The 288,358-nt window shown below is 43.1% G+C and overlaps 1 protein-coding gene across 12 annotated transcripts; it reads left to right on the top strand.

Moving 5' to 3' along the window:
• The first annotated feature begins 67,147 nt into the window (after window positions 1-67,147).
• On the top strand, window positions 67,148-205,171 carry ZNF462 (zinc finger protein 462). Of its 12 annotated transcripts, none has more exons than XR_006820765.1 (14): window positions 69,136-70,300; window positions 122,778-123,027; window positions 123,568-129,185; window positions 129,988-130,152; window positions 131,794-132,080; window positions 135,286-135,404; window positions 137,974-138,165; window positions 170,061-170,328; window positions 172,248-172,384; window positions 181,443-181,666; window positions 196,857-196,989; window positions 201,022-201,145; window positions 201,541-201,686; window positions 202,360-202,484. XR_006820765.1 is itself a non-coding variant. In XM_046022558.1 (14 exons), exons 3-14 carry the CDS (start codon window positions 122,808-122,810, stop codon window positions 202,565-202,567), a joined length of 7,695 nt encoding a protein of 2,564 aa, XP_045878514.1. In that variant the 5' UTR covers window positions 69,137-70,300; window positions 70,963-71,006; window positions 122,778-122,807; the 3' UTR covers window positions 202,568-205,171. The 12 variants fall into 12 exon arrangements, 8 of the variants coding, with proteins under 8 accessions (XP_045878513.1, XP_045878515.1, XP_045878519.1 ...); XR_006820764.1 differs by lacking the exon at window positions 201,541-201,686 and adding an exon at window positions 204,440-205,171 and having other exon boundaries at window positions 69,137-70,300; window positions 202,360-203,382; XM_046022558.1 differs by lacking the exon at window positions 201,541-201,686 and adding an exon at window positions 70,963-71,006 and having other exon boundaries at window positions 69,137-70,300; window positions 202,360-205,171.
• Window positions 205,172-288,358: the final 83,187 nt, after the last annotated feature.

Genomic DNA, 288,358 nt, shown 5'->3' with positions numbered 1-288,358 from the left:
CTCCATACTCTTTGAGACCCTGATCCACCCCCCTCCCCCGTTCTGTTTCCCATGCCCCCTGTTGAGAATGACCATGAACTCGACTGGCTGGCCCACCGGGGACACTCTCGTTCGCATCTGCTCTGTTTGATCCTTACACACGGAACACTTTGCAAATGTGTATTAAATAAAAAAGCATGAATAACTGCCTAAAACTCTGAGCCTCATCTTTTTTAGTGCACCCCTGCATTCTGTTTACAACAGAGAGTACCAAGTCACCTGGCAATTCACTGGGTTGTAAAGCCAACTCCTGATAAGAACTAGTGAAAGGGAGGCTGTGGAGAAATAGGACCAGGTCATGGTCTTCGGAGGGTCAGTGTTGGTTGGGTAAACAAGGGAAGACCAAGTCTGGGGTGAACTTGAAAGAGGTAGAGATGATCCAGTCTCCCCAGAAAACATTTTCATTATCATAATGTTAATGATGCTAATAACAATGACAAGAATGTTCTCTTACCTTCTTAATACTTATGTCTTAGGTTCTTCCAGTGTTCCAGACCCTGTTCTGAGTGTTAGACACATAGTGAAAAAGTGGGAGTCCCTGCCGTCATGGGTACAAGGTGACAATGTGAGGAAGGAAGGAAGTGTCTGATGTAGCACACGAGAAAGTGGTGTCAGGGGAGCAGCCGTTGCAGCCTTATAGGAGGTGACCGAAGGGCGGGAGCTGTGGAAGGCCCTAGTCATCGGAGCCATGTCAGAGAGTGCCTCATGGAGCTTTTCCATGGCAAGGAAGGCCAGTCCATTGTGTCCCACCTGGAAATGGATCATACGGGTCTTGTGGTTGTGTTCTAACATTGAAAAAACAGCACCAACAACAAAAACAAAACTTCTCACCAAAACCAAGGCCTTTAGATGTCTCCCCTAGCAAGTGCTAGACGAGGGGACAAGCGACCATCTCTGTACAGCTCATCTTTGACTCCTAGTAATGAATGAACTACTGCTTTCAATGGCTTTCTTAAATACAAGTAAACACTTGGTGCTGTGCATTCCACGTAAAACCGAGCGCAACTTTACAAGGGGCCCGGTATTGCTGGACCGTGCCAGACTGTGTTGGGCTTTCAACTCTGTTTTCGGGAAATTAAGCCTCATTAGGACCATATCAGGTAGATGTTATCACTCCCACCATGTCAGCAATAAAACAAACCTCCGAAAGATGATATTTTTCCCCAAATCACCCAGCTTACAAGTAGCACCATCATAATTTCCACACAAATGTTCCTGCCCACTCAATACCATTAGTCCTTGGTGCCATTTTGCCCATCTCCCTGCAAAGAGAAGAAGGAGAATGGCAGCAAGTCCCCTGCATGAGGGCTGGGAGAGCTGGGAGTAGGACCAGCCTTGACCCAGAGATCCAAAAGACCTCCAGGATGCAGGTCGTCCCTACGAGGGCAAACAGCAGGGGAATAGGACTACTTACTCCCTTGGGTGGCCAAAAGCACTGATTGGGGGATAAAGGAACCTTGACAAATGTCTTTGAAAATTAGAATGAAATCTAATCTTCCATGATAACTAGGTATCAAAGAGCCAAACTAGAATCTTACTGGACTAAGAATTTAGCTTTACAGGGATTTTTCATTCATTCATTCATTTACTCATTTAACATGTATTGGCTGCTAATATGCTGTGTATTCACTTGCTACAGTACTAATCTCCTATTTGTAGCATGGTCCTGGTAAACTCTCACTTTTCTAGAAAAGAGAAGATCACATGGAACCTGCCATAGTCAGAAGGTTTAGCTCTGACCCAGAATGTTGTTACCTGGTCAGTGTATGAATGACCTAATCTCTCTATGGCCTCAGTTCTTAAAACAATATGAAGTAATATTAGTCCTACCGCATGGGTTTGTTGTAAAGATTTTCTAAGAAAAGTTATGTGAGAGCACCTGGCACACAGAAGCCAGGAAATGTTAGCTGAATCTGAATTTGTGGGTTATTTTCCTGGGGTTAAGTCTATTGCTGGTTTTCAGAACAAAATTTAGCATGTGAGATAAAGGGAAGCTGCAGAACCTCAGGGAGCCTCCTTGTGCACCTGGTGTGGGCAGTGTCGTCTTGCCCATGCACCATCCTCCATCCGCCAGGATGAGGGGCAGTACCGGGAACCTTGAATGTGGTCCCAGCTGAGGCCAGGCACTAAGACTGTGAAGCCTTGGCGAGAATGGTCCGTGTTGGAAGAACCAGCCATGTCAGCTTGTTGAGCCGTGGCCTGTCTTGTGAGAGGTGAATGCTTGAATACGCCTTCAGTATTTTCCCTTTCTTCTAGAAGAGCAGCCCGTAAAACTGATTTGGTTATGCAAATGTAAATGCACGTACTTGGGCACTGTTCTTGGAAACCCGCTTTGGAATAGTGGTTTTCATTAGCCAGCATCTAAAATGGAGATGCTTCGAAGTTACTTGTTTAAGAAGCAAAACTGTTTCGTGTGACCTAAAAAATATTCTATCCTGTTTTGTGCAGTAATGTAAATTTGGGGTATCTTTAGGCTGCGCTGTGTTTCTGCTTCTGCTAGTTCTTTACAAGTGTTTCTTCTCTGGAACTGGTTACTAAAACGAGAGCTGGGATGGTCCCAGACGCAAACACAAGGAGGGCCTATTAAGCCCTTCCTTCAGGGCTGAAGACAGAGGATTCGTCACACAGAAGAATTCACAGAAAGAACCGAGACCAGCTAGCTTTCTCAGGGAATCCTGAATCTCTGACTGCGTGTACCATGATAAGTAAGGAAGGGGAGAGCCTGATGCCTCTGAATAAAGTCTTTTACTTTGCTTGAGCAGCATTTAACCAACAGTTATTTGTCCTCATGGCGATGTGTTTGTTCTTGTGGGAGCTCACAGCCAGGACCAGAGAAATATAAGAGCAGCCACCATGAAGTCTCCCCCTTTGACTGGACAAAGAACTATCCAGATGCACTTGCCTCAGGTTGGTGAAATTCCCCAGACTGGTGTATTGATGTCCTACGCATCACGCTGTGTGAGAACAGAGAACCCAAACTCTGATTTAAAAAAAAAAAAAAAAAAAAATTAAAAATGCAAGAGCTTGGTGATGGCTGCACATATCTGTGAACAGACTAAAAACCATTGAATGGTGCCCTTTGGATAGGTGAATTGTACAGTATATTGATTACATCTCAATAAAGCTGTTTTTAAAAAAATGGAAGAGGTGTCTTTTCTTTGTGTAGCCTAAAAAGGAAGAAAGGAAGGAGGTAAAAAGACATCCCTGCCCCACGTGCCATATATGCATATATATCCATATATATAGATATATATAGAAAGAGATTCCTTCTATGACTCTTGGGCTTATTTTAATATCTTTGTCTGGTAAGAGCCATAGGATAAGGTCTTAAAATGGCTGGAAAAAGCTGCCATTCAGCAGGTGAGACCCCGCCCCCACATCACACCAGTCCGTCATCCCTGGAAAAAGCAAACAGAAACAGAAAAATGGACTCTATGAAGCAGACACTTTATAAGACACAGGAGAAGAGGACAAATCTCTCACTTCTGGATACCATGGAGTTGAGACCTGCTTATAGGCATACCTGAATGGTGGGGATAACAGGACTTCAGCTCATGGAAGAATCAGAAGAAGCCCCAAGCTAGAGATGAGCAAACAATGTCCTGTCGATGAGGTACCTATTTGTACTTGTCTAGTACCTTTGGTTATCCCCAAATCTCCAGTCAAGTCGTATCTGGGAACCATCATCTTCTCAGCTGGTTGCCACCAGCACAGCAAATACAAGTTACATGCCTTGAGTCCTCACCTCCTCCCTGCAAAAGCTATTAGACACTATCAGTATTAGTCTCCTCCAGCTGCCATAACAAAACACTGCAGATTGGGTGGATTAAATAACAGACATTTATTTTCTCATCATTCTGGAGGCTAAAAGTCCATGGTCAAGGTGCAGGCAAATTTGGTTTGGTGAAGGTTGTCCTTCCTGGCTTGTAGATGGCTCCCTTCCCATTTTACCTCATGACTATGGCCTTTCCCCTGTGCTTCTGTGGAGAAAGAGACATTCTGGTGTGTCTTCCTCTTTTTTATTGTTTTTCCTCAAAGGTAGTATGTATTTATGTATTTTTTAACTTGAGTACAGTTCACATGCAATCACACTAGTTTCAGGTACAACATAGTGATCTGACATCTCTCTATATTATGATATGCTCACCACAAAGGTAGCCACCATCTGTCACCATACTGTGCTATAATAATACCATTGACTATATTCCTTATGCTGTACCTTTTACTCACATTTCATTTCATGAAATTCATTTCATTCATTTCATAACTGGAAGCCTGTATCTCCCACACCTCTTCACCTATTTTTCCCATCCCCCCATCTTCTCTCCTCTTTGGCAACCATCAATTTGTTCTTAGTATTTATAGATCTGATTTTGCTTCTTGTGTGTTTATTCATTTGTCTTGTTTATTAGATTCCACATATGAGTAAAATCATACAGTATTTGTCTTTCTCTGTCTGGATTATTTCATTTAATATAATACCCTCTAGCTCCATATTGTCACAAATAGCAAGATCTCATTCTTTTGTACAGCTGAGTAATATTCCACTGTGTGTGTGTGTGTGTGTGTGTGTGTGTGTGTGTGTGTGTATCACATCTTCCTTATCCATTCATCTATCAATGGGCATTTGGTTTGCTTCCATATCTTGTCTATTACAAATAGTGTTGTAATAAACAGAGGTGCACATATCCTTTCAAATTTATGTTTTTACTTCTTTGGATAAATAGTAATAGAAATAGAAATAATAGAAATAGAAATAGAATTATTGAATCATATGGTATTTCTATTTTTAAGTTTTTGAGAAACCTCCATACTATTTTCCATCGTGGCTGCACCAGTTTACATTCCCACCAACAGCACATGAGGGTTCCTTTTTCTCCACATCCTCACCAACTCTTGTTACTCTTTTCAATTCTAGCCACTCTGACAGATGTAAAGTGATATCTCATTGTGGTGTTGATTTGCAGTTCTCAGATGATTAGTGATGGCGAGCATCTTTTCATGTACCTGTTGGCCATCTATATGTGTTCTTTAGAAAAATATCTCTTCAGGTCCCCCGCCCATGTTTAAAATGGTATTATTATTTTCTTTTGATGTCAAGTTGTATGAATTCTTTATATATTTTGGGTATTAACCCTTTATTGAATATATCATTTGCAAATATGTTCTCCCATTCAGTAGGTTGCCTTTCTATTTTGTTGATAGTTTCCTTTGCTGTGCAAAAGCTTTTTGTTTTGGTGTTATACCAATAGTTTATTTTTGCTTTTGTTTCCCTTGCCTTAGGAGATGTATCTAGAAAAATATTTCTAAGGCTGATGTTAAAGAAATTACTGCTTATGTTCTCTTCTAGGAGTTCTATGGTTTCAAGTCTCTTCCTCTCTTTATAAGGGCACCAATCCTATCAGTTCAAGACCTCATACTTGTAACCTCATTTAACCTTAATTTCATCCCTAAATGCCCTGTCTCCAAGTATAATCAGAATTAAGTCTTCAACATATTAATTTTGGTGGGACACGATTTAGTCCGGAACACTATTATTTTCCCCATTTTACATCTGAAAAAACTGAGGCTTAGAGAAGAAATTTGGCATAGTCAAAAAGCCAAGACATGAGCCCAAAATGTCCAAAGGAAGAAAAATATTTTTATCTACTTCATTTATACCACTGTAGTGAATTAATGTGTATATGTACACTCTGGCCAATATATCCTTAAGGAAACAGGTTGGGTCATGGTAGCAGAGAAATCTACAGGGAAATGGAAATCCTAGGAAGGCTAGAATTACGGCAGCTCCATTCTGCCAGTTGTCCCCATCCTGGGCTTCACCCTGTGTTGCCAAATTTGGAGCTTCTGATCTGTGTTTATTAAGGGAGATGACAGTATCATTTACATGATTCTGATAAAGAAAAACATGATAATTCAGACACTGGAATCCCCAAGAGTTTGAATGATAGCCACATGTATTGTGACAAAGCAAGTAGCCTATGATTCAAAGTCACATTGTTCTTTTTGACACTAAGTATCAGTTAAGTCATGATGATCATAGAGCTCCTCATTTTTGCCACAAACAGACCTGCCCATCATGGATGACCACATGCTCCAAACCTTTCCTCTTTTCCCCTAACATTTCATTGTATTTGCCCAGTGTCCTATTCCCTCTGCCTGGCATGATGGGGAAAAATAATAATTTTTAAAATGCCCGTCCGTTGATAATAATGGCTAAAATGGCTTCAAACGGTATTTTACTTATTTCTTCAATAAAGGTTTGTTTTTGGTTTCTTTGTTGTTGTTCCTTCCCTATTACAAATCAGATACTATTCTAGGCATCAGCAATAGAGTAGTAAGTCAGTCAGAGAAGATCCTTGTCCTCAGAACACACATGCCCTAGTAAGGAACTTATACTACTATGAGAATCTTAATCTTTATCTTAAGCAGGACATCTCTGCTGCTTAACCAGTCATAAGCAGTGTGAAAAATGGAGCATGATCTGCAGTCATGGTTAGAAGATCCAGTTTTGAGCCCTGGCTTCATGTCTTTCATTTATTCCTGTAACATCCACTATGCACCAGGAATTACACTTGGTGCTAGTGATATAGTAATGAGTAGGGGAAAGAGACAGACGATTACAATGCAATGTGCTAAGTGCTATAAAAGAATCATCGTCAAAGTGCTTTAGAATTACTGAGGGAGCAGTTTGGTCTCTTTGAGAAAATATAGGCAGCTTCACAGAAGACATGAAATTTGAGCTAAGTAATTAAGGAGCAAATATCTTCTAGGTAGAGAAAATGAGGTTGGTCTGTGCCTCTATATGCATAGAGGTTTATAGTGTTTGGGGAAAAAGGGGAAAAATCAGCATGGCTAATGAGAATTTCAGGCAGGTGGGGAAAAGTGTGAAGAATACAGATTGGCCAGAGATCTGTCTCAGTATTTCTATGACCATTTCACAAATCCAGCTCTGTGAGTTGCCATATACCGAATTTCAGTGGCACAATTGGAGAACCATAAATAAAATTTACCTCTGTAAGTGCTTCTCTTCTCAGGGTGTACAGACATATGCAGATATATATTTTATCCTGTAAAAGTATCATAAAGAAATATAAAAGGACTGAGATACTTTATATTCAACATTTTGATGGTTTGATTTTACAATAGTTATTCAAATTTGACTTGAAATGTAAAGTATCTTTACCTCCTATGAAGACAGAAAAATTAACTTCAAATGCCATTAAATTGAACACATCATAGCTTGCATCAGGAAATCCCCAGACTTACACTTTCAAAATGTTTGACTCAAATAATGTTGAAAAATCTATTGCTTCATAATCATTATGGTAGATTGAAAGCAATCTTCTGCCTTGAACCAGAGGGCCATTGATCATGAGAGGGCATAGCACTCTAAAGAAACTTGCTAGCCCCCATTCTGCCCAGCAGTCCCATGCACCAGCCTTCATGAAGAGACTGGAGAAACAGTAAAGAAAAATGTCCTGTTAGCCTTGGTGCTATTTGTCACATAATTCCTGCTCTCTGCTTTCCAAGCATAGGGGAATATTACATTTCTTTGAAGCATTCATTCTAGACTTTCTCTCATGATAACCAATGATAATAGCTGTTTCATCAGCCTGATTCCAGAATGGAGACAAGACAAAGTGGATATCCAGCTATTTTGTGATGTACCTACCAAGGAAGAAATAAACCCTGTTGTGATAAACCACTAAACATTAGGGATTGTTTGTTACTAGGCATAATCTACCCTTGTTGACTGATAACTTTACCAGATTCAAAAGTTGAATCAACTCTATTTTAAAGTATGACCAACTATTCATGTATCAAGTATGTACCATATGCTAGTTTACACTATGTATTTTATCCTCATTTTTAAATCACTAGGTAGGTAGGTATATTTTATAAATGATGAAACTGAATCTCCAAACATTAAGTTGCAGAGTCAAAAGACAAACCAAATCCTCTTTCTTTTTCCAAGTCTGGCCTTCCTCTCGCTGTACCTCATCACCGCTTCCACTATTTCTATGGCAAGTAACCCGTATATACCTGAGGCTTAACCCTCAAGATCTAGACACTTCACTTGAATCCCATTTCAGTGCTTTGTGAAAATCAAGTCATCCTCCAAGAGTTTTGCAAATTTTAAGAGGACTTTTGAGCCCAAGACTTGGTCTAATTTCTGGAATCCTGATTCCTTATTCCACATTTACAAAATGGGATACTAGAGGTGAAACTGAGCCTTTGTGCCAATTTCTAAAAAAAGCCAAACCAAACCAAATGAAAATTCATTACACACACACACACACACACACACACACACACACAGAGCACTGGGTAAAGGGGGTTTGACAGCATATCTTAGATCAAACAACTAAAAGTCTCATATTAGACATTTCTAGTCTTTGAAAGGCCTTTCAAGCCACCGCATCTCTAAGAGAGAGTTCCTTTTGTGATCTATGCTCCCCGTGATACATAAATTCCCACAACTCCTGGCTCTGTTTTTTTCCTCTAGCTCCTCCTCCCCTCCTCCTGGATTTCCCCTGAAACTCCAAACTCCACTCTCTCTACTATTCAGAACAAGTCCATTCTCCAAACTTCTTACTTCCCAATTTGCATAGTCCTCAGCAAGACTCTCTGCGTTCCCTTTAACAAAAGTATCCTCTTTAACAGTTGATTGTGGTTATTTTTAAAAGGACTTTTTCTGTTATGCAAACTTTTTAAAAAATGTTTCTTTTTTATCTTCTTGATGTTTTGTATAGTCCTTTCAGATACAAATGTAGAATCTGGTTTAAGGAAATGCCTATTCAGTTCTCTAGGTTAGTTCTATCCACCTCTATCTGACAAGTCTTGAGACCTGTGTCATGCAAAGTAAGAGATAAAAAAGAATCCAGCCCCTGACTTCAAGATGTTTACCTTGAAGTTGTAGATCCATGATAATTATACTGGAAACCTCTTGAAAACCTAGGAAGTTGTTTTCGTATAGTACCTTTGGGAAGGTACCAGGAATTCAGTGAGAAGCTGAAGGAGTCTGACGGGAGGAAATGGGGACAGGACGGGGCTAAGGAAATGTGCCGATGTGCAAGATGGAAAAGTTTGATCCAGGCAGGGACTAGAGTGTAAGTCAAAACAAGACAGCAGGAGACATCTTGGTATGTGCTAGTGACATTTCATCCCATTCTCAACCTCTTTCTGGACCCCTATACCTAAAGTCATATAGCGATTAAAAAGTAAAAGATGTATCAACCCAAGTGTTTTTGCCTCAAATCCAAGACTCTTTATAATTATACCCCAGTAGTTCAAATCATGATCCCACAAAACAGTAATTTATCTTGAGTTGTACTGATAGGTTCTGCATCTAAAATCTGGCCTTTTTTTTCAAATTGTTGAGGAAAAATGTTAATGCATAATGCTTTGTTCAGTATTGAGTTTTTACTCAAATCTCTACTCACTGGCAACAAAACGATAAGCTGTAAATAAATATTAACGGGGAAAGTGAGAGACAGTCTGCCCTCTTAGTTTTTCTTTGTTTGTTTGTTCTTTCATGAACAAGTACTCATAAAGACAGGAACTCAGGCTTTGGAGCCATTCCACCTGAGTCCACATTTCTGCCTTGCTACCTGTGAGCTGTGTGTTCTTCCTTGGGCAAGTTATTTAACCTTTTCGTACCTCAGTTTCCTCGCCTGTAAAATTGGGGTATTTATAACACCCTTTCACAGGAATAAGTCTACAGCAGGAACATTGGTGACAATATAATAATAGTAACTATAACAATAATGGGTAACATTTATTGAGAACTTAGTATATGTCAGGCACTATTGGCACTAATTAATTTTTCCAATAAATGTTTGTTGTTGTTATAATTGTGTCATCAGTGTTCCTGATTGTAGAGTTGTTCCTAATGTGCATAATGGAAAGAAGGGAAACTTTGTTTCATAGTGTTCAGAAGCGAGCTCAACAGCTGTTGTGGTCTCTGCCACCTGAAAAACATGGGACGAGCATCACATTACTCATCGAGGAGGTTGATGTCATTCTTCCTTCACATACACTTTCATCCAATAACTTTCCATCCAAATTTCAAAATAGAACATTTGCTTCTAGTTGGACAAAAATCCCTGTTCTGAAGCCAACATAGCCTGCAGAATTCGTGGACTGTTCTGGTATATGCTAGATAGGAGGGAAACGCCCTACAGGAAATGCCTATGATTTTCCACTTTTGTTGCTGTTTAGGGGTCCTGTCTGCATATGTCATAGAGAGGGGTGCAATTATGCAGTCTATAGTTTTCAAATTTAATGGATTTGCATGTTGGAATTACAGTCAGAGCTTCTTTCTATGGCTTCGATCCCACCACTTCGAATAACAAGATGTGTTCTTATGACAATGGAGAAAATGGAATAAGATGCACTGCAAATCCACTTTAAGATTGTCCCAGCAAACAAACGTATCCTGGCACCACCCTGAAACGTAGTACATTCTGTGATTGAATGATTACTCTGGACTACACTGAGGAGTCCTTGTCAATCATCTTTCTTCACAGGACGTATATGTGAGGATGTTTTCATTCAATCCTCAACCAACCAGATAGAGAACTTCCAGATGGTAAGAATTCTCATAGCTTCTGCTTTTTACCTAAGGCAAGGATATGAAATCAAATGACCAAATTATTAAAGCAGCACTTTTCTTCTAACCATTAGTCATTGTTTAGAGACTGACATTTTACGAATAAAATGAACATCCTGCTGAGGACATAGCTGTTGGCATCCCAGAGGTAACCCTTCTGCCTTGAGACTGCGGATTTTGGAATTCATTAATGTACGTATTTCAAGATCATCCTGTTTGAAAAGATCACAATGAACCAACTTCTGTAAGGTCTCATTGAATTGAAATAGTATGGTCATTTCTATGACCCCGGGGGGGGGGGGATCTCTACATTTTCAAGGCTGCATGATTAAGTATCTCAGAAATCAAGGACATAGCTTCCGCAAGAAGTGCTTTCCAAAATGCACAGACAAAAATCTTTAAATAGCTAACTTACCTGATCACAAAAACTACCTGTACCAGAATCTCTATAGTTAATTTCAGATATGGCAAATCCAACGAAGCTTCAGAGACTCCCATTAAATCTCTACTCCCAAGTTTAGCAATATGAAGTGCAAGTTCTCCAAAAGGAAGTATAATATTAGCCAAGCATGCTCTTCAGAATCCATTAGACTGGAATCCAGGAACATAGTTAGCAGTGCCCATAACCTGTCATCAAGAGTTCTTGATTATTCAAATACAGTGAATGCCAATGGTTGGAGCATATTCAGGGAATATATAGGTCAAGTTGCTTTTGATAAATACTTAAAAATAGTGGTTATTGATTCTAAAAGCTTCCTACCAGGCATTTCTTAACAAACATTATTTCCAACCCTCATAATAACTTTGCAAGGTGAGTGCCATTGTCCCCATTTTACAAATTAAACAAGTTAGGATCAAGACTGCTGAGTCATCTTCTGAAGGCTTAGGACACAGTAACTGGCTAAGCCAGGAAAAATCAGGTTTGCTCAACACCAAGCCACATGCATTTCCCTACATACTGAACTATTTCCTCAATGTTTGCATGGTGCTTTTCTGCATATTAATTGCCTCATTGGCTCTAGTCATCATCTCTCTGATGTAGGCTTTACTTTCCTTGTTTTAAAAAGAGGGAAACTGAGGTTCAAGGAAATAAGTGACCACGAGAGGCCATATAGAGAATAAGTAGCAATTCTCTTGCTATTGTGCCCAGTGCACCTGCCTTAGAATTAGCAGCAGAGCTCCATCGTCAACTAGGAGAGTAAGATTGAAATTGAACGGAGTTGTGGTAGATCCTTAATCAGACACATTCCATTTAACTTTTTTCAAAGTCTGTTGCCATGGTTGTTAAGACCAGCATGCATTCCTTGAGATTACAACAATCTCACAGCTGACGATGCTGGAAATTGCGTTGCGAGGTGTCATTACAAGGGGAGTGAAACCAAAAAAACAAAAAAGAAGAAAATTTGGTTTATAGCAATAGGCTTCAGTGTCCAAGGTCACCATTCCATCTGGAATTGTTTCTAAATATTTTACCAACTTTTATTATTATTTTTTTTAAGAAATGCATGATCTCTAAAGAAAAGATATTAAATATTCAAAAGTAGAAAGAGGATGGGGGAAAATCCATAGTTCCAGCATCCCAAGCTAACTACAACCAAGAGTTTGTTTTATTTCTTGCTCATATATATATATATATATACTCATATATATATAGTTTTATATATCTTCATATGTCTTCTACAAAGTTGTTATCATACTGAATATATAACTTTTGTTTGTTTTTTACTGAGGTATAATTGACATACAACATTATATTAGTTTCAGGCATACAACATAATGATTTGATATTTGTATATATTACAAAAGGATATATAACTTTAGATCTTACTTTTCAACTTTCATCTTATATTAAATGTTATAACTCAGGCATAACCAGTAGCAGGTTAATGGCTACTTAATTATCTACTGAGCATGGTTATCATGATTTATATAGTATTTTTCTCAACAGGATAGTTCTTTCAGCTTTTACCAATTGATCTTTATTATGAAAAACTTTGTAATCAGTATCTTTATGCATAAAGTTTTTTTAATATTAGCCTTATTTCATTGGACAAACACTCAGAAATAGAATTACTGACCATTTTAAGATTCTTAGTAGATATTTGTATTCAAATAACTTGTAGTCAAATTATTTTTCTATGTATTTCCCACTCATACCATCATTAGTTTCCTTTGAATATTCCAATTTCAACAAATTGATAAAAGTCGTCTCTGAAAAACTGTTTGAGTTTGTGTCATCCATTCTGCATTTAGCTGTAGCACCGATTCATTCTCATGCTAGAAATCATCTTGGGCTCCAAAGAAAACAATTGAAGACTTTTCAACAGATAATCAGTGTCCTCAAGCCAGCACTGCCATTAAGACATGCCCTTCACTTCACAATTGCCTAATAATTGGGGACTGTTGAGAATGCCTCTGTAACCAAAACTTTTTGAGCAGCACCCATATGTAGTATCTTTGGACAGTCTGGTTCTGGATGTTCTTGCTGGTGTGGGAACATTGCAAAGCCTAGCTTTGTCCAAGTTGGTCAACAGCTGATCTTTGATGATGCAACTATTACTTGTGAAGGGCCATTTCAGGTTACATGCCATCCCTTTGGAAAGTCTTTTCCCCATAAAATGTTCCAGTATTGGGATAGCTTTGGAGAAATATTCCTTAGAAGAGATGAAGTTAGGGCTTCAGTGAGGCTTCAGTGAGTCTTCAGTGAGTCCTTCAAGAAGGAAAGCTGATGCAGATATCTGCAGGGAGATGGAGGACTTTATTCACTAGAATCCTTCTGTGGGCCATGGAATAAAAGGAATATTCCTAGAAAAGGAAAAGAGGAGCATTGTCTTGACTGAAAGAGGAAGAAGGAGGGGCAACAGACATAAAGGGTCAGAGATTGAGAGAGAATCAGGTGATCTTTTTGTTTCCATAAATAGGAAAGAAAAGGAGGGGATTTTTTTCATGTCTTTGAATAGATGTATGAGTAAAGAAAAATAGTAGTATTTAATATATATTTTGCTGAATGATATAGTATGTAAACTCCTAGAGTAGACCTTCAAGAAAAAATAGTAAAGGCTCCCATTATTTTCCAGTCTTCTAGAGTTAAATTTATAGTGTTTTGGGATGGGGGTGGTGGCAGTGAGTTGTTCTTATCAGGCTGTTTTATGTGTCACCTGCCAGGTCTCAATGTGACTCTATTGAAGTTACATAACTGTGTTCTGAGGAAACTACTCTGAACCAATGGGGACTTCCGCAAAGCTCATATATTTTATATGCTGATATGTTCCTATCAACTTCCACCTCTCTCATCCTATCACTAACACTCAGACTGTGACTTTAACAATAGGCTTAAATCCTGGCCCCTGCTCCCACCTATCATTCCCATTTTTGCTCTTCCTCCTAGTATGGGCTTTGCTATCCTGTCTACACTACCCACACTTCCTTGGCCCTGCCAGCCCTGCCTGGTTACTAGTATTTGGCTCAGTAGTTTTATATTAGCCAGGCAGCTAACATCAGTCTATACAACAGAGATAGCACACCAAACACACAGGCAAGGGAAGATGAACTCATGAAACAACTTTTGGTTGCCATGTATCATTTTGACAAATTATAAATCAGAAAGGAGAATGCCTGGGTGGCTCATTTGGTTAAGTCTCTGCCTTCAACTTAGGTAATGATCCCAGGGTCCTGGATGGAGTCCCACATTGGGCTCCTTGCTCCTTGGGGACCCTGCTTCTCCCTTTCCTTCTGCCCCTCACCCTTGCTCATGTATGCGCTCTCTCTCTCTCTCTCAAATAAGTAAATAAGATCTTTAAAAATCAACAAATCAATCAGAAGGGAAAATCTAGAAGTAAAGTTGGAACTTCAATGTCATCTTCTGATGCTCTTACATAAATACTCTACCCACCACTCAACAGGAGTAGAGTCACATCTTGTTTGAAGATTAGTTTCTAGTGTTAGTTTAAGGTGAAAATTCAATATAGTAAGAAAAAAAAATGCTCTCAAAATCCCTTAAATCATTCACAAAGTTGTATATAATATAATCCTCAACAATTCTAGAACCAAAACAAACAAACACATACTTCTTCCTCTAGGATTAGAATGGATTGCTAATGCTTTAGTTGAGCACCAGAGAAAATCATTAGCATGTGTTGAGAGGCCATATTGGTGTGTTTTGTTTTTTTTTTTAAATTTAAACTTTATTTTATTTTTTCAGTGTTCCAAGATTCATTGTTTATGCATCACACCCAGTGCTCCATGCAATACGTGCTCTCCTTAATACCCACCACTGGGCTCACCCAACTCCCCCACCCAAAACCCTCAGTTTTTTTCTCAGAGTCCACAGTCTCTCATGGTTCATCTCCCCCTCCGATTTCCCCAGTTCACTTTTTCTTTCCTTCTCCCAATGTCCTCTGTGTTATTCCTTATGCTCCACAAGTAAGTGAGACCGTATGATAATTGACTCTCTCTGCTTGACTTATTTCACTCAGCATAATCTCCTCCAGTCCCATCCATGTTGATACAAACTTTGGGTATTCATCCTTTCTGATGGAGGCATAATACTCCATTGTATATGTGGACCATATCTTCTTTACCCATTCGTCCATTGAAGGGCATCTTGGTTCTTTCCACAGTTTGGCGACCGTGGCCATTGCTGCTATGATCATTGGAATACAGATGGCCCTTCTTTTCACTACATCTGTATTTTAGGGGTAAATACCCAGTAGTGCAATTGCAGGGTCATAGGGAAGCTCTATTTTTAATTTCTCAAGGAATCTCCACACTGTTTTCCCAAGTGGCTGCACCAACTTGCATTCCCACCAACAGTGTGAGAGGGTTCCCCTTTCTCCACATCCTCTCTCCAACACTTGTTGTTTACTGTCTTGTTGATTTTGGCTGTTCTAACTGGTATAAGTTCGTATCTCAATGTGGTTTTGATTTGAATCTGCCTGATAGCTAACAATGAGGAACATTTTTTCATGTGTCTATTAGCCATTTGCATGTCTTCTTTGGAGAAGTATCTGTTCATGTCTCCTGCCCATTTTTTGACGTGATAATCTGTTTTTTGAGTGTTGAGTTTGAGGAGTTCTTTATAGATCTTGGATATCAGCCCTTTGTCTGTACTGTCATTTGCAAATATCTTCTCCCATTCCGTGGGTTGGAGAGGCCATATTGTGTAAAAAACAAAACAAAACAAACAAAAAAAAACCACAAACTATGTTTTAAACTTTTGACATAGAGCACCTGGGTGGCTCAGTGGGTTAAAGCCTCTGCCTTTGGCTCTGGTCGTGATCCCAGGGTCCTGCTCAGCAGGGAGCTGCTTCCCCCTCTTCTCTGCCTACTTGTGATCTCTGTCAAATAAATAAATAAAATCTTAAAAAAAAAAAAAAAACTCTTAAAAAAAAAGAAACTCTTGACACAGAATCAGCATAGGAAGATGCTCCCACTAGAAGAGGCACAAGACAACTTGGAGAGACACAGGAACTCCAGAATCATGGCTTCCAATTCACATTCACTCACTGAGTGGAAATATGAGCAAAAATATCTATCCATCATAGTAGTTATGACATATCTACTGTTGGACTAAAGTAAGGATGCCAAGCCTTTTTGGAGTATTGATACATTCATTCATTTATTCCAGAAACACATACCATATGCCTACTCTGTACCAAATATCATGTTGGGTACTACAGCAGCTGATAGTGGAGCAAGACATATTCTTGATTCTCTAGGAGCTCATTGTCCCATGAGAGAGAGACAGGCACTTGAGCCAGTACTGATAGTTGAATGCAGCAACAGAATTGCAAGCATGAATTTATGGGAAAACAGTGAAAGTTCTTAATAACTTGCCTGGGATGGGTCATGGTGGTAATCACAGAAGCTTCAGACAAGAACCTCAATGATAATGAATTTACAATTCTCAGTGAAAAAAAAAGAAAAGAAAAAGCTGGTAGCTACTCCTCTCACGGTAAAGAATATATCATTCATGCCAGAGTTTCTCCAAAAGAAAACTCACAGTCTTCATAGTACTATTAGTTCATTCTTTCATATACTCATTCACTTAATTTTCTAAGCACTATGCTGTAGAGATTTCAGTAGGAACTCTGGAGTCCCTCATGCTGGATATCATATGTAAATTTGACAATTACCCAAGCTCTCTACATCTAAATTTCTTCCTCTTTAACGTGTGAATAGTAAATGGGATTTTTTTAACTCACTGAGATGATACATGAAAAGTACTTAGCATAGTGCCTGAAACAGACTAAATGATCAATAAATTTGCCTGCTATCAGTCACTGTGCTCTTTTTAAAGAAGACTGGGAGCTCTCTGGGAAAAACTAGAGGCAGGTTTCTAAGCCAAGGGAAAAGCTTATGCAAACAAACCGGACGAAGAAAACATACCCTATGTTAAGGGAACAAGACAGTTCAGTTTGGTGATTGTGTAGAGTGTGTGGTTGAGGGGAGTGGCAAATGATGAGATTGGAAAGATAAGCTGGGTCCATATTGTGAAAGACTTTATAAACTGTAGGAACGAGTCTGAACTTTATCCTGCTGGCCAGGAGGAGACAATGGACATCTTTAAGCAGGGAAAAAACATTCTGGTTTTTTTTTGTTTGTTTGTTTTTTGTTTTTTTTAGGAAAAAAGTTCTGGCAGCAAAATATGTCAGGAGCATAGGAGGCAGGGATAGTAGTGGGAAATGTTTGCAATAATCCTGGCAAGAAAAATCCAGGGAGGTGGTAATGAGTGGGAAAGGAAGTAGAAGAATTGGATTTGAGGGATATTTCTAAGGTAGGATTAGCATAACACAATGATTGATCAAATGTAAGGAACAAGAGAGAAGGAAGTCTAGAATGACTCTAGCTAGAATTAAGAAAGACAAGAAAACAGAGGCACAGTCGATTTTGTTGGTCAGATAAGTAGTATGTTTATGCCAGACATGTTAGTGGAACTGTTGAACAGGCAGTTGAAAATTGGGTCTGGAGTTCATTGCAAAGCTCTGAGCAGAAATAAATTTGGGAGTCATCAGAGAATAGCGAGCAGTGAAAGCTCTGGGAATGATTCCAGGAAGAGGAGTTCAACATGCTATCTTCTTAGTCTATTGCGTTACTTTCCCGGGTATTCACTCTTCTGAGATGAAGTGAAGCATAATCCATGTCACATGGTCTCCAAAAATAAGATCTTTCAGTCATCCTAGAGCTATTCAACTTTCACCACATTTTATTTCACAAATTGCAACCATAGTTAAGTCACCTCACTTTCTAATACAGAGGAAGTGTCCTATGGCATTGAACTAATAAAAAGATACATGCTTCTTGGACTTTGTCACTTCATGATGGTGGACAGAAACCATGGCCTCTCACTATGAATAATAATTTGCCTCAACTTGGCTCAGCCACAAAATGTTGGAGAACTAAATTGCTCATTTTTTACAAGGTAAGGATTAGCTCATCCTCAGAAAGCAACTACAAACACATTGACCAAGAAGCCCATCTTTTTAAGACAGAAATCAAGGTTCAAAGGCCCTCTACCCCTTTTTACCATTTGCCTTCCTTGCAAATCTTTGTGGGTCATTCTTCTCTATAGATATGTCTAAACTCTTAATTGTGTCTCAGATCTATAATGACCTTGTATGACTCTTCTAGGACAAGAAATTTTGATTGTAGTTATTTCTAAAGGGCTTTTGATGAGCCTGGTTCCACCTTAAACATCAGCCCTAGGCCAGTTATTTGAAAAAATGAATGCCTAAAACACTACCATTTTTTTTTTAAAGATTTTATTTATTTGACAGAGAGAAATCACAAGAGAGGCAGGCAGAGAGAGAGGAAGGGAAGGCTCTCCGCTGAGCAGAGAGCCCGATGTGGGACTCGATCCCAGGACCCTGAGATCATGACCTGAGCCGAAGGCAGCGGCTTAACCCACTGAGCCACCCAGGTGCCCCCAACACTACCATTTTTTAAAATAGTTCACCATTTACCTTGGTTGAGTGTGGAGAATTTATGGGCAGGAGCTTTATTAGGAACCATCATGCTTCATCACCCTAAAGCTAAATGTTGGGCAAAGAAGAAGTTAGAGACTACAAAGGATGCCCACAAGCTGACTGATGGACAAGATTAAACAGAATGGCTTAGCTGTTTCCTCATTGCTCAGTATAACATGTCTCGTCAACAGCAATAGCCAGTTATACAAAATCACCAATGAAAGAATGTAGATTAGAAATTTAGAATCCCTGGGTTCACATCCTGGCTCCCATCTCAAGCAAATCAACTAAATTTCCTAGGGGGTTAGCATCTCTATTTGTCAGTGTCTCTCTTTGTAGAAAACTCTTGCCTTTTTTTTTTTTTTTAAAGCATGAACAGGATAATATGAGTGAAAACACTCAACATGGTGCCAAGTAAATAAACATCCAATACTGGATTTAAGTAAGAGTTTGAGATCTAAATGAGATCATGGTCTGCTTATGCCAGGTGTTGAGTCTTTGCTGAAATGAGTTAGTGAGATAGAACTATTGAGGCCACAGATCTTGGGTCACATTCATTAGTTGGAGAGTATAGATGACCCATCTTCATATTAATTGTCAACAGATACATTCCTATTTGGAGGACTAAAAAATTCAAGACTTTTAGGAAGTAGTTGCCTTTCTGATTGTGATTTTTTTTAGATACTCTGCTATTGAACATACATTTACTACAGCATAAAAAAGCTGTAATCAGCTTCACTGTTGAAGTAAAAAAAAAAAAGTTGGCTTTTCTATACTTATAGAACTTGAAACAGAAAAGGTAGAACATACCCAATTTAGTAAAGATTAGTGTAGAGAGCTAGCTGCCTCTGAGACCCTAGAGTTTCCTTAATATTGTAACATGTATGCATGACCAATATCATGCATAATTCAAACCTATTTCTATTCCCTAGGGAATTTGACAATGTATATTTCCTGCCCCAGTATAAAACTGGGGGGAGAGGGGATTCCAGAGGAGTTAAACGGAATACAAAGAACTCAGCAAACTTAGCAAATAAACCAGTTTTTAAAATGTCAAAGGATATTTAAAGGAACTTGCCAAGATAAATACCATAGGTTCAAAGGAAAAAAAAAAAACACTTATAATGAATTAATATTTTAGAGCTCACTCTCATGGCCCAGTATATGGCATTCTTCTTGTATATAATAATGAAATAAGCTCATATTTAGCAGACACTCACCAAAGGGAAATGGATTTCTGGAGCCCACCTGACATTCAACCCACAGCTTGCTACTGATACGAAGAAAGATTAATGTACCTGCTTGTAGTTAGTGGAGGAGGTTTGAGGTTGCATCTTATTCATGACCAAATCCTCTCCAGCCAACCATGCGACTTCCTGGAACCATCTGTGAGAAGCTGTGGACTTTGTCATCCTGGGCCATTTATCCAGGCATGATGTTTAATTAGTGCACACAAAGTTGATGTGAAAGGCTTGGCAGCTCATCCCCTCACCCCTGTTGGGTTCATTGCCTCATTAGAAAAGCCCTGGATGGCTGACCAGCCAGACAAAATTAACAAGCACATTTTTCTAACCATCCACAATAGCAGTAACTAACATTTTCATAAAGATTTCAGGTTTACAAAATGCTGTTATGTATGTAATGCACTTTGTTGCAATGTCATAGACAGAGCACCAGACCTTGGATTTGGAAACCCCAAGTCTAAATCCCCATTCTGCTATGATGTGGCATTGGAAAAAGTAGTCTGTCCTCTTTATGTCTCAGTTTTCTGCTCTGTGAAATGCTCGTTTGGATTAACTAAGGTGGTACATGTGGGAATAACTGCACCTTTGCTGGTGTTCAGTGATTACTGCCGTGACCCTATCGACTACCTTCTGTCTTCTCCACCCAGCTAGTTGTTTTTTTTTTAAGATTTTATTTATTTATTTGACAGATAGAGATCACAAGTAGGCAGAGAGGCAGGCAGAGAGAGAGGAGGAAGCAGGTTCCCCGCGGAGCAGAGAGCCCGATGTGGGGCTCCATCCCAGGACCCTGGGATCATGACCTGAGCTGAAAGCAGAGGCTTTAAACCACTGAGCCACCCAGGTGCCCCCATCCAGCTAGTTTAAAGAGCAAAATGCTCTGCCATACATCTGAGGAGATGGTGGCCCCAGACAGACCCTCTGAATATGCTGAATAGATTGAACCACTACTGAGTACAGAGGTTAACTGAGAAGACTATCACAGGAGACTCAGGCAGAGAGAGTGGAGCGGAAGAGAGTGTCAAATAGGTTTACACATCTTCAGATAAGATCTTATTGGCAATCCAGACTTCCTAGAAATTATCCTCTAGCTAAAGCATGATTCTTGTTGGTTGCTGACCCAACCGTGTGACCGAAGGGAGAATTTTGGACAGAACACAGAAGACTGTTAAAGTTTGACTCCAGAATAGACATCTAGCCTCTTGCATCTCCACCCCCCCCACCCCACCCCACACATGTTCTGTTTTGAAATTCCACAACTGAGTCCTGAGCTGCCTCAAGAGAAGGGGGCTGGAGCTCATACAGGAACTGTATTTGAAGGAAAGCAGTGATTACCTCTCCTATCTTTCACAGTCAAATAAATATTTACTAAGTAAGGACACACAGCATACATTAAAATTAATGCTTCGCACAGCTTTGGAAATGTCTGTCATTTCTGTCAATGTTTCAATAGCTCCATGACTGTGAATGGCTCTGCTGTCTCTCAGTGAGAGCTGCCATTTTCCTGACGGTGCTCAGCAGGAGATCGGGGCTGATTATATACTCAGAGCCAAAGGACGAGCAGCTAAACAGAGGAAAGCTCAAGGGAGATAGGACAGCTTACGTTCAGCGAGGTCTGCAGCCGTTCTACGTATTTTGGGGAGAGTAATTTAATGGTGATTTCAAATAAAGAAAAGGAGCAGCACCTAATAGGGACATCCGTGTTTATAGACTATTAGCAGAAGAACACTGGAGGAAACTGACAATCATCTTTCCTTGGTTAAATAGCCTATGCAGAACTATGTCTTCCGCATGTCAAGTTGTCACCAGCCCAAGAGTTTAAGAAGGGACAGTTGGCACTTAAAAGATATTGATGCACGTGTTTACCCAAATGTCATTCATCCAACACCCGTGCAGTGTGCAGTGGGGATATTTGGACCCGAGTGATTTTATTTTAGTGCTTTCCCCTCCTCTAGGAATAGTGTCAACTCCTGACACCAATCTGCAGGCTAAAGTGATGGCTCACAGTTTCATTAATGGTATATTTATGATCTCTTCAAAAGGCCAGTGATCTACTCCTCTTGGAAAATACACATAACCATTAAGGAAGCCACTTTTTTTGTAGCCATTGGCACCTTGGGTCCATCTGCAGCTGTAGTCCCCAGAAAATGGAGGAAAACGTGACCAGCTCTTTTTGGGATAGTGAGAGAAACAGATCTGGAGAGCTGTAGAAAAGGGGAAAATAAGAGGTGAGATGGGAAATAGCAAACAGAGAGGTATGTGTTACACAGTCGACTACATTTTCCAAGTATTCAGAAATGAATTAGTGACATTCCTGAATGCGCTGGAATGTCTTGCTTCATTCCAGCTGTGTTTTCTCTGTGACTCATACGTCAGGGTCCCATCTTCTCAGTTCTGATACATGAGTGGTCCTCTTTAACATCAGCGCCGCCCCCCTGTACTTCTGTTAGGAAGAAAGCCAGTCCTCTCTACCGATATATTTATCAATGAAAATTTTTCCCTGTAAGAAGGATTTTACATCATAAAAACGGATTGGGGGGGGCGCCTGGGTGGCTCAGTGGGTTAAGCCTCTGCTTTCCGCTCAGGTCATGATCTCAGGGTCTGGGCTCGAGCCCCACATCGGGCTCTCTGCTTAGCAGGGAGCCTGCTTCCCCCCTCTCTCTGCCTACTTGTGATCTCTGTCTGTCAAATAAATAAATAAAATTTAAAAAAAAAATGAAAATGGATTGGAAACTCATTAAAGAAGCTCCATCTCGAAAGCTTCTTGAAGTTAGCTGGGTGTTAGAAACATTCTTTATTATTTCAGCATAAATTGCAAAGAAACTTGAAGGTTCATCCTTCAACATCCAGAATCAACATAGGTTTTAGTTTGGGTTTCATAAAAGCAAACCTGAGATAAGGGTTCTGGCACAGTGATTTATTGAAGAAGCGTTCTCAGTGGGTTTTTGTTGTTGTTGTTGTTGTTGTTGTTTTTTAAAGATTTTATTTATTTATTTGACAGACAAAGATCACAAGTAGGCAGAGAGGCAGGCAGAGAGAGAGGAGGAAGCAGGCTCCCTGCTGAGCAGAGAGCCCGATGCAGGGTTTGATCCCAGGAACCTGGGATCATGACCTGAGCCGAAGGCAGAGGCTTTAACCCACTGAGCCACCCAGGTGCCCCAGGTTCTCAATGTTCTAAGGGTGGGGAAATTGGGAGGGCAAAGGGAAAGAAGCCAAGCACAGTCAAGTTCAGGTGAAGTCCAGACTCTGTCTGAACCTCTGGGGAGCTCTGGAGGATAAATAATGCCACAGAGTTTTTTCCACTTTGAGGCAAGGGAGCTAGAATTTCATACTTCAGAACCAGTAAACCACTAGCTCCAGGATACCCCAGAGGAATGTAAACTCCCAAGCACTTTTGGCTCTTTGAAGATCTAGACAAAGAATGTCCAGTGGCCTAAGGGAAGTCCTCTCGAGAAGGTATGAGCTGTTAGGAGCAAAACATACAGGAGCTAGGGGATGGTATGTGAGGGCATCTGTGTGGCGCTCCAACAGCCTATATTTTGACATACGATCATATGGTCATTTATTCACTACGTGATCATTTAGTGCCTACTATGTGTCAGGTCCTGGGCCAAGTGCTGGACATATAAAAATGAACAGGAAACGATTTCCTGAAATACTTCAACAGCTCGAGGAAAGGCCAGACATATGAATGAGATCACAAAATATAATACGGTTGGTATTTTCAAAAATAAAAGCGCTAAGAAATCCCAATGAGTAAGTACCTAACAGCAGGGATGGGTGTCACACAAAACTTCAGAGAGAACATAATCCTAAGTATCTGACACTTCTAAATAAGTAGAACTTGAAATCTTTGTGAAAGGATAAAGTTCTGCACGCTCAGCTCAGCTAGCTCTGCTCACTCGCTGCATTATTGTTGTTGTTTTTCTGAGACATCCATTAAATATTCACCCAGAAAACATTTAGTGAGAACCTGATACGTTCCAGGAACAACAATGGGCACTGGGGAGACAAAGAAAAAGAACAGTTCCAACCCCTAGAGGAGCTTACATCCTGAGCTCATCATTTCCCGTGTGGAAATTCAGATTTTTTTCATCTGAAAAATAGGGTTTATAAACTCTTGATACCTAGCTATACCCAAGGATAGTTCGTGAAATGTATGAGCTCAATGGAACTGTTTCCAATAATTAAGATCTCAAAGCCCCTGGGGGTTGGGAGAGGGAAGCAATTTTTCTTTTTTTCATCATTGTGAAAGATGTGGATAAAGTTAGCCACAAACTTAAATTCAGCTCTTAGAATAACTGACTGTTATCCCCAGTGAAATACCTAAAATGTCTTAATATATGGTCAAAAAATAAAAGTAAAAAGTAAATGAATCCTAAGCTCCCTGTGATCGTTACGACCATAGGCAGCCAAGCAAAACCACATATGAAAAAGCATCACAATGAAGAATGGTGACACCCAGGGCCCAAATCTGGACATGACTGTCAATAGAAAAATGAAGAAGGAAAATAAATAATGTGGAGGAAAAGCAAGTCCTAAGTGATTCTTGCCCCCACATCATCTGCCGCAGCCCACCAGCTGTGATGCCCTTCTCTGGCTTGTCCAAATCTTGCCCAAACTTTCCCAGTCAGCCAGGTTCTACCTCTTTAATGAAATAATCCAAACCTTTCTCTTAATTCTAACAGTTCTTGTGTCTATACCACTTACTGAGCTCTTTACATATCATCTGGTCCTCTTCTTTTTTTTTTTTTTTTTAAGATTTTCTTTATTTGTTTGAGAGAGAGCACAGGAAGGGGATCAGCAGAGGGATCGGGAAAAGCAGGCACCCTGCAAAGCAGAGAGCCGGATGGGACACGAGGCTTGATCTCAGGACCCTGGGATCATGACCTGAGCCAAGGGCTGATGCTTTAACAGACTGAGCCACCCAGACGCCCCATCTGGTCGTATTTCTTAATTGTCTCTTATATCCCCAACAAGTTTGTAAACTCCTGGAAGGTAAAAAATTCTTATTCTTTTTCATATCTCTAAGCTGAGTTCAAGGCAAATGGAAGAAGGGAAAACTCACGCTTGCTAATGGAGGAAGAGACAGTGTCCCCAAACTCCAAGTGTGCCCTCAGATTCTGATGGACAAAGTACAATATGGGTGCAGGAAGAGATTGTATATTGGCAACAATGCAAATGAGTCATCAAGCTTAGCAAGATTAGCCTGGAAACAAAACAGAGAACCGGGGGAGATCAGGATCTGCATCTAGTGAAAAACATGACAACCCTAATCAAACGGTTGACAAAAAGCAAAGGGCAAGAATCAATTTAAGGAATAAGTCAGGATCAGAGCCGGCAGGGGCTGAAAATCAAAAAGTTAGAGAAATAAAATTTGAATGTTAGGTCTGGGCCATACTGTATAGATAACTCTGCTAGAGATCAACCTCTTTTTTTATTTTTAATTTTTTTACAGACGAAAAGTTGTGCATAATTAATGTATATAAATTGATAAGTTTGGACATAAGTATACACCCATAAATCCAGGACCAAAATCTATGCCATAAACCGCCCCATCATCTCTATGCTTCCTCTTGCCCTCTTCTTCTCTTGTCCTCCCCCTCCCCCTCTCCTCCTCCTCCTCCTCCCTCTCCTCCTCTTTCTCCTCCTTATTATTATGACTTTGTGAAAAGAACACTTAACATAAGATCTACTCTTCTAGAAAAATTTTAGTATACAATACAGAATTGTTAATGCTACTGTGTACAGTAGATCTTTAGCACTTACAGATGTTATATAACCCAAACTTTATTCCTTCATATTGACTCATAACTCCTCATTCCCCACTAGCCCTTGACAACCATATTTCACTCTCTGCTTCTATGATTTGATGATTTTTTTATTATCATGTATTGGTATCATGTAGTATTTGTTCTCCTGTGTCTGGCTTGTTTCACTTAGCATAATAACCCATAGGTTCATCCATGTAATTGAAAATGACAGGGGTTCCTCCTTCTTTAAGGCTGAAAATATTCCATTGTGGATAGATAGATAGATAGATAGTCATAACATTTTTAAAATTCATTCATCCATCGTTGGCCTTTAGGTTGCTCCCATATCTTATCTATTGTGAATAGTGCTGCACATGGAAGTGAACGTGGAAGTGCAGATGTGTCTTTGAGATCCTGATTTCGATTCCTTTGATATATATTCAGACAGGGGATTGCTGGAGCATATGATTGTTCTATTTTCAGTTTTTTGAGGAACCCCTCATACTGTTTTCTATAGTGACTGCACCAGTTTACTTTCTCACGAACTGTGTTGTACAAGGGTTCCCTTTTCTCCACAGTCTCACCAATATTTCTTACATTTTGGTTTTTTGATAAAAGTCATCCTAACAGGTATGGAGTAAGTGACTGTCTTCTTTTGATGACTGAGTCTCCACTTAGTGATTACTGTTGAACTGTGTTGATGGCCGCCTCAGATGATAAGAAGATACAGGTCTTCACAGCTTATATGAAATTCCATCTTTGAGACTAAATTTGTAAAGACTACCATGATTCTCTGTTCCTCAATTTATTATCTGCTGAAAAGATTACAGAAGTTGTGAAATGGCCATGCCCAAAGGAAAGAACATGTGCTCCAGGTAACAATTTATCAAGACACTTCTGTTGTTTCAAACAAGTATCTTTGACTTTTTATAGGAATAAGGATAAAAATAGGTAGAAGTCAGCTGACAGTCATGGGGGAAACCTGCAAGGAAGCAGCAAAACTGAATGCCTAGATCAGCACGGTCTGCAGAACTTCCAGTGATAATGGAAACCTTCTGTTTCTGCATTGTCCAATCAATATGGTGGCCACTAGGTATTAAGCAGTTGAAATATGGCTAGTGCAACTGAAGAGAGGTGATTTTTTTTCATGAATTCTAGTTAATGTAAATCAAGCTAAGCACACGTGCCTAATGGCTCCTAACTGCAGTGCTAACCTAGATCTTCATCTTAGACTGATGAAGTGAAAACAATAAAATAAGGTGATTAAAGGAAGAGAATAAAAGAGATAATGACTAAAATTGAGAAAGTGATGAGAATGGGTAACAACATTGGTCAATAGAAGGAAAGAGAGAATAAGACCATCTGGGAAATCTGTTTTTATTTAGGAGATGTGTTGCTAGGAGATATATCAGCCTAAGACCAGAGTTAAAATAGCTTAGCTAGGAGAGGTTAGACTGGCAAGAGGCCTTGTCAGGAAATATCAACCAGTTTCTACAATCTGGATGAATGTTGAACTAAGAACTCCTTCCATGTTCAACTTCCAGGATCCTAAATAAAGCCATGTGCAGTATCTGTTTCAGTTTTAGATTAGGCCAAGGAATATCCCTAAAAGCCACTTTGTGTGATGCTACTTTTCAAGGAATGATAGCTCTCGTTATTTGAAAGATAGCTCTGACTGGTTCAGTCTTGAACCCCAGAAAAGACCACTGTAGAAAATGACACTCATCCTTAAGTGTGTTTCATCGATTTACCAAATGGGTAGATGTTTGTAGCACTTTATCCATCAATCCATAGAAAAGTAGATGAGTTTCCTTCTCATTGGTGAGATGGAGAACTTTCTCCATAGACCATATGACCAAACATAGACCCAACAAATCAATCCACCTTGTTCATGTTCTATCAGAGATATTTTCTGAACACTGGGACAATCTACTGAGGTCATTAAAAATGTTGAGGGTGGGGAAGTTCCTGCAGAAAGAGAACAAAAAGAAACATGCTTTCTTTTTTCTTTGAACTAGGAAGCTGCTCTCAAATCAAGTTATTTGCATCGCTTGTTTTGCACCTTCCCCTTGAGTAGGCTATGCCCATCTGACCATCATGTTTATATGTTACACTAAAAAGCTAGCCAGTGGAGGGAAAATAACTAGTATTTTCAGAAAACCAAACTGTTTAGGAATCCTTTCTAAACAATTATCTCCTTGATCATCAGATCATCTTCATTTTGCAAAAGAGACAACAGACTCACGAGAGAGGGTAGTCTGCACAAGGTGACCAAGCTGGTGAGTGGGAGCGATGGAGTAGCCCAGGTTTCCTTCAACCAAATCTTAAGTGAAAGCACCTACCTCAGGGAGCGCCTGGGTAGTATGGTTGGTTAAGTGTCTGACTCTTGGTTTCAGCTCGGAAGGTGATCTCAGGAGGTCGTGATCTCGGGACCAAGGGACCAAGACTGGGATCAAGCGTAGTGTCACATTCCACGGTCAGTACAGAGTCTGCTCGAGGTTACCTTTTTTGTGATAACATTTTTTAAAAAGATTATATTTATTTGAGAGAGAGAGAGTATGAACAGGATTAGGGGCACAGGGGGAGGAAGAGGAAAAAGTAGACACTGTGCTGATCAGGGAGCCTGACATAGGACTCAATCCCAGGACCCTGAGATCATGATCTGAGCTGAAGGTAGGTGCCAAACTAATGGAGCCACCCAGGTGCCCCAACACCCTACACTTTAAAAGAAATTTGGATATATTATCTAGGTTTGTATTTATAATGACTCTTTATTATTTGCACTATATTGATGAGGAAACCAAATTTCAGAAAGGATGGATGTCTTGTTGATAATCACATAACAAATACTTACCTTAAGTAAAATGTTCTTTCTATCAGAATGACAGCATCCCCCCTTGAGCATTTCATAAACAAAAGGTTATAGGAAACTGATGTGCATATTTACATTGAGGCCAAGGAACATAGGACAATTACTCAGTAAATCAAGGAATTTGGAAAGATAGTACATTTTTTAATTCTTTCTGGTCTATATTCTCCATAATTGTACTTTCTAGTCTCAAAGCAAAAATTAGGAACATTGTGAGTGCATTTAAGATATAAACAGTGGTGTTCTTCTAAGCTTCAGAATTGGTCCTTATTTTAATATATGAGTATCAATTCCTTGATTTTAAAATAACATTTTATAAAATTTGAGAGTGACAAACTCAGCTTAATTCAATCACCTTTTAATATTTTGATTCATTTTTTGTTTCTACCTTTGTATGCATGTATATATCTTGTGGGCCACCAGTTTTTTTCTTAGATTGCTCATTCACAAAGATGGAAGAGAAGACAAGCACAATGTGAATCATGTAAAACTATTCATGCTGCACAAACCACAAAATGGGATTTCTAGGATTTCTCTAAGCCTCACTATTGGAGCAAATAGAGTATAGCAAGGAGGTCTTGACCCAGTTCACCTGAAGATATTTGAACATTGAGAGCATATTTAAGTTGTTGGTCTCTCTCAAACCCAGAAATCCCAATTGGATATACCAAAGTGAAAGGATATCACATCGAGACATGACCCAGTAAGATGTCATAGTTTTATGGTCCTAGTAAGGATGGACTCATTTCATGAGTCTAAGACCCAAAAGGCATAACTACTACCCCATGATGCAATCTGAATGTTATGTCCCTTTTGCCAAAAAATATATGGTCAGAATGTGTTAAGATACAACGGTGAACAATGAAATGTAGGAACATGAAATTGTTTTTCAGCACTAAGAAAGCAGTTAGTAGGGAAGTCAGAAACCAGGAGGACATTCTTGGGATCTGAAGAGAGAGAAGGCTAACTGGTCTTCTCATTCATGTTTCCTATGAAATATAAAATCTTAGAAGGAGACCATCCAAGATGATGATCTGGAAAGTACATGAAAAAACAAGTTAATTCATAAATCATCTCATCTGTCCCATCTGGTAATACCATACCTCCAGTCAAACTTGAATGGAAATGACTGCTATCAAAACTCATCCTTGTGTCACCACTAAGCATCACCTAACTGCAGTTAATGAAGCATCTAGCCTCAGGATCTGGCTCCCATTCATAAGCAGTAAAGGGTCAAATCTCCACACTTCACAGCGAAAACTCCCTCTCATCAGTAGGTTATAAAATCAAACTATTTCCATGGAATTTGTCTGTTTGGGGAATGTTCATCTTTTGTAGATGTCAGCTTTGAAAACCTCTGATGTTCTTCATCCCTACATGATATGTTCAATCATTTAAGCAATATGCAGAAATGTATTGATCGCTTATATGTCAAGCTTTGTGATACATGCTAGGAGGAACTACAAATTAAAAGGAGGTTTACTCTTTCTGCTTTCCACAGGCTTGCAGCTTGTTAAGATAAACAAGAATATAGCACAGGAGCCAAGTATATAAGACAAGGGAATGTGTAATAAAATACTACATGGTGAAGAGGCCACTCTGATATACAAGAAGAAGATAGGACCTTGTGGGCTATAGGCAGAGTTGTCTAGTGGAAAACACACTGAAGTCAGAACCTAAGTTCAAGTCCTGGCAGCACTATTTTCCAGTTGACTGATCTTGGGCAACCTCTTTGAGCCTTTGAACTAGATGGCTTTGTCCTCTTCCTGCCATAAAACGCTTTAACTTTCCATGACTCATCTTGCGTTACAATGAAGGTGGAATAAACTTTGTATAAGTAGAGGGGAACAAAAGGGCATTTAAGATAGGAACAATGTAAACCAGTATAGCAATGGATTGTGTCTGGAAGGGAAGACCCTAAGGCGATGACAGTAATGCTTTCTGGATTGAGAGTTAATAAAAATAGACTCAGTGTCAACACCAGGGCTGCCGTTTGCTCTCCTCTCCCAACCCAGGGCCCTCCCTGTAGATGACCAGATCCAGAGATCGGAAACCTTACCCAGCCATACCTTGAAGGCCATCCAGATGGGCAAAAGATGAATTCAGAAGGGCTCTGAAATAGAAATTTAGCTTTGTCAGGAATCATTTTGTTGTTTATAACAGAAACCCATTCAAACTTGTTTAAGTAGAGAAGGGTTTGTTGAAATAATACAGGAGGATCCTATGAGATCCAACTGTAGAATATAACAATGAGGCCTCACATGATCTAGAAAGTCATCACGCACCTATTCGGTCCATCTGACTCTCTGAGCCACATGGTTTCTTTCTCTGCTGGGCGTCAACTTCATTCTCCTCTTGCTTTATACCTGTATTCTTAACCCAAACAAAACATGGCCATAGCTTAACTCCGTGACTGTAGTCTCTCAGGTTGCAACACAGTTAGGCTGCAGCTTTTGTGACTCATTTCAAATTCTAAGCAGAGCATTGAATTGACCAATGGCCAGCTCATGGGTATGTCATTTCTCTAAAATTTCTCCACTAGCCACTGGATAGATTTATAAGTTCTCTAAAATTTCCCTAATTATGAGAGGCCAGTAGAACTTGTAGTACCCAATTCTGGCTCTTTCAGGGCTGTGAGCAGAATAGGGTAAGCTAGAAGGAGAATTTAGGTATGATGAGCAAATCAACTACTGTTTTTGCTACCAGCAGCTATTATGGCTTAGACATCTTACAGGTTAAAAAAGATTGTATGAACAAACCTAATGGCCTAACCATCATTTATAACATATAACACGATTTTTATGAGAAAACTTGCCTCCAGTTCCAAATTTCAACAAACGATCTATTTTTAAGTTGGAGGCTATCTCCATACAATGGTCTACCAACTAAACATGACATAAAATGAAGGCATTGGTTAGACTTTGTGTCAGTCATCTTACTGCACAAGAACATTCCTTCATACCACAAAATCTCTAACCCTCATGAATACAGATTTATGCCTTCATGTAGAGAACAAAGTCCAATCGCTTAGAAAAGAATTTATTTTTAGAATGGTAGACGAATGACTGAGAAGAAGGTAAGACGGCCAGCCTTCCTCCATGGCATTAGGGAGATCTTCAAATGAAGGAAACAAACCTTTGTTTCATGGCAGTCATCTGCCAGAAACTGTACCAAGGGCTGGACATGCCTTTTCTTATTTAATCCTCATAAGATTTTAAAAGAAGGCTATTGTTAACCCCGGTCTCCAGATAAAGGAACTAAGACAATGAGGACAACTCACTTGTACAAAGTCATAAAAGTTGTGATAGAGTCAATACTTAATACAGAGTGCGTCTGGCTCCAAAGGACATGATCACTCACTGTCTTCACACTCTCATCAGCATGGCAGTAGTGGGCGTGAGCTCTGAAACCAGATGGCTAGAGTCCTATCTCCCTCCACGCCCGACCAGTCCTATGAAAGAGACCAAGTGAACCTGCCTCTCAATTTCCTCAGTAAAATTAGTTATTTAGAACCCATTGCAAAAGCTGTGAGAAGGATCGGGTGAGTTTAAAACAGTGAAGTGTTTAGAAAAATTCCCGATCCATCTTGAGCTCCTCCCCATTCCCTCTGGTGCATCCAATTGGGATTCCTGGGCTCAACGAGGACCAGCAACTTAGATATGCTCTCAAGGTCCAGTATCTTCAGCAGAACTGAATCAAGGTCCCCTTGCATACCCTATTTGTTCCAATAATCAAATCTGGAGCAATCCTGTTTTGTGGCTCATTCAGCATGCAGAGTTTTACATAACTCAGATGACCCGCTTGTCTTTTCTTCAGCCTTGGTCGATGAGCGATCTGAGAAAGAAATTGGTGGCCAGTGAGGTACTGCATGCATACATACATACATATATGCATAGAAGCAGAAAAAGCATCGAAGCTGTTGTTGTTATTGCCCCCACATTGCTTTGAAGGCTATAATCCATGAGCAGATGATTAATACCATGCAAATCATTTGCCTAGATCTGATGACCAGCACACAACATATTTGCAAACTAGAAAAATGTATCTAAATGTTGAAGAAATGTGAGGAAATCCGGGAGAATATATTTACCCAAGGAAACAAGGTGAAAAGCCTGTCAGCACAGACATTTTGGAATGAAGGTGGACCGAATACGGAAGAAGTAGAAGAAGGAATAAAATATGCTATCAGAGTAATCTTCCATGCCGGCCCTAGGGGGATAAACTAAGTAACCTAATAGGTGTTTTCCATCTTTGAATTCTCTGACTAGAATAGCAATGAAGGTTTTAGCTCAGAATTGGGATGCTACAGCCAACTTAGGAGGTTTGCAGAAAGAGGCTTTTATATTGCCTACCCACACCATGTCTGGCTTAAACTAGTGCTGACTGATTTCTGTTTTCTTAAGTGCTCACCCACCATAACAACATTTTCTACACACTATGTGCAATCATCGTGCACACATGCATACAATTATGGCGCAAGATACACGAGCATTTGTGTATAGATAGATTTTGAAAGGTAATGTTCATCCCTGATGCATTGGTTCTCTGATTTACATTCAATACATAGAGAATGAAAGCATATTTCTTTTAGAAAGGAAAGTGGGGGGGGGAACAGTAGCTGATGTAGTTTGGAATTTATGGGTCAAATATTAATTCCCTGAATATTTCAGTAAATGAGTATTATACTTGTAAGTTGCAATGTTTATCAAAAATGATAGTGTGTGTTGGGGGAAAGAGGCTGGCGGGAAGAGAAAGCTATAACTTCCTTCAGACTTCATTATCTACATTACTTGGCTTACCTATTAAAATTATTATGATTATGTCTTTAAAGGTAAAAATATGCTCATACTGATCACATTAATTTCCTTATGGTGGTAATGAGTTTGAATTACAATGTAAAAATATCAAAACCAAATAACTACCAGTGCTCTTGCAAAGGTTATTAAGAACAGAAGATTTCTCCAGATGGTCTAGAAATTATGCCAGTTAAATCATAGTTAAATAATGTATGGGTCAAATTCCATGATCTCGAATTCAATAAAAGTATTTTTTGTTATACTACTTTTTATGATATTATATGAGGTAGATAAATATAATATTAAATGAACATAGTTTATGATGTCAAATGAGCAGGTTATTACCTGGGGCTTTTTTTTTTTTTTTTTTCTAATCTTTTGCACACAGGTATTTGTTGAAATGGAATCTGACCCGCATAAACAAATTTATCTTTATGGATGTGAATCTGATAGGGCAGAAACCCTTTCAAAGTTCTATGCCACATGTTCTTTCCATTACTAAACACTTGAAACTATATGTTCTAAGTGCATGTAAAAGTTATTTCCATTGAATAAGGCATTAAATTCTAGATGAATCTCAAAAGGTAGTAAATTATCATAAAATACTAACTCGAACTGTTACAGGTAAAGACACTCATTGTGAAATAAATGTGCATGGAAAAATGCCTGAATAACTATTTCAGCATTTAATTGCCTCAGATTAGAATCCTTAATTTGCAGGAGATGATTATTGCATACTCGGACTTTTTTCCCTTTCTCTTCTTCCAAGGTAGTCTAGTGACATTAAAAATAACTTTCTTGCTTAGAGTCTCCCATCTTGAATTTTCCCCCAAGGTGCTTGAGTTTACAAAAAAAAGTCTTGGGGTATTTTTTTACCAGGGGACTATCATTGTACAGTTTATAACCAGCCAGCCTCCTCTTCTGTAGGCAGCAGCCAGATGCTGTGTTTAGAGTTTGTGCAACCCTCATTCATTCGTACATTCTTCTTTCGACGAATAGTTATTCATTGCGCCAGACACTGTTCTGAGTGTTTCATGTGGCTAGAGACAGAAACACAGTCAAGTAAGGAGCAGGGAAGAAATCCTACATTCTTGAAGCAGGGCTCTGATTATACAGTACTTCCTTTGTTAACAATAATTGCTTGTTACCTTACGACACTATCCTTTAATTAGAAATGCCAATACAGGAAAACGTTAACTAGCTCTCGCACCTATTATCAAATGTAAGATACGTCAAAATTACAAGAAGTTGTAGAAATGCACGCTCGTAATAATAATGATAATAATAATATTATTATAATAGTAACATCTACCACTTATTAGTGCTGAGCGTGTACTTGACACCATGACAAACACTTTACATTTAACCACCAGACTGTCAAAGCTCTTAGGGCAGGAACCTTGTATGTGTCTTGTTCGTGACTTCATCTCCACTGTCATGCAAATTGTAAATATTCAAAAACTACTTTTGTCAAAGGAATGAATAGATGAAGGAATGAATCTAGTATCTCATTAAGTGCCTAAGAGATAGGTATTATTACCTATCTTTACAGATGAGTAAACTTAGGGACTCGCGAGAGAGGTGAAGTGTCTGGCAAAACTAGAATTTCAATCCAGTTCTGATTCCCTCCAGGGTCTGTGGTTACAACTGCTCCGCAGAGCACCTCCTTGTGTTGTGGGTCCTGCGTCTCAATCCCTCATTAAATTAAACATATTCTTGATTAGAATAAGCTTATAATTCTCTTTCATTTGATAAATCGTTTGGATCACCTACTATTTTTTAAGTTTTTTTGTACCACCCCTCTATAAACACTTACTCAGATGTCATGCACAATACCTACAATTAAGTTTTGAAATAAATGTATCTGAAAACAAATCTTCTCCCTGCCACCCCCAAAATTTAATGTTTGCATTATGAAAAGCAAGAGAGCCTCTCAGAGATGCACATATGGTTTCAGTAATCCAAATCGTTCTTTGAATTGAAACCTGGTGTAGTGAAAGTAACATGAGTCTGGTGAGGCAAACATGGGCTCAAGGGCTCACTCTACTGACTTCACCCACGACCCTACCTTACTACTTTAACTACCCGTGGGCCTCAATTCCTCCAGTGTAAAATGGGAACAATTGGAAGAAATAAGGGTACAGTGTCTGCAAAGCTCTGAGTAAGGGTGGCATTTAAGAGGCAAATTAAAGGGGCACCTGGGTGGCTCAGTGGGTTAAAGCCTCTGCCTTCAGCTCAGGTCATGATCTCAGGGTCCTGGGATCGAGCCCCGCATCGGGCTCTCTGCTTGTCAGGGAGCCTGCTTCCTCCTCCTCTCTCTCTGCCTGTCTCTCTGCCTGTCTCTCTGCCTACTTGTGATCTTTGTCTGTCAAATGAATAAATAAAATCTTTAAAAAAAAAAAAAAATTAAAAAAAAAAAAAAAAAAAAAAAAGAGGCAAATTAAAAATCAGAGTCCTTCAGAGAACATGTTCAAAGGAAGCCACTGCAAGAGCCAGAAGCAGACAGAAGACACAGTTGTGTGTCTCCCAAAGAACACCACCAACCAGGCAGGCAGGGGAGCTAAGCTGGGGAACTCTCTCGAGGGGCGCCTTCTACTGGCCTTGGCCAAATGATGGGTCAAATGGATGCTCCTCTCCAGGAAAGGTGCCGAGAGGGCAGTCCTTCAAGACGCAGTGTGCAAAGAGAGAATTGTCCCCTGATGCTGGGACTGAGTTTTACTCTTTTTTGAGAGGTCAGTGCCATGTCAAGTAGGGGAGATCTCTGGAGGAGAAGCTGGCAGAGGGTCTAAGAGGTGAGACTGGATGATCTCTGAGGTTCAATCCAGCAACTACGTATTATGATTCAAACTTCTTTTTTTTTTTTTTTTTTTGAAGATTTTATTTATTTATTTATTTGACAGACAGAGATCATAAGTAGGCAGAGAGACAGGCAGAGAGAGGAGGAGTCAGGCTCCCTGCTGAACAGAGACACCACCACCACCCCACCACCACCACCCCACCCCACCCCCGCTCCCCATGTGATGCGGGCTCGATCCCAGGACCCTGAGGCTTTAACCCACTGAGCCACCCAGGTGCCCCTTATGATTCAAACTTCTGATCAATTTGCAAAAGTCATGTAAATGATCTCAAGTGGCCTGTAAGTGCAACAAGGCAGAACGCCACAGTGTTGAGGAAAAGAAAGGGAAAAAAGAAGCTTCGCATGACCCAGAGTGCAAAACCTTTCATGCTGGTGGAATTATCTTAAATGGAACTAGGAAGAGGAGCCAAACAGACTTCAGAAAGGGCAGTGCTCTCTCCCTCTTCTCAGCATCCCAAGAAAAATGCATTCTGTGCTTATCGAATCTTCCTAAATATATGTGAGCGCAGCCTCAGATAGAATGTTCTAAAAGCATACAGGAAGAATAACCTATCAAATTTCAGATTGAGGAAGGAAGGCTCTGCTCTCTAGCTTGGCAAAGAATGCCAACAATATACTGAATATGTGGGGCGCCTGGGTGGCTCAGTGGGTTAAAGCCTCCGCCTTTGGCTCAGGTCATGATCTCAGGGTCCTGGGATCGAGCCCTGCATCAGGCTCTCTGCTTGGCAGGGAGCCTGCTTCCTTCTCTATCTCTGCCTGTCTCTCTGCCTACTTGTGATCTCTGTCAAATAAATAAATAATAAAATTTTTAAAAAAAGTACTGAATATGTGACCTGGACCTTTTACTGGAGAGAGATTTTTTAAAAATTAGAAGAAGTTTTTTATCCCCAGAATCTCGTCATTAAGTGGGAGAAGAGAGCAACCAACATGGCAGAGTAAACTGATCGCTAAGAGGAGGTACAAATAAGTCACTAACAAAACAAAGATTCAGACTAAGAAACTAGAAGGAAGTTTCATGGAAAAATTGTGTCTTAAATTGAACTTTGAAGAATAAGCAGGACTTACAATAATTTTTTAAAAAACACAGAAAAGCAACCTAATTAAAAACTGGATGATGGCCATTGGCAAGCAATTTCCTCTAAAATGTAATATAAATGACCAATAAACATGAAAAAAAGAGATTAATCTTAATACCCAAAAATGCACATGAAAATAATTCAAAACTATTTTTCATCTATCAGACTGGCAAACATTTTGTAAATGATAATATCCGTATTGGCACGTTTTTACATGATAATATCCGTATTGGCACGTTTTTATGAGGAATGAAGCAAAGTTTATCAAGGCCCTTTAAATGTTAATATAATTTCACCCAGTAAATCCAAATCTAATATTCTGTTCAAAGAGAGACACATAAAAACATACATCGAGGCAAATAAAATATTTGAAACTTTTAAATGTTCGAGAATATCTACAGAGTGAAATGTAATGATCCATTACCTATATTTTAGAAGAATGTTTAACGACATTGGAAACTTTTCCTGTACATTAAGTGACAAAGAAGTGTTCTAAATACAGATGTTTCTATACTTAAGATATGTGCGTGTGCTTTGACATAAACAGTAGAAGATACAGATAAAGATATGATACTATTTTTGAATTATGGGATTATGTGAGTTTATTTTATACTTAGTAACCTCTCTCATATTCTGAAGTTTTAATCAGATAAGTATTATTTTAAAACAATTTTTTAATGAGTTGAATAGGCAAGAAGGTAGTGAAATGACATTCTAGGCCAAAGAACAATACAAGTAAAGACCAAAAAATATGAGAGACACTTTTGGAAAAGATAGCGTAGACCAATAAGGAGGAATGTAGCAGTAAATAAGACTGGAAAAGTGGTTGGAAGCAGGTACTGATGACCTTGACCATCATACTAATGAATTGGTCCTATGAGTAGTAGAGATCCCTAAAAAGGGTGATTGTGTGATCACACTGGTTTGTAGGAAGACTATTTAAATAGCACTTTGGGGGATGGAGGATGGATCAAAGAGGGAAAATCAGGAGCAGAGACAGACTGTTGTCTATATGGTCTAACCCAATAGTAGCTTCCAAACTTTTTTAGACTATGATCCACACAGTAAGAAATATGTTTTATACTATGACCCCACACAGTTGTATGCACACACAATTATCCTACCTATGACCGAAACAAAGGTTACATGAAAAAAATGATACCCTTACCTTATGAAGTCTATTATAATACTTTTTGTTCCATTGTGTTCTATTCCTTTAAACTCTATAACACTACATTTTTTTTAAATGCTGGTCACAACCCACAAAAATAATTTCAAGATTTATATGTGACAGCACGACTCTGGGATGAATCCAAGTCTCCCTCTCCTCTCCCCAGCTGCATTCCGGAGGAGTGGACCAAGCTTCAATAATGGGTCAAGACCAAGAACCCAGAGCTGGGCCATTATACTGGGAGCTGAAGATTTTGGGGGGAAGAGCAAGGGGGAAATAGCTTTCGATCTTGTGATGAGAATTATTTTGGGATAGCTTGCTCCCTTGGCCTTCCTTTCTTCCTGGAAGTGCTTCTCCTTCCTGTAAATCACTTCCTATACAGCCAGTTAGATAAGAAGTCTAAGACTTCTTGTCATCACTTCTGCCAACCTACTCCACCCACAGAAAGCCAACAGAAAACAAAGGCTAGCCCAGAAAAAAAAGCAACCTGAAGCAGATGAGCAGCTAGCCCAGATATAAGCAATCCTGTCAGCTGGCGTGTCATCCAACCTAATTCCTAATATAGGAATTTGGAACAGAAGCCCAAGCCAACAGGAAAATATGGTAAATTGGTGGGCCGCTCTTGGTACAACTTTCCTTTGGACACAAGTTCATAGTGAATGTAGATGGAAGATGTGTTTCCACCTATCCTGATAGAAGAGAATTCCCTAGTCCTAGTAAGAAATGATCCAGGTCTTACCCAGGACAGCGGTTATAGGATGCAAGTGGTGGATACATCCAGTAAACATATCTGTTAGAATCTACTGGATTTGAAGGCAAGTTGGATTGGGGAAGGGAAGAATGACAAAGAGAGCAAGAGAGAGGTTGGGGTGGGGGGTGTTGGCAGGGAACAGCTCCTGGATTTCCAATTTGAGAGACTGAGATGGAAGCTGAGTGTATTCTGACATCATTAACAAGGAGAGAAATGTGGGAAGAGGGATAGGTTTTATGAAGAAAATAATGAGTTGTAATTTGGTGAGGTCTGTATCAGAGAAAATTCAAAGCAAAGGGACAGAGGTACTGTATTCTTCTCCACTGAAGTGTTCCTGTTTCCTATGGAAGAAGGCAGAATATGAAGGGCAGGCAGTCAAACCAAATAATAAGTCCAATTATTATTCAAACATCTGGATTTGGAGTGAGCTCAGGTGTATCCCACTTCACATGTCAAATCTCAACAGCAGCACATACGTTGAACCAGGTTCTCTTGTTTACCTCTTCGCCTATCTTCTCACAACAAACCTCACAACTGGGAGACACAGGGGTCATTACTTCCAGTTTGTAGATGAAAAGCTTAGACACAACGAGTTTAAGAGGCTTGCCTGAAATCACATTAAGTTCTGGCACTTATTTTTTTTAACCACTGCATGTTTCCCCCTGAAGCCCCCTCTTATTAAACAGTGAGCCTGTAAATTTGATCATGAGAAGAGAGGGGGAAATGCCAGCTACAGAGGCCCAAGTGGAAGAGTCATCTTTAAAAGGACTTTGGAATATTCCAGAAGCCAGGAGGAAAAGACATGCCTGACTCAGGTTGTAAAATAGAATAAAATTGTTGAACATAAAATCCAGGCCATTAGAAAACATTTCCATAATTTGATGCTAGTTATGTTATGAAATACAGCCCCAATGAAATCAATCTTAGGGCTTTACAATCACTCAGGAAAATCATTTCAGATAGAGAAGGATAGTAAGGGAATTTCAATGTTTCCTGCTTCCAACACTCTGTTGTATTTTCTTAGGCAGAAAAGGGTTTTCAACCATTTTTGAAGTATGTTGACATAAATCATACATGTTTCAGCAATTTCGTCGTTCGTATATATGAATTATATTTTTATTAACAATTAGTTTAATCCTTTTGATCTAAAATGACTGAGTCATATTTTCCTGGGTAGATCAGTGCAGTGGAAAAAGAACTTCAACATTCAGAGAGGCCAGTGTTTTAATTCTGTTTCTCCCACCTCCTGGATTGGTGACTGTAACTAGACAAGTCGTAGCAGAATTTATCTAAGCCTCAGTCCCATCACCTAGTAAATTAAAGCCACAGTACTCATCTTACATAATGGGTGTAAGGATGAAAAGAGAAAAATGTATATAACCAAGTCCAATGCCTGAGGTAGCAGAAGCTCAATGAATAGTAGTTATGATGATAAAAAACAATGAAGGAAAAAAAAACACTATACATCCACTTTGGAAAGATGTCATTTTTTTTTTTTTTTTTGTAACAAGGGTAAAATTCTTTCTGCAGGTTGCAAACTTTTAATAAAATACAATATACCCCTGCAAAATACATGTTTAGTTCGAACACTCATATTCTGGGTGACCCTGGAAAAGACACCTTCTCTTCTTCGGCTCAGATTTTGCAAAACACCAGGAAAAGAACACTTAACTCTGACCTTTCCAGAAATATGGTGAATATTTGCTTTTCAAAGATCAGTCATGGTTAGAGGTTTCCTATATCAGAAGTTAGTCCAGCTCTTTTCCTCCAGTAAACACATACCGACTCATAATCACACATGCAAAACCGTATCATTTCAGGCAGATAGGAGGTAAGCCTTTTTGGTCTAGGTTTTTAGAAAGGAAATATGGCTATCTTTCCAGAAAGACCCTTCTATGTCTTTAGAACTATACACTCTTGAGAATTTCTCCCTTAAAAATAAACAAATCGCCCACGTTTTGAATGTATTTCCTCATGTTCTAGCCTTAACGGAGTTGAAGTACAATTGGTTGCCACTCTCTGGAATAACGCTTCTTTAAATACTGGAGGATTTATAACAGCTTCTTCTCACTCTGCTCTTCTCCAGGACAAATCATCCTAGTGCCTTTAACCTCTGCAGAACATGCTAGAATGCCCTGACTCTATTAAAGTGCCTGGCACCCCATAGACCTTAATAAAATACTCTGGACAAACTGGCTAACAGATTGACTCTTGCCATAGATCTTATTTCCCCAAGTTCTAAACGTGCTTGTAGCTTTCCTGTCCAAGTTCAAATATAGTATAACACATCACAAGTGCCGAGAAGCAGGAAGTCCATCGCTGAATCTGGCACTAGAGTCCTGGGTGGAAAATACCATTTGTTTCCTTGACAGTCTCTCCCTGGTAACTGGACAATGCGGGGAGCAGAGGGTTAATAATGCTAGTATGGGAGAGCCTCTACACCCTGCCAGTTCTCAGAGGACAGGGAAGGGTGATGGTGCTGGAAACGGGTGGAATTCCTGGTGCTGTTCAACAGGAAGTTGGGGGAAAGGTCTAAAGGTCTAATGGCCTCATAATTAAGGGCTTCTTCTCCACGACAAGTTTATAATCAGGAGTTGTCCTGCAGGAAGAAAAGGAAAGGACAACAAGTGGGAAAGTCACTTTTGCGTTGAGAATTGGCTAGCACAGAGGATGGAAGGCAGAAGACCTTTCCAACATGTTAAGAGCCAAAAGAGTACCTTTTAGTGTTTGTTTGGATTATATTTGCCTGTAACCCAGCAACTGGGCCCAGATGCCAGGAGCCCAAAGAGAACACTGCTGATGACTGGTGTACAGAAAGAAAAAGAATTCCTTTTGTTTTCTTACTTTTATGGTTCTTCTCAAGGTGAGTGAAAAGGGCTAGTCAGGACCTTTTGAAACTGTTTAGAACCCTTACTCATTTTTCTAACAACGGTCAGGATGATTTATAGCACCACATGTTCTCATTGGTGGTTTCCTCTTTTTTATTTTTGAAGACAAGACACAAGTGGGAAATGTGAATCTTGAGCCAGAGTTAAGCTGATCTTTTAAGCAACCAAATGAATTTTCCAGTCACTATCCCCCCATCTTGAGGCTTTCCTCCCTGAATCACTGAGCTCTCCCCTTTACAAGGGCGGTCATTCCTATGCTCACTGTCACTCTCAACTTTTGGATATCAAGAACTCCATGTTGCTCAATATTCTAAATTGGTTTTTCTTAATACATTCTCCTTCTGTGTACTGAAAAGAAAAAGTAGTGTATTCCATGCCTGAAATTTATTAGATCTCTTATAAAATCACAACAAAATGATCTCAAACTGAATTATATTATTTCAACAGATATATAGAAAAAGGACAACACAAAACTAAGTCATTCTTGATAATCTTTGCAACCAGGTGAGTCTTCTTACTTCAAGCTAAATCCCTCCTCTGTTACTATTTTCCTTTGTTCCTAACTTTATAGAAATAGGGAAGAGTGTGTGTGTATGTGTGTGTGTGTGTGTGTGTGTGTGTGTGTGTAGTGGGGTGGTGGTGGTGGTGGTAATGGTGGTTTTATTCTCATGTAATTGTCATCACTCAGCCATTTGAAGATGATTATTAATACAGTCCTTGACCTCTTCTTTTCTAGATGAATCAATATAAGTTTTGATCCTGATGGGTCTTATTTATATGTTAGAAAATAACTTGGGATTAAAATACTTCTTTATTTCCTAGTTAATTTAAAGATCCTAGAATTTCCCATAATGTGTTCATTTAAATGGAAAAATTACAAGTAAATTTCATCTGACTGACATATTTGGAGAATGTGGTTTTCTGATTAATCAAATATTCTCTATTTATTAATGTTCAAAAATTTGGGAATATATCTAACAATGAAACTATGTGCTACAGCATTTAACCACTAATGATCCAGATGGCACTTTAGAATCCTGTACTGCTTTCATACCAGTTTTTAAGACTCTGTCATGCAACTTGGTATCCTGAATCAGCCATGATAGGAGTATTTATAATACAGAAAGCAGTCAATTCTACAAGAAGACTCAGTTGTTAAACAGTCACTAGCACACCACTGGCTTCTGGTCATTATTATGAATATAATAATTATTACTTATAAAATACTACTTGTAAAATCTATGCCCTCAAATATACCACAGCATAGTAGAATAAACAGAGAAAATGTGAATACCCAAAGTCTATTATTTTCACTCATGCTTAAACTTTCAAAAGTGCAACCTGATTTTATTTATCTTTACTAATCATTTTCTAAGATTTTATAACAAAATTTCCTCATGAACATAAAAGTGAGCAAAACAGTAATACATGCTGAAATGATAGAATGGTTTAACCTATATTAAAATCATATTCCTTATACAGCAATATGTAAAGAATCCTTGCAAATAAATAAGTAAAAGATATGACACAATAAAAATTTTGCCAAGAAATACAAATGGCTACTAATTTCGAAAAAAAAAACACCCTATGTATTGTAATAGACAAAATCAAAATAATAATAAGATCCTGTTTTATCTACAAGATCGGCAAAGCTTTATTTCTTAATAAAACACCTAATGTTGGTACAAGTATGGAGAAACCAGCATTTCTGTACTGCTAATGAGAATGTAAAATACCAACACTTAATAGATAATTTAGCATTGTGTGTCAAAAGCCTTGGAAATATATATATATATGTATATACATATATATATATATTCTATAACCTAGAAATTATCTCTCTAGGAATTTATCCCAAGAAACTAACAAAGTTTGAAAACAATTAAATATTCAATGATATTAGATTGCTAAAGTAAATTAGATTATTAATATCCCATTGAAACAGCTATATTGCATCGAGGAGCTCATACAGAATTTCACACATATGCAAAGAAGGGAAAGGATGGGGGTAAGTCCGATGTCGACAATTTTAAGGAACCAAGTTCAGGGCACATTTGAGACTAGCATAGAACCAATTTATAATTCCAGATGCTTTACATAAAAATTAATATAATTCATTTTAATGAAGAGCCTTCATTATTAAAAACAAAACAACTAAAATGTGTTGCTCTGTTTCCCAAGGCAGGAAATCATGCCTTGGGTCTTAAAGGTTCTAAATTCCATGCTTCACACTATATACCTTCTTTCCTTCTACAACATTTCCAATACAGTATGTTTGTCACTCTTCTAACATGCTTTTATGAAACATTTTATAGATCTCACCATGACCCAGGCTCTGCTGTCATCATCTCTTGCTCCTCATGGCAATAGCCTCCTTAATTTTTCTGTACTGCCCTGCCCCCCCTCCCCAACAAGTGCGCAGACACTTGCCACTTTTAAATACTCAATCCTTAACACAACCCCACGGGATCAAGTTGACCTGTTTAGCCCATAAATACCGCTCTGACCTTTTCCATCTTTCTCGGTCCAGTCCAGCATCCTTGCATCAGCTTCTCTGAGACACGATGCACATTCTCTTTCCCTGAGCAGCGAAGGGCTTCTCACTGCCCTCCCACCCCATGGTCACCCCAGCCCTCTTGATTCTTTTTTTGAATCTTTTCTTCAGATCTCACTTCACTGGTTACTTTTCCCTCAACGAAACCTCCCTTGACCTCTCCCAATGACTATAAACTCTCCTGGACCCTTTCTTCAGGGCCCCTGTTAGCCCACCTTTGTGAAAAATGACAAAAATTCGTCACTCTTCCTGATGCCTGCAGGAAACTCAGCAGCCAGAGCTCTGGCTGGTGTTCAGGCACCCCTTGGCCTGGTGATTTTGGGTGAGGCCCAGCCTGAGCAACTGTCCTCCTTAACATGTCTCATGGCTGCAATTTAACACTTCTCATGTGGAGCCATATTTCTTCTGACTCCTGCCTCTCCTGCTTTGCCCTCCTAGAATGTAACCTTCCAGAAGGTCGGTGATACTGTCTGGATTTGCTTACGGTTGTATTCCCCCCGTCTAACACATTGCCGGGCACAGAACAAGCACTTAATAGGTATTTACATATCAGTGATTGAATCTAATTTTCCTTCCCTTCACTGTCACTGTCACTATTCTCTCCTCCACTTACCTTGGCTACTTCTACTCTGTTGAAAATCCACAAACAAAGATCTTCAAAACCTTCCCAGAAGTCTCCACATGTGACTATTTACACCAAAATCACCCCAGGAATGAAGAGACATTGAGGTCCTCAAAAAAACAGGGAACCATAACTTTCACAAAAGATCCAACACATGCATTATCATTATTCAGAGTTCTTTGTTTCTAACGTGTTTTTAGTTTTTGTCATTGTCTGCATTTTAAGTATGAAATGAATCATGGTATGTTTAGAAAATAAGGATCAATAAGATCTCAGTTCAGCTTGGCAAATAATCATAAAACACTTCTGAACTACAGAAAAAAAGGGCAAGAATTTACAAAAGAAACGACTAGGTCAAAATCATACTAAGAAAAGGAAGGTCCTAAAAAATGAAGTTGTATAGTCAATCACCAGTTGCACTTAGGATTGAAAGGGGATTTATGAAAGAATAAAATCCAGTCTTCATCCTGGCGGATTTCCTGGCAGGTTTTCACGTTTTGATAAATTTGAAAAAACCTGGATTTCAGCTTAAAGCAAAGAATGAAAAGAACAACGACAGGTCTCTAAGCTTTAGGTAGATATGTTACAGTTTTGTAAATAATTTCTCCGATTAGAAATGAAACAGTAATTAATTAAGATAGATGGAGAAAATATAAGACAACGAGTACATATCAGCTTCTGCACTCTAATAGATATTCCCCATTGAATGGAGAAATGTGAGAAAGGCATTTTTTGGACATTAATAAAGATAGTGAAAAGCTGTCCTCTGATGAACAAGTTATAGCGTGTCTTTTATACTTTCATAGTCAACAAAGGTCATGTGATATTTGAGTGAAAGGGAGATGAGCGATCTTGTAGGCCAGCCTCTCCTGATTTACAGCTGGGTTCTTTCCCCGTTCACTGCATGTGTGTTGGGTTTAGACAGCCAAAGGAAGGAGTGTGGGAACTGAGCTTAGATCCCTCTAAGAGACTGTGATGGGAAGATGATGAGTGCCCAGCAAAGAAGACAGTGTGTGGCTTGTGAGACTGGAGGAGAATCAAGAGAATCAGAGGTCAACCAAACAGTACATTCAAAGACAAAACAGAACATCGAGTTTGATGGGGACTGAGATTTGATTAGAGGTCGTAGGCTAGATGTTCTGGTTCCCACTTCCATGTTTTTTCCATAACGCCATCTTCCTTCCACTCCATTGTTACCTCACCTGAGCTACAGATAGGACTCCCCCTCTCACTCTAGGGAGCTGCTTACTTGTAATCAAGTCCACTGAAATTTCAATAGAGGTGGTGAAAGAGGATATCTTACTCTGTGTTTTTTTTGAGACAAGGATTTGAGGGAGACAGAAAGAGGGTCTATTAATAAGCATATTATTGCTACGGGCAACTGGCTCAGTTTCACAGCGACCCTCTGAGGAAGCATGAAGAATATGCTTTAGCATTGTTGGGAGGCTCCTGCTGGAGTAGATATTCACAGACTGATTGGTTGAGAGTTTCCCACCCAGGGAAGTAAATATTTAGCATGTCCCAGGTTACCTTGGGCATGTTCTTCAGTGCTAGCAAAAGTCTCTAGGCAGAGAAACAGAGAAGCATGGGTACTTGAGGTGGGAAGCAGTCTGCAAGCCAAGGAATCTTCACCACTGCTACAAGTGAACCCAGAGGTAGGCTGCATAAATATGGGCATCTGCTATGGAGAACAGTGCACAACCGATCGTGGTAGCGCTGTTCACACACTTGGTAGATTGGCTGGACTCTGTTTCTTGTTCAACTATAAGCTATTTGGGCAGATGACCAAGTGGTATTCTTCTTGCTTTTTAAATTTCTGTTTTTTAAAATTTTATTTATTTATTTATTTTAGAGGGATGGAGGGGAAGGAAGGGTGGAGTGAGAATCTTAAGCAGGATCCATGCTCAGCACGGATCCCTAGGCAAGACTTGATCTCACAACCCTGAGACCAAGATCTGAGCTGAAATCAAGAGTCAGATGCCCAACAGACTGAGCCACCTGGGTGCCCCAAGTGGTACTATTCTTAAGCACTTGCTAAAGTGGGAGAAAATATACACTAGGTGAGAGATTATTTTTTTTTTAAGATTTTATTTATTTATTTGACAGACAGAGATCACAAGTAGGCAGAGAGGCAGGCAGAGAGAGTGAGGAGGAAGCAGGCTCCCTGCCAAGCAGAGAGCCCGATGCGGGGCTCGATCCCAAGACCCTGGGATCATGACCTGAGCCAAAGGCAGAGGCTTTAACCCACTGAGCCACCCAGGTGCCCTGAGAGATTATTTTAACAATATTTAACATGTCTTGAGAATAATAAAATATGGCTCGATAAATATTAGAAAGGATAACACTCTGGCCCCTTGTTTGTATCCAGAAATTTCTGGAAAATCAGTTTCTGCTGAAACGGAGAACAGAACAAACAAAAAGAAAATTATTGAAATAGAAATAGAAATATTATAAATAGCAAATTCTTTTTATTTTAAAATTTATTATTTAAATCCACCTAGTACCAAAAGGATTTCATCTGGCTGAAATAAATATTAATATTTTTATGTTTTAATAATATGCAAGTCTATGTAAATATTAAAATGAAATTATTCCTAAGTTCATCAGTGAACTACTGTCATTATCTCAAGAAGCTATATACTTCTAGCTTTGACAACCAATGAGTCTTAATTAAATAGATGATAAACCACTTCTTAGTATAGTTTCTTAACTTTCTATAGAGAACTTATTCACATAGATATGCCTTTAACTGGCGACACAGATGATCTGAACGAAGTTCTCACTAGAGAGCCCAGCTATTCCAAACAAATAAAAACATGGTTGCAAGCAATGCCATTAATAGAGGATTGCCTGAAGCAATATATCCTATCCTCTGGTTCTCTGGGTTGTCCTGGAGGAGGCCAGACCATGGAAAACACGCCCACACAGATAGCATTGCTTTGGCCCTTCTAGAACTGCTCTTATCCAATCAGGATTTGATATTATCCCGCTGGCCTGTTGAATGGCTACAGATAAATCCACAAATGTAATGGTTCTCTTAAATGTTTAAAACCAAACATAAACAGACAACACCTTGCAGTTGTCTTCTGAGTGCCTCATCACTAGTACTGTGTCTCACCTGTTCTGGCCTACCCCAAACACACGTGTAGGGAGGAGTCTGTGCCATGCATTACTGTTAATTTACCCCTGCTGCAATCCCTTTCTACTCATTTTTACCCTTGCTCCCATTTCTTTAACTATTTTCCCCTTTTTATTGAATTTTTAAAAATAAGTTGATCTGAATCCTTTGTATAACTTGAAGAGAAATAAAAAAGAAAGAGGTAGTAGTAGGTGGTTGAGATAAATGATTTGTGAGCATTTAGGAAAGAATACAGTGATTATTGGATCCAGTATGGGTTCAATAAGAATGAATCAGGCCAAATTAACAAGTACAGGAAATACCTGTACTTTTTACCATTTAAATTTACAATTTAAATACCATGCATGTAACATATCCTAATTTCAAGAACATGTTTTCTGTTTCTCATAATATAATACAACAGATGCTAACTTAGCTAAGTGAATTCATCTCTGCTTGAACAATGATAACAAAGGAAGATTGATTGAACAATGATAACAAAGAAGGATTGATTAATGAATCTATTCCAACTTGGAAGAGGTCATTAGTAACACAATTCAAAACTCCCTCCTTTGCCTTGAATCTTTAAAGAGATCACAAAAACATTGGGCTTTGAGGATTGGGGATTCCATAAAGCTGGGTGAAATATCTAATAAAATGGGAAACGATATCAAGATTGAAAAACAGTTTGGCAGTCTGAAACAGTAGACTAGTTATTGCTTGAAAGATTGTATTTAACAAAAATAATAAATAAAATCTTGATGTAAGAATTAAATGTAAAAGATAAAAATTCTATTTCACAAGTTCAAAGTGAAGGAAAAAAACCAAGACCTGGATGGGTGGGTGAATATTTGTTAAAATAAAAATGTGAGGGAACTGAGTGGTATTAGGTTGACTTAATATAACTACATAACATGATTGCTATCAAACGGTAGAACCATTGTTGCAAATATTAATTGAAGTCAATATTCAAATGAAAGTCCGTTAAACTCCCTCTGTACTACCATTAGCAGCATACTGTTTGTGTTCAATACCCCATCTTTCAAGGACAGGATCAAATACACACTTGGAGAGAGAAAATTCAGATGGAGAGCCCCTGGAAATCCAGCAACAGGTGAAGGAACCAAGGTTATTTAATGCGGGATAACAACAAATTCAGTCAGAAGTTGAGTAGTATTTACTTAAATGGGTTGGGGATGGATTTGTTTTCCAGCTTTTGGAAGGTGCTCTTGTAAAAGAGGACAGGCATGTCATGCTTTTCCAAACAGAAAAAGCAAGATTATAAGCTGTTCGAGGATAGAAACCATGTCCGAAGGATTTTAATATTCTTGGCAAGTCCAATTACACTGCAAGTGTTGTCTGATACTCACTGAAATAAGGAACTGATGTTATTAGAAGACAGATTCCACGGGGCACCCGGGTGGCTCAGTCTGTTGAATGGCTGCCTTTGGCTCAGGTCATGAGCCCCGGGTCCTGGGATCGAGCCTCACATAGGGCTGCCTGTTCTGCGAGGGGTCTGTTTTTCCCTCTCTTTCTGCCACTCCTGCCACCTACTTGTTAACTCTCTCACTCTCTCTCTCTCAAATAAATAATATCTTGAAAAAAAAAAAAAAAGAAAAGAAAAAGACCAATTCGAGCACTGTATAGAGAAGAACTGTATAAGACGTAGAACAACAGATTTTCAATATATTGATTTTCGTATCACTGGAAATATCCAGCTGTAAAAACAATAGGGTGTAGTGGCTCAGATTAAGAACACAGTTTCTGGGATAAGGCTGACTTGGGTTCAAATTTCAACCCTGTGAATTAGCTGTGTGACCTCAGCCAAATTACTTAACCTCTCTGGGTCTCAGTTTCTGTCTGTAAATTACATATGGTGTTAACTAGCTTTCAGTTTTGTTTTGATGTTTAAATCAAGGCAATGTTTATGAAGAGTTAGGATGGTATCTGGGACAGTAGTAAACATCCAATAAATCATTATCACTCTGGCAGAAACTATCTTACAGTCTTCCAAGAATCTTATGAAAGGAATTCTTGCATTGGATGGGAAGTTGAATAAATGATCTCTTGGTCTTGTCTCTGATTCTGCGATTTCTCAGCATTATTCTTTTCTATATCCTTAGCATTTATAAATGTCTCTAGAATTGGATTTATCTCACTAAACTGGAAGCATTAAATTAACACTAACTTCAAGCTCCTCAATAGGAAGGACTGTTTTTTCTTTATCTTTATACCTCCAAGTGCACAGCACACTGACATATAGTAAATAGTACCATACTCACTTTATAAATAAATGAATGATAAACAGTTGAATATTTAATTCATCTCAAAATGTAGATTTGCCATCTTTCCATGAAAATTTCAAGTTCAAATGCTTGAAAATATCCACTTGATCCAACATGCTTCCTTCAAGTCTAAATAAGAAAAGCAAATGATAAAGACTGCAATTTATTTATCTCTAACGTTAGCCATTTAAGAAATGAACATTCTGAACACCTTCTATGGGCCAGGTGTTTTCCTACATAATCTCATGTGATTTGTTAACCCATCTATGAAGTAAGTATTATTTTACCTAATTTGTAGATAAGGAAATTGAGTCTCTGAGAACTTAAAAGTCATTCAAGTCATACAATGATTAGGAGATATATACGTAGAGAGATTTAGTCTGTTTCATTCAAATACTAAGCTGTCCCTTTTAAAACATTTTTAATTGCAAAAGCACATGCTACAAGCTTTTTTTGAAAATTTTAAATTTAGCAATACACAGACTGAAGTATTAAAGCTCTTTTATAGCTTTTCGCCCAACCCTGCCAATCCCTGCATTAATATGCTCTGATCCATAAGAAATCATGTGTAATAGCACCCTTTTAAGTATTGTTTTATGCATTTACATGCATATATGATATATAAACATAACATTAATATTATAATATTTAATATTAAAAAGGTAGCATTTAAAAAATAAATAAAACAGTTTTTAATGTAATGATGTAAATAGGTCTATCTCAATTGTAATGAAAACATAAAAATTTGTAATAGTGTAAATTTATATGCTATAATTTATAAAATAATTCCACTATTGTTGGGTATTTAAGTAGCTTCAGATTTTCTTTGATTAAAAACAATACGACACAAGCTATATGAGACTTTTGACTCCAGGAAACAAACTTAGGGTTGTGGAAAGGGAGGTGACTGGGGGACTGGGTAACTGGGTGACAGGAATTAAAGAGGACATGTGATATGAGGAGCACTGGGAACTAAGGAATCATTGAACATTATATCAGAAATTGATGATGTGCTATACCTTGGCTAATTGAATTTAAATTTAAAAAATGGAATATTTTTTAATTTTAAAAAGGAAACAAAACTACAGTAAGCAACTTAGTTCACATATGCAAATATTCCTATAGGATAAATTCTTAGAAATAGAGATTTTGTGTCAGAAAGCTATGAATATTTTAAATTCTTTTAGTTATCACTCCATTGTTTACCAACCCACTGTACAGATTTGCATTTCCACAAACTCAGTACGTGTATGTCCCTGTCAACACTGGATAACACAAGTTGAAAAGATATTTGACAACCTGATGAATGAAATTATGATCATTATAAGTTTCATTTCCATGATTATTAGAGATGTAATACCTTTTTCATGTGCATTTTGCCTATTTTGTATGCCTTCTGTGGATTGTTTGATGATACTCTATGTCCATTTTTAAAACATGGATTATCTTTTTTTTTTAAGGATTTTATATTTCTTTATTTGAGAGAGAAAACATGAATGAGAGAGGGCATAAGCAGGGGGAAGGGGCAGAAGGAGAAACAGACTCTCCACTGAGCAGGATGCTTCACTGACTGAGCCACCCAGGTGCCCCTAGATTGTCTTTTCCTTATTGAATCATTGGAACTCTTTGCAGATAATACTTATTTTTGTCATATATGTTGAAAGTATCTTCTGCAGGTCTGTCATTTGTCTTTTAAATTTATTCACCAATAAAATTTATTATGTAAATTAACTGGACAATCTATGACATTTTAGAAAATCTTTTCACACCCAGAATTATAAAAATATTTCTCCATGAGTCCCAGTATATTACAGTTTTTTGTTTTTTTGTGTTTATAATTTTAATCCATCTGGAATTTATTTTTGTACACGGTGTGAGAAGGGAATATAACTATTTCATCCCAAGTGGAGACGTGTTTCCAAAATTAAATCTGAAATAATTGACTATTTCCAACTGATCTGAAATACTATATTTATTATATACTAACCCTCACATGTGCATAGGCTGGTTTTGGATTTTGTATTTTTTATTGTGTTCCATTCTGTATTCAACTCTTGTCACTGTATCTGTATAATAAATTTTATGATATATGATGAGGCATTAGGCTTCATACTAGTCTTATTTTTGAAAATGATAATTTCCTCTTATAGATAAGCTTTAGAATTAGTTATCAAGGTGAAAAAAAAAGGCCATTTTGGTTGGGACTACTATGGATTTGTAGATTATTATAAAGGGAATCAACAGGGCCCCTGGGTGTTTCAGTGGGTTAAGCCTCTGCCTTTGGCTCAGGTCATGGTCTCAGGGTCTTGGGATCGAGCCCCACATGGGGCTCTCTGCTCAGCAGGGAGCCTGCTTCCCCCCCTCTATCTCTGCCTGCCTTTCTGCCTATTTGATATCTCTCTCTCTGTCAAATAAATAAAAATAAAAATCTTTAAAGGGAGTCAACAATATTGAGGTTTTTCATATAAAAATGTGATGTGTCTCTCCATTTTCATGTCATAAGTCTTAGGTTCTTTCAGTAAGATTTAAAATATCATCATGTGGGTTTTGCACATTTCATTGTTTATTTTAGCTACATTATAGATGTTTTAAAAATTGTCATCTGTGTGATTGGGATCTTCCATCCCCATTGCATTTTCTAAATGGTACAGTGACATACACTGTGCGTCATCTACCAAGTAGCCTCTGATCACTCTTTCTTGCTAATTTTATTTGGGGTCCTAATTTTATTTGGGGTCTGCAATATGCCCATTCCCAGAGAATGGAATCATGATAAGGTCTAAGCCAGCCACGGCTAATCTAAATGACTGCGCGTTTACCACTCGCTCATTTTCTCTAACACTTTTGCCACCAACGTTGGCCATGTTATCTAGTATTATACAATGCGCGAAGAGAGAAAGTCTGATAATATTTACTCCTTGATACAAGTAAAACCCCCTTTGATCCTGTCCCCATTCTTCCCTCTAACTTTCAATGCTGATGAGCAGGTGCAGCACGTGTTTCGGATAAACCATAATATGGCCATGTGAAAACAAAAATAGAGCAGCGTGTTGAGAGGATGTAGCAGAAAGATAGTGTCTCCGTCCCTGAAAACGTTACTGAGCCACTGAACACACCAATGAACGGATTCCCTTTTCAGGAAATAGGATTTAAACCTTAACTCAGCATTCTCTAACTGAAGCTGAATGCATCCAAACCTATTTATATATTATTGGCATATGGGAAAATTAGTAGATTTTTGTATACTTCCCTTGTCCTCAGTTCCTTTCTTGAACTCTGAGTTCTATTCATTTTTAAGAAGATTGAGAGTTTCTAATTTGCATTCACAAATGATGATGGTTTGGTCTCAATCTTTCTCATATTTACTCTTAAAATTTCTTAAATTATCCCAAAGGCCAAGACCTCAGTCAAATGTTGAATTGTATCAGTGAATAACAGGTATTTTCTTTTTTAATTCCTGACCTTAATGAGAGTGCTTTTAATATTTCAGTAGTAGTAAGTTTTGCTGTAATTTCCTGGTAGATATCCTGATAATGAAAAAAGTATCCATCTAGTTGTGAATTACTGAAAATTCAATTTTGTTTTATTTTGTTTTGTTTGTAATCAGAAATGGATATTAAATTTTATTAACAACTTGTTTTGGCATCTATCAAGATGATCACATGGTAATTCTACTGTGTTCTGTTAATGTAATGAGCTACCTCAATAGATTTCCTGGTTTTGAGCATCCTTGCTTTTCTGGGATAACCTTATTTAGTCATGGTGAATTACTTCTTTGATGCACTGTTGGATTTTTATATGAAATATGTTGTTCAGAAGTTTCGCATTTATATTTACAAGTAATATTGATATAAGCTTTCATTTCTGTATTTGGTTTGCTTTTTTGGATTGTGGGGTTATAGAGTAACAATAAGACACAAAGAATGAGCACAAAATCTTTAAACAGCACAGGACTTATAATTTGATGTCTAGAACTTTCTGTATTCTTTAAATTTTTCCACGAATGTCTGTTACTTTATAATAAAAAGAAGTTAAAGATAAATTAAAAAGTACATACATATATTTTACAAACAGAAATTATCATCTCCATAAGGTATAATAGTTTACCTAGTGCCTCTGCAGTGGGAGTTGGGGATTTAACTATGCTTTCTGTTTTTCTGTGGTAATTGGTTTATTTTTCTTTTCTCCTTTCTCTTGAGTCAATTTTCATTATTATATGGATTTTTGGAAAATTATCCTTTTCACCTAAGAAATTCAATTTTATTGATGTAATAGTCTCATAACTTTTTAATCTCCTTGTAGTTATTATGTTTCTTTCTTTATCTTAATGCTATATATTTATGTTCTTTTATCAGACTTATCTGACTTTTCTGTTGATAGTTTAATTGATAAAACTTACTTCTTAATTTTCACAGAGTTCTGCTTTTAACACACAATACATTCTACTTAAAAAAATGGTAAAGGATTTTTAACTCCTTCAATTCAAAGTGTTTGTGTATTTTAAATATGTTCTGCTTCTAATTAATACACTTGAAGATACTAACTTTTATTTGGCTAAAACTGGGTCACATCACATAAGTTTTCATATATAGTATTCTCAGTGTTGTTTCTATTTGAATAGTCTGTAGTTTCAGCTTGATTTTTTTTAACCAAAGATTATTATGAAAGGTATTTTGAAGTTTTTCAGTAAAGAGTTTGTGTGTGTGTTTCTGTTCAGTTTATTTATAATTTTCGTGTACTCTGATCTGTATTCTGCTTTCAATACTTACTGAGATTATAGAGTTTTTATTTTTGTGACTGAATGACTGGTCATTTTTAGTAACTGCTCCATGGGTATTGAAAGAGAATATCAGGCACGCAGTTCTACACATACATCTACAGTCAAGTTTAATGAGTGTGTTATTCAATTCCTCCATATCCTTTTGTGTTTGAGGGCCACTTAATTGGTCATTTTTTGGTGAGGCCTGTCAAAAATCTACAATTATCATTATAGCTTTGTAAACTTCTCCTTATAGATATAACAAATTATACCTCACATATTTAGAAACTATATTATTAGGTACAAAATGATGAATTACTCGTTTTACCAATTAAAATGTTTTCTTTTTTATTTTAGTGTTTTAACCTTGAATTTTATTTTGTCTGGTATTACTGTATTTTCTCCTAATTCCTTTCTGATAGCACTTCTCTGATTTCTGGTTACTCTCTTTTATTTCCAAAAACTCCTGGTCATTTACCTTGCATTTACCTGGTCATTTTACTTGCAACCTATTTAAACAGCTGTTTGCATTTTTGTTCCTTAGACGATCATGTTGTTTAACACACCTCCTTCTGGAAACTGACAGATTTTCCGACCCTCAGGTAACAAACAGGATATAGAGGAATTGTACAACCCATTTACTCAACCTGAATAAAGTTTATGGTTATTAATTTGCTTTAATAATATGAGAGTCTTCATGTCCCAATAGAGAACCTTTATCCATTAACACTTACTCTGAAAGTTGACACAAATATATTAACTATTCAGATTGATTTCTGACTTATTTTTATTTCTGAGGTTGTATTTGTGTTTGCTATTGTCAAATCCTCTTGTTTATTTAAATCTTTTATTTTTTTTCACTGAATTAACTGATTTTCTCATTTCTCTTTCCATCCTGAATTCTGAAGTCACTGCTCTCACACCTTAACTACTTTTTTTTTTAAGTTATTTATTTATTTATTTGACAGACAGAGATCACAAGTAGGCAGAGAGGCAGGCAGAGAGAGAGAGAGAGAGAAGAGGAAGCAGGTTCCTGGCCGAGCAGAGAGCCCGATGTGAGGATCAATCCCAGGACCCTGGGATCATGACCTGAGCCGAAGGCAGAGGCTTTAACCCACTGAGCCACCCAGACGCCCTCTTAACTACTTTCTTAATGAGACAAAAGAAATTTGAACAGTGGGGCACCTGAGTGGCTCAGTGGGTTAAGCCTCTGCCTTCAGCTCAGGTCATGATCTCAGGGTCCTGGGATCGAGCCCCGCATCGGGCTCTCTGCACAGCAGGGAGCCTGCTTCCCCCACTCTCTCTCTGCCTGCCTCTCTGCCTACTTGTGATCTCTCTGTTACATAAAGAAATAAGAAAATCTTTAAAAAAAAAAAAAGAAATTTGAACAGTAAATAGTCGTTTAAGATATTAGACTCAGATCTGAATCTAACTATTTTAAGAAAAAAACCCAAAAAACCCACAAAAAACAAAAGAAAATAAAAACCAAACAAAAAAAGAAAAAAAGCTAATGTAAAGTTTTGAATGGACTGGTAACCCCATAATGTATCTACATTATCTATGTTTTATAAAATGATAAAGAGGTCATAGATGAAACAATAACCTGTGTACCTACTGAAGGAATTGGAACTAAGTTAAATTACATATAAATTTACATATATATGTATAAATATGTACATATGTATTACATTTATACATACAAATATGCGTATAAACATTGCATTTATGTACACTTATATATACATATAATTACATATTATATAAATTTACACATATATGTCTAAATTACTACTTATATATATATGGAGAGAGAAATGCTGCTCAAATATTTAATAAAACCTAAACAATATTGTGATCTTTTCCAATTTAAAGGGATAAATCTGATAATAAAAGAGAAAATTAGGACCAAGAATAAAACAGACACATTTGTTGTGATGAAGTTAATCTTTCAATTAAGTGAGTAAAGAAAGGGTGTTTTTAGCAATACTATGACAACTGGTTAATGATTTGGGAATTGTTTGATCCTTACCTCAAACCACATATTAAAATAAATTATACAGAGGCTGTACAATTAAATGTGAAAATAAAACTTTTGATATTTGTAGAGGAAAAACACCCATGTACATAAGTAGTTGTCCCATTAGGGATTTGAAGTCTTTCTAATTTTATACCAATGGCAGAAGGCCAAAAGAAAATGAGTGATAAATTTGAACACAAATATTTTAACCTCAGTATGTTATAAAAGCAGTATTTTCAAAGTTAAAAGTAAAAACTAAGAAAAATATTTTTTCTATATTATAAGGGGTTAATATCCTTATTCTATAAAGTGACATCACAAGTTATTGTAAAAACACAGACATACAGGGGCACCTGGATGGCTCAGTGGGTTGGGCCTCTGCCTTCGGCTCAAGTCATGATCTCAGGGTCCTGGGATTAAGCCCTGCATCGGGCTTTCTGCTCAGTGGGGAGCCTGCTTCCCCGTCTCTCTCTGCCAGCCTCTCTGCCTACTTGTGATCTCTCTCTCTGTCAAATAAATAAATGAAATCTTTAAAATAAATAAATAAATAAATAAATAATCACAGACATACAATCCTACCAATAAAAAACAAGCAAAGGATATCAACTATCGAATCAAAAAGGGGAAAAATATAGAGGAAAGAGTTAACAGCAGTTCTCTCTGTATTTTCAGACTAGGTATTATCTTATTTCTTCTTTTGTTTAACTTTTCTGTATTTGCTAAGTTTGCTACAATACCTATTACTTTTATAATCAGGAAATATAAATATATCAATGTATATTTATAGACATGATGCAAAAAAATATATTACTATGTTATATTGGTAGTTTAACACTTGACAATTAGGAAAGAAGGTGCTATCTGGAATCAGAAGTCCTAAGTTCAAATCCCAGGGCTCATTGAATGATCTTGAGCAAGTCACTGAACTTTGAGCCTTGGTTTCTCCAAATAGAAAACAGAAGAAATAATCCTCATGTCATAAATTGTGAAGAATAGATTTTTAAAAAATGTATGTGATAAACACTTTATGAGGGTCACTTACAGATGTCAGAGATTCCCATCACTGATCTGGAGTGTTAGGGCTTTTCCCAGCCTCCAGACAAAATCTGTGCATCTTCTCCTACAAACACTATATCCCTTTGCCTGATGAGGGCTTAGGTTTCTAAACTGAAGTGACAGCTGGATAGGTCTTGGATTTTGCAATCTCCTCAGTGAATGGGACAGGAGCACCTACTAGACCTGGCTACATTCAGGTTTATAGTTAAATGAAACTGTAGTAATAGTCACTATTGCTTTCCTTTTTCCATGTCATGTGCTTTATCTTCCAGTTTTGGTATCCACAGAATTAATTCAGTTACCAAACTGATACTACAATTCCACGTTTATGACACTTAAAAAGCCTCAACTGGGGCACCTGGGTGGCTCACTCAGTAAGTGTCCGACAGTTTCAGCTCAGGTCATGATCTCAGGGTTGTGAGATCTCTCTTGGGATTCTCTCCCAAGAAAAGAAGAACCAACTTTTCTTTTCTATGATCCCTGAGATGCTGAACAGCACTGATTCTCCATTTATATCTTTAAATTAAATGAAAGCAGAATTACAATTTTCCATGTGAAAAGCCTTATGCCTCCTGGTCTCTCCCCCTATAAAAACCCTTTAGATTGAATGACGAGAAGGAAAAAGTGGAGAAAAACCCTAAACATTCTCAAGGAAGAGAACATGTTGATATATGGACAACTTAAACTGCTCTGCTAATCCTCTGAGTTTACAAAAAAGATAAAATGGACTGAAAGTTATCACAATAATTTAGAGAAAGTGTAAAAATTATTTATTGGTTGACAAAGCTGTTAATTATTGTTGGTTATGTAAAGTGTAAAATCTCATTTCTGGGAAAACTTACGAAGGAAGGGAAGGAGAGAGAGGGAGAGAAGGGACCAAGAAAAGGAGAAAACTGAGGTTTTGGTTCAATACCAGTTCAAAAAAATCTCTTTTGCTAGGATAGGCAAATTGCATGTAGTTGAAATTGCCATGAAAAGAAATTGAGTAGGTGTGGATCTTCAGTAACTTTGGTATGTGATCCTGAGCATTTTTTCATGAGACCATTTTCTCATCTGGAATAGATAGTGCTTTTCAAACTGTGCTCCAACAGAACATTGCTGATCCAGAAGCTAAACCAGAGAACAGTATTGATCTCTATACAATTTACAGAAAAATGAAAGAAAATAAGGTTCCCCCTTTGCTGTAGTTTATTTATTTGTATTTATTATAACAATTCCCACACTGTATGAATTTTTACATATACATGAACATATACAACTGTTTCTTCGTTTGATATACCAATAAACAAAATACTCTTTTTTTTTTTATTTTATTTATTTGACAGAGAGAAATCACAAGTAGGCAGAGAGGCAGGCAGGGAGAGAGGAGGAAGCAGGCTCCCTGCGGAGCAGAGAGCCCGATGCGGGGCTCGATCCCAGGACCCTGGGATCATGACCTGAGCCGAAGGCAGAGGCTTAACCCACTGAGCCACCCAGGCGCCCCCAAAATACTCTTGATTTTAAGACTTTCTGTTCCATTTTTTAAAAACCTCTGGCAATAACTCAGTCTGGTAGCTGAGTTCTAGCAAAAAACAAATGGAACCAGCAAGTAGAAAATAAATAGTAATAAGAGAATTTACATACAATTAATTTGCTTGGGTTTTTCATTAATAATTGTTGATTTTTTAATTTTGTTTAAATAGTAATGGATTAATTTTTGACAGGGGTGCCTATTTTGGTTTTGAATTTCTGGACTAAAGACCTGTCTTTTGACTTTGGAACTTTTCCTTCATCTATGCCATCTCACAGTGAAGCTTTTATAGACTTGGATCATATTAGCTTACACTTGAAAACCCCCATGTTCTTTATCTGCATTTAAAAAAAAAGCTTCAGGGGCACCTGGGTGGCTCAGTGGGTTAAGGCCTCTGCCTTCAGCTCAGGTCATGATCCCAGGGTCCTGGGATCGAGCCCCACATCGGGCTCTCTGCAGAGCAGAGAGCCCGCTTCCTCCTCTCTCTCTCTCTCTGCCTGCCTCTCTGCCTGGTGTGATTTCTCTCTGTCAAATAAAAAAAAAAAATTATAAAAAAAAGCTTCATACCAATCTTATAAATATTTAATTGTTCTTCTTTTACAGATATAGAAACTGATACATGGAGTCCAAGGTCATCATTAGTAAGAGCAGGAGCTGGAAAGTAGTGAGTAGATGTACATTGCTGGATTTGGTTTTGTCTTTCTTCTGAACATTAAATCAATAAATACTTACTTAAAACATGCTCCTTGCAATGAGCAAATTTTCAGGATAAATATTAGAAGGATACTAAAGAGTAAACTTGTTCTGCATTTTAGATACTTAAAAAAAATGCAACCAATACTCAACTTTTATGAAACATTGATCTTAGCAGCTTGCAGGGAAATCAAACCTCAACCTAGTAGATAGGAGAGAGTATGTATAGATTCTACATTATGGTGAAAGGACAATTAACATGAAATCTACAAGGGGTCAGTCCAGGGTTAGTTGTTAGTGGATGAAAAGTCAAGTTAGTTTGATGCTGGCAGTTAGTATCCCAAATCTGAACATTGAACTCTTGAGTAAAGGCTGTTTAGGAAATCAAATGAATATATGCAAGGACTTCAAGATGTGTATGTTTAAAAATAACGATTAATGAAACCTTACAATTAAATTTCTTTTACACATTAGACAAACATTTGGTTCAGTCAATGATTATGACATAAGAGAAATTCTGTCCTGGCAAAATTTACTTTCAAGTTCTACAATTTTTTTTCTTTCTAACTCCAAAAAAGATACATTCATTGTAGAAATGTTTAAAAATCTGAGATGTTAGGGCTCTTGGGTGGCTCAGCCAGTTAAGGTTCTGACTCTTGATTTTAGCTCAGGTCATGATCTCAGGGTCATGGGATTAAGCCCCACGTTGGGTTCTGTGCTGGGTGTGGAGCCTGCTTAAAATTCTCCCTCTTCCAGAGAGACAAACCATGAAAGACCCTTAACTGTAGGAAACAAACTGAGGGTTGCTGGAGGGGAAGTGGGTGGGGGGGATGGGGATAGTAGGGTGATAGGCATTAGGAGGGCACTGATGTGATGAACCTTGGATGTTATAGACAACTGATGAATAACTGAACTCTACATCTGAAACTAATGATGTACTATACGTTGGCTAACGGAATTAAAAAAAAACAAAAGATTCTCCCTTTTCTCTTCACCCCTCCCTCCCTGCTCTCTTAAAAAAAAAAAAAATCTGAGAAGCCACAGTGAGAAAATATATACCCATAATTACATCACCTAGAAAAATTACATCATCTGGAAAAAACTATTAACACTTTCATTATACTTTCCTAATCCTTTTTCAATGCTCAATACACATGTAAACACACATACTCACATACATGTGGAATAATGCTATATATACTGTTTTGAAATCTGGTTTTCTCTTATCAAAAAATCATGTAAATACTTCAATGTCATTTAATATTTATTACAGAATTTGATAGCCATATATATATATGCATATATATATATATATATATATATATATTTTTTTTTTTTTTTTTTTACATAGAAGAACATATTTTTTTTAACCAATCACTTGTTGGGTATTAATGCCACAGTGAACCTCCTTGTACATAAATTTTTGATAATAGTCATGAATACTTAGGTCAGTTTCTAAAAGTTAAGTTTCTGGGTTAAAGACTTTAAATATATCCAGAAAGATTGAAACTTGTCATAGTCCCACCAACAGATAACTAAAGGGTCTGTTTTTCCATATCCTCCACAACTGGGAATTATCTTAACAACCGGCAAATGTAAATACACACTCAATGCAGTATATATTTCTGCCAACTTGTAGAGCTGAGTGCCATAGCTTTCATGTTCATAACTGATGAAGTTGAATTTCATACTAGCCATTAGTACCTTTATTTTGATAATATTTGATAATATTTTGAGAGTATAGTGGAATTCTAGATTTCAAAATACAAGAGTAAGAAGTTATGAGACCTGGATTTTAGTTTTCTTTACACCATTAGCTTTGGAAGACCTTAGGTTAAATCGTTCAATCTTTTTGGTTTTAAATTTCCTCTTGTATAAAAATATACTCAAAATGCCCCCTCAGATCTTCTTATTGTCCCCGTGAAAAGCAAATTAGATTATTTTTCCTGAAAACAGTTACTGTACCACTAATTTATTAACAATATTAATTAGCTTTTTGAAATTCATTTATAATAACAAGACACATAAAAGAAGGTTCTATCATTTAACTTTAAAATGTTTTTAAGGGGCACCTGGGTAGCTCAGTGGGTTAAGCCTCTGCCTTCCGCTTAGGTCATGATCTCAGGGTCCTGGGATTGAGCCCCGCATTGGGCTCTCTGCTCAGCAGGGACCCTCCCTCCCTTCCCCCGCCACCGCTGCCTGACTCTGCCTATCAAATGATCTCTGTCTGTCAAATAAATACATAAAATCTTTTTTAAAAAGGTTTTAAAATACTTAAACAGGTAATCGACAATTCAGTTCAAACAAAGCAGCCAACTCCATATCAGTATATACGTGTGTGTGTATGTATAGACACATAGGTATATATGGTTTATATATAATTATATAAAATAGATTATATGTAAGTTCCACATTTTCTAAATTTTTTATGAGAGGTCGACTTATATTGACACATTGGTATATTTCCTTTCAAGGTGATTTGCGTGTGTGTGTGTGTGTTATAAAAAATAATCAGTGATCATAATTTTGTATCTAAGTCTTTTACCTAGCAGGAGGCCATTTTTCCATTTAATTACAAAATCTTACTAACAATTTTAAGCTGCCTACTACATCATAGTGGGGATATATTTTCATTCATTTACCATTTCTCTTCTCTTTCTTAACGACAAGTTATTTTCAATTACTTACTTTACCTGTGCCATTTTTTTGTATAAGTTTTTTCTCCATTTCTGATTGGTCCCTTAGATTCTTAGGGGAGGAATGGGGGACAAAAGGTGTGACAATTTTAAAACTTTAAATATTGTTAATTGTACTAAAAAGACTTGTGCCAAGTTTTAATTCCTACCAGGAATATATAATGGGAGGGCTTAATTTGGGGGTATAGTAGTCACTGCTAGACCACATTATTATTATTATTATTATTGTTATTTACTTTTTAAAGTGTAAAAATGATTCATGTTTATACACAAAAAAAGCTCAAACAACATTTCCTTTTCCATTTCTCTAACCCCTTACCAAACTTAGAGTTTGGCGTGTATACTATCAGACTGTGCTTTAATCCAATTCATTTTAATAATATATTCACTTTGATACATATCGAAAATGTATATATAAAATAGCCCATCAGACCTGTGATATAATGGGTATTATTGCTTTTTTTTTTTTAATTTTTTTTTCCTTTTTTTTTTCTTTTTTTTTACAGAGAGAGAGAGAGAGAGAGAGAGAGAGAGATTACAAGTAGGCAGAGCAGCACCCAGAGAGGGGAGGAAGCAGGCTCCCTGCCAAGCAGAGAGCCCGATACGGGGCTCGATCCCAGGACCCTGAGATCATGACCTGAGCTGAAGGCAGAGGCTTAACCCACTGAGCCACCCAGGCGCCCTGGTATTATTGCTTTTGATAAAGCTAATTTATTTTTAAAGTTGATTTTAAAATAATATATGTTAAGTAAATAACATGTAAACAAAACAATCTTGAAGTGATCTGAGAACAGTAACTTCAGGAAAATGCCACAGAGACATAACTTCTAGAGTTGACTGCCTCTGACCAGCTCTGTGGTCCTGACCAAGTGACGTCCCATCTCTGAGCTTTAGTTTCCAGTGCAAGTAGCAGGAATCTGGAAATACTGGTCTTTCTGCTAGAGAAGGATGCTTCAACAAATGGGCAATCTCTCAGCTAAGTCTTTTTCTTCTAAATTTTGGTTAATTTAATCATAGTTGAGCTCAGGCTGCTCTTTCCTAAAAAGATCTCCTCTATTAAGAAATTCATGTATAGGGGCGCCTGGGTGGCTCAGTGGGTTAAAGCCTCTGCCTTCGGCTCAGGTCATGATCCCAGGGTCCTGGGATGGAGCCCCACATCGAGCCCCACATCGAGCCCCACATCGGGCTCTCTGCTCCGCAGGGAGCCTGCTTCCTCCTCTCTCTCTGCCTGCCACTCTGCCTAGTTGTGATTTCTCTCTGTCAAATAAATAAAATATTTTAAAAAAAGAATTTAATAGTCTTAAAAAAAAGAAATTCATGTATAAATGAGTTAAGTAGGATATTGACTTTAAAATGAAGCCCCCAAATCTTACTTTAACAAAATAGCACTTCTCAATAACTTCATAATAGGAGCAGAAATGTTCAAGTTAATTATAGTCCCCAAATTGGCTAAATTCCTGTATTGCTTTTGAGAAAGTAAAAAAAAAACCCAAAACAAAGTAAAGTTCTATAACCAAGTAATGTAATTTTAAAGCTAGTGGGTCAACAAGTAGATCATGCATTGAGACTCTAACCTATTGTCTCCTATTCCTCTTTGCATCCCTAATATTCAGCTCTAAGTGCGGCACATTGTGGCTGCTAAATAGATATTCAACAATTGAATGATATTACATATGAATGTTCCATATTATGGTAACTAGTTTGATAGAACTGTAAATTTAACTTGTACTATGGGAGAAAGACTTTTTTTCCTTTGAATTTTAGAACACTGCTATTGAACTATCCTCTCTGGTATCCAAAGGTATATATATACAAAGATTCATATGAAGTAAATTTAATATGTCATTGCAATTTCCCTTCCTTTGAGAGCTGTTCAGAATCACAAATAATCCACCTTTGTCTTCTTTTCATCACTCCTCCCTAGGCATGGACACTAGTCAACTAGTTACACATATTTGGATATGGTTTTATGAGAATATATTGATTTTTTCTGTAAGAGCTCAGAAGGAAAGTGTTAGTGACTTAACTTTGTGGATATTTGGTGGATCCATAGTTACTGAATTTGAAATTTTAAAAAAAAAACCTTTTTAAAGACTGAGTAATTTCCAACAACAGTAAAAGATCTTGAGGATTTAGAATAACCCTTTGAAAATCAGAAACTCAAATAGTAAAAGACTACATTGACCTGTACTGAAAAGAAGTTTTGCATAGGCGGGAAAATACCACCAAGTTCAAGAGGTCTGTCACAATATGGTCAAATGTTTAAAGATGGAATAATTGAGACTTCTGAAAAAGCCATACTCAATTCATTTGCTCTTTGTTTTGCTAAAATCATCAGCGTGAACAGTTTTCCAGCTGGAATTTAGAAAGTGGGGTTATAAACTGGAATTTTGGGTTGGGTTGTTTTTTTTTTTTTGTATAGTTTTTGTAAGGAGGACTTTTCTTTTTTTATATGATATAATGTAAATATTGTAACAATGACAGAACAAAAACAGGAGTGAATCGCTCTTGTTTCTGTTGAAATTCTCTTTTTAATGTAGCCTCTGGACCAGCTCTTCTTTCCATGATTCCTTCCTGCAGGTGACAGAGGCCCTTTTCCTCCCAGAAAACACTTCTTTGAGAAGTCTGGTGCCTTCCTTTCCTAAACCTTTAAAAGCCAAGATGATTTATAGGCTACCCCTATCTTTCTAGAGGAGGGCACCTAAGTAGATCATATTTGCATGGGTCACTCTGATTGTAGGACTCCACTGTTTCTTGAACTAAAATTGCAAGATTTATTATTCTGTTAATGCTCATAAAGTCACTCTTTTGATGAGCCATAATTTCCCTTTATGAGGAGCCTGCATGCCAGTCATCCATGATAAGGGAGAAGAAAGTCCAGACTTCAACACGTTCATATTTCCTCATGAACATTAATAAAGTCTTGAAATCCCATATGACTCCAGGGCATAATGGCATGGGATACAGCAACAAAAGGCAAATTTCACGCAGTCAACATGTCCCCATAAGATTTCCCTTACATTGTTGGCTGTGTATAAAAACTAAGCTTTTCCATTTTTAATGCAAAAAAATTTAGAAATTAACCTTCCTGGTGGAGAAGATATCCCACCAGGTAGGCTTGTGTTATCCTTGTGAATTTTCTTAAGGAATGACCTAGCAGGAGGTGCGAACTTTCTCCTGTTATCTTAATTGTCCGCTAATGGCAAAGCATAATTACAGTTACTTAAGTGCCAACTTTATCAAGGTTTTCACTAAAACCTTCAGCCCCAGCGCTTTCCTTGACTGACCCAGCTTTTATCTATCCACTTGCTTTTACTATCATTTGAATGAAAACGGCCCCCAATAAAAACAAGCAAACAAAAAGCCTAATCCCCAACCGTGTTGAGTTCTTCTGTTGTTTTAGTTGGAGAGTTAAGGCAGTTGTGACCTCAAAGAAGTCGACGAAATTGTGTATGGCATCATTAATTGAAAATGTAGCCTTCCCACATTCAAAAAGCAGGGCTTTGCGGGAGTTCTGCAATAGTTCGCTTCACGGCTTGGGGAAGTCAATTCGCTGCTAAACCAGAAGATGGTCTTCTAAAGACTGTCCTGTATTTGGAATGGAAACTTAGCCATTGTACCTTGCCCCCAGTGCACCCACATGAGAAGCCCGAAAGCCACCCATCGGTCTCTGGAGCTCCTCGCTGCCTTTGTCCCTTCTAGACGTGGAGGCTTGGAGAGGAGGTTTAGTTTCCAAGGATTGGAGCGTTTGAAGGGCGGGGCCATCTCCAAGTCCATCTCCCCTTTTTGTCCTCTTCTCCTGGGACGGGAGGGAGGAGCCAGGTCCCCCCGCGGCCGGTTCGGGAGCTCTCTGTCTCGGTCGCTGGAGGTGAGTCTGAAAGGGCGGCAGCCCGTTTAATTGTAGCGCAGGTTAATTTCTCGAGTTCACCGCAGTCGGTCCGCCAGCCGCTTCCCGGGTCTTTGCCAAGTGGGTTTATGAGGTCTGAGGCGTGTTGGGGCGCGCTCGCATTCTCGCAAAAGGCTCCTCCCCAGGGCTCATTCTCCGACTGCGGGCAGCCCTTTGGTGCCCCAGGAGCCTTGGGTTTCCTCTGACCTCGGCGCTTCCTCTTCCCTCCCCACCGCCTGGTTCCGTGCGACCCTGCCCCCGGGGAAGGGCGGCCCCCATCTTAGGACTTCCGACCCAAGCCAACCCAGAAGGTACCTTCACGTCGAGGAAGATTTTTATCACAGCCTCCGAAACCCAGCGGTAATAGGGGCTTTCAACCTGAAATACGATTGTTATTTTCCCGGTGCAGGGCTTGACAGAGAAAGTCAGCTTTTTATTAAAGACAAAGAGGTAAATTATCAGCTGGGGCACTGAAGGGACGGCGGAGACCTGGCGCGCTTCCTCTCGTTGCCACGAGGAATTTGTGGGGGAGCGGCCGCCGGCGCTCAGACACCCCTGGGGTCCCGGGGGAGGAGCTCGGGGCAGAAGGACTTCCCCGGGTCCCTCCGGGCACCTGGAAGGGAGAGCCCTGCCAGTTCTGCACAAAGCCAGGGGCATTTCAGTTCTGAGCAGCCTTACCGTCCTCCTCTCTCCTTTCTTCTCTCTTCTCTTTCTTTGACTCCCGTCTCCCTTTCGCCTCTGTGCTTTCTCCTCCTTGTTCTCCTCTCCCTACTTTTTCTCTTCCCTCTCCTCGCCCTCCCCCTCCTTTCTTTTCCACCGCACGCGTAGAGTGTCATTTATTTATTTATTTATTTATCACCCCCGCCATCAACACCCTTTTAGGGCTCCCAAGCTTTTCAGTGTGAGTGGGAGGAGAAAAGGGCAGGAAGTGAAATCGTGCCTCTGGGTGAGAGATTCTGCCCCGGAATAAACGATTGGGAAAAATCTTGGAAAATGAGGAGTCGGATCTGTTTATGAAAGCCCGCTATCCGATGGGAACCAACTCCGCGCGCGTCTTCTCCTCCCCTTTATTGTATGGGTTTATGGGTATATCTTCCCGGACTGTTGTTTGGGGTGTGTGGGGCGGCGGGGGAGGGGGGGAGAATGAGTATTAAAGAGGACAATCTGGCCCTGGATCTTCAACACCGCGCCTTCTCCACCGGATGCGCGCTCCCCAATGCAAAGGAATCCAACATCCCCCAATTCAGACGCGGACAAAAGAAACTTTAATTAAGGTCTCTGCCCCGCGCGCTGTGTGTTTCTCTCTCCCGATGCTGGTGATGTCCAACTCGAGGATGCGAGAAATAGAAATGGTACAACCAGCCCGTGCCCTTGAACTTCAATTGCTCCTGACTTGCTGTATTGATTTTTTTTTTTTAATAGTGTAGGCACCCCTCCCAAATCAAATTAAAGCCTTAGGAGACGTTCGACCTGGTGAGGGGTGAGGGGGAACCCATTCCTTTGCAAAAGAGATAGTTCAGAACGATTTGGGGGAAAATTACACTAAATAAAATTCAAGGTGTGAAAGCCTCATCTTGGTTCTCTTGTCTTCAACACCATGACACCTTATCATTAGAAGCGCTGATTGTTACTTTCTGAGCCTTTAGATGATCAGCCAGAAAGTGCAAACAACGCGGGGCTGGAGGGTGTAAAGTTATTTAAGTAGATTTTTTTTTTCCTTTTGGTGCGCCGTCAAAACATTTCACAAGTTAGGAAAATAAAGTGGTGGTTCCGAAGCTCAGAATGATGGGTTCCTTCCCTCCCCCATCCCCTCTTCCCATATCAGAAAAGAAATAAAATGCACAATGAGCCTTTATTTCGGGGGAGAAGACTTCAAAATACGTGCCAGTAATGGACAATTTGAGCTTTTCACTGGAGATACTCACACCGCAAGCTGGAAAGGGATTAAAAAGCCCCACGTGGTTGATCTGGGTTTAGACTTGCAACCTCTAGCTCCCCATGTATGTTCTTTGCAAAGATTGGCCTCTAGATGGATGCGTGTGAGGGACTCTCTGGGGCCGGGGCTCGGCGCCTCGGGCTGGGCTGATGTTGGGAGAGCTATGAGCGGCCGGCCAGGGTCCTCACTGGGGGCTTCCTCTGCCGGCCAGGGCGGCCGGGCGCCTCCCGGACGCGAGCGCGCACGCCTCAGCCCGGCCGCCGCGCTCCTCGCACCGCCTTCTCCGCAGGTCTTTATTCATCTCATCTCCCTCTTCCCCTTCTCCTCCTCCTTTGCCTCCTTCTCCTCCTCTTCCTCCTCCTCCTCCTCCACCACCACCACCTCCTCCGCCGCCGCCGCCACCTCCTCCTCTTGCATCTCACTGGCCTGGCTCTGTGTTGCTCTGAGTGACAAAGACAATGTCCCAGCCTTAACTTTGCAACCACCTTGCCTCCTTCTGGGGTTCAGCGGGGGGGAGGGGGGACAGCAGCCGCAGCCTCAGCATCTCCTCCAGCTTCTCCTTCTGCTCTTCTCCAGCTCTTGGATAATTCTCCCCTTTTTTTCCCCCAGCCCTTTTCTCATTTCTTTCTTTCTTTCCTTTTTCTTCCTGTCTCCTGCACGTTGTTGTTGTTATTAGAAAGGCTTCGCGCACCCCCTGGTGCTCCGGCGTTTTGTGTGGCAGGAGAAGATTGTCTTCCTTCTCTCTTTCTGTCTTGCTTTCTCTCTCCCTCTGGTTGCTCATTATTCAGAGAGAGACACAGAGGGAGGGAGAGAGAGAGCGCGCGAGGGAGAGGGAGGAGAGGAGAGAGAAGAGGAGAGAGAGGGGAGAGAGAGAGAGTGAGAGGGAGAGGGAGGGAGGGAGAGAGAGGGAGAGGGAGAGAGAGAGAGACGGATATCTCAGGTCATCTGCAGCTGCAGCGAGTCTGAGGAGCCGAGGAAGGCAGGGAAGATGGCGATCCTCCATTGCTGAGACCCGGCAGAAGCACATGAGACTCCCAAACAACTTCCACAACAATAACCCGAGCAGGAAGAGGAGAAAGAGAAAGAGGATAAGGAGGCGGTGGGGCTGGAGAACCCGAAACACCTCCCGGCGCCGGGACGCTTCTTCTGTAAGTTACTGCAATTAACAACCACCTCGGGGTGGTCCGAGTGCTCCGGGGAGGAGAGCGCGGGGCGGTGGAGGCACAAACGCGCTCATTCATTCGGCCAAGGAGGGTTGCTGGAGCGGGGAGGAGAGGAAGTCCCCTGCATGGACTGGCTGTTGGGAGAGGAGAAGAAGCGAGAGAGAAGAGGAGGAGGAGGAGGAGAAGGAGGAGGAGGAGGAGGAGGAGGAGGGGGAGGAGGAGGAGGGAGAGGAGGAGGGGGAGGAGGAAGAGGAGGAGGAGGAGAAGCGAGGGAGGAAGAGGAGGAGGAGAAGGTGGCGGTGGTGGCAGTGGAGGTGGCTGTGCTTTTCCTGCTGGCTGCTCCTTCTGGGGGGAGCGGAGCGCTGTGGCTTAATTAATTTCGTGTAGTTCTGTGGAGAGAAGAGAAAATGAAAGATGAGTGAGGAGAGAGCTGGAGCCCTAGGACGGATGCTCCGAGTGTGGGGATAGGAGTAGGGACAGAGAGGGGGGCGGAGGGCGGGAGGCGAGGGGACCTGAGCCGAGAGCCAGAGGGAGCGAGCGAGGGGCAGAGGAGGGAGCGCTCCGAGCCGCCCCGACCTGAGCGGGTTGACCTCTTTCTTTCTCTGTCCCTCTCCTTCCTTTCCCCCTCTCTGTCTGCCTGTCCCCAGCCCGATGGCAAAGCCGTGCGGATTGGCACCCCCCTCTTCCTCAGGTATTTGGCTCTCGCTCTCTCTCTCTCTCTCTCTCTCTCCCCGAAGTTGGGATGCGGGGTCGGGATGTGTCGGGGGGGTGGCTGCTGCCGCTGCTGGTGCTGCTGGTGCTGCTGGTGAGGAGAGAGGCGAGGAGCGGGGGGCACGGGCCGCGTGGGGGGCGCAGGTTCAGGAGCAGCTGAGGAGCTGTCTCCAGGCTAGGGGTTCAGAAGCGTCTGGTGGAGGAGGACAACGGTTTCTGGAGAGGAGAAGCCATTACATACACGCTTGGCTCTCTGAGGAAGGGAGAAAAGAAGGCAGGGGCCTGGGGGTCGCCTCACTCCTGGTGCAGTTCCCAGGGGTCTGCCCTCCTTCCAGGCACGAGGGGAAGCCACAGCCGCCCCCCATTGGAGAAGCCCCTCTCTTTCCCTTTCTTTATCTCCCTGTCCTCCATTTGCAAGCTGTCTGCTTTGGTTCCAGTCCAGACTCCAAAACACAAAGCTCCTTCTCACGTTCATTCTCCAGGCTTTTCACCATTCCTGAAGGAACCCTCATTTTCTTTTCATTGTAGCTTCTAACCTACAGAGAGGGAGGGAGGCTGCCTGGAGTTCCTTTTATATTCCTCCTCTACCCAAAGGGGGAAAAAAAAAGTTTTATTTTTCAGCACGCGTCTGGGATGGGAAAAGACCAACCAGTTGGGGCTTTTCTCCCAGGGCTCCCGGGGGTTGTGTCTGAGTGTCTGTGTTGGCTGTTTGGTTTGCTTTGGTTTTGTTTCTGGAGGTGGCTTGCAGGTTTTTGGAGGAAGTGACTAGTTTGGTTGGGAGCTGGGAACTGAGTCAGGTAAGCCGTGTCATGTTGTAACTCCACCAGAAAATGGAGGAGAGCGGGTTTCCAGGAGACAAAGCTGAGATGAGAAGTGTTTATAAAATTATGGATGTCTCCATTTTGAAGCTCTGTTGGTGATGGCTGGAGGAGGTTTATCTGCCTACTCCTTCTTCTTTTCCAGGGTGAAATCTTGTGGTGGTTCCTCACCATCTATTCATTATGCAAGGAAAGGAGGGAGTTGTAAGGGCTGCTCAGATTTTTCTCCCACCAAAGGAGTGCTTTCACAAGTTATTGAGGCATTTGTTTCCATTTTAAAGTAAACTTTTGAAATTTTTTTTCTTCTTTTGAGTGGACCTGAAGGGTTTTGACCTCCTTCAGGAAAGGCAAGGCAAAACCTTAAACGTTTTCCACCAAGGTCTTCACCCAACTTTTAAGCTCCTCCAGGTCTCCTGAAAAGTCACCAGGAATTATTATTTCCTCATTGTGAAGATGGTGGTGGCCCTAAAGCTGAGATTTTGGAGTTCTGGGGCTTGGTTTTCATCATGATTTGATGCATGGCAAGACTTTGATTGTCTGGTTTGGGCTGATTTCTGCAAAAAGGGATAACAACAACAACAACAACAACAAATCCTGCAAGATCTCAGAGGAACCCTAAGACTGACTGACCCCAGTTTCTCCAGAGTCCACATTTCTCTTCAGGTTGTTCCATTTGTATATAAGGCCTTCTTTTAGTTCCTTTGTTTTCCCCCTTCCCTTTCATTCTGCTCTTTTTCTCTGTGTTCTCAAGTACTGTAAGTCTTCAGAAATATCAGATGTCTTCTTAACAATGTCACTATGGAAACAAATTTTTAAAAGATGATGTCTGTGGAGAAAACCTTATGTCCAGGTATCTTCACCTTTTTAATTGGGAAGAATTTAGTAGTCCTGAGGAAGACATTTTGTGAGGATGATTTGAAGGAAGGACCCAGTGCTACCCCAGTCCACACACATTGATTGGAGTTCTTCACAGATTAGTTCTAGAGAACGTATATAATTGATCCAAGTAAAGAACAAAATCCTGAAATGCTTGAGGAATTTATAAAAGCCAACCATGAAGATGTTGCTTTACCATTAGGTAAGGTAGCCATCTTGAGGGTGAAGGAAGATGTTGGAAGTATTTTAGGAGACTACTGATAAGATAGGTGAGGAAGCCTCCACAGTGGAATGAAAACTTGGAGGAGATTCAGAACCAATTAATATATTGTAAGGAGGCTGACTGGACCTTGTTTTCAACTAAGGAGAGACATAGAAAGGTACCAGCTTCAACAGAAATAAGGGACACATTGGTGAGCGACTTATACCAGCTTTTTTCTTGCTCTGCTTTCTCATTATGTGTCAGATGTGTGTGTGTGTGTGTGTGTGTGTGTGTGTGTGTGTAAGCGTTCCTATGTCTACAATATTATTGTGCATATTGACGTGGTTTTAGATTCCAGATGTAATTCTATTATGTTGAGTAGCTGGTAGCAGTGTCATTCAGTAAATGCACAAGGCTGTATATGACAACATCACATTTTTCAAACCAAACTGTTGTGTCATTAATTGAGGGTTATTGTTCTTCTGAGGAGTGTGAAAGGCAAGGAGAAATACATGGTTCTTTAGCTGATAATTGTCCCTGGTCAATGAAGTAAAACCCTGTTTTTGCAGACGAAGATGTATGGTTTTCAAGATTTTCAGCTGATGTGTGTGCTCATTTAAAAATACTTCTCTTCAGATCTCTGCTTCTTTATTAAAAACCTGGGCTTCTCCAAGAGCACTTGAAAAATCTTACTTCTTGGAATCATACCTTTTATTATTCAGTTTTGAATGTTATCTTTTGATACCATTACTTTTGCTCGGAAGTGGAATGTTGTCAGTGTTAATACTTAGAAGATTTGCTAATGCATGTATGGATGCTACTTGTTCAAACTCGGAAGTTCAGATGCAATGGAATAAAAAGAGTTATTTGGGAAAGTAATTACCAGATAATTTTGCATCTAATTAGCCATATTTATGTATGTAAACACAAACACATTATAAGTTGATCTTGAAGCAAACTTCCATGATATCTTTGTTGTTGTTGTTGTTGATACCAGGACAACCGGTTAATTACTTATTTCAGTGGGAAAAAAAATCTGACAGACTGGTTGGGTCCAGTATTTGACTCACCACATTTTTTACTTCGTGACCAAATGTTTTGGTGTCTTTATAGACAGTCTTAGAGTTGAGCTTTCCTAGAGGGAAAAAATTAGTTATCTAAGAGGCATTTTGGAGTTTGAGAATATGTTCTAACTGGTTACCTAAGAGATGTTCATCTCTGATGCCCTTCATCAACATGGGAAGCACCTAATGTTAAAGATGGGGATTCTTGCATTTTTCCAAACGTACACATTAGAAATGGGACACGTATTTTGGATAGCATGCTATGAGAGAAATACAAAGAGTGTCAAATTGAACATTTTCATTTGATGTCAAGGCTCAGAGATTTTGTTTTGTCTTGTTTTTGAGACATCAGGTTGATGAGGCTCGTTATGCAAATTTTTTCTTTAGCTCTAATATATCACAAAGAGAAATCATTCTAGAGAAATATATGTGAGCTATGAGGCACGTTGCCATAGAAAAGATTCTTGTTGGATCTTTGTATCCCATATTTCTCATAGGAGATTTATGTCCATCTAATTTATTGACCACATTCCCTGAGGACTTGTGTTTTTTTCCATACTCCTTGGAATTGGAAACAACTTTTAGATAGAAAGAAAAAGATATATATGTACAAACATGTATACACACATGTGTGTGTGTCTGTGTGTGTGTTCTTTCTTTCTAATGAGTCTTTTGGAAGATAGTAGGAGAAAAGAAATCCAACTCCACTAATGAACTTTAGAGCATTTGTGGTCAGTTTTCCTGAAAGAAAAGAATGGTAAAATTGCCTCAGGAAGAGTTCCGCTTTCTGTATGATGTACTTTGATAGGGTCTAGTCTGTCTTGAGTTCTTTACTGGTGTTACAAGTTCTTGGTTAAGGTAACCTTACTCATCTTCTTTGTGCTGTACGCCTTTATCAGACTTAGTGCTCACGGCCTCATGGGACAGAGCATTGACAAAGCTGTATTGAATGTTTCAAGTTGAAAACTGGAGAACAGGGGTGCTGTTGCACAATGCCACACTCACAAATTAAGAAATATATAAATAATGAACTCAGATTGCAAAGGATAGGACATGAATATATGATTGGCTGATTGGTATGTGAAAATGAAGGAAATTCAGAAGAAGTGTAGGAAAATATTTCCAGGGTCTATCATTACAATCCAGCAAACTGGGGGGGGGGGGGGGAGTCAGCCTTTGTGTTGGGGGAGACGGGGGCTGGACAAGTATCTTTTGAGGTTCACATAGTTATGAAGTTGGTGGCTTTGAGAGAAACATTAGCTGGGTGCTGGTGACCTATTAATTGATTATGAGAAAACAGAGAGGAGAGTAGATAATGCTAGAAGAAAATTCCTCTTGTGTGATATGCCAAGACATCTGGCAGATGTTATGTTGGGCCCTAAGGAATGGACAGTTTAATTTTAGCCCTAGCAAGGAAATGGGAAGTTCTGAGCTCTTTTAATAGCACAAGCCTTAGTTTGGGGAAGGTTGCTTAAAAAAATAAAAAAGGAAAAGAAAAGAGGCATTTATTGTAATATTGAAAAACTCCAGATTAAGTTGAAGTTTTGGGGTGAGGGACAAAGATGTTACTTCCTTAAGTAGAAATGAATATAAAAATCACTAAAAAGTTGAGTAATATGTACACCGTAAATGGTGACTCCAAAGAACTTGTAATTGGGAAGCTAGTCGTTTTGTGCCTTGGAGAGATCATCTACTTCAAATCTCCTCTTCCCCCGGCGTTTTATTGAAGAGGAGACTGGCAAGAAGACAGGCAGTGACTTGCGCAAGGTCAGAAGGTTCAGTTGTAACAAAGCCAAGCCTAGCACTCAGGTCGGCTGACTCCCAACCCAGTGCCCTTTCCACCACCCCAGTGCCTCTGATTGTAGCGGTTTGTGAAACACCAGCTCTCCTCTCCAGAGTCCAAGCCTCTCTGAGAAACTCTGTAATCAAACACCAGTGGGGCAGGAGTATCGGTTTTTGTTCGTTGAATTTACCATGTTGGGGCTGAGCATGGTTTCATTCACAGAAGTGATACCCTCTAGAGGCCAATTTTGTTCATGGGACTTTCAGTCAAGTTGTAGCTAGTGGGTTTGAGGCTGTGCTTTTCTTTCGATTGGCCTGCTCTCTTGTACAGTTTGTCATCCAGGGGTTGGGAGTCCTTTTCAGATGCCCTTCTTTGGAGGTTTGTCTGGGTCTCTTGCAACTTACCAAAGTGCCCACAATTGGACTCAGAGGATCTGTTTTGCAACATGGTATGGATTTAAATTGGCTTCTCTCAGAGATGCCATTTTGTAATACTGATGAATGCCAAGGGAGAGGAATCCAGTCTAAAACAATTGCTGGTGATTTTCCAGTATTCCAGACTCATCCAAAAATGTGCCCTCCATATATCTTCTTGGAGCCCCATTCTCTCTTGCAGACCAATGGCTAGCTATTTACCTTTCTCCAATGAAGTCATGAAGTCATCCTTGAAGTGAATTTTTAACAACACGGGAAACATTTAACCAGAGAGAACTAGAGAGACTGGACAGTACTTTGGGAAGGGTGCAGTGGGTTCCATTTCTGATTCCTCTTGGACGAGCAAAAGTCATTTTGTATAAAAAGAAGAGTGATGTTTGGAAGTTTCCACATTTTCTAAGCTTCTTCCAAACTAAAGCATAAATTCTTAATCCAGGAGGCAGTCTGGAGAAGGTAGTGCTGGATGTGGACTTCTGGCAGAAACACAGTTAACGCTATAAACAGTTGAACCTCAGTGTGGCACTCCTCCAAATGAGTTGACTGTCGAAAATAAAATGTTCCAGAAGAACTGGGAGAACAGGAAAGAAGTTAAAACAGCATGGTTTGCATGCCAGTACTGAAGGAAGAAAAAAAAAGTTGGGGTTGGGGGGTGGGGGCATTGGAGAGAAGATAATCCCAAATTGAATAATCCCAAATTGAACCTGGATTTAGAAGACCTGGGAAGAGAAGTTTCCAAGTGAGGGAAAATGGATTTTTATGAATTCAGATTGTATTTGCAGTTTACTAGGAAGCTCTTTTGAATCTTTTGTCCCCTTGAACTTTGTCTCTGGAGAACTGCACACACTGATAAATAGAAAGTCAATTGAAGTGCTTTGGACTTCCATTTTCTGTTCAGAAATATCATCAAATTTGTCTCCTTTCTAAGGGCTCCTGCCCTTATCGGTTGAAGCATAATATATAAGCTTTTTAGCCTTTGGATGTGTGGCTTCGACTCCAGGTTGGTTTTTTTCAGGTCTCAGAAAGACGAGAGGCAGGGTAGAGAGGGTGTGAGTATGGTCACCTACAAATGCATTGTCTTTTAATCCTGGTTGAGCCAGATTACGTGGTATCTTCAAAGCGTTCTTGCCTAATTCCTAGCTGGAGACATTTTTTCATGAGTTATTCTTGGAGGGAAGGTTTCTTTTTGTGCCAGGTCATGGATATTTTGATATTGATTTCCTTGCTTTCATGTGTTTGCTTGTTCAGTTGCCTGCATGTTGCTTCTGGATATTAATAAAATACTTCTGCTGTGCCTGTCCACACCTTAGCCCCAACTTCATTCAGAGAACACAGCCTGCTCTTGGGGGCGAAGGGAAGGTTGGTAGGTACTTATTTGTTCAAAAAATAAATCCTTGAAGATGAAGACGGCTTGATTCAGAGAAGGATTTGCCAGGCTTTCAAGTAGACTTTTAACAAAGACCACGTGAGGAAAGATGGGGAAAGTTCTAGTAGGGACCAGTAGATCCTGATTCAAATGTTTTAAGGATCACTTCGTAGGAAATTAAGCATTTGTCCAAGATGAGTAAGCAAAGACTTACACCTTTGGATTCAGATTGGTTGGAGCACAAAAGGAGCTGGAGGCCCAGGCGAGACAACTGTGTCAGAAGTAATTAAGCCCAGGATTTGTGGAGAGGCTTATCTGCCACAGAGCCCAGCTGGGGAAGGCTAGTCTCGCTCCCTAAGCCCTCATCTGGCCAGTTGAACCAGAACAGGAGCTAAGGCCTTCAAATTTTGGAGTTTCCCTCTTCCCTGTTCAGATTTAAGAAGGTAAAGTTGCCTTATTCAGTTTTGCTCATGTCGGTTGAGTACTTGCTTGTCTCTTGAGCTGGGAAATGCCAGAAGCAGGGGGGGTGGGAGCTGATTTCCTCTGAGGGAACAGTCTCCCTTTTGACACTACAAATGTGCCTATAACATTGTCCTTATTATTCAGAAAATAATTGTGCGGTGGCACAATGTGGGATACTTGAAAGATGTTTGCTGCACAAAGGTGCCAATACTCACCTGCAGATTAAGAAATGGGTTTCTAAACCATCTCGTTTCTATTGCTAATGAAAAGCTTCAGAAGGCACCTGTGAATTAGAACTCCAGCTGCTATCATGGTAGGGGAAGTTAGGCCTTGAAAGGATACACGGATTAGCCTGGCAGAAAAGCAAACAGTAGCATCAGCACAAGTAGGAAATAGACAGGGGTTGTTAAGCTAACAGAAAAGTTGGCTAAAGCATTGCCATAATTATATGGTGGAAATTTGCTGGGAAGGAGAGCCGGCTGGGATGGGAGAAGGAAAAGCGAAGAGAGGCAGGGGAGTGATGGGCGAGTCCCAAGTAGAAGAGGTCTATCCACTTGGAAGAGCCAACAGGAAGAAGAAAGGCAGTGCTTTTAAGAAGACAATAAAGTAAGTGGGAAAAGCCCTGGTAATTTGGTAACCTATTGCACGTGAGAAATGAAGACCAGTGCTCAGACCCACAGTCTTTGGTCAGTGCTTCCTGTAAGGGGGAAGATAAAAAAAAAAGAAAAGAAAGAAAGAAAAAGAACTGAGCTTGGAAGACCATTTATGTGACTTCAGGGTTACAAACTGGCCTTTCTGATAGAGGACAGAGGGACACTTTAGGAACTGGTTAAGTAGGCCTAGGTCTGGACAATGAATGAAGTAAAGAATAGAGCACAGCAGAAAATCGCTACATTATTAACGGGCAGGCAGCTTGATAGTCCTCTCTCCACTTCTCCGTAGAGCTTCTCTACCTAGGCTGTGGGTGTTAGAAAGAAAGAAGGAAGAACAAAGACACGCTTCTGTCCTAGGGGAAAAGGGTGGACCGTGGTGGCTACCTGCAGTCCGCTTTGGGATTAAGCCAGTCCCGGGAGGCAGGAGTCACAGGCTGGTCTGTCAATCCGATCCTGGCATCTAAAAAGCCAAAAATAAGGCCTTTGCGGCCCCAAATGGTTAGCCATTCTAATCCCTAGTCACGTCATCCCTCCATGTTGTGACCAATTAGACAGTAATTGCGTATCAGTCACTCAACCCAGATGGGGCCTGGTCTAGGGGTCCTTCCTGTGGGGTAAAATTTGAACACTAGGCTGTAGCCCGAAGATGGCCAGAAATGGATGCCAGCTAGAGATTACGTAAGGATTTCAATACCAAGTACTTATCACCCAGAAACTTTTCCTCTTTAGTGGTTTCTTACATGGTCTTCTGGTAATGGGTCCTGAGTATTGATACCTGGGGAGGGTTGCCGCATGGAAGAGACCATTTTGATCTGAATGTCAGAGTTCAGCTGCCAGGACTTCTCCCTCTTCTGCTGTCAACTAAATATCCCTTCGGATACTGGCTTCATCAAAAAAAAATGCTGCTAACTCTTCTATAATAGGCCTATCCCACAGACCTTCCACAAAATGCTCTTTCTCCTCCTGGAGAGACTCCAAGTAATTACTAATGCTAGGGAGCATTTGCTTAACGTTTAATCTGAACCCGGGACTGTTCTATGGTAGAGAAGACTGAGGTTTGAGGAGGTAAAGTCATTTACCCAAGGTTGTGGAGCTGGCAAATGGGGAGCCAGGATTCACACACAGGGGTACTCCTTCTGGCCCTCAGCTGGTGGGAACTGGCCTCCGTTATTACTTAGTATGCTAATAGCTTATAATCGTGATGGTTTATCTCTTGCAGTTGCTTACGCCAGTAGTATATCCTGGTGTTCTAGAAGGGAAATTTGAGCATAATGGAAAATTAATTGTAATATATTAGTTGATATGAGAGATATAACTTATTGTAATAGCTTGACAAAGTGTGTTTAACTAAAGAGTACCCTGTTTTTGTTCTTCTGAGTTATAGAAGAGATGGTGAAAAACAGCAAGAGACCATGTACGAGGAAATTTAGAGAATAAATATTTTTAAATTGTACTGTGCGAAGCTCAGAATTGTAGTTTTATATGCAGATATTTAAAAAGGAACACCTACCTGTTACAGCAGAAAGATACACTGTGTGACTTTTTTCTTTCTTTCTTTCTTTTTTTTTTAAGTAAAGAATGTCTTTTTTTTTTTCTTCTTGGGGCTCCTGTTGAAAGTCTCAGGGTCCCCTATTGGCTCTGGTTTACTGTAAGCACGAGACGTGTTTCCAAAAGCCACATGGCTGTATTTGAAAAGTAGTTCCACTGTCTAATGGTCACTTTTGGAAAATAGCACAGATCCTCTTCAAAGCATGGGTGCTAATGTCCCCCACGCCTTTTAGCGATCACCCTGTGCTCTCTTTAGATCACAGAGACATGATGAATGTTTGGATTTTATTTGCCTCTCCCTGAAACATCACAGTACAGTAAGGGAGCTGCTGTTCATGGATGACCACAAATGCCCTTAATAGAGTAACAAGCTGTACTAAGGGAGATGGAGCAGGTCCAAATATCCTGAAGATACCCAGGACAGTAGCTTTACTGTAAGACAGGCAGTTGGGGCGTTAATTGCTGAGCAGACTCTTTAACCTCAAAACAACCAGTCATGGTTTTATAAAATCTTAACTTTGCTATGGATCTGTTCAGGTGATCTGTTCCCAGCCAGCATCTGTGTGGGAGGATAAGCATGTGTCCCTGTTTGTAAAGTGTTCTGAGGAAGCCACAGGGCCACCCATTTTTTTTTTTTTTTTTAAGCCTGCCATCCCTATCATCTACCAAACTTAATCCAAACCATTGTTTTCTTAGATAAAGGCCCTTCACTGGAGGGGAAGAAAGTCAGAAAGAATAATACATAATGGAAGAATAACACTGAGGTATACCAAAGTGTGTGGTTCTCCAGGTGGAATTTCTGATTTAAAAGCTTTAGGTAGCATCTACTGGGACCCTAATCAGTAGCCCCCAGCCTTCTGTGATACTCCCTCAAACCAGCTGGTCTCAGAAAGACCAGTTCTTAACGTTGTTCCCCAGTGTTCCTCCGTGAGGAGACAGCTACCCAGGTTACCCTCAGGAGCTTTGCAGAAAGTGCAGGTGAATTGAGCCAACATATCTTTGTGGGAGCAGTGACATCCAGTTGGGACTAGGACTTTGAATTTGAGAATACAAGCCACGTGAGAGGCAGGGTGGCAGAGGGACGGACCCTTGGAGCATGTCCAAGGAGGTAACTGTAGAAAGTCTTATGTATTTAGGCCTGGTGGTGGAATCTCCCATTATCCTGAAAACAAAAGAAAAGAGCCTCTTCAAAGGCAGATTCCACTGTAATGTGAAAACACGCATTGTGGAGATCACATAAAATGGTATGCATTCAGGAAAGCAGAATTGTATCCTTCCTTCCACTTGAGTGGAAGTTCTCAATCATGCATTCCATCTTCTCCTGTGGTTTTGCCTCTGATTAGTAATTTGGGGGGTTGGGGGACTGAGAGGTGACGTGGTTTTAAAGAACAGATGTCAGCTGTCCCTGACATTCCTCCCAACTCCTTGGTCATCTCAAATGTTTTGAGTACCTCAACCATTCTTTCTCTGACCAGTGGCTGTAGCTTGTTAATAATGAAGGAACATCACCCATAGGTCCTGAAATTAGCAAGTGTTAAATGTTATGTGATTATTAGGGGAAAAACAAGATAATCTAGTCAGTGGGCTTAATTAGGTTGTGATTGCCCAATTGCTGCTTCATGATAATTATATTCATAACCCCATTTCTAGACGTCAACTACAATTATCAAAATTGACCCCAGCACAGGTAAGTGTTAGCGATCTTATTTGAAGCAGCTGCTGAACAGTGAATTTTCCGTGTTCCCTGCGTGTTCGTCTCTGTTCCATTCCCCCCATTTGTCACCTTCTCGTCATCTTTTAGGATTTTTAGCAGAAAGATCGGTGGTAACATTATTTTGTCTGTGACCATGTACATATTGTGTCGCTAGTGTTGATGGCTACAGAAAAATACTGAAGTTTTTAAGAGTCAAATATGAGTAAAAGAAAAAGCAAAGCATTAATAAATTAGCAAATAGGAATCCTGAAACATAAAAATCCGAATTGGGCTAGATTTTTTTTTTTCCAGCACTTGAGATCTGTTCAGTAGATTTAATGTAATTCATTTGAACAGAGCCTTTCTTTTATAAGGCATAGTCCTGAAGTGAAAAAGTGTCCATCTGTGTTTGAGGTACTGTCTTATCAATGTGGTCATTAAGTTCTGAGGAACAGAGGGAGAATTTTTAACTTTATATTAACTACACCCTCTTATCCCCCAAATTCATGACATTTGCCAGTAGACTATTCTGGTAGAAAAAGAATCTGTAGTTGCCCTGGACATTGTTTACTGTTTATCGCCCCAATGAAGGCAGGGATTTCTAGGAAATGCAAACAACAACCTGTATCAGAAGTGGGTATGTCAGTGTGACACTCTGAATCACTGAGGCCAGATTGTCACTTGGCAGCTTTCCCTTTCTGACATTCAGTTATATGAAAAAATAATGGACTTAAAATTTGCACACGGGTGGGGCGCCTGAGTGGCTCAGTGGGTTAAAGCCTCTGCCTGCCTTCGGCTCCGGTCCTGATCCCAGGGTCCTGGGATTGAGCCCCACATCTGGCTCTCTGCTCTGCAGGGAGCCTGCTTCCTCCTCTCTCTGCCTGCCTCTCTGCCTACTTGTGATCTCTCTCTGTCTGTCAAATAAATAAATAAAATCTTTAAAAAAAAAAAATTTGCACACGGGCTAAACTTTAGTGCCGTTGAACTGTGAACAACTAGGAACTTGGTTACTATATATATGGATGTGTGTGTGTGTGTATATACGTGTACATATACATATGTACATATATCTAAATATGTAAACATGTACATGTATATTCTCTCTGGGAGAAGGTGCTTATTTTTTGCTGAAACATCAGGAGTGCAAATTTCACAGAAATGCAGCAGAGAGTGCTGTGTGGTATATAGAGCAAACTCCCTGGGACTGCATGAACACAGGATGAAATTTGTTTCTGTCCCTTCCTCGCTGTGTGACCTTGAGTAAGTCACTTAACCTCTCTGTTCCCGTGCTTTCCTACCCAATAAAAGGGAGATGATAATTGAATCTGTAGAACTGACATAAGGACTACGAGTTACGGGTATAGGAGTCCTGGTTCATAATGGGCACTTGAAAAATGATCATTTCTTCCTTCCTCACTGATAGAGAAACTGGGGTAGAGATCTCCCAGGGCTTTCTTTGCCAGATGTGAATTATTTTGTCCTTGGTCTTAAACTCCGTGTTTTGAGTCCCGCCTGATTAAGTTTGTGCCATGTCTGCCCTAACTGATGAATGGTCCTCACCGCTGTTGCGCGGTCAGAGGGAGATTTCCCAGACTGTGAACCTCTGCTCTGCCTGACCGTGGGCCCTGCCATGCTCCGCATCCGTGTGTGGGTGCTCAGGAGGGATTCGTAAGCTACCTGAAGATGACACCTTGGCCTCTCGGAGTGGTGTACTTTCATGGTGACAAAGCCTCTCTCAACCTTGCAGAGATCTATTCCCTGGAATGTTGTGGGGGGACAATTTTTAATCAACGAACGAGAACTTCTTGAGCATTTTGGAAGCAAGCTGTTATTACTGTTCCTATAGTTTGGCATCATTCTGGCAAAGAAATGATTTGTCTTTTCGAGAACACAGAGTTCATTGCGATGAAAATTGAGCTACGGATGCCTCTCTTGCAGACTCACTCATGTGGATAGCTCTGACAAAGTTCGAGGACAGGCTGGTGGCCTTGCCTAGAATTGCTTTGGTCTTCTCTATGCATATGTTTATTTTGAAAGTCCATGTCTACTTGGTCTCTTAATGTGCTTTAATATCAGATGCTTTGAGGTCTCAGGGGTAAGGAGGCTAATTTTAGAGTGCCATAAGGGTAGATGGTATTTCAGAGTGTAAAGGGTAGGTAGCCTAATGAGACTTACCTAACCTTGTTTGCTCCAAATCAGAAGAACATTTATTGATAGCCTCCGTGGTGACAGTGTGGTGGTTGGTGGTGGCCGGGGCAGAAATGAAGAACCTCTGAGTGGTTCTTCGGTAAAACATTATAGGGACTTTTCCCCCTTGAAAAGCAAATTACCCATGATGATTTATTTATTTATCTTCTTTGGAAATTTTTACATTTCTAGAACTTCCAGAGAGACAAGGATGTCAATGAACTATTTTTTTTTTTTAATTATAAAGAATTTACTGTTGCCGCTTTAAAATTGTGTCCAGAGATTCTCTCGGAGAGAAGAGACCATGCATTTATTTTGCTGTGTTCTGATCTCTAGGATGATCTCGAGTGAGAGATTTTGGGTCTCCCAGGGGAGACCCCAAGACTAAGGAGGTGACCGTGTAGCTGGTTCTAATCATGCGGCATGCCCTCAGTAAAATAAGATGTATCTGGGAGAAACAGGAGGAACTGAAACTAGGACTTAGGATGCCTGAAAAGCTGGGAGGGGAAAGATTTCTCCAACTTCCTGGAGATTTTTTTGGTCAGGGGTGTATTGGGGAATGCCATGGTCATACCTGTTGGGTTCTTTACAAGTTATAAGATCCGTACTTCTTGGTGGCTACCAAGTAGTACAATAATGATTGGTTTAACCTGGGTCAGGCTCTTTAATTGGCTCAGAGCCTCCAGCTTATCTTTAAAATGGAATGCTGTCTGTGACGACACAGCTAAGAGGTAAAATGTATGTAAAGCGCCCAGCACCCTTCCAGGTACCCAAAAGACAGCCACCTCTGTAGTTTATTTGCAATTAGTAGCCATCTAGTGCCTCTCGAGCAGATGGCTTGCTCTTGCCATTGGTCCTCTGCCTGGCTTTGCACGCCTAGTTAGCAGTTGTGGGATGATGTAGAGTTGGAAAGAATGTAGTGTCTTCACTATCATATAGTGTGTTTTATGGATGCTCTTGTATTTCAGAAACGTGTGCCGGTCCATCTCTTCATCCATCAAACATTTATTGAGCACCTTTTGAGTACCCTTGGCATGCGCCGCCTCCCCCTGGGTGGTTGAACCCAGGGGGTTGTGAGACCTTCGCTCTCTCGGTGGAGTTGGGCTCTTTGTTTTGGTAATTGAAATGATTATGATGGAGATGGTGTCCTTCCCCACATTTAAATAGGTTGAAGTCAAGGGGCTGGTGAACTGTGGCTTTAGCCGGTGGGAAATGGATTCCTGTTTAGATGCCTGCATTTCAGAGTCTTTGTGTGTATATGTTTACAATATCATTTGCTAACTGTGTAGTCAGTGCTTCTGGGGTACGTAATCTGGCAGATCATTTAAATATTTACTCCAAAATATCTTGTTCTCTGTTGGTGTGAAGTAGAGTTTCCAGATATTTTTAGGTCATTTTCATCTTAGCAACCCTGTTGGAGAGGAACCCACACGCTGCTGTAAACTGTCCCCACATTTTGATAGAATTTAATAAAGTAAAGTTTAATGGTTGGGTCCCAAGAGGCCAGCAGACCATCTGGTTAGCAGAAGGTTAGGTCGAGTCCTGCGCGGCTGCCGGGAGGGCCCACGACCGAAGCCCCGGTCCCGTGTCCAGTTGCTGAATGCGGGAAGCGTTGAAACGGTGCTTTTTCAGGTCTGCCGAGCCAGCAGCTCCGTTAGCACCGCTGTGACGCAGGAGATAATTCAGCTGGGCAAGCGGCAGCATGGGGGTGGATCTCCAGTACAGGATGTGTAATGTCAACATGAAGGATTGGAGCTGGCAGAAGGAAGGGAAGCACTCATTTCATGCCAGTGCAGGAAGCCTGGAGAGATGCTTCCCACCCCCTTGCATCTTGTCCTCTTCTGGAGCTTTCACATTATGTGTTAAATGATTACCTTGTGCAGGGCCCATGGCAAAACTTCAGCTGATTTTCTGCCTCTTTTGGAACCTGTCAGCATAAACAGAGTGAACCACATTCCACACACATGGAGGGCGGGCGAAGGCAAGAGTTAGCTGCACAGCCTGGGAGGAGGAGAAAGGGCCTCGTTAGGCAGGAGCATCTTTGTGCTGGAGATGGAATCCCATTGTCCGGCCCTTTGTGCTCAGATTTGAGACCGGTCGGCCATTCACATCCCTTCAAAGGCTGCAATCATCCCAGAACACTGGGCTGCAGCTGGAGTCCATAGTAGCCCGCAGAATGGTCCCAGAGATTCTGCAGGAGCTTAGCAATTACATAATTGCCGGGTAACTGGAGAGAGCCATCAGGACCATCTAGTTCCCCTGGAAAGAAAGCTTCTACAGTTTGAAGGATAGACTGTTTTTCCCCAGTTCAACCTGAAAGCTGATGAGCAAGGCTCGTCAAGCCACCGGGCTGGAACTGGGTCCTCTCACTGGCATGAGACAGGAGGATGTTCACAAGTACACTTGGCTGGACATTCAGTGGACTTCACAGCTGCCTTCAAGGGAGAGGGAGACAGAGAGGGAAGAGAGAGCGAGCGAGCAACTCACCGGGTCTCAGAAAAGTGGATTCATATATCAGCAGAACATGGTATCCGACTCGTTTCTAATCTGGGAGACAACATTCCGTATGCATTCAAGGCATGGAGTGTTCCAGAGCCTTCCTAGGAATGGGATCGGCGGAGCTGCACTTCATAACCAAGAGCCCTCTCCAGTTCTGCCTGCTTTGGAGGGATTTCCACAGTCTCTCCTGAACGAACACTTCTCTCAGACGCTAATTGGCAGACGCAGCGCAGGGCCTGATGGGTCATCTGACGTTCCTAAATGCTGGAATCTTCTCAGCATCAACCGATGGTAGTGCCTCGGCAACCTGGGGCTGGAGCAGACTGGACACTTTTGTCTGTGGAGACCTCACAGCGCAGGAATGAATTCTTCTTTCAGCTTCCTGACCGCCTGTTTTTCATCATTGAGGAAATTTTGAGGTGGAGTCGGTTACATGTAGGCATGAGAGCCGCGCTCAACCGGTGAGAGGTCCAGGCTCCAGTTCTTCAGATACGGAACAGTCATCTAAAATTAGCCGCATCTCCTCACCCAAGTGGGGACTTGGTGTTTGTTTATGTTAAGTAGCTCTGCTCTTCAGCAGCCCTGCCTTTCTGGGGACGGTTCTGTGGGGCTGCTGGAGTAGACCGTGGTTTTATCAATGGCTTGCAGTTGGGCCTTTGATCACCGTGATCTTCATCTGTATCTCTCAATTGAAACGTGTTTGTAGTCAGAACTTCGCAGAGGACAAATAAAACATTTTGGCTCCCATGTGAGTTAAAAAAGGAACAGCCAGCGGGCGCTGTAAGGAGTTGGACTTCCAAGGCAGATTGGGTCCACGGACTCCTAGACCTTTTACCTTTAGACCTGCTTTCTTCTTCTACTCCTGGGTTTAGCTCTGAGGTTGATGGATGCAAATAGTTTCTGTTAGAGTTTTGATTCCTATGAAATAGCCTTGGTGGGTTTTCAAGGAGCCCGGCTGTCTCAGTCCTGCGCTTTTGTTTTGTAGCAATTGGAAGGGGGGTATAGGATCACCCATGGTGACCCTTTTCTGCGTCATTCCAGGCAGGCCTTGGCATGCTCCAGCAGATGAGTAAGGGTGAGGGCAATTGGCAGGAGGACCCGCTGAGTTCATCTTGCTTTGTATCTTAAGAGACTGGCCTGACCTTGTTCCTTCATCTGTTCGGGCACTCTGAGAAACATGGGACCATCTTTCAAGGGTCCCGGAGATTGTGCTGGGAGCAGTGTGCTCTCATACTAGGAAGGGACACTTGACTCAAATGCAGAGACCATATGTAAGGGGAGCCCTTTGCTATCAGCATTGGGAGGTCTGTGAAGACCTTGGCAGTGAGGGCCATGGTGTATAGTAGAAAGAACCAAGACCTCAGAGTCAGTGAGAAGCTGCGTGACCCTGAGTGAATGATTTCACCTTTGATCTTCAACTTTCTTATCTGGGGAAAAAAGAAATCTGCCTTGTAAGCTTCACATGGGGAATAAATGAGATTGTGAATGTAAGTCTCTGGTGTGGAGCCTGATGTATTAGCACATAAAAATACTAATTTCTTTTTCTCCCATCCTTAAGTTTTCATAAAACACTTATTATAGGCAGAGCACTGCTGACAGTGACCATCCGATTAGGAGTCAGAATACACTTGAGCCCACATGAAATCCCTGTAAGGGGGCGTGGGACTGATGCTTTCATTTAACAAAGTATGTTTTATTATATGGTAACTTTTATTTATTTATTTACTTTTTAAATAAAAAGATTTATTTATTTACTTATTTATTTGAGAGAGACAGAGACAGAGGGGGGGAGGGGCAGAAAGAGAATCCCAAGTCAACTCTCCCCTGATCACAGAGCCTGATGTGGGGCTCGATCCCAGGACCCTGAGATCATGACTTAAGCTGGAACCACGTGTCAGCCTCCCAACTGACTACCATCCACATACCCCTGTGTGGTGACTTTTAAAAGCCACTGTGCTTCTCCATGAAACATGACTCTCAAATCTGGTAAAGGGGGAAAAAAAGTACCTTAAACTCTGTTGGCACTATCTTGAACATTCTGTAGTAGATTATTTATCATATTCCTCAGATGAGGTTCTATTTTTGTTTTGTTGTTGTTGTTTTGATTATGGTTGCACAACTAACCTCTTTAAAAGAAAAATCTAATATTTCTCAAAAATAGCACAGATGGGAGATAGTTGGGTGACCAGAACTCAATAGATGAATCAATGACCCTCACAGCCTCTCTTCTCTGACCTCTAGCCCAGTGTGTCATTTCTTATGTTGGTGTTCCATGAAGCTTTGTTGTCTGTTTTCAGGGGAAAAGTTAAAATTTAGCCAAGTCAACTTGGAAGGCCAACCAGTGGTTTCTCATGATCAGTTACTGAACAGAGCTTGACTAGAAGCTACAGAAAGGCAGGCCCAGGCTCTCTCCTTCTCATCTGTATAACCGGTGCCTTTAACAGTGCCTGGGGTAGAGGTACTGCGTTAATAAGTAAGTATTGAGTCAGTAAACCAAATACAACACTTTTTAAAAGGTCATATTGCCTTTAAGTATCTGTTCCCTAAATACACCTAGATTTTTTTAAAGACAGAACCGTATCTCTTAGTTTCTTCTAAACAAAGATTGCTACTCCAGATATCACTAGTATAAAGCATTCAGCTTGAGTAAATGGAGATTTGGCCCTGACATTTTAATTTAAAAATGAGAGTTGATTTAAGTTCTTAATCAAGGGAAACCTCCCAACTCTGCCATCCATATTAAATACATTCTGGAAGAACAACTAGATTGCCATCGAGGGTAAAGAAGCCAAGGAGAGTTTGGGTATTGGTGGTTTGGGAAAGGATACTAACTTGAGGATGACGGTTTACTGGTTTGATTGTGAATCACCCCTTGGGGCACTGTAAAATTAGATTTTGTGGAACTGAGTCTGACACATTGAGAGGAAAAAGTCAAACTCAGGAATACTCAACAGCTTAAGGTCGGTAGTTCTAGAGGAATCTCATTCGTAGTTTTATATGAAAAAAAAAAAAGACCCATCTTTTTCCAAGACTTTATTTGACCTATTAAGTCTATATGGATCGTGGCATGTCTTTCAGGGGTAAATGGATGGCATGGAAGCCTCAAGGAATATAGAAAAACAATGTTAGAGAAAGAAAAGATGAGTATGGAGCATTTCCTGTCAATTTAACATAATTGAAAGAATGAGGCAATGGAACTGGGACAATAGTTATGCTCTTTGAAGATGGTCAAGCAGGTTCAGAAAACATGCTTCTCCAACCTTTGACTTTAGTTCTTGAACATTTCAGCGGAATGATTTAGACCATTGAAAGTCTAGTATGTGCAGAAGCCTTCTAGGTATGAGGTGACCTTGCAGTATTAAAGAAACCCACGGATCCTGTTAGTTCCAACCTCACTGAAGGACATATTCTGAAGAGCCAGCTCATTAAGCAAGCTTTTGAAGGGTGTGCGCTGCAGAGCAGTTTCCTGTTATTTGGTTAATGGTTGACCTAGTTCTATTGCCATATGCTTCCTGGAACGCATTCTAATATAAAGTATGTGTTAAAGCAAGACTAGGATAATAGCAGGAAAGTCAAAGCCTTTCTGAAGCAGAGACCATGTTAATGCTGGCCCAGTGAGGGCAGAAGAGTGTACGGGTGGAAAATGAAAAGACTTTTTCTCTTCTCAGTCCTGTTTACTAATTCTTAACCAAAGTCCTCCCATTTCATCCCAGGGCACTGCAGGGAGTCGCCTTTTCCCAGCATACCTGGTACCTAGGTAGCCTGCGTTGTGAGCTCCTTTCTTGCGCCTGCTAGACCCAGTTAGACGTTGAAGTACCCTGAGTAAAATCACCGCTGCAAGGAAAGCTTAGATAAAATTGGGCTAATGGCAGGTGATTTTGTTTTTGTATTATTATTTTTGTATTGCCAACAAGGGATTAGTAAGTCTTTTTGTCTGAAGTTTGGATGGAGTCCAGAGTCTAAGACCGAGGCTTCTTTGACTTACTTGTCATTCTACCTGGAATGGGCAGCCTTGGCTGTGCATGTAGATGGAAAGGAGAGTCCGCACAGTCATGGGGGCTGCTGAGCAAACGTTGCACCAGACACACAGTGTTTGTTTTAACAGCTTCAGAATGTGAAGAATCTGTGGGTCTCGTCTGCTGATTGCTGGATATTTGGGTGGTGGTAGAGGAAGCTGTTCTTGTCACTGCACAGAAAGAAAACATTTGAGGAACCACAAGTGTGTGGGGTGGGGGTGGGATGGGGTGGACAGTTCCTTTAAAATTCTATTTTTTTTTTAAATAAAAATCTCCATAATTGTAGAATGGGACGATGATTCCTAAACCAGGCTGATGTTCAGTATCATTGTGAGAACTTGGAAACAAAAAGGAGGTTATTAAAAATAGATTTTTAGGTCCCACCACAGGAGAGGGATTCAGCAGGTCTAGGGTGGGACCCTAGAATGTGTATTCTTAGAAGCCTGATTTAGGAACCACTGGTCTTGGGAATTCAGTATCATTAGGCAGGCAAGGGAGGAGGAAGCAGCCACTGTGCTTTAATGTCTCATATGCAGGAAGTAGGAAAAGGGAAAGAGATGCTGTCAGAACTTGGTATTTGTAGCTGCTTGTAAGTTGAGCTATGGAAGAGGCTTTCGTCTTTTCCTCCCCAGGAAGTCAGTACCTCCAGGGCACCTTACGGGGACCAAAGTGATTTGGGTTTGGGAAATGTCATCTTAGTGGCATGCCGCTTACTCTGCTCCACCATCGTCACCACCCTCCGCTGCCCCGTCCTCTCCCTCCTGCCGTGGAGACAGTGTTAGCAGAGTATCTGTCGTTCCATCAGTTAAATAGGATGGCGTTTTTTCATAGTCATACCTCTGGCTGAAACAGGAAGGTTATCTTATGTTGGTTTCTGCATACAAAGAAATTGCTACTGATCTACCCCAGTTTGCCGCTGTTCCTGCTGGTGGTTTGTTGTTTTTTTTTTCCCCTTCCTATTAACAATAAAGAGATGCACATGTTGACTGTGGACTTGCTCCATCTAGCTGCCCACCCGGCCTGGTTTGAAGCTATTGGCTCTGATACTGGGCCACAGCTCAATAACCCACTGATGAATCAGGATGGCCTTGACGTCAGGATCACCCTGATTTGGGGTCTGCTGGTGTGCCTGATAAAGACTTGATCTTCAAGGCACAGTTAGTGGATGAATGAATGACTGAACCAGCTAAGTAAACAATGCCCCCAGGAGATAAGAAGTAACTTGGAAAGAAGAAGATTCTGCTTCAAAGCAATGTGTGTGGTCAACATAACCTTTTTAAGGATGCTTTCTGCATTCATCCCAACAAAAAGGAAAATGACCCTGTTTTAAAATTTGACAGACCAGACGCTTTGGCTTCCTGAGAAAATGCAGGGAAATTATTTCTTTAGGTGGTCTCTGTCCCCTAAAACAACTGTCACTGCTACTATCACCAAAAAACAAACAAACAAAAAAAACCCAAAACAAATCCCTGCACCACATTCAAGAGAGTGGTACAGAATAGATATTGCTAAGGCTCTTTGTTCTTTCTCTCTCCCCGCTTTTGAGCTTGAAAAGTCTTGTAAGGAGTGAGAAGAATGTTGTTTGGGGAGAGTAGAAGAGAAGGAACAATTGGGTAGAAAGAAGAGAGTCAAGGAAACTTCTCTTCTTGATAGTAATCTCTTGGTAACAGAAAACAGTGGTCAGGGCCTAGGAACTTGTAGTCATGCCCTTGGCATGCATAGAAGCTCCAAGAATGGAAGATTGTCTTTTCAAAGTTATTTTGAGGAGTTGGACACTACCTGCTAGGCTTCTAATGCTTACCCAAGTTAAGAGGTTGAAGTGCCTCCAAGGCTTTAAGTACGCAGCTGAACATGTGATCTGGTTAACCCTGAGATGTTGAATAAGTGGCTCAGATCACAGAGGCAAGTGATCCTGCCCTGTCCCAGCTGCCCCAGCAGAAGTCAGTGTTAGAGTCAGCCTGTGGGCAGTTGGTAGAGAGCTCACACGAAAACTTTAGAACAAGGACGACTTGAATTGGCTGTCCTGCACATGGGACTTAGGTTGAGTTGGTGGACATCCGTTGCTTGGTGCTCTGATTCATAAGTATTGCCAGTTTCTCCCTCTACGGCTACCCCCTACCCTCTCATGAGCCACTTGAAGAGAAGGGGAAGATGCCAGAGAGAGTCATGAGTTCTCCTAATGATTTGCTCTTTGGATGTTTCCTCATCTAGATAGACGGAGGTTTTTGTTTTCCCCAAGAGAAGGTAGAGTATGCCCAACGTGGCCTAGAAATTGTGTGAAGCCTATTTGGAATAAAAGAGCAGATGAACAGATTGCATTTTTACTAAGTAATAATTAGGAGATAACTCATACCCACGAAGCTGGTTTGTTGGCCTTCTGGGAGAGGAGGTAGCTGCGGAAGGACTCACTGAACATGACTGACTTAGTACAAAAGGAAAATGGGGGTGGGGTGGTAGGCAGGTCGTTGAACTTGCTACCTCACCAGACCACTCTTTAAACTTTCTCTGTCTTTTCCTGACTCCAGTGTGTTTACGTAAATCCAAAATTATTTTAAAGCTTAAAGTGTCTTTCTGTTCCTCTGAGTGAATGTGCTGCCTATTTCAAAAGTTGATAATGACTCAAGGGTATCCAGCCCTCAAGATTCAAGCCACTGCATGTTGGCAATGATACTGAATCCCAGTTTTATAAATAAAATGCTGGGGTGCCGCCTTGAAGAGCCAGACATAGTCTGCGAGCACATTCTAAATCTTGATCCATGGGTACGCAGCAGCGTCAACTCCCAAAAAAAAAAAAAAAAAAAAAAAAATCACCAAAAAGCAAAACACACAGTCACAACCCCCCTCCAGAAGAGAGAGTCCAAAAGGGAAGGACTACTGCCATCTGTCCTGGACGTAAGGTTACCGGTTCTATTCAAAGAGATGAAATCCCGAGCCGGGATGGATCTGTTCAGTCATCCTGCCCAACCCCTTCATTTTGCATCTCTGGAAAGGCTAAAGTGATTTGTCCAGAGTCCACAACGTTAAGAAGTTAGTTAGGGGAGTCTGAAATGCAATTTCAGTTTCCTGCCTTGGCCGTCTATGCTTATTCCACTAGAACAGTGTTGGCAAGGAGCTTGTATTTCTTGTGCCCGTTTTGATTGATTGGTGAAGACTGCCCGGAGCTCCGCTTTGAGGATTCTCTGCCTTGTCGAGGCTTGTTGGAGAGGAGCGTGGAGATCAAGCAGAGAGGGCTGCAGTAGGTGGGAGAGGGTAAACGATAGGCGGTAGCACTTCCCCATACTTGCTGTCCCTTACAATTATGTGTTTTGAAATCATAGACTCACTCTCCACCAAAACACTTTCTCACTTGGTGTTCATGACGTCTTCCTATTTCCAAATATTTCCAAGAAGAGGCTATTCAGTCAGGAGGCAACTCTCAGGCAGAACAGCTTATCCAGGTGACTTATCCAAGGTCACTAAGTTGTCAGGTAGCTGCTGGAACCAATGATTGGGTGTTGGCGGTGGTTTTTATCAACTAGCCCAAGAGCTCTTTCTGCATTGTTCATACGGTCTCACCTTGATACTGGTGAGGGGTCGCTCCTCTCCCTGTTTCACTGCCACCTTCTTGCCCATTCTGCATGCTGTCCACACTTTCCCTTTATTGCCTACACGCTTTGTGGGACCTCCTAGATCATCTGCTAAATCCTTTCCTTGTGTGGATGGTTCAAAGAGTTCGTTAACTTGACAGGGTCATGCAGTCAAGCTGTAGAAGGGAGCCGAGCCAGAACCCTGATCGTGACCATCACTGCTCCAAGATATTTTCTTGGAGGCTTCCTACCTGCTACAGCACATGGGATTTTTGAAACTAGAAGGAATCTTGGAGATTATTAATTTAATCTGATTTTATAGCCAGAGAAATGGAATCCAAGAACATTTAAGGGACTTGGTCAACCCGGGTAACTAAGTTGTCAAGGAGCACAAAACCCCTCTGGGTTTTGAGGAACAAAGCCAAACCCACAGTGTGCGTGTGTGTGTGTGTGTGTGTGTGTTTAATACTTTCTCTCTTTTCTTTATTTTAATGAGAAAAATGAGTTTTCATCACAAAGGTCACAGAGGGCCTGAGCTCTAGAATCCATAGATTTTGTATAGTTAGAAGGATGAAACTGGTTAGAAGAGGACTTCTTGGATTATCCTTACATGATGTAAGGAAAAGCTTTGGTCATAAGTTTCTTATCATTTCTTATCATTGGATGCTCATAAGCTTTAAAGTATAATTTTGGAACCTTCTCTGCTTCCAAAGATAAGCTGATGTGAGGATGCGTGAGGGCTATCAAGGTGCTGAGCCATCTGAAGGGCTCTGTGAACTTGAGATTGTCCAGCGTGGTGCTAGGCACACGAGGGTGGTTCTGTCACTGTGATTTTGTTTATGTCCGGGATTTGGAGCACCTACTGCCAGAACTGCGTCCTGCTTACCATATGTATGAACTAATAACACTTTGCCCCGGAGAGGATCAGTGTTTGGCTGGGAGGGAGCTGTGTTTCACAGACGGAACAATCCATCCATGTCTCATATGAGATGAATGCCATTGGTAACATATAGAAAAGACTCAAAATTTCCCATGCAGGTGCAGCCGTTTGCCCCTCTTGGCTTGTCTGGAAAACAGAATTGAAGGTCTTCCTATCTTTCGTGCATCGAGACAGCTCCTTTTGAGCATGCCCAGTGCCACTGCCTGTAGTTACCGTTGGCCACTTCATATCTAACCCCCTCTCCAGACCACAGTAGCCCATACAGAAGGAAAGTGATGTAGATTTCGAAGGGATCTTGGTGCTCAAAAGGGTGTCGACCCATGGGCCCCTTACCCAGTAGGCAAGGTGGCCCACCTTGGAGCCGTTGCCTCTGCTGGATCACTTCCTTTACAAGTGCCACCACCCACAGAATCATCAATAAAACCATTTCCCTTGCTCCTTAGGGAACCTCCATCTAACCTTGAGCCTTTTGTTTTGGAAGATAATAGTACCAGTTCTACACAAACCTGGGAACAAACCATTCTTAATTCCTTTTCCTCCCAGTCAGTTGTTTTAGCAAAATGATCCCCTTTCACTTTAACAAAAAGATTCTCTTTCTTGCTTAAAATATTCCGGATGTGCTTTAACTTGCCTTGGGGTCATAGCACATGTCTTCCAGGACTGATGAGTCTTGTCAGTTGCCCCAGGGTGAGAACTTTAATAAGCAAATTGCACACACCTGGTTTTGCAAAATATTGGCCTAATGGGGCACCTAGGTGCAAGTTCCTACTTCCACTCCCTGTGTACACACCCTCCATCCCCACCCCTTTTAAAAGAGAGGCCTCAGAAATTGCTGCCTCTCCATTTATCTTGTAAAACTTTCCTGTCTCTTTGCTCCCCTGTTGTGATCGCTAACGAGCTCCGGTTGTTGCTGTCACTGCTGCTGTCTTGGATTTGAAAGTAATGGCAGTGATGGCATGTGGGATAGGTATGGGGGAGTCTGGTTAAAAGGGAACAGGGCCGGCGAACTCTCTTTGTCAGGCTGTGCATCCCCCTGCCCTGCTCTTTGATTTGCCGCTGCTGCCATTGGTGTTTGCACAGCCTTTCTCTGCTCAGACTCTTCTTGGTTAGTTGAAAAAATGACAGCCTGTTTCCCTGGTTTTGGAGACTGGACACCCGGCTTACCTCTGTCTCACTTCTGTGCATTCATTTGATCATTCATTCCAACTTTTATTGAGCCTTTGCCTCCTTTTAGGCTTTGTTAAAGATTGAGGGGTATGGAAAGGAAAGACCCAGACCCTCACTGCCTTCTAGAAGCTCATAATCTAGTATTCATATCTCCAGTAGTTGGCAGGCAAAAGGTACGGACACACGTCATAGATGCATTGTAACGCAGTTCTTTTGCGTTCTGTGCTCTCTGGTTGCCAAAGATCAGCTTCCCCAAATAAAGCTGTTTGGATGTCTCTCTAGTCACCCATTCTTTTGGACATCCTGGGGTACCCAGGGGATCCGGATGCAGGATCACTCCCTTAAAAAGCTGAGACTGACCCTGATGTATATGTATATCCAGACCAACTAATGGGCTTGACCATTTATTTGAGTGCATTAGGCTCCAGACCAGATTCCACACTGATCTCAGATGACATCTGCTGTCCTTCCAAAGATGCTTACAGGCTTCGCAGTGTTGGCTTTTTCTGCGCTTGTCAACCTGTGCATCCGTGGATGACACCCTGCCCAACATTTATGAAATCTGGTGATGGCATTTAGCTCTTAGGATGTGAGAACGTAATGGCTTTGACTAGGCTGTGGGTGGCCTTACTCTTCAAATCTGTGATCAGCCCATGTTCCCCCATTACTTCCACGTATGTACCTCAGAAATTCCAGTCATTAGCCCGGGAGCACCCAAAGGCACTGTTTCCAGGAACATTGGTGATCTTCTAGGCTCTTGGTTTGGAAGACTTTCCCAAAACATCTTTAGGATATTTCTTTCATCCACTCCTAGAGTCCCTTCGTGGGGCATATAAAGAGTGAGCATGTGAAACCACTCGACCATGTCCTGGCTTATCTACCTTTGGCAGTTCTTTATTCGTGCCCGTGGCATGGCTGTTCATTTGTTGAATTATGCAGTTGGGCTCAATGCCATTTGTGGTGAGACATCTTTTGAGGCTGACATTTAGGATTACCTTCCTAGTGTGGGTGCATGTCTCAGGTTAACCAGATGTGTCCAGGTCAGAGGGCATATGCTTTGATATGGAATTCCAGAGGTCGTTCCCTGCCTTTGTCCTCTACACCAAAGCTCATGTCACTTGCATCATGCTACGGCATGAAACAAACAATATTGCATTGCAGGGAGGGCATAATAGACTGTGTTGTCCAATTATCAGGAGATTACTGAATACTTCTGCCTGGAAACTTGCCAGCAATAGTGAACAAAGAGATGCCCCAAGCCACTTTCTCACCTTTATTCTTGAAGACTAAATAGCATTCTTAATATCTGATGGTTTCCTCTGTCCCTTTCTTATTGAGTAAAGAATAAGGCAAGCTTTTTTTTTTTTCTTTTTTCCTTTTGACAAAGAATGTGGCTAGTACAGGAAACCAAGATTTTTAGTTAATTTGATGAGAATTGGTAAAAAGTCAAAGGTGGAACAGAGAATACATAGGCTGGAAAAGGAGATGACCAATTTCTAGGAAATGGGAGATTGTTTGATATATTTACAGTAATAAAGAAAAGTTCTTCCTGGAACAAAAGTATGGCAGAAATAACCAAAAGAGGCAAAAAAAAAAAAAAAAAAAAGTGCCTTTCCCTAGCACACAAAGTATGAAACCCATGCTTTTTGTTACTGGAAGTTCTGACATTTCTTGAAGTCTCCAACTTTCTTGATTTTCAAAATCTAACATTTAATTCCAAAATCTGTATTCATCTCTGTGTTTTCATTCTCCCTGAGTTATCTGTGTCCTCTCAAAGTTTAAAAACAAGTGATATTTTTTTTCTCATCTCTGTTGGCGGAGACACACAATGGGCTGCCTTTCCCCTTCTCTGTGGAAAGAATGGAAATATGGTAAGCAGCCAGCGGAGCTCCATACGGATTGACATTCCTTGCTTCTGCTTTTGAAGTTAAGATGGTCACGAGAGAGAAAAATATTTTCGGTTCCAAGCCTAAGAAAAGGACATTCCTTTTTGTCTTGGCACTCTGGTTTTCATGGTGTTGATTTCCCCCAGAATCATCTTCAGTCCCATTAATAAGCCACATCTGAAAATGAAATCACTTTTGTAAGTTCTTTTCCTCTCCACACCCTTGGTTATAGAGAAGGTGACGTTTTCTTAGATTTATCTGAAGTAGCTTAAGATATATTTTCCTGGCATTTTTGCTGTGGGTGAGTTCCCATTGTTGATCAGGCATATTCAAGAGACGTTTCCGGAGCCCTGAGAAACCCATCCATGCATTCTGTTCTGTTAAACAAAGAAAAAAATTAGTAAAAAGAAAAAGTTTAGTTTTCACCTTGCTTTAGAGAAGGAAATCTCAGAGGAATCATTTTCCTTTTAGGAAGATTGGGGTTTGTAGGTTAAATTCCACATTATACAAATTCCCTAAAGACAAAGAAACTTCGTGATCAACAATCTTTCTTTAAAATGCATTTCTGTATTGAAAGAGGGGATTCCATTTGAGGCTGTTGATTAAGACATGAAGATGTGGTCTGAAATTGGTGGTGGCCCAGGGTCATTGGTAGAACTAATGGACCATTTGAAAATTATTAGCAGCTGGTTTAATAGAGTTGTAGTAACTACAGCTGTGTGAGAAAAATCCAAGCACAAGGTACTTGGAACGTCCCCTTTGAGGTCCTTTTCTATTGTTCTAGAATAATCCTGGCATCCATTTAACAAAAGTGCAACTTGGACAAAAGATTAGAAAGCTGTGTACATAAACATCTAATACAGGCTTTATTTGCTTTAGGTCTTTGATCATATTTAAAAAAAAAATTTTTTTTTAAATTTTGGCATCATTCAGCTTCTGCAACCAGCATGTCCCCGCGTCCGCCTCAGTAGCACCACAACTTCGGAGTGTTATAATGTTTGAGAATTTTAATAGTTTATCTAAGGAGTGCTCTTTCTTTCCACTTAACATTTTTTATTAAAAATTTTAATCATATCAAAGGATTTATGAGGTTTAATTTGCCAGACTCCAAGGCAGTGGAGAAAAAGACAGCTGGAAGAGATGCCATTCTTTCTAAAACACACCTTTTCTTAAAAACATAAAACATTGAAACATTGTTTCCAGTTTTATACAACCCAATAGATGAATAATTTGCTCAGATCTTTGCTTTCATGACTGGAGGCACACACATGCATACACGTAGGCATGTATGTATGCATATGTAGATAACATTTGGTCTGTACAGAAATATGCCTATTTCCTTCATCTGTCATCTGTACCTTGCTAACCCAGAGACTTGACAAGGAAGGGAAATGCAGAGAGCATTCCACCGGTTAATGAGTTCCACAGCCATGAGTCACCCTGGCCCCAGGCTTCTCCTCTGCCTCATCCTATTCCTGCACTCAAGAGTCAGAGGTCTGGATCTCCAGTTCCTCACTTTGGAACTGGGGAAGAAGGTGGGAGATAACACAGCTAACAACAGAAAGCAGGAGTCCTCTTCTGCATCTCAGAGCAAATTCCCAAAACACACTACCAAGGCACAAAAGTGTGGAAGTCAGGTTTGGGTAAATCCCTGCCTTATGTTGATTTGCAAAGCTCTTTGTAAAGGAGACCAAGGGCTTTCAGTCCACATCATGTAAATGTGTTCTCCACAACAACTCCATGAAGCAGACGTGCTCTCTGTGACCTACAGAGGTCAAGTGACTTCCCCAAAGCTACCGCTGGTTGAAAGCCAGGACAAAGTCCCAAATCTTGTCTTCTGACCAGCCCTTTCCAGTACACCATGGATGACTCACCCATGAATGACAAATGCTTTGTAGGTTTTTAAAGGAAGTTGGGGATATTCAGGAGACATCCTTTAACCTCGTGAGGATGTATCATTATGGAAGGAAGTCACCATGCTCTTCCTAGTCCTCCTTAGGGCCAGGGGCTGAGATGACTTGCCATGGCTTATGTAGAATAGATTGGACATGGGTGAGGACACCGTGAAGATCTGATAAGAGAGTAAATGTCCCCGAAACAGGAAACAGTTCTGTCATGGTAGTGTCCCTTTGCCTTGACTTCACTCAGAAAGGATGTGCTTCAGCTCATCCCCAAAGGAATCTGTTCAAAGCAATAGGCTTTGCTTGAGAAGGGGAAGGGGAAATGCTCATGGTCCTCGAGAGGGGCAGACACTCTATGTGCTAAGGGCTGAATTACTACTATGTTTGTTGTCCCATCTTAACTATATTATTGTGCCATGGGTCCCATTGTATTGTAATTCTTATTCTGAGCATGAGAAAACAGAGGCCAGACAGGTTAAGGAACTTGCACATGGTCTCATCAGTTAGGTGTTCGTGCAGGGATGTGAGCCCAGGTCAGCTGTGATCTTTCCATTGTGCAATGCTGCCTAGGACCTCTCAGGTTGTTGAGAAACAGGATACTGGCTTTGCTGGAGGAGTAGAGATGTCCGTGCAAGTAATGGCTAAAAATTATTGTCAACAGACTATGTGCCCAAGTAATTTTTATGTAGCACCTCATTTAACCCTTACTGTAATCCTGTGAAATAGTACCACCATTTTGAAACCTGATTCAAACTCAGGCAAGTGGGCTCCAAGCCCATGCTCTTCATGGCTATGCAGGATACGGCTATGCAGGCCGTGTGCCAGGTTCAAAATAGCCCTTGTTGGCCCAAGGTGTTCTTCAACTGGATCATCTCGGGGTGGGTGAGTTATGCAAACGACCGGCTTAACAGTATAGGTAAAGAAATCTGGTTTGCGGAAGTCCTTTGCATCTCTGTTATTACAGAGATAAGCTGCTGAGATATTATTTCAATAATCCACAAGGCTTGATGTGTCACCTTCCTTGCTGAATGGAAGGGATCTCTTAACTGGTTCATCTTTATCTTAAGGAAAATGTAAAGACATTGCAGGGCTGTAAACCAGGGAGCAGATGTGACTAGATTAGCATTTTTAATCTCTCACTCCAGATGTTTAGCTGCAGTAAGTGACTACCTCAAGGTGAGTTCCAATGCAGACTCCATTGAATAAAGGACTTTGTTCAAGTACTAGAAGTACCTGACGGTTGTCTAAGTCTGTCCGTCCACCACAGTAGCTCTGTGTCACAGGTGACTTTTTGGACGTTGGAAAACTGCCTGGTCCGAATGGAGAGTTTGCTCTAAGTCTAAAATATATTGAATTTTGAGACTGCATAGATTAAAAAAAAAAAAAAAAAAGAATGTATAAAATATCTCATTAACGTGTGTTTGTATTGATTACATGTGAAAAGAATAATTTGGGATATATTAGGTTACATAGAATATATTATTGAAATTAATTATAGCTATTTCTGGCCATTAGAAATATTTAACTGACATAAATGGCTTGCAGGATATTTCTTTTTGGTCTAGGTAATTTCCTTGCTGTCTAGTTAAACAGAAAATATCTAAGAAGGCTGTTATCGTGGGTTGATGCTCTATCTCTGAGTACCATCTGGTTAAAGTATTCCAACCTAAGGAGTCTTTGCTCCTTAAAGTTCTTGGGTGACAATCTACGCTTTCACTCGCACTGTCCTTTTTAAGTTACAGTTAAGAATGTAATTTTTTCATCTGTCACTGAAGAACTGTTCCTGACGTTTTGAAAAAAAAATGCTGGGTTCGGACCACATCTCATTGTTTAATTTACTCTAGGTGGGTCAGAAAGCAGAGAACTGGTTATTAGATAGAGTTCACAGAAAGAGAGGTAGCTGCTGTCCTTTCTCCCTTCTAAATGTTTAGGTTGTACTCCCCACCCCCCCACCTCCTGTGCATCCTCCTAGCCCAGACCCGCTTTCTCCCATCCCTGGACCATCTCAGCAGCTGCTTTATAAGCAGCTTCTGTCTCACCCCACCCTCCTGGGTGCCCCTCCCAGCCTCAGGAGTCCTTCAGCGTGCTGCCAAAATAATCTTGAGAGGACACAGCTTTCATTATATCACATTCCCCTGCTGAAGGATGATAAGAGTTCCCTGTTGCTGTCCCAATGAAGGTAGAGGGGGAAGGATCTGAAATTTGAGTCTCTGTAGATGTTATCTGCTTAATCCCTAGGAGATGGATATTTTTAGCCCCATATTTTTAATCCCTAGGAGATGGATATTTTTAGTCCCATTATACAGGTGAGGAATCAGTTCTGTCTCATGCCTAAGGTCAAGGGATAGGCCATCAAGCTAGATCCTGACTGCCAGGGTGAGGTCCTGTTCTATTTCCTTGCTAAAGCTTGTGCTTGTTCTGCTGACCATGCTGGGTCTTGGCTTTTAAGAACATTTATTATCAAACCCACAGACTCACTGTGTCCTTTGCTTTCCTGGTTGTTCTAGCCATCTTTATACTTGGAAGCTGTACCGTAACAATCCATGCTTCATTATAGAGTGTTTAGAATTCTTCATTTTCTAATTTTTTTAATGTTAGTCCTGTCTACTTTTTAACTTCTGTTAGAAAAAACATGCCTTTTCCCTGTCTTTTGTCATCCCCCCACCATGTCCCCATGTTTCTTGTTTATCTCTTACGTCTAGAACCATACCAGCTACTTAGTAGGCATTCAGATGTTCAGTAAATGGGCACATGGTCGCTGATCAATAAAGATGTGTTTTTGGCTCAGTTGAAAATGATTTTTCTTTTAAATGAGGGCAGAGAACGCCAGGTCAATGACTCCCTCTTCACTAGTCTAGATGTGTGATGAAATGGCCCTTGGCAATGACAAGATACTTCTAAGCCAAACCTTACCTCATTGAGTCTCAGATTTCCCACCTTATCTGAGTTGTGGGATGAGATGGTCATGACTGGTGGCCCACATCTCTCCAGGAGGCGATGGATTATATTGCTTCTAATATTTCCTGGAGGGACACTTAAGATGTTCCTATCTGTTTGGGGGTAGATTCAGGGCAGAAGCGTTGCCCTCCATACGGACTCTTGGAACAAAACTCAACATTAGGTGGGATGGTCAGTCAGTGCCATCCCACTTATTGATTAAAGTTTGTGGTCAGTTAGGTGTTCCTGCCTAACTTTGCTTTTTCAAATTCTGTGGGACACATCTGCTCCTGTCTGAAGTTTATGACATTTGGTCTGTTTGCTAATCGACAGTTAGTGTTCTGTGGTCAGTCTTGGCTGTATGCCTTTTGTTCACATGCCCACATTATTGTGTGGACACATATTAAGTCTTTAAACACCGAAGTGATCACACACCCACACATTCCCTAAAATGTGAGCCAACTTATTGGATCTGGGGGACTTTTTTTAAGGGAGATCGTTGAGCTTGTTTACTTATTTCTTCTGAAAACGCTTAAACCTTAACAATTTCCAGCTCGTAATAACCAAAATATATACAAACATTATAGAAGTTGGAATTCAGAGAAAGTGAAAGTTCTTTGTAACCCCACCCCCAGAGAAAACTTCTTTTAAGGGTTTAGGGCATATATCTTCTTTTCCTATATTTATATACTAGCACGTTGTTATTGCCATTGTAATTTGAATAGCAATAGACTATTGCATTCTGTTTTGCAACGTACTTTTTCATTTATCGGAAATGTTAAGAACACTTCCTAAGAATTCCTTAAGGAGAAGTACAGGTTTTATAAGGCAGGCAAAATGCTGGATGCCTGGGGTTCTTAACCTTTGGTGAGGAGAGCGTTGCCTATCAGGTGCTGAACCTTGGCCATCAGTGACCTCATTGTGCTTTCATATGTGGGTCTTTAAAGACTTCTTCTTTTCTTTTCTTTTTTTTAAGTTAATTCCAGAGAAATCAGTTGTTTGGAAACCAGTTAGTTCTTTTCAGACCTGACATTTCTCATCCCCGCAAATACACCAGTCTTCTGGAATGCAGTCATGTTTTATGAGTGCAAGTGGTATTTTGTAAGGACACTCTACTTGGTCTGAAATTTCGTTGCCAGAGGCAGGAACAGTATAAGGAGCATGGTAATGTGCACAGGGAGGATAGAGGTAGAAACATATCATTAAGTTAAAAAAACCCCAGATCAGCTGGGAAGTCTTAAGACAAGGACAGCATTGAGATTAGGAAGGGGATGCCTTGTGCTTGAGAATAGTGAGGGAAAGAGGTGACCAGAAGGGTACTGCTGATCTCCCTGAGGATGGCCTCCAGCCACAAGGCCTCTTGCTCAGGGCCACATGGGACTGAAGCTAAATCCTTTCTCTATTTCTGATCCCCAGCTCCTCTGTCAGCCTCCCCCTCCACACATGTACACACAAATGCACGCAACCCACCAGTCCAGCTTGATTCCTTATTCCTGAGTACTAAGACACACCCTTCTCCACTTTTCTAATTTCTCAAAAGGTATGCATGTTACAATTAAAGTTTATATTTAGTATGCATGGGGTTCTCCCCCCCCCATGCAAATCTGTGTTAAAGTATGTCTCATAATAAGTTTGTTTCCAAGCAAAGGAAGGAGAGTATGTAGGTTTCAATCATGGGCCAGGGCTGGGATTGAACCACATACAGTCCTAGCTTTCAAGGAATTCAAAGTACACCATGGGGTACAAGCAGTTAAGCATAACTACCTAGTGTTCTATAAAAATTATAGTATAGCACATACTACCTAATACTCTATGAAAAACGCTTGGGAGATTTAGGGATGTCTAGGAAGAGTCTCAACTCAGCTGTGGGGGTCCAGGCAGGGCTTTCTAGAGAAAGTGATTCTTAGCTGGGGGTGATTTTTCAGACCAGCAGAAAACACTGTTGGTTTCGCTCCTGGGGATATTGGAGCCAGAGGAGGGAGACGTTACTGGTATCTGGTGGGGGGAGGCCAGGATGCTGGCAAACATTTTGCAGGGCCTGGGATAGTCCACCCGACCCTCTGCTCCCTGCCCGCACCTGAAAACAATCAATAATTTGGCCCTAAATGTCCATGTACCAGGATTGAGAAAACCTGAGCTGAATTGAGACAAAAGGGTGCTGGGGGAAGGGGGGTCAAGGTGGAGAGAGTCCGAGGTGCCCAGGGGAGAGTTCCTTACAGGTGTGTGTGGGCTCTGGTGGAGAATGGTGTGGAAGTAATGGTTCAGTTAGGTAAGGAGTCATAGTATCCTTTCACTGGCCCTAGGAAGGCTGCCCTTGACCATATGGAATTTGTTTTAGCCGAATGCTACTCAGATGTACCAGATGTAGAGGGCTGAAGAAGGAAGGAGAAAAAAGCAGTTTGGGAAAAGGGGGAGTTGATGGTAGTAATGGCAGTTATAATTAAGCCTTCATGCATGTTGGAGACTATGCCAAATTCTTTGTGCTATTATTCCAGACAACAACCCTGTGATATGTGGATTTCTTTATATGGATGAAGAGGTACAGGTTTGGAGAGTTTAAATAATTGGTCAAGGATTCACAAAGCTCATAAATCATGGAATTGAGATTCAACCCCAGGCATGGTAGACTAGACCTGTATTGTTTCCCGAGGAAGAAGTTGGGCCAGGAACGTGAGTCGGTTGGATATGTTTGTGTGGATGTCTGTGTGTGTGTGTGAGAGAGAGAGAGAGAGAGAGAGTGAGAGAGCGCACGCGAGCAGGTTTTCCTCTTGAATGAGAGAGAGTTTTCAGATGGGTGTGATTTGGCTAGTAGCGAGAAATGGAAAATGCAGTTCAGGTGAGCTCTTGGTTAAAACAGGAGAGGACTGGATGAGAAAACCAAGTTGAGGAGTCAGCCTGAGATCAGGGGCAGTGGGAGCATGTCTTCTACTTGTGGTGAGAGAAGAGGCAAAGGAAGGGTGGCCCTTGGGATAAGGAAGGGAAAAGCAGACAGAAGATGGAAACTTCTTTTTCTTTGCAACTAGACATAACGAAGAATGGAAGACGGGTAAATACCAGGCTGCGTGGTAGAATTATAACCAAGAATTTGCTGGGATGCCAATCTGAGGTCAAAGAGAAGTTGGGAGAATACATTGATTCAGACAGATCCAAGGTTGAGATTTTTTTCCAAGTGGTTATGGGGAAAAGACAGTGAGTTGGGCTTCATACTTTAGGAGTTCATTTTCAGTCTTCCTTCCACCTGCTTATGTTCCTTTAACGAGCTCAAGTATAGCTTCTCTTTTCACAGAACTCAAAGATTTGTCAGTGCATGGGTAGAGCAACTTGTTTCTTGAAAATTGATTATATATGGATATAATCAATTAAGAATTATCTTCATGACCTCAAGACTGGAATTCCTAAGTCATTGCATATGGTTCATCTGAGATTATTGATTTAAGGAGTCATTAAAGAGTTCCAAACAGGGTAGAAAAAGGAATGCCAGGGTTTGCAGAAGAGTTAACGTTCTTAGTAAGGTGAGCTGTAATAAAGCCATTGAACACCAATATCTTGCCAGATCACTCCAGTGCTTTACATTTGATGAATGTTTTAAATGTTTCAAGTAATAAGTTCTTAAAATTGAAAAAGTTCTAAATTATTCAGTAACAAATGAGAGTGTTGTTCACCTGGGGACACAACTGGGTCATTCGCCTTATGTATGAATTTTGGAAACTCTCTCATCTTTTTTCAAGTGTTATTTATTTTACTTTATTTTTTTTTAATTGAAAGATTTTATTTATTCATTTGAGAGTGAATGAGTATGAGCCCAGGTAAGGGGCGGGGTGAAAGGTGGAGGGAGAGGGAGAAGCAGATGCCCCACAGAGCAGAGAGCCCGACTTGGGGCTTCATCCCCAGACCTACCTAATCATGATCATGACCTGAGCTGAAGGCAGAAGGTTAACCATATGAGCCACCCAAGTGCCCCTATATTTCCTTGTATGAATGCTTTGGCTAGCATTTTCACAACAATGCTAAGTAATTTTAATCCTTGTCTGGTTTTTAACTTGAATTCTTTTAATGTCTTTTAAGCATGATGCTGAGTTGTATCCATTGTATCCAGTTGTGTGTGTACATATCCATATATTATCTTACTAAACCATTTTTATTAGAAAAGGGTTCTGAATTTCATCACATGCTGTCTAGCCTGTTCTGTATTGCTTAAATTATTTTTCCTTCTTTGATTGCTTAATGTAGTGGAGTATAGATTTTCTGGTATTGAAATACTGCCTTCCTACAGTGCATCCCACTTGATCATGGAGTAATATTCCTTTAATGTCCACTTGGATTTTATTTGAATTCTTGCCTCAATATTTACAAGTATGCCGGTTGCTTTTATTAACATTTTAGTTATCGTTTTGAGGTAAGCTTTGCTATCTGTGTTACACTAGCTTTGGAAATACATTGATGAAACTCTTAATGCTTTAGACTTTGGACCAATTTCAAAAATATCTGATTTACCTATTCTTTGAAGGCTCTCAGGGTGGGCTCTTTGTCTCTTTCCTAGTCTTCCATTGGTATGGTTTCTTCTTGGATTAATTTTGGTAATGCATGTTTCTAAACAATCATCCATTACTTTTAGGTTTATAAATATGTTTATAAATATTATGAATTGTGTGTAGTGATTTCTAAATGTAGTTTATTTTTCATTTGCATTTTTGAATATTTTCTGCTTCTTATCCTTAATTCTGTTTTTGTGGCCCTTCTCCCCCATGCACACCTTTTCTCTTACTAGGCTAGCTAAAGATTTTTATTGAATTTTATTGAATTTTATATTTAGGATTTTGTTGAATTTTATTTATTGAATATTATTAGATTTTTTTTTTTAATGTGGTTACTTGGTCAGTTTTATTTATTTGTTTATTTATGGGGTTTTTTAGCCCCTGATTTTCTATGTTTATCCTAATTAAATCCTTTCTTCCACTTTTCTTCCTTTTTCTTTTTACTTGTGATGGATTTCCAATTCATTTAGTATTATTTCTTTTTTTATTTAGTATTATTTCTTGATTTTTATAAAAAGTCTTATTTCTTGATTTAGCAATTTTCATAGAGCTATGAAATTTCCTCTAAGTACAGCTTTTCCCAAATTCCACATTTTATATACATAACATTTTTAAAGTCACATTATGTAGTTGAGTTTTCATTTCTGGTTAATCCAGAAATTGTTGAGGAGAATGTTAAAAAGAATTTTCCAAGTGTTTGGAATTTTTTGTCACTCCCCTCCCCCTCCTCCATTTTATTACATTATAAGTAAAAGTGATGGACCTTTTTTCTATTTGTAATTTATTATCTCCTAATTCTGACATGATAGACTCCTATAAACCTCCATGGGCATTTGAAAATCTTTGTAATGTCCCACAATTCTTTGAAATGAAAATGTGTTTTCTATATCTAGGATATAGAATTTGAAATGTATCCCTTAACTGAATTCTGACTGTTAATTCTTTTCTTAATTGGCTTTCCTCATTTAATTTACTAAGTGCTTGTGTCTATTTCTTCTTTTATTTGTTGCCTTTTTTTTCTTTATTTGGTGATATTAGGGGGACATAAATATTCATGATAAATCTTCATTGTGGATTGTACTTTTTTACATTAAGGATTCTTTCAACTTTTATAGTTATAATTTATTTTCCTGTATATTGTGAAAATTTTCTTCTTTTTATCCCTAATTTTCTTTAAAACTTAAAGGTAAGCCTAAAAGCTTTTTTTTGTGAGTTTAACTTGGAATAATATTAATCATATTCTCTACTTTTTCTTTCCTTGATTTATCTTTTATATTATTACTACTTTCAAACTTTTTTGTCTTTTTACTATGTGTGTCTTTTATAGACCAAATGGAATTAGAATTTGTCTTTGCATCTACTCTGGGGATATTTTCCACGGGAGGATTTTATCCAGATTGCTTCTATTGATATAATATATATACTTGATTCTAATTAATTTCATTACTAGTATATTTCTGTGCATGTCCTTTGTCCTTTTAGTATGTGGTCTGTATTGGTTAAAAAAAATTAAAAGCTACATTGTCTGTTTTTATTTTTATACTAATTAATTTTTTTTACTTTAATATATGCTTTATACCTCCATTTGGGGATTTAGTAACTTCAGAAGGAAGCAATATCAAGTTTTTTTTAATGTTCTACTATGAAAGTTGAGGATTTTCTCCCACTTACCTTTATCCTCTGATGTCTACCTCTTTGTTTCTGTTACTATGCAGAGGGATTTTTACCAAGTCTGTGCGATTTTTATTGTTATTCTATGGGATAATTTATTGTTATTATAATTATTACGTTGAAGGGTTTATAATCTTGTTTGCAATTATTATGAATTATTCAGTCTTAGTTCTAGATGAAGGGATTCAGTGCTCACATCTTCTGTTTACCTCTTACATTCCATATTCTTGAGATCTTGATTTTGAATCTTCTCTTGGTTGGGTATCTTTCATCATTGAGTAGATACTGAAGGAGAATTATTAGTAAGTGCAGCAACCGTTGACTCTGCTGATTGGAAAATGCTTTCTTATTACTTTTATACATGACTGCAAAGTTAGGAATTGAGTAATTCCAAAGTTGGGAATTGAATAGTAGAGATGCTCCTGTCTCTTTCTCAAGTCTCTGTAGACATCCCTTCACTGCTTTCTGTCACGAAGCGTTCCTGTGGAAAAAGTCTCAAATTACCCCCCCCTGCAATTGACTAATTTTAAAATATCTCAATTTTATGGCATTCAGTGTTTATTCTTGAAATTCTGTAACTTTACCAAGGTGTCTAAATTTGATGATTCTCTTTGTTACATTTTCTCAGCATGTCAGGTATTTCTTGATTTCAACAAAATTATTTCCCATCACAGATTGGAGCTGTTTTGTTTTGCTCTGTTTTGTTTTGCTGTCTACTTCTAGAATACCTTTTATCTGTATGTTGGATCTCTGTTTTCAAACCTTCTTATCTGTCATCTTCTCTACCTGCTTTCATCTGCTTGTCCTTTTCCTCTGTATTTGTATAGTTTTTTGAAGAATGTTTTCCACATCATCAACTTTGTTTTTGGTTTGTGGATTTTGTCTCTTATTACTTTAATATATTTATCGGTTCTGCAATGATATTATTTTTGTTTTCAGTTTCTTTCTTCACCTGCCAGGTCCCCTTTCATCTCATTGTGATGTCTTATCATTTTATCTTTGATCTCTTCTTTCATAGTATCTTTGTTAATTGTTGTATATAATTTTCTTCTGAGTTCTATTCTTTCAAAATAGATTATTCGTTGGTCTTTTCCATACCACTTCTATCACTTTTTTTTTTTTTTTTTTAAACCTGAGTTCATTTTTTTTCTAATTTATCTCTGGTTGGGACATAACTATCAGAACCCGCTCTTGACCCCCAACTAGTAAGGGTAATAATATCTCTTTAAATTTTCTCCTTGAGTCCTGCTCAGTTCTGCTTTCAGAGCCTGAGTTTGGGTCTTCTTGGGTTGTCTTTAACTTCTGTGCCGCTGGAGCAGTCTATCATGGTCCCATGGTCAGGTTCCTGGGCAAGACACAGTTGATGAATTTTATCTCTGAACTCTGTGATTCTGAGTCCTGCTTTTGATTTGAGGGCCCCATTGGTCTGTTGCTTTGGTGTCGCCACACTTTTTTTCCCCTTTGTTTATGTTGACCTCCTCCTATGCCTTCAGCCAAGCCTTTGTTTGCAGTTTGAGACAATTAGCCGCCATTTTTTCTGGGAGTTCTTTGGTTAGCTTAAAGCACGTATCCTTCCTTTGAGGGATTTCCAAACACATCTGTGTTTTCAGATGTTGATTCTTACTGCAGATTTAGCTCTGGACTCTAGCTTTGGTGTGATGATCAAATAACCACTCCAAGTTTGGAGGTGTTTTCTAATAAGATTTTGTTGATCACAAAAGCCTCCTGTCATGGAAGAATCTTGTTTTTGTTTTGTTTTGTTTTGTTTGTTTTTTAGAATCTCGGGTTTTGAGGATTTACTCAGTTCTTACTAATTTCTGGATAAAATACTCTAATTCTTTCCTTTGTGGATTGCCCCATCCCACTTTACAAATTTCAAGGACACCATGTCATGAACCATTCTGAGGTTTTTTAAAGGAGATGAATATCAGTATTAGCATTGTGTTGTCCACAATATTCACTGATTCAAAGACAGGAACTCTGCCTTATGAGTGCTCTTCATCGCTTCTGATGCTGGATTCTGCAACTTATTGTTTTCCCATTAATTTCTAAATAAGAAGTAAAATATTTGCAAACATTGGTCCTCTCTTAGGCTCTTTGAGGACTGCATAGCTATTAGTAGTCATTCAATCAACAGCACTTAGAAGTAAGGTTCCCCACACATTGGAGAAGGGGCTTTACCATTGTAGCACTAGTTTCAGGGACTGTTTCATAGGAAGGAGGATTTGGGCTTAATCTTAAGACCTGAGTGGGTATCAGAATCACCCTGAGGTCTTGTTAAACTACAGATTGCTGGGCCCTTTTGGACACATTAAGTCTGGAGAGGAACATGAGAACTAACTAATTTTTAACAAATTCTGGGATGATGCTGAGGCTGCTGGTCCAGGAACCCTCCCTCCCACTTTGAGAATCATTGTCCTAAGTGATGGGGATTACATGGACCTTCAAAATGTAGGTAAAAGAATTCTATAGGGAGGAAAACATGAACAAAGTGTAGAGATCTTACCATCTTCTTGATTTCTAAACCATTCTCTTGGTTACGATAAGGGACCCTTTATAAGAGACCCTTATGGTCTCTCTGGTTACGATAAGGCACTCATTGTAAGAGACTCTTTAACTTTTTAAATATTGGAGAATGTTTAAAAAGTTAAAGGTGATTCCGGCCTTTCTGATGCATTAACTTTTTTATATCCAATACATGAGTATAGATGTCTACTAAGAATATAGGTAAATAGAAGATATGTACATGAGGTAAAACAGTCCAGGTTGTGATCGGTTTCAGAACATAATGTATAATTTGAAGTAAAACCTGGTATCAGCAATGTTCTGGAGTTAATTGGTCCGGGCCACACACTCGATGGGCCACGAGAAGACTTGCTTCCTTGCCAGGCATTTGTCCAACTGATTGTTCTTCTCCTTCCCATTTTAAAAGAACTGACCCTGATATTTCCAGATACCCCTAAGACTCATTCAGCCAGCCTCTTCAGTGACTTTGTTGGCAGCACACATTTTCCATAAGAAACAAGAGGATGTTTCTCAGGGGGTAGATTTGGCAGGCATAAAGCTACTACGTAATCTTGTTCCGATTCCATGAGGCTGGATTCTGAAGAAAGATAATTCAGTGTTATAGCTCTTGTTCTTCTGTGTATACCTTTGTCAGCAACTTTCAGTCTTCCAGAATGTGTTTCCAAAGTAGGAACACACTGTTTGCATGCCTAAGAAGGTCTTTGAACAGTCAAACTGCAGACAATGGATTTTGCACCTTTTCAGTGACTCTCCTGAGTGTAGAATTCAGAGCAGAGGAAACAGGGGAGGTGGTTCTGGAGTTGGCCTCCCCACTGAAGAAAGGCTCTTGTTACTGAGGATATATGGGGCATGGACTTGAAGTGTGAATAGCTACTAATGAGCTGAATAACATTTATAGAGTGTCTTTACTGCTGATTTCCTTTCTCAAATTATGGAATTGAAAAGATTTTTTTTTCCCCCTGAGTTCAGAGACTTTATGTGCTAGAAGCCCCAGGCAGGTTATTTTTTTGTGAGGCCTCAGTTTCCCTACCTAAAAGGTGAAGACACTGGACCAGGTCGATCTACATGGTCTTTAAGAGCTCCTCTGTAGTGGACATTATGAACTGATAGGTAATTAACTTCTAAGTGAATACTTCCATTGGACTTAAGGAAGGCATGAGTAATATATTGTTTGAGTATTTTTCAGGGACACAGAGGAGAGAAAGTTCTGCTCCTACCTAATTTCGTCATCCATCCGCTTCCCCCCACCACTGAAAATGTTAGTATGGTTTTGATCTATAGGGGAGAAATTTTCCCTCAGGCTTTCCAGAATCCTTGCAAACAAGAATTAAAAGTTTTTTTGTGGAGGGAAGACAGGGAAATAGTCTCAAGAAATAGCCCCGGGTGATGATGCCAAATGTCACATCAGCTCAGGGAAGCTTAACGGTGTCATAAATATATGGGTGCAATGATGCGGCCAGAGGACCTTCCCTGTGGATGATGAGGAAAAGGAAGGTGGTCACTTACTTCAAACACAAGGACAAGTGAAGACTTAAAATTCCTGGTACCCCAGCAGTTAGCTAATCATTATGATGTGGCTTCTTGAGTTTCATTAGCTGGAGTGGGGAGGAGTGTTGTATAACACTCAGTTTTGTTTTTCTGGTCATCGGAGGTTCTCTGGAATTGCTTAGGGCCCTAAATGTTTACCTTTCTGTTGGTAGCCCTGGCACGTGTTCTGGAAAGCAGGGATGTGTACGTTCATGCATACAACAGTTCTCATCAGGACCAGACCTGTGCTGGGCCCTGAGGGTCTGAGAACCAAAAGGAATACATGACTTGTCCTCTTAAGAGTGATTTTGAGTAGCCTGGGGCCCCATCCCTTTGAAAGAAGATAATTTTACATGTTGAAGAGGAGAACATGTGCATCTTGTTTTCCACAAAAATTTTAGTTGGAGGCCACATGTTAAGTGTAGAATCTGACCATTTTTAATGATATTGACCCCTTACCCTCAAAGCCCATGGGGATCATCGACAGTGCAACGGCCTTATCACTAAAGAAAGATGGACCAGTCACTCACCCTAATCTTACACTTTTTTCTTGAAAGTTTAATAAAATACCCAAATCAGAAAAATAAAACTAAAAACTTGTAATCTGAAGACTACTAAGGTTATTTAGAATCACAGAATCATAAAATCTTTGAGCTGGAAGAATTTGCTAATTATCTAATTCAGAGATTCCCTTGCCAGGACCCCAAGGCAAGGACTATAAAGGCAAGTGGGTTATATACAGAGACTGAAAATAACCCCCAGACAGACCACCAACCTCTGTGCCATTGACATTTTGGACCAGATCATTCTTTGTTTTGGGGACGGTCTGGTGCTTTGTGCCAGTAGCACCCCAGTCTCTGGTTGTGAGAACCAAAGATGTCTTCAGAAACTCCCAAATATCCCTAGCCTGAGGTTTTTTGGTGGTAGTAGTGGTGGTGCAGCCGGGAAGGGCAGGTAGGCAGAAGTCCTCCTGGTTGGGACCACCACTGCTCTGTACTAACATAGTGTTAGTAGAAGAATCCAATCTCCTGACCACTCTTTTCTTGTTTGATTGGAATCTTCAGAAGCTCTGACTCATTCATTTAACACATTTGGTGAACGCATTGTGTGACTGTCCCCAGTGCTGAAGATACCAATGTGAGTAGACAGGCATGGACTTGCTCTCAGGGTGCTTATGTTTTAAAGGAAGACAGACTGCAAACAGGCATCTTCTCAACAGTGAAGGAAATAAAGCAGTGGAATGTGGTAGAGAGAAAGTGACTGTGGTTAGGGTTGTGGAGAGGGGGCTCAATTTCATGGGGGTCAAAGGGGTGGGAAAATGTTAGATGGAGTTGTCAGGGAATGCCTCTTAGAGGTTAGAACCTTTGAGCCCAGACTTCACTGATGAGGTGTCAGCCATGTAAAACTACACATGTATTTGTTTCTGAATAATAAGGAGTAAATTAAGAGATGAAAATAGAGATGAAAAGGAAAACTTGTAAAACATTCCTTTTTTGTATAAAAAGGTTGAATATCATAATCTAATTTTTTCATTTAGCAAAATGTCCCAGTAAAGGCTTTGAAAGACTTGGTCAAGGTGAAGGTGATGGGCAGAGTCGTCACACCTGCTAGAAACATTCTTTTACTTGCTGGATAGGCATTTCTGTATCATTGTCTTCCTTCCTATCAACCTAATAGTGAATAAGCTGAAGAAAACTAAATTGGGCAAAAATGAGATTTATCATTAAGGGTTTACAGAATGTGAGGCTTGGTGGAGTACTGGAGCATTCTAGTGTTTTCACATGGTGATAAATTCTAATCTTGGGTTGGCAAACAAATGTCTTAACTTTCTACTTTGAAGTTCTTGGGGTGTAATGATTTTTAGGAGTAAATTTACTTGCTGAAAGTAGATTGGAGATTGCAAGAGAAAAGAAATCCTTGCCTGTCATTTTTTTTAAAATTCCTAATTCTTGGGTATTTGCCAGTTCTAATACATAAACACATAATGTGTTTTACCTATTATAAGATTCTGTTAATTTGTCAGAACAACCAATGGATATGAATGGGCCAGTTGATTAATTTAATAAGGAGGAAGGACAGCCTCCGATAGCTTCTGCTATAGGTGGAGGCCAGAGGAGAAAAGAAAAACAAACAAAAAACAGCCCACAGTCTCCTTGAGCAAGAGGATCGCAAAGTGTTCATGATCCACACAAGCCCAGTCATTGTTTACCTTTCTAGAAAGGAGTCTGCTGAGGGCTTTCATCCTGATGGAGTAGTTAGATCAGGAACCAGGGTTTGGAGAAAGATAGACTGAGGTGCCAGGCTTGTGTGGTCAGTTTTGCCAGATGTAAGAATGAGGCTGGAGAGGTCATTGCAGCATTTGGATCCCGCCCTTGTGCACCACTGATACGGGCGAACTTGGAATGATTCTGGTCTAAAGAAAGTGACTTATCTGAACTTCTGAGCGAACCGTGTACAGAAGGCAACGTGCAAGTGTCTGACGGATTAGATTAGGATTTTCATAGGCTTTTCCCTTAAATAAAAGAGTTCCTCTAGCAAAACTTCCTTATCCTCTCCACAAGGCAACAGCCATATACCGTTTTTTGTTTTGTTTTGTTTTGTTTCATTTTTCTCAGAGTGGTAATAGAGAAAAAGGTAAATTGTTAAAATGGCTTCTGGATCCATTCACTGAAACTATGGAATTTAGACTTTGTGTGGTTGGCCAGGCCAGCGCCAGGAGTGGTTACGGCCGGGAAGACCTACATGACCAACACCCGAGGCTGGTCAGGCTTTCAGACCCACTGAGGAGGTACCGCTCAGTGCACGGATTGGTCTTTCATGGTGGGAAGGATGAGTTTCACTGCAACTTCTGCTTACTCTGCGTCTCAATCAGTTCTGTAATGAAAACCCAGCAGCATCACTGCAACTTCCCTTTAATTTTACAATTTTTATAATGAGAGTTCTTGTAGCATGAAAAGTGTCTGTAGAAACCCAGCCAGCATTCTGAAGAGTTTCTAAAGGAACACCGTGATTTTCTGTCTCTGCCGTTTGGGTGCGGATTGGCCCTCCAGGAGAGAAATCAGTTATCTCTTGTTCTCAATGCTAGGGCGAGAATGGCCTCAAAGTTTCCAAGGAACTTCCTGATGGGCCCATGACATTTCAGAGAATTCATTCAACACCAAGAGTGGCTTTCCGTCATTTGAAAGATGTAGATGAGCTGGGATCTCATTTGTCACAGTTGCGTTTTGAGCATTTTACAGTGAGGAGGCCTCTTGGTTTGTTTTGTTTGTCAAGGAGAATATTGTCAGGACACTTCTCAGAATTAGACTTATCTGGCAAACTGCAGGTTCCCCTTTCCAGACAATGAAGTCTAAAGCTGCTAAGATACTACCCTGCTTCCTCCCTTTCTTTTCTAGTCCCTTCTCTCCTCTTTTATCTCCTTGTTCAAATCACACGCTTCCTTTTCTAAGGACAGGAGAGCTGGCAGGCTGCCGATTGGCCTGTTGGCCTCAATTAGCCTTATATCATTGCAAAGGAATGCATGAATTCTCCAGAAGGTATGTACTATCTCTTTCTGTGTTAGACACTCACTACCTGCTTTCATAACAGGTCACTCAGTCAGAATTGCTCCTTATTTACATATCTGACAGTTTTTTTAGTCACTTAGATTACATCCCTGGATGCTCATCTCATTTTAATGATGATCCCAAAAGGCACCTGTTATGAAATAGTATTCAACGTGCTCTGTAACCCTTGAAAACTTGATGCAGAACAAAGCTCAAACAAGAGATAACCTGAAAAGGACCATCACTGGCCAGAAAGTGAGTGGGTTATTCATCTGCAGCTTGCCTGCCCCAGACTTGTGCCGACGTGCAAGGTCCACAGATGGACCACAGTCTGATCACATAGAACAGAGGCAACGTGCATTGGCAGGACTCCGGGGTCTCCTGGTATTTCTCTGCTCAGTATTTAAATTCAGTCTCATATTGGGGGTTACATATGTGATTGCAAATTAATCCTTTCTCTTCTGAAAATTTGGTTTTGAAGAACAGCTGTGTCTCCCTTCTGAATTCCTTAATTATTTATCCTCCCTGATATGTTAAACCTTTCATTAGTGTGGTGAATTGCCAAGAGTACACAGAACCGCTTAGATCATGTAGCAAACAGTATAAACATTTGATAGGACATTTGAAGACACCACATGGCAAGCCGGGATCTGTAGTGGAGCTGATGCTGTGGGATCGATGGAGGTAGCTTGTTGTCAGGAGTTCTTTGTTGGTTTATTTTGCTGGCTTATTTTATTACTAGGGTTTTTTTTGTTTTGTTTTGTTTTTTTGTTTTTTTTTAACTAAACATGGGAGGAGTACATAAATCATGGGTACTTACTTGGAAGGGGCTGATTCTGCTCTGATAGACAGAGTCCCTATCCAATTTGGAGTGCATATGCTCGTATCTGAGGTCAAAGTAAATCAGTACAATTAATTATTGCATATGCAGAGAGAGAGGAAGTCTTGGTTTGCATTTGCCTGTCACCTTGAATCCTGCAACTGCTGTTGGAAGGAAGTTTCACCTCAGTTTCTTCTCTGTGCAGTCGGGCTGGGAAAGATGCTTTAAATGATTTTTAAGTTACTAGAAGTCCTGCTTTGACCGTGACAAGGGCAAGTGATAAGTAGTGATACAGAACACCCCCTGTTGTCAGAGTAGCAGCCCACATCTACAAGTGGATGAGTTAGTGGTTTCCCCCCATTTTTCATCCGCAGCATGGAAATCCTTCCTTCCTCCCAAACCATGGCAGTGCCGGGGCTTACCATAAGAACTGTTAACCACCTAACACCCCTCTCCCCCAGCTCTTTGACCTCACCCTATCAGCTGTTTCCGATCTCCAAATATATTTGTAGGCTGTTCAGGTTTCTGATGCTTCTGTTTTTCTAGCTGAACTATTCCAGAGTTGATGCATTCCACTGCCAGTCCTTGGATAATTGGTTTTTCCATTCACTGGAAAGTAAGAAAAGCACAAACAACAGGTGCTAACTAAAACCTTTTCTTAGAATTGTGCTTCAGGAGAACTGGGGAGCTTAGTGCCTAATAAATGAAACTAGGTTTCTGGAGTGGACAGAGGAAAAGCACCTTATGGTGTTTCTGGTTCTATTTCTCCAAGGCTTTGAAGGTTATAATTAGTTGCTGCTGAATCCCTGTGGCCGTGGCGCCTCACCGCTTTATTTCTGGTCTGCGGCCTTCAGGCAGAGAACAGGCTCCATCCAGGTAAGGCCTGTGTGTTTTAATCTGGGCACTTCCTGGACACCATTGGGACTTTGACTTGAAGACCATGTTTATGCAAGTCTGGGGAACAGTGTTCGCCAAGCTGCCCTGGGCGAGGGCTGATGGTGGCCTGGTGGTGAGAACACTGTGAACCATCCAGGGTGCCTCCCCGTCTTCAGGTACGTCTGGGCCATGAGCAGAAGAACGGGGCGTGAAGCTGTGGATCGCCCTCTTTCACTTTCACCGAGCCATGATGGCTCCCCGGGATCCTGGGCACAGAAAAGTGGGGGTGCAGGTGGTGTAGACGAGAGAGCAGCCTGTGTCCATCATCCCCCTTTCCCCAATCGCATGTGTACATTCCCGATCTTGAACGAGATCTCTCTGGGTTCTCTTTAACTATGTCTTCAAGAGTTTGTCAGATGTGAAGTGGAGTTAGGTTTCTCATCCAAACCCCCACCTTTGGAAATCCCCAAACTAGAAATGGAAATGGAACACACCAGCAATGGAGGATAAATGGTACTGACGAGCAGTGAATAATTCGAATGTGTGTCAGGAGGACTGATCGCGTTCGGCACTAGGGTATTAGAGAAGAATCCATACTCGCAGAGCAGGTCACTTCGTGGGTGGTGTTTAGAGTTCAGTCCTTGATGCCTATTTGACCTTGAGGGGCCTGGGAATACTGCCGGGGGTGGGGGGAGTAGGAGATGGAGGTGCTTGTTTGATTTGTAGACTCAGCCCATGACCTTCTGAAATAGCATTTCTTTTTAGTTAGTTTGAAGCTTCCTCTTCTGCTTTTGATTTTGCTGATTGGGTCAGTGGTGGGGGGGGGTATTGCTAATCTCATTATGACAGTATTTTTAAATGAAGTAAAGTAGATAGGAGATCAAGGCTTTTAGCTTTAAATCATCATTTTGGAGCAGATCAGTGTCTAGCTGAGTCTTTGAGGGTTGCTGCTCTTTCTGGGCGGATGAAGCAGTCAGAAGCAGCAGAGCGCGTTTCTCCTCTTTTTCCTGGTTGTGGGTTTCTCAGAGGATTACCATCTGCTGTGAAAACATACTCTGGTTGATGGATGGGTCCTCCTCGGGTCCGGCTTTCTTTGTCCCCCGTCCTCCCCCATTCCTTTCTTCTCCTCCCGCTCTCACTCCGTACACGTGTGTGCATCCTCAGTCTCATAAACACATCGGGTTTCTGTTTCTTTGATTGTTTAGGCCATGCTGGAAATTTCCGTTTTCTTCTTCTGTCAGCGTCTTCAGGACAAATGTGTACACAAAGGCAAAATGGCTTTCAAAGGAGGCTCCGTCCTCCTCTCGGGGCTTGGTGCAGACATCAAATTGAAGGCCGTTCAGCTGTACCTGACGCTGGTTCTCAGCAGCCTGGAGATTAACCTCTTCTAAGGCTCTGAGCTATTTTTGAGGTAGAGACTGCAACAACATTAAAGCTAGAACCCATTAGGAAATCACTTTCATCATCTCTTCTTTTTCCAAATCAGTGGGTTTTTTTTCCCCCTGATCTCATGACCCTTTAATCTCCTTTGTAGCAGAACAAGGAGACTGTTGGTTTGTTTTTGCATCCCGTGAAGTTAGAATCCTTGATAACAGCTTCCGAAGACACCAAGATATTAGAGAACCGCATAGCGAGATGAATTTCATGTCTGGGTGGATGACTTAGTGCTGAAGGTGCCCTGCTTTCCTTGTGCAGAACCATCATTTTTGTTGATGTTGTGCAAACCGGGCTCAAAATTTCCAAAAGACACACAGCAGAAAGCCTTTTGTTGCGTTATTTCTAAAGGCTTGAAGTTTTGAAGGGAAGAGATTTTGTTTTCCTCTCGGGCTACACAATGGAGCTTTCAGAGAACCTCTTTTAAAAGGAATAGCTACAGCCTTTGTGTTGAAGGGTGTGTCTGTTGGCAGGGTCTGCTGATGCAGACAGACTGGCTGGTGATTAACAAAGGTCATTAGACTTTGGAATCTGGCAAGCAGAGTCGGATGGTATGTCTTCTGTGTGTGGAAGGACGACTCCCAAGAAGCCAAGGCATTCTGGAGGTCCCCCCCAGCCCACCCCCAAATCCTGCTGTAGAACAGGGTCTGGTCCAGGATCGTCCTGCCATAACCAGTCAGCTCTGCTGGGACTAACGAACAAGCTTATCAATCATGGGATAAAAGAACCTTCGGAGATCTTGGTGAATGACATTTGAGGAGGAGAAAGGTGCTGCTTTTCGGAAAGCAGTGCAAACAGTTCATTCTTTGTTGGGAGCAGAAGAGCATAGGAGGAGCCCAGCCTGTTCTTCTACTGCTCATTTCTGATTGTCAGCCTAGCAGAATCCCAGAGAAGCCATGTTGTGCACGGAAGAGAAGCTCCGAGCTAAAATGGCCGCTCCTGAAGCTCAGAGGACTAGGGCAGCTTAGTGAGTCTTAGAGCTTCGGTGACGCAGGAGCTCATATCTCTTGAAAGTGTGATAAACACATTCAGCAGAGCTGTGGCTTGTTTGGCTGAGATGAAAGGGCTAGGCTTGGGGGATGGGGAGTGCACACTGGATGGTCTGCTTTTTTCTGTGAAGTGTTCTAAATGCAGGAGTCGTCTGCACCATGGAAAAATTTGTTTTCAGGTCTAATGGACTGTGCGAAAGGAGAAGTGGGGTGGGGCCTCAGTGACGGCTGTAATTTGATCCAGAGCTGATAGCAACCTCTTCCACACAATTTGGGTTGGCGCTTAGGCATAAAAGCTTCTGTATCTCGAATGTTGAGACTTAGCTGAAAAGACTCTGGTGCACCGTTCAGTGTTTATTGAAAAAGGATAGGTTGCTGGGTGAAAGAAGAGGTAAATATCTGTGTCTCACTCTGCAAGCTCAGTCTGTCCAGAGCTGGACTTGCCAGAAGTTATTTTAGCAGGCTATCAGCAGGAGCATTCTTTCATAGAAAATCTGCCCGCAATGGCTCCTTTCTCTACATCTGACACATCGCTCAACTTTGTTCCTCCTGCAGAAACAATTTACCTTTTGCCCTAAAAGTAGCGAAAGTTGCAGTACAGTAGAAGTCTAGGAAGATCTGGCCACGGCTTTAGTTCTTGGACATCTGGTTCTAGATTGCAATGACTCAGTAGAGTTTGCGGTGAGCTCCATGAAGTAACTCACTGATTAAGATAATAAACGGGTATCTCAGCTCAAGATATGTATTACGATGGGACAGACTACACCTTCTAATACATTTTTAATCGCTTAATGGTGAGCCTCTCCGTTGAGTTAGTGGGAAGCTATCTGTGTCTCTCCGTTGCCCAGCGAAGAACAGAGTGAAGGTAGCTGGGCAAGTTTTGCTTTATTCTGCCCCAGGTTTGCAGCTTTTTGTGGGCAAGTACACACTGCACGTTTGTTAAGGAGAGATGTAGGAAGGGAGTCACAGCTTAGAAGCCCCTCTTCAAAACTGTGTTTGTTACCTTAATGTAAACCGAGGTATCAAGGTACAACTCTAAACTAGAAACTGGATTGTCATCTGAATTTGGTGGTTGGAGAATCTCATGAGAAAAAATAGTTTATGACCTAATTATGTTGGAGAAGCTGTTAGGTTGTAATTGGTAGATAGTAAACAGCAAAATAATCATTTAGCTTATGAAACGCATACACACATGTGCACGCACACACACAGCTAATGTGGGGAAAAGAGGAAAGAGGCATACCCCAATATCAGTTAAGGTATTAGAATAACAAAAAGCATAATAAAAGCTCTCTCTACCACCACCCAAGATTCAATACTATTTCACCATTTGGGGATGAAACATCAATGTTCTAATATTAGAACAGCTAACAAAGATCAAAATTTGTCCTTCTTTCTGTACAGACATCCTCTTTACTTCTGAGAAGGTTCTAGTTCCCAAAAACTAAAAAAGGGTCCAAGCCAGAATCAAAGTCAATAATGACTTGACAAGAAATTTGAAATCAGTCAAGAAATTCAGAAACTACTAAAACTCTCGAACTGTTAAGGGTTTCCTTGACCAATGGCATTTGAGGATGTATTTATATCAAAGTGGAAAATGTTTATCTGGGTCCCCCCACCACCCGCCCCTACACTTTTTTGATGTTTGGATCTCAAGGACACTATCCCTATTATGTCTGGTTGCATTTCTTTAGTGGACATTCCAACTGGCAAAGTTCAGTGAAAGATCTGCTGATACTAGAAATGTTTCTGTTAATGGACTTGTAGCCCCATCGACTTGGGATATTCAGCTAGTACAGTTCTTCAGACATTGTATTCTGCCTTCTGTCACAGATTCCTAATGTGAGAAGGTAGGCCCAGATCATGGAGGTGCTACAGTGTGATGGCTGTGACTTCCGAGCCCCATCTTACGAAGATCTCAAGGCGCACATCCAGGATGTCCACACAGCATTTCTGCAGCCAACTGATGTTGCTGAAGACAATGCTAATGAGCCACGATCCGGGTCCATGAACGCCAGTAATCAGACAGAGGTGGAGTATTCTTCGATAAAGGACGAATTTGCGATCGCAGAGGATTTATCAGGTAAATCTTTGCTGATTCTGGGTGTATCTGATCTGTTTCATGGCGCTCCTCTAGTTTTAGCCTGTAGCCATGGGTCTTGGCATGTGTGGCTTCTTCTGAGTTCCTTGCTCTCTGCAAGCGGTCTTTGCGATTAGGGTGTCATGTTTCTGTACGAGAGTGTCCTATGTTATTGTCCTTTTAGCTTCCTTATGTTTCCTTTCAATTTGGAGAACAGGATAGTACCTTGCAGAATTCTGGGATGAATGTCGCAGTGTGGGAAATGCATCTTTTTATAGCCCTAGGGCACGTTAGTGGAGATGAGGTAAGTATCATCTCTAAAGCTGAACGGTGCGTTTTCATTTGTGAGAAGCGCTATGTGTGTGTTCATTAATGCTTCATTAATACTCTTCAGGGCCTCATCTGGAGATGTTATTAGGACTTTTGAATGTGATGTTTATTAATGAAGAGCAGTTGAAAAGAAAAATTGATTTGCATGATGAAATTTCTTAATTCTCTTTTGTTTGCTTTTCTGTTCTCACTTACCTCGTGCTTTCTCTTTAGGTCAAAATGCAACTGCACTGGGGACCGGAAGCTACTATGGCCACAGTCCAGGATATTACGGTCAGCATATTGCCCCTAATCCCAAACCAACAAACAAGTTTTTTCAATGCAAATTCTGCGTACGCTACTTCAGGTCAAAAAATCTCCTCATCGAACACACAAGGAAGGTCCACGGAGCTCAAGCTGAAGGGAGTTCGGCGGGCCCCCCTGTTCCAGGATCCTTAAATTATAATATCATGATGCATGAGGGATTTGGAAAGGTCTTCTCTTGCCAGTTTTGCACATACAAGTCACCGAGGAGGGCGAGAATAATTAAGCATCAGAAGATGTATCACAAAAACAATTTGAAGGAGACCACTGCTCCCCTTTCTGCCCCTGCTCCAATGCCAGACCCTGTGGTCCCACCCGTGTCCCTGCAGGACCCCTGCAAGGAACTGCCAGCAGAGGTCGTGGAGCGCAGCATCTTAGAGTCCATGGTCAAGCCTTTGACCAAGTCTCGAGGCAACTTTTGCTGTGAGTGGTGCAGCTACCAGACCCCCCGCCGGGAGCGCTGGTGTGACCATATGATGAAGAAGCATCGTAGCATGGTCAAGATCCTTTCCAGCCTCCGCCAGCAGCAAGAAGGGACTAACCTCCCTGATGTGCAGACCAAAAGCGCCCCCAGCCCCACTTCCAACTCCACCTATCTGTCCATGAATGCTGCAAGCCGGGAGATGCCCAGCGCCAACGTCTCCAACTTCCGGGGCTCCATCAGTAACTCCATCATGAGACCCAATTCTTCGTCCGCTTCCAAGTTTCCACCCGTGTCTTACCCTCAGATGAAGCCGAAGTCCCCTCACAACTCTGGCCTTGTTAACTTGGCGGAGAGATCGCGTTATGGCATGGCTGACATGACCAATTCCTCTGCTGACCTGGAAACCAACAGCATGCTGAATGACTCCAGTTCTGATGAAGAGTTGAACGACCTAGATAGCGAGAATGGCTTGAATGCCATGGATCACCAGACGTCAGGCATATCTGCAGAGCAGCTAATGGGCTCGGATGGCAACAAGTTGCTGGAGACCAAGGGGATTCCGTTTAGAAGGTTCATGAATAGGTTCCAGTGCCCCTTCTGTCCTTTCCTCACTATGCATCGACGTAGCATCTCCCGTCACATAGAAAACATCCATTTGTCTGGAAAGACCGCCGTCTACAAATGTGACGAATGTCCGTTTACTTGCAAGAGCTCGTTGAAGCTTGGGGCTCACAAGCAATGTCACACGGGTACAACGTCAGATTGGGATGCTGTGAATTCCCAGAGCGAGAGCCTTTCTGCTTCCCTGAACGAAGGTGTCGTGTCTTATGAGAGCTCGAGCGTCAACGGCAGAAAGCCGGGGGTCCTATTGGATCCCCTGCAGCAGCAACAGCCGCCGCCCCCGCCGCCGCCGCCACCCCTACCGCCATCCCAGCCGCAGCCACCACAGCTACAGCCGCCCCACCAGGTGCCAGCCCAGCCGCAGCCCCAGCCCCCGCCGGTGCAGCCACCTCAGCCGCCCGTGCCAGCCCCGCCCCTGCACCCTTACAAATGCACCATGTGTAATTACTCCACCACGACTCTGAAAGGGCTACGGGTCCATCAGCAGCACAAGCACTCATTCTGCGACAACTTGCCAAAATTCGAGGGGCAGCCCTCAAGCCTGCCGTTGGAGAGCGAGACAGACAGCCACCCCTCTTCCAGCAACACTGTGAAGAAAAGTCAGACCTCAATTCTTGGGTTGTCCTCCAAGAACAATTTTGTAGCTAAGGCCTCTAGGAAGCTCGCCAACGACTTTCCCCTCGATCTGTCGCCTGTGAAGAAGAGAACGAGGATCGACGAGATCGCAAGCAACCTGCAGAGCAAAATCAACCAGACAAAGCAGCAGGAGGACGCAGTGATCAACGTGGAGGACGACGAGGAGGAAGAGGAAGACAATGAAGTGGAGATAGAGGTCGAGTTGGACAGGGAGGAAGAGCCCACAGAGCCGGTCATGGAGGTGTCCACATCCTTCTCGGCCCAGCAGATCTGGGCGAGAGATGCTGGCGAGCCCCAGAAGGAGCCCAGCTTCAGAAGCGTCGCCCACGACTACAACGCCACCAACGGGGCGGAAATTGAGCTCACCCTCTCCGAAGACGAAGAGGATTACTATGGCTCCTCGGCCAACATGAAAGACCACCAGGTTTCCAGTACTGCTCTGCTAAACACCCAGACTCCCATCTATGGAACAGAGCACAATAATGAGAACACAGACTTTGGTGACTCTGGACGGCTTTATTATTGCAAACACTGTGACTTTAACAACAAATCGGCCCGGAGCGTCAGCACCCACTACCAACGGATGCACCCTTATATCAAGTTCAGCTTTCGGTACATCTTGGACCCCAACGACCACAGTGCCGTGTACAGGTGCCTGGAATGCTACATTGACTACACCAACTTTGAAGACCTGCAGCAGCATTACGGTGAACACCACCCAGAAGCCATGAATGTACTCAACTTCGACCATTCGGACCTGATCTACCGGTGTCGGTTTTGTTCCTACACGAGCCCGAACGTCCGAAGCCTGATGCCACATTACCAAAGAATGCATCCCACGGTCAAGATCAACAACGCGATGATATTTTCCAGCTATGTCGTGGAGCAGCAGGAAGGGCTGAATACGGAATCCCAGACGCTGAGGGAGATTCTGAATTCAGCCCCCAAGAGCATGGCGACTTCTACTCCCGTGGCTCGCGGTGGCGGTCTGCCGGCTACGTTTAATAAAAACACTCCTTCAAAGACCTTTACTCCAGAATGTGAAAATCAGAAGGACCCCTCAGTTAACACTGTTGTCGTTTACGATTGTGACGTTTGCTCGTTTGCAAGCCCCAACATGCATTCTGTCTTGGTTCATTATCAGAAGAAACACCCGGAAGAAAAGGCTTCCTACTTTAGGATCCAGAAAACCATGCGAATGGTGTCTGTGGACAGGGGCTCTGCCCTTTCTCAATTATCATTTGAGGTGGGTGCTCCAATGTCTCCCAAAATGTCCAACATGGGTTCCCCACCCCCCCCACAACCCCCGCCACCAGACCTCAGTACTGAGCTTTACTACTGCAAACACTGTTCCTACAGCAATCGGTCAGTTGTGGGAGTGCTTGTCCACTACCAGAAAAGACACCCAGAAATAAAGGTCACTGCCAAATATATCAGACAGGCTCCTCCCACAGCTGCAATGATGAGGGGTTCTGAGGGGCCCCAAGGCTCCCCTCGGCCACCCGCCCCCATGCAACAGCTGAACCGCAGCAGCTCTGAGCGAGATGGCCCTCCTGTGGAGAACGAGATGTTCTTTTGCCAGCACTGTGATTACGGGAACCGGACGGTCAAGGGTGTCCTCATTCACTATCAGAAGAAGCACCGAGACTTCAAGGCCAATGCAGATGTGATCCGGCAGCACACGGCCACCATCCGAAGCCTCTGTGACCGGAACCAGAAGAAGCCTGCCAGCTGTGTGCTCATGGCCCCCTCCAGCGCGGAGCGGGACAAAGCGAAACTGCGAGCGCTCAAGTGCAGGCAGTGCTCGTATACCTCCCCCTACTTCTATGCACTGAGGAAGCATATCAAGAAAGACCACCCTGCCCTGAAGGCCACAGTCACGTCCATCATGCGGTGGGCATTCCTTGATGGCTTGATAGAAGCTGGCTACCACTGCGAGTGGTGCATCTATTCACACACAGAGCCCAACGGTCTGCTCCTGCATTACCAGAGGAGGCATCCAGAGCATTACGTTGACTACACTTACATGGCTACCAAACTCTGGGCTGGGCCAGACCCATCCCCTCCCTCCCTCGCGCTGCCCACGGAAGCCAAAACATACCGATGCAGAGACTGTGTCTTTGAGGCCGTGTCCATCTGGGACATCACCAATCACTACCAGGCATTCCATCCCTGGGCCATGAATGGTGATGAGTCGGTGCTCCTGGATATCATCAAGGAGAAAGATGCCATCGAGAATCCCCTACCCCCCTCTGCCGAAGAGCTGGTGGGTCCCGTGAATTGTGAAAACAGCTTGCCCACTCCACTCCCCGAGCAGGATGCAGAGTGCCCAGAGGACGCAAGGCTTTCCCCAGAGAAGAGTATCCAGCTGGCCTCGGCCAACCCGGCCATCTCGTCCACCCCGTACCAGTGCACAGTGTGCCAGTCTGAGTACAACAACCTGCATGGCCTGCTCACCCACTACGGGAAGAAGCACCCCGGCATGAAGGTAAAGGCAGCCGACTTTGCCCAGGACATCGACATCAACCCCGGCGCGGTCTACAAATGCAGACACTGCCCCTACATCAACACCCGCATCCACGGTGTCCTGACGCACTACCAGAAGCGCCACCCGGCCATCAAGGTGACCGCCGAGGACTTCGTGCACGACGTGGAGCAGTCCGCGGACATAGCCCAGAACGACGTGGAGGAGACGAGCAGGATCTTCAAGCAAGGCTACGGCGCCTACCGTTGCAAACTGTGTCCCTACACACACGGCACGCTGGAGAAGCTCAAGATCCACTACGAGAAGTACCACAATCAGCCCGAATTCGACGTCTTTTCCCCGTCGCCCCCGAAGCTTCCGGTCTCCCTGGAGCCCGAGATGACCACGGAAGTAAGCCCCTCCCAGGTGTCCGCTGCCGAGGAGGACGTGGGAGAGGAGCCCATGTCCACGTCGCACTTCTCCGCCTCGCACCTGGTCTCCCACACTGTGTTCCGGTGTCAGCTCTGCAAGTACTTCTGCTCCACGAGGAAGGGCATCGCCAGGCATTACCGCATCAAGCACAACAACGTCCGCGCCCAGCCGGAGGGCAAGAACAACCTCTTCAAGTGCGCCCTATGCGCCTACACCAACCCCATCCGCAAGGGTCTGGCGGCCCACTACCAGAAGCGCCACGACATTGACGCCTACTACACCCACTGCCTGGCCGCCTCCCGGACCATCAGCGACAAGCCCAACAAGGTGATCATCCCGTCCCCACCCAAGGACGACTCCCCGCAGCTCAGCGAGGAGCTGCGGCGGGCCGTGGAGAAGAAAAAGTGCTCGCTGTGCTCCTTCCAGTCCTTCAGCAAGAAGGGCATCGTGTCCCACTACATGAAGCGCCACCCGGGGGTGTTCCCGAAGAAGCAGCACGCCAGCAAGCTGGGCGGCTACTTCACGGCCGTCTATGCGGACGAACACGAGAAGCCGGTGCTGATGGAAGAGGAAGAGAGAGGCAGCTTCGAGAAGGCCGAGGTGGAGGGAAGCGAAGCTGCGGAGACCGAGTGGCTCCCGTTCCGCTGCGTCAGGTGCTTCAAGCTGTCCTTCAGCACGGCTGAGCTGCTGTGCATGCACTACACCGACCACCACAGCCGGGACCTCAAGAGGGACTTCGTCATCCTGGGCGGCGGCCCCCGCCTGCAGAGCCCCGCCTACCAGTGTAAGCACTGTGATAGCAAACTGCAAAGCACAGCGGAGCTGACCTCACACTTGAACGTTCACAATGAGGAATTCCAGAAGCGTGCCAAACGTCAGGAGAGGAGGAAACAGCTTTTGAGCAAGCAGAAATATGCAGATGGTGCTTTTGCAGATTTCAAACAAGAGAGGGTAAGGCTATGTTTTGATTTCCCTTCCCCCAGGAGGCCTCTCATCACTGGTGCCCACACGCACTTCTTCGTTGCCAGCCAAACTGCTACAGGCTTCCTAGTGACTTAGCTTTGCCAGAGAGCTCCATAAGTCAATTAAACGTTTCGAGCTTGATTAGCCCCCCATCCTAGGCTCGCCCTTCTCCGCGGCCCTGCTCCCCTCCCTCCCACTCTCCCAAGGCTCCCCTGGGGAGGGCCGGGGTGGTTTCTCTGTCTCTCCTTCCGCCAAGTAGCCTTACGTGAGGCCCCGTTACACGACGCCGCTCGCTCTCTTTCTAAGGCAGCTGTGGGCCGTCTCTTGGTGTCAGCCGTGGTGCTGGTCCGCAGTGTCTGCTACAGGAACCTAACATCTCCAGGAGTAGATTTGTCTGATTGGTTGGTTTTGCGGTTTGGGGTTTTTTTGGTTTGGTTATTTTTTCCCGGTCAAGACTTTCACTAATGGCGTAGCTATGCAACGTTTCACCTGCGTGGTTGACACTGCTTTGAAAACCACCCGGCGCGGTGGCCGTGACCATGACGCTTCTCCACAGAACTCTGCTCTCCTCACAAGTCGTAACATGTGTGGGTTCCGGAGACTTTTGCGTGGCAGGCAGCGCGCCACGACTCTGACGAACTCGTTCTGTAAAAAACACGGCCGATTCTCTCCCTTGGTTTCTAACCTGCTAATCCGCTTTGAAATAAAGTCCGCTAGTAAGCGACAAGCGTAAACGCCGGCGTGCGAGGGAGGGCTCGGAGTACTGATGGCTACCACTGTATTTTACCAGCCTTTTGGTCACTTAGAAGAGGTGCCAAAGATCAAGGAGAGGAAGGTGGTGGGCTACAAGTGTAAATTCTGTGTGGAAGTGCACCCGACGCTCCGAGCCATCTGCAACCACCTGCGGAAGCACGTCCAGTATGGCAGCGTCCCCGCCGTGTCCGCCGCGGTGAAGGTGAGAGTCGGGGAGGGGGGAGGTGTGGATGAGCGGTCAGGTGTGTGAGCCGCTGGAGTCACTGATTAACCCCCCCCCCCCCCCCCCCCCCCCCCCCCCGCCCCTACCCCACCGTTGCGCAAAGCAGCTCAGGAAAGGGCGTCCCAGGATGTGGGCATTCCTGAGCTGCGCTTGGATTGGTCTGGCTTGTTTTGATTTTTTTGCAGGTTGGACCCTCTTCATCTTTCGTGTCTCCACCCGGTCGCGTTTCGATCTGGTTCCCTTCCACGTGGATAGTTTGGTGGAAACGGAAGATCCGGGCCTCTCCGGACAGGAGGCTTTGGGTCGCCCTTCTGTTCTGCATGTAGTGCCGTTAGGTGTTACGCTCTTCCAAGTTGCCCGAGCTCTTGAGAGGAATCAAGTGGGTCCTGTTCCCATCATCTTCTGCTCCCCCCACTGCCTGACTTCTTACTGTTCTCATCCTGCTGACGGTGCAGAGAGCCCAGGAGAATCTTTTACTTCTTATCCTGGGTCCTCTGAGGAGCGTGACACACATGAAATCTAAAACTACGTGCCTTCGAGTCACAGTAGGCCCCAAGAACCTCTTGCCCTAATTTGGCTCCTTTATCCCCTTTTTACCCATATGTCGCTGACCAGTGCCTTCGCTGACCAGTGCCTTCCCTCCCTGCCCCAATGTCAATTAGGCTGCCTGTTTTGAACGTCATAATCCTGAGAGCAGCCACAGTTTAGGGGACCTGCCTTCCAGGATATGGCTAAGCACTGATTTTTGAGCAGTTAGTTAGTTCAGGGCTTGGCTATTTCTCTCTAGATATGTGAATATGTTTTCGTTGTTGGCCTTTCTCCATCTGGTGTCCTATTTTTGCCCATGTAACATGGACATAAAGTCTCTGCTTTCCTTTGCTGAAGACAGAAGCCCCTCTGGCTCCCAGCAGAACAGTGGCTCCTGGGGGCAGCGGCAGTCAGCCTCTTCCGTGCCACCACAGTGTGTCCCAGGCTTGTTTCCTGGAGTCACTCGAGGGAGACTGAGCAGTTCCTCATGTGTAATCAGTAACCCAAGGTGTCACCTCCAGACACAGGTGTCTTAAACTCAGGCTCCTCCTTAAGTTTTTCAGTCGATCACACAGCAGCCTCCCATTCAGTGGGTTAAGTCACCGTACACAGGGTGGGGAGGATCATGGGTGGCAAAGGGCAAGGTCCTTCCCTTTCCTTTATTTTCCGAGGATGGCCCACGGCTCCTAGATGCCCAAATCTCTCTGCTGTGTTTTCCTCTTCCTTCCTTTATTTTCTCTGAGCCATAACCCTAACCCTGCTTTGTGTGAGTTCAGGTGGGATGGCAATTTGAATTTTCTTTCTAAGATGGGAGCAAAGTGAGTGGATGGTCTTTGCAGTGGGAGAGCCCCTCTCTCGTGTTTCCCAGGCAGTGGCAGCCTGTGCCCAGACATGTTGGCCTTCACATCACCACCACTGCATGGCAGGCGGGTTTGCCCTCCCTCTAGGGGGAGCTGGAGAGGCAGGGGAGGAAGCTTGAACTGGAGATGCTGATGAGTTTGGGAGAATGAAGGGAGAGGAGGAGTGCTGGAGACGATGATGATGGATATTTATTTTGTTGGTGGGGCATGTGTGTGTGTGTGGTTCTCTTAGCAGGAGGCCGAAGACCCTTCCCACTTGTTTCTGGATGGATTGGAAGTTGCCAAAGATGCCAGTGGCGCCCTGGTGGACCGGGTGGATGGTGAACACTGCTTGCTTGATGGAATGTTGGAGGATGAAACCCGGCCGGGGGGATACCATTGTAGTCAATGTGACAGAGTCCTGATGTCCATGCAGGGGCTGCGTTCTCATGAGAGGAGCCATCTGGCCCTGGCCATGTTTACCCGCGAGGACAAGTACAGCTGCCAGTATTGCTCCTTTGTTTCTGCTTTCAGGCACAAGTAAGTGCTGTTGCGTGCCCGCAGGTGGGGAGGAGGGAGGCGTCCTAGCGGGAGGCAGCTGAGCTGGAGCTGGGGTTGGGGAGTAGTGAGGCAGGGGGTGGGTGGAGGCGTCCAAGAGCCCTGCTGAGGGCTTTCACTTGCTGCTTAGGTTACCTTGAGCCTCAGTCACCCTGTCTGTCAAATGGGGCTACGAGCCCCAGATTATTTAACATTAGACGTGGAAAATACAGGTCTTTTTCACAAGTGGCTATTTTGGAGGCCTTGCTCTGATTTATAAAAGACTAGAAAGTAGAGGAGTTTACTGGTGTTATCCATCAAACATTCATTCAGAACCTCGTTGTCATTTGAGGAAGTAAAGTTCCATTTAGGAAATCGAGGGTCTAGGGAAGTAAAATTAGGACTATTCATTCCCTATTGTGACCAAAGAACCATTGCTTGAGATGTTTCTTAAAAAAACCTTGAAAAGTAAGGAGGTTCCTGATGCCAAGAGGTGCTTTTGAAGTACAGGGAGGTTGAGGCGAAGGAGCTGCCCAAGGCCCATCACAGCTTTGGAGTCATGGATTTGGAGTATTGTGACTGGCATTTGGGGGTGATGGGAAGGGGGATGGTTCCGAGAAGAAACCACCTTTTATTGCCTTTCTCTGAACTATCTGAGAGGGATACGCGATGAGTAATGTGTGCCACCATCTTGGATGGAGGTGACCGATCGGAAGACTGACATGCTGTTTATCTTTAGGATGATTGAAAGTAAATGTTGGGTTGGTTGCTTCTTAAAAAGAGAAAGTGCTGGATAGTTGTTGAAAGCCGGAAGGAGGCAATGCTTGTCCAGAGGGTAGGATGGGTTACAGACGCTGAATTCTGCGGAGCCTAATGTCTCATCTTTGTTGTCAGATCTGTGCGCCGATGTAAAGCTTGTGTAGTTCTCATCAGTTTAAGTAGTATGTATTCCCTAGCATCTGTCCTGCTTTCTGACACCCAGTAGAGGCTCGGCAGATCCCTGTGAATAAATGGATATCCCCTGTGCCAGGCAGTGTGCTGGGGACTTGGGGGTTATGGGGGCATATAAAGATGAAGAGGCCATGGCGATCAGGGAGCTAAGGGAGTTTAGGGGCTAGGGGAGTTATAAATAAAGCAAGCACACAAATGAGGCAAAACAAGACACATATCTTTCAAAAATGTATAGTAAAATGCTATGAAATTTCAGAGAAGGGTAATGTGACACCTATTATGGAAGAATTGAGAAGGTTTTGTGGAGTAGGGAACATTTGAGTCAGGTCTTATAGTCGGAAGACAGGGGGCGCCTGGGTGGCTCAGTGAGTTAAGCCTCTGCCTTTGACTCAGGTCATGATCTCAGAGTCCTGGGATTGAGCCCTGCGTCAGGCTTCCTGCTCAGCGGGGACCTGCTTCCCCCTCTCTCTCTGCCTGCTTCTCTGCTTGCTTGTGATCGCTGTCTGTCAAATAAATAAATAAATAAATAAATAAAATCTTTAAAAAAAAAAGTCAGAAGACAGGACTTGTATAGTTTGAGATGGGCGTACAACATGGTGGAAGGGATGAGAGCATAAGCCCGTGGAATGGAGCATGAGGCTGGTGGGCGCCCGGCTGGTGGTCTAGTCTGACTAATCTTTAAGGTATATGTAAAAGAATAGGGGAAGATAGAGTACGAAGACTTGAGTAGAGACCATATTTGGAGTCTTTGAATGCAGAATTAAGACTTTTAATTTACACTACCAGCAAAAGGAAGACTCTGAAATGAGTAGGGTCATTATAATTGCTGACATTTATTAAGACCTACTGTGTGTCAGGCAGTGCGCTAAGCACGTTCAAGTATTATCTCATTTTATTCTTAAGTTGGCCCTGTGAGGTATGATCCCACTCTGTCTCCATTTTGTGGATTAGAAAGGTGAGGAGGTTTATGTAACTTGCCCAGGCCATTCGGTTTATAAGCAATAGCTGGGATTTGAACCCAGGCAGTCTCACTCCATAGCTCATGCTCTTGAGTTCCCAAAAAAAAAAAAAAATGATGGGAGGACCCAATTAGGAGGCAATAATAGTAGGTGATCCAAGAAGTCAGAATGGAACTTTGGGAATGGTTGAAGGAAGTAGGATCTTAATGATTTGGAAAAATTGACTATAATATAGGGGATGAGGGATGAGACACAAAGTAGGGGACAGATGACACCCAAGTGTTCCGTCTGGTTGACTGAGAATGGTGGTGTCCTTTGTAGAAGCAAGGAAAGGAGGAAGAGTGGCTGTTTGGGGGGGGGGGGGTGCTGATGGTTTTGTTTAAGAAAGCTGAAGGACACCCAGAGGGAGATGTCCAGAGGCGATTGAAAGTGCAGCTTTGGAGCTCAGAACTTTATATGTTTAAATGGTAAGCAGCACCATTCCCAGATGAGTCATTTAGAATGGAATCTAGTTCTCTGGGGTACCGAAACAAATTAGAACACCTTCCCACACTTTGTTTGGGAGATTTATTATTTTTTAGACTAGTAATTACTATGAAATACTGGGAGTTCACCATAATTAAATAACTTCTTTATAAGTTGCTCTGGAAGACTGAGGTACAGCAAACATGGTAGTGTTTATCAGAAGGGTAAGTGGCCTTTGGATCACATGACTTCTTTGAAACCTACCTTCCAGTTGCCTCCATATTTATAAAGATGTTGGAGACATGACAGCCCATTGCAAGTAGCTCACCTACCTTGGAACTTCCCTTCCGCCCTGAGTGTTCACCATGAATGCAGAGTTGAGATTTAAAAAGAAAGCCCTTTCTAAATGCAAAATTTCTCTAATTCCTTTTTTTTTTTTTTTTAAGTAAGTTAAGGGACTATTTGATAGGTACTCCTCACCAACTTGGCAGAAAACTTGCATTCCCTGGTATTTGATCTTTTCTCTTTGGATGTCCTCTTATAATTATATGATTATACATGCTTCAAGGGAAGGGAAAGTGTTCCCACTGCCATGTATCTCAATCCAAAAAGGCTCTTGCTATCTTCTTTCCTTGAGCCCCTCCCTTTCAAGTAGGCATGACCACTCTTGTCATTTTGTCATTGTTGTTTTTGGTTTGGGTAAGCACCATTGTTGAGCAAAATGACTTTGAGCAGCTTAGAAGTGGGTTTGCTGGAAAAAGGCAGGGAGAGAAATGTATGTAATTGTTAATCTTGTCGTGTTTCTCTCTCCTTTATATTTCTTCTCCATCAAGCTTGGATCGCCATATGCAAACCCACCATGGACACCATAAACCGTTCCGGTGCAAACTCTGCTCCTTCAAGTCCTCCTATAACAGCCGGCTGAAAACACATATACTCAAGGCTCACGCTGGTGAGTTGGCCTTCCTGATGCAGGAATTCTCTGGATTTGAAATCCTGTGGTCTTCTTGAGCGAAAGTCAAAGTCTCTTATCCCGCACATGAGAAGTTATTCTTGACTTGGTTGCTTATTTATTTCTATTTTAATCTAATGAAGAAACATAAAGAAAAATTATAGAATAACCTGAAGCCAAAATAAGCCAAGGGTGACCAAGCCCATGTCACCCAAGTCATAGTCAATATGTGCTACTAACAGGCTTTGTTTCTGTTGTTGTTGTTGTTGTTGTTTTTGTTTAAAGATTTTATTTATATATTTGCCAGAAAGAGACACAGCAAGGGAGGGAACACAAGTAAGGAGAGTGGGAGAGGGAGAAGCAGGCTTTCTGCTGAGCAGGGAGCCCAATGCAGGACTTGATCCCAGGACCCTGGGATCATGAACTGAGCTGAAGGCAGATGCTTAACGACTGAGCCTCCCAGGGACCCCTGTTTTTTGTTTGTTAGTTGGTTTTTTGTAGGAATTTCTAAATTACCTAGCCTTTTTTTTTTTTTTAAGATTTTATTTATTTATTTGAGAGAGAGAGACAGAGAGAGAGCTTGAGCAGGGGGAGGGGCAACGGGGGAGGGAGAAACAGACTCCCCTGCTGAGCAGGGAGCCGGATGCAGGGCTTGAACCCAGGACCCTGGGATCATGACCTGAGCAGAAGGTTTAACTGACTGAGCCACCCAGGTGCTCCTGCCTGGCCTTTCTAATGGAAATACATGAATTGTTAGCATCTACTGAAGATAATTCCCAACTAAAATGAAAGTATAATCTTGAGGAAGTTCAAAGGGACAGACATGCAAGATTTCTCATGAGATACCCTTAAATACATCTTGGGCTGTAGTGTGTTGCGTCACTCAAGGTTCTCTTCAAGGCTTTCTGGGAAGTACGTGCTCTGGGAGTCATCAGTGGCAACGCGGAGGCTGAGTGCAGAATCTGAGTTGCTGCGCTCACCTCGCATGTGAAGACATTGAGTCATTTTCAAGGTTGTGGGGGGAACAACCCATCTCAGCTGGGTCATAGCAAGCACAGAGGTTTGCCTTCTCATTCCTGCTCCGCGGCTCTGTCCACAGGTCCCCCTCACTGGCCCACGAAACTTTCCTTGCTGAAGGGCCTTTCTGCTCCCTTTTTTCCCTCTATTTCCTTCTCTTTCCTCACCTCTGGTTTTAAAATTTCACCTTAAAAAGAAATGTTTTAAAAAAAAACAACAACCTGCTCATTAGAGGAAATTTGGAAATGAAAGAAGAAATAAGAGTCAGTCACCCCATAATCTTATTCTCTAAAGACCACTGTTGTTCACGTTTGATAACACTTCCTTTCAACCATGGCTTCTATAATTATTTTTAACAGTTGTGATTATAAATGAGTCAAAAATATATCGTGCCTTTCTATTTGTTTTTCTGAAGATCACTTTTATTTTCTGTTATTTTTTATATTATTTAAGAATTTATTTTAATGAATTATCATTCATCAAGAAGCTGTGTCCACATTTACTTAATCATTTCCTTATGGCTGGAAACCCTGTATGTTAAAGGGTATTTTCTTAGTATCAAGTTAGAGCGGTACAGATACTGAGCTGCAACCACGAGGATTCAAATCCTTTTGCTAGAAAAAGCAAAATTGCTTTCTGAGTCAATCAAACCAGTGTTTGTCTCACAACATAAGCATGTCCATTTCACAGCTTGGCTTTTTAAAATGCACTTAATGTAAAAGCTGACTTTGGGCAAAGGTGAACCATAGTCTCATTTGGTCACTGGGTTTCCATGGTATAAAAATAATTAAAATAAAAGTGCTTACTTTTACTGAAATGTCCTGTTTATCAAAGAATATTGGAGATACACACGTGCTTATACATATACAACTATCTCTTAGTTTTAAAAAAATGATTATTTTTACCCATTTCTCTGCACTATTGATTAGATAGGGGCATGAAATTTTATGCTGAGGTTTGTGAACTGGTCCAGAAAAAACAAACTAGGATGTATGGAATCAAGGAGGTGTATAGTCAGCAAAGACGCAGAGAATGAAAATAGCACAATAGAGTTTGCACTTAGTTACCCTGTGCTTGGAAAGCCACTGATAGGCCCTTGAAATAAGAATTAAGCATATTATATTCTGCAGATGATTAAAAGCATCCTTGAATGAAAGCCAACGTGGTCATTTCTAGTGGAGAGAGAGAGAAAGAATGAGAGACTGGGAACCCTTTCTGAAGGAGGGATCGTAGACATTCGGTTTCACTCCCTGTTGGGGAATCAATGCAGGGTTTGTCCCTGTAAGTTGAGCATGAAATGAAAAGGGACCAGGTCACCTGATTATGGAGCTCATGGAAGAGTTTCAGTCCCAGAGGAGCACTGTGGTTGTGGGAAGGGGTGGGTAGCTGGTCTGTGAGGCTTCTTAGACCCTGATACTTCAGAGTCGCATCTCTTGCATGAATTAACTGTGCTTCATCTCTTGTGTGAATTAATTATGTCATTTTGTTTTCCAACCCACCTTACACCCTTCCCTCCTTTCCCGTTCTGCCCCTTACCGCTATCTTCTTCCAGGTGAACATGCCTACAAGTGTTCTTGGTGCTCATTTTCCACCATGACAATCAGCCAGTTGAAGGAACACTCCCTCAAGGTCCACGGAAAAGCCCTGACCCTCCCCAGGCCACGAATTGTCAGTCTGCTCTCCTCCCACGCTCACCACTCCTCCCAGAAAGCTACCCCGGCGGAAGAAGTAGAAGACTCTAATGGTAATGAGGGGCTTCCGAGTGCTAGCTCACCACCCAGGGTGGAGTGGGGCTGGGATTAATTGCCAGTCATTCTTCCTAGAGGAAAATCTAATACAAAACCATGACGGTTCAAGTGAAGGAAGAAACGTGGAAAGGTGAAACGCTATAGACATTGGAGTGGGAGGGTGAGGGGCCCTTGGTGAGTGTCTGGTGCCATGGCCGAAATATCTCTCTGGACTCGTGTGAGCGTCACTCATGGAAAGAGTACTCTGTGTGCATGGACTAGTGTTGGAGTTTCCTGTGTGGCTGTGAGCAGGAAAGTAGATAGGATACCAGGCAGGTTTGTTTATTTGTTTACTCAGTTATTTATAGTCTGTGTTTTTCTTTAAACAACAACAACAACAAAAAAAAAACCTGAAAAATAAAAAAACATGTGGCGTGAAGAGTCTGGGGGGGCATACCACGCTACACAGATTTCAGAGGAGAGGGAAGGGGGATGGGGTGCAAGTCTCTCTGATCCTGTTGCAATTTAGGGGTCGTGTCATGATTTCTGATAGTCAAAGGTTGTTGAGGAAGTGGCTGCTGAGAAGAGGGTTTAACTGCCGAGGTTTGGAGCTTCAGAAATGCAGAGAGCCATGGAGGGGTCTCCTTGCTAGCAGTGTCCCCCCGTTGTGGGGAAGTGGCAGGTGTGACATAGTGAGCCAAAGGACAGCTTATTGTTTTGACCAGACCAAGAAGCAGAAGTATTTTAACTGCTCAGCTTGCCTCCGGAGATTGCAGAAATCAGTCGCTTAGGACAGAAGGAATCGTGCAGATTCTCGGGGGTCTGGAAAATCCCAGAGCTGCTCCCTTCCCTGCCCCTCCAGTCACCAGACATCTCCTACCAGCTCAAGTTCTTCAGAGCCCGGGAACACACTGTTCCCGAGGTCTACTGTTCTGCTCTCGGGAGGAGCTTAGTGGACTGGAAGGAAACTTCATGGGTTCTTGGCAACAGAGGATTGGCTTTGAGTCTGACTTCTCTCGATGCCAGTTGTATTTTCCCGGGCAGTCGTGGCTCACACTCATGTAGGCTTGGATGACGATACTATCTCCACCAACTATCTGGAGAGAGTAAGGAGAAAAGGCACACGTTAAATGCCCTACACAACGTCTGACACATGATGGGTATTGAATAAATGGTCATTTTACTGCTGCGATTCTCATCCTTTGCAGTTTGGGCCTTGGGGGCCATTGATAACAAGTGTGAATTTGGGGTTATTTTTAATGTAAGGGTTTAAAAAGAGAGCCTCTTCAGGTAACCTGAAGATTTGACAGCTCAGCATGTCAACATGGCCTGATTATCAGATTATCCAAAGAGTAAATGAGTAATCTTCCTTCATGAGGTCTGCAAAGAGACAGCTGTGGGAGGAGAAGGGAAGGCGAGTCCCGAGGCTAAAGCTGCCTTTACTGAGTTAGGGAACTTGGTGGCCTTGCCTTTCCAGCTGTCAAACACTATGTAAAACACAAGAGCTCCTTACTTACCGGTATTCTAGTCCTAAAGGACTTAGACTCAACAAGAAAGGCTTGTTGTTTTGACTGTGGCTTGTAACAAAGTGAATCTCCACAACTGTTGTGTAGTAGTTCAAAGTGTGGGAGGAAGCCAGGTGTGCATTGTTGTTTTCTTGGGAGACTTCGAGTCTCGGAGCTGGGAGGACGGGGTGGGCAGGGAGCCTATGCAGAAGGGGACGGGATGTCCTCTTTGCAGCTTGAGATGCTGTTCATTGGAAAAGATGGGTATAGTGCAACAAAGGGGAAAATGTCATTTGATGTGGATTATAACATCTTTGTTCATATGATTTTTAATTAATCGCTTTCTTCTGAAATGGGAAGCTACACCTGCAGAGCCATTTCGGTGAAATCGATGCATCCACACGCCATTTCCAACAAAGACTTTTCCTGGGACATTTCTCTCCATGTCAGGCCTTTTTTTCTTTTTCCTTTGCTCTCCTCCCTTGAACAGCGGGCCTCAGTCACAGGGCAGGGGAATCCTACAGACCACTCACTCCACCCGTACCCATACTCTGCCAAGGGCTGTGCCTTGTACAGAAGAATCCTGTACAAACACAGTACCTTCCTGGTCCTCTGACAGCTTAAAACTAAATATTGAGAAGATATCGTCAGCCTGGGTTTGAACCAAACATAACCCTAAGCCTGAGTTCCAAGCTTTTCAGGACTCATTTCAGAGTCTTGAAAGTGAGGTGAGGTTGGGACCTTGGGGTGGGTGGTTGGGGAAACACGATAGTAGGATGTTGACTCTCTGCGGAGCACACAGAGGGACTGTCTTTAGTCAGCCACAGGAAGATAATTTGCAATATGTAAAAGTGTTTTCTTTTCCCTTCTGTAGAAAGGACTCAGCAACTCTGAAAGCCCTGGGTGGCAACTAGTGAGGCCCACACAGAGGTCATTGGACTTGGCGCTGGTTTTAATGTATATAAATAACCTTTATCAATGGGTTTGCAGTGATTGGTTAAATTTGATGGGGAAAAAAAGCTTCATTAGAAGGTGGGTAAACAGAAAGAAGGCATCACATGGGCTTTTCTCATGAGTGAAGAATTCCGTGGAAAGAATCGTAGTTTTTTAATTTAATAAACATTTTCTTGAGTCCTTCCCATAGGTCTTGTGTAGCTTTGGATGCCCAGGAATGACTGAAGAGGTTGAAACTGGGAGGACTGTTCGCTAGGGAGCTAATGGTGGATTCCTAGAAACGACTAAGTCTGGGGGATGAAAAAACAGCTGTGGGGCTAGACAGTAGCCTGTAAATCATGCCTTGAATGGTGTTTGAAACACGCATGTGAAATCCAATTGCACATTTTAATAGGGAGAAGCTCTGGGGCTGTTGGCTCTCAGTTCGGGTTTCCCACACTGCAGATGCCAGGACACTGTGAACACTAGCACCAAAAATGTGTTGCAGGCCTGGGGGGAGTAGAGAGCTATAAAACCAGGGAAATCACCAGTGTGTCCTTGGCTTTCCGATTCCCTAGCAAGGGATGGGAATAAAACTGGTTGACATGCTCACTGCTGTGTGCTGTGGTCAAATGCTTGCAGTCTTGAGAGCAAGCCAGTCTTCTCTGGCAGGAGGAAACAGGCTGAAAAAGAAGGTTCTTCCAAAGCTGCTTTCCCTCCCAACCCAGAGGGAACCACTGCAAGGGAGGGAGGGGAGCCAGGAAGGCAGAAATGAGAAGGTGGAGGAGCGATTTCACCCCAGCTGCCTGGCCACACACCTGTTCTGTACATAAACAGAGCTCTTGGGCTCTGGACTGTCCGTCTTGACATGCCTCACCAGCACGAGAATCCTTTCTAGATTCTCCGTGATCAGTTTTCTGGAAGAAAGAGCGACGGCTGTGTGGCGGTGGTTTTGTGTGTAGGATAATGGGAAATGACATGTAATTGCTATTCTAAACAATGCATTAAGGGGAGATCGTAAGGTTGTCAACAAAAGGAAGTGCTCTGCTGTGTTTGTGTTTACTAGGTTCCTTCTCCTGCCATAGAAAATGTAGGACTGGGTTTTATCACACTTTTTTCCCCAGTCTCTGCTTTCAGGACAGAAAACTACATGGACACACACCTCTGTAACATAACAAAGAAGCTAGAATAGCCTAGTTGAGTTAAGAGATGTGGTGAGGTCTAGAAGCTGCATGGTACATGGGCGGTGGCCATGTCATTGGAAATTGAGCTATATCCTTTACACAAAGTCAGGCCAGTAGTGACATTGCATTATTTTTCTCCCTTGAATGTCCCCCAGAGAACGGATTATTTTTGTTTTTCTGTCTACCCAGTAATGCTGCATGGAATTGCCTGCTTTAGGAATTAGCTGCTATGCTGTGTTTAAAGCAAAAATGAGACACTAAGAACAGGGACAAAATAAATTAAGTGAATGAGGATAACATAGTTCTTTAGTCTGTGCCCTAATGATAACCTAGGGAGAACGCCATGAGCCTATGGTTATGACACCTTTCTCTCTTTATGGTACAGGTCTTGGTACAGTCCACCCAGTGAAGGGGTCTTCACTGTTAAGAATCAGCAGAAAAATGTTTTTTAAGGAGCTTTGTGATTGTTTTTTTCTGTTAGAATTTTTCAGTTGGCTTTTCTATTCTAAACTCTAGAATAATGTTTGATAAGCACTATTTTTAGCCAGATACCTCTCCCTAAAGAACTGTAGGCACTTCTTGTCATAGCAGAGTTTCATGCGTTACGTGCTGAGTTTACCATTGGGTCGCACATTCCCCATTCCGGAGTGGCTTTGCTAGCGTATAATACCGATGTGTGCTACTATCTCTGTGCTTGCTACCCCTCTCCACCCCCCCAGCATCTAACTTCTGTGTTTCCACTCCCAGTGCCTTTGAATGGGCTCTCCTGGGAGCTTGGAAGGATTTCCTCCCTGTCTGCTTCTGTCTGTGAGCCTCTGACTTTCACTGTCTCTGAAGACTGACTTATACTTGCCCAACCCTCTACTCTGGTATCTCTTCTATTTGTGTTCTTCTCAGGGCTCTCTTTGTACTTATGGATATGTTGCTGGTTCTGTCCCATAATTTTCTGATGGGAGCAGTTAGCTGTGGGTACATATTAAATACTAATTTCTTTTGAATGACCAAGGATTTCTTGGAGACATCACAGTTTTCAATCCAGTTAACTGTGTTGATTGAGTCTCTTATGTCTAACTAACTCCACAGAACCAAATTAGGAGGGCACATTTCTTTCATGTCCATTTAAGAGTCAAGTTCAAAAGGCAAACATGCTAAAGATGAAACCTCGGGGGCTGCTTTAACAGATTTTCTGATACGTTCTGCAAGATGAAGAGATCTACCTTGATGAAGTGTTTTAAACATTGCCCTTGTTCCCTGCATAACAAGGTCTTCTGTAGGGTGGGAAACCAAATGTTGAAACAGAGCATAAGCCTTTCCAACCCTCAGGAGGAGACAGTGTAGCAGAGGTGGAGAGGAGTCGCAATACTCAAGTGGTCACCTGTTTACAGAGCCAAGTATGTACAATCATGGACCCCAGAGTGGGCGAGCTTATTCTCCATATCTCCCTAGTGTTCGGTTGCGGTGAAATCCAAATTCAAAGAAGCTATAGGATGAAACTGACCAACGAAACTCGTGGATTGATAACATTTTCTATTCTTCCTCAAAATTTTACCCAGCAGGATTTTAACGTAATATATTCGCTAGAAGAGACTCTTTTATGAGACTGATACTGGTCCATTTCTACACAAATCAGGGATTGGCCAACTTTTCCTGGAAAGGGCCAGATAGATTTCCAGCTTTGTGACCCATACCATCTCTGTTACAGCTATTCAGCTGTGCCATTGTAATGTGAAAGTAGCCATAAGCACTATGTAGATAAATGGACACGGATATGTTCCAATAAAACTTTATGTACAAAAACAGGGAAGGCCAGATTTGGCTTATGGGCAGTGTATCACTGACCTCTGCCCTAGGTAATGGTAGGGTAGAAGGCGGGGATTAGAGCCATACCCATGAAATTAATCCCTTCTTTAACAAATGTCATCATCAAGCTTTATATTTAACACGGACTATTCCTAGATGCCACTTGCAATGTAACTTGACCTAAATATATTCTTTATTTCATATATGAAATGTAGGGCGTTGGATAGAATTTTTAAAAAAATTAGCACGTGAATTACATTTAAGCTTAAAAGAGCGTCTTCTCTAAGAATTATGTTGAGTCTAACGCCAAGCTATCAACTCATTTAACCTTGACTGCAGCAATACTTGACACTTAAAAATTAAGATCTGAGATTCCTGCTTTTCAAAGAGAAGCTTTTCAGATTTCTAAATAGGTCAAACATAAAATTCAACCTTTAAGAGGATCCAATTAGTTGCTAGGGTATCAGACCTTCCACACAGGTTCCAATTGCAATCAGATTTCTCTTGGGGTGAAGAAAAGAAGAGGTGGTTTCTTTAAAAATGACAATAATGAAGTGGAGACTCTAGAATGAATAATTGTGAAGTACAAAGATTTCCATCGTTTCTAACACATGGGATACAAGGCATCATTTTAATGGCTTGACCATAATTTTTAATAGGTTCCGCTGGTCACAGAAATTATCTGACCAGAGAAGACTAACCTTCCCTTTGACCTCAGAACTTCTACATGAAAATGTGATCTAGAGTTTATTTTAATGCTTAGTACAAAGAATGGCATTTCTACCAGAAAGATTCAGAGGTTTGTGACGCCAGCGAGGCCGTGATACAGTGATTCTGGATCTCCCGTCGTACGCCCAGTGGTCTTCAGTCATTAAGCTGTTAGAACTTGGCACCCATGGCAAACACGAAACCCCCATAATCACCACCACCCCGAAGTCGTGTATCATGTGACAGACCCTTCCCAAAGAACCCACCTGCCTGAGATTTCTGTGACTTTGTGAATTAGCCACAGTTTCATGTGCCAAGGATTGAAAAACATTTCAAGTGCAAGCCTTCCGTGTCCTGGGAACTTAGTCAACTAAGCATATACTGCCGAACTCACCCAGAGCTAGTTCCTAGCAACACTGGAGTTCGCTTCCTAACTCCACGTCTGATTTTGGCATCTTTTGGTGGATGGAGATGTTACCTTAAGTCTCCCGGAACCTATGGTGTGGAAAGTAACTGAAAGAAAGAAGGAATCTGTTTTAGTTTTTGGCAGAAAATAATACTGGTCAAATCATCTAAAACGACTCATCTCAGTTCTTTTTGGGAAGAAAGAATTTTCCTGGATTGTCCTCATCAGATTTTGTTGCTCTGGAACTGGAGCTAGATATTTTAGCCCAATTATATTTGAGATAAAATCCTTTTCTTGAGACGCATGATTCTATAGGTCCTCTCCTTGCTTTCAAATGTTGTTCTGCTCCAGAGGATTTTATGCAGGCAGAACAAGGGTATTGTATTTAGGGGGACCAATTTGAGTGAGCCCTGATTCAGAGGTGGAGATCCTGGAAAAGTCTTGCTGGATCCAGCAGAGAGTGTGTCCTAAGCAAGAAGAAATATGTGAAAAAGATTTTCCTTTGAAGGTGCAGAGATGGGAAGAAGATGCTAGAAATAATATTTTGGAAACAATGTTATATTTATTCTTAGAAATAAATTATATAAGTTTTGATGATACAGACCAGGAGAGCATGTCCAAATAGTATACACATTTCCCTGTTAACTCATTCATCCGAAATAACGTCCTATGGAAAAGTCTTGGTTGTGATAGTTAAATAAAAATGGACACGAGAAGTTCAAGTAGTAGGGTCTGTGTGCATCTTGCTGGATTCACTCCCTTGCAGTCTGTGCCCAGGAAGGGATGAGTTCTTGCCACAGGGGCTCTTTACTTTGCAAGCAGTTTCAGAGCCATCAGCTGGACCCAAAGGAGGTGTTTGGCTGTGAGTACAGAGCCCAGCTAAGGTTTTATTTACCAGTACATGGCTCTTGGAGCAGTCATTCCAGGGCTAGGTTCTTCAGCTTCCTCAGGGACACAGAATATTCTTAGATGATTCATGCAAGCCACCCTCCTTATGTCATCTTTTATTTTAATGTACCATGAGCCCTCCACCAAAGCTGCAGTGAGAGCCAGTCGAGCAGTACGGCCTTCTAAAGAACCCTTAATCTAGTCCTTGGCTTTTTAGCCATGCTAGCTGTTTTTTCCTCCTTGACCAGTTTGAAAGTCGTCCATTCTAGTTTTGCTATATAGGGTTCTCTCTGTCTCTTTTTTAATTCCTAAGCAATAATGTTAATCATTATTTTTATTTTTTACATTCTGCTGATTGCCATAAGTTTATCATCTGTTTTAGCATGTCTGATGAATCAGGGGTACAAATTATTAGTCTCATTTTTCTAGAAAAGAGACAAATACCCCAAAGAGTGACCTGATGAGTCTAAGAGTCACAAAACCTATGTGTGTGGTGGAGCTTGTCTGAATCCAGAGCTTGTGCCTTTAACCTTTGTGTCATCTCATGGCATTCTTGTAGCAGAAATGCACATCCATACATGATCCAAAGTGGCTAAGGGACAACCTCCTCTTCCATGTTTGGGGATCCTGGAATTTTCCAAAGGAAACTTGGGCCAAGTTTTTATTATTGATTGATATTTAGACCTTAGGTTAATCGATAGACAGTGTTGTTAGAACAGAATAGAGTGAAGTGAGAAATTGTGCCTTTGGTTTTTAATAGTTATAGCCTTGGAGAGGAGAAGCAATTGAAGAGTCATGGAAGGCTTCTTGGTGGAGGTGGGACTCGGGCTGGTTCTTGAGGCATGAGTGAGTTTTGCGTCGGTGGAAGCCCATTCAGGGTGGAAGGAATATCAGAAGTGAGCAAATATACAGAAGGAGGAATCCTGGGACACACATGACCAACCTGGCTACCGCGGAGGGCATACATTAGTGAGAAGACAGTTGGTGAGGTGAGCAGAGGTAGAACCAGACTGCAGTGGTACTTGGTTACCAGGAATTCTTTAGATTGTGGAGATGCAGGTTGAATAGCGGCAAGAGCTCTATCCATTTTGGAAGCAGGAGGGTACTTTTGAACTACAGGTGCAATAAGCTAGCATCTATAGTCTTTGAGAATGAACTTGCCTTAAGAATAGTCCTGAGAGGGACACCTGGGTGGCTCTGTGGGTTAAAGCCTCTGTCTTCGGCTCAGGTCATGATCTCGGGGTCCTGGGATTGAGCCCTGCATTGGGCTCTTTGCTCAGCAGGCAGCCTGCTTCTCCCCCACCCCACCCCCGCACCCCCGCCTGTCTCTCTGCCTACTTGTGATCTCTGTTTGTCAAATAAATAAAATTAAAAAAAAAAAAAAAGGAATAGTCATGAGTGGTAGTTAGCCCCTTTTAAGATGTCCACATATCTTATTCTTTTTTATTACAAAGGTAGTACCTACTTGTAATTAAAGAACAGCTTTATGGTGGTACATAACCTAAAATGTAGGAGTCACCCTTAAGGCCAGCCTTCTTGTATCAGTATCTAAAATAATCTCTATTAACAATCTGCTCTAGAGTCATCTAGATGTTTGTTCTATAGGTTCTGTTTGATTTTTTTTTTCTTTACAAAACTGGGACCATAATGTATAAAGCATTTTTTTTTCATGTTTTTGCTCTCACTTGATAGATTCATTACTTGACTCATACTGTATTTTAAACTTTGAGGGTCCTTGTTTAAAAAAACAAGAATGATTCCCCTTCATATAATAAATATCGGGCATTTAAAGGCTTTAGGGATGTGTGTGTGTGTGTGAGAGAGAGTGGGGGGGGAGATACGTGTTTAGGATGACATTCTCAGAATTAGATAAGGCCTTTGAGCTTTTACCGATCAAAAATCCATTAATTGTGTTAATTTTAAGGCTCACTTATTGCCTAAAAAATTTAAGTTTTTTTCCTGCTACTTGAGGCTTAATACATTTGAAATATTGGCAAATTGTCCATAAGTTAAATGACAAAATCAAGATTACAGACTGTCTAGACTGTTCTGAGTATGAGCTATAAGGAGATTTTGCTAGGTGATAAATATAAAATATTCCGGGTGGCTTCTGACCCTCATACTCTCTGCCAGTACTAGACTTGCCAAATATTCTTAAAATCATTGCTTATCCTATCTGTCTCCCCAGCTAAACTGTGTGCTCTCTGAGGTCAAGGACTGTATCAGATCCCTAGTGCTTGGCAGGCCATTCAGTAAATATTTGTTGATTTGAATTAGGGCAGCAAAATGAACTGTACACAAGGAGAATTGACAGAACAGTAGTTTATATGTGGAAAAGCCTGGGACTTTCGGTGACTGTGAGCTCAGCTGTGCCGTGTAATGTTTGGGAAAAGTCAGTGGATTTGGGCTGCATGAATATCGTGATGTGCCATCCTATCCTGTTGCCCATTTCCTTGGTCACACCTGTCTTCTCCAATTAACTAACTTTGGCCTTCTCCCCAGTGACAACACCATATCCCTTTCAACTCTCTATAACCAAAGTGACTCATCTCTTTCCTCCAAGTGGCCAAGAAGAGGGAGCACATACCTTACTTGCTACTACCTCTTGAGAATATTTCTGCTTCCTTCATTTAATGGTCCTTCCCAAATACCTGCTGTCTGCTGATTTCCTCCTCCTGATGTTCTGGAATGTTCTTTCACTTTTCTCAGTGAACTCAGTGCCAGGTTCACAGCTTTCCTTTTTATTCCAACTATGACCATCATGCTCTGGAATTCCAGTGTACTAGACTCAGTGAATTGGTCTCTTCAGGTCGAGATGCTTAACCTCCTTCCTGACTGTACTCCAACCACCATTTCCCTGTGCCTGAATTCACCCTAACTGCTTCATCTCCAGCATCCCAAGCTCTAAATTCTCTATGACCAGGCCGCCTGGGTAGCTCGGTTGGTTAAGCGTCTGCCTTCGGCTCAGGTCATGATGCCAGGGTCCTGGCATGGAGCCACATGTCAGGCTCCTTGCTCAGCCGGGAGCCTGCTTCTCCCTCTCCTTCTGTCTCTTCCCCTGCTTTTGCCCTCTCCCTCTCACTCGCTCAAATAAATAAGTAAAATCTTAAAAAAAAAAAAAATAGATTCTCTCTGACCTCTCTATGTACCCCTTTCAGAGGGGCTTTCCCCAGCATCCTGTGTCTCTAACTTGCCAGACCCTAACCCTAAAGCGCTCTCACTCCATGAGCTTTGATTTTAGTTAGTCTTTCTGGTTCCAATCCCAAGCGTTGCCGATCTGTTTTCCAAGGTTATCTTTGTTAATCACAAATCTGATTTACTTTAAAGAGTAAAGTTGAGCTTATTGAGATTTCTCCCTTTATAATGCCAATTTCCCTGCCAGTACACCAAGTTTCTCTCCGGACAGCTTGGGGAGTGGAGTCCCCAGCGCTGTTAGAGGTTGCTGGGAGCTGCAGTCTGTCTTGCCTGCACCAGAGCGGACAGTGGATAAATGGCAGGAGCCACTCCGTGGTTAGCAGCCGTGGCAATTGCAGAGGATTGTACTTGTGCATTGTGATTTCACTGGTACTCTGTTTTACAGTTATTTTTAATAAAAATTTTGCCCATGGGTAAGTTTTTAATTAGCAATACAGACAGGAGAAGATGAGGAAATCCACTTGCACCTTGTGTGCTAGCAAGAATAATGCCACCAACGTGTCCATTAGAAGAGACCTCCATCGTGATAACTAAATCAAAGGCAGTGAATTGTTGGGGGGTTTTTTCCCATTTTTCAAATTTATTTTTATTTATTTATTTTTGTTTAATTTTATTTTTTTCAGTGTCCTGAGATTCATTGTTTATGTACCACACCCAGTACTCCATGCAATACGTGCCCTCCTTAATCCCCACCACCAGGCTCACCCAACCCCCCCACCCCCATCCCCTCCAAAACCCTCAGTTTGTTTCTCAGAGGCCACAGTCTCTCATGCTTCATCTCCCCCTCCGATTTCCCCCCATTCACTTTTCCTTCCCTTCTCCTAATGTCCTCCATGTTATGCCTTATGCTCCACGAGTAAGTGAAACCATATGATAAATTGACTTTCTCTGCTTGATTTATTTCACTCAGCATAATCTCTTCCAGTCCTATCCATGTTGACACAAAAGTTGGGTATTCATTGTTTCTGATGGCTGAGTAATATTCCATTGTATATATGGACCATATCTTCTTTATCCATTCATCTGTTGAAGGGCATCTTGGCTCTTTCCACAGTTTGGCGACTGGCCATTGCTGCTATGAACATTGGGGTACAGATGGCCCTTCTTTTTACTACATCTGTATCTTTGGGGTGAATACCAAATAGTGCAATTGCAGGGTCATAGGGTAGTTCTGTTTTTTAATTTCCTAAGGAATCTCCTCACTGTTTTACAAAGTGGCTGCACCAACTTGCATTCCCACCAACAGTGCAAGAGGGTTCCCCTTTCTCCATATCCTCTCCAACACACGTTGTTTCCTGTCTTGTTGATTTTGGCCGTTCTAACGGGTGCAAGGTGGTATCTCAATGTGGTTTTGTTTTGAATCTCCCTGATGGCTAATGATGATGAACATTTTTTCATGTGTCTGTTAACCGTTTGTATGTCTTCTTTGGAGAAGTGTCTGTTCATGTCTTCTGCCCATTTTTTGATGTGATTGTCTGTTTTTTGAGTGTTGAGTTTAAGGAATTCTTTATGATCTTGTGTCATTTGCGAATATCTTCTCCCATTCTGTGGGTTGCCTCTTTGTTTTGTTGACCGTTTCCTTTGTTGTACAGAAGCTTTTGATCTTGAAGTCCCAAAAGTTCATTTTCGCTTTTGTTTCCTTTAAAAGGCAGTGAATTTTAAGTAAAATTCCCAGCTAACATGCTGAAAGTGGTGAGTCCTGTAGGTTGTTATGTCAATAATAAGACCGTTTTTGCTCACACAGCTGCCGTATACCTAAGTGTCTTGCCTATGTTACCTACATCGTGAAAGACTGGAAAACATCACTCTTTAAAAAATTTAATTCTGTGTGAAAGATAGATTTATTTTTTTTCCTCTTTATTCTTTTTTCAATGGCTTTATTTGTATGTGCCTCTCCAACCCTGTAGCTTAATAAAAAGCTTTATGATCCTTTTTACTATGTTTCTCCCTCTTCTAATTTTCTGGGGTATTATCTAAATCAGGTTATGCCCAAGAAGAACTTTGAGAACGTAGATGTTCACTTGTCATGTGTTGTCAGAGCAGGAAAGAGTTTGAGAACTATAGGATGGAGGAGTGGTGGTTCTGGGCAAGTCAAGGGCAGGCTTAAAATCTGATTTATTTATGCATTTATTTATTAGCCATTTTCTAAACTGAGAGAAAGCCAGAAAATAAAAAATAGGTGTGAGAAAGAAGTTTTGTGAACTAATACACTGAGTGAATGGGTGGTTTGCATACCAATCATCACTTTCCTGATAAAGGAGGTTACTCTACTTTAGCTCAACACATTAAAGTTGAGAAGTGCCCAGAGCCACAGGGCCAGACCCTCCCCTCCCCTGAGCAAAGGAGTGGCTCTGGGCTTCCAGAGTCTGGAAGGGGTGTGAGGGTTACTGATACTAACAGGTCAGTGACATTCAGTGGCACATTGAGCCTGTCCCAGGTCCGCTGGGCATTCTGGCGGCCGTGGCTCCCCTCAGACGCTCACCATCAAGGGAAGCATCCACATGTCCCAGAGAACCTATTCCCCAGCTTGTAACCATTTATTTTCAGTGGAATTTAGGAGGCGTGCTAGGTTCTGGCTTTGAGTGTGACTCTTCTGTGTATCGCTGAGTTCATTTTAACTAAGCACCTGGAGCTTGGGAAGATGAGGGGCAAATGATCTCTCGGGAAAGCAGTTCTCCGTGTAGACCCCTTTTAACAGTCTGCACCAGAAATCTTGGGCCTCTGAGTTTGAGGTCTGGCTTGAGAGATGCTGTAGGCCTGTATCGAGGAATCCGTCCACTCAAGAGCCCATGAGACCCCCACCTGTGCAGCCTTCAGCAGAGGTCCTGTCCACCTCCCTCTCTCCTGAGCGTGTTACGGTAAACCATTTACCTTCTCTGAACCTCCATTTCTTGTTTGTAAAATAATGGTGATGCCTCCTTCGTGGGGTTATTTCAAGGATCAAATGAGATAACATATAGAAATGCTATCATATTCTAAGTTACTGTAGGAATATTAGTATAAAAGTAGTTATCAGAGCAGAAGCAAATTTCTTGTCAATTTATAGTCAGTTGTCATGCAGAGATGGATGAGGGTTTGATTTTTTTTTTTTTTTTAGTAAAACAGGAAAAAAAAATTCATGTTTTTCCTTAGAAGTTGAAAGAAATCCCTTCACATCATGAGCTATTTCTTGGGAGTCTATAATAATTCAGTGTTTGGAACGTGTTTAATGTGGAGCCCTGTTGATCGAATTTTATTTGAACTTTGGAGCTTAATTGAAATCATCCACACAACAAAGTCCTTAACAGTGGGTACCCTAACAGGCTGGTGAAACGCACTGATAAGTCCCGTGTCAGACATCAGTAGTATTGTTATTACTGGCCCTAATCAATACATATCTTTAATTAATGGTAACTATTGTTTACTGAATGTCCACTGAGTGAGTACTTTACAAACGTCCTCTCATTTCATTTCATCCACCCAGCAATCCCACGAGACAGGAACTTCCATAACTAGCTTCCTCCTGTTTGCAGAAGGAAGAAAAAAGGCTTAAGAACAGTCACAGTCACTTGTGGCAGATTTGGGATTAGGATGCACCCACCTGCCTCCAGAGCCCTGTCACGTATGTCACGCCATTTTCCTAAACCTCAGTTCTTAGAGGTATTGTGTTTACCTTGGAAAGTCTGAAAAAGAGGAGTTCTTAGAGCCCCAGGAAAGGGCTCTGTGTTTTAAATATTGAAACCATTCTTGGATATGACCTTTAGCATTTTGATTCTGCAGTTGTCTTAGCCTCCAGATCTTCTGGAAAGAACCAGGATGCCCAACTTACACTCCCTCGCCACTTCTTTTTTTAAACGGCTGGAATCCACGTTCTGCCTTCAGCCTCTTGTTGAAACCACTCTCATGAAGAGACCTCTTATCTGCTAACTCCAGTGACATTTTCTCTGGGAAGGAGTCAGTCCTTCCTTGTTCACACCTGCCACCGCCTCCTTCTCCTCCGTCTCCCTGTCTGGCATCCCTGGCAGTGTGACTCTGGCCCCCAGCACAGGAATGGAATGGCTTGCACAAGGGTTGACGACGACTCCAGACAAACAAGTCCATGGCCTCTGCTCCTGCCTCACCCTTCTTTTTTTGGCTGTGGCATTTAAAACTGCTGACTTTCCTCCCAGGGGAATACTCCTCCCATCGTTTGGGACCTGCTGTCTCTTTCAGACTCTTCTCTGCCCTCGTGGTAGTACCTTGTCTTTACTCTCTTGTCACTGCTCTTCCTCCCGCTGCCAACACATAGACCTTGGGCCGGTCCTCCGCCCTCTTGGTCTGGTCCTCAGAGGTCCCCCTTCACAAACACATGGAATCAACTCACTGTTTAAATGATGCTGCCAGAATTCCAGCCTCCAGCCCTAACCTTTCAGGTTCAGTTCCAGACCTTCTTTTCTGTCCACTACTCATCTTCTCTCTCTGGGGATCTCACGCATCCCTCACCTCAGAGGTTCTGAACGGGAACGCCTTACCTTCTCGGCTGCCGACCAGCACTCATGGTAGCCAGCCGCACTCGTCTGCGTCTTCAGGTCTTGGCCCACAGTCCGTCAGCTGCTTGGCTGCCCACAAAGTCCTGTTGTCTTCTGTCTCCTGATGTCTTCTCACAATCCCCCCTCCCCCACCTTCCCCTCCTTCCCACACTTTCTCTTACCCAGGAGCCATCCCCATACCCCCTCCACCTGCCAATTCCTCCCTCCATCCACACCATGCACGGTTGAGTCACATTATTCTCCTACTCCAAAATCTTTAGCCACTCTACGTAGCCTGTTTAAAAAAATTCCTACCCTCAGCGTTCTCCATGCCCCTCCCCAGCTGCCCTCCTGGCTTCCATTCCCACATGTCCACACCCTACTTGTCCTTCAGAGCTATGTGCAAGTTCCTGCACTTTCATGACGCTTCTCATGATGTCTTCTCTGAAATCCTCTGGTGCTATGGCCTGCCTCCCCTGGGGACACGTGTGGTCCATTCTGCCAGCTCTGTAATATTACCAGAAAAAGAGCTCATTAGAGACAGGGTTTTTGTCCTGCTCATCTTTGTATTCTAAACATCTGGCATAGGGTTACTTTCTTCTGAGCTTGGATGTCCTATAGATGTGAAATGAAAGTTGTGTCCTTGAATAGCTATTAAATAGTTTAAAGCACCAAACCTAGATTTAAATTTTTTTCTCACTGTAAAGCCCCATTGTCTTCTAGCCATTCTGGTAACAAGAGATCGAAATGCCCTTGAGCATTTGCTCTTCTCTTTGGGGGCTCACTCTTTTGCAGTGTGTGCTGTCATAATCTCCCCTGACAACCCGAAAGCTCTTGAAATAAGAGATCTGATGATCCTTGTATCCATCAAAGACCCAACATACAGTAGTTCTATTTGTTATGAATAAACAAACCATTTATATAAGTTAACAAGCCCAGAAGAATATTGGATCGCTTTACAAAATAATATTTCGACCACTGAGTCTAAATGAATGCAAGAAAATGTGTATCGTGTCCTTGGCTTGACACATGGCTATTAAAACTGAGGAGTAAAATACAGATCTAGAAACATTTTGGATGTTGTGGAGGCCCTGTGTTGGGAACACAGAGCACAGGGTTTTGGCTGACACCAATTCGTTTTTTGTCTTTGCCAGAATGTGGACGTATCACTCAGTGTCCTGTGCCTCCTTGTTACGTTTTTCCACATGAGGGGCTCTGGTAAGGAGCCAGCAAGGTAGCCTGTTGGGCTTCTGTCCTTCCTTCCCATCAGCAGGGCCATAATCTACTCCAGATGTTCATGTAGAAATAGTAGGAACTGAATTTCAGATGAACACTTGCAATCTGCTAGTAAAATCCAGAGCAGAAAAGGTACGATACAGTTGTTTTCTGCTTACCAGAATGAAGTCTGTGGACTCACAGACTGCCGCTGATCTTCCTTTGGTAAAAACGAACGTGCCATCAGTTGGTTTTTCCCACAGTGGGAAGGCATTTACCCCCAGCCGCCTTCCCTGTCTGAAGTCATTGGTCAAGGGCTGTAGGTGCAATTTAGAGACACAGAAAAGGTAAAAATAGGAAGCCTCTATCTCACCTCCTTCCTGCTTAAAACCCTCCAGGGGCTGCCTCCTTTGCCTTCAGAATAAATTCCAAGCTCAACATGAAAATTGTTTTCTGGGCCCCACATTTCCCTGTGGGGTCATTCCTCACACCTTGTTCTGGCTTCGTACTGTGCACAGCCACACCAAGTACCCTGCCTTCCCGGGCGCCCACTCTCTCACACCGCAGGTTCTGCTCTCCCTTCTCGGAACACTCTTCTCTGCCTGTGTTCACCTTCCTCCTCGTTACTCCATTCACTTGGCTAATTCTGACTCCTCCTTGAAAACTTGAGTCTTGTTTCCTCCAGAAACCTTCCTCTCTGGCTGAGAGCCTCCCATGTGCTCCTTCCAGATCCTTGAGCTCTGTTTAGTGACCCAGCACTGATCTACTCTGTTCCGCTCTCTCTTTGCACCAAGACCATTGGCTTCTTGAAGGCAAAGGCCATCATTTTATGTTTGGGTCCCCAGAGTATGGCAGATGACCTTGCATGCTATGGGCAATCAAACAAGTGATTAGAGTGACTGAATCTAGAAGAATCATTGTTCATGGTGCCATACACTGGCCTCGGCACTCGAGAGGCTGAGACGTATAGACCCGTTGATGGTAGGGCTGCTTCCTGGCACAAGCCCTTAGGTTTCTCCTATTGAGTACTGGCCAAACACTCCAGGCTCAGCCAAGCCACAGGTTCCCAAGCAAGCTTAGATGCCCTCATTAGTCATGAAATTAAATCCCTCAAATCCATACAAGCTGAGAAATTTTAGACAAACTCCCTCACAGTTAGTAGGGAAAACCAGATAATCTACGATGGATCAGGTGGCAAGAAGCACTGTGCAGAGGGAACAAGGGGAAGGGAGGGAAGGACAGGGGCTGCGGTGTCGGGTGGGATGGTTGGAGAGACCGTCAGTGATCATGAAGCTGATTGCCACACCTATAAATCAGGTACCGAAGGACCTTGCTCAAAGCTTGAGGTTAGCCTGGGGGGAAAAAAAAATTGAAAGGAAGTCAACCCCAGAAGGCTTGCCAGAAAAGTGTCTAAAGTTTGGAAATGAAATTCACTCTGACAACTCTTTTTGCAGCAAGGTGATTTGTGACCATGCTGTGTGCATTGTGATCTGACAAAATGGGGCGAATCATGGAGTCTGTGGTGTTATTCAGGTCAAGCCCTGCCTTTGAGCCAAATCCAAGCCCCACGATTGCTGCCCTCCCCGCTGCAGCCATCTCCACCTTCCAAATAAGCTGGTGGGTTGTTGCCAGCCATAGCAGTGCCCTTGGCTGTGCCCAGAATCAGTCAGTCAAAAGCTAGCTGCCGAGCTCCTGCCACATACCTGGAGCCGGGACGAATGTTCTTTACATCTGGGACGAATGTTCTTTACATCTGTTTAGATCAGCGGAGAAGCGCCCGTACTGCTCCATCCTGCAGTCCCACCTAGGACACCAAATTCTTGCATGGATAGATAACACTCCATACACACTAGAAGGCGATTTATAATTCAGTTCAAGATTATGGGATGCTGACTTTAATAGCTGTGGAATTGGAGACCTTAAAGCACTGCTTGGTGCACCAGGTGCTCCGCTTCCCACGCCGGCCTCCTCTGCGCAACCCCGCACGCACCGTGATGTTTGCCAATGTCACAGTCTCTGTTTGACACGTGAGGAAGCAGAGGTCTGCCCAACTACCTGTCTCTGCAGGATTCCCAGCGGGCCTCAGTGCACCTCTGGGTAGATGAGAGGTTGCCTCTTTTCCAGTTGCTCCCTTGCTTTTCCCATTTCATAAGGTCATGGTGAAGATCAGCAAGAGACCTCGTAAGAAGCCCTTGACACAGGTGCTAGCCAGAGAGCTGGTGGAGACAGTAGAAGGTGACCCTGGATCTCACCACCTGTCCCTTTGCCTTCTTGAAGGCTCCTGCCCAACACCTGAGCCCAGCCCCACCGAGCAGGCGAGTTTAGAACAGGGAGAAGAGCTGTCTATCTAAAGGGAGGAACCTACTGCTTTAATGGTGATTAAAAAATGTAGCTTCATCCAAAGCCAGGATTTTCTTCCATGGCATGGGAATAGGGAAAAAGAAAAGGAAAAACGGTAAGAAACCCACTGGGTTTGTTGGTTAGGAGACTCCCGCTGCTGGGCGACAGTTTTAGAAAAAACTCTGTGCTTTGAAGTGTGGCTGCTTGTTCTATTCTTGATAAACCATTGCCTTTCTCACCTGATTTCCATATCATCACTTAGAGCTCTACACGGATCTAAATATATATGCTTATACTCAGATGTGTTCTTTTCTCCTGATTATCTAATCTTTGAAGAAATCGCTACAATTGTTCCCTGCCCGGGCTGACTGCACTGTTCATAGCAAGCCATCCATTGTGACCAACTCCTTGAAGTCAGTAGGCATCTTCCCTCCAGTCAGGTCTTGAGGAGGAAGCTCAGTGGCCTTGCCCACGGCCCGTGAGCTCTCCATTCCATGTGAAGTTGAAGCAAGCTTTCTGCAGTTGAGGCCAAGTCACTGATATAAAGAGGCTTTTGTACTCCAAGTTCTGCGTTGGATTTTCAGTGTGGTAAAGACATCTATAGGATCTAAACGAGCAGCAGGAAACATTACTTCCTCATCACACAATTCAAAAGAGTCACAGGTGAATTTTGCATTTGGTATTGTAAGAGCTTCTCAATTAACAATGGCAGATGCCACCCAGAGTTTCCTCCCCCTACCAAAAAAAAAAAAAAAAAATTAGAAAAAAGCTCCTTTACCACACATTTATTCGTTTCCCAACAAGTTTCCAGCCTGCTTCGAGAAGACTTTTTAAGAACACACACTTTGAATTACAAATAACGTTTAGTGCAAAAGGAATACCTAGGATGTTTGCTAATGATGTGGCAGAAAAGGAACATTATTTTTTAAACTGGGGCACACCAGGAGCCCCAGGTTCTCTTCCTGTTACTCCATGGACTGGCCGGGAACCGGAGGTCCTCTCATCTCCACTTTGCCAAACCTCCAGCAGTCTCTATGCAAAGTGCCTCCTCTGCATGCTACATACCTGGGATGAGAGCACGTTCCCGATAGAGAAAAATTGGTAAAACAGTTTGTATGGTGAAAACGTAGTGATAAATGTGGGCAGGGAACCCATGAATGCCTTCTAATGGATTGCAGCAGGCTCCGTTTTCATGGCCATAGAAATTGACTGTAGGAAAGTCACGGCGCATTCAGATACGTGCTGCCGGTTACACCTGTGCATTTTACAAACCTCTGCGCCTCCCACTGGGTGCAAAGAAGAGGAGAGAGTTGCATATGGAATCAACAGAAGTGCTCCCAGGTAGCCTGATGCCATCCGTTTCAAAGTTTAGCCTTCATAGTTGATTAGGGTCAAAAGCAGAAGTGATGCCTTTGGTTTCTTAGGATGGCCATGGATGATGAGTTTCATGCCATCCAAACTCTCAAATGTTCCAGAAGCCATTCTCCAGATAATCAAAAGAGACCCAGGCTTGGTTCAGGTAAAAGTGGGTCAGTGTTTCAGTGGGAAGCCTCTCTCAGCCTTGGTGTCCTACGAGAATGTGCCATTTGGTTCTTTGGGTTTTCCTTTTAAATCCAGTTTTCCAGAGCACTTTTCTCAGTTTGAATTCTTTCTGGATCTTAGTAACACGTTTATTGAGCACTTGCTTTGGGCCAGACCGTGAGCTAAGTTCTGGGGGATATGAACTTTAAAGAAGTTACAGATGGATGGATGGGTAGATGGATGAATGAATGAATATCCTATTTTCTTCTTTTTTTATTTTGTTTTTAATTTTATTTTCTCAGTGTTCCAAGATTTGTTGTTTATGCACCACACCCAGTGCTCCATGCAATATATGCCCTCCTTAATACCCACCACCAGGCTCACCCAACCCCCTACCACCCCCCCAACCCTCAGTTTGTTTCTCAGAGTCCACAGCCTCTCATGGTTCATCTCCCCCTCCAATGTCCCCCAACTCACTTTTCCTTTCCTTCTCCCAATGTCCTCCATGTTATTCCTTATGCTCCACAAGTAAGTGAAACCATAGGATGATTGACTCTCTCTGCTTGACTTATTTCACTCAGCATAATCTCTAGTCCCGTCCATGTTGATACAAAAGCTGGGTCAAATATCCTATTTTCAAAGAGATCCTAGTTTGGCACAGGTGAAATAAATTAATCTCAGTGCCCTGTCATGAGCACAAGTAGGGATTTTAATAATTGTAATTAGAAAGTTCAAGGAAGATCTTTATCGTGATGGCAAATTTGAACTAAGTTGGGTTTTGAAAGATGGTAGAAGTTGAGAAGGCTGAAAAGTAGAAGAAAGGCATTGCAAGACTGAATGATGCAGTGAAAGGAGAGCACACAGTGAATGTTAGGAGCCTTCCGTGTGACTGGCAGGGAGCAGTATGGCTGTGGGGGGGATAAGTCTGGGAAGGTGCAGGAGGGTGGGAACCCCAACAGTGCAGAGTTTGGACCTTTTCCTGTCAGACACTGTGATGGTTATGTTTGCTTTTAGAAGAGAAAGGAATCTTAGGAGGAGAAGAAACTTGAAAACGGAACACCTGTTAGGAACATTTTGCAGTGGAAGGTAATGTGTGCAACACAGGGCCCGAACTGTGGCCGTGGAGTAGTGAGTAGATCACAGAGGACGGTAGAACCAACATGGCTTTCCACTCATTGAACCCCGTAGAGCAAAAGAAAGAAATGAATAGAGGGTTTGTTCTAATTTTGTTGACTGAGTGGATGGTGAGGCCATTTACAGAAAACCCCAACGAAACAAATGATTTTGTTCCCCCAAATATAGGGCCTGGCAAACTGCAAGTCTTAGTAGATTTAGGTCAGACTTACCTGGATCCCCCAACAGAGAGAGAGAGAAAAAACATGAAGCTTCATGTAAAATCAGGCCATCGTGAGACCCTTTCAATGAACTTCAATAGGATGGGACACAATCTCTCAAAATGAGAAGGTGGCCTTTTTTTTTTTTTTTTCTGTTTTTGTCATTTTGAAGACTAATTTTTTTGTTTTGATTTTTTTTTTCTTCATCTATTCCCTGATCATATTTCAAGGTTTTGTTTTTACTCATCAGAATGACAGGAAGTTTTCAAAGTGTGTTTCCTTCAAGTTTGGCCTCAGCCTTATTTTCAGGATTAGGCATTTGTTTTTCCATTTGCCTCCATGACAACGAAGCCCAGAATTCCTATATATAGTCATCCAGCGCCCATTGTCCCCCTGGCCATTGTAGCATAATCTCGTGCATCCAGGCCAGAGAGCTTCACTGGTGAAGGAAGATGGGGAGGCGCCGGGGTCCTTGGCCTGGAGATTTTCAAGGCACAATCAAAAGAAGGAAATAAAATAATGTGGCTGCCCCTGGAGATTTATGTTCCCCTTTAGACACTATCCAGAAGCAGTTGAAATGTCTCGTGTTCTTTGTTTCTAATACGATTTAGAGTGGCCCACAGAGAGCATTTTTGAGACTCTTCAAAGGAAGTGCTTGGAAAGTTGCATTGATGATTTGTACTTGGTGGTATTCTTCTGGAGGCCAGGTTCTGCTCTGTGTTAATAGTGTGAAGTAAACAACAGGTATCTTGAGAAACAGAGGGAGTTGAGTTTCAAAGGGATTCAGATAGAACCTAAGAAAAGTTATTAAGTAAGTAAACTTTTTGAGTCTGTGAATCATCTTGGCAGCATTTTGTTTTCGTAATTTCAAATGATAGGTGGTGGATGGACAGATAGGCAGACAGGCCCACATTTAAGAAAGTCGTACACAAATTCAATCCCGCAACATTTTCCTACATACCTTTATTCGTAAGTACCTTTCTTTATGAAAGGACTGTGAGTCTCTGTGGCTATAAAAGCATGTGAGGTACTATTCCTGCTGATCTAAAATGGAAGCTCCACAAGGATCCTTGATTTTTCTTACTGATGTATCCCAAGTGCTTTGAGGTGCCTGGCACGTAGAAGCCTCTCAATAAATATTCTCTGAATTAATCGAAAACTGGGAACGAATATATAGACTGGTGTAGTAGAAACTCTTATTTGATGTGATCAATACCCACCTTCTCAGTTATATTTGAAAGTTACTAAATGCAGGGGATCCTTTTTAAAATGTCTTAAGCGTCTTATTTTCACCTACAAAATAGATTCATTCACCAGTACTGAGATGTAGGGCCAAGCATATGTACTGGAGTCCTTCAGTTGAAGTTCCCCATTTCCTCCATGGCATAAAAGACAGGCATCACGTTGTATCATGTGTTAGTTCCAGAGTCTGCTTCTTGTAAGTGGAGTGGTAATTTAGACGTTTGTGGAACAGTCTTAGAGCATAGTCCTTCTAGATTTTTATGTTCTCAGTCTTTTATAGTTGGTCTTGCCAAAACATAATTTGACATAAAATAATTTTTTTTAGCAACGACTTTATCAAGTCTTTCCAAAGCATTCGATGTAGCTTTCATAGAAATGACACCTTATGTCCATATTTCATCATTTTAGGTCATATTAATGATGGCAGACAAGCTCAGTAGCAAATAGAACAGGTACAAAGAAGTCTGGGAGCAAATCCAGTGAGTTGTTAACATCAGCTCAACTGTTGGAAGCAGAGATGGATGGGCCTGCTGGAGGGTAACCCCCAGCACTAGTCCAGACACTGCTGCCTTCAGTCTTCTTGGGTCAGGTGTTTTAGGGTCAGAGGCATTGATCTGGCCAAATGTGATGGTGGAGGTTGTTTAAGGGACGGTGCGAGTGTAATGTGAGGTATAATGAGATCAGGGTGAGAAAGCCAGTGTGTCTGTGCTGACAGAGCACCGAGGAGAGCAGCGTCCTATCTGGATTGTTGGGAAAAGTCATCACAGTGTAGACGACATTTCAGCGGTGCTTTGAAGGATGGGTAAGTATTTGCCAGGCAAAAAGAGGAGGAAGAGTGCTTGGTGGCCCTGGTCAAGGACTCCCAATGATGAAATAGGCAGAATGTGCAACTGGGAATTGAGAATGAGCTAGAAGTGAGGTTGAACACCTGGTCTGGGGCCAAACTGAAGAGCTATACATACCGCACTCAGGAATCAAGACCTCACCCTTGGGCCCGGTGGCATAATCCTGTCATAACCATGTGAGTGATAACATGTCTGTGATGTGCTTGCTGGCTGGAGTGGAACAGATATCTGAGGAAGGAAGACCAGATAGGAGATTGTTCCAGCTGCCCATGCAGGATATGAGGGCCTAAATGAACAATGGGAAGGGAAGGCCTAGAGAGGGAAGTGGTTGGAGCTGAGCGGGACACAGGTCTCTGGGAAGTGTACTTGGCTCAGGTGCTGCTGCCAAGGATAGCTGGGAGGAAGAATCTGACAGCTGAAACTAGAACGAAGTGGTGAGCCATTCACTAACGTTCAGACACGTGGGCAAAGGAACAAAAGGGCAAAAGGAAAACTGTGGGCAAAGAGGAGATCGGTCTTCAGCGCCTCGGGTGTAAGGAGTCTGACAATTTTTTTCGGTGTTAGAGGAAGACTCAGTCATCTCAGGGCTTGCTCAGTTTCTCATGGCAGCAGGATTCTCTCGTCCCCACAGATACCTGGGTCAGTAGCGTAGATGTGAAAACACATAGACTCTCTTTGTCCTTTGCCCACATTTATTAGCAGTTGCATGATAGAAGTTGCATGGCATTCCAGAAGTTTCCCAGCTATTAACTAAAGTAGATCTTTAACTGCTCTCTTGGTGTTGTTAGTGTCCCCTTCTCCAGTTTTCTATGATTTCTTGACTGGAAATAGTGAGCTGTATTTCCAGCATTTTGGAGGTCTCATACTTTGGGTATTTACAGTAGTTGCAGTTTAGTTATTCACAGGTAATATTCTATTTCTGGTTCCTTCTCCTACCAAACTTGAGTTGCTAAATTGCCTGTTGTTTTTTTTTAAGGGGTAACTAATTTTATTTTTCATTTATTTTTATTAACATAGAATGTATTATTTGTTTCAGGGGTACAGGTTTGTGATTCATCAGTCTTACACAATTCACAGCACTCACCACAGCACATACCCTCCCCAGTGTCCATCACCCTCCCACCCTCCTCCCCTCCAGCAACCCTCAGTTTGTTTCCTGAGATTAAGAGTCTCCTATGGTTTGTCTCCCTCTCTGGTTTTGTCCCATTTCATTTTTCCTCTCTCCCCCTATGATTTCTGCCTTATTTCTCAAATTCCACATATCAGCAAGATCATATAATTGTCTTTCTCTGATTGACTTCTTTTGCTTAGCATAATACCCTCTAGTTCCATTCATATTGTTGCAAAGGGCAATATTACATTTTTGATGGCTGCATAGTATTCCATTGTGTATATATACCACATCTTCTTTATCCATTCATCTGTTGATGGACATCTAGGCTCTTTCCATAGTTGGGCTATTATGGACATTGCTGTTGTAAACATTGGGGTGCAGGTGCCACTTTGGATCAATACATTTGTATCTTTAGTTGTATGATTGCTAGTTATAGGGTAGCTGTATTTTCAACTTCTTGAGGAACCTCCATACCGTTTTCCAGAGTGGCTGCACCAACTTACATTCCCACCAACAGTGTGGGAGGGTTCCTCTATCTCAGCATCCTCGCCAACATCTCTCATTTCCGCACTTGTAAATTTTAGCCATTCTGACTGCTGCGAGGTAGTATCTCATGGTGGTTTTGATGCCCTGATGCCAAGTGATGTTGAGCACTTTTTCATGTGTCTTTTGGCCATTTGGATATCTTTGCAGAAATGTCTGTTCATGTCTTCCATCCCTTTCTTGATTGGATTATTTGTTCTTTGGGTGTTGAGTTTGATAAGTTTGATAATCTTCTTTAGAGATTTTGGATACTTTAGAGGTTTTGGATACTTTATCAGGTATGTCATTTGCAAATATCTTTTCCCATTCTCTTGGTTGTCTTTTGATTTTGTTGACTGTTTCCTTTGCTGTGCAGAAGCTTTTGATCTTGATAAAATCATTTTTGCCCTTGCTTCCCTTGCCTTTGATGATGTGTCTAGGAAAAAGTTGCTGCATCTGAGGTCAAAGAGGTTGCTGCCTGTGTTCTCCTCAAGCATTTTGATGGATTCCTGTCTCACATTTAGGTCTTTCCTCCATTTTGAGTCTATTTTTATGTATGTTGTAAGGAAATGGTCTAGTTTCATTCTTCTGCATGTGGCTGTCCAATTCTCCCAACACCATTTGTTGAAGAGACTGTCTTTTTTTAGTCAAAGATTAGTTGGCCATAAAGTTGAAGGTCCATTTCTGGGCTCTCTGTTCTGTTCCATTGATCTATGTGTCTGTTTTTGTGCCAGTACCATGCTGTCTTGATGATGACAGCTTTGCAATAGGACTTGAAGCCCAGAATGGTGATGCCACCAGCTTTGCTTTTTCTTTTTCAACACTCCCCTGGGTCTTCAGGGGCTTTTGTGGTTCCATACAAATTTTAGGATTATTTGTTCCATTTCTGTGAAAAAAGTCTATGGTATTTTGTTAGGGATTGCATTAAATGTGTAGATTGGTTTAGGTATCATAGAGATTTTCACAGTATTTATTCTTCATTCCATGAGCATGGAATGTTTTTCCATTTCTTTGGGTCTTCCTCAGTTTCTTTTATAAGTATTGTATAGCTTTCTGGATACACATTTCTTTGCCCCTTTCATTAAATTTATTCCTAGGTATATTATAGTTTTGGGTGCATTTGTAAATGGGATTGACTCCCACTGCTATTCAACATAGTACTAGAAGTCCTAGCCTCAGCAGTCAGACAACAAAAAGGAATAAAAGGCATCTGAATTGGCAAAGAAGAAGTCAAACTCTCACTCTCTGCAGATGATATGATACTTTTTGTGGAAAACCCAAAAGATTCCACCTCGCCTGTGTTTCTCAAGAAAATTAGAATTCAGGCATTATTTTGAACTTTCTATGCTATTTTAGAAGATTTTAAATTCTCCCTTTTGCGATCTACCCTACTCTCTGGCATACATATTTTTCCATTCAGACTCATCCTCTGATCTTCATTCCTTTTCCGTGTCGGAATTAAGTGACTTTTTCGCATTGTGATATGAATGGAGTTATTTCATTCCTATTTAAGACTTAAGGTGGAAGTGTGGTGAATTGAACGTTCCTGCATCTTCATATCTAGTGTTGATTTCATTAATGAACACATTGACTAATACTGGCTATTAATGGGCACTTAGGTTTCTTTTGACATTCTCCTCCGTCTCTCTTCTTCGAACATTCCATCAGTCACCACGTACTGATTTTGCTTCTTCTCCACTTAGCTCTTTGTGGATGCCTCTATCAAGATGTTTGTTTCTCTGCATTTATCATAATGAGTTTTTACATGTCCATCTGAGATAGTGATCTGCTTGAGGGCAGGAACCAAATCCTGTGCCCAAAACTGAGTCTTCTGTTGACATAGATGCTCAGTAAATATTTGCTGAACAAATGGATATAATTGAAGTATTTGCCCCCCTGGATACCCCTCATGTGCTTGCCTAAGATCCTTTGTCTTTTAATTTTCTCCTGGTACTTGGTTCACGCCGACCAAAAGAGCCTGCCTCCCCAAGTGTGCACGAAAGTCTAGCTCAGATAGAATTAAGTGTGGTTGCTGGGCACCAAGATCCTTCTGCCACTTTAGCACCTTCACTCACATCCTCTCTGGAGCTGCAGAAAATTGAGAATTGATCTCCCTGTACAGCTTCTCTTTTGGATCACTCAGTACATAAGGGGGTTCTCCTCTGCAGCACCCACAATTTACTGCCCAACTGATTCTTACTCTTCTTTGGGTCTCCCTTAATCTTGCAACAGTTAAATTCTCCTGCTACTCACTCTTCATTTGTTCTCCTTGCCATCAGTGGGGTAAGTTTGCCAGACGTGGAGAAGGCCTGTGTTGTCACAACAGCTCTGCTCGCCCCCCTGCTAGAGCCCAGCTCTGAGAAGGTGTCTTCTTGGACTTTGACTCCCTAGAGCCTGCGCATAGGCTGGCACTAAGAGGGTGTTAACTAAATGTTTGTAACCTCAGAATATTCTAGAACGCTTCATTCTGTCATCCTTTTTGTACTGCCAGAGTTCACATATTTGTCATTCATCTTTATAGAATCAAATTTCTTATGATTGTTTCTCTGCTGGCTAATTTTTAGAGAAAAGAAAGAAAAAAAGCCCCTAGAAGTGATAGTCCCCTGGGTTTGGTGGCATTCTGGGAGATAGACTTTAACAAGGTGGTCTTCTATTTCTCCAGGAACATGACTCAATGAGAGGGCTGGGAGGTTTCCTCTGGAACCCAGCCCTTTCCTTAGTTCAAAAGCCTGTCCAAGAGCCACTGGAAAGTAGCCACCTGTCTCCCGTCCGTGTACCTTTCTTTTCCCAGCCAAATCCCACCTGAGGAATCTCAGAGCAGCATTATTTGAGGGCATGTTATCAGGCATCTGCACAAGTGTGACATTTGGGCCGGCTGGTCTCTGATGCTAGGTATCTGCTGTGTTCTCCTGCATAGCCTGCTGGTGGACTTGTCGCCTATGTGATCCCGTGTTTTTGTTTTTATAAAGCATCTTAAAATTTTGGATATTCTTTTTCTTTCCCACGTGCCTTGCTTTATTTTTTCCCCCCACATGCTTTGCAAGGCCCATTCACATCCCATTCACTGTTATCCCCTATCTGTTCCGTTTTCGTTTCTATCTATTCTAAAATGATTTTCATGACTTTCAATTTTTCTGTCACCTTTTCTCCCTGCTCTCTGCTATGTATTTATTGTTGATGGACCACTCCCATGTTCTTTCTCATTCTTCTGACTTGTATAACAGGACCCCAGGTCACCACTGGGCATAGATACCTGGTGGGCAAGACTCATAGAGTCTGATGAATCTTTGGTGAAATCCAACCTCTGCCTCTTACTAGCCATGTAACCAACTGCCTCAACTACCTCATGGGTAAAATTGGGATGAGAACCTAACTGCACACTGTAAGTTGTGAGAATTAATTGCTGGCTGTTCAGTAAATTACAAACCCATATCCATAAGCACCATGGCCATCTATGCTAAAATTCTAGTTTGATCTTGATTTTACAAAATATGTTTTTATAGACTATTGACAAGATAGCTACCCATGACTTAGATCCATCTTGCAACTATAGCTGTACCTGATAATGTAATTTCTAAAGCTTTGTACTTAAATAAAGTCACGGGTCATAGAATTAAGCTTTTAGATGGCAGGCGTATGTCAGGATTGAGTTAGGAACGTAGGGACCAGCCTGGTCTCTGCTGTTGGTTCCCCTGTAAGGATTACCGGCCATCTAACTGATAAAGATGTGATCTGGGTGACCACCTTGGGTTCAGTTTCCCCTGCATTCACTCCCTCTGCCTCCAGTGCTGTATATCTCAGTGACCACAAACCTGGCTGGCGGAAACAGAGTTTTTTCACTTTCTGTAAGCTCAGAATGAAGAAAATAGTCTTAATGATGATTTTTAACCTCTGTGACGTTGTCCCTTCACTACTAACAATCTGTTTGCCTTTCTAACCTGGGCACAAAAACGACCCTTTTCCTGTTCCTCAGGCTGTGTCTCGTGAACAAGTTGGAATGTTATGTAGTTTAGCAAATGGGCTTTTTTAAGATCGGTGGAATCATACACGCTCACGTCTTTGTCACTTTAGTGCCCAAAGTGCTAAAATTGTACATTATTCACAAACTCCCAAGTGAGAGAGAATGAAAGACATAGTGTGTCTTGGCACCGGAGAGGAAAGTAAAGCTCTAAGAAGACCCAAAAAGTTGTAACCTGGGCATTATTACAAATGTACCATAAGTGGTGGGATTTGCCTATCTTTGTAAATAAACCTGTCCATCTGATTTTAACCAGGAGAAAAAAAAAAGGAATCCATAACATGGTACACACGGCTGTTCCTTTTGCATTGCCATTTACGAAGGAAGGGCGCTGAGCCTCCCTTTCTTGGAATGCTTTCCCTCACCACTTCTTGCATTTCTGTTTCTTCAAGTTTCATGTAACATATATATACCGAAGTTAAAATTTAGAATTCATTTTTTGAGATGGATGGAATGAAATGCAATAGACCCTAGAGACAAGAAAAATGTGTTAAATCAAAGAAGACTCCCTTCCCTTGGAGGGAGTCTCCCTAAGAGATGAGTGCAGGTGTGAAGTTGGGGTGGATGGAAGGTAGGGGGAGATGAATGTACCTGGCTTATGATTTGAGTCGGAACAATGGACTTCTTTATGCTTCTACTATAAAGGGATCGAAACTGTCAGGGGCCTGTGTCTGAGGTGACCACCAGCCTCCATGCTAGCCTTGAGGACTCGCTGAGTTGGGTGTCAGGTCTTGGAGGGAGCTGGCAGCTGCTTTTGGAGAAAAGGATCATTCCTTGGGACGTTCATTTTGGTTTCTGGGTAGATTTGTGGGTGGTCGAGAGCTCACAAGCAATAGGACCCGGCTTTGGCCTTGTTGGTCCCAGAATTTCAATCTTGCAGAGCAAAGAGCAAACAGGAGGACAGGGGCTCATGGGGGAGGCTGGCAGGGCAGTGCGCAACCCACGGCTCAGGTCTGTGTTAATAAGAGAGGGGGAGTACACCTTGCGCTTCCTTGTGCCTGTATTAAGCAGAAACCAGTCTTGAGAGCTTAAATAGAAAACATCTTGAACAATCCATGCAGTGGTAAACAAACCTGCTATTGAAAGGAAGAATGAGAAGTTGACAATTGCATTATTGTGATCCTGAGTGGGTTCATCAGCTAGGGTTGAGGAATAAAGAAACCAGAGATAAAAGACTTGAGTAAAATGAATTCAGTTGTGTCATTCCTTTCTTCCTTTGTCTTCAGTTTACACCTGGTAATGAACCCGTGGAGGCTCAGAGGTATTGTTCAAGTTTCCTTTTGTTTTATTTTTGTGTATGTGGCAGGTTTGTTTACAATTTCCAAAGGGGTTTTTTTCTCCATCTTGAGGAATACGAATTGAGGAGGGGGAGGAGGAGAACAGGGAAGGGAAGGTATTTTAGTATTTTGAAGACAGGAGGCGGCCTCACAATAAGGGAGGCTGCTCTGGTTTTTGTTTTTCTTCTGTAAGAGGCCATCGGGATGGATGGTACTAGTTTTCATCAAATACGGGTTTTACAGAATTCCTCCGTGTCCTGCCTCGGGGAATCGTGCTTTGGAAAATGAAGTGTCCGTCAAATCAGGAGGAGGCTTGTACAGTTTCTAACCCCTTCCCCCCTTGCTTTTTGAAAGGCTTTAAAAAAAGAGCCCTTTGTTTTCTTTTCAAGGAAAGTTACACTGAAATTCATCTGAGGGGTGTTTAGGACTCCATTCATGTCACTCATAGGCAGCTGTAGGTTATGCAGGACAATGTTGTCGAAAGCGTAGCCTCAACATTCAAAGCAGCGCGTTGGGAAAAGGTTCAAGACCTTTCTCTCCTCTCTCTCAGTTTTTAAGAAACCGAGATTTTTTCCCACCTCCCATCTAGATCAGATTTCTCCACCACATCTCTCCACTGGAGCTTCTCAGGGTTAAGATTTATGGCCGTCATTTCCGACATTTTCCTCCGGATTGCAAACTTGAAAATACCTTTCAGGGAAACTTATTTGGAATTTCATTTTAATGGGATTTATGAATAAATCTCCATCTTAATGCTGACTAAGCTTTAAACATCCATTCCAGGAGAACACTATTAGATCTTTATATTTTAAATTTTAAATCACTTGACTGTGAAGGCATAAAACATTTTTATATTTGTGAGTGCCATGTGCTCAAGCCTTTCTCTTAAAGACCTTTTGGTTGGTGGGGGGAGGGTTGGCTTGAATAACTCTGGGCTGCAGAGGAGGACATATGACATCATCGACTTTCCTTTCTCACCGCGGTGCCTGTGTACTTGGTGTGCATTTATTTATCTCACCTATGGGGACGGGTGGGTGCTCTGTGGCAGCCTGTTACCACGCTGCCATTTCCTTTAGACCACAGTTGACTTTCTTCCTTCACTTTGAAACCTGTCACCTCAGAGTTTTATTTTTAAATGCCATGAGCCCTCAAAGTCAGACGAGAAGAAGCAACACTTCCTTCCTACCTGCCTTTCCCCAGATCTGTGTGGTAGGATGTAAATGAAGATGAAAGGTGGATCGTAGTCATCGTCTTTAAAAAAAAAAGAAAAAGAAAGAAAGAAAAGAAAAAACACTCCAGACTAATGTCGGGGGTTTTCAGGGGTCAAAGCTCCACTGTGGTCTCTGTGTCCGGTGTCCTCTTCCCCATCTGTCCACAGACTCCTCCTACTCCGAACCTCCAGATGTTCAGCAGCAGTTGAACCACTATCAATCCGCCGCGCTGGCGAGGAACAACAGCCGTGTCAGCCCCGTGCCTCTCTCCGGGGCCGCCGGGGGTGCCGAGCAGAAAACCGAGGCTGTTCTGCACTGCGAATTCTGTGAATTCTCCTCTGGCTACATCCAGAGCATCAGACGCCATTACAGGGACAAGCATGGTGGGAAGAAGCTCTTCAAGTGCAAAGACTGCTCCTTTTACACAGGCTTTAAGTAAGTGGCGTGAAGAAGGGCCTTGAGAAACAAGGTGGCTGTGCCTGCTCCGCCCCTCACCACACGCTTCCCTCCATTCTTCTGGGGAAGGCCCTGCTCCCGTGGGATCTTACAGGGATCGGGTCCAGTCTTCACAAAAGGAGGCTAGTTCCAGAGGGCTGCCTTGGGGCTTGTGGAAGGGGGTTTAGGAATGAAGCAGTCGCTATATCAGAGCAAACAAGTTTAAATGTTAGAGCAAATGGGCAGCCAAGAAGTGTCAGAGTGTGGTAAGGGATTTCTTGGGCCCAGTGCATGAAGTGATGAGTGTTTTTTCCTGTGGAGGACTATCCTCCCTTTTTTAGATTTGTCTTTAGGGAGAAAAAAAAAAGAAATCTGTGTTTCTGAAAGCAAAATCAAAGCCAAGAAAAAACATCCAGCAATTATGATTTCCCTGCGACCCTTACAGAAAATTCCTATTTCTTAATATCATATTGTTAAGGGACACCCAGAGAATCAAGACTCCAGCGCTGTGAAGACTAGAACTGAACCAACTATAGAGAGATTGTTCCGATCCAGAAACAGATAATCCAAAGCCACCTTTGCCCCTGTGTATAACAGAATCAGTGAGCTCAAGGAACAGAGTGCTTCCTGTCATGTGCTCTGGATGCTTCTGATCTAATCTCATTCTGTGCAATGCTGCTTAGTTTAGTGGTTATGAGTGCAGAATGCGGAACCTGACTGCCTGGGTTTGAACCCCAACTTTGCCTCAGGTTGTCAGTGTGACTTTGGACAAGTCCCTAAGCTTCTCTGTGTCTCCTGGTCCTTATCTACAAAATAAAGATAGTAATACTACCTCACTTATACGACTCATAGAAGGAATAAAGGAACCAATATATCTAAAGTGCTCAGAATAGTGCCTGGTGCAAAGGAAACACTAATAAGCATTATAATATCATAGACAGCCATTATAATAATATAATATTAGGTGGCTGTATTACAGGTATAAAGCTATTATTATCTCCTCCTACTGTGGTTAGTACCTGTGCTGGTTAGTACCTGAGCCGTAGGCCACTCTAGTACTTCAAGACAGGCTTCATGGCCAACAAAAAGCAATCGGAAGAGCAAGGTTCTTTTCCACCAATACCTTAGTTGATGGGATTCGATGGGAAATGGGTTACAGCTCTGACTATTAATTTGGTTCAGTTGTTTTTCAGATAAATATGTATGTGACCTTAGAATTGAGAAAAGGCTAAAGACCCAGATAACAAGGGCCCACTGACAGGTGTACACGTTTCCCCAGAGAGAAGCACTTGAGTTAATAAGAAGGGGACCTTGCCCCTTAGACTCATGGTTTCATCCATTTTTATGAGGCACCGAAGGCTTTGTAAATGGTGAGGTTTTGAAAAGGATAGAGGGGAAGGCAACAATAGCCTTCCGCCTTCAGGCTGGTACAACGGCTTTGAGTTTAGTTTAGCTGATCTTCAGCGGCCATGATGTCCCAGCCGTCTTGCCGTCTCCGCCCTGACCTGTGCAGAGTCACGTAGGCAGCTGGGAAGTTCACGTGACTCCAGTCCTCCTCCTTCCACACACAGCGAGAACCTCTTTCTCTTAGGGACTTTGGCTTTTTGCTTTTCATAGTCAGCTTCTCATCTTCTAGAATGAAGTGTTTGGGGAAGTCCATTTCTTTCCAAAGTAAGCCCTGACCCCAGCCAAGTGGCAGAAATTTTCAAAAAGGGAAGTTAGCCCTGCATGACAAGGTCCAGGTAGTGGATGAGTGACCAAGGAACTTGTGGTCTGGAAGCATGACGAACGACTGTGGTTTGGGCCCTCAAGCCAGGGGAGTCACACGCAGAAGCCTAGTGAGGTAGCCTGCAGGGGATGTGTGAGCGACACGATCCCTTGTCACACTCCTCACCTGTCTCCCCCCACCTCTCTCCCAGATCTGCTTTTACTATGCATGTGGAAGCTGGGCATTCAGCGGTTCCCGAGGAGGGCCCCAAAGATCTCCGCTGTCCTCTCTGCCTCTATCACACCAAATACAAACGCAACATGATTGACCACATCGTGCTGCACCGAGGTAATCTTCCTAAATGTGGTTTTCTTGGGGGGCGTGGGCTGTGGGCAGCATTTCAGGGATGTCCCTCTCGAGGTGGCTGCTTTGCCCTGGTCCCTGGTTCCTCCCCTTCTCTCCAGGTAGGAAATCACAGTGGATGACCACAGTGACAGCACATGATAAAAACCCCTTCCTGCCACAAGGATCTGCTCCACGTGGAGGGAGGCAAAGGTGATGGGTTGGGCAGTGAACACTTCTGGGCTTCCCAGCGTGAGGCGTTTTCACATTCTGATTCCTCTGCCCTCACCACCTTGCTGAGGAAGGAGCGAATGGGAAACAGAGCAGACGGGTGAGGATTCATTACAAAATGTGAGGAGCTGTCTGGTTGCAGGCGATTCGTTGGCGGGAGCACGAAATGATGATTTCCAAAGCAGAGCGTGGAGTTTCCCGTGAAATGAATGGAGAGAGGAAAAAGTCTTAAAAATAAAAGTGGTCTGATGTTAAAAATTCCAGAGTCTTCGGATTTAAGTTCTGGTTTTAAAGCCTCCTGTATTGGCCTGCTCTCCAATCTGTAAGAAGAGAGGACGGTCAAGCCTATGAAATGATGCGCCGAGGGTCTGGTGCGTTCCCTGGTGGATACATACTGGGTGTTCTGGACATGCGGCTTCCTGTTGATAAACAGGGATGGTTCTTTCAAGTCCTCTTTGGTTTTCCTCTCAGTTGAGTTTACTCTTGGCCAATTACAACACTGTTAAACAACAGGCTTCCTCTGCATTGGAAGGAAAAATATGTTTATGTAAAAACTACTTTGTCCAAAGAAGATTCAAGCCAGAGGTTGATGGAAAAAGATGACCAGAATCCTGGTTGCTAGTCTCTTGTGCTGTTTCCGTCCACTGATCTTACATCTTTTGTTCGTGCCTTCCCTCCCTCTTCGTCCCCCTCTTCGTTCCTTGGCCTCTAACCTTAGGAGGCTTTCCCATGCTTGCCACGTGGGCCTCAGAAACAGTGGGTGTGTCTTCTGCTGTCCTGCTGAGATGTCACACACCCTGACATGCTGGATATTTTTGGAGCATTTTCAAAAGTGTCCAGCATGTCCCTAGCGCCACTGTCTTGGGCCATTGCATTTTGTGACATTTTGCCCATCTCTGCTGCATACCCCGTGGAAGGCCCTGTTTAGTGCCCTCAGGTTTCCTTCCTGCCCAGGCCACTCTGAGGAGCCGTGAGGTCGCTGCTGGCTGGGACGTCCACTTGCAGGATGAGAGAAGCAGCGTCGGAACACGGAAGCAGGAATTCTTGGCCAGAGTGGTCCCACCCAGGGCGCCATGTCATTACCTGGCTATGGTCTCCCAGCCCACGTGTGGTGGGGAGAGGCCATGAGTAGTGTTCCTGCTGAGCAGATAGAAATGATGAGACCTCACTTCTGTGGTCAATTCCCCTGGCTTCCCGTGCTGCTGCCTGGTGGGCTCCAAGCTTCAGTGGCTAATGAGCTGCGGTTTCAAGAAAGGGGTGTGTGTGTGTGTGTGTGTGTGTGTGGAGGGGGGGGACACAGAGAGTACATGCTAAAGCTGAGAAAAGCCCTTGGAGTGCTACCCTTGACACCAAGTCACTCCTGTCCAACAACATCTTAAGGGCTAGTATTATTACCTGTGTTCCTGCTTCGTGTGTGTGAAACGTGAAACTGAGAGAAACTGCTTTTTCTTGGATTCAGTGTGGTTACTTGTGGCCATCTGGCAAAGGATTTAAGGTCTCTTAAAGATTCTTGTGCACAACAATAGGATTAAAACAAATGGGAAGTTGGGGCAAATGCAGACTGAGGAGAGACCAGTCACAAGTCCCCTGGCAGTACGAGGACACTCAGCGACACTTTGGGGTCTGGTGAGTGCTGTGAGGTGCCGTGCGCCTGTCAGCCGCGGTCTGCAGGTCCGCTCAGAGAGCCCAGCCTCCCGCAGGGGAGAAGAAAATGGAATCTGTTGGGTTTTGGGTGTTGGCTAGACTCTGGAAGTTGTATTCAGGAGATTGTCAGGAATCCTAGACACCAAAACCTGAGAGGAATTTCTCCGAAGCGGAGCGTGTGTGACCCAGTGTGTATGATCCCCACCGCGGCCACCGTGGGAAGGTGCACAGGGACCGTGACAGCAGGCTGGTTGAACCAGGGTCGCCCGAGCACTCACGGGGCGGTCAGTCATCTCCAGGCCTCTGAGCCTGGGACCCTTCCGTTCATATTGCCCGTCGGTGGTTCCTTACAGTCTCTGCTGTTTATTCGCAGAGGTCATTTATATTAAAAGAACCATCTAAATCTATAAATATCATCCTTATCAGGGTCGGAAAGTGCACAATCTAGAACCAAGGGGCGTTTGAGGATCAGCAAAATAATGACAACATTAACAACAGATTACTGTCACTGTTGACGAGGACAGGTGCTGTACTAAGTGAGTCCAATATGTCATTTTATAGAATTCTTACAAAGCCCTGTATGGTGTGGGTATTACTGTTATCCCCCAATCACAAGGATAAAAGGTTCAGAGAGACTGAGTGTGACCCAAGATCCAAATGACTAAAAAGGACCCAGCTGGATTCAAACCCAGGCTTGTCTGCCCCCCAGTCTGTGCCTATAACCACCAGGCATCGCTGTCTCTTCCCTGGGAGGACGGCTGGTGTCACCCTGTTGAGCATTCCCGTGGCTGTGGCAGCTGGGTCTGAGGACGGAACCACCTGTGGGGCTGGAGGTCAGAGTTGAGGACCACGGGACCACAGATGACTCAGGACAGCCGTGTCTGCCATCTGTGTCCTGGCCTGGCTTTGGTGTCCATCTCAACCCAAAATGGCATCTTAGTGGGAAGCTGGTCTTGACGAATCAGGAGACAGGGCTGGGTGTCTGCCTTGCAATTTCAAGTTGGGGTTGAACTCAAAGTAACAAGAGGTGGTTCTTCCTGCACCTGGGCTCTCCTTGCTCTGGGGATGAGTAAGCATCTTTGGTCTCTAGGGCCTGCAGTAAGAGAGCTTTCTGAGGCCTGGCTTCATTAAAATACTTGGGATCAAAGGGAAGAAAAACAACTTCTGAGCTGGCCTAGGACTGAGATACTGCTTGCAAGAAGAGTTGCCTTAGTTTTTTATCCCAACAGGATGATATATTTAAATAGGGAGGAAAGGGAGGGGAGTTCATTTCATTCATGAGAAATCTGAATGAGAAATGATCATGGTTTTATGTGGGCTGTGGCAAAAGAGCATACTGTGTGTCCATGCATTCAGCAAGCATTCATTACTTGCTTGTTATGTGCAGCACTATGCTAGCTTCTTGGGCAAGATAAGGTACATAAGACCCAGGACCCTCCCTCCTCAAGGAGATGAAGCATGTGCGTAAGTCTCCGTAATGTAGTGAGTGATGGGTATCTAGGAGATTCACGGTGGCAGGTGTATCTGTGTTGGGAGTAGAGAAGGTAGTGTGGAGGGGTGGCTTTCAAAATGAGCTATGATGATGTTTCAGAAGGCAAAGAAGTTTGAAGTCAGGGCATGTTAGTTTCCTAGGTAGCTTAAAACAACAGTGTACTGTCACTGCTCTGGGGCCTAGAAGTCTGATACCAAGGTGACAGCAGGGCCAGCCTCCCTCTGAAGGGTCTAGACAAGAATCTTCCCGTGGCCCTCCCTTACTTCTAGTGGCTCCCACCATCCTTGCCTTATAGCTGCATCATTCTGGTCTCTGCCTCTGTCCATGCATGGCCGTCTTCCCTGTGCATGTCTTCTGTGTGTCCTCTCCTCTTCTTCTAAGAACACTACTCGTTGAATTTAGGGCCCACCCAAACTATTGTGACCTCATCCTGACTAGTTACATTCATCTGCAAGGACCTTATGTCCTAATAAGGTCTCATATCAAGGTTCTAGGTGCACATAAGCTTCTGGGGGACACTATTGGACCCACTATATGAGTGGGGAGGAAAAAGATCATTCAGGTAGGTGGGAGCAAGCAACACTATGTGTTGACATAGTGGTGTTTGAGCATTCTGAGACTGAAGGGAATATAGGGGACAAGACCGGTAAAGTGTGTTCTGGCCAACTTAGGTAGAGCTTGGATACCACTGTAGGACTTTGAACTTTATTCAGTAGGCAGATGGGAAGCCAGGGTACCTGATGAATACCAGTTTAGGAAAGATTGAAGCCAAGGATTGGTAGACCCATTTCTTCCAGGAACTTGGGTCTGATCAACATTTGGTGAGATTGGCCATGATTGGACCAGCTTTAAGGACAAAATTAAGCCCTAAGATTTTTGTTTAAAGGAAAAGGCTGGAGGTAGGGCTTTTGGTGGGTTTTCATTCAGTGCAACAAATATTTATTGAACATTCACTATAATGTTAGCATTGTTTTAATCCCTAGGGATACAGCCATGAAGAGTCAGGCAGTCTGTGCACTGAAGGAACTTGAACTTAAATGGGAAGAGAGACCATGAATAGGGAATATTTTCATGAGTACCTTTCCCCTGAGTTTATCAGTTTATCACCATGACGAATCACGATGCCTTGTGCACAGACAACTTTGCCTGGATGTATCTTTTTTTTTTTTTTAAAGATTTATTTATTGGACAGATAGAGATTACAAGTAGGCAGAGAGAGAGAAGGAAGCAGGCTCCCAGCCAAGCAGAGAGCCCGATGTGGGGCTCGATTCCAGGACCCTGGGATCCTGACCTGAGCTCAAGGCAGAGGCTTTAACCCACTGAGCCACCCAGGCGCCCCTGCCTGGATGTATCTTGCACACCTTTGGTGCACCTGGAAAATTGGGTACAGACTGAATTACAGTTTTGCCAATATTTTTATTTCTATTTCTGGGGCTGTGTAATCCCCGATGCCGGTCTCCAGTTGGCATATTAATTTAAAGCTTCTGCTTCCCAGCCCGTAACCCCATATATGGGCAAATACTGAATTTAACTGAACCCTGCAGGTGGGTGCCTTTTGGGAACAAACTAATCTCCCTTAGTTTACCTGATCCATATCGTTTTTCTTAAGGAAAAAAAAAAAAAAGCTACAGTGAGATTGCCAGTCTTTCATTGTATTCCACGAAATTACACATTCCCCTTCCAGCCCCATCAAATACTTTTGCCAGTTAGAATGAGAGGTGTGGTTCCCGGCTTTCTCTGCTTTGACAGTGGTAGCCTGGCTAACGTCAGAATCAGTAACTTCTTACCAGGAGTTGTTGTCCTTAATGTTTGTGTGTCCGTTTATGGTCATGTTTTGGAATCATTGTTTTTTAGCTAACCCTAATGGCTTTCTAGTACTCAGCTTTTGTCACTTGTTTGGCCTAGAGTAATAGGTAGGGCTTTGGTTTGGCCCAAAGAGGGTCTCAGCCCGGCAGCAGGATCATTTGCATACAGAGTTTGTTGGTGTGAATGACTTCCAGATCTCTCTCTGCTTCGTTCAGACTTGGCACGTTGTGGGGAGGAAACCCAAGTGTGCTGTGGCCTGCCTTTCAGGAAGAATTTTTACTTGGTGACTCTGGACTCCACAGTGATGTGGTTTTTCTCTGTTTTGAGCAGAAGTGACCCTCTGCCCTCCTGGTAGTTGGAATTCAGCCGATTTTTCCACTGAGCTCCACGGGAGCTTGACAGCACACCCTTCTAGGCTCTGTTGCACTTGGGTTCCTACAGGCTTCCGTGGGGCATTCCTCCTGGGCTTCGTGTCCAGCCGCAGCACCAAGCAGCCTTTGAGTAGGAAGAGATGAGAGACACAATCTATCTTGTAGTCAAACTGGTGAAGTCATAATATTTTTGCAGCCAGCTCTGGAAGCTGAGTCACAATGAGTGTGATTCAAGCCTGGGTTTCTTACCCAAGGTAATTTTGAGAGGTGTGAAGTCAAGAAAGACCCACAGTTGTCACTGCCTCCATAGAAAAAAGGAAAAAAAAAAAAAAAAAACCTGAGCCCTGGGCTTCTGTAGCCAAGACAGGGCTCCATCCATACCTGGAAACATTCCAGTCTCTAACTTTATGTCCTTGACTTGCCTCAGTAATGAATAACCTCATTCAGAAAGCACTGTCAGTGATTTGTCCACCTTTCCAAGTCTGTCTTGTTTTTTTATCTTGGTCATGTTAGCCGTGTTTTCAGGAAGAAAAATTAACTTTTTTTCCCCTAAAATGAATATCTTAGTAAAAATCCACGTAGCCCAGAGACTTGGAATGTTGGTGATGTCTTCATTTGGAAATGAGAAGTCTGACGTTTCGGAGTGAGTAAGCAAGCAGGAAGTTGCCTCTTACCTGATTCAGAAGATACTCGAAGGGAGTTCAGCTAGAAATGGTTGCCTTAGATATGTCTGTAGCTGTAGAACCCTTAGTCAATTAGGAATCAGAGGCTTCTCAGTAAATGGCATGCAGATCAAATGTTCCAAGAGAGTTCTTTTCGGGGGTGAAGGAGAGGAGGGCGCCGGCACAGGTCAGCCAGGAGACCTGTGCTCCCAGGTCGCAACTTTGTTCTGAACCAGAGGCGTGACTTTGAGGAAGGCATGCAGCAGGCCAGTCCTCAGCTTCCACACCAATAAACTAAAGGTAATAAAACTGACTTTGCAGAGTCTTTCGAGAATAAAAATTTAACCGTGAGGGTAGAATGCCTAACAGCGCTTGAAACAGTGAGCTCCTGGTAAATCGCCATGGTCAGCTTCCATGAATCATTATTATTTAAACTCCAGGCTATTTTGAGTGCTCATGACTTTGTTAAGATTCGCTTAGACATACATAGTGAAATGGGAAACTAACCAAGGTGGTAGAGGAGTTGAAAGGGAGGCCTGTAAAACCCCAGTCTGAAAGAAGCGATTCTTTACGGGGAGACGCGAAGACCGGAGGCTGGCCTCGCAGCTGTCTCCAAGGTGCTGGAGGCATCGTTACGGGGGCTGTTAGACCTGCTGTGGTCCATCTCCATGGCGGTCGGCAGGGCTGGAGACAGAGAGTGCCGCAGCAGAAATGACACAACCCAGAGTGGGAGCCAACACAGAGCAAAGGGGCAGTGTCAAGGCGGCAGAAAAGTTCGTGGGGGCACTGCCCGCGAGCCTCTGAGGCATTGGGCCCAGTCCCAGAGGTTCAGCCTGTACCCATCTCGTGCTTGGGCGCCGGCTTGCACCTGTGTCTTAGCCAGAGCGGCTGGAGGTAATGCTTTCACTTGGTGTCAAGTAGTGGTCATCAGCCGGAATCTGGAGGCATTTTTGGTTGTCACCCCTGGGGAAAAGGGGTGCCAGGGCAGGTCAGTGGAGGCCGGGGACCCTTGTGAAAATCCCACAGTGCAGAGTACAGCCCCCAGAGTAAAGCCTTTTCTGGCCTCAGAATGTCAGGAGAGCTACTGTTAAGAAGCCCCAGGCCCCACGAGTGGAACGTCATGGCCTGGACTTTCTCAGGGCTCCGGCTGGCTTATGCCAAAGCATTTTTTTCCTCCGATTACACCGAACCATAGAACTGAATGGTTAGAAGACTGTTAAACATTTGCTATTCTAAGAAAATGTGTGGATTACATTATAATCATGTGTTTCTTAGCTGTCTGCTCTACTTTGGTTTAAAAATATTTATATTGCTAAATAAGCGACTGACTCTTTGTATAGGGAAACTAACATATGCATTAGAGCTCTGGGGAATATGTAGCAAACACCACCTTCCACGCTTCCTCTGGCCAGCTTTTTGCTAGCCAATTAATCGCCGTATTCAAGGACTCCCAAGGCAGGGACTGCCCCGCAGTGAGAATGTGGTCGCTGAGCCCACAGCGTGGCTTTGGGTGGGGAGGATTCCCCAAGGGCCAACCCCGGCCAACAACAACGGGCAGGCTCGCAGGGAGAGCTGCGTCAGTGCACAAAGCACTGATGTCTGGAAACGTTGCTACTCAGTGACTCTGAAAATAAATCACGCTTTCTTGACTTAATAATACATTGCTATTTCTAAATAATATAAGTATATGTTGTGTGCGTCCATTTGTAAACTTCCAGAGTCTTCTGAAATCCAGACACAGCATGAAAACACACGCTATATTTGATCCTTGCATAAATAGCACAGATTTTAATTTTATCCCAGTTATGGATATCTGGCGCGTGCACCGATACTCTGGGCAGACTGGTGTGAAATTTAATTTGAGCAGTTAAACACAAGGGTGAGAGAGTGCAAAATAAACAAGCACACGCATTTCCAGCCCTACAGCATTTGGTATGTTAATGGGAAAAGCACCCAAATCCTCTCTCTCTCTTATTTTTTCCCTTGTGACAATCAGATTACAGATTGTCTGAAAAGGCACAAATCTTCCCTATCTCCCTCACCACCCCCAACGCCCCCCCCCCCCCACCCTGAATGTTTCCCGCAGCCATTTCATTTGTGAGCTTCTCGGAGTTAGAGCTGGAGTTTTAGTGAATGAAAACCTACAGGTCCTTTGTTTTTAAAATTTGTTATTAGATTAGAGATTCCCTTGGTTTCAGGAGAAGGAAAACCATCTTCTTGAGAACATCTGGGAAGGGGAAACAGGAGTGGAACGGGAAACAGTGGGACATAAAGGGTTTGCTTTTCGACGGGTGGGGATGCAGATCACAGCTGGGCCAATCACAGCGCCTATGAGCTTTGGAAAGTTACTAAGAGTCCCGTCCTTCGCTTTACTGATTTGTAAAAACAGGAATACCTCCAGCCTGAGAGAGTTGCCAGAAAGGTACACCATTGGGGCACACAGGTGCTTAGGAACCATCCGTTCCCTTTCTGCTTAGGGGCATCTCTGGGTCCAGCTCAACTAGCACATACTAAGGAAGTGCTCAGGCAGGCTGTCAGTAGTCGTCACGGTGGGTAAAACACGGCAGCCACTCTCATTCCACCTGCATTCAGGAATTAGCGAGCACCTCCCAGCCTCCCACCTCCATATAAAGATCCCTCTGGGGATTAAGTACACCAAGAGGTTTTGGTCTTACAAACACTTACCTGGACCAGAAGATGCTGTTTGGGCAACGGAGGGAGAGGCAGTGTGCACATGAGTTCACGGACACCCATGAGAGGTAGCAAAACCGGTTGAGTTCCTTCCTTTATTCCAAAGACAGAGCGCGTGCGGACCGTCAGTAAAAACTTCCGTCTTTCCATTCAATTTGTTTCCACAGAAGAGCGAGTTGTCCCCATCGAAGTGTGCCGTTCCAAACTGTCCAAATACTTGCAGGGAGTAGTTTTCCGCTGTGATAAGTGCACCTTCACCTGCTCCAGTGACGAGAGCCTCCAGCAACACATAGAAAAGCACAATGAACTAAAACCTTACAAATGCCAGCTCTGCTACTATGAGACCAAGCACACGGAGGAACTGGACAGCCACCTTCGGGACGAGCATAAGGTACCTGGCGTCTTCCTGCCCCCACCCCGCGGCACCCCTGTGGGGATCAGGCCTGGTGGGGAGACTGAGCTCCGGGCGGTCACGCCCGCTGGGGGTGAGTCGGGACTAAAGGTTGCGGGCACGTTTCCATCTTTTTTCTATGATGAAAGAAATGAGAGGTCATGTTAGAAAATTGGAACACAGAGATGAGCATAAGGAAAATCACCCCGGATGCTGCCACCAAATCACCTGCTTAGCCCTTTTTATCTCTTCTCTGCCATTTCCCCTTGTTTTACAGAATTCTGGTGATACCACATGTAAACTAATATGTCATCCTTCTAAAAAAAATTTTTTTTTTTACTTGACAACCTAACGGGACGATTTTTCCATGTTATTTTAAATGTATCATCACAGGAATTGACGAACTTTCTCTGTAAAGAACCAGATAGTCAATATTTTAGGCTTTGCAGGCCAGATGGCCTCAGTGGTAAGCACGCAACTCTGCCTTTTGTAGCAAGAAAGCAGCCACAGACAAGACATAAATGAACGAGCACGGCTGTGTCCCAGCGACCCCTTGTTTACAGAAGTAGGCAGCAGGCTGAGGACCCGGACGGAGGTGCTGACCCCTGTTGTGACGGCCAGCCACCTTGTCCCTCAACCATGTAGGTCGTTTCCACTATTTTGCTAACTACAGAGATTTTCCAAAGCCTTACTGTTCACGTCTAAATACTGTAAGGACTGGAAAAGATGTGTTTTACTGGGGGAGGAGGATTGATAAAGAACAGATCGGTCTGACCTAAAATAAGGGGTTTGTGAAGAAAACTTGTCTTCCAAAGGTCTGCTGATCGGAAGGCAGGGTCCTACAGGGCAGCTTCAGAGGGTTTATTCGGCACATAGGGGAACCGAGGTGCTTGCTTCTGGTTTTGTGGCTTGCCCAGAGCATAGAGGAGCTACAGTCTGTATTTGTTTCTTGAAAAAAAAAAGCTGATTGAAATGTTTTCTAATTAACCCCAAAATCCAGAATAGCAAGGGAGTGTTTACTTAAGGCCCAATGAGAAGGGCCTTTTGATAGTGATAAGTTTCCTTTTGATAGTTTCCTTTTTCTTTTCTGTGTCCTCCTCCTCTTTTCTGGCTTTGCAAACCCCGAGTTATCAAGATTTGAGCCTGAATCCTCTGTGTCCAAGGGTTAGAATTTTTCTGTGGGCTGTAGGACAGAGAAGGCTGTGCTCTATCACCCCTCCATAATGAAATGGTTTTGTGGTCACTTTTCTGTTCAGGAATGCATTCATTTTCTAATGTGTCTGCCCAAAAATGAAAGCAGAGAAGAAAAGCCTGAGTTTACCTCACTGAAAAACTTTCATAGCCTTTCGTAGTCAAACTTCCTGGGCATCTCTGCCCCCAAACTCAAAGGGTAATCGCCCATCTATTTCAAACCAAGCTTTTTACATTTTTGCACATGGATCTTATTTATATAACCACCTCAGATCTTTTTATTATAGTGTTCAAGCCTTTGGGCTGGTATTTTGGGAGAGAGCAAACCAGGAAAATAAATTCTCCCGTTGTTACACAGTTGCTGTGAGTCACTGGTGAGGAGGTTAGAACCATACCTGCATGGAACTGAGAGCTTCCCGAGCGGGCGTGGAGGGTTGGGGCTTCAGGGTATCCATCAGGGCAATGGGTAGTGCCAGATGAGAGGGGCCCAATTTAGAGTTTCTGGAACCAAACAGACCTGGCTTTGAATCTTGTCTCCACTGCTGACTATACAACTTTAGCAAGCTACTTAAATTTCTGTATTTTCTGATTTTTAAATGGGAATCATTTTATCTTTCTCAGAAGTTGTGCAAGATTAAACAAAGTCCTGGTATATCCCACACTTTGATGAGACCCAAGGTGCTCCTCAGAATTGAGCTGTGGTACCTATCAGAAAGGCAGTTAAGTTCCCGAAGAACTAAAATATATTTAAAAATCACTAATTATACCTTGCATCTTGGATACGGTCTTTTGATGTTATATTTTCACTATGCCATGTTATGTTCTTTAATTTTACTCTTTCTCACGGCTGACCAGCTTATTAAGTCCAGTGAGCACGTAACAGGCTAAAGAATTGCCACTTCCAGCGTGCGTAATGACGTTCACCGTCTTCTCAGTTGTTGTTAAGTTTATGAGACTCCTGCTTATTACTGATGGCGGCACTTTCTCCTGCTTTCTACTTCTTCGTTTCTAAATGATGAGTAGAAAATGTATGTCGAATTTTTTAAATAACTCTCCAAACAGTATTTTTTTTTTTAATTTATTTATTTGACAGAGGGAGAGAGATCACAAGGAGGCAGAGCAGCAGGCAGAGAGAGTGGGGGAAGCAGGCTCCTCACCAAGCAGAGAGCCCGATGTGGGGCTCGATCCCAGGACCCTGAGATCATGACCTGGGCTGAAGGCAGAGGCTTAACCCACTGAGCCACCCAGGTGCCCCGGAACAGTATTTTTTTTTAAAGATTGTATTTATTTATGTGAAAGAGAGAGAATACAGCGAGAGAGAGAGAGAACAAATGGGGGGTGAGAGGCAGAGGGAGAGGGAGAAGCAGGCTCCTGCTGAGCAGGGAGCCTGATGCAGGGCTTGATCCCGGGATCATGTCCTGAGCCAAAGGCAGACGCTTAACTGACTGAGCCACCCAGGCGCCCCCAGACACTATAAACAAGGATAACAGTGCTGCTGAAATGGAAGTTCTGACTGGTAGACAGTGACATACACTGGTTAAAAACCATCACTTTTTTGGGGCGCCTGGGTGGCTCAGTGGGTTAAAGCCTCTGCCTTCAGCTCAGGTCATGGTCCCAGGGTCCTGGGATCGAGCCCCGCATCGGGCTCTCTGCTTGGCAGGGAGCCTGCTTCCTCCTCTCTCTCTGCCTGCCTCTCTGCCTAGTTGTGATTTCTCTCTGTCAAAGAAATAAAAATTTAAAAAAAAATCACTTTTTTTAAAAAAATCAATTTATTGGGTGATTTCAGCATTTATGAAAGGGATATAAGAGTATCATTGTACAGTGAGCTAAAGTGACATTTGCTAATAATCCAAATAAAAGTCAAGGACCAGGATGCCTGGGTGGCTCAGTTGGTTAAGCATCTGCTTTAGGTTCAGGTCATGATCTCAGGGTCCTGGGAGGGAGCCCCAAGTCTGGCTCCCTGCTCAGTAGGGAACCTGCTTCTCACTCTCTTGCTTCACCTACTCCTGCTCTCTCTCTCTCTCTCTCTCAAATAAATCTTTTTTTAAAATGTCAAGGACCATAAGGCAAGAACAAAAAATTAAAGGTGCAAGAACTGGAAGAAATGAGACTACTTGCATTCACAGAAAATTCACAGACAAGGTGACTTTGTACATAGAAAATCCTAAGTAATCTGTATTTTTTTAAAAAAGCTGCAAGGATATTAGTGAGTATAGCAAAGTTGCAGGATACAAGGTCAATATGCAAAAATCAATTCCATGTCTACATATTAGAAATGGAAATCAGAAAATAAGATTTGATTAATTTCATTTACGGTAACATCTAAAAGAATGTATTAAGAATAAATTTAACATAGGAACTGTGAAAGCTATACACTGAAAATTATAAGATGTTTTTGAGAAAAATAAGAGAACTCAGTTAATGCAACATATACTGTAGTCCTGGATGAGAGGACCCAATATTGGCAGTTCTCCCCACATTGATCTATAGATCTGACGGAATCTCTGTCAAGACCTCTTTTCTTTGATAGACGTTGACAGACTGATCCTAACATGTAAATGCAGAGGATCGAGAATAGCCTCAACAGTATAGAAAAAGAATAAAATTGGAGGACTTCACCCTTCCTTATTTCAAAAGCTACTGTATACCAGAGCATGTGGTATTAGCTTAAGGATAGATGCGTGGATCACTGATGCAGAAGAAAAAGTCCAGAAGTCAGCCCTCATCTATGTGGTCAGTTGACTTTTTTCTTTTAACCAAGGGTACCAAGGTAATAAGGAAAGGACAGGTCTTCCACAAATAATGCTTGAACAGTTGGATATCCACATACAAAATAATGATCATTGACCCTTAATTCACTCCTAACAAAAAAAATTATATCACAATGGATCATAAACTTCAGCCTATGAACTAAAACCATAAATTATACTCCAGAAAAAGTAGAAAATCTCCTTGGATTAAGAGAAATTTTCTTAGATACAATACAAAAGCTACAGACATTAAAAAGAAGAAAAATGAGTAAATTAGATGTCATCAAACATAAATTTCTGCTCTTCAGAAACACTATTAACAAAACAAAAAGGCAAGCAACAGATTGGGAGCAAATATTTGCAAAGTAATTATCTAGCAAAGGTTTTTAACCAAAATATACAAAGAACTTCTACAACTCAATAGTGAGAAGATAAAAATTCAATTTAGAATGAGAAAAAAATGTGAATAGACAATTTACCTGTGAGGATACACAAATGGCAAGTGATCACGTGAAAAGAGGCTCGGTAAGATTCATCTAGGAAAACGCAAAATAAGACAACAGTAAGATGTCACTATCCACCCACAAGAATGGCTGAAATTAAGAAGATAGTGCCGAAGTATTGGCAAGGATGTGGAGAAACTGGAAATCTCATACAGCGTTGGTTGGAACGTAAAATGGCGTATTCACTTGGGAGCATTTTGGCAATTTGTTTAAAAGTTAAACATACACTTGCCATCTGATCCAGTGAGTCTACTCCCACATAAATTGGATGGCAAAACAAAATGTGCTATATCCATAAAATGGGATACTAATCAGTACAAATAAATGAGGGACACCTGGGTGGCTCAGTTGATTGGGCAACATGATCCCAAAGTCCGGGGATCAAGTCCCACATCAGGCTCCTGGCTCCATGGGAAGTGGACTTCTCCCTCTGACCTTCTCCCCTCTCATGTTCTCTCTCACTTTCTCTCTCTCACAAATAAAATCTTTTTAAAAATACAAATAAATGAGCCTACTGATACATGGAACAACATGGATAAATCTCAAGAAGATCATGTTAATTAGACAGGAGCTAGAAACGAAAGATCACATATTATATGATTCCATATACATGAAATTTCTAGAAAAGACAAAACTATGGAGATAAAGCAGGTTGGAGGTTGCGTGGGGCTGGAGGTTGGGAGAGGGATTGCAGAGGTTATGAGGGAACTTGTCAAAGTAAGAGAAGAATTCTTAAATTGTGGTGAGGGTTGCACAAATGCATACATTTACTAAAACTCACTGAACTATTTCTTTGAAACATGACTTTTATGGTGAGTAAATTATACCTCATACCTAAAAGATCCAAGTTTCCCAGGACCTGACCCACATAGTAGATCCTCAAAAATGTTAATTTCCTGCAGGCTTTTATTTCTTTTTTTTTTTTTTTTAATGAACTTGATCCTAGGAACAGATCAATCTACAAGATGCTGGAGATCCAGACTATTGTGTAAACCGCCAAAAATAAAGTGTGCAGTAGACTTAGCCATTAGTTCTAAATTAAAGTTTACTTTTCCCTACCCCCACCCAGTAAGACTGTTTTGAGAGCATTGCTCATCCTCTCCTTCCACTAATAGTGTGACGTGATTTTGTGTGGTGGAGAGAATCTGTAGAGGAAACTACAACACCGTAGGATGTGTCTCTGATCAAAGGATTTCGTTGAACAGAACTGGATCTCCAAGGCTGAACTTTTGAATTCTACCTGCAAAGCCTGGAGACCTCAGGAATGTCTCTGTCAAGTTGCCACACTCTGTCGTTGATGGACTGGGCAGAATCCCGGTCCCGCGGGAAGGATCCTTGAAGTCAAATATACCCTTCTAGTTAAGAACCAGATCCTCACCTGTGCTGGATGCACGCTGCCCTGTTTATCCTCAGAAGCCCGGGTGCAGTAGAAGAGGGATGAGAGCAGCCCTCATTTCGTACGTGACGCAGCATCTTGTCTTCCTAGACCTTTACCTTCGCACAGCGACCAAAGACTCACTTGCAGTCTCTTGGCATCTAAAGTAAATAGTACAGGCGATTTAAAATTTTATTTTTCATCCTTCAGTTCTGTTGTTTCAATCTCACTAGCTCTTCTAGAGACAGACTGCTCTGTGCTTCATCCCTCCCTCCTTCCTTCCTTCCCTCCCTGTCTTCACACGTGCTTACCCACAGACACACACACACACCCTGAAGCCCTCTGTCAGCAGCACCGTTTATTAGTAATGCTGGTGAACGATGAAGACAACATTTTTAAGAGCCTTAAAGCCATGAAGAAGAAGAAGGAAAAACAAACCTTCCCCTTCTCACAGTTAAAAAACACATTTTTTAAAAGAAAGTTTTTAAGTGTATGCGGTACCTTGTTAGTGTTCTTTATAGTTCTGGAGTCTCTTTGCTAGTTTAAAGAACATAAAAATATATTATCTCTAACTTGGTTTGCTCATAAAATTGTCATGTTCGCTATATTAAATTTAGAAGGATAGTCTATTCAGGCAATACACATTCACTAATTGAATTTACTTTGAAATGTTTTTAATTTTTTATACAAATGGAGCCTCAGGCGGCCGAACTCTAAGGAACTCGTATCTCTTACTCTTACTCCTTGCCGGTTTGGGGGAAGCAGCACGACCTTAAGCTCAGGAGGCATCACCAACATTTCAGTTATGCCAATAAAATTATTCAGTTCTCTGGACTAGTAAAATCCACAGTGGCAGAAGAGTCCCATAGAACATTTGTGTCCAGCAAAGGAAATGAGAAGAAAGAAAAAAGAACCTTCCCTCAATTCCAAATCATAAAACACACCTTTGGCCACATGTTTTGGGACTGCGTTTAATTTTGAAACTAAGTGCCAGCAGCTTTATCTTGATTGAGTGAGGATTGATCCAAGCCGGAGGTTTCTCCTGAAGATTACATCACCTCAGTTCCGCTTTTCGTTACGGTAGTCTTGCTTCTTGATTTGTTGACCACAGCCCCCATTTCTTTCATGGATTTTGGACATCAGAAGTAGATGAGGGAAGAGATCTGAGCGTTTTTCAGAGGGATGTGCCTGGTCGAACCTTGCGTGGTATTTTTTAAGTAGACATTTGAAGATGGTCTTTACCTGTAACTTCGGAAATTATCCACTAAACTCTCCAAACTGAACGGCTCCTGCTGAAACTTAAACTTAACAAGTCTCCCTCTTGCCATTGGATGCAACGTTCTTAAAATGGAAACCGTGTGATTTATCTGTCTTTTCTTCCAAAATCTAGTCATGGTACCCTGCATACAGTAAAGTATCTGATAGCTGTTTGCTAAATAAATGAGTATACAAAATCACTTTTTTTTTTTTTAAAGATTTTATTTATTTATTTGACACAGAGAGAGATCACAAGTAGGCAGAGAGGCAGGCAGAGAGAGAGGAGGAAGCAGGCTTCCTGCTGAGCAGAGAGCCCGATGCGGGGCTCGATCCCAGGACCCTGAGATCATGACCGGAGCGGAAGGCAGCGGCTTAACCCACTGAGCCACCCAGGCGCCCCCAAAATCACTTTTCAAATCAAATATTTGAAGTATCCTGTTTGTTCATAAGAGCAAGATGTGGCAGCACCAGCCACACCTTTGCCCTCTAGGTTTCAAGTTCAGGATATTCACAACAGCTCTGTTGGCCAGCAACAGAGTTCTTTGACTTTCTTAATGATGCCTTTCACTGGGCTTTCTTGAGTACTGGTGACTGCAGTTATCCTGAGATGCTCAAAATGATTTGGTTTTGTCTGGGCTTCTGCTAAGTTAGGTCGGCAGAAGCATGTTTTCTGCTTCTGGCTTAGTAATTACAAAAGAAAGTAGATAGTCCCCTTGACCTCTGTGCTCTGTACCTTCCTGGGCACTTTTCCAACCTCTCTTACTGTTCTTAGAAAGGTTTTTATTTTGAAGAAAAATTCTCAAAAGATTCTACTCCTCTATTCATCAAATTTTGCAACATTACAGTCACAGTACTTTTTTCTGCTGCCTTCGTGTGTTCAGTTGGTATCCCGTGGGTAATTTTTACATATTTTGTACATAATTTTGCATTTCTGCAGATGATTTGCATAATAATGGGGAACGCTGGAGACTTATCCTCTGAAGATGTGAGTTCTAATCCTGGCTTTATCACTTAGCTTCTTGTGTGTTGCTTCCCTTATTTACAAATATGAAAGGTAACACATATCTCCCCAATAGCTATGAAGGTTAAGTGATCCACGTGAAAACGACTAGATTAACTTTTAGCCCATAGTAGATATTTGGTAAGAACTGAAAATCTTTTAGAAAATGTTCAGTCTCATCAGCAAGCGAATTTTGATCACTGGGTACGACATTATGAAGTTCTTTATACTCTATGCTCTCCCGTGGTTTTTATGTTACCAGTAAATTCAAATAGCATTACTGTGTGTCAGTGAGATGACCGATCTTATACTCTATACTGAGCATATAAAGCTAAATAGGAAATAGTTGCTACCTTGGAAGAGTTTATAACCAAGGAGGGGAAACAAACTTAAATAAAGAACCACAAGCCAGCATGTTAGTGCTTGATAAAGGTACCTGCAAAATAAGATGGCAGCACGGCATATCTGGTGTCATGGCTTATCTCCCATAGAACTTAAATACACTTAGCTGAATATCCCTTCTAAAAGCTTCTATGAGAGCTCTGATCGAAAGGCTCTGATCCGAGAATTCAAGATTTTTACCTGCACCTTGGACCGTCTTCCTCCAAGAAATCATAGAGATGATGCTCTTTCTCCTGATTTCATTTCCCATTCTGACTTTCAAAGATAGGCAGAGATCGCGGGGTAGACCACCTGATAGTGTAAGTTAGAGGTTGGCAAACCCTGGTCCGTGGACCAAATCCGGGCCCCTGCCTGTTTTTCTATGGCCCACCAGTTAAGAAGGGTTTTGACATTTTTAAATGGTTGAAGAAAATCAAAAGAGTACTATTTCATAACATGTGAAATTATATGAATCTCAAACTCCAGTGTCCGTCAATGCAGTGGTCTTGGAACAGCCGTGCTCATCCATTCCCATACTGTCTGTGGCCGTTTTCAAGCTGCAGCATCAGGTGAGTCGCTGTGACGGAAACTAGACGGTCCAGAAAGCCCAGAATACGTGCTTCTCTGGCCCTCGGCAGAAAGTGTGCCCACCCGTGCTGTAACGCCTTTTAAAATCTTTGCAGCGCTACACATCCTCGGCGTGGGCCTGAGATGGGCATTTCTGATGTACAAGGCAGTTTCTCCGTATTCTCTGGTGTCACTTTTTCTGCAAATAAAAAATGTTCCCTCTGGCCTTTCTTTTTAACATGAACAGGCAGTATTAGGTGATGTGCTCAGCCTGACAGCATGTCCCTTTGAAGGTGCAGATGTTAAGTGAGAAGCGGGGAGAGCTCTGGAAACACGGAGGGATTTTTCTTGATCACAGTCTCCCCCATTTAATGTCGGCTAAGTAATGTGAGGACAGGGGTGTCCGGTTTCCTGCTTTCGTTAGCCAGCAAGTTCACACCAATCTTTCCTGTAAGACCGGGTTTGCCGCCGTAGTATGAAAATGCATGTTCAACTTGGTAGTATTTGTAAATCATGGAATGCTTCTCCCGTAGAATAAGCCTCAAGTATGGAAATTCGTTCATATGCTAGGGAAATGCATTCACTCTGCTGCGTGGCTACAAACAAAGAAGCAAAAGGACACACACAGATGTGGAGCTTGACTACGGAGCGTGAGCTCTGAAGGGCTGACGGTGTCGGCTCTCCAGTGTTAACGGGGAAAGCTTCTTGCTGCTTGTTGGCACTTCTTCCCACATTCTTAGGGGCAAGTGGCCTTCACAGGGGACTTTAGATTTGCAGGCGATCACAAGTAACTTTCACGAGATATAAGGCTCTTTGTATAGTTTTATAGTCCGAGGGATTTTGTATTTGAACAGTCCAACCTTCAAACACACGTGCGGTTACTTCTGCCTTCCAAAGGCTGCAAGGAGCCAGATTCTAAATCTCAGACTCTTTGCTTTGCTGTTTCTCCCTCTCTTATGGGCCTTTTGGGATACAAGGTAATACATTTCTGTGCACCTCCAAGGAAAGAAGGGACTTTTCCCTCAGTATGTCCTCTCCACCACATACCCACCAATCTCCAGGTCCAGAAAGTAACTCACTGCTATGATCACTGTAGAAGCCAACCTGGACATTAGTTGGAACTTGAATAAAAGTCCGTGGCCTTTGACTTTGATCCTGTAATTTCACATCTGGCAATATAGCCTATAAAATTAAAGCTAAACGTGTAAGAAATTGTATAATTTATATACAGTAAGATTTATTGTTGGTTTTTAATAGTGAAAAGCCAGGGATAGCCAAAGGTAAACTCATGGGAGGAGTCAGGTAAACTATAATCTTATTTACTTGATAAGATACATACAGAGTGATTAAAAATGATATTTATACAGAGAATGGTATTTATACCATGCCAGGCATAAAAAAAGGCAGGATACCCACTTGTGTGTTTTAATACAATTTCAGCAATTAAATACCCTATGCATGGAGAACGGGACTACAGAAGTACAATACCTTGTTGACAGTCGTATGTGTAGGTAGTCAGACTTGAAGCTTTTTCTGCTCTCCAGTTATTCTTTGTGACCTGTATAGGAACGAAAGCTACCTTACATCAAAAGGAAGGCCTGTAGTAGGCAAGAGGTGAGCACAGCAGCTGCTCTAACAGACATGGCCAGCCAGCTGTGAATGAGATGCAGAGTGTCTGTCCTCACAGAGCTTGCAGTTCACCGGGGGCGGCAGGCCATAAACAATCAACCCCCGAGTGGGATGACTTATAAAAGGGGAGGGGAGAGCATGTGGAAGCGTAGAGTAAGGATCATGTACCCACAAGGAGTTTAGGGAAGGTCCCCCTGGTGTAGTGACACGGAAGCAGGGCTGGAAGACAGGACTGACTGTGAATGAGGTAGCAGAATTGCAGGCAGAGAAAGTGGCGTGTGCAGAGAAAGGCCCATAGTCAAGAGCACGGCGTATCCTGGAAACGTCAGGAAGTTCAGGGTGGCAGCAATGGGCTGTAGAAGATGGGCCAGGGTAAGAAGAGAGTTAGCCATTTCTTTTTTTGTTTTGTTTAAAGATTTTATTTATTTGACAGACAGAGATCACAAGTAGACAGAAAGGCAGACAGAGAGAGAGAGGGAAGCAGGCTCCCTGCCAAGCAGAGAGTCCTATGCGGGACTCGATCCCAGAACCCTGAGATCATGACCTGAGCCTAAGGCAGCGGCTTAACCCACTGAGCCACCCAGGCGCCCCGAGAGTTGGCCATTTCTGACAGTGAGAAATTCAGATTTTATCCTGTCCTCAGGGCAAGCAGAAACTGACATGAGTAGATTTACATATTTATTTTTACTCTCAGACCACACTGGAGAAGCAATGCAAGAAGGGCAAGAAGGCATGCTGGGAAAGCAGCAAGGAGGGAGGGGGCGGGGAGCTGCCTTATTCCAGGTAAGATGGTGGCTCCACGGTGCGGCAAGGGGGGGACCTAGAGAGTAGGATGCCAAGTGAAACAAGTAAGACCGAGAAGACAAGCACCAAATGATTTCACTTATATGTGGAATCTAAAAAACAAGCAAAAAAAAAAAATAAAGAAACAGACCCATAGAGAACAAACCGATGCTTGCCAGGGAGGACTGTGGTGGGGGATGGGCACAGTGGGTGAAGGGGAGACGGAGAGAGAGGCTCCTGGTTGGGGAATGAGTCAGTCGCAGGGAGCTGGGGGAACAGGGTGGGGACTACAGTCAATGGTACTGTAATAGGAATGCATAGTGTTTGGCAATAGCCACACTGGTGGTGAGCATAGCTTACTATAGAGACCAGTCTCTAATAGTATGCCCCAAACTAGTGCACATTCTGTATTGACTATATCACAATTCTTAATATCACTTTTTTAAATGAATATGATAAAGTCCTACTATCTTTGAGAAATAATTAAAATTCCAAATAATAGTTCCAAAAAAAAATTTTAATGCAGGCAGCTTAATCGGTTAAGTGTCTGACCCTTGGTTTCAGCTCAGGTCATGATCTCAGGGTTGTGGGACCAAGCCCCACGTGGGGGCTCAGTGAGGAGTCTGCTCAACTTTCTCTTTCCCTCTCTCTCCACCCCTGCACTCACTTGCTCTCTCTCAAATAAATAAATTTTTTTTAAGATTTTATTTATTTATTTGACAGATCACAAGCAGACCGAGAGGCAGACAGAGAGAGAAGGGAAGCAGGCTCCCCGCTGAGCAGAGAGCCCCATGCAGGGCTTGATCCCAAGACCCTGAGATCATGACCCGAGCTGAAGGCAGAGGCTTTAACCCACTGAGCCACCCAGGTGCCCCAAATAAATCTTTTAAAATAGGTGAATGAGTGAATGAATGAATGCAGCAAGGAGTCTTCCTTTTTGTATTAAGATTAATACCGGATGGCTGATTGGGGATTTTAAAGTTTAATAAGAGCCCAACACTATAAACAGTTTTTCTTTTAAAATCTTCTAATTAAGTGGCAAGAGTTTTAGTTTTTAGTGTACTAAATCTTTTAATTACCTAACAAAACCTTTAGAAATCTCCAGGACAGATAAATCCTGGGTTAGCCCTGGATGAATGTCATATCGCGGAAATATCATATATTCTTTTAAAATTGTGCAGAACCCAAGATGTTTCCCAATGAAGGAATGACGGTAATGGGAAAATGAAAAACCCAGAAGGGGGGAAAGAAAAAAATAACATTTGGTTTTGTGACAGATCTCCTTCTGTCACCATGAGCTCCTTGAGAAGCAGGGGCTTCTATACCTCGCGTAGGGCCTGGGCGGGGAGGGGGTAGAGGTATCCTTGTGGAAGGAAGGAAGGAGCAAATAAGTGAACAAATGAATATGTACGGGTTAAAGAAGGTGTTTGAGGATCTTCTTGACCTTTCTTGGTTTGGTTATTTTCATTTCCTGGCAGGGGCTGCCACTCACACCTCTTCCACACACCTGCTGATGCCCCAGCTAGAGATGGAAAGTGGAGGGAGGAGGTCAGAAAAGGCTTCCTTCTATGTATTGGTCACTTAAGGATGTGTTACTTCACACATATTTCAAAGTTAGGTAAATTGGAACCTTGCCTCGTTTTCCTGAAAAACTGGCAACCCAGAAAACTTTTATTCAAATATTTGTCATAAATGCTATTTGGTTAAAATGTAGAGTTTGTGGCTAAACATAACTTCATAAATATGCATTTACGATGCTTGTTATAAGCGTTTCCAAAAGCCAAAATTGGAAAAGGCCACATTCCCAGAAAGGAGAAGGAAACTGCATTTTGGGGAACTATTGTGTTTCAGGTAGTGTGCTGACCTACCCTTTTACGAATGGGGACACAGAGGATGGATGTTGAGCAACTTACCCACAATCGTGTGGTTAATAATGGCAGACTCTGAACTTGAACTCAGATCTGTCGAACTTCAAAGCCCATCCATGCTCCTTGTACTCTTTTTGCTTTTATGTCATAAAAACAAAGAAAAGTCAGTATGGGTCTGTAGGAGTGAAGCATAATAGAAAAATCCAGATAGGAAGGTGCTGTAAGCAAAAGCTCTTTGAAGACTGTTCCTGTGAACTCTGAGGAGGGAGGAAAGGGAAATAAAGATTCTGAACTCAACTCTTCCTCCTTGTTGGCACCTTCATCTGTAAATTTTTAATTGTAATTAATTTTGCAAATCACCAAAATAAGATGTTGCCTTCCCTGAGCGCTTAGCATTGAGGTCTGCAAAAACATCTCTCCACCCTCTTGTTGACTTATTCTTAGAGTCAAATGTTAACTGATTTCATGGACTGCATTATTACAGTTAGATCAGTCCATTGTTTCTCTCATTTTAAAAGAGCTTTTATCCTGAGTTTTCTTCCTCCTCTTAAATGCTGCCTACCTTCTACAGGATGTTGTTGGGGCAATATTAAGTCTTTTCTCAGGACTGTCTTATTGGCCCTGGTACTCTGAGTCTCTTTCACTCCCATTTGTCACAGTTGATGAGGATGTTCCCATCTGCCAGGCATATGGAATTGGTGGTGCTCAGCAAATCCTTGTTCCAGTCTGGTCCCAGAGGGTATTTTGGGATTATCTTGTAAATTCTCCCTTTCCTCTCCTGTGCCCTCAATATGTTCTATCTGTATTGTAGCAGCTATGGAAATCTACCTTGGAGTCTGATTAATAATGCCTGCTTTCCCACTTCAACTGAACTGGAAGCCTCTGGAGGCCAGGACTGGGTCTCTTTCATCTTTGTGGGTCCCTTTCCTGACCCCCAACAGGGGGAGCACAGCACCTTCCACAGAGGAATAAGCCCATCACCGTTGACTGTTGGCTTGAGACATTGTGTAGGCTTGAGTCCATGCTAACCTGTCATTCCTAATAATTCTATACACACAACTGGAGAGGTTCTGAAAATATATTAGTCAAGAAGGTGAATTTTGTGCTACTGCCAATGTGAGACCCCTAAACATAGCCTCATTATAAAGTTTTCCTAGTGTGGATTTCCCTTGGGCATTATTTGGAAGAAAGTGTGGATTCCCACATTATTCTAACCACATTGTACATAAATAAAAATCAGCCATAGTTAACACTTAGAGGGCTTTTAGGGGTTACTCTAGATTTTTTTTTTTTCCAGGTAATCGCAGCCTTAATAGGTTATGGTCAGCTTCAAAAACAGTAATACTCACAGTAACAGTGTTGTCTTCCATATATGGAGTTGGGAGTCTAATAGTTGTCATCTGGCCTAAGCTGGGGCACCACAGCCCCACAGCCTCCAGGCTGATAAGATCATGGAGAAGATTGTGACTCTCATGGTAGTTTTCAGGATACTCACAGAGCCTCTTCGCCTCCAGAGGTATTTGAAATTTGGTGGTTTACAAAAGTTACACCTTTGAATTCAACTCAAAAAGCATTATTGGACACCTACTCTGTACCCCATGCTTTGTGATACTTTGATTTCTTGCCAACTGGAGCTCGTGTTTTTTGCCGCATATGGTAAGGAAGGTCCAATGTTCCTTTAAAAATGTTGGAACTAGAGGGGAAAGAACAGATCCACCCCTGGAACAGCCCAAGGGAAGAAAAGAGCCTCTTAGGCACCGGTGGTGTTTGGTCCTGGTTCCAAAAACACAGTCAAGGGAAAGTGATGATGGAAAGAGCTCTCCCCCAGGGAGAGCCCTGTTTGGTCTGTGGCTCATGATTCTATTATTCATTTGGACCTTTTTCAGGTGAGCCGTAATTTTGAGCTGGTTGGACGGGTTAACTTGGATCAGCTGGAACAGATGAAGGAAAAGATGGAGAGCTCCAGCAGTGAGGACGAGGACAAGGAAGAAGAAATGAGCAGCAAGGCTGATGACAGAGGTTAGTCTCAGCCCTGCCCTTGGAGGCCCAGATGGCATCTAGCACGTCCATGGTGAGACAGAAGGGAGGCAGAAGGTTGTTGGAGGAGAAGCAGAAGGAATGATCCTTCTTAGTTAAGTAGCAGAACAGACTGACTTAAGAAACGTGTCAGGGGCCATCTTCATAAACTATTACCAGCTATAGGAACTCCAAGGAAAACAGACATTTTCTAACTATAGCTATATGTTAAAAGATACATGAGGATGATTTGTTTTTAATAAGGAAAACCGGTGTCTAGGGAATCTTCACAGTAAGGACACACAGTGAGACAGGACACTGTAAAGCTGTGGGGGAATGTGAAAGAAGTTTCCATTGGGCACTTCGGTAATATTACTGCTGCTGGGGGTAAAATTGAAGCTGGGGGGCAAGGGAGCCTACAAAAGACTTGAGCCCTGGGCTTTTCTAGAAGTCCCTCTGCCTGATTCCTTAACCCCTTGCTGCTCTTTTTGCCCTGTGAAGAGGAGAAAGAGGCCAACAGTTTTCATTCAACCACGTGTTTACAGGGAAAGGTTTTGTGGGATTTTTGTACTAGCTTTCCAGTTTCCTCTGAGTCTATAATTACTTTCAAAATAAAGTTTTTCAGAAGTATATTTAGCTGTAGACATACATTTATATGGTCTAGAGTTGGTGTTCTGTATTGTTCACCATGGCACATTGTGGAAATCCTGGGACAGTGCATATCAGAATATGGGTTTGGGATCTGTTAGGTTGGTTATTGCGGACTCATCAAAAGGTGGATAACAAACGAGAAAAATAAGCATAGATACAAGAGGAATGATGTTAGTTACCAACATCAAGCTTCCTTACGTGCCAGATCCAGTGTTGGTGGGTTTTATAGAACCTTTTTTCTTTCATCTTCTGTAATGTAAATGGTTCTACAGTTGGCCGCCGGGATCTGGCTCCCAGTTATGCTACTAAACTAACTCCGTGACTTTGGATAGTGTTTTATCCCGGGTGCATTCATCATCTAAAACAGTAGCAACACCTGCCTCTTAGAGTTGTAGAAGGCTTGGATGAGATCATGTACAAGACACCAGCCCAGTTCCTGGAAGTAACCACCATATAAATGATAACCCTGCAATGTACATGGTATTATTAGCATTTTACAAATGGGGAAATAAAAGCCCAGAACATTTAAGCACTCAAAGGAAAAGAAAAAAACATCATACCTTGGAGGCTGAATTTGGGTCTTTTGGCTCCAAAGGCAAGATCTTTGCACTACATCCACAACCCTCATCCCCAACCCCTTGGGCAGTGGAATGTTCTTCATTGCAGGGAACCTAACCGTGAATCCCCTTGGGGTCTCACTCTGAGGTACTCTTGTACAGAGTAGCTTTGTTTTTCCTCCTTGCTCCATCTGCAGGCCTAAGAAAGCCTGGTTGGTGGCCATTTCCCTCAAAGATTCTCCCTGTCCTTTTTCCTGACCTGCCCCACTCCCACTCCATTCCTACCATGACACCATAGCAGGAGACCACAGGTTTGCAATGTGAGGGGCCAGTTGGGCCCCTCAAATCCTCTCCCTCCCCCCACACCGCCGTGAAGACAACAGCAGGGACTGCCAGCTCTTCAAAGCCCCTATGCCCATGGTCAGCCTGAAAAATGAACTGATGGAGAACACAGCCTCCCATTCCAGGTTGGCTGCCCTTGTCAAGTCACAACTTTTATTAGGAGAGGCCATAATGATCCATTTCTTGCAAGGAAAATGGCTATGATCTAAGGAAGCATGGTTCCTATTTTTCTCTTTTTTTTTTTTTTAACATTTTACAAATATGTTCTTAGTGATGAATTCTTTAACGTCTGTGCACTGTTACCAGAGTTCTCTGGAAGAGGATGCTTTTGACAGAGGGTACAGAGGCTCCTTTTGCTTCATGATGCTCTGTGCCCTGCTGTTCCTCTCCAGGAAATAAATTATTCCTCGTTGGATGCTATGACTTTTTTTAATCTCTGAAGCTGAGCACATATGATTTTAGAGGTTATAAGCACGGCAGAGGCAAGAACCCCTTTTAGTCCTCCCCTCCTCTGTGATTCCTCCAAAGTGAAAGCATCGTAAATTAGAAAAATAGATGGCCGTTAGGGGTGGGGGGCACCAGGCAAATTCCCTTGCTTGCCTAGCTTGGCTGCGCCCTTCGCATGGGTACTGGGGCATCAGACCAGTTCAGTTTTTGACCAGAGAGAATTTCATGGTGTCTGATTGCTTCTCACCGGAAAGTGCCATCTCCACATTCGGGAGCGCTAACCACATAGGGAAAAAGTCTTGGTGGGAGCATGTATTCCTTTCTGAGGGTAGGGCATTTACATGAGTAACTTCTACTGATGCTAATGGGCTTTCCAAGCCTACCCCCCATCCCCCCTCATGATTCTTGAAAGAACAGCCTCCTTTGTCTCATCTCCTTTGAATCAATTTTCCACCATCTAGGTATATCCTTGCCAGCAAGAAGAAATGGCACACAGTAGCCTCGGGGTGTTTTTGCCAGACGGTCTGTCTTCTAGGAGTAGAGCGGGAGGTGGCTTTAGCACAGCTCTCGGGAGTGATGGAGAGCTATTTGATGTGTGACAGGTAACGACTGGCCTCCTCCTTTGAGGATGAAACAGCATGAGCCATTGGAAAGAATAGATGACTGGTTTCATGTTTCCTAAGGGTAAAGGAGCAAATGTGCCAGGAGCATGCCCCTCATTGGCAGTGTAGACTTTCATCAGGCACACTCGGTTTGGGGGGCTCACGTCCTTGTAGCTCCCCCACTCCCCGCACCCTCTCCAACACGGGAACCGGAGACTGACCACGGCCACACCGCAGGTCCCGCCTAGGCAGCTCAGAGGGAATTTAAAAGAGAAGAAGCGAGGCATGAAGAAATCAAAATTAACCCAAGCAGAATCCTCCCCACCCCCTCTCATTATGCAGTTGGGAGGAGTCAGGAAGGCATTCTGTTGATTTCTTGCCCAAGATAATCCCTGCTAAGGAATTAATGCGCAGAGCAGATGGTGCTGTCTCATTTCCAATGAAAAGAATCAAGGAAGATAGTCTGTGCAATTATTTTTAATGGCTTGTGTGGTGATCTTCTTAATTTGTGAGAAAATGTTTCATCTTTTGTTAAAACTGGCCCCATTCACATAGCTTTTTGTGCTAAAGATTAAGGCAGCACAGAGACACCTATCCTGTTATCATCCTGAGGATCTTATTAGATGGAGTATTTCAACCAGGAGACACCCCCCTAGCATGTGCCCAGCACCACAGAGAAAACAAAACGACAGTCAGTATTTGATGTTGACAGCAGGCCTGTCCAGAAATGTCTGTACCCCCACATTCACGAGTACCACTGACTGAGGGGTAGATGCCAGCAGCCGGCCAGGGTCCCTCACCAGCTCAGGACATGTTTTCACACACCAGCCTCCCTGTGGTCCAGGATTCCCGTTCACGCTCGGTTTGTCGCTCGCAGCTCTCATTCAGGGTCTGTAGCCACCCTGTGAGGTGTGGATTAGGACATCCGTGACAGGTGAGCACAAGCTGTGAGCCCCCCGGCCTTACTTGGAACCAGCCGAAACCCTGAGGTCTGCTACGTGGAAGCCGATCCAGGGTGTCTGTGTTCTTTTTAGTGAGCAAACATAAACCTGTGCGGGATAGGAAATAGTCGCTAACCTGGGAGTCACTGACAGAGCGTCCCCGAAGGAAGAGATGAAGCAGACAAACCTGCTGAGACACTATTGGGAGTTCTTCGGGCCAGAAAACCCCAGATTATTTGTGATGGGAGCAGCTGGGGCCGTGAGGAGGCATGGGGAGGCTGAGGGCCTGGGAACCAGGGGTGGTTCTTGAGAACTAGCCAAGAAACTCCCCCCTACGTGAGAAGCTGGGAGGAGAAAGAGTAAGGAATCTGGAAATGGCCTTCACGGATGGTTTTACAAGTGCAGGTAGGGAAGGAGGTTTCCTAATAAATGTGGACTTACCTCTTCTGCCCCCTCCCACAGCACACAGGTAACAATTCTGCTTTCTCCTCACAGATCTGATGAGATTTTCTGACCGTGGGGCTGCTATTAACACCGAGAAACGTTTTCCGTGTGAATTTTGCGGACGAGCGTTTTCGCAGGGCTCTGAGTGGGAAAGGCATGTGCTGAGACACGGCATGTAAGTTGAGCCATCCCAAGCCATCACTTGCCCAGAGAAGTGAGAAGTGGCAGGGGAGAGCAGGTTCTTTTTGTTTTGTTGTGGTGGTTGTTGTTTGTGGGGTTTTGGGGGCGGGGGGGGGGTTGGTTTTTTGTTGTGGTGGTGGTTGTTCCCCTGACAATCCATAGACCCTTCTATCTGTGTCAGACTTCTGGGCATGGGAGGAGAGGCAGCTGTCAGGAACTAGGTTTTGTTCTTTTTTGTTGATTTTCTTAAATGGTCACCCAGACACAAGTCAAATGAGGAAAAATCATCTTTATGAATGACAAATCCCACCCAAGTCCTCGTGTGGAAGTTTAGTGCTGTTCTTCAGCCAGTGTCCCTTCAGCTTTCATTAGCGTGACATTCTCTGATAGAGCGTGGACCGGGGTCAAAAGATCTGGCTTCTGTTCCTGCCTCTGTGATGACTCATTCCCTGAGTGGCCTTGAACATGCCCTCGCACCTCTTGGTGCCTTCAGTGCTCTGCCTCGGGGACAGAGCCAGCTTCTGCCTGCCTCCCAGGTAGGTGGGAGCATACCCATAAAACACTTACAAGATCCCTGAACATAAAATCATCCTCTAGACAAGGCACTCTTAGCCCACGAGACAAAAAGAGAACCTAGGAGTTAGTACTTAAGTAGAAAATGCCCCAGAAACCCCAAGCATCTAAACTTCAGAGAAGGTAACTAAACTCCCCAAGACATGGGTTCCATCTTCAGGTTTTTGCTCTTTGTTTCTATGATTTGTTTCTGAGCCTGTCCACTAAATCTTTACCTGAGTTCCTCTTTTTATTTAGTCTTATTAAATATGGCCAGTCTCTAAGCTTGTGAGTTCCACTGACAAGCTTGAGCAAAAAACGGTTCTTGGTACTACCACTTGTGACCTGTGACCATTCCCAGTAGATGAGGGAACATAAAATAATTATGTTAGTATGTCCACATTACACATGGTGTAATTAAAACATAGTATAATAATGGATACTTTTGTAGATTCACATCTTTAATAAGAGCCCAGAAAGACATGACCTAAGCATAACATGTAGCAAAGATAAATCACTGGTAGTTTAGTGCTACATTCGAGGCATTTATGCAAAGGAAACCCCAAGGTCTTTTTAAGAGCAGGGAAATAGACACTTTTTTGGTTTAATTAGGGAAAAATGTATACTCACCTGTCTCTCCCATCAATGTTTTTCCAGGGCATTGAATGACACCAAGCAGGTGAGCAGAGAAGAAATCCACCTGAAAGAGAGTGTGGAGGACAGTATTAAGATGCCCTCTATAGAGGAAAAGGAAGATGATGAGGCGATCGGGATAGACTTTTCCCTAAAGAGCGAAACAGTAGCCATTTGTGTAGTAGCTGCTGACAAATCTCTCCTGGAGAATGCAGAGGCCAAAAATGAATAAGCGTTTGGTGAAATTCTTAATCAAACCGTACTTGAACCGTGATGAGAAAGTGGGAGGGCCAGCTTGGGCTGACAAGGGGGGTGGACAGAAAAGAAGACAGAACAAAGCTGCTTTTTAGGACTGAACAATCTATTTTCAAAGCACTGGTACCTGTGTGAATGAGTATGTAAATTAAAGTTATTTAAATGGTTGGAATATGTGGCTCCTTTTCCATCACTACACCTTTTCTTCCGGATCTTCATCATGGAAGTGTCATTTGTTGTGGAATATGGAAGCACCTCCCGTGTGCACGGTGTGCTCTGTGGCGGTCTTGGACAGGATGTGGAAACAGAAGCTCCATGACAGTAGAAGACTTCTCTTAGGGGAACAACTTTTTGACGCACATCTTTTGGTGCGTTTTTCTAGTTTTAATACCTTAAGCTTTTTCAAGACCTAACTGCAGCCGCTTTGGGAAAAAACAAACAAATAAAAAAACCACAAAAAAATCAAAAACAGAAAACAAAAAACTGCTTTGCATAAAACAGTCACCTGTTTCCTAGTACCTCAAACTTAACCAAGGGAATTCTCTGCATTTGTCAGTACTACCTGTCGTCGTCGTGGTTAAATGTAGAGAGAACTGCTGGGCAAGACGGTGAATGGAGAAAAAAAAAGAGTTTTAAAGAAAGGAACACAAATTGTGCTTAAAATCCCCACGTGGGTTTTATTTCTTAAAATACTGTGATTTTTTTAATTATTTTAGTAAAAAACAAAACAAAAAAAAGAAACAGACTTTAATTATTAGCTAACTGTTTGTGAATTGTCATCCTTTATTCCAGGTAAGCTGTTTATTAGTGTTCAACTATAATTTAGAATTTGGTAGATTCATGTGAGCTAATTTTACGGTGACTGTGGAGTTTTGTTTGCCATATGTTTATTTTCTATCAATTTGAGTGTTACAAACACAGCACAATTCAGTTTTCACATAAATTGTTTTTTGTGTGCGTGTTGTTATTGTTTTAATTTGGGGGCAAGGGAGATTTAGTTTTTTGTGAATAGGAATGTTTTTATTTTAAAACATGGAAATAACAAAGAGGTTAACTTTTTTTTTCCTTAATTTAACTAAAGAACCAAACTTTTTGGCACAGCTATGCAGCTTGTGGGCCAGACGAGGAAGTCCTCTTCACCCTTTTGTTGCTCGTCAAATTAACACATTATCCGTCTCACACAAATAATTTGTTAGAATGGGCTGGCTTTTGTGTGTGATTTTGAAATATGTGTTCTGTTTTTGTTTGCATTGTGTTTGGGGGAGGGTTTTTCATTTATTTTATAGGACAAGGGGATGTGCTAGAATCTCATCCCTTTGGTGAGCGTGGACAAGAAATACTTATATCCTACAAGGAGCCTGGAGAACTACTTTTTTTTTTTTAATCTAGCTGCCAGCTGCTCTGTTTCCCCATATTAGCTTTTTCAGGAGGGAGCAGCTTAGACTAAATCTAAGTCTACATTTATAATATGTTCTGATTGTGAACAAAAGGTTTCATTCCAAAAAAGTAGAAAAGAACTTTCCTTGAAGCCTAGGTTATAGAGAAGCCTGTGTGTGTGTGTGTGTGCTTTGATGCGTGTGTGCTCATGTGCGCGTGTGTGAGTCCTTTGGTTTTCATGTTTTGTTTTGTTTTTGTTTTACTTGGAAGGGTTGTGGGAGGGGGAGGGAAGAAAGGGACAGGGAATTGCTGAGATGACAGTGTCCCACACAGCTTCAAATAAAATCCATGGAAAGATATTGCATTTGTGGATTAAGTGCTTACTTGAAAAGCATGTTCTTCTTTTATTTTCTTGCTGTTAAGAAATTTTATTTGTAGGGTGTTTGTTTTAATTTAATTTTTTTTTTTTTAGGGATGGGGGCCATCATGTGGAAACCAGAAAATGGGGAAAGTGTGATCTAGACAAAGATAACATTTTGTGTCCATACTTGTTTTTAATTGGCCTCATTTCAAATGTATTAAACAGTTCCATACCTGGATTGGGTGTTTGTAATGGTTACCAAAAAAAGAAAAGAAAAAAAAAAAAAAACAAACAACAAACAAAAAAAAAAAAAAAGGAAAAAAAAAGAAAGAAAAAGGAAAAAAAAAAGAAAATAATTGTGACATGCTTTTATCACTACTTTATTTTTCAAATAACATGTAAATATTGTAATCCATTGGATTTTGTTTTGCTAACCTGTTAATAAAAATATGGGACCATTATCCTTTTAACAGGGCTAGAATGTCATTTTTTTTTGTTTTCGAACATATACCTGATATTTTGTGGCCGCACATTTTGGATGCATTATTATAATTCTGTTGACTGTAATGACATAGAATTTACAACATTTTTTTTTTGTTTAATTTATACAGAGGACATTTTTTTTCAGAGCTTGAGAGAAGAAGATAAATAGCAAAATGAGAACCTGTTGACTCCAATAATCAGTGTTTCCCGATACTTGCTAGGAGAGAGGGAGATTCTGAGTTCTTGAAGCCAAGGGTTTTAAAAACAACAAAAACACACAAGTAGGTTATTCAAGTTGTTTGCAACATACATTTTTGTAATGAAATGTGAGAAATTAATAAAGAATTTTTTTCACATGTGTCTATGTGCATCTGTTGTAGATCATTTACAGATATGACCACAGATATGAAATGTAGGAATAATAACATAGCGTTGCCTTTCACTGCATGTACAGGAGAGCTAATTCAAACCATTGAACCTATACAGGTATGGAAAACAAAGGTCATATTAAAGTGAGGTGTGAGCTGGGATTTTAAAAATTAACATTTCTGCATCAGATATGTATCACCAATTGGATTTTTAGAGGAAGGTTTTCCATCAAAAATGTAAATCAAGATGGTGTGTGAAGGTTTAGAAAGAGGAAATACTAGTGATTACATGTCATCTGCAGACCCTGAATCCATGGGGAATTATTTTAAGCCAACAGCAAGATGAAACCACTGCCACAAACTATCTTAACTGTGCATCCTGCACTGATAATTGTTATTGTTAAAATATTCTTTGAGCTACCCTGTTAAAAAGAAGGAAAAATTAATAGGTCATGAAAACTAGAGGAAGAGTAAATTAAAATCAGCACCAACTGTTAGACTCAGCTGATTTATACTGTCTTCACCAGGGTTAGAAGAAAGGTTCATTGATCTTTTGTCCAGAGCACATTCTAAAAATGTGGTCCTCACCCTTCTTTGTCCACTTTATCTCTTCCACAGAGGAAAATTTTTAAGACAAGCGTATAAAACAAAATGGGAAATTAGGTAAGTCAGAACCTAAAGGAAAAAGGATTGAGTAGCAACATAATTATAGTAGAGAACTGGCAAAAATGCATCCCAAGAGGCCATGCATAAGCCATGTATTTGGTTCAGAGCTTCCTGGTAGGCAAGACAATGAAAGATCAAGAATCACATTTCTAGTAAATTTATTACCAAATGCTCAAGAGATACTCAACCTTTTCTAAAACTACAAGTTGGGAAATTTCTTCTATGTTTTTCTAAAGAAAGCAATGTAAAACTTGTCCATTACAAAACAGCTCTTGTGGCCACCATCAAATATTTAATGAACAGTGTTCTTACTGAGTTGATGTCTAATCCATATTCCCACTTTGTTTTGTGGAAATGAAGTGGAATTTGCTGATAGGTTAGTCATGGTAGGGGCTACAACAAGGCAACTCCTTGGAACCATAGAGGTACACCTCCATCCGATACTGCCATCTGAACACATGAATCCTGGATTATTGTTGAGAGCTTTGGGTGATCTACTTCTATGCCTCACCCAGGAAGTAGCACACCTCCCTTCTAGTCTTGCTGCAAGGGCTAGATCTGGTCTAGCCTTTGTCTAGCCATGTCCCCAGGAACTTAATAGACGTTTCCTTTGGAAACGGGTTACAGAAACCCTCTATTCTTAAAGCACACGACACTGGTCTCATCACCTATGCCCTTAACCAGTATTTTTGAGCAAATATTTGGTGGTGGTCACTGCGTAACAACAAATGACCAACACGGCCCCTTCTCCTGATACCTCATGAATGGTGAGGCCAGAGGGACGACGTGGGAAAAATGAGCAGCACAGGAGGTCTGGGGCTTGCGAGACCACTAGCTACCTCTGTGGGTACTGGTAACGCTGGGGAAAGATGGCCTTGACTGTGAACGCCTTTTCTCTGTCTCAAAGCTCACATTTGATTTAGAGAAAGCATACAAGAAATTGGTTCCCCATACACGTTTGGAGGGTCTTTAGCCCTGGGTTTAACAAACATTACTATAGGACATGCTCTTCCCTTGTAACTCTCCCTATTTCAGGGCCAGGGGTGTGATAGGGGACAGCACTCGGTCACAGGCACTAAGATGCTTTGAGGTATTGTGCTCATTATTCCGTGAAAATGCCAGTTCTCTTCCAAAACACCCTGCTCTGCACATGCCGTTCCCTCTGCCTTCAGTGAACTCCTTTTATTCCCCGAAATTACCTGCCCTTTAAGACCTAGCCTCAATATAACTTCCGATGTGATGCCTTCCCTGACTCTGCCGTCCCCCTACTTATCACCTGTCCCCTGCCTCAATAAACACTTATTGAAGACTTCTCCTCCCCACCCCACCCCCTGCTCAGACTTGAAGTAGCTGAGACACATTGCTGTCAGATGCAGCTAGCCTTTTTAAATTCAAATATATTCCTGTTGATACCAAGTGTTACTTCTCATCTGATTTGGCATCGATGTTACATTTTCTTTCGGAGCCTGAGATTGCTTTTTTAAATATCTAAGTAAAAATATGCAGTTTGGGAGATGAAAAATGTCTTTGTCTGAAACCCTAGGCTCTCTGAAAAAACATCCGAACACAACGCCAGCACTCCCCCTCAAGAGGTCACTTTGGCCATCCCCCTGCTATCTGGCTCCGATGTAAAGAGGAAAGGGATGGGGAGGTCCGCTAGGTCTGAGGAGTAGGCATCGGTGGTGCCTGACGGGCGTGGGGTGGGGGAAGCAGAAGCCAGACCTGGCAGTGATGGCGGCAGAGATGTGTAGCAGTGACAAGGGGGTAGACTGTGTGAAGATGCAGAGTGGTGAAGGCAAGCCTCAAGGAGGAGGAGGGTAGCTCCAGAGGCAGGGTTGAGGAAAGACGTTTTCTTGGAATAGGAGACAGTTGGACACGTTTATCATCCTGAGGGAAGGCAGGGTCACTGGCGAGTGGACTCATCCGGGGATCCTGGCCATAGGAGAGGAATGGGCTTCGCAGACGGAGAGGGGCTCTTTCCTCCTAGGGGGTGGGGGGAGGGAAGGAAGAGGAAAGGAACGGGCTCTCCGTGTGCATCCCCAGGTGGAAGATGCAGGTGGGGACCGGGTTCCTGCTGGTGAACCTGGTCTCAGAGGCGGGATCCAAAGTGGCAGGTGGGGGGTGAGTTGGCAGAGAGATGGAGATTTGGAGCTTCTACAGAGGGCCACGTAGAACTGAGTGGAGGGGACAGGGAAGCAGAACCCGGACAGAAAAGGCTTACTCCGAAGGTCTGGGGTAATAGAGCTTTCTCTAGGACTTCCCACCACTACCCCCTCCCCCCGTACACACCACAGCCTCCATCACCACCTAATAAAGAAAGGAAATGGACAGAGAGAGCCAGCTCTTGGAATCAGAAGGGATACTTCCTTTCTCCGCCTACTTAATTATCTGGCTTTTTGAATTAGCGGTGGAAAGCTAACTTGCCTTGTTTCTATTCAGTTTCTCTCTTGAGTTTGCTCCCATTAATGAAACAGCTTAGTTTGGTTTAGCTAACTGCATGCATGACTTCCAAAAACCACATCACAATGCGGGAGGAATGCAGCCTCTAGCAGTCCTACCGCAGCTTAACCACGCTGTGTAGAGAGAGGAGCGGGGCAGTGCCAGCGGCTCTGAAATCCGTTTAAGATGTGTGAAAACACAAGATTGAAATTCTGACCTTTCCCCCAAGCTGAAAGAACCTACTCCAGGGGGCTGTTTGGATGACTGCGGCTGTAGGCCTGGGCCCATCCATGGCTCCCCAGGACCCTGGCTGCCAGTGGCCTGTCCAGCTGGGAAGCCCTGCCTCTCTGTGTCCATCTGTCCCTGACGAGGGCACCGACCTGAAGGCTGCTGGGCACTTTGGACAGGGAGATGCTGCTAAAACAATAGCACTGAGGCCGGAAGAGGAGGGAGGTTGTCAAAGGGCAAAGAGAGGAAATCCTTATCTAAACCCTGTGGGGCCGGGTCAACGGTCACCCACAGCCTTTTCAGATTTGCATCGGAGAAGGAACACTACCCCATGGGCTTGCTGCTGTTAACCCAGATGCCAAAATGTTAGAGGCATCCTGGGACAGGAAGGAGGGCATGGAACTTGGAATGAGTCACATACATGGTTTCATATACAACGAGCACTTAGCACGGCGCGTTTCTCATAGTCTGTGCCCAATTGATATGAGTCATCAGCATCCTTGTCATGTGATCAACTCCTTAATGATCTGGAATCTTTGCTTCCCCATCTGTCGCTGCCAATGAAGTCTTTTCCTTAAAGTGGCTTCAGATGAACATAGGTGAGAAAGAATGTGACGTACTTGGCCCCTGAATCTATGAGCTACTGGTTTTTCTCCTGCTGGGCCCTACAAAAACGTAAAGGGTACGGTTTCTTTAGATGGAATGTGTCATAACAGAAGATCTTTAGCTCACGGCACAGGCTCTGGGGTCAAACAGAGCCGGGTTTGAGTGTCAGCTCATTTTCTTATTTGCTTCGGAAGGTTTGACAAGTTTTCAGCCTTTCTGGGCCTCGGTGTCTTCATACGGTGAAGACAAGCAGTGTGTACTGTGAAAAATGCAAGGAGATGAGGCAGAGTCTAGAGCAGAGGGGGTCCACACGATGAGAAATACTGCTTCTTGAGAGCAGGGGCTCTCTTCAGCTTCCTGTGGTATTCCTACACCTCTGAGCACACCTGGCTCATTGGAAAGGGGCGCAATAAGAATTTATGGCCTGACTGAGGCGTGAGGCAGGAGAATATCGGTGCCAATTTCTGAAAGGAGGTGTGGCCCGAGGGGACCTCTGAATTTTACTAGTAGCTCAGCTGGGTCAAGGCAGTGTTTACATGCTCAAAGCCTTTGGTATGTGCCCGAGTCTTTTTATTTTTAAGTGCAATTCTTTCCAAGCTTTCTGAAAACAAAAGTAGTCTTCTGCAAGCCTGTGTCCTACAATCTACCCAGCTCGCTTCTCAGGGAGGTGGTGAGGGCGGATGGTAATACAAACCTCTGGGATCTAAGAGGTCTTAGAACGCTGGTTCCACTCTTGACTAGAACTGGAACCATGGGAAAATCTCTCACTACCTCTGAGTCTTTCTTTCCTTACCTATGGAATGGAGTGTTCATAAATAAAGCAATGGCAGGGACTAGAGCAAGATGGTAGAAGAGAAGGAGATACAAATTTCATCGGGTCCCAGGAGTTCAGCTGGATAGTTATCAAACCATTCTGAACACCCACCAACTCAAGAGATCGAAGAAAAGAAGAGCAGCAACTCTATGAACAGAAAAACGACCACCTTCTGGAAGGTAGGATGGGCAGAGAAGAGAATCCAAGGCGATATTTGGGAAGATAGACTGTGAAGGGAGGGAACCTCTGTCAGCCAGCTCCTGGCAACTGATAGAGCAGGGGAGCACAAAATTAGAACTTTTAGAAGTCTGCTCCAGTGGCTAAGGGGGGGGGGGGGTGAAACCCTTGATGGAACAGTGTGGTCTCAGGACCCTTGGGTCTGTGGTGCCTGACTCAGGTGCTTGAGGGTGGCAGAGTCCCAAGCATCAGAGTGAGGAAGCCGGCTGCAAAGACAGAGCTGAAGAGTGAGCTCTCAGCTCAGGGTTGCCATAAACTGTGATCTGAAGAGAAATGCTCAGTCACAGGCTGGGTGAGCACAGAGCACGGCCAGAGACCAGAGAGATAAGAGTGATTGATTGCTTTTCTCTGAGGGTGCACTGAGGAGGAGGGTTTCTGAGCTCTTGGTTCCTCCAAGCTGGAGATTGGGAGGCCACCAGATTCATTCCCATCCTCCAAACTATACGAAAAGCTTTCAGGGAACAAAAGCTACCAAGAGCAAACGCGAGCAGATCACTTAGCCTGGCCCCTGGCAAGGGGAGTACAATTCTGTCTCAGGCAAAGATATTTGAAAATTACTGCAACAGGCCCCTCTCCTAGAAGATCAGCAAGAACATCCAGCCAAGACCAAGTTTACCCATCGATGAGAACTGCAAAACTCCAGTGCTAGGGCAATACAGCACATAGAATTCATGGCTTTTTTCCCCAAGATTCTTTAGTCTTTCAAAGCTAATTTTTTAAATTTATTTCTTTTTCTATTTCTTTATTTTTCTTCTTTCCTTTTTCAATCAACTTCCTATCAATTCCTTTGTAAAAAAATTTTTAATTTTCATTTTACAATCATATTCTATCTTTTTATTGTATTTAACTTTATTTTTTGTATATGTTAAGTTTCTCTTAATTCAAAATTTTGGGATGCAGTTTCTTCTAACAGATTAAATATATCCTAAATCTGGTGTAGGGCTTTGTTCTAGTCACCCACCCAATCACATTCTCTCCCTTATTTTTTTCCTTCCTTCTTTTTTCAACCAACTTCTTATCCTATCAATTCCTTTTTAAAAATCTTTTTTAAGTTTCATTTTTACACCCATATTTCCTTCATTGTATTTACTCTTATTTTTGTATATATCTGTTTTTCTTTCTTTAAAATTTTGGGAGGCAGTTTCTTCTAAAAGACCAAAATACACCCCAAAATCTAGTATGTGGCTCTGTTCGCCAGCCTGATCATATGCTCTTTTTTTTTCCCCCCTTTTCCTTTCCTTTCCCCGGTTTTGGGTATCTTCTGATTTCTTTAGTGTATATTTTTCTGGGGTCGTTGTTACCTTTTTAACATTTTGTTCTCTCACTCATCTATTCTTTTCTGGACAAAATGACAAAATGGAAAAACTCACCTCAAAAAAAGAGAACAAGAGGGAGTACCAACGACCAGGGACCTAATCAACATAGACATTAGATGTCAGAACTAGAGTTCAGAATGACAATTATAAAGATACTAGCTGGGCCTGAAAAAAGCATAGAAGATACTAGAGATTCCCTTTCTGGAGAAATAAAATCTAACCAAATTGAAATCCAAAAGTCTACTAATGAGGTGCAATAAAAAAAATGGAGGTGCTTACTGCTAGGATAAATGAGGCAGAAGGAGAATTAGTGATATAGAAGACCAAATGATGGAGAAAAAAGAAGCTGAGAAAAAGACAGATAAACAACTACTGGATCATGAGGAGAGAATCTGAAAGATAAGTGATACCATAAAGTGAAATAATATTAGAATAATAGGGATCCCAGAAGAGGAAGAAAGAGAGAGGGGGGCAGAAAGTATAGTGGAGAAAATTATATCAGAAAACTTCCCTAGGGGCTCCTGGGTGGCTCATGGGTTAAAGCCTCTGCCTTCGGCTCAGGTCATGATCTCAGGGTCCTGGGATTGAGTGAACCCCATATCGGGCTCTCTGCTCAGTGGGGAGTCTGCTTCCCTCTCTTTCTCTCTGCCTGCCTCTCTGCCTACTTGTGATCTCTGTCTGTCAAATAAATAAATAAAATCTAGAAAGAAAGAAAGAAAACTTCCCTAATTTGGGGAAGGAAGCAGGTGTCAAAATCTAGGAGGCACAGAGAAAACCCTTCAAAAAAAAATCAATAAAAACAGGTCTACACCCCATCATCTAATAGTAAAACTTACAAGTCTCAGAGACAAAGAAGAAATCCTGAAAGCAGGTCGGGATAAGAGGCCTATAACCTACAACAGTAGAAATATTAGAGTGGCAGTAGACCTATCCACAGAGACTTGGCAGGCCAGAAAGAACTGCATGATATATTCAGGGCACTACATGAGGAAAATATGCATCCAAGAATACTATATCCAGCTAAGCTAAGAAGAAAAAAAAAGCTTCCAGGACAAACAAAAACTAAAAGAATTTGTGCCCACCAAACCAGTCCTACAAGAAATACTGAAAGGGGTCCTCTAAACAAAGAAAGAGCCTAAAAGTAATAGAACAGAAAGGAACAGAGACAATATACAGTAATAGTCACCTTACAGACAATACAATGGCACTAAATTTCTATCTTTCTATAGTTACCTTGAATGTAAATGGTCGAAATGCCCCAGCCAAAAAACACAGAGTATCAGAATGGATAAAAAAACAAGACCCATCGATATGCTGTCTGCAAGAGACTAATATTAGACCCAAAGACACCTTCAGATTGAAAGTGAGGAGGTGGAAAACAATTTACCATGTTAGTGGACATCAAAAGAAAGCTGCGGGGGGGGGGGGGGGGGGCGCCTGGGTGGCTCAGTGGGTTAAAGCCTCTGCCTTCAGCTCAGGTCATGATCCCAGGGTCCTGGGATCGAGCCCCACATCAGGCTCTCTGCTCCGCGGGGAGCCTGCTTCCTCCTCTCTCTCTGCCTGCCTCTCTGCCTAGTTGTGATTTCTCTCTGTCAAATAAATAAAATATTAAAAAAAAAAAAAAAAGAAACCAAGCTGGGGTGGCAATCCTTGTATCAGACAAATTAGATTTTAAACCAAAGACTATAATAAGAGATGAGGAAGGATACCATATCATTCTTAAAGGGTTTGTCCAACAGGAAGATCTAACAGTTTTAAATATTTTTGCCCCTAAAAATGGGAGAGGCCAATTATATAAACCAATTAATAAGATCAAAGAAACACATTGACAATAATACAAGAATAGTAGGGGACTTTAACACTCCCTTCACTGAAATGGACAGATCGTCTATGCAAAAGATCAACAGGGAAGTAAGGGCTTTAAATGACACACTGGACCAGATGGACTTCACAGATATATTCAGAACATTCCATCTCAAAGCAACAGAATACACATTCTTCTCTAGTGCACATGGAACATTCTCCAGAATAGATCACACCCTGGGTCACAGATCAGGTCTCAACTGGTACCAAAATATTGGGATCATTCTCTGCATATTTTCAGACCACAATACTTTGAAACTGGAACTCAATCACAAGAGGAAAGTTGGAAAGAACTCAAATACATGGAGGCTAAAGAGCATCTTACTAAGGAACAAATGGGTGGGTCAACCAGGAAATTAAAGAAGAATTTTAAAACTCATGGAAACAAATAAAAATGAAAACACAACTGTTCAAAATCTCTGGGATGCTGCAAAGGCAGTCCTACGAGGAAAGTATATAGCAATACAAGCCTTTCTCAGGAAACAACAAAGGTCTCAAATATACAACATAACCCTATACCTAAAGGAACTGGATAAATAACAGCAAATAAAGTAAAAGCCCAGCAGGAGAAGAGAAATAATAAAGATCAGAGCAGAAATCAATGAAATAGAAACCAACAGAACAGTAGAACAGACCAACAAAAGTAGGAACTGGTTCTTTGAAAGAATGATAGAGCCCTAGTCAAACTTATCAAAAAGAAAAGAGAAAGGACCCAAATTAATAAAATCATGAACAAAAGAGGAGAGATCACAACCAACACCAAAGAAACACAAACAATTATAAAAACATATTAAGAACAAATACATGCCAACGAATTAGATAATCTGGAAGGAATGGATGCATTCCTAGAGATGTTTAAACCAGTTTTGGGTTCAATTCACCAAAACTGAACCAGGAAGAAATAGAAAACCTGAACGTACCATAACCAGCAAGGAAATTGAAGCAGTAATCAAAAATCTCCCAACAAGCAAGAGCCGAGGGCCAGATGGCTTCCCAGGGCATTTCTACCAAACATTTAAAGAAGTAATACCTATTCTCCCGAAACTGTTCCAAAAAATAGAAATGGAAGGAAAACTTCCAAACTCATTTTATGAGGCCAGCATCACCTTGATCCCAAAACAAGACAAAGACCCCATCAAAAAGGAGAATTAAAGACCAATATCCCTGATGAACATGGAAGCAAAAATTCTCATCAAAATACTAGCCAATAGGATCCAACAGTACATTAAAAGGATTATTCACCACAATCAAGTGGGATTTTTTCCTGGGCTGCAAGTTTGGTTCAACAACCGCAAGTCAATCAATGTGATACGCATTAATAAAGGAAAGAAGAAGAACCATATGGTACTCTCAATAGATGCTGAAAAAGCATTTGACAAAGTGCAGCATCTTTTCTTGATCAAAACTCGTCACGGTGTAGGGATAGAGGGTACATACCTCAATATCATAAAAACCATCTATGAAAAACCCACAGTGAATATCATTCTTAATGGGGAAAAACAGAGCCTTACCCCTAAGGTCAGGAACCAGGGATGTCCACTATCACCCCTGCTATTCAACATAGTACTAGAACTCCTAGCTTCAGCAATCAGACAACAAAAAGAAATAAAAGGCATCTGAATCAGCAAAGAAGTCAAACTCCCACTCTTTGCAGATGATATACTTTCTGTGTTAGCCCAAAAAAATCCTCCCCCAAACTGCTAGAACTCACACAGGAATTCAGTAAAGTGGCAGGATGTAAAATCAATACTAGTTGCATTTCTATACACCAACAACAAAAAAGAAAGAGAAATTAAGGACTCAATCCCATTTACAATTGCACCCAAAACCATAAGATACCTAGAATAAATTTAACCAAAGAGGCAAAGAATTTCCCCAGAATTTGTACTTGGAAAACCACAGAATACTCAAGAAAGAAATTGAGGAAGATGCAAAGAAATGGAAAAATGTTCCATGCTCATGGATTGGAAGAACAAATATTGTGAAAATGTCTATGCTACCTAAGGCAATCAACACATTTAAAGCAATCCCTATCAAAATACCATCAACTTTTTTCACAGAAATGGAACAAATAATCCTAAAATTTGTATGGAACCACAAAAGACCCTGAAGACCCAGAGGAATGTTGAAAAAGAAAAGAAAAAGCAAAGCTGGTGGTATCACAGTTCCAGCTTCAAGCTCAGTTACAAAGCTGCCATCATCAAGACAGCATGGTACTGGCACAAAACAGACACATAGATCAATGGAACAGAATAAAGAGCCCAGAAATGGACCCTCAACTCTATGGTCAACTAATCTTTGACAAAGCAGGAAAGAATGTCCAATGGAAAAAAGATAGTCTCTTCAACAAATGGTGTTGGGAAAATTGGATAGCCACATGCAGAAAAATGAAACTGGACCATTTCCTTACACGACACACAAAAATAGACTCAAAATGGATGAAAAGACCTCAATGTGAGACAGGAATCCATCAAAATTGTTGAGAAGAACAGAGGTAGCAACCTCCTCGACCTCAGCTGCAGCAACTTCTTCCTAGAAACATTGCTAAAGACAAGGGAAGCAAGGGCAAAAATGAACTATCGGGACCTCATCAAGATCAAAAGCTTTTGGGGCGCCTGGGTGGCTCAGTGGGTTAAAGCCTCTGCCTTTCGCTCAGGTCATGATCCCAGGGTCCTGGGATCGAGCCCCGCATCGGGCTCTCTGCTTGGCAGGGAGCCTGCTTCCTCCTCTCTCTCTGCCTGCCTCTTTCCCTACTTGTGATCTCTATCTGTCAAATAAATAAATAAAATCTTAAAAAAAAAAAAAAAAAAAAAATCAAAAGCTTTTGCACAGCAAAGGAAACAGTTAACAAAACCAAAAGACAATGGACAGAATGGAAGATATTTGCAAATGACATATCAGATAAAGGGCTAGTATCCCAAATCCATAAAGAACCTATAAACTCGACACCCAAAGACAAATAATCCAATCAAGAAATGGGCAGAAGACATAAACAGACATTTCTGCAAAGAAGACATCCAAATGGCCAACAGACACATGAAAAAGTGCTCAACATCACTCAGCATCAGAATAATACAAGTCAAAACCACAATGAGATACCACCTCACACCAGTCAGAATGGCTAAAAGTAACAAGTCAGGAAACGACAGATGTTGGAGAGGATGCAGAGAAAGGGGAACCCTCCTACAGTGTTGGTGGGAATCTAGGCTGGCGCAGCCACTCTGGAAAAACAGTATGGAGGTTCCTCAAAAAGTTGAAAATAGGGGCGCCTGGGTGGCTCAGTGGTTTAAGCTGCTACCTTCAGCTCAGGTCATGATCTCAGGGTCCTGGGATCGAGTCCCGCATCGGGCTCTCTGCTTGGCAGGGAGCCTGCTTCCTCCTCTCTCTCTCTCTCTGCCTGCCTCTCTCCCTACTTGTGATCTCTATCTGTCAAATAAATAAATAAAATCTTTAAAAAGAAAAAAAAAAGTTGAAAATAGAGCTACTTTATGCCCCAGTGATTACCCCAAAGATACGGATGTAGTGATCCGAAGGGGCACCCCAATGTTTATAGCAGCAATGTCCACAATAGCTAAAGAGCCAAACTACGGAAAGAGCCCAGGTGTCCATACACATCCATACATATACATATACACATATGCAATGGAATATTATGTAGCCATCAAAAAATGAAATCTTGCCATTTGCAATGGCATGGATGGAGATAGAGGAGGTATTATGCTAAGTAAGATAAGTCAATCAGAGAAAGACAAATATCATATGATCTCACTGATATGTGGAATTTGAGAAACAAGACAGAAGATCATAGAGGAAGGGAGGGAAAAATGAAACAAGATGAAACCAGGAGGGAGACAAACCATAAGAGACTCTTCATCTCAGGAAACAAACTGAGGGTTGCTGGAAGGGAGTGGGGGGGGAGGGATAGGGTGGTGGGTGATGGACATTGGGGAAGGTATGTGCTATGGTGAGTGCTGTGAATTGTGTAAGACTGATGAATCACAGACCTGTACCCCTGAAACCAATAATACATTATATGTTAATAAAAATAAATAAAGCACTGCCTCCCCTGCCTCAAAGAATGGGCTTCAGAAAACTGCCAGAGTAGAATTGTGGTTTGGAGAAATAAAGACTTCCCGGAGAACTGGGGCGAAAAAGGGACCACATTAGCCGCAAACCTATGAAATGTCTTATGAATATACATTTTTAACTTTTTCTAAATAGAGTAAAAAAAGATACAAAATATCAGTGACATTTAACACATATTAAAACACTAATAGCAAGTGCTATCCAATTAATTTCTATTTACCATCCCTTGCTTCTAAGAAGATTTTCAAGAGCTCCTTCCCCTCAAGTTTTGAGGAGAATGCTGAACATTCAGATGGCAGTTCAGAGACCGCTGAAGGGGGGAGTCTGTTGGTTGGCCTGTTTGTTCTCATGTTCAGGTCTCTATACATACATGCATTGTCTTCTCTTGGTTTCCCTGGGCATTGTTCTCTCTGTTCCCCAGAGACCCAGGCTCAAGGTACCTCAAAGAAAAAACCCCAGGCACCATCTGTGCACGCAAGGTGTGCTCCTCCCCCTGGGGTACCCAGCCACCCAAGAGGAAGCCTGTCCACTGGCCCTGGCTCCCCCCTCACACCAGGTGCTCACCTTCAGTCCCCAGGCCCCGTCATCCACAGCCCAGCACCCCTTGAATCCATCTGCCACTTGAGCCCAAGTGCTATAGTTTTGCTGTCCTTATTTATTAAGACTGCTGTGACCACATCCTGTCTGGTTCCCTTCCCTCTAACCAGGCCCCACGAGGCACCCAGAATGGGAAGCAAATCCCACTCTGTCACTTCCTTTCTTAACACCTCTCAACCCCCTCTAGCTCTGTCTGCCAGGCCCCTGCCCCTTGACGCCAGTCACAACCAACACCGTGCAGTTTCTGGGCTCCTCCTCATGCTCTATGGATGGAAGATCCTCGACTTTCCACATGTGGCTCCGATTGCCGGGAACTCCTCCCTCCACCTCCGAACTCACTCACTCCTCTTGTCCCTGCGTACTCAGCTCAGGTTTAACCACTTGGGGCTTCAGGGTTTTAGTCCCATTAGATGAGAATAACGGTACCTATGTTCCAGGGTTTTGGAAGGAATAAATGAGTCAATCCATAGAAGGCATGAAGATCTGTCCCTGGCAGTTTGACAAATGCTAGTTATCATGTATCCTTTCCGGGTAGCCTTGACCCTGAACCACACTCCCCAGGTTATGTGTTTCCATATTGCCCCACACTTCCCTCCTCACCACCCCTAACAGATGGAACTCAAACTGATCACTGGAGTTTACATTCCTTGAGATCCCACCCAGGGTCGTATTTATCCCTGTCATGGCTCAGAGCAGGACCAGCAGCCTTGCAAGGACGTACTCAATGTCAGTTGAATGAACGAATGTTCAGGCCAAGAGGCCTTTTTACCATGGCCTGAAAGTCACAGCCACCCGGGGTGACTTACAGAAGCCACTGCTCACTAGGGCTTCTGAAAAATACCCTGCCCATGCTTGAGCTCTTGCCCGGCTCTCCCTAACCACAGACAACCCCGTCAACGCATTGCTTTGGTGGCATGATAGGTGTTACTCTCTCTTTCACTTAAAAAAAGGAAAAAAAAAAAAAACCAAGAAGAGGAAAATGACTTAGTCATCACTGTCAACCTTGGCGAATAAACATTGCTATTACATACTCCCGAACTCAAGGAGCAACACATAATTAGGCACAGGTTCAATCAGCCCGAGAGGCAGGATGGGTGAGCCCGGACGGTGAGTGGCTCATTTGCACTGCAGAAGAGGTGGGGATGCTGATTTTCATGCAAACGCTGTCTCTACGATTCCCAATTAAATAAGCACATTAATATTTTTAAGGCCCAACCCAGATGAAATGCTTTTTTGCTGAGAAAAGAAGCAAGAAAGTTGGGTGGCTGTGTTTCTGAGTGGTGGCAGCAGATTTATGAGGACTTTACCTGTTTTCTCATTATAAAAGAGATATATTTTCATTGAATGTACCCTTGAAAATGCAGAAACAATAAAGAAGAAAATAAAAATCTCTAATAATCATATACTTATGGTCCTATCATCCATTCGATTCACTCTATTTCCATTCAATAACTCACTCAGCAAATGGTCTCATTAGTCCCATGGCTTTAAATGCTATCTTTATGTTCATGATTCTCAAATTAATATTTCCCGCCCCATTCACTCCAACCAGCTCCAGGCCTAGATGTCAAAGAGACAGAGCCTTGTGGATATTTCATAGCGTCAGAAGTTCAGATGGGCCACAGTAAACCTCTTTTATATTTTAAAATTTTTTTTTTTAAGATTTTATTAATTCATTGGAGAGAGAGAGCATGAGCAGGGGAGAAAGGCAGAGGGAGAAGCAGACTCCCCTTCCCTGCCCCTCCACAGATCTGGGAGCCCGATGTGGGGTTTGATCACACGACCCTGGGATCATGACCTGAACTGAAGGCTGACGCTTAACTGATTGAGCCACCCAGGTGCCCCTCACAGTAAACCTCTCACCTGCTCCATATTAGTAAATGCCACCCTTCTCTGCCTAGGTGCTTCAGCCAAAAACTAGAAATCTCGCTGAGGAAGGAACAGGTAGGGCGAGGTAGGGCGAGAGGCACAGGGCCACCGCTATCAGGCTTCCAAAAATGCGGGAGTGGAAGGAAACCAGAGATAAGGAAACAAACCAGACCATCCTGTTCTAGGTGTCCGAGGTGGGGTCTTGTTTTAACAGCGAAGGGTGACCAACAAAAGAATGACCCGACCCTAAAAACAAGTAAACCATTAAAGGTGTTAAATCACTCATTCTTGCAAACCATTAAAGGTGTTAAATCACTCATTCTTGCTCAATGGTGATATCGATAGAGATGTTTAAAGGATTTAAGTTCGCTGGTTAGCTTTCACTGAAAGACCGAAAGACCGACCCTAAAAGCCCCCAGTGGTAACACTGTCAGGCCCCCTCCCCCACTCCAGGGAGCTTTTCCTGTGTCCCTAAGGAACCAAACTCTATCGCTTTACTCACCTTCCTGTGTCCACAAGATTCACTCTTCCACTCAGAGACAAGAACCTCGTTCTCCCACTTCAACAACCTACTCTTCACACCCAGTTAGCCCATCAGAAAGTCTTAATTCTAAAAGAACACCCCAATCTCCCACGTACCTTCTATCCCCACTGCCATTACCCAAGTGTCAGAGGTCAGTATTTGGCACAAGGGGTAGGGTGTGAACAGAGCCCTAACTTGTGTCTCTGCTTTCTGTTCCTCATATGGCAGTCAGAATGGTATCTGGTTATTTTCTAAAGCCTGATACCTAAAAAGCAGGATTGCAAAAACAAATAATTTAAGGCCTTGATTCTCTATGTATAGCTATCCAAGCAGACTTACAGAAATCACCTCCCAGTATTGGCCACTCCTGCATGGTCTGAGGGTCTGGATTTTAAGATCACGTCCATCCCTAGATGTACCCCACCCTTGGCCAAGAGCAAGCTTGGTTCTTTTCATTGCTTCACATTTCTCTGTTATTGATGGAAGCCATGATTAGCTCTTTGATCATGTCCTATCTACATAAGCACAACCTATGGCACAGGGAATCAAAAATTTCACTTTTAAAATATTTCCCCTCGGGGCGCCTCGCTCAGTGGGTTAAGACTCTGCCTTTGGTTTGGGTCGTGATCCCAGGGTCCTGGGATGGAGCCCCGCGTTGGGCTCTCTGCTTGGCAGGGAGGCTGTTTCCCCCTCTCTCTGCCTGTCTCTCTGCCTACTTGTGATTTCTCTCTCTCAAATAAACAAAATCTTAAAAAAAAATAAAACATTTCCCCTCATAATCAAACTTGGCATCTGTCTGGAACCCCCACATTGTCTAGTGGCACGAAAATCAAATCTAATTCTAGATAAACTCAATCACTTGGGGGTTTTCTCTGTCTCCTCAAGTTTAAACGCAGCTGGTTTGGATTTTCTCCAACCCCTTCTCCTTTTCATGACCTGGGATTTATCTAAATCAGTTGGGATCGTGGCCTGGGGAGGGGCTTTATAGAAAAGCCCCAGACAGAAAAAAAAAGTGGGGGGAGGGGTGAACTGGGTACAGTGGTCATCTATCTGCCTTTGCTGGAATCTACTAAAAAAATCTTTACCTTTTGTGATCTTTGGTGAATCCCACTTGTATCAGCTGAAATGTCCCCTTCACCACCATCAACTCCCGTGTCCTTTGGCCCAAGAAGTCCATGCCTGAGCCTCTTCGGGTCACAGGGACTTTTCCGACATTCCTCCACAGCAGTCTGGGGCCATGCCAAGACGGAAGGAGCTATCTGGGGCTCTTTATGTGTCCTGTAATCATTTTCTCTTTACTTCCAGCCCACTGCACTGCCTCTCTTGGGTGGGACACGGGCTGTTCTGCGCAGGTCCTTCCTGCAGGTTTGCCAAACCTCTCTGGCTGTTCTATCGTCTCCCGGCCTGGGTTAAGCTCAGGAAGGAGAGGAATCGCGTGGTGGACATGGAAACCCACAGCTACCCTGATCTTCTTTATGGAAGGACCAGCTGCAGGGAGTGAAGCCAGATGAAGACATCTTCAGCTCTCAACTCCTCTCAGATACTCTTCCCACCTGGTACAAGGTCATGCCTTCTCAGAGCGGCTTGCACCAAAGACTGAGTAAGGTGGAGGGTATAAGGTCTGGCCATTCCACCCAGCAGAATCCCCTTAGTGAGTAATATTTGCTCCAGAGTTCCCCATCAGCAAAGGCTTGTCTCTCGGTTTAACTTCTCCTTCTGCAATCCTGCTTTCTTTCCCTTCCTTTCTTAGTGTTAATTCCTAATCAGCATTTTGCACCCCAAACTTCATCTCAGAGTCTACCAGAGAATTCAATTAGTAACGTTTGCTAAGCTGAGCCATGTTCGAGGTCCCTTGTCAGAAACACTCACGGAAACTCTGATTCCCCATAAGAACCACCCCCCACTTCTCAGCTCAGCCCCTGGAATCTCTACAGATTCTACAGAACTAGATCATTCACTTCGAAAATAATTTAATATGTTTTTGTATTTTAAAATTTTATATATTTCTTTGTAGTTTCTATATTTTTACATATCACACATTCTCCCCAAATCAATTGTAAATAGCATAGCATATGGCTTTTGGCACAAGAAAAGCCAAGCTTTTGAAACTCAAAAACCTTTTCTATTAACCTGTTTTCTTTGCCAGGACTTTGAAAAGGCTCTTTTGAAACTCAAGACTGAGAACTGATGCCTTTGTTCTCTTTTGTTTGGCTGTGGCCTCCCTTCCTTGAGGCAACGAATTTAGACGGCCCTAGCTGCGGCCTGCAAGGATAGAGGGTTCCCAGGGTCTAGTAGAAATGCGGAGGTCTGTGTGTGTGGAATATGGAAAATACTTGGGTTAACTCAAAGTCTTATCCTAGCGTATTTGCCAAATGCCTGTTGTCCTCTAAACACCACTGAAAACAGCTGGAGCTCAAGTCTGTGCTGGTTCTGAAACCCAAACACGGAAGGAGAAGCCAGACACAGCCAGAGAGCTCTGTTATCACAGGTGTTAGTAGTCAAAGCTAAAAGATGTTCTACCAGAAAATTGCAAATAAACTTTCTCCCGAAAAAGATATATGAAGTCTCCTGAAAAGGGACATCATCATTCCGAAGGGTAGGGCTCTGATACAACACAATATAGATAGGACGGAGGGCTCGGAAGATGGAGTTAGAAATGTGACAACAGTATCCAGAGAAAGAGTCTGAGAAGCAGTTGTGGACATTCCTGTTGGAAAGCCCGCACCTGCTGTGTAGGTCGATGGATGCAAAATGTTCGTAGGATCCTGTTATTGAAGGGTGGCCCTCAATGAAGCACTCTGGTTCGCCCCTTCCCTTGAATCTGGGCTGGTCCTGTGACATGCTGTAACTCACAGCCAGCAGAAGTGATGAGGTGCCAGCCGTGGGTTTAAGCCTGAAGCTCTATCAGCTGAGCCCCGAGCCCCCCACGCTAGGCGTCTGGCAACGCAGCTGGGGAGACCTATGGAAAAGCCACATGGAAGGAAGGTCCTGAGATCCTAACTGAAAGAGCCATCCCAGCCTCCCAGCTCAATCAAACCCCTGCTGACCAGCAACTACAGCCACCTGTGTGACCTTCAGTAAGACCAAGAGAAAAACTGCCCAGCAGAGCCCCGCCCATTTTGAAGAACTGTATGAATCAGTATCATGATCCAATTGTTGTGGTGCTTTGCTGCGCAGCTTTAGTCAACCGCAAGGAAGCGGTAGCTTACAGACCTCAAGTCTTGAGAATTATGAAGTGGATTTATCAGGCGTCTTAACTAATGCCATTAAGTAATCAATTCATATTACTCCCTCTGTGCTAATTCCTGGTTCACCCAACAACGTTCCAACGCAACCCCAATCCCCCCAGTCCCTGCCCTGCAAAGCAGTTCTGACCTAGAGGAGAGAAATCACTGAGTAAAGACTGGTGAGAGCTCTCTTCCTGGCTTGTGGATGGCTGATGTCTGTGTCCTCATGTGACCGTTCCTCAGTGTGTGCTGAGAGACAGAACACGCAAGCAGTCTCTCTGGTCTCTTCTGATAAGGACAAAATCTTATGAGATCAGTGCCCCACCCTTGTGACCTCCCTTAATCTAATCACCTCCCCATCGCCCCTATCTCTAAATATAACCATCTTCGGCATTAGGGGTTTGACAGGCGGATCTTGGAGACCAACATTCAGTCCCTAACTAAGGGTAAAGACGGGGCAGTTAGGAAGCAGAGAGAAAGGGAGTTGAAGAAGTTCCTGTTTGTGGCCATTATTTTCTGTGACCCAGGATGCAAGATTGTCTGTTGACAATGAGTGGTATCAGGAGATGGAGGCCAGAGGGAAGGAACAGAGTGTTGGAATAGAGCAGTGGGCAACAAGGGAAGGGGGAGTCAGGGAGGGCTGAGAGCCCCATTGCAGGTGAAAGTATGGATTTGAAATGATGCTAACCCAGAGCATCGCTAAGCACTTTAATCTGGGAGCAGTCAACAAATGCAGGAGCAAGGGCAAGAGGGTCCTAAATGTATCCCTGATAGAAGAGCCACGTGCGTGCGCATGTGCGTGACAGGGGTGGGGGTGGGGGTAGAACGAGGGGCTTAAATGCAGTTGAAATACTGTCCCTGGGATCCCAGCGAGGTTAGGAAAGGAGCAAAAATGAGCTGGGATTTCTTAAGAGCAAAAATCTGGATGGGATCAGAAATAGTGGGATAAGAGTAAGTACCCGAAAAAAGCCTCTCATTTCACAAGAACTCAGGAAGGTTAGTGGTTCCGTTTGTGTCTCCACCGGACCAAGCTGGGTCTGGAAGCTGCTTGATTCCGTGTTCCTACTCTGTGCTTTTCTCTCCTAGGACGGACTGCCTAGTCTGCACCCTCAGGCACTAGATCATTTTTGTTGCAAAACCAAAGACCTAATGGAGATTTGTATGAAATTGTATTTATAAAGAGAGGCTCCTCAAAAAGAACAATTCCTGAGAATTTTCACCAAGTCAGAGAGATACGTTTCTTCAGCAGAGAGAGAGAATTAGTTGAGGTGCTTGTGATCTAATAATTATGGGTTAGCGATGGGAGAACTTTCCCTGGATTGCTTCCCCCCCCCCCCCCCCCCCCCCCCCGTCATGCCCAGAGCCGTGGCCTCCTTTAAAGGCCACCAGCTCTCCCACACTAGACAGACGACCTTGGGTAAGTCGATTAACTTTTCTAAGTGTTTCCTCATCCTGAAAACAACTTCCCTCCCGCGACTGTCACAGAGGCAGAATGAGATAATATGAACTAGTGCAAGGGTGAGCCATCATTACTTTGTTCGAGTGGCCAATCCTTATAGGTTTCTTTGAGGCTCACCTCTTTCAGAGCAGACTTACCTAAAAAGATGATGGCGAATGGGTTCTCTGCTTTGAATGAAGTGACTTCATTTCCCATTCCGATCCAATGAGGACTGCTGAAATGCAGTAGAGTCCGTGAAGGAACAAAATCTTGGTACCCCCTGTCTGAAGCAGCTCCTGGGACGAAAGCTGGGTTCCTCAAGCTTTAACAATCATTTGGAAGGCCTAGTAAAATGTCGGTGGATGCCCTCCACCCCCAGAATTTCTGGGCCAGTAGTGCCGGGGTGGGTCCCAAGTATTTCCACATCTAACAAGTTTCCAGGTTCTTCTGCGGCTGACTGCTCAGGAGACCATGTTTTGAGAATCACAGACCTAAATGAACCACAGATCTGAAATCGTGTGTTGATTCCCATGCTGCCCCTTTCCACAGCAGAGCTAGAGGTACACGTGTCTCATTTCACGAATTAGTGAGAACGCTGGCTCCATCTCTCCCAGTCAGTGGCCAGAAGTGAAAGGCACTGGCTCTTGTTTCTGGAATGATTGTGTTGGGGCCCCCGTCACGTGGCACAACGTAGGAGGCGGTGAGGAGTGGTCTTGTTTGCTCGTGCTGGGTTCAAAGGGGCTTCGGGAGTCACAAACTGAGGTGCACAGAAAAAACACGGCTTTTAAAGTAGGGAAATCAGCACTACTGGCAGGTGACGGTGAAGGAAATATAAAGTATTGCTAAGTTGGCCTCTAAACTTCTTTCTCATGCTTGAGAATTACCACACTTGTGAAGCTGTGTTCAATTCCCACAAAACTAAAAATACCAGCACTTCCCTCCTGGCCTTTCCTGCATTTAGGGGACCCGATGGGGACTCTGCCCATCTGTACACTAACTTCAGACTCCCCCAGAAGTTGAGGACCCAAGAAGCAGGAATCATTGAGAACCTACGTGCCAATGGGCGGGACAACTCTACTGAGTTTCTAGAAGCATCGGTTAACAGTCCCAGAGGCATCACAAGGCATGCTGGTGGTTTCAGGTGTGCGAGCCATGGCCCCGAATATCCAGGGAAGGCTGCACCTGTGCCTTCCCCAGGCCGGCGCTAGGACCATTTGGGCAATGGTATTCTTGCCTACACAGTGCTCAACCCTCATGCCAGAAGTTTTTAGGGTTTTTTGTTTTGCTGTTGTTTTATTAACTTTTGCTTGTAGCTAAGAGCCCTATTCAATTCAGAACATGTTCAAAATAAACTCTGAATTTAAAAAACCTAGCTTTGAATTCTGCTTTTCCATTTGGGGGCCATCTTGTGCAAATCTCTTAGACTATCTGAGCCAAAACCCTTACACAGTAATAGGGAAGAAGAGGAGGTTTTGCCTATAGGTAGTGGGTGAATAAAATGAGATAAATATGTGAAAATGCTTTGAAAACCAAACCTTGCTATAAAAATGTGAGTCGGTATTTTTATATAAATGTGGCCTGACACACATGACCTCTCTGAGACTTTATTTTGGCCCTTCCTCAAAATCAGTGGTCCTTTGCTTCTCTGTGTCATCCGTCCCTCAAAGTGTCGCTACCAGAAGCATTTTCACAGTGAGTTGTTTATAGCTGTTCATCCCACTAGACTACGAGCTCCCCACGGGTAGAGTCTTACTGATCTCTTATTTTCCCTCTGCTGTCTATTGTTACATGGTAGGTTTACAGTACTTGTCAACAGGATGAAAAAAAAATTTTAAAAACTTGCTGGGACCTCCACGCGTGTACCAGGAAGTTTCCAGCTCAGGAGCAACACACTTTCTTCTTTTGCAACACTTTTTGAATCTGTCGCCGAGTGCCCCAGTGGACAAGGGAGCACTCAGATGGAATATGCTCCTGGCGAGGCGACCAGTTGTCCTACAGGTGCAAGTGACGGACACAGCAGAGGAAATGCATCTTAATTGGTGGCGTGAAAAACATTTCCCAGGTGCTCGGCTGGGTTGTAAGTGCCATCTGTCCTGCCACAGAGGACTAAAGGGAAGAATACCTTTCTCTGGATTCTGGGGACAGTGCAGGCATCAAGATGAGCTGTTGATATTAACTTGTCTGTGCTCCACCTGGATAATTGCGGGCGAGGGAATCTGTCTGGGGTTTCCATTTTGAAATCCAATGGATGATGCGGTGGCAGGTCTCTTGTTCCCAGGTGTTTGGTTGCATTTGTTAAAGGGTTTTCTGGGGAGAACAAGAATTAAACATTTTTCGGTCTGTCCTGGAAAGTTTTATGTCAATATACTCCACACTATTTGATGTTTGATCTCCCAGTGGCAGAAGAAATGAAATGTACTTCTTCATTCTTGCCCTGTCTTTTCTTAAATAGCCCTTTTCTTTCGTTTTATTCACCCTACTATTGCTGAGCTCCATGAAAGGGCCAAGCGCTGTGTTGAGTCCTGTGGTCACTAAGGAAGAAATGACCTTGTTTCTAAGGCCAGGAAATTCACTGTCTTGGATGTTAAGAAACAAAACAAATGAACACGGGGAAGGGAAGGAAGAAATAAGACATAAAGGGAGAGGGAGGAAAATCATAAAGAGTCTCTTAACTATAAGAAACAAACTGAGGGGGTGCCTGGGTGGCTCAGTGGGTTAAGCCTCTGCCTTCGGCTCAGGTCATGATCTCAGGGTCCTGGGATTGAGCCCTGCATTGGGCTCTCTGCTCGGCGGGGAGCCTGCTTCCCCCCCTCTCTCTCTGCCTGCCTCTCTGCCTACTTGTGAACTCTGTCTGTCAAATAAATAAATAAAATCTTAAAAAAAAAAAAAAAGAAAGAAAGAAAGAAAACTGAGGGCTCCTGGAGGGGAAGGGGTGGGAGGGGTGGGGATATGGGGTAACTGGGTGGACATTAAGGAGGGCACTTGAAGTGATGAGCACTGGGTGTTAAATGCAACTGATGAATCACTACATTCTACCTCTGAAACCAATAATACAGTATATGTTAATTAAATTGAATTTTTTTTTTAAGATTTTTATTTATTTATTTGACAGAGAGAGAGGTCACAAGTAGGCAGAGAGGCAGGCAGAGAGAGAGGAGGAAGCAGGCTCCCCGCGGAGCAGAGAGCCTGATGCGGGGCTCGATCCCAGGACCCTGAGATCATGACCTGAGCCGAAGGCAGTGGCTTAATCCACTGAGCCACCCAGGCGCCCCAATTAAATTGAATTTAAATGAAAAACATTTTTTTGAAAAAGGGTCCCTGTGAGATTGGCTATAAGGGCACTGAGAAGGAGAGGGCTGCCGTCTACTGAGACCATGCCCTGTAGCTGGCCATAGAAACATGGAGCTGCTGGAGGCCTTCTATGTTCGGTAGGATTGGCCACTCCTACGCCGTGGTAACAACTTCCAAATCTTAGTAGCCAATAGCAAAGGTTTATGTCTTGTGCATACGACTGGTCCACTGTGGGTCAGCTGAAAGCTCTGTTCGAATCCCCTTACGTGCGACTCGGTAGCCTTTAATTCAAATTTTGCTGGTCACTATAGCAGAGGAAAAAAAGATCACTGGTGTCATGGGCTGCTAATTAAACGTTCTAGCCCAGAAGTGACACATGTCCCTTCTGCTTACACCTCATTGGTCAGAACTACTTATATGATCCCGCCCTGTCACGAGGGGTTCAGGAAATGTCAGTCATCCCTGTTCCCAAAAGGGGGGATAATTAGAAATACCTGGAGGACAGAAGAACTGATATAGGGGAAACTGTGTGTATAAATGTGCACGTATATAGAGATGTGTACATTTGTGCATATGCATATGCGTCTCAACATATATATCTCTATATAAATATGTGTGTGTGTGTATGCAGGGGGAGAATAAGAGAGAGAGAGGTATATATGTACGGATGGATTTAAGAGGGAGAGAGGTCCCTGTTGGCATTATAAGCTAAAAGATCCCTTTCAGCTACTTTGGCCAATAAATCCTCTCTTGTCTAAGGTAGTTTGCTTTAGATTTCTTGCATACACAACTCAACGAGTCCCGACAAACATAGGAATTGCATAAGGTGCTCAGTTCAATCCACATCTGAGCTTCAGTTTCTCACGTGTTGGAGGGCTGGGGGCTCCAGAAACGGGAAGGGCACAGCAGCCCCATGAGAGAACAAAGGCGCCTCCCGACTGCGGAGACGCTAGATGCAATGGCATTTTCACGGCACGGTCTGGATATTTCTGAACACGCACGAGTTTGACAACCTCTGCTTTAGACAATATCCAACTCCTCGCATCTTAAGAATCTCCCGACTCTGTTACTTCATTAGAGCAATATTCTAGAAACTTCATGTCCATCCTCCATCACACTGGCCCTGGGAATCGGTGCCTTTTAAACAAATTTAATCACATATCCTTAGATTTCAGTGACTGTCAGCTTCTTGAAAGAAGGGGTAACAATTTATCTCATTGTTTTTCCTAAATGCAGGGAATTCCTCTGCTGAGACAAAGGCTGGCACCTGTGGTTGGGCCAATGCTTCTGCCTGAGAGTCGCAGGTGGAGAGTCAATGAATAATGAATCCGCACACACAGACATCACTGCTAAGTTGTTTTGGTTTGTTTTTTGTTTTCATAATCAGGATGTTAAATACTCCTTGCCTAATCTGGGTGTGAACTATCATGCCTTACACTGCATAAAGGAAATAAAACTCAGGGAAGTTTTATTTATTTCAGAAGTAGCCTCATCTTCGGTAATAGTGATAAAAATAATACCATCCATTTATTATGTAACTTCTCTGTCCAGGTCTATGCTGGGTGTTCACATGCTTGATCCAATTCTGTTTTCAGAACACTCTTGTGATTATTGTGGTCATTCCCATTTTAGAGATGAAGAAACTGAGACCCAAGAGAGTTTGAATAATTTGCCTCCAGCTAGTGGAAGTCAGGATAGGAATCTAGGTGTCCCGACCCAACACATATCTCTGCCTCTCCAATTTCCCAATTCCCTAGCTCCAAAATCCACTCTCGGTGCACACTGCTGGGGGCGTGAGTTTCTGGCCCTTGTAGCTTCTGCAGTGGGAGGTGAGCTTCCGGCGAGCAAGTTGGGAAAGAGAGGGGATGGCTGCTAGGAGGATGGCCAGCAGCAGCTGCCCCCCAACCCCATGTCATATGGGACAAGGCTGAAGATACTCAGAAGTGTTTACGCCAGAGGGGAGAATAACGAAGAGCGTGTGGCTGTCCTCTTCAACATCTTCAGTCTGTCCTACAAGCCCTTAAAGGGAAGCCTAAGACCATGGTGACGATGCAAATGAGCATCTTCTCATACCCATGGTGAAGAAAATAGGCTTGAACAGAGTGGGGGTAACTCAGGGTGTTCGGACAGATGGAAAGGGGGCAGGCTGTGGGGAAGGGAGAGCATTCGGTGGTCAGACATGGAACATCTCAGCTCTGCAACACAGGACAGATCATAAACTTCTAGCCTCTCTTCACTAAAAATTAAGCCCAGGGGTGCCTTGGTGGCTCAGTCAGTTAAGTGTCTGACTCTTGGCTTCGGTTCAGGTCACGATCTCAGGGTTATGAGATCAAGCCCCATATCAGGCTCGGCACTTGTTGAGGAATCTGCTTGAGATTCTTTCCCTCTCCCCCTGCACTCCTGCTCCCACTTGTGCTCTCTCTCTTTCTCTCTCAAATAAATAAATAAATCTTTTAAAAATTAAGCCCAATAATACCTATTTTACAGGATTAGAGGTAAGACATGTTCCGAACGAGGAATGTGAAGACTGATACTACAAACATTGCCACGGGACGGACCTGCCTCTCTGTTAGCACAGCCGGTTTACATTCGAGAACCAAACAGGAAGGGGCACCTGGGTGGCTCAGGGGGTTAAGCCTCTGCCTTCGGCTCAGGTCATGATCTCAGGGTCCTGGGATCGAGCCCTGCGTTGGGCTCTCTGCTCAGCAGGGAGCCTGCCTTCCCCCCTTCTCTCTGCCTGCCTCTCTGCCTACTTGTGATCTCTGTCTGTCAAATAAATAAATCTTAAAAAAGAACCAAACAGGAAGAGTGCAATACTGAAATGTACTGCAGTAAATACATTTATTATGCATTATAGATAGCCCACAGGGTAAAATGTCTTTATTAACCACGACTTCCCAAAACGGGAACAATTTTCTTGGTGATTCCAGGACACTTTTGAGAGTCGATGGGCGGGGGGGTGGGGGGGTGGGGAGTGGTCTTTTTACAGGAACTTTTTTCTTGGTGTGTGTTGTGGGAGGGAGTAGAGAGCTTCCCCTGTTCTGTAAACCTTATCTCCAGTAAGGGATCAAGTTACTCTTGGACATAACCGCAGTGAGCCTGTTATCTAGCCTTGATCTCTATAAAATTCTCACCACTGAGTTTAACAGTTGATTGATTGTTCATTCCACATACTATAATTGCTTCATTAGCGGCTTCAGATGGTTCATTGTGTTGGCAACTTCCTATCAAACTGTCTGCACAATCAGGGCCAGACACATGCCACTTGAGTCATCAGAAACTGAAGCTGTTTGTTTGTTTGTGTGCGTGCATGTGTGTTTATTTCCAAAAGGCAGCCTATTGACATGGGATTTAATCCTAAGGCCAGGTGGGGGTCCCACCAGATGGGGAGCAACCCGTGGGCAAACAGAGTCCCTCTCTGCGTGATCTCAGCCACTGAGGAGTGGCCGCCACCACTCACTTAGCGATGACTCCCTGATTCCCAGCTCCAGTCCCTGCCTCTCTCCCGAACTTCACACTGAGATAGGCACATACTTCCAGACACTGGACCCCGTCACTTGGATTACCCCACAGGTGCCATCTACTCAATATCTGCACTACTGATTGCATCCTGCCCTCCCCCCGGCCTCCGAAGCCTGTCTCCTCTCCAGCTCCCCATCCCAGGGAGCCGAGCCGTCGTCCACATGAGAGCACAAGCAGGGTCTGCTCATGGTCTCCACGGCCACCTTCCCCGTGGCTCTGCATCCAAGCGCCAAGCCCTGTGAACTACTTCGACTCCATTGTTCTCAGTGGGTCCTCCTGCATTTTCACGGTCACGTCCTTGGCCTAAGCCACCACTCTTTCTTCCATGCACTATAGTGATAGCCTCTTCCCCTCGAGTACTCCTGGGGCCGAGGAAGGCAGAGCCATCATGCACAAGCCCTTCCAAAACTTTCTGACGTCCTTAGCACCAATCTGAAGAGACCGTGTTATACCAGATGATACTTTGTGTCGACACTGAGCATTCCTTCCTCTCCTTCCATTAAAAAAATTCCGAATTTCTCATAACCCTCTCTACCCTGATGTTGGGGCTGCGTCTTTCTCATTCATCTCGGATTAACCTCTGGATTAGCAGGCTTCCCGCCACAGACAGGGAGCCAGGGACCTACCCATGGACCTGTGGTCGTGAAGAGGAAGCGGGTGGTATTTCCGTGAGCCAGCTGCACACCCCTGTGCCAAGGTGACCTCAAGGACGCAGAGGGGGACACTTCACAAATCAAATGGGCAAAACATAGCAAATCAGCCTACTCTGAGAGTGGGACACAAGGCCCCTCTCAAATGTGTCTCCCCGGCCTCGGTGCCATCAAATCCTACCTCTTCTCCCACCTCTTCTCCCACTGTGCCGTGTGTGCTCGTGTGACAGGAGTGTTCTCTGTTCCACAAGCATGCCCCATGACCTCCTCACACTCCTGCTTTCACATATGTTGTTCCTCTGCCAAGAGGGTCTCTTCCCTTCTTCCCCACCTGTGGAAATTCTATCCATGCTCAAGATGTCGGCTTGGTTCTCCTCAGCCGTCTTCGTCAGCTTGGGCTGCCAGAAAATACTACCATAGATTGGGTGACTTCACAGATATGTATTCCTCACGGTTCTGGAGGCTGGGAAGCCCAAACTCAGAGTGTGGGCATGGTGGGGTTCCGATGAGGACTCTTCCTGGCTTGCCTCGTCACTGCCTCCTCACATGGTGGGAGAGGAGAGATAGCCAGCGAGCTCTCTGGTGTCTCTTGTTATTAGGGCACAAATCACATCACAGGGGCCCCTCATGCCTCATGTAACTCTAACTCCCACAGGCCCCACCTACAAATACCATGACATTGGGGTTAGGTCTTCAGCATATGACTTTGGGGCGATACACAACATCCCTCTAACCCACCTTCATGCTCTGCTGCACACAATCATTCAAATGCCTGTGAAAATCGTGCCTTGCTATGGGCTTCATGTCCTTTATTTCATTTAATTCCCACTGCTATCCTAAAATGTGGTGCTTCTGTCTCCATCTTAAAAGTGAGGACCAAGTGGATAGACCATTTGGACAGACCAGGTGGATAGACCTTGGATAGATCAGGTGGATAGACCACTTTCCCAAAGTCACACAACCACCCGTGGTGGCCACAAGCCTGGAATCAGAAGCTCCTGACCCCACAGCCAGGGTTCATCCACTCTCCCCTATCACTGAGACCAGGAGTCGGTGACTGTTTCTGGAGAGGCCCAGGTAGACGATATTTCAGGCTTTACGGTTCATACATTCCCTGTCACAACTACTCAGCTATGCCATGGTATGCAAAAGCAGCCATAGGCAATAAATAAATGAATGAATGAACATGGCTGTGTGCCAATAAAACTTAATTTATGGACTCTAGACTTTGAATTTCATATAGCTTTCATGTGTCATGAAATAGTCTTCTTTTGATATTCCCGCCAACCATTTAGAAACATAAAAACCACTCTGAGCTCACAGGCTGTGCCCAAACACACAGCTCGCGGATCCCTGTTCTAAACAATGACAGGGAATGTGAATAGTAATTATTTTTTGAACCACATCTCTCCTCTCCAACATCTCTTCATCCCCTCAAAGAGGGACCCATATGCTCCTGCCATGTCTCCAACGGCCCTCTTAACATTTTCCACCTCAGAGCCTTTCACTTGTCACTCCTCCACCTGGAATGTGCCCCCCCATACGCATCAGGGCTCCTTCCTCCCCTTCCCCCCGATTCAGAGTGGCCTTCTCCGCGAGGCCAGCTGGCTGCTCTGTCTAAAACTCCGGCACCCCTCTCTGTCATTCCTTGTCTCCTTTACCCCACTTCATCTTTCTCCTTAGCCCTTACCATCATCTAACCAAGCATATATTTTCTCCATTTGTCCCATTTATGGCCTCACCCCCATTAGCATGGAAGCCACCTGTAGGCAGGACCCTCTGCTTTGTTCCCTGCTGTAAACGCAGAAGCTAAAAGAGTATGTAGCCCACAGTAAGAGCCAACAAATATTTCATTAATCTGTTCATGCATCCGAGCCATTCACGAACATCCGACATGGAGCAGATTCTCAAAAAGCTTGCATGAATAGATTGATGAAGTACATATCAAGTTTCTCCAGAGATCTTACAATTTGGGTTTGTAGAAAATCTCTCTCATTGTCTGTACAGGGCAGAAAGAGGCTCTGGCCTTATTTCTCTGTCCTCCCCCTTAAGCAACGATCTGTGCTGAGATTTCTCTGAGGTGTGAACTCCTGACCCTGACGCTTCTGGAACGCGGAGCTGGAGGCTCTCAGGGAGAAGGCAGAACGTGACTGGAACCTGGGCATCAGCCTCAGACGGGAGCAGCAGATGGAGCTGGGGACAGCTTGGTGAGGGAGGCACAGAATTCTGGCAGAAAAGGAAAAAGGTGTGTGCCAGGGCTCCTGGGCGGGCTGGCAGAGGAGGACGGGCTTCTTGTTAAGTTAATTGAGGTAATTTTTGCTGCCACCTTTTGGATAGTAACAAAATTCTCCTTCTACCAGCCACTGATCATACCTCTACCTCCTGCCACATTCCATTGTAAAGAGACAGTGCTCTAAATTTAGCTACATTTATTTAGCTATTCCTTAAAACTTTGTCACTTAAAAAATAATTATAGGATTTCTCTGACAGACTGTAATACATGGAGTGCACCAAATTACAGGTATAATTTGGAGATCCAGCTGGGATCTCCAAATAAAATTGACAGCAGCAGACTAATTCCAGAGTAATCCATGGGGCAGCTGGAGAGACTTTGTTCCTTGGGCCCCTCTCCTTCATCTGCATATTGAGCCAAAAGGTCAAAAGAATTGGAAGAAACTAAAAGGAGGGGGTGTCTAGGCCAAAGAACAGAGCTCAGGCATGGCCAGGCTTTGTTCTGCTTACTAGAGCCCAGAGCACTTCATCCTTGGAAATTCAGATGTGCTCACCCTGAGTGCAAAGAGAGTTAGGATGGGTGACCCTCTGTCTTTCTACCCAGCCAAAGGCCTGACATACATGACCTCTAGGATAGGAGGGTTTTTGTTTTGGTTTGGTTTTTTTTGCTTCTTTAAAAAAACAAAAAACGAAACAAAAAAATCCTTTTGAGTTTTCTATGATTGTTAACTGCAGAAAGCAAAGTTAGTCTCCCTGGGGGGGAAAAATGACAAAAAGAATGGGTCCCTCTGGGAAGTGATAACCCCACTTAGCAGAACTCTGCTGAACATAAAAGCCACAAGGAGATGAATAATTCTGTTTCTGATTCATCCCACAAACAGCGCTGAGCCCCTGCTGGGCTCCCACTTGTACAGAGTCCCTCTGCCCCCAGACCCCAGCTAATCAGAGGGACAAGGGAGACCCACTCAATCTGAAACCTTCTGTAGACTCCATGGAAGAAGGGCTCAGGAGGGGCCGAGAGGGCCCAGGGAGTAGTGCCTAGGAGAGCGGTTGCGTCTAGAGACAAGGAATTGGCAAGGACGACACTACCCTGCCGGTGAGCAGTGATATCTGTGCATTTCCCTGAAGTCAGACTCCTTTGGGTCATCATGGCTTGCTTTGGGGTAGGAGGAAAGGGCTCTCTGGCCAGGTATATTTCCTGAGGTTCTGGGTGGAGGCTAGGGTCCAGGGCTCTAACTAGCCTTTCTGAAGTTGCCCCGGGAATGCCTCCAGTATTAAGACTGCCGGCTAGGCTGGTTGGAAGGAATCTTCCAGGTTTTCTAATCCCAGCTCTGTGTTTGGCAGGGTGGCATACTCAAGCCCACAGCAGTTAAGAGCCTTATCGGGCCACAGAGTGAGATGGTGGCCACATCTGAAAAGAAGGCAGCTCTCTGCGTCTACTCTTTTTTTTTTTTTTTTTTTTTTTTTAGTATTATCTAAGTTACCTCTGTGCTCAGAGTGGAGCTGGGACTCACGACCCCGAGGTCCAGAGTCACGCACTCCTCTAGCTGAGCCAGCAGGGCATGGGGCTGCCTTTTTACAGCAAGGCCTGGGCTTGCAGAAAGAGCACCGACATCCGAGCTGGCTGTCCTGAGGTGTGAATCGAGACCCTGCCACCCAGGCTCAGGCAGGTCTTCCAAAGCTGCCGCTTCCTCATCTGTAGAGTGGGGGTGTCCTCCCTGCCGAGCCTCCTGCATGGTCCAGGTGTAAGGATCGAATGATCCAGCCCTACAACCTGTAAAGCGCCGAGCGAACACTGCTCACCGCCATAGTTTCTCGTCCCTGGCTCTGATCCCCAAGGGACCCAACCTGCTGACTTCAGCCAGAAACAGAGCCGCACGATGTAGCAAGGTGTGGCAGCTGGGTGCTGATGTCCCCAGGGCATCAGAAGGCGGGAAGGAGGCCCCTGTGCCATTCTGTGGTCTGTCCCTCCCTCTGTGCCCCCTGTCTCTCCCAGACAGGGCAGGTGAGGGAGAGTCACAAAGCTGTCCACTTTCTGGAGCAGCTCTGAGGCCCTGGCTTGGCAGGAGCCAGGAGGCAGATCTTAGGCATTTGACCAGTTCTTTCCTGCTGCTGTGAACGTCTCAACCAGCCTTTTCCTCCTGACTTCCTGAGGGTTGGGGACATGCAGAGGACGCCATCCCCAGCTATCTGACTCCTATGAAACCTGAGGCTCTCTGGATCCTACCCTGTATCCTGGGAGGGGTAGCAGCCACCCCAGCCAGCTCGGAGGGTCCCAGGCAGAGGTGGCTGATGGTTGATGACCGGCCCACAGATTTCCCCAGCCCCGACCGCTGCTTCCACAGTCTGTGACCAGAACCACCAGCCGGGCTCGGGGAAAGGCGGCGAATTGCAGAAATCCCAGGACTCTGCATGGTCACAAGCTCTGCAAGTATCTGACCAAGCAGAGAAGCCTTGGGCTGCCCCTGCAGACGACCTTCTAACGGGCGACCACCTCCAAGCCCAAGTTGCTGCACTAACTAGACACAAAATTAATACTCACTGATCACCAGCTACATGCATGACCACATGGGTCCCCCAGTACCTGCTGAGTGAGACACCCCTCCTGTTTCACAGATGAGGAAATGAGAGTCCAGAAACGCGGTGAAATTTGCCCAAGGTCATGTGGCTAACAGCAACATTCATAACAGCCACCATGAGTGCCTTTAATAAGCCACACATTTTATGCACGTTTCCTCACCAGGACCTCACGATAACCCCGCTGTGGTCGTTGCTCTCCCTGTCTCCCAGAGGAGAGGGCTGGCATGGACGCCACCGAGGCCCTGGCCCACCACACAGAGAGCAGCCGAGTGGGAGATCTAGTGGCCAACCCAGACCCCACGGGTGGCCTCCTGCTCCCGTGGCTGCTGCTGCTGGTAGACCCCTGGCTTCTGACGCGAAGCCCAGTATTCACGCTACACCGCCAGCCGTTCAGGATTCTCACTGCAGAATCACCGAGGGAGATTTTACAAATGGGGTTCTCAGGCTCCACCCCCAGGAGTCTGGTTCCGCAGATGTGGGAAGTCCCTCGTGAGGCAGTGTCTGTGACACACGCCCCAGGCACCACGTTCCCAATTGCTGCCTGCCTGCCAAGGTCTCCAGCTGCGAGATCTGGTGGGTCTCCATCTTCCATCCCCAACTTCTGTCCTCACCTGTGTCCGCAGCAGCCTCCCCTGGTGAGTCTGGGGGCCTCCCCTCTATCAGCCTCGCAAAGGCAGCCAGCACCAGGGATCACGCCTCCTCTGTGAAACTTTCTCTAGAACATCCCTCCTCTCGTGGTTTTCCTCCCAGCACTCTGGCCTCCCCTTCTTAGCGTCTTTTTTACTTCTCTGCCTCCTTCTATCCCTTCAGTCTTGCTGTTCAGAACTCTGTGCTCAGCCGCCTTCTTCAGTCCTCTTTCTTGCCCGGGGTGACCTCACCCACCCCATGGCTGCAGGGACTCCGTTTGTGGTGCTGAAGCATCTCACCTGCTCAGAGCTTTCCGAGAGCACCAAGCCCGTGGTGGCCCATGTGCGTCTGGATTGTGCACCTGGCTGTGCCACAGGCCCCTGACAGGCCTGGAAGGGAATACATCACCTTTGCCTGCTCCTCCTCGTGCCTCCTCTCCGTGAAGGATCATTCATAGGTCACTGAAGGCAGCAAACCGGTGGTGTTTGAGGTGAGGTACATCCCCAACTCCTCCTATGTCCTGTTACTACCAAGGTCTAGAGATTCTAGCTTCTAAATATCTCAGAAGCACCCCAGCAACCCATCTGCATGGACACCAGCCCATTCTTCCTGTCTTCAGTGCCCTGGTGCATGACTCTGGTGTCTCCCTAACCAGGCTCTCAGCCACCCAATCTACTCTCCAGCCAGAAGCTAATCAACCGGGCTCTCCCACTTCCTTACTGAAAACCATTAAATATTTCCCATTACCTCCAGCGTAAAAATCTGAGTCTTGATCCGCCCCCCCCCCCCCCGCTCCGCTCCAAAGCCCTTCCTGAGGGCTTTCCTTTCCAGACACATCTACAGCTCCCCACCAAACAGCAGTATCTATGCTCAGGCACTTAGGCCTGTGCACAGTTCTGGGAAAGCTTCAGGATATTTTGATTTCTTTACAGAGGCTATTACTCCTGGAAGACTAGATCCTTCTCCATGCTCATTCTGCCCATCTCCCTAAGGAGGCACCTCCTCCAAAAGCCCTCCCTGACTGCTGGCTTAGAACCAACCCTGAGTTATCACAGTTGGCCTGCCCCTCTCACCAGACCAGCAACATCCCTTCTGCTGCCCCTTCCAATCTCCAAGGCCCAGAACGGGACCAGAGGCTCTTAATGAATGTCTGCGGACTAGTAATGATAAAGATAAGAACCGCACTGTTCACTGAGGACGAGACTGTGATCCTATGCCCATTCATCATATCACTGAACCTGCACAACAACCCTAGACAGTACCTATTTTTTATTCCCATTTTACAGACAAAGAAACTGAGGTGTGGGAATGTTAAAGCACATTCCCAGGGTCACATGTTTGTCCAGTGACAGAGTAGAGACAAGACAGAGCCCGTAGCCCAAGTGACTGAATGAGTCCCTGACTGAGGAAACCATGATTTCAAGAGGCAGAGTGATAGAGCCTCTGCTTAGAATTTAGATAGGACCACATTCCAGGAGTAAGTTAGCCATGTAACCTTGAGTACGTCCATGCAAAATGAACTCTGAATTCACCGTGGCAGAGAGAAGACCATTAGCTCTTTAAAACTAATCAGCCAGGGGTGCCTGGGTGGCTCAGTGGGTTAAAGCCTCTGCCTTCGGCTCAGATCATGATCCCAGAGTCCTGGGATCAAGCCCTGCATTGGGCTCTCTGCTCAGTGGGGAGCCTGCTTCTCCCCCTCTCTCTGCCTACTTGTGATCTCTGTCTGTCAAATAAATAAATAAAATCTTTAAAAAAAAAAACAAACTAAACAGCCATCCCACAGCTCTGAGGGCCTGAAGCTCCCATATTCCTAAGAGAAGCCAGGTAAGAAGGCTCTTCCTCAGTCGTTCCCTTGCCTGCCGCAGCCCAGTCCTCATCCTCCTGCCTGTCCACCGAGCAATTCCCAGCACCACGTGACTTTCTTGGAAGCAGCACGGGCTGTGGGCTGAGCACCACAGACCCCATCGCTCCCTTCAATTACCCCCAATTCCAGGCTATGCCGGGAACACACAAGGGCAGAACAGTCTTGAAATCTGTGTGAGGGAGAGGTTGGGAAGGTTGAAGAGAGCAATTTTTGTTTCACATCATTCCTTTGTATAATGTTGTATCCTTCTGACAAGTCCGCATAATACAGTTTAACTTCACCAATTGCCGCCTTAAGAGAAAACAGTGAAGACCTATCTTTAATGTCAAAGGAACAATGGGCAACCTTCCAGAGGAGGAAAATGACTTGCTTTGAAGGAGCTGGAGAAGAAAAGTGCACAATGTTCCAGCTTAACGTGAGGGGGGAAGAAAATCAGCAGCTGTGTGTTGGCACGTCAGCTTCCCGGCTGCAAGACGAGGGCGGCCTCCGCCAGCCTCATCTGTCTGTCGAACCACAGGCTGAGGAGGAAGCCTTCTAGCATGGGAGGGTCTAGACAGAGGGTGTTTATTCCTGGGGAAAGTCGAGCTAGCCCCCTCAGCCCGGGTGTGTCCGCGGGTATAGGCATAGATGTAGAACTTCCCTTCATAGATGACGGATACTGGGAGCATCCAGGGAGCCCCTGGGGACTTGAGCCCCTGGTTCTCCTTCTGCCAGAGCATTTGTTTGCACCTAATTCTCCTCACACGTGGCCACTCTTGAGGAGGCACTGAGATGAGGGTAGATTCTCACCGACCTTGGCACAAGGGCTTGGCTGACCAAGCAGTATTTAAGTGATTTAAATTCTTGAGGCTTTTCTCATGAGATAGAGAGCATCTCGGGATGCCTTTCCAGACTCAGATTCCATAACTGATACTTCAGCCACAGCAAGCTTCTTATAATTTCCTGATGGTGCAGTGTCATACCATCTGCTGTATGCCACAGTGCCTTTGCACATGTTGCTGATTTGGGTCTGAAGTGCCCCTGGAAAGACTTACTCATTCTTCAAGCCTCAAACTCCTTTAGAAGTTCTAGCTGAGCTCCTTGGTGAGTTTGCCACCCCCCTCCTTTGGACTCCACACTACGTCTATCAGAGCAGACATTACCTTGTATGAAATTTATCAGTGTACATGACTTCTCCTCTATCAGGTGATGTCTGCTGCAGGAGCAGAGACTTTAATCATATATATATGCACATATGCATATGAATTCACATATCTATTCATAGTCATGCCCTGGACCTTGCTTGGTGCTTGGCACATAGTTTCTGCTCAATAAATGCTTATTAGATTCGAAAGTTCAGGCTCTCAATCCCAGCTGCAGATTAGAATTTCCTGAGGAATTCAAAACAAAACAGAACAACAACAGCATCCATAACGACTTGTTAGAAATTCAAAATCTTGGGGCGCCTGGGTGGCTCAGTGCATTAAAGCCTCTGCCTTTAGCTCAGGTCATGGTCCCAGGGTCCTGGGATCGAGCCCCACATCGGGTTCTCTGCTTGGCAGGGAGCCTGCTTCCTCCTCTTACTCTGCCTGCCTCTCTACCTACTTGTGATCTTTGTCTGTCAAGTAAATAAATAAAATCGTTTAAAAAAAAAAGAAATTCAAAATCTTAGGTCCAGGTCAGACCACCTGAATCAGAAAGTCTGGGGGTGAGGCTTAGTTAGCCATTTGTGCTTTTATAAGCCCTCCACATGATTCAGAAGTAAGCTAAATTTCCTTCGTCTAGACACTCAGGACTAAATAGTGTATTTCATCACCCCCAACACATATGATACACAGTGGTAAAGAAAGAAAAAGGTAAGTACAATTAAAAGCTCCTTCTTGGAAAAAAAGGGAGAAGGGAAGCAAAGTCGTGTAATCACTAGCGTACAGCATGTACACAATAGCATGAATGGGTGAGGATAATACGGAGAGGACGGGGGATGACCAAGACGCCTTTGCCTGGTGATGGAGGATGTTCCTTGGCCAGCCAGTCCAGACTTCCCTGGTTCTATCTTTTGGCAGAAACTCTCTCATCTGTTGACCCTGTGGCCATAACTAAGAGGGACACTGGGCAGCTTTCCCTGCTCAGAGCTGCTCAGTTTCTCTTACTGTGTTCATGGGTCTGGGATGGCCCTTGGAGTTGATCACTTAGTTTCAGATTATCATGTGTCAGACTTTGTGTTTTTCAGGCATGACAACTTTCTAGAACCTTAAGAAGCTCTTGGTTGGTTGGTATCCAGTCAAACCCAAAGTCAGAATTATGAGTCCTTGAATCTAGACCACTGTCTGAAGGTTTCTGTCCCTCCGCAGCAGGCATTCCTGTCCTGTCTATTGTGCTAATGATGCACTGAGTTGGGGACAGGGGTGCGTACGTGGGGTGGGTACACTAGAATTCCTTTGGCTTCTCTCCACATCCCAGAGGATGGTTTTTTACGCTGTAAAGATTTTAGGAGATGTTGGCGCATCATGCCACCTCCAGGTTCCCATCTTTCCCCCTCCTCTGTGTGGTCACCTCCCATCACTTCACATAGGCCAAGGTTAGCATGAATATAGAATTAAGCTTTTCCTACTCACTGCACTCCTCTCGGCCGTCCTGGACAATGGACGGAGACCGTGTGGACTCCCCTCAGAAAGGTTGTTTCCATTCCGCTCAGCTTTCGTTAGCCTTATGGGCTATTACTGAAGGCCATAAGAAGTGGCCAATCTTCTCCAATATAATTGTATTTTCTATCTCCAGAACAGAACATAGACTGAGTGTCAAGATATAGTACATGCAACAGTTCATCCCAATGGCCATGGAAGACATGGCTGGGATTTCTGACTCTTCAGACAAGAACAGAGGAGTTCTTGGTGCTCTACACTCCACTGTGATCCAGCCAGTCCCACATTTTAGGGTATCATGTGTCAAACCCCACTTCCAGGAGCCAATGTCATTATTATTTAGCACATATTTCATTACAAGTGGAAGAAACCCAACTTTAAATGGCTTAAGCAAAAAGGGGGAATATATTGGTGCACCTGAATGGAAAATCCAAGATGTCTACTGCCTTTAGATATGGTTTTACCCAAGGCATGGAATTGAGCCATTGGTCCACTCTCTCTTGTTCCCTTAAAATCTCAGCTCTGTCTTCCTTTGTATTGAGTTCACTCTCCACTGCTAGTCCCAGGTTGCTATTTAAGCAACAAAAAAGAAAGCACCACTTTCGTGCAAGTTCCAGGAGAAGTGCCATTGCCGACTCTCATTAGCCCAATGTTGTCACAGGGCCATGCGTAAACCAGTCACTGGGGCTAGAGAGGATGTTCTACAATGACAGACCATGTGCCCAAACTTGGAGCCAAGAAGTGAAAATAGGCCCAACCTAAAACACGCAGTCTGAGCGTGGGAAAGATGTTTTCCCAAGAGAAAAGAGTGGTTCTGTTAGCAGAAGAAGAGATGGCAAACAACAAGGGCAAACAACAGAAGTTCACTTTAAGGACCATGACTGTTTGTGCTGGTTATTGTGCCCCCAGAGTTCAGTATAATGCCTGACACATAGGGCATGCTCTTTCAGTATTTGTTGAATGAATGAATGAATGAATTCGGACACTATCTTTATATTCCATTTCCTCCTGGGAGAGCTCAATGGAAGACAAGTTCTTCAAGAGCTTCCAGGAGTTCTGGTGGATAGCCTAATTTTAATGATCCCTGGATTTGCTCAGCTGGAGAAACAACCTTTTCTCCCCATAGGGATCCCTTTTCCCAATGTGGTCTCAGAATGAAATCTGGCAATATTCCACCAAACTTAAAAATATAGCAGATAGAAGGAAAAAATGAAACAAGATGGGATCAGGAGGGAGACTAACCATAAGAGACTCTTACTCTCACAAAACAGACTGAGGGTTGCTGGGGGGAGGGGGCAGGGAGAGGGTGGTTGGGTTATGGACACTGGGGAGGGTATGTGCTATGGTGAGTGCTGTGAAGTGTGTAGACCTGGCAATTCACAGACCTGTACCCTTGGGGCTAATAATACATTATATGTTAATAAAAAATTAAAAAATGCAACAGATATTTCTCTGAAGCAGCAGAGCGAGCAGTACATTGATTCTTTTCAAAATTCATTTATTCTGGGGGCACCCGGGTGACTCAGCGGGTTAAGCCTCTGCCTTTGACTCAGGACATGATCTCAGGATCCTGGAATCAAGCCCCGCATCGGGCTTTCTGCTTAGCGGGGAGCCTGCTTCCCCCTCTCTCTCCACCTGACTCTCTGCCTACCTGTGTTCTCTCTCTCTGTGTGTCAAATAAATAAAATCTTTTTTAAAAATTTATTCTGTAAACATTTACTGAGCACCTATTATATGTCATACACTATGCAGGGTACTAGAATATAGGTATAAAAATTCATAACCTCTTGCTTTAAGAAGCTCAATCCTAGTGGAGACACCACGTGACCCATAAACTGGAGGCATCCTATGGAGTAAAAGATTATGGGCTTTGGGTCTGACTGGATTTGAAATACGGCTCCACCACCTAATGACCATATAACATCAGGAGAGTTATTCACCTCTTCAGGCCTCTTTTTTCCTTATCAGTTAAATTAGCTACAATAATATCACCAACTTCACAGAGGTGTCATGTGAATTGAATGGTAAATACATGTGTATAACACGTAGCTAGAGTCTGGAACAAATGAGAGTGCTTCTAGTTGATGCAGTAGAAGTCCTGAGAAAGAGCAACTCAACCTGGAGAATTCACTTGATCTTAGCCAAAAGGCCGAGAAGCGATCAGCCTGGAGAATTCAAAGGTCTGATGGCAGAGGTAAGATTTGAGCTGGTTCTTAAGGATGAGCTGGAGATCACAAAGCAGAGAGCCTAGGAGGAGTGCATTCTGAGAGAGGGAATGGTTTTTTTTTTGTTTGTTTGTTTTTTGTTTTTTGTTTATTTACAGCATAACAGTATTCATTGTTTTGGCATCACACCCAGTGCTCCATGCAGTATGTGCCCTCCCTATTACCCACCACCTGGTTCCTCAACCTCCCACCCCCCCCCACCCCTTCAAAACCCTCTGGTTGTTTTTCAGAGTCCATAGTCTCTCATGGTTCATCTCCCCTTCCAGTTTCCCTCAACTCCCTCTCCTCTCCATCTCCCCATGGTTTATTCAAAGCTTTAAAAACCCAAAGAGAGGGGCGCCTGGGTGGCTCAGTGGGTTAAAGCCTCTGCCTTTGGCTTGGGTCATGGTCTCAGGGTCCTGGGATTGAGTCCTGCGTTGGGCTCTCTGCTCGGTGGGGAGCCTGATTCCCTCTCTCTCTGCCCGCCTCTCTGCCTACTTGTGATCTCTGTCTGGCAAATAAATAAATAAAATCTTAAAAAAAAAAAAAAGAGAATTGGTCATTTATAAAGCAACAAATATTTCCCGATGCCTTGTCGATTGCTCGGATAGTGATGAAAGTGGAAAGATATGAAATACTGACATTCAGAGAAAGAATAAGGATCCTGGGACTTCTTTGTCCATTGGGAGTATAGGGCACCTGGGAATCCTTCCCAATTACGGTAAATCTTGGTGTTCCAGGTAAGTGGGTGTCAGAATAGCCATTATCTCCTGTACGCACATGAAAATGATGCCTTTCAAATGGATGGAAAAGTTGAGGATCCACTTACATTTCCTTCCAGATGACTTGAAGTAATTCACAGTATTTATTATTCAGAATCTGAGTGAAGCAGGGACAATGAGTTGGTGGAAGTCGGGGGAGTAGGGGATGGCTTGACTCCTGGGGGGGGGGGTGTTGGGTGTTTAATGAGATGATATTCATAAAACACTTAGATCTCCCTGAGGTGCCATGCTGTACCTCCTGTTTGGGAACTGAGAGATCTGGTGAGATAGTGTTTCTAAGTAAAAATGCCAGAGTACAGGAATGCTAGACAGAACAAAGTGGGAAAAAGACTTGCTCCTTAAGTAGTTTCCCTCATCAGCATCAAGGCTGGAACCAGCCATCACAGCAAGCACAAAGAAATGCCAATTTGCCAATTCAGAGACTCATGTCCAGACACTCATTCCTACATGGCTTCTTTCACCAGAAAGGAGCCCTCCCCTTCCCGTCCCAGGCCAAATGCCAGGCTCACATCAAACACACTGACAGGGCTCCTGAGCCTTCCTCTCAGCTCCGGTCCTGACCCTTTCTCTCCAGCCCAGCTCATGTCCCTCATCCCCACCTAATTCAGATTGCCAGTTGTGACAGAAGGAAAGAGGGCCAGCTTCCAGAATTCCAAATTCCTGACTAGCTTCTAACCGATGCCAGAGGTCCCTCATGGGTGCATACCACGCAAAGAACACATGCTTGCCACCAGGATGGGTGGAGGAGGGTTGGGCTGGGCTGTGTGAGGTAATGTTCTTCTCTTCTCTTACCCTGTTGCATGCCTCCTTTTTCTAGATCATTCCCTCATCCCTGCTGGCATTACAGAGACACAGGAGAAGCTCCAGTCCCATGAAACTCTAGACGCTCAACTGTGTGCCCTTTAAGCCAGATTTTCCCTTCCTGTTCCACATGAATCCTTTTAGATCCATATCAGGGCAACTGGTTAGCTCTTCGTCCAACCTACTCATGTATCCTGGGGAAAAACTCAAAAGGATGAAACAGTTAAATATCCACAAGGAAGGGAGAAATTTAATTCTCTTTATGCCCTCTCCCAAAGTTTGCCCCCTTTCACCATGACCCAGTTTTAGGTCCCTGATTACTCAGTTTGAACAGGATCCATTGTAGAATTTCTTCTCCTTCACATTTCTATCAGAATGAAACTAACTGCTGCAATAAATGAACTCTAAAATTTCAGAGGCCTGACTTTGTAAAAAGCTTATTTTTTATCCACGGTCAATGTGTGTGTTTTTCTGCCATTATAGGAGCACGTCAAGGGGCAGGGAGTGGGTGTGGTATCACCTAATAGGTCCCCAGTGTCAAAGCATTAGGAGATGGGTTTTCGTGTGGTGATAAGGTCATGAGAGCAGAGGCCCCAAGAACAGGATTAGTGCCCCAACAAGAGACACACAGAGGACCTGATTCTCCACCATGTGAGGACATCACAGGGAGGAATCCATCTGCATCCTAGGAGGTGAGCTCTCAGTAGGAATCGCATTGGCCAGCACCTTGATCTTGGACTTCCCAGCCTCCAGAAACATGAGAAAAAGATTTCTGTTATTTAAGCCACCCAGCCTGTGGTATTTTGTTATAGCAGCCTTGAAGTGACTAAGACAGAGGGATCATGTTTCCTTCAGAAATTCAAGGTTGTCACCTTGAATAGCTCTGCCATCCTCATCAAGTGGCTTTCAAGGTCATCCTGGGTATCAACATTCACTTTACAAAGGGGGAGTAGCATGAAGGATTAGAGATTAGAGACCACGGCAGGCCAGGTCTTGAAAGGGTGTAGCTCATGCCGTTCACATCCCACGGACTAGAAAGCAGTCACATAGCCCTCAGGTAATCTCAACAAAGACAATTCGTTGCTGTAGTTTTGCCCCAGCAGCAGGAGCAAGAGTCAAGGGATTGGATGATGAGCTAGCCAGTTGCCCTGATGTGGATCTGCAAAGATCCACATGGAACATTAATGAGGAGCTGGCTCAAAGGGTACACAGTTGAGGTGTTGGAAGGAAAGCAGCAGCACTTGAAGATCTGGGTTAAACCAGTGGTAACCGGCAAAGATGTAAGGAAGATGAGACGTTAGTCCCAGTTCTTGGAAGCTGCTTGCAGGAACCTTATGAGCTGGGGAGCTGGACACAAGGCTGAGGTCCTAGAGGCCCAAGGCAATGGGGAGACGCCACATGCTGATAGTTTCAAGCAGAAACGGGAAGCACAGCCACAGAGACAGTGGGACAAGCTTAGGGCTCAATAAAGGAACTGATTGAAAGGTGCATCCTTGCATATTCTAAGCCTTCGAGGAAGATGATGGACAGGTGGGAGGAAAAGAGGTCTGTGAATAGGTATAAAAACCCCCTATGTGTGGGGCGCCTGGGTGGCTCAGTGGGTTAAGCTTCTGCCTTCGGCTCAGGTCATGATCTCAGGGTCCTGGGATCGAGTCCCGCATCAGGCTCTCTGCTCCATGGGGAGCCTGCTTCTCTCTCTCTTTCTCTCTGCCTGCCTCTCCGCCTACTTGTGATCTCTCTGTCAAATAAATACATAAAATCTGTTAAAAAAAAAAAAAAAAACCCTCTACGTGTGAAGGGAAATGGCACTGGGGCTGGTAATAACATCCCTAGGGTTAGGCAAAGAGCAGTGGGATTGCCTTAAAGAAGGAGATGCAGAAGAAAAGAGTCAGATGATGTCTGGACAGGTGAGTAGGGCGGTCTGGGTATCCTAATGCCGTTGATGGTCCTGAGGTGGAAGGTGTGAGAGGGTGAGCAGCCTTCGCTTGAGAAGGCCGTGGAGCAGGGCAGCTGCCCTGGGTCTGGGTTCGGGTGAGGCTGTGGAGGCTCTTACAGAGGTCTAGCACAGAGCTGCTGGGGAGAATGGCCTGGCAATGGGCCAGGGTTGAGCTGGTTGGGACTTGGAGGGAGTAGGAGAATACAGGTCCCCAAGTAGACCTTGGGCTGAGGGAAGCCATGAACCCAGTGGGATGATCAATGCAATCCACCATATATAAATTACACCAATTTATTTAAAAATGGAATAAAAGCTCCCGGGGGCAGTTTTTCAAATTATGTAAAATTTCATAGAAAAGTATCAGCCACTTCCTCCCAAGTGAAGAGGTTTGTGTTATACAACATTTTGGTAAAGGCATAAAATATGAAGATAAAATTACTTTTAAAATGTATATAAATGGCTAATAGGTGAACAATAATGAATATTTTATTTGTTTATTTAATTTTTTAGAGATTTTATTTATCTAAGAGAGAGAGAGACAAAGATAGCCACAGAGAGTGTGAGCGAGCACAAAGGAGCACAAGGGACCACCAGGGACCACAAGCTGGGAGGAGAGGGAGAAGCAGGCTCCCCCATGAGCAAGGAGTCCGAAGTGGGACTCGATCCCCGGACTCTGGGATCATGTCCTGAGCTGAAGGCAGATGCTTAACCAACTGAGCCACCCAGGTGCCCAATAATGGATATTTTTAAAAAGACCCAGAACTCAGAGAAACAAATCCTTCTGCTGCTCTTTCCCTCACTCACATTAGGCTTATTGGAGCCGGCGAATGTTTCAGCTCAGGTTGGAAAGGCCTGACAGAGAAGTAGAAATCGACTTTCATTGGGGGGAGGAAAAGGATGGATTCTATTTTAAAGGTTAAATTTCGATCTGGGAGCTGTAACAGCACTGTCAAATAATTATTATTGTTATTTTTACAAATCTATTTCCCTTTAAAACAAGTTGGGAAATTTGTGACTTAGTTTAAATGAGACCTCAATTCTCCCAGGCCTGATCAGCCACCTGAGGCAGGGTCTCCTGCTGGAAAAGTGCTGTGCTGAGTCATTAAAATGGCAGCTCCCACTGAGAGAAATAACGGAGCCAGATTCTCCGGGCAGAGCTGCTGAGCAGTAGGGGGAGGGAGGGAGGGAAGCTAATTTTTCCAGGCAGATCTGAACGCTTCTTTTTCTTAGGCACTCTTAGTCAATATTTATCTAGCTATTCACAGAATTATAACTAATCATTTATCTCTTTTCCTTTTCATTATATTTCTCTCCCTCTTTGTGGTATGCTGAACTTGAGCAACAGAAAGAAGTTCTGGCCTCTCCATTGCACATCTGAAGACGTCAGAAGTTAAGCTTCTGGCTGAGGCATGACCAAATTGTGAAACTCAGTTGGTGCAAGGCCTATGAAAAATAAGCCTTATCCAGCCCCCCTCCTTCTGTGTGTAGATTTATAGAGAGTTAAACTTTAGGAAGTAATTTGTTTTTCTAGAGTCTTTTTTATTCTTGTTTTTTTGCCACAATACCATTTTGGGGTGTTACTGGCCCAGTCGTTCTCTGACTTTGACATTAGAGTGGTTTCCCTGGTTTCCCTGGGAGAAGAAACATTGTTTGCCATTGTGAAGTGCAGGGGGATGAACCGCAGAGGTCATCTTGACAGTAAAAGGTCTCAACTTGCATTTCTGTAAGAATCCTGGAGGAGCCAAGGCCTTCTACCAAGCCTTTCTGATGGGAGAGGGACCCCCAAAGTGCCTGATCACAGTCCCTAGAGGACAAGAAGCCAGAGCATAAGAAGTTAAAGGTCACGGTCCCTGGGAAACACTGTGAAAAGCAATGTGTGCACAGACGTTTTCTCGGGAAGGAAGTGAAAAGAGAAGGGTTGGGTGAGTGGAGGGGAGAGTCAAACTGGGATGAAACTCCAGCGGACCCCGGGGGAGCTCTGAGGTGACTCTTCAGTGAGGCCCAAGACAGATGACAGGACTGGGCCCCTATGTCCAAAACTCCTTATCTAGACAGGCAAAACTGCACCAACCCTGTCACCACCTTCTGACTCCAACACAAGGCATCTCAGATGGATCCCAACACCATCTCTTCTCCTCAATGAAGCATTCCTGGAAGGATCTCCCAAGACTATAATCTCTTATATCTTCCTATATGGACTCGGGGCCTTGGGTTGGGAGAACATGTGGAAGGGATCCCTTGCCTCTGCCCAAGGAGAATGAATTAGATCATTTATCACCTATGGGACAAGGCCCGCGGAGAACATTTCCTATGGATCTGCAGATCCAGTTCTGCCTGGATCTCCTCATGACAATGGTTATGTACCTGACCTTGATTTCACATCAGTCCCAACTCCCACACTTAGTTCCAAAACAGGTCTTAAATCACTCAGGAGCCAAGCCAAGCCAGGCTGAAAGAGGAAATAGCTTTGGCCAGGTCTGTGTTCCAGCACAGTCTACAGACATCAAAACAAAGACAGGCTAAAATCTAATGAAATCACTCTCAAACAATGAAAGCAAGATGTTGACATCCTCTTCAGGGTCTGGCCCAACTTAAGATAGTAATGTCCATGGATAAGATAGGCAACTGAGTCAGAAGCCTTTGGGGGGCGGTCTAAGACATGACCACGGTCTTAGCAGCTAAATCGGATGATGGCAATTACTGGATATTACAAATTTGTGAGTTAAATGTTTATCTGCTTTGGGATGTCTGTTTTGACACTGTGAGGCCACCCCCAGAATGATTAACTTAACAAAGGCCTCTAGGGTGGCCACACCCACTTGTATCGCCTATATTAACTTTTCTGTACACACTTCCCTCTAAGAAAGCAGCCTTGAACCTGACTCTACTGGCTGGCTGAGGTCTGGTAAGCATACTTCACCATTGTCTTTCTGCTTCTGCATTCATATTCAACTTCCTATAGAGGAAATGCGTTTTAGTGCTGGTGTCAGATCCAATCTGTTAGCTCCAGGCTACAAGGAGACCAAATTAGTCACTCAAATGCTGAGTCTTCATCACTTCACAACTCCCTTCCCCCCTCATTTGATTCAGGTAAAGTGGCTTGCTGAGGGTTCTGCAAAGATCCTCTGCAGATTACGTACCAAGGAAGGACAGAGGTCAGACTTGACCAATGTTCTCTGAGGAGTTCAAAAGCTCTTTTATGAGTTCTGTTCAGAATTGGACTTTAGAAATGTGGCCAATTGGTATTAAATAACTTGAAATTGGCCAACTTCAAAAGTTTCAGATTATCTTAAGAAAGCCATCATGAGAAGTGTCTATAATTTTCCCAGAACAACCTATCCAAGATTCTGATCGTCAACTATTTTAGATGAACTATAATAATAAGTTGCTAGATCTCTTAAGGATCTTATAGTCCCAGACCCTCCAATTTTCACATCTAATATCAAACTTTTAAATGGGTATCCTGGTGAGGAATGTGATTGAGAATTTGAATTAAATGGAATCTGGGTAAAATGCTGCGACTATAGCAGATTATCCCACTGAACCCTTGGCTACTTGGTGACCTGCAGAGCATTTATTTATTTTGTGCTGCAGCAAGATTCCTTCTGTGCATCTTTAAGGAGAAGACCTTGTCTGACAGGTTACATTTAGTTGGCGAGTCTTTCTCAGAATCACAGGGCTCTGGAAGCTAGAGGTATTATAGGACATTCGTAAAGGATTATTTCTGGATTGCTAAACCCCTTAGTGACCTATTTTGAGGTTATCCGGTTAAGACTAGGGTACTATCTTAAAAGGAAAAGGAAGCTCCAGGGGTAAAGATAACCCAGACATCCCACGCACACCACTCTCACCAGTCTCTCAACCCTTTTGAGAACTGGGGAGGGGAGACCTGTGACCAGGTATTAGAATTCTGCCTTCACAAGAGTCTGCTAAGTCCTTATTTTATACCCAGAGGTCAGCTTTGAGGGCCTGGGTATATATTAGAGTAGGGTAAAAATGAAGAGAGAAGTCTACAACTCTCGCTGTCCAAGGCCTATATAAATGAGAGAGCAGGTCCCCAACCCACAAATCGGAACTTCTGGCCTTAAGATGGGCCATCATTCATAAGTTTGGGGAAGCTGTGTAGTGGGTCATGGGGCACGGTGACTCAGAATGGGAACCTGTGCTGGATCGCACATCCTCCTGCTTCTGTGTCCACTGGCTGGCAGCAGCAAGAAGCCAACACCTAGGAAATATGTGGATGATGCTAATCACTGTACCCGCTATGCCAGGCTGAGCCCACCGTCCAGTGTCACCCTGATTATAGGAGGGAGATTGTTTTCAGTATATGAGTTTGACACCAGAACTCACCCAAGGAAGGGAGACTCTGAACGCCACTCGCTGGGAGAAAGCTGACAACTAGAGGAAGTACAGAAGTCTGAGAAAACCCCCAAAGTGGAGATTGTGGCTTCTGACTGGCAGATACAACTGTGTTGGGCTCTATGAGGGCAGTTCTCCTAACCAGATCTCTGGACGATCCGGTATTTCATGGCATCACCGTGACTCTCCCTGGTTTCATTTCCTGCCCTTTGAAAACACGCAAGGGCCTGAGTCTCTCTCACCTGAGTTATGGAGTGGTCCTTGGTCGTCAGCATTTTTGCACTTTCTACATTACCCCAAACTCTGCAGCCGCACTAGGTCCCCTTGGTGCCTTAGTTTGGGATCCTAACTTGAACAGAGGTCATAACCGAGAGCTCTGGTAGACGAAGGCACTGACCATGGCCCCGCAGGCTGGCCAGGGCAGGATGGGCCATTCTGGGAGCGCAGCCATCATCCAGCTTGGCAATGTGGTCTTCCCCCGGAGTGAATGTCGCCAACATCCAACCTGTTTCTAGACCTTGCAAGACAAAAATCTAGTCACTGCCTGAGGACACCTCCAGCCACACCACGGGGCACGCATTGACTTTGAGGGGCGCTGCATCAACTCCTGATATAGGAAAGAAGCTAAACTTTGGAGCTGGCCAGGTTCTCCCAAGTGGCCCTGAGTTTGGAATGGAGGGAGTGGACACACCTCTGACACAGCCTGAAGATGAGAAGGCAGGTGGAGAGCAGAGCAGTTCCATGGCCTTACAATGACCGCAAGCTTGTGTCAAGTACTTAGTCTGGGGTTGGCATTGTCTAAGCATGTAGGATGAAGTCATTGAGCCTCCCAGCAATCAGACAAGGTAAGTACTCTTTTTGTTCCCACTTTATAAATAAGAGAAGTGAGACACTGAGAAATGAAGGAATCTGATGCAGATAGTGAGGGGTCCGTTGGGGAGTCAACCCCTGGCTCGTGGCTTTCATACCCCTAACTGCTACATGACCCAGCCCCTGGGAGGACTCTATTTCGCCTCTATCCTAGAATCTTTCCAGGTATTCTAGAGCTTTACTAACCGCACTCCACAGAGAAGTTGAGTCTCAGAGGGGTTAAGTAATTTGTCCAAAAACTACAGGATTAGCCAGGACCCAAGCAGGACCCAAGTGGGGATTTTAATCCCCGTCTCCAAAGCCCACACTCCCCCTCCATCCCCCCACCCTCGTCCACCACACAGTACACTCAATGGTTCATTTTCCAGAAGTTTTGAAACCAATGAAGATGAGAGAGAGAAAAAGGGGGGAGGTAGGAGAGCAAATGAGAAGGGAGGGGAAAAAATGGCTATTTAGGGAACAATTAAATTAATGAAATATTTATTTTTCAGACATGTTCTGGATCTGGAGTTATATCGCATGAGTTTCGGGACATAAAAATATATTATGTGTTACTTGTTTGCAAATCAAATGTCCGTGCCTCGTTCGGTTAATGACATAAAAGCCTAGAAAAGGATTGAAACAAACTGGGACAATTTAACAATAAACAAAAAATAAGCCCCTTAGGGGATGCAAAAACCCCAAAACACCTTTTCCACTCATTTAAAAAAAATGGTCGTGGTTTCTGCTCTCTGGTTGTTAAGGGCTCTGGGGCAATCACAGACAATTTGCAGTTGACCGTTTGGGAGAAAGTATTCTGGCCCCACTGTGCAGCCTCCCTGCCTCACCCACAAAGGGTGGCACACTCCGGGGAGCGGCTGCCATTCATCAAACGGGCTCTTGGCTTTTAGACTCAGCTTTTAGAGCCACCCCACGGGGAAGGGCAATTGTCCCCGTGGTCTCAAGGGAAGACATCAGTTTGGCGGTGACAGTCCCCAAATCACATGCATAATTGTTCTGAGGGAAGTATTATAGGACCAACAAAAAGAAATCTGTGCTGTATTATTTTGCAGGTTCCAACTGGTTGGATATAAAACAAAACAAAAAAGAAATTACATACTCGATGGGAAATTAGAGCATTTAACATTTCTGTTTCTTTTAGACATTTTAATCTATTCCTGCATGAGGATAGCTAATGGTTGTCTAAAAAGCTTTTGCCACTTTCCTACTGCATGTTAAGATGCCTATTTTCTTTAGCGGGTCCTTCCAACAAAACCATGTTCATTTTGTTCTTAGGATTTATTTCCAAGGATACAGTTCTTAGAGTAATTTAGGAATTATCCAAAGAATTATTAAAGGATTTAAGAGTCTTAATATAGCAGTATTAATTTACAAAGGGATCCTTCAGGAAATTTTTTTGAAGGTCTCATGGTGAAAAAAATCTTAGAAAAAAATATCAGAGCTATAGGTTTCAAAATAATAAGAGAGATGGAGGAATGTAACTGTTCTAAAAAGAAGTTTTTTCATATATAAATGTCTATGTGTATAGATTACACTTATATCAGGCATATTCCCTTGATAGTGTTGGGCTAATATTTTTCCCAAATACATTATATTTTTCCACCACCATGAAGAGATACATGGTATGTAAGTCGATCCACAAGGAAGGGTGATGGGCTTGTTCATGAAGACTTTTTCTATTTACAGTTCTACTCCTAAAGCTAATTCAGTCCTCTGATTCTATACCTAATAATAAGAACCATTTGGGTTTGAAAAGTCATATTTAATATCAGAAAACCAGTCCTCGTAGTATTTCCTTGTGCTAGCTACTGCCGAACGGGCCAGATGGTTTTAATTAAACAATCCACTTTGAGCCTAGAAGAGTACACAGAAGCACAATCCAAGACTCTGCCCATTCTCCCTACTCCTTAGGCACATTCGCACGTTTTCATTCATTGTGTATGAGACGCTTCGCCGTCCCTCCCATATCACCCAATAATGAGCAGGACATAGAAATTCTTCTCCACAGAGCATTTCTATAATCTATGGGGAAGTGTTGCAAAAGCCACGTAAGTGGGAGCAAGCGCCCAGAAGGTGTGCTCCGGTGTGAGAGAGGAGTCTTGACTCACCTTGAAAGGTGGCAGCTCGGCTACCCGGCCAGCCTTCTCTTTCACGGAACCGGGACGGGGCAGGGGGGTACTTTAGAGAGGGCATCTGGGGCAGAGCTGAACTGTGGGAAGGGAGAGGGTGGCTACATTTCCCTTGATACCAAAAGAGAAAAGAAGGACCCCTTGTAGGTGGGCAATAGAAAGAGAACCAAAGGCAGGGGAGATGTCTGAACTTGGGGTTCCAGGCGGAATGCTGCTTCATGTATGTGCCAACCCCCTTTGTTCCTTACACAAGTTGCGGATTGCTCACAAATGCTGCTGGACATGTGAATTCTATAGAGGAATTCAGAGAAGAGGACAGAGAGTTAATGTCCTGGTTATATTCTCAGGAAATCCATACAAGTAGCCATCCCAACCCCTCAGATCTGCGAGCTTAAAAATGAGTTGAAAAGTTGGAAATGGTGTTCTGCTTTTTTGAAACTGAATGGTGGGAGTATTGACCCCAAACTCCTTCCCAGGTAACTCAAGAGGAGGATCTATTTTATACTGAAAGTGTTAGAGATTAAAAAAAAAAAGTATATCATTATAAATTTGTTGAAACCCTAGAAGGTATGACACAGAGAGTGAACTCCAGTCTAAATCATGGACTCTGAGTGGGAATGACGTCGTCAGTGTAGGTCCATTAAATACACCACCTGGTGTGGGATGGGGATAGTGGCCATGCACCTGTATGAAAAATCTCTGTATTTGCTGCTCACTTTTGCTGTGAACCTAACACCGCTCTAAAACTAAATTCTAAATTTTTAGAAAGCAGCCTCTAGGGGCACCTGGGTGGCTCAGTCGTTAAGCATCTGCCTTCAGCCCAGATCATGATCCCTGGGGGTAGTGGGATCGAGCCCCGAATCGGTCTCCCTGCTCAGCGGGAAGCCTGCTTCTCCCTCTCCCACTCCTCCTGCTTGTCTTCCCTCTCACGCTATCTCTCCCTCTGTCAAATAAATAAAATCTTTTAAAAAATTAATAAGAGAATAAAAAGCAGCCTCTACCTTTACCTGAACTGACTTTGTTTCATACTATTTCTCATAGCATTTATATTACGAATGGCTAATGTTTTTATCATTTATTATCTGATTTGTTTTTCTCTCTCTCACTACAACGTAAGAAAGGGACTTTGTCTTTTTTACCATTGTATTTCCAGCACTTGAAAGATGCTTGGTATTTAGTAGGTGCTCAACAAGTATTTTTTGAACAAACAGACAAATAATAGCAAGACCATAAATATATGCGATCCCGAATGAATGATCTTTGGTAGAATTCAATAATTTGGTAGGCATATGACCACAAGCAAATCATCTCCAGGACTCATTTTCCAAGTTGTCCAATAAAGAATTTTGCCTAAATCAGCAGTGAGCGATCCTTGGTCCGAAGAATATATGTGGCCCACCTAGTTACACATATGATCTAATTTGTGTGTTAATTTATGATAAGCAATATCATCCTTGATCTAATTAAAGCATGAAGTTAGAAACTAAAAAGCTGCTTCCTTGTTGCAATTTCTCCAATATGCACAGAAATTAACATCTCAGTGAATAGAAGGCAGTGCCAAATTTTTCATTGGCATTTTTCTATTTAATAAGCAGCTAGCTTGAGTTGTTAAAATATACGTTTCTCCACAGGAATCATTAAAACTACTTTTTTTCTCATTCTGACTGACAGAAAACCTGTGCATACCCTTTTTTTCCCCTCAGTTGGTCCTGGTGCAAAAATAGAAAGGTTGCTGATACTTGGTAGACTCTCTCTTTTCGGAGATAAATGACTAAGGCTGACCAGAGTGGACTTGGAGGTGGTATGCAGCCAATACATCTCAATTAGTCTACAGTAACTCTGTACTATCGTTACAAATCAGGGGCTCCTAACTAAACCCCCTGGAACAATTGTGCCTCCTACAATTCGTTAACTGTAAGGTAATGGTAACACATCTATTCTTCTTTAGGGTAATAGGAAGAGGAGTAAAGGGGGCAGCTGGCAGGAACTTGCTTCTTTGTTTTAACTCTGTATTTAAAGGCTCTTGCTCTGTGAACTTTCTTTATGGATTCTGAACTTCACATGTAATTAAATCTCCGAAGACTAGAAGATGATTGGCAAGTTACCACTCTAGAAAATACGATTGATTGAACAATGCATTTCCATTTGTTCTCTCTGCTTCCACACTGTTCCTCTTCCAAGTCATACTAAACACAGCCATCATGATATTCTACCTAAACCCAGATCTTATCGTAATGCTTTCTTGCTCAGATACCCATGAAGTCTCCCCAACACCTGGAAAATCCAACCTGGGATTTTAGCAAGGCGTTAACGCTTCTCGTCTTCGCAGAATGAATGGTCTCCTCAAACTTCATGAGGCTCTGAATGGATCCTAGATGTTCCTCCTTCCCTGTGTCTCCTCCCTTCCCCTAGACTAAACTTTCCTCTCTGTCCCCCACCCTGCCAATGCTCTAGAAATTCATTGTAGTGTCCTCCTTTTCTGGAAATCTTCCCATAGACCTATAATTACACATTCACTTAAGTGTTTTCTATCTCTCAGATGGACAATGACACATTTTGCCTTATAATAGATGCAATTATTTGTATCTTACCCTTTCAAGACTATAGGCTTCCTAAAGCCTGGAACAAAGTCTCACTGATCTGGTTCCCAAACTACATTATTTCTACTGCTTCAAACTGCTTCTTTGCTTAAGAGGAGCAGCTCAGCCCCATGGCAGAAGTATGTCTCCCCGAATGGGAACAATTCCACCGGTACTGTAACTTCTCTTTAACTTATAGGTGACCCTTAAGTCTGTCTTCTGTCACTCATTAAAGAAACACTAGGAGTCATAAGAGCAAGACCCCTACCGTCCCCCCCCCCCCACTGTGAGGCCAGCACATGGTAAGAAAGCCCAGTAAAGACTGTCTACACCAGCCCATCCGCCTAGCTAAGCAAATGCATTTGTAATCCAGAAAGGGCTGGAGGGGATCCCCTTCTCCTTGGCAACTGTATAGTTTGTATAGCTGCTGTAAATAATACTATGAACTGGGTGACTTATAACAATAGAAATTTGTTCTCTCACAGTTCAGAGACCAAAAGTCCAAAATCAAGATGTCTACACAGTCTCTCCGAAGGCTGGAGGGGAGTCCTTCCTTGCGTCTTTCGAACTTCAGTTGGTTACAAGCAATCCTTACTGTTTGTTGGCTCATAAGTGCATCACTCCTACCCTTGACCCTCGCATGGTGCTCTCCCTGCATGTCTCCTGCCTCTGTGTCTCTTTTCTTTTATAAGCACACCTGTCACACCAGATTAGACCCAACCATCTCAACTTGATTACATCTGCACAAACCCATCTTCCAAATAAGCTCATATTCACAATTCCCGGGGATCTTGAGCGTACCTTTTCAGGGGACACAATTCAACCCACCACAGCATCCAACCCCTTGCCCCCTTGCACAGCTTACTACTCACTGAGAATGACATGTATCATTGTCTGTGGTCCTGTGAATGAGTTTCAGTCTCCCTCTCTCCACTTTCCTGCCCAGGGACGACACGAAATCCAAAACCTTTGAAGAGGAAACGATTCCTTTTTAAAAAATGGAACTTTCATTTTTTACATTTTTATCTTTAACTGTGGCAAAAAAATATATGACATAAAATTTACCATCTCCACCATTCGTAACTGTCTAGTTCAGGGGCATTTAGGTACCTTCGCATGTCTGTATGGTCATCACCACCATCAACATTCAGAACTCTTCGTCTTGTAAAACTAAAACTCTGTACCCATTCAACAACTTGTTGTTCCCCTCCCCCCTGATGGTGCTATGAAACACGGAATCGATTACAAATGTGTGATCCTTGAGTTGCTTTAACTCAAGGTGTTGATTATATAGAACATACACAGTACAGTGATTTATAATGTTATAATACACACACACATTATACATTTGTATACACACACATACAGTGATTAGAAGTAAAATAATAGTCTGGTGATAAAGTCGCCACTAGAGGTAGGTATAATAAGCTAGTCTGGTGCAATTGAGAAGAGTTTCTGCTGCTTGTCCCAGAATGTGACCCAATTCCCTCATTTGACTGATGAAATTGTTGCCTAAGCAAAAGTGACTAGGGCCCATTGGGGATGTTTGTGGTAAACCCTTGTGGGAAGGTCTCACTGGCCCCATTTGAAAGTGCATTCAAATCAACGCTACGACATTTGTTTATAGCTCTTATCTGTGCCAGACGTTACTCTAAGCACCGGGACACGGAAATATTACATTCCCAACTTCAAGAGCTCAAGTCCTTAGGAGCTAGAGATAGTTAATACCAGGAATATCCGGTATGCTTCTTTTTTTAAATACAGCTTTTCTATCTTTAAATATTTTTTTCAAAGGATGCTACACGTCAAATGTACTTCAATTAAAAAAAAAAAAAAAGGATGTTAAAATCTTCCTTTGGGCAACCTCCTCTTCTTTACTCCTCTGCCTCATCAGTCCCAGATCCTTGGTATTGTAGTTTTTAAATATTTTTCATCAAGGATCATCTTTGCAAGGAAGGATGAGGCCTTTGTGGGCATTAAGGAGATGCTGGAAAACACAGATTTGAAGTTCAGGAGAGGTTTGTGTTGGAAGAAGTGTTTCAGAGCAGTTAGCTGGAACTGGTCAGAGGACCACTGGTGGAATTTCTCCCCACAAGTGACCTATCTAGGGTTTCTGCAGTTTTTCCTGGCCTGAGAGAGTGCACACTCCTTCACAAAGTATACTGCCCAGAAGATTGTAGTATACCCTCTTCCAGGAAGGAAGATCTGGGGCATTTTCACTTAGAACTTCTACTGGCATATTCCTTGAGCAGGTCTAAATGTTACCTGTCTCCCACTGCCAAATCTCTCCAAGCCATGCTGTGCTCTGTGTGTGTGTGTGTGTGTGTGTGTGTGTGTGTGTGTGTCTGTGTGTGTCTGTGTGTGTGTGTGTGTGTGTGTTATCTTGGTAAACTGCACTGGCATCCATGCCTTTTTCCTCCTCTATCAGTGGACATGGAGAGAGAACAACATCATTCAGAGCTTCAGGGTTCTCAATGCTTTTGGAATTAGATCATCTTTTTTTTTTTTTTTTTTTTTTTTTTTTTAATTTTTTTTTTTTTAAGATTTTATTTATTTATTTGACAGAGAGAGATCACAAGTAGGCGGAGAGGCAGGCAGAGAGAGCGAGAGGGAAGCAGGCTCCCCGCCGAGCAGAGAGCCCGACGCGGGACTCGATCCCAGGACCCTGAGACCATGACCCGAGCCGAAGGCAGCGGCCCAAACCACTGAGGGGCGCCTGGGTGGGGAATTAGATCATCTTAAATTCAGGGATATGTAAGAACACATTAAAGATTAACAACACACTCTCCAATTCCCATGCCCTTAATGTTGTGTTCCCCAACTGTAGTAGTGCATCAGAAACTAGGTAAGATTGAAAAGTGTACAGACTACCATTCCAAGAATAGGTACACTAGGAAAAAAACAAAATAGATCAATATTCTAAACTCCAAAGCCAGGATTTTCAGAGCTGTTCACTAGTGAGGCAGTGAGTTTTAGTCCTTAATTTGATTAATGGGTTTTAGCGACTATCTGTAGCTAATGAGAAGACCAAGAAAAAATGTCTTTATATAGCTTGTGGGATTTTGTCAGTTTGATTACTTATACTTTTTAGTGTTGGATAAAAGAAAGCAAGCAGGACAAGGGCTGATTTATTTGGATGATGCACTTGTTTCTGGTGAGATCTTGGTGGAATATATCACTGGGGGGCTGGACTTTTGAAGAAAAGTATATCTAATATTGCTCTTTGATATTATTCTGTTTGATCTCATTCAATGTTGAGTATTATATGTCACGAGAACTATCTTAGGTAATTGACTTCACCCTTCCAGTTACAGAAATTTAAAGATGTTCCCGGAGTTCCATGGAGATTTTGAAAAGTGGATTCCAGAATTATGAAACCATAAATGAGTTTATTCAGAGCTATCAGGTCAAACACCCAGACGCAATGATGTCCAGGGCAACTGGACCTGGGGCCTAGCCTCTGCCTCATCAGACAGGAAGTTTATGGCCAGGCCTTCAGGCCCCTGGTGGATCATTTGAGCTTTGTGGGTCCAAGGTTTCCTTTTAGGATAATAAAAATATTTGGGAACTAGATACGACATTATGAATATACTAAGTGCCTCTTCATTGCTTACTTTAAAATGGTTAATTTTATGATGTATAAATTTCACCTCAATTACATGTTTAGAAAGGCCTGTCAGTTGATAGTGGTTGACGCTCCTGCTCCAACAACTTCCTAGCTCTTTTGCAATAAATCCTCCATCCATTACCATGTGTTATAAGATGCTACAAATCCGGGCCTGCCTGCTCCTCTCACCTCTCTCTGCATTCATGGCTGCTTGCTGTATGCGAGTCACACAGTCTTTTGGGCTCTTAAACACAGCAAGTGTGTATTCATTTCATTTCTTTTTTTTTTTTTTTGAAGGTTTTATTTATTTATTTGAGACAGAAAGAGAACGTGCACAAGCGGAGGCAGGGGAAAGAGCAGAGGGAGAGGGACAAGCAGACTCCACACTGAGCATGGAACCCAACTAGGGGCTCAATCTCATGACCCTGAAATCATCACCTGAGCTAAAATCAAGAGTCGGATGCTCAGTTCATTGAGCCACCCAGGCATCCCTCAGCAAGTTTGTTTTCACCTCAGTGTTTCTGCCCGAGCTCTTCTCTCTTCCCAGGATGCCTATCCCTCGGCTTTGCAAGGACCGCCATTTTCTTATCATTCAGGTCTCAGTTCAAAGCCACTTCCTCAGACAGTGTCCCCTGATGATCACATCTAAATCTGTCTGTCCTTAGGCTTGGGTTTTTTCCTCTTGAGCACTTATACCATATGAAATTATTTGTCATTCATTTTTTACTCATTATTATCTGTTTCTCTCCACTAGAAAGTACATTTCATGTGAAGAGGAATTTTGTAGATTCTGTTCATTTGTCCACCCCCACTGCCCAACACATGAAGGCATCAAAGATTCTTTGCTGCATTGGGGAGCGTGGGTGTCTCAGTTGATTAAGCGTCTGACTCTCCTATTTCGGCTCAGGTCATGATCTCAGGGTCATAAGATCAAGTTCCACATCGGACGCCACACTCAGTGTGGTGTCTGCTTTAGATTCTCTCTCTCCCTCTCCCTCTGCCCCTCCTCCTCCTCTCTCTCTCTCAAAAAAAAAAAAAAAATCCTTTGCTGCATAAAGGATTGGAAGGAAGGAAGAAAGGAGGGAGGCAGGGAAGTGGGGAGGAGGGAGAGACGGAGGGAGGAAGGGAGCAATGAATGATCCAATGAAGAAAGACTCTTAGGTCACATCTAGGTAGAGGTGGTCCAGACTTCTGTGATAGATTAACAAAGTCTGCCATGAGTGTAGAGCAGCACTGGTGAGTCACAAAGACAACGGTATGCTGATAAATGTTTAATAACTAGTTCTCAGAGGTGAGGCTGGGGGTGGGGGGGCGATGTCCTGACTTGGGGCATTTATCCATTTACATGGTTTAAACATTCTCACTGTGGCTGATTTCAAGCAATCAATAAGTTGTGACTTGGCTCATGAAATTCCTGAGAATTTGCTCATCAGCCCTTCTGAGCTGGTATGAGCCAATTCCAGCACACCACCAGAGAAATGACGTGTATCTGCTGCCCCGAGATAGTCCTAAACTTTCCTTTTACAGAGAGAGAACCTGAAACCTAGGGAAGAAAAACCACTGGATCAAGATTAGATGGCAAGTACACAGCAGAGGCCAGTTCCTTGTTTAAAGGCTGTTTTTCTTCGTAAAGACCTTCAGATGCTGTCAAAAGAAAAGCACCAAGAGGCACACCACAAGTTTCTGCCTTGAGAGGGCTTATTGAAAGAGCTGTGTGGCTATGTAGCTAAAACTTCTGACAAGGACCCAAGCAGGTTGACAAACTCCTTGCTTGCCAGAAGTTGGCTAGCCAGAGGGACTTTCAACACTTGCATTTTGCTTGGGGGAAGGCTCTGCAGTGTACGATGGGCTCCCCCCTTCACCCCCAAATCCAGGCCACATGGACCTCAGCAAAAGGGCTAAGGAACTGACCGGCTATAAATTCAACTTTAATATCTCTAGGAGTAAAACTGAGGGACATTCTTAAAAATTGGCTTTTGTTGTTCAAGACAGAACTTAATTCAGAATCCAAAAGAACACCTAGGGAACACACACACACACACACACACACACACGGAAAGAAACACCAAAATTCACCCCCCTGCAACTATGTCCCTTTTCAAGCCATTCCCCCTTCTATTGTAACAGTGAACATGATGTTCATTTCCCAGGGATATTCGTGTGGTAGACTGTTGGCTCTTCAACTGCAGAAAACTTCTCTTTCTTTGTTTCTTTCTTCAGTTTGAACTCTCAGAATTTCCCAGATATCTAGCACAGAACCTGGCTGATTGACTTGTGGAACTGAGAAATGTGCAACCCCATGAGCAAGCAGAAGGACACTGCAGGTGGGAAGCCAGGGCTGTAGCCCCTGCTCTCTGATCTGAACGCTAGGGACTGAGACAACCCATTTCTTCTCTTAGAGCCTCAGTGTTCTCATCTGTAAAATGAAGCCACGAGACTGCAGAATTACTAAGGTCTCTCGTCACTCAAAATCTCGGAGTATAGCACAGCTTTCAGATTGCATTATTACATTCCCTGGGATAGAAGGTAGTGAGCTATTTCTGAATGCAGCCCTGTCCTCATCTGCGAAATGGAGTTAAGCAGCACAGAGTAGTTGAAAGCCCACAGTCTGTGGAGCCAAGTCGAATCATACTTTTAATCCTGCTCCTCTCCATGCTAGCTGTGTGACATCTGGCCAATTACTTCACATCTCTGAGCTTTGCATCCCTCATCTGTGAGGAGAGACTCTGAACCTCTTTATGGGGTGGTTGTGAGGAGTAAGTGAGGAAGACAAGTGAAACGCCCGGCAGCTAGTAGGTAGTCTGCAAATATTCGCTTCTTGGCTGCTTTCCTCTTTCCCCTCCATGTCCGAGTTAAGAATGTACAAAAGCAAAAGGGATAATATCACTGAAATATTTTTGGAATAACTACATCTAACATTTGGGTTGGATTTGTATAAGAGAAAAGGTCACAGAAACTCCCCCCGATGTGGCATGGAAGCTTGCTATAGTGAGAAACCGCACTCTTCTCTTGGCTGCTGAAATCGATTTCTCCATTAGCTAGTTTATTAGTGCCTTTTCTACCCAGCGAGGCTTGTCTGTAAAATGGAAAGTGTCATAGATTAAAAAGGAGGAGGGGAAGGAGGAGGAAGAGGAGGAGGAAGAGGAACCAAGTGGAGAGTTGGGGGGGTGCATGGCTGCATCCGGCCCCCCTGGACTGAGGGTTAATGTGTGGGGAAACTTGCCGAGAAGGAAGGATCTAAGCTGATGATATTACTTGAGTGGTCTCTGGTTACTCATGCTTGTCCTTCAAGGTCAGCAGTTAGAAATTTCATCTAGAACCAGGGTCTTTTTTTTTTTTTCCTTTTTAAGGTTCTGTTTCATGTTGTTTTAAAATTATTAGACCATTCACCATGATGAAGCGTAGGAAAATAAGAGAAGGAAAAAAATCCCATCATTTGTTTACAATATTATATTTGTTTTTCATTTTTACTCTGCATTTAGATAGCATTACATTGACATCAGTGGGATTACACTCCATGTCATGTTTAATGACTTGCCTAGCCTCACTCAATTAGGAACAACAGTTTCTCTCAGTAGAAATCAACACTGCCATCCATTGTGCGGTGACTTATTATGATGTCATGGGGTGTAGAAATAATTACTTAACCAGTCCGCATGATAGGACATTTTGATGTTTTCACAACGGCGCAGGCCCACGGGAGCACTTTGAAAGAAGTCAGAAGTCAGTCCAAGCAAGGGAACAGTCTCCAGCTGCAGTGGCCCTTGGAACTCCGCTCTTCCGAGCATCTGGCCCTCGAACTATGGAGTGGGAGAGGGGCGAAGGGAGTTTCTGCAGCTGCCAAAAATTCTGCAAGAATTTTCTCCTTTTTAATGCCATAGCCCAGGACTTGCCCAAATCCAGCCCTCCACCTGTTTTTGTACAGCCTGGGAGCAAAGAATGGTTTTTGCAGTTTTTTTTTTTTTTTAATGGCTGAAAAAAAATCAAAAGACCAGTACTTTGTGACACCCATGAATTATGGGGTTCAAATTTCGGTGTCTATAAGTAAAATTGTTTTTCACCTTGCATAGTTACCAAAGTTTTATGGGGATAGGGTAATGCTCATTCATTTATGTGATGCCTACGGTTGCTTTGGAGCTGGGATGGTAGAGTTGAGTCTGTGCAACAAATATTTTATTGCCTCTGGTACCTCATACATGCCCTTTGCAATAGTCTGCCAATGTCTGCCAGGGTCTATTTTCTATTTAACATGACAACTTCATGTGTTCACAGTGATATCTAATAGTCATTAAAATCTGGGGCTTTATAATAAGTTTTTTTTTTTAAGATTTTATTTATTTATTTGACAGAGATCACAAGTAGGCAGAGAGGCAGGCAGAGAGAGGAGGCGGAAGCAGGCTCCCTGCCGAACAGAGAGCCCGATGTGGGGCTCGATCCCAGGACCCTGAGGTGACGACCCAAGCCGAAGGCAGAGGCTTTAACCCTCTGAGCCACCCAGGAGCCCCTTTATAATAAGCTCTAAGCTTGAAGAAATCTTGAGCTGTAGACCTGCTCTGGCACTGATGAATTTATGTGACTCGTTTCTCTGTTCCATGCCTCAGTTTCCCAGTCAGTGAAATAGGCAGGTTGAATTAGATCTCTAGGGCACTTCATTCATTTCTCCATTCATCAAACACGTTCTTCATGCTTACGACATGGCTCCTTGAAAACTCTGGAGCTTCCTGATAATGCTGACGATGTGGGAAAATATTTTGTGGTTCTCACTCAGTAAATGACTACTGATATGAAAAAGGAAATGTGAAGTCTACCAGGAAGAAATCCAGGAGGGTCCCTTGCTATAAAGGCAAACAAATGACTTCTCCCTGAAATTAAATTTAGAGTCTCAAGGGATTTCAAATGCAATAACTTCTTGTAGGCGACACTGAAGAGAAAAGGGTGTGTCTTGTGCCAGGACCCTCTCCTGTCTTAGCTTTTCACCCACCCACTCCGGTCTGCCAGAGGAGCTTTCCCTGAAAATACAATCATAAGATGCCAGGACTCAAAGGGACTTCTTCATCTGAAGGAGAGGAGCTAGAGCAAACCTCTTTTTCATCAAAGTTTCAGATCTTTGTGACTTTCTGATTCAGCAATCACTAAGGGAGCTCCTGCTGTTGTGCACATCTGTGGCTTGGGGCGTGCTGTGTCTGGGGGGAAATCCAGATACAGCGTCAAAGCCTAAAGTTTCTAAAACTTTGATTCTTTGTGTCCAAACTGGACTCCTCAGCAGACAGCAGCTCAGGCTGACTTTCTAAGAGAGGAAGGCTGACCTTTTCTAGATTTCTCAGGCATTATAAACTAAGCACCCTTTGAGGCTGTGAACGCATCTTTATAATTATCAATATAATAATCATAACAGCTAATATTTATTAAACTTCTATGTTCTAAGCTCTGCATTATGTTATATGCGTTTTTGCATTTAATCCTCCTAATAGCCCCCAACATAGGTATTATCCGTTCATTTTTCAATGAAGAAACCAAGGCTCAAGGAGCCTAACTTAACAGGTAACTTGTTTAAAGACGCTCAGTTAGCTGGAGATATACCAGAACCAGAAGTCAAAACCTTCCGGCTCTGAAATCCTTGTTCTTAATACTAGAGCATATTACAGTTTTATTACCCTCTTTCCTTTGAATGCATCCACTCCTGATTCCTTCAGATTGCCCCCACCTTCTGCAATTTGATTCAATTCAATCCAATTGGTATTTAAGTTTCGACCCGAGTTTCCAATAAACAGCACATTTCTGATTCCTTTGAACAATTTTCTGCTAAGCCTTTCATGTGTATGTCTTGACTAACAGCGGGTCTGCAATAGACACACAGAAGATCTCAACTCAATGATGGTCTAGCACCTCGCATCCACTAGACCATGCTCCTTAACTTCAGGGACCCCCTTGACTTCTTTATCTGCAGAGCTTAGCCCACTGCTGGTGTCCTGGACTAGAAAATCATGGTAACAGTCACATCCCTGAGCCCCTCCTAAGGGATCCGGGATCTTCCGCAGATCCTGCTGAGGGCTTCACCCTTAGGCCGCCATGTTTTATGATGGGATCTTCTCTCTTTTATTTATTTCTTTTTTGTGGGGGGCTTAACAGCAGAAGTTTATTCCTCACAGTTCTGAAGGCTGGCCAATTCCATTCCTGGTGAAAAGCCTCTTTTTGTTTGTCTGCTGTACCCCTACCTGGCACCTTTGCTGTATAGTCATTGGGCGCTTAGAATGGGGTTCAGGTGTGACAAGAAGTTGGGGAAGAGGAGAGAGAAAGACTGAGAGGAATACCCTGGAGACAAAGGTAAAACTTAGAATGACAAGACCTAAATTGGATCATTTATCCAAAAGATTGGATGGAAAGAGGGAAACAGCATAGCCTCAAAATGTAGTTAAAAGGCCTGCTTGTCTGTGAATGAGAAGAACCTGGCAGGGCCCACAGAAGGGGGTCTGGGGAACCCCCGTGGGGGAGGAGAAAACCACTATTTACAAGGTCCTAGAAGAGGTGGGCACAGAGCAGTCAGGCTCACTTACAGGGAACAGTGGAATGTCAGAAGGAAGGGGGACTTGCCATCTAATGATAGCCCCATTAGATGGATCTGGAGCACTAGATCACTCTGAGCCTCTGTTTCCCTCTTCTGTCAAAGAGCTTCTAGTAATAGTTGCTTGGGGGGTTGCTATAACGATCGAGAGAGAAAGGGCTTGCACACTGTATACACCTGTTTCTTGCCTTTTTTTTTTTGAAGGAACAATCACAAGACAAATTCTGATTCAGATGAGGAACACCCAGTCTCCTTTCTTCACTGTATTGTGAGAAAGAATACTTTTGCCTTTGATCGCGCTTTGTGTACGATTCCCACAAATGCTTTCATTCCCAGGCCATCAGTGGTTTGGTTTCAGTGTCTACTATCTGCATCATAACAACTGTGATGACTATAGTCTTACACTATCATTCTTCTATGGACTCCAGAAAAATGTGCAGGCTGGGCTTTTGAAGAACCTTCATTCAGGCTTAGAGACAGTTGACACTTGATATACACTTAATAATAGCACTAAACTAGAAATGTGAAATGGAAACTATGAGAAAGAGGTATGCTATCTTGCAGTTTAATATAGTTACTGTAGGTAGACTTCAGATTTGACTCTGAGTTTCCTGGCAGTCAAGACGAAAAGGTAAGTTTGTTGGATTACTTAATTTTCACTGTGTGGGAGAAGGTATACCAACTCTTTTTTCTTTTCTAAAGATTTTATTTATTTATTTATTTATTTATTTGAGAGAGAGAGCACAAGTTGGGGGAGGGGCAGAGAGAGAGGGAGAAGCAGAATCCCTGCCGAACAAAAAGTCCGATGCGGGACTCTGTCATGTGGATCAGGACCCTGGGATCATGACCTGAGCCAAAGGCAGATGCTTAACCAACTGAACTCCCCAGGTGCCCCAAGCATACCAATTCTTAAGACAAATTCTAAAACAAATTTGTTATAATGAATAATGTGACATCTTCAAAAATAATTTTATAGCAAATGCAGAAATATTTTGAAATGGCTGCTTCTCAAATCTGCCCTCAAATCTTTCCTCAAAGGGAAAATTTTAAAGAATAATTCCAAACCTTTTGATCATTAAGAAGCTAATATCATTATCAAGGATAATATGGCCCAGTAGCTTTTACTGGTCCAGCTCCCTACAAGGGCAGAACTCAGAATATGGTACAGAACCAAGAGTGTGGTGCCATCGTTAATTAGCCAAATCCTACCCTGGATACACATGTGAAAGGTGGTGCCTGGAAAGAGCATTTTCTCTGAAGATTCCCCTGGCAATCCTGATGTGAAGCCTACATTTAAAACCCTCTGGTAAACTATCTTAGCAAAAGAGTTAAGTACTACTCCCAGGGAGGTCAGATCCTCCCAAAAGGACCATGAAGCATTTACTGTTGGTAGCTAACCTTTTAAAAAAATATAAACATACTCTTGCTTGTCCAGATCATTTCAAAAGTGCCACCACTTTTGAAGTGCCACTGCATTTGATGAGCCTTGGTGCCCCTTCTTTCCATGGTTTTTCAAACATGAGATGTTTGGGCAGTTATGGACTTAGAATCGCAGCATTGGAGAAGTCATGCTCGTTCATCCTTGAGGTCTTCATTCATGCTGCTACTCCATCTGATACCTCCTTTCCCTGCTCACCTGACCTCACTCCATCCATTCCAATCCCCCACCTTCCCAACTCCTACTCATCTTTGTGACGTCCATTTATTTTTTAAAAAGACTTATTTGAGAGACAGGAGGGGGGAGGGACAGAGGGACCGAGAGCCTCAAGCAGACTCCCTGCTGAGCATGGAGCCCAATGCAGGGCTTGATCCCAGGACCTGGAGATCACAACCCGAGCTGCAATCAAGAGCTGGACGCTCAATCGACTAAGCCAGCCACCCAGGTGCCCCGTGACCTCCATTTAAATGTCATTTCATACAGAAGGCTTCCCTGGACACATACTTGGACAAGATCTGCCTACCAGTGGCTCCTTCCTGACCGTCCTAAGGATTTGTAACCTCCTGTCTCTAGACAGGTATCTTCTCTACTCTATCATAAGCTCTACCAAGGCAGACCCTGTTTGGTCTTCTTCATCCTGTTTCTCTGGTGCCCAGCACAAAGCTGGATGCATGGTAGATATCTAATAAGTATTTGTGGAAGGAAGGAAGGAATATATGGCCTGCCATATTGTATAAATGCAGAAACTGAGGACCAGAGAGGCACTTACTCAAGGTTCAGCCGAACATCAGTCACAGAGCCAGGATGAGAAATAATGAAGATGATAAAATGCACTGACCCTTTGCTAAGTTCCTGGCACTGTGCTGAGTGCTGTTTATCCATTATCTAGGTCAATCCTCATCAGATGACTATGAGGTAGTTCCTAAAACCAGGTGCCGTCCTGGATTCTCTCCCACACCCTCTCATTTAATCCCTCATCAAATTCCTCCAGCCCTACAAAATATATTTGCATCTGACGTCTTCTTTTCACCTCCACCATATACAAAGCCTCCATAACCGACTGCCCAAACTACTGCAATAAGCAGCCACACACCGATCTCCTGGCTTCTGTTCTTGGCCGCTCCAGAACTATTCTCCAGCAGCAGTCAGAAAGGAGCTGCCATTGCCAGGGAGGCCACGCTCTTCTGCTTAAAACCCTCTGGTTTCCATCACACAGGATTGAGAGAGAAGTTCCTTACCGTGGCCTGTGAGACCCACGAGGATCTGGTCCCTGTTAGCTTTCTGATCAACTCTACTACTTTCCCATCAGCTGCTTCTCTCACCACACTGGGCCCCAGCACCCTGACTTCAAACGTGTGCTTCCTTCTAAGTCTGTGCCCAGACTGTGCCCTCCACCTGGAGCTCTCCTACTTTCTCACTGCCTGACTTCAGACCTCATTAAAATGTCACCCATCCTGAGGAGCCATCCCTAAACTTCTCCAACCTAAAGGAGCCCTTCACCCATCCCACTACACTGTTGTGTTTGTTTATAGTACTCACCACTATATCACGTTTTTCTTGTCTAATTTTTCATTGGCCATCTGCCTCCACTGTCAAGTTGCCCCCTGAGTTATTATCAGCCCCAAGATCTCATCTGTGTCATTCACCACTCTACTCCCATACCTAGAACTACAACTGTTCATTGCTTATCACAAACTTTCTGAATTAATGGATCAACACCCACTTTTCAGATGCAAAAACTGCAGCTCAGAGAAATCCAGTTCAGTTACTCAAGATCACGCATTTATAAAGGGGCAGCACTGGGATTCAAGCACAGACAGCTTCCCACCAGAAACCTCACTCTACCCTAAAATCTAGAATCTGTAGCTTTGAGCCCAGTGTCCAGTTCTCTCCACCATTCCGGATTCTTAGAAGGGAAGGCCTATGTGGTTTTTCCCTCTAAGGTGGCTGAGATTCCCAGATGAATCGGGCTTTGAGAAACCATCCCCCTCACTATGGACTTTCAGATGCATGGGGACAAGGCTCTAGCAACTAATCCGTGCTGCCCAATCCACATGTGAAAAAACTTTGATGGTCCCACTGTGCCATTCAGAGAAACAGTCCTCATATAACCCCATCCCTAGGCCTTGGATGGTAGGACTATTTCCATTCCCCCTGCCATAGAGCCACTGGGGAGATGGTGACGTGTATAAATAAGACACGACTGTACCTGAGGTTGTAGGGGCGCTCTCCCTCTAGAACATTCAGTGTAAGAGAGGCCTGGAGGTCACCAAAAGAGAGAGGTGAAGTGGAGTGGTGAGTGAGGGCCGTCCTGGGGACGAACTTTGAGTTCCAGAATCCAGGCTCCATTTCTGCTGTCCTGGGACTCTGTGTGGTCAGAACAGGGGACAGAGAGAATGCTGGTTCCACCAAACACTGCATTTCTTAGGCTCAAGAAGGACATTTCACAAAGCCTCAGCTTACTCATTTGCAGAATAGTGATAGCAATCCCCACTGCACAACCCCAGATGGTGGTTCACATTCTAGTCACTCAGGTGATAAAGCTGGTAGGGAAGAGACAGGAAGGGAAGTTATTGCTGAGGATATATTTGAAGGGGAAGAGAAGATGAGGTGGCAGGAATTTGAATAATAATATTCCATTCCCTGGTATTGCACTGTCGCTTTACAATGTACTTTCGTTTCTATATCTCTGCGACAACTCACAGCCTTCTAATATGCACATTACTATTATCATAATTACCCCTAACTCACACAGACAATATCTTCCAAAGAGAAGATACTGAGCCTGATATATAGAATCATGTAGTAGGAGGAAGCCATAAAGAGAAGATATTTGTAGTTGAAAGATCTGTATTTAAATTTGCATTCCACCATTTCAATCCTTGTTAAAGTCTCTGAATATCAGTCCCCTTCTCTGTAAAATGGGGACAATCATTTCTCCCAGAGTGGTGATCCTGTGGGTGAAATGCTTTAAGAAGAATGTCACAGTTCTATAAAGTAATGTTATAACTTGTCCCAATGGGGGATGGCGCTGACTTCCCATTTCACCTTTTTATGAAGGAGAACTGATGCTTTTGGAAAACGTAGTACCTCTTGGCTGCCTTTCAGGATCCGGGGGAAGGGTTTAACATACTCTGACTTAGACTGCTAGTCTTGGCGCAGTTTGGCACAATCGCAGCCTTGAGAAGACATGAATGTGAGATTTCAGAAGCTTCCTAGCTATTCGCAGAGGGCCCTGAGTCCCCGCTGGGCCATCATCCATGGGTCAGCCTTTGTCCACTTCTGGAGAGGTCTGGGAAGACCCAGAGCCACAGTCCAGAAAGCATCCAGAGAAGGATAGCTTTGCCACAAAGCCAAAGGGTCTGGGCCTGCTGTGGCAGAGACCAGGGTTGCCTCTGTGAGCTGATTCTGCTCATTGTCAGACAGAAGGGGCCAGAATCACTTCTCATCCACCCATTTCCTACCTGCCCCCGGGGCTGAAGGTGCTGTCTACTGGCCCCACAGCAACTGTTCTGTGCCCAACCTCAGGCCCAGTGCACAGTTGCCCCTGACCTCCCCATGCTGGCAACCCCTTTTTGTGCTGTTTAACAGCAGTGAGAGGAGCTGTGGCCTGCCCTGCCCTGGGAAGTGTCTGCAGCAAAGAGCAGGCACTGAATTGATTTTCAAGATTAACTGTCATCCCCAGCTGGGAAGCAGCACTCACAGGAACTGAGCAATCTTTCTGGGTTTTCTCCTGCTTCAGAAATCACTTTCTCTGCCAGGTGTCTGGGAAGGCAATAGACTGGTGGGTGGGTCCTAGGGGGTCTTTTTCTGGCCATTGAAAGATAAAGCCCTCCGAGGATGAGCAGGAGGAGGCACTGAGAGAGTCTCCAGTAAGAAGGGCTTCCCCTGTGCACGTGACTTTCATCTTTGCTGTGTGGTCCTAGGCAGATTGCTTAACCTCTCTGACATTTCAGATCCTCACTATCCCCCACCAAAAGAAAGTATTTACACTTATCTGATCACGTGCTAGTGAAAATTAGAGAAAATGGAGATGCACAATATGCCTGGCCCAAGAAAGCCCTCAATAACATGAATGGTGGTCATTTTACAGTTCCCACCTCACCCAGGGCTGTTCACCCAAACTGGGGGAAATTTTCAACAGGAACTCCACCAAATAATAAAGGAGGTCAAAAAGGAAATGAAGAGGGGCGCCTGGGTGGCTCAGTGGATTAAAGCCTCTGCCTTCAACAGATAAATAAATAAATAAATAAATAAATCCTTTAAAAAAAAAAGAAATGAAGAAATAAATATCTTGTTTGAATTAGAAAACCATGACATTTTCATAGCCCAACTTTCTGCTGGTTTAAGACATTGGTGGCTGAGATCCACCCTCCCCACCAAGTTCACCTGTCCATCTCACTTCTAAATAATCCCCAGGTCATTCTAGGTCTCCAAAACAGATCTAGGGATTTAGCTTATCCTGTTTCTTTGAACCAGTGCCAAAGCTCCTCCTTGTGAATTTCAACCCATTCCCCTTGGAGTCTTGCATATCCCAGGAATGCTCCCTCTGGTACAAGATCCCTGGTGCCCCCGTTACTTGCAGGAGTCTGAGGTCCAACTGTTGAGACCCAACGAAGGTCTGGGCTGTTAGCCATGCCTGCATGGATATGTCACAGTGTGCTCACTCCTGTGAAAACCAGCTTCCCAGACCCCACTCGTAACCCAGCCCTTAGTGCATCTCACCTAAACCAAGATCACACCAGATGCTTGTTAAAGATGCAAAGTCCTAAGCCACATCTGTGCTGACCCACAGAGAATCTCCAAGGGTGAGGCTAGGAATCTGCCCATACAAAAAGCCTCCAACTTATTATCATGCCCATGAATGTTTGAGAGCCACTCAAGCACAGGAACAGGAAGGGACTTGTAAAATTTCACGGTCCTCTCTACCTTTGTCTGAGAGGAAGAGGCAATCCAGCAGGCAGAAGCACCTGCTATCTGTGAGGTGCCCCACACGGTTAAGGAATCGTGAGGAGGAATCTTAGGGCAAAAGACTAGTTCCATATTCACTTGATCTTTATGTATCATTTCAGGCAGGGCAGTTCTGGCCAGCAGAAGGTGCATGCTGGACGTTGAATTTATGTCCGTATGATGGGGAAAGGGAAAGGGGATGGAGGTGCTCGATTTTTATTTGAATGTTGCCAAAACTAAGTTTTATAATACTACAGATGACTTGATATCCACAGAGAAAGGATTTGGGTTTTTGTTGTTGTTGTTGTTTTGTTTGTTTGTTTTTGTTTTTGACAGAGATCACAAGTAGGCAGAGAGGCAGGCAGAGAGAGAGGAGGAAGCAGGCTCCCTGCCGAGCAGAGAGCCTGATGCAGGGCTCCATCCCAGGACCCCAGGATCATGACCTGAGCCGAAGGCAGAGGCTTCAACCCACTGAGCCACCCAGGCGCCCCCACAGAGAAAGGATTTGTACACACACACACACACACACACACACACACACATACACACACACATTGGCTACCAGAAACATGCCTAGCATTTTTATAAAATTATCTCGTACAATCCTCCCAATTCCCTTTGTAGGTATTATTAGTTCTATCTTTGGATAAAAAGCGTGGCACAGAGCTGAATAATTTTCCCTCTTTCCTTTTGCTATGAAGTGGCGTGGTCCATCTTCAAACTGGAATCTGGCTGAGTTAAAACCTGTACCCTTGGTCTTTACCCCTTGCTTCTTTCTTAATTTATAGTTGTGAGCTTCTTCCTACTTAACAAAGTATGCCTAAGGAGATCAGGGTCTATGAGGGAGTATAAAAGAAACGGAAGAATATCTATATTAGGAGGTTGACCTGGATTTGTAGAGAGATGTGGTGTAGCAGGGGTTCCAAGGAGGTGGCATTGGCATCTCATTGCCGAGATTTGGGATTGGCCTGGAAGCACAGGAAAGACTGCTCCAAGGGAGAGAGAGTGAAAGGGTATATCAGCTGGCAGGAACAGTATGAGTAATTGTGTGGAGGTGGAAGCAAAGAATCGAGATTGACTGGAGCAGCAGCTAAGGCCTGAGGAAAGAAGAAAGCATGGGCTTATAATATGGCCATGGGGTGTACTTCTTCAGCAGTACCCTGCAGCCCAGCAGACTGGAGGCAAAGGAACAACATTGGGACTGTTTAGGCAGAAATGACCAAATAGCAACCCATCACGGTTGACCGGCAATATCCTATTATTGGAACAGCTGACTCTGGAGCCCTGATTGGGCTATAAAGCAGGAGGAGATTGGGATGGATCATGAGAACATGATGGACTGATGATTTCAGGAGTAGGCACTCATGAGGTGATTAGCAATTTGTATGGCTTAAATAGCAAGGGGATATCTGAGTTAACCCACATCACGAGAAGTCCATAGGTAGGGCATCACTAGATGAGGACTATGAGGGCTTTAACTCTGCTTCTCTTACAACCTATGGACTTGCCCTTCTCCAAATACTGGCTCAGCCTCCAGCCAGTGGCTAAATAAACCACAGCAACTGCAGAGGTCAGCTTCACAGAGGACAGTATCCAGAGGAAAATGAGGATTGTCTCTTTCTAGCATCTCTTATCAGAAAGAAGAAAAACTCTCCTCCAAAGCCCCCCAGTGGACTTCTTCTCATGTCCCATCAGCTAGGATTAGGTCACTTGCCCGTTCCTCAACCAAACACAGCAGAGGGTGGGAATTCTCATGACTGACATCACCTGAAGTGGAATAGGTGTTGGGAACTCGACTAAGCAGCCCCTATAGGGGAAAAGGAAGGAACCCACATGTTCCTTCTAAACCCCTGGATGTTTCTCAAACATCCCCTCTTTTAATTCTCTCCTCCACTCTCCAGCCATGTGCTGTTACCTTTTCCGTGTTAATAAGAAAACAGAGGTTCTGGGAGGTAGTCACTGCCCAGGGTCCCACGTCTCTACTGTGCTCCAAAGCCCCTGCTCTTTGTATTACTCTACACTGCAGACTCAGAGTAAAGCGAAAGACAGACGCTGTGCTCAGAGAGGGGATTTCAGTGTTAGACACCTTACATGTGGCAACATTTCTTTTGAAGTGTTACACGCTTGGTTGGCTTCAATGAAGACCTCTAAGACTGAGGACTGTGAGGGTGAGAGTTGAAAACATCATCAAAACAGACTCCTCAAACAGGGAGGCTTCCCTGGGGAATAACCCTGGAGACACCCAATCAGAGTGAGGAGGGTGGGTCAGGATCCAGACGCTGAGAGGTCCCCATGAGGTACCACACAAACGGAACAGTGGGTGAGGGAGGCTGGGTGAGGAGCCGGCCGGCCTGATTAGGTTGGCTCAGACATCAATTTTCTTTTCCTCCTCCTCTTACATCACACCAAATATGGAAAAGGATACTCGCCTACCATCTGTCTGGGAAGAGATACAGATCTACAGTTCATCCTCTGGAGGTGGGTCCCAGATGGGGTGATGTTTTTGTTTTTTCCTGGGCATTCACAGACTGGGAAATCTGTGAGCTGGAAGCAACATGAGTGGTCATCTAGTCATTTGGAAGTGGAGAAAAATTGGGATCCAGAGAAGACAAGTTACCTGTCCTGCGGTGGTAGCAGAGCTAGACTTGAACCAAGTCTTTCATCACCTAGACCCATGCCCTTTGTACTGTACTCTTCTGCCTTCCATTGACCAGTTGACAATCAAAACTAAAAACAGATGTCATCTTTCCTGAGAGAATCCCAAGCTCACTGCAGTTGATGTCCCAGTATGGATGAGCATTCTCCCAAAGTCCCTACTGTATTGTCCATCGATACTTCTTGGGGCTGATAATGGCAGAACATTCACCATCTTTCCATATTAGCATTTATAGAGCAGGATCTGCATGGAGTGCATTTCACATTTTACTCCACAGTTACTTCCTGTGTTGTGCCAATAGTGTCCCTTTACCTCTAGGAACTAAATATAATTTTGTTCACTAGACATTGAATTTCCACTGCATATTAACAACACAAAGCTGAGCTGTGAGTATTTATTAGGGTTGAAAACATGCAGTCAGAAGGAGCCTGGAATGGTGCTGCTCTTTACTTAGGGGCAAAGGTGACCATATTTCCTAAATAGCAATGAACTGCATTTTGAACTCACAGTCAGTCAAAAGAATGGGAAGATAATTGGGGATACCAACCCCCATCTTGGATTCTAAAACTTAGTAATTATAGGGGATGCTCTGCCATCCTACACTCATCCCAAGCAGTTGAGCTCCTACCTAGCTTGACTTTGAATCTAGTGGGTTTTGGTGATCAAAGATGAGACTGTGTTGTAGAAATTACCAGAACTAGCCTCCAGGTCAGTTGTACCAGATGCTGGGACCTATTCAACAGGAAAAAGCAAGTAGAATTAGTAAAATCCTATCACTCATTTAAGAAGACTTTCAGAATGCTGCCAGGAGTATCTGATGTTGAGTTCAATGGAGAGTGACAGTAGAAGGACTTGGGCGTTGTTTGGTTCTCCTCTTCTCCCACAGGAACACTGACAATGTCTAATACTCCTAAAGTCACTTCTTCAGTCAGTGCCCTGTGTAAGGGTTAATTATAACTCTGTCTACTCTCTTCCCCCTCTCCTCACAGCTCATCATACTTTAAGGGTGCTGATTCAAATTGCATCTATCCTTTACTTTCCCAAAGCACCACGCAGGGTCTGGAGTAGGATGAGGCAAGCCAGGCAACTAGACCACAAAGTATAGGAAGCAGTCATTCTGAGTGTCATCAAATTCTAGGTGTCTGCCATGCCTCACCCTATCCCTTATGTGTTCACCTTCATGAATATGCAGGAGATGAGTAGTGAGTCTTTGTCTGCATAGTGCTCACTTCTTTACTGGGAATCCTCAGATGTCTCCCCAGCACCTGTGGGACATAATCCTAACTACTGAATGTGGTCTACATAGCTTTCTTTGTGAGCTGGCTCCTGTCCCCATCCCTGCTTCAGAGAATTACACTCTTTGCCTTATATTACTCTCCAGCAATCCTCAACTCCTTAAGGTCTTTCCTCCCAGGGGTCTAGAACAGACATGGTACCCACTGAAAGACTGCCAAATGAATAAATATGTGAGGCCTGAAGAACCATGAATACAATGATGCTGAATGGTAGAAGAAGTGGAAAACCCAAGGAAGAGGTGTGACGGTGGCTTAAGAGGGCTGGCTCTGATGTGACTTTGTCTTCATTGGAGCTGTGACCATGGAGGACTGATTTTTCTCTAAGCCTTGGTTATCTCCTTTAAAAAGAAGAAAAAGGAAAGAAAGAAAAGAAAACAGAAAAAATGCACCTATTTCATTGGTTGCTGTGCAGATTAGGGAAAAAAAAGTTCACGTAAATCCTTAGCACAGTGGTTGACACCTATAAGTGCTCAATAAGTGGCCGTTAATGTTCTTACAAATTGGAAACAAAATCCAATCTTAGAGAAGTATTTATAAATCTACTGACTGCAGCGGAATTTCAGGAGGTGACAGTGACATATAGGTAGCACTTAGATGCAGCCAGTCATCCTGAGAAGTCCAAGTGCTCTCTCTAACAGGTGCTTGCCAAGACTGGGATAGAGATACCTTTCCAGGCTGCCGACTTGTTCTGGAAGGTACCACAGAAGAATAAAGGTACAGAGTCTGGGTTTCCATGTATTGGGAGCAAGACCCCACACCAGAATTTGTTACCTCATTACTTAGTGTCTGAGCCTTGAAGAAAACATGTAAATTATGCAGAAAGGCACCATATTGTTGGAGGCAAATGAGACCTTCATTATCCCTGTGTGAGCATGGCTTAGCCAACAGAGCAGAGAGAAACAGTAAACCCATCAAGGTCTGGCAGCACAGATGGGCGCTCAAAAAGGTTCCAGGGACCCTCAGAGGAGGGCCAAATGCTGTCGTTATTCAAGCAGTTAACACATGGCTAGGCACGTGGTATGTCCCTAATGATTCTGTTTCTCTGCAGTCTTCTCTAGAGGAGGCTGTTCATCTGCCCACACTCCTCACCACCATGCCCTTAAAACACACAGCCTGCAACCCAGGGGGTTACTATTCTCCCAGTCACCCACTGCCATTCATAGGAATTTCCATTCCCATGTGATTTAGAAATGCTCCCGTCTCCATGGTCACACTATTAGGCTACACCATTATCTCCAACTCCCTCCCCTTTTACACACCGACTATATTCAAATTCATCCCTTGTGTTCAGTGGGTACCATGGCATCCAGTGCCTGGCGTGAAGTAGATAGTCACTCAACATTTGCTGAATGTTGGCATTGATTCAGAGCCTTATTCTTCACCCCCAATCACTATTGCGCTCAGATGCCCTCAAGTTCTGTTGAAGGATTCTTACAGCATCTCCTTCCAGCATCTGGCTTTACCTATTTCCATAGCCTTCTCTTCCAGTCCAGGAACTCGGATTTATGGCCTGCCAAGATCTACCTCTAAAGTCTTAACCTCAAAAATTCATCTATCAATCAATGTTTTAAATTAATTAATCCATCTTTAAAATCAATCTCTTATTTTTCTTGTCTTCCATTCTACATGAACTTGATCCAAACCATCACTGCTCTTCTCAAGTCCTGCATTACATCTGTTCTCCTGTTACCCCAATTATCTGTCACTTCATCCAGTAATAGTCTAAATAGTATAAATCCCCCCCCCCAGATCCCTTCCCATTCACTTCCAAAATTAAATACATTTTCATCTATTATTATTTCCTCTCCTGTGGTCCCTTAGGAAGGAAACTTCTTTGAAAACAAATCCCTCTACTCTTGCATTCTATCATTATCTTCCTGAAACAGTATACATTTCAGCAACCTGACTTTTTCTTCTATCACTCCATCTTTAAAGTTACCTCCTATTTGTCAAACCTAATGAACTATTTGTTCTAAACCTTAGCTGGTTAACCTGAAGCGTTTGAGAAAGTTGACCACATCCTTCTTCTCTGGACCCTCTTCTTTTTCTTCTGATCTAGCACTCACCTTGAGTTTTTCTCTTTCCTCTGTACTCATCCTTGCTGGTAGATCCCTCCTGGATCCTTTACCTTTATTCTCTCTTTAAATTTTGATGTTCCTGGGGCTTTTTCCCCAACCCCCTTTTCTTCTTAGTTTGTACCCTCTTCTTGGGTCGTGGTACCCACTTACATGACTTCCACTGAATTTGAGCCCATATCATGATTCCCAAATCTGTCTCCAGCCATGACTTCTCCCTTGAGCTTCAGACCCATATACCCAACTATACATAGAAACCTCTACCTGGTTGTCTCTCTAGACCTCGACACACTCAAGACTCTGGGCAGTCTCCACACTATCATATCCACTCTGTTCCTGAATTCTCCATCTCACTTAGTGGTACCATTGTCCATGTAGGTGAGACTCAGACATGTGAGTGACCATGCCACAATCTAGTCTAGTGTTTTTCCTTCTCTCCCTGATACTGGGTGAGGAAGCACTGGCCTGCCATGGACTGACTGCAGCAGTTAGCTGTAAAGTGGCTGACCATCAGGTCAGCTTTAATTTAAACAGGGGGATAATTTTAGCCCAGACAGAAGGGAGGCTGTAACTAAGAATTTGGCTGGGACTTAGGGACATCTAGGGTTTTGTACTGAGAAAGAAACAGAAATTGAGAAGTGATCCCTGGCATCTAACCAGCAGAAGACCCTTGTCATTGACCAACATCACTGAAAGCTATTGTTTTAAGAAGTTCTATCCGGTTTGGAAGATATACTTTGTTTTTTAAAGATTTTATGTACTTGAAAGAGAGAAAGAGTATGAGCAGGGATGGGAAGGTCAGCGGGAGAGGGAGAAGCAGACTCCCCGCTGAGTGGGGAACCTGGCATGGGGCTCAGTTTCAGGATCCCAAGATCATGACCTGAGCCAAAGGCAGAAGTTTAACCAACTGAACCACCCAGGCTCCCTGGAAGATATATTTAAATGCCTTAGTATTGAGCTCTCAGGTTAGGGAAAACCAAATTCTGGTCAGCTTCTCCACAGCCTCCCACCAATCCCGTCCACTTACCAGATACAACTTGTGAAAAGCAAAGAAAACTTTCCGTTTTTACATGAAGATCAAAAGTAACTAGAGCCAAGGACATCAGCAAGAAAGTCATATGCTAGCAAGATCCACCTTTCAGACCCTACTTTTGTATCTTTGAATAGCGGATTTAAATGTTCTGCGTTTGTCCTGTTTCAGATATTTCTGTAAGATTCAACAGGATTTATGTAGCATTATTAGTTTAGAGATGAAGAGAGCATTATTATTTTAGTACTCCATATCAGTCATAGGTCATTCACTTCTTCAAGTGAGCAATGATGCATTTAAAGCACCACATCAACTTGCAATGTAGCCCAGTTTGAGGCCTCTGAGAGCAGCCTCTGTGTTGATAGAACGCTCCGAGTTCCAGCTGACTGAACTTCCTCATGGTCTGAGTGATCCGAACATCAGACAGTGATGCACATTTACCAGGGTGCAGGTTATCATGACTATTTCTGCTGTGATGACATGGTAGGAGAGTTATGTCTCAAACAGAGCACATATTTTTTACTTTGCTTTAAGCAAATCGCCAGCTCAACAGATTATGCAAATGAAGGGTCCCAAACCATCTCCAAGTAAAATGGGTAGGCCTACGTGTATAATAGCTGAGGAGGTACAACTCTCATTTCACATACGCAAGGTTACAAGCGATATCACATTTTTAAAATGTGTTTTAACCAAAGATCTTAGTCTCTGCTCTTTCAAGCTGTGGAGAATTCAACCTCAATCTTCCTCTCAGAGGGCAGGGTGCGGGGATTTTATGTAGTGCTATGGAACGTGGGATCCTCTCTCGCCCAAAATCGTTAGCTAGCAGTTCACACTGTTAAGTCTAAGACACTCATTGTCCAAATGCACATGCTCCCTTTGGGTCCATTGCTTCTGCTGCTTCTGGGGCAAAATAATATTTATCAGGTCTGGAAATCATGCAGCCATTCTCCTCTGAGGCTTACCCCGTTCTCCTGAAACCCTCTCTTTCCCTCATTTCCATAGATCCCTTCTTTGGGCTGTCTTTCAGGGTTACATAGATAATAGCACCTCCTTGACCCCTCCCTCAAGGAAACCGGGCATTGTCTCCTCAGTGGATTTTGACTTTGGAAAACAAAAGCGGGGAAGGGAAGTCTCTTGCAGGCCACTCCTGCTTTCTCTTCTGTCACAAACCTCGGTTGAGGCAAGAAAACACAGCTTCCTCCCTGCGTAACTGAAGGGAAAGAAGAGAACACACGGGAGAAAAGTATCATTTTGCATCTCCAAAGCTGACCTCACCATTTAGAGTTTCCACTGGTGTGTACTCCGTGTGACAGGTCAGTTACCACAGGACAAGTAAGGTTAGATCCTTTGGGGACCAGCTCTTGGAGAGGGTCAGGATGGGCTGTTACCAGTACTGGTGAACCTTCTCCTGTAGGCTGGCAATAAAAGTGACATCCTGCCTTCTGTCCCAGTGTAAGACCTGTGTCTTAGAGGAGAATTTTTCATGTATATTATTTCACGAGAGCTCTGATGGCCCCACTGTGAGAAAAGCTGCATTATCTCCATATCCTTGATGGAAAGACTGAGACTCCAAGAAGTAAAGTGTGTGAGGTGGAGACGGGGTGTGAACCTATGTCTGTCTGACTCCTGGATTCTCTGCTCCTTATGTTCCCTGCATATTTATCCCCTTTTGTCTCCCCCATACTTGTCAGGGCTACTCATAGCAAGGCTCAGAGCCCAGAAAGCCAGGCGGTCATCACTCCACCGTGTGAGTGAAGTAATACATGTTCCCGAAGCCTCCTGAGAATCCTTTCCCCACCCAAATTCAGCTCAATGCTTTCCCCCTTGATTCACCTTCCAGAGGTTGTGAGCTCTGTCTCCCTGTGTATCTAATTTAACCAACCATCCCTCTACAGTGATCTCCTTTGTATTTTGGCATTTATACACATATCTCGTGTCCTCCAGGACATAATTGACTCTGGAGTGGCATCACTATGTCTGATTCATAGCCACCCTCCCAACACATAAGGTCTGACCCCAAGGAGATACAAAAGAAATCCCTGTGAAGCAGAAGGGTGAACTGGAGATGAAGGAATGTAGGAGGAAAGGAAGGAGTGAGTGGATGAACTAAAGGACTGAGCTGCAAATGAAAACCCATGGATGATGGCAAGAACCCCAAGCAGCTGTTATAGACAGTGATGAGCTAGTATTCACTACAGAACCGGAGAGAAGAAACACACTGGGATTGAGATGGTGCCAAAATGCAAATATGATTCAAGGTCTGTGACGTGGGAGAAACACTCCCCAGGCCCCAATAATTCCATAGTTCACTCTGGATTCACTTTATGGGTACTGGTTTCTGGAACTATTCGTGTTTATAAGACCCTAAACCCTCTTTCAGATCATTAATAAACAGCCACGATGCAATAATGCTACAGTGGAGATAATTTTGGTGCATTCACACTGTGCCAGGCATTTTTTCCAAGTATCTCATTTAGTTCTTATAACAATATGAGACATGTACTGTTATTTATCCCATTTTACAGATGGGAAAACCGTACCAGCTTAGAAAGGTTAAGTAATGTTGAAGGTGACTCATCTAATAAATGGCAGAGTCAGAAGGCAAACAAACCCATGTCATCTGATTTCAGAGCCATCCCTCCGAAGGACTCTCCCATCTAGCTCTCCAGCAACATGACACCATGGCTGGTTAGGACAGCAAGGTTCCGTTCATGGAGCACTCGCTATGTGATGCACTGAACACTCTGTGGACAATGAATTCATAGCAATCTCATGGCCAAGGCACTGTTTTGATCCCCATTTTATAAACAAAGATCCCAAGACTTGTGTGACTGAGTGACCTACTAGAAAGTGACAGAGCTGGAATTCCAATGTAAGTTGGTTTATTCCAAAACCCATGTTCTCTACCATAATTATTATATCCCAGAGGAAGCACTCATTGTTCTCTCTCTCGTTTGGTAGGTGGTCATGGGGTCCTAGGAAGAGCCCTGTATTTGAAGTAGGGTTATTTAGGTTCTCATCTTGGTTCTTCCCCTTGGGTTTGTACTTTGGCCCAGACATTTCTGGGCCTCAGTTCATCATCCATAAAATGGAGCCAATCATGCCCCATGTAGAGTTATGATGAAGGTTAAATGTGGAGTCAATGCTGATGAACACACTGTGCAAACCTCTATTTCTGTGAAGTAGAAGGGGGTCAATAGATATGATTATACTTGTTCTGGAAATGGATCAAAGGTGTCTCACAGGGGCGCCTGGGTGGCTCAGTGGATTAAGCCGCTGCCTTCGGCTCGGGTCGTGATCTCAGGGTCCTGGGATCGAGCCCCGCATCGGGCTCTCTGCTCCGTGGGGAGCCTGCTTCCTCCTCTCTCTCTGCCTGCCTCTCTGCCTACTTGTGATCTCTCTCTGTCAAATAAATAAAATAAAAAAAAAAAAAAGGTGTCTCACAGAGATGAAGTGCCTGATCTAACGATCTCACAGAGAGTCCGTTCATTAGGCCAGAAACAAAGCCCAGATGTCCCTAGGCAGTAGTCCAAGGTGGTGGCCAAGGATTATTATTTGCAAGGATGAGTTCTGCCAGCCCCACAGTGCTATTTGGTTTCAGTGCACATCATCTTCTCCCCTCCCACACCACCCAGCTCTTTTGAGGCCCCTTGACATTCAGGGGAGAAGTCTTTTTCCATCATTCCTGGGCTTAACAGTTGAATTAAGTGATCTTGTTCTGTGAAAGGGGTCCACCCGGAGTGAGCAGTTTGGAGAGAAGGCAGCATGAGCCAGGTCAGGCTTGCTTGTCAAGTGCTTGAGATCGTCCGCTAATGAACACCGTTTGGGAGCTGCTCGGGATTAAGCCATTATCTGTGCGATCTTCACCTGACCCTTTTTGGACCAAAATTCATTCATTCCAATTTCATGCTTAACTAGGAAGGTTTTACAACTCCTTTCTCCCCTGGTATCATTTCTCTTCAATCTCCGGGACCCATTATGCAGCAATTTTGCTTCCCCCAATTTCATTTTCACTTTCAAAGTGAATGTCATTTGTCAGGCAAACCACATATTCTTTGGATCCCTATCTGTTAAATTATTTCTGAACTTGACTTTTTGGGGCCCCATTCTGGCTGACCTAAATTCTTCTCTGTCTTCTACCATTTCCCCCTTCTCTCTGAAGGCAGCCATTTGAGGCTTCGTTGCCTGAAGAGGCTGTTTCTGGAAGCACTTATCTGTTACCCCAGTTGGATAGTTATCATTCCTATCTAAATTAGCTAGTGTGATCTTTTATCTGAACTCCAGGCAGAACCAATCCTTTGTATGAGAACTCCCCATCAGGTTTCAGACCCATCTGCACCATCATTCTCAGATGATTCTTTTTGCAACTAAGATTCAAGTCCTCGATGTTTCCAATGCAATGTTCGTCTCTGTAGCCACTTTTCCAAAGGACATGCCACTCTTGCAGAGATGGTGCCTAGAATCCCAATTAGGCCGTCTCTTGCCCCAAAACTATCTCAGAGGAGCTGCAAGGATCCCTGGTCTTTTCTGTCCTGGTGTTGCCATCTGCAGAGAGAATGTGCGATGGTGGGGAGGGGGGTGTGAAGGGAACAGTTACAGAGTGACCGAGAGTGACTTCATACAATTCACCCTCAGAGCAGCAGCAAAGAGATTTTGCAGTGAAACCATGACTGTTAACACATGTTGAAACTGATCTTATGAGGAGATGGGCAGCCCTGCTCTACCCCAGGTGGCCCGGACCGTGGATAGAGTATTGGGCTGGGTTTGAAATGCCCCAATTCCAGAGGACCGGACCACATGCAAATTGCACAGAGAATAACCAAGTTTGTGAAGAGGCCAAACCGTGTGAAGGACGGTTAAAAGAACTGAAATGTTTAGCCTGGAAAGGAGAGCCTTTTGCGGGGATAAGCAGGGTGGAAAATTCTACCTCAGACTCCTGTTTTACAAATTAGAAACCTGAGACTTGGAGAGCACAGACCCAGGGAATAAGCAGAGTGAACTTTTTAAAGAATAAATGAGATCATTTTGCTTTGCTGCTTAAAACCTGCCAAAGACTCCTGCTGCTGTTAATAAAAGGGCCAACCCCAAGCCATGGCCTCCAAGACCCCACATGATGGTGCCCCTAAACAAGGGAGAGGAGCAGCTATGCTGGAACAATGAAGAGACCCCCTCCCCTACCCAAACCTTTGCTTAACCCAGGCAGAAGCTTATTTCTTTACCTTGCTATAAATGATACCACAAGTTGCACACCAGACCATGACTCAATAGGGGCCAGTCAGTAGCAACTGTCAGAGGATACTTCAGGAATATACCCATGAATGAAAAAGAGACCCCTGCCTGCTTTGTCTACATGGTGAAGAGAAACAAGAGGAGACTGGGCCAGAAATTGGAGGGTGGCCAATAGCTCTAGCGAAGACGAAACACATCTTAAAGGAATGAAGTATAATGCTGCTGCTAATGTACTCTGTGCCACAGTTAAGCCCATAAAGACCACTAAATTGTACTATAAATTAGAGTTTGAATGACAAAAAAAGTCAGATAGGAGCCGTCAAGGGCAGGCGGGGATACTCTGTCCTCCTCAGTGTGGTGCTTTTGTGTCTGGGTGCAGGATGGCACCAGGAGCCATCACCTTTCAGTGTCTGCTTCAGTGGTGGCTCTTCAGGAAGCCACTCCCTGCCCACCCTCTCTGAAGGAGCTAGCCCATCATATAATTTACCTCAGCTCAGGACCCTGCTTGCTTCTTTCAGAGCTTCCCACAGTTTACACTTATTTACTCACTTGGCTAATTTTGTCTATTGTTCCTCTTCATCCCCATCCCATTGGACTTAGAACCTCCACGAGGGTATGAGAGGGATTTTGTATGTCCAGCTCGCTCCCATATTAGCTCTCTATCCCTGCCTAACAAAGTACTCTACAACAGAGTAGCCTAAAATAATAAACATCTATTATTCACCACATCTGCGGGTGAGGAATGCTGAAGCAGCTTTGATGGGTGGTTCTGGATTGAAGTCTTTCACGACATTGCAATCAAGCTGTCAGATGGTCTGCAGCTATCTGAAGGCTTTGCTGGGGCTGAAGGATTTATTCCAAAATGGCTCACTCGTATGGTGCTGATTGTTGGTAGGAGGCCTCAGTTTTTCCCAGTTGGGTCTTCCAGCTGCTTGAGGATCCCTATGACATGGCAGCTAGCTTCCCCCAATGAGAACAATCCGAGAGAAAGCAAAGCAGAAGCCTCTATGTCTTTTTGACTTAACCATGGAAGTCACAGACAATCATTTCTACAATGTCCTATTGGTTACACGGGTCAGCCCAATTCACTGTGGGAGGGGACCACACAAGAGTGTGACTATCAGGAAACAAGGTTCACTGGGGGCCATCTTGAAGGCTGGTTACCATAACTACTCTATCCCTCAGCAGACGATGCAGAACTGACATATGGTAGGCACTTAATGTATGTTTGTTCAGTGAATCAATGAAGGAAGGAAAAAAGCCCAAGTAAACTCAGAGTTATCAAGATTAGAGTAACAGAACTCAGTCTTGACATCAAGTCTTCAGTCTCCTGCTAATTTGTTCTTTTCCTATACCACAAGGACTTCTCTAGGACTTGGCC

This window comes from Meles meles, chromosome 11 (assembly GCF_922984935.1).
Source record: "Meles meles chromosome 11, mMelMel3.1 paternal haplotype, whole genome shotgun sequence".
In the NCBI taxonomy this organism is placed as follows: Eukaryota; Metazoa; Chordata; class Mammalia; order Carnivora; family Mustelidae; genus Meles; species Meles meles.
This window is presented reverse-complemented; position numbering and strand designations above follow the sequence as displayed.

What these genes read in the sequence shown, in the direction of transcription:
- ZNF462 (XM_046022557.1), top strand. Translation starts at nt 122,808, where the DNA reads ATGGAGGTGCTACAGTGTGATGGCTGTGACTTCCGAGCCCCATCTTAC. An exon ending in TCCTTTTACACAGGCTTTAA is followed by an intron (nt 170,329 to 172,247) that starts GTAAGTGGCGTG and finishes CCTCTCTCCCAG; the next exon opens with ATCTGCTTTTACTATGCATG. An exon ending in ACCTTCGGGACGAGCATAAG is followed by an intron (nt 181,667 to 196,856) that starts GTACCTGGCGTC and finishes GACCTTTTTCAG; the next exon opens with GTGAGCCGTAATTTTGAGCT.